Source organism: Puma concolor, chromosome B2 (genome assembly GCF_028749965.1).
Source record: "Puma concolor isolate L17-30 chromosome B2, mPumCon1.1.hap2, whole genome shotgun sequence".
In the NCBI taxonomy this organism is placed as follows: Eukaryota; Metazoa; Chordata; class Mammalia; order Carnivora; family Felidae; genus Puma; species Puma concolor.
In genome coordinates, this window is record NC_141671.1 from 4,827,676 (window position 1) to 5,116,033 (window position 288,358).

Below are 288,358 nucleotides of genomic sequence, written 5' to 3' on the forward strand. Positions count from 1 at the left end.
TGGGGCTCAGACTCACAACCGCTGAGATCAAGAGTCACATGCTCTACCAACTGAGTCAGCGGGGGCCACTGGATGTCATTCTGCAAAAGGTCTGGTTTCTGATGGGTGATGAGAAGGCAGCGGGTTGCGATAGTCTGAGCATTATGTATGCTGTGTAATTCAGCTGTATATGTTCCAGTGAAAACTCTTCTCTTCTGAAACTTGCTTTACAGCATCTGTGAGCCTGGAGCTGGGTTTCTGCCTGTCACTGATACAGTGATGCCCCCCCCCCCCCCCCCCCCCCCGTGAGGCATGCCTGAGAACTTACATTTGGCTGTGCATTTCCTCATCTTGTTAGTTTTCAGAAACTTTCAGAAGCAACTGACATCTTGTAAGTTATAAGTCAGGTGTGGAGAGGTCTCAAAACTTCCTCCAGCAAAGTCCAGCTGAATAACTCCATGCTGGGGTAGAGGGCAGGAGCCTACACTCAGATTCGTAGGGGACCTCTGAAAAGAACTCACGCGGTGGCAGGTCTTGCTGCGGACAAGTGAAAAGGCACGGCTGGGTCAGAATTGCGATCTGCAAGCCTCCGGGGAGCCTGCACAAGCCTCACCTACCGACTCCTTTCCGGCTGCCCTACCTCGTGCTTCTGTTATCACTGCACCTGCCGCTGTGGTGGGTTGTAACCAGCTCGAGTTGGGGACCAGAGATTGTCACTGCTGGTGACCTGAAATCATGAAGGTACACTCAGAAAAAGAATCTGGGACATAAGTCAGGATTTCATCTGTTGTGCCAACAGGTAAAATCCTCATCGGAAGTCAGATCTGAAAAATTCTCATTCTGCTGCATTTGTTGAATAGTTCCAAAATCAATGTCTAAGTGTTTCCTAGTCCCGTATAAGCCACTACTGATGTTATTTGGAAAGAACCTTGAATGGTATCCAGAAAGCATCACATTTATTTCCTGAGATAACCAGTGGACTCACTGGTGTCTTGGGTCACCATCATTTCCTAATTGTCACAGTATTATCTTGCTAATGACTGCCTTTGTGCGTAGATTTTTCTAAAGAGCTTCTTTCCGAGGCTGCGGTATTTGAAACAGGGTAGAGAAACTCACACTCCTTTTGTAGCATCATGGAGCTCAGAAGGAGACCAGGATTAAGGGATCCTTATTTAAAGTTAATTTGGCAGCGGATTTTTTTCCAGTTGTGCTGCTTTTAGTCCTTATTAGTACAAGATCGTCTATGGCTGGGGAAGGACGTACGTCACACAACACAGCTGCTCCAGTGGTCGGCATGAAAGGGGACTTCCGTTTTGTCTTTGTAAATGCTCTGTTCCTTCTTCGTTTGGGAGAGGTCTCGAGTGCGGTGAGAACTATCTAGCCTGCCATGTTTAAGAACTAAGAGTGCATTCGATCAAGCCCAGGTCTGTTGCGTTTCCTTGGTGAGAAGCCCGTGAGCCATCCTGCCCCTGTCTTCAGGTTCAATTGTCTGCACGTGGTCCTTGGCCCAACAAAGCAGCCCGGTCCTGCCACGCACAATTCCGAACATTCTTTTTCCTTTTGACACCTTAGACCAATAGGTGTAAAGTCCAGTTTGTGGTTAGGTCCCAAGATGCATTTCTTGGGTTCAGATTTCAAGTACGAAATGGAGGTTGGAGTATGGCTGGCGTAACTGCTGAATCGAAGCAGCAGTTGAATGAAGGTAGAGTAGAGATCCCCCTTTCCCTTTCTCATTGTTCAGGGTAATACACCTGATGTGTATTTAACCTCTCTTGGAAATCAGTGCCGGGAATCTGGAAGAATCATCCAGCAGATTCCTTAATTGGTGGATGAACCACATGCCCATAAAAGAAGAGTTTGTAAGGGAAGCCGGTGCGGCTTAGGACAGATTCTGGTGGGGGGGGGAGGCCATCAACTCCATCAATTCTTTAGGGAGGCGGTGCCCAGGCAGAGTTTCAGTGTCCCTGTGGCTGATGCTGAAGATCAGCTGTGCCTCCATTAAGGTGAAGTTCATATCCCCTCTCACGTATAACACCTGAAACGGAAACCCTAGGGAATCTTTCACAGGCGGGGAAGCGGGAAAGACCAACACGTCTACAGCGACAACCAATACAAAGCCATCCGGAGCCTGAACTGTGACTTCCCTTACGCCTTTCTGGCTTCTCTGAGTTTTCCTCCGTGGCTGCTGTACATCTCTGTTAGCTGAGGAGGATTTTAAGGCAACACCCAAAAACCTCTTCCCAGGTAGGTGATCCTGAGCCTATAAACTGCCAGTTTGTCCTGCGTTATGAATAAGATCTTGTGGAAGAGGTGCCAGGCTATCCAACTGGGGCAACTCTGTACTAGGCGAGTGTCTCTGTCGCTTGGAAAGGTTCAATCTGATTCCTCCAATTGGATGTGGTTTCCTGTGTTTCCCGTGTGAATTTCTGTGGCGGGGGTGGGGGGGCAGGTGGTGGCGGGGCCTGGGCTGCCCCACCCTGCCCCAGCCCTGCCCCCAGGACTCTCCCCATGGAGCTTTGATGCCGATAGCATCACGTCTGTGGGCAGGTCCCTGACCCTGGAGGGGATGGGAAGGGTGGTCCCGGGCAGGCTCTGCAGGACCTTCCCAAGCCACCCCACATCTTCCATCAGCTGCGAGTACTGGGCTTGGAGGAGTGAAGAAGCGCCCAGAGAATCCCCTGGGTTTCTGACATGGATTTCACCGCCCCCCTGGCCACCACCCACATGGTATCAGGATCCGTCACCCCGGCCACAGAGCACTCCCCTTCCATGACCTTTTTTCAGGGGTGGGAGGAGCCCAAAAGGTCAAGTGCTTGATTCAGATTCCAATTAAAACGAGTCATTGTTCTTGGCATTGAGACCTCCAAACCGACATGGCTCAGAGCTGTGAGGATGGGAAGCAAATGTCTCTCAGCTGAGTCGTTAGAGGTGAGAATGTGGGAGAAACAGCCCCGTGTATCCGTTACTATATATCTGATAGACTCTTTCCTGTTCTCAACTGGCACCGTTCATAGCTGCATTTTTAGTAAGCCTGTTACCTTGACCTTGCAAGGCTTGTCACCGTGATCTGTTTTCCAGACGGCTTTGGGTTACCTGGTAAAACCAGTGAATTCTGTGGGCAAGAGTCCACTGCTGTGCTGCTTTTTTTTTTTTTTTCCCCCGCTGTGGAATGAACGGATGAGGAGCAGTGCTGTATGGAATGGTATGCTGGTGGGTAAGGGTTTCCGCATTTTCACAGCTGATGGTGCTGGCTACTACAAGTTCTGGAAGGAAAATCTAACCCGTATTGAGAATAGTGTCTGTTGTGATGAGGACGGATCACTTGCTCTTGTAAGACGGCAGGGGTCCAGTATAATCCATCTGGTGGGTGGTTTCTCCCTGGGAAATGGGGCAGTATAGGAGAGTCGGTGTTGGTCTCAGCTATTGGCAGATTAGACATCCGGTCATGGTGGTAGTCAGTGTTGGAGAAGAGAAACCCGTGTCGTTGACCCCATCACGGGCCCTCTTTGTCTGGGAGAAGAGGCTAACGCAAGGGACGTTATCTTGTCCATCTACAGTGCTTGCCCACTGGTGAGCATTTGCGTGGGGTACAACTATCCACGTTTTGTGCCTCTTTGACAAGAGCCATTCACAGCCCTCCTTGACTGGAAGCATTCCTGCCAGTCAGAAACAGCCCAAGCATGCCTTCTATCACCCCTCAGTCAACCCTGTAGAGAGAATTTAAGCAGTGAGACTTTAAAAAGAAATAGGAAGTGTCGGCCACAATAACAGATTGCTTGATCTCACGGGACTTTCTCAGAACCATCATGAAATGCATCTTAGAACTATCTAGGGGGCGGGGGAAGGGGCACGGAGGAAGCGCTTATTCATTGGCCTCTGTTCTGCACCCATCAAGGATTTCCTCCCGGAGCGTTGACTCTGCCACATGTTGGGTTTGTGTGTGTTATGTGAGTGCTTTTGAGCAAATTCCCAGGGCAGGGAAAATTCCTAGCTCACAGGGAGGTGCCGTCGGGTTGTATCTGCGTGAAAACGGGCAAAGAGGTCAGAAGTGGTGAATTTATAGAATGTGTACGAATTGGGAAGAGACTTGATTGCCTAATTTGCACACATATGATTATGTAGAAAGTCCCTGGGAAATTACAGAAAAGTAATAGAATCAGTAAGAGACTTCAATAGCATTTCTGGATAGATCAATGTACAAAAATCTGGTGTTTTTATATAACAATTGGAGGAGGTGTTCACTGCAAAATCAGTCTCTGTGGCAGGGGAATGCGTTGCACTGATTCGCCAGCATCAGGACTATCTGAACCAATCAAGAAGGCAAGAGGGATGGGTCTATCCTGATTGGCTGAGGGGGCTGTCAGTCTTATCAAACCCTTTGCTGTTATCCAGGGTAACAGGTGGAATGAATGTCGGGAGACGGTGATTATGTACATCAGTATGAATTGTTTTTTACACATGCATTTGGGACCATGCTGTATGTAAAGCTAAACTATGTTTACATATATTTTGCAAGAGTAGCCTTATTTATATTAACAAAAAATCTTGACACAAGCCAAATACTCAACAAGAGGGGAATAGCAAAATGGGATATTATATAGCTACTAATAAAGACAAATTATAGCCTGAAGTTTCCACAGCTTGGAAATACCTGGGAGTGAAGCAGATGGTAAGAAGTCATGTTTATACGGTGCTTTTTTCTATCTAATTCAAAGCCATCTCTAGTTATGTCTTTCCTGATGCAGAGAATGTGAACTTTGGGCAAGAACAAGGTGTTCTCGGAAACACTATTCAACACTGCACAGTCAGGTCTAACAACAACCTCATCATTCCCCTTCACAGTTTTCAGATTTCCAACACGATGAATGTGCTTGTGAAGGGCTTTTTTTTTTTTGTATTTTTGGTAGGTCCTGTTGTATTCGTCCTCCTAGTCCTATTCTGTTTCCTCCAAAAGAGCATTAGAACACATCAGAATCGGCAGACTAGACTGGTAAGCAGCCTCAATGAGGTGAAGTAAGAGTGGAAGAAAGTGCCGATGATGTGGGGAAGGAGTTAATTCGGTAACGTCCAAGGTCCCGTTCTTGTTTTTTAAAAATTGTGGTAAAATATATACAACATAAAATCATCATCTTAACCTTTTTTGAGCATACAATTCAGGGGCGTTAAATGCGCTCACATTGTTCTGTCAGCATCACTGCTAAGCACCTACAGAACTTTTCCATAGTATCAACTGAACCTCTGTACCCACTAAACAGTAACCCTCCTCTCTCCCCTCCCTTCAGTCCCTGGTAATCACTATTCCACTTTCTTTATGGACTTGCTTCTTCTAGAAGCCTCTTAAAAATGGAATCACACAATGTTTGTCTTCTTGTGTCTGGCATATTTCACTCTGCATAAAATTTTCAAAGTCCATCCATGTTCAGAATTCAAGGTTGAGCATGTATTGGAATTGCATATCTTTTTAAAGGCTGCATAATATTCCATTACATGGGTATACCCCATTTTGTTTACCCATTGATTCATTGTTAAATATTTGGGTTGTTTCTTCCTTTTGGGCATTGTGAGTAATGCTGCTGTGAACATTGGTATATAAATAGTTGTTTGGGTCCCTGCTTTCAATTCTTTTGGATAGATGTCTTTGGACGAGAAGCAGAATTGCTGGGTCCTGTGGGAATTCTATGTTTAAGTTTTGAGGAACCACAATACTGTCTTCCATATTAGTTGCACCATTTTATATTTCCAGCAGCAATACATAATGATTGCAATTTCTCACATCTTCCCAACACTTGTTATTTCTGGTGGGTTTTGTGTGTGTGTGGGGGGGTGCTTTTGCATTTCCCTAATGATGAGTGATGATATGTGGTCTTCCGTGGGAGGTTTCTTTCAGTCAACAAGTGGAATCTGGGGACTCATCCACATTGTTAAACACATTAGCGGTTCCTTCCTTCTTGCGGCTGAGTGGTTTTCTACTGTGTGAATGCGGACCGTTCAACTATTCTCTTAGATTCTCATGGATGCCATCCGAGCTACTTCCTGTTTGAGGCTATCATGAATAAAGATAAAGATAGTATGAGCAGTTTTATATGTTCTTTTCTGTGGATCTGTGCTTTCGTTTCTCTTGGATAAATATCCAGGAGTAGAATTGCTGGTTTATAGTGTGAGCATCTGTTTAGTTTTATAAGAAACTGCCAGACCTTTTAGAGAGTGGCAATGGATTTCACTCCCGCCAGTAATGTAGGAGAACTGTGGCGGATCTATATCTTTGCCAGCATTTGGTGTTAGAGTCTTTAAATGTAACCATTCTGATGAGTTGTAGTGGCATCTTATTGTGATTTTAATTTGTGTTTCTCTGTGACCGTGATCATTAATCCCTGATGATCGATGATATTGAACATCTTTTCGTGTGTTCATTTCCCATTGATAAATCTTCCTTTGTAAAACATGTGTTCAAATATTTTGCCTGTTAATTAATTGGATTGTTTGACCTTCTTTTATTGAGTTGTAGGAGTTCCTCATCTATTCTAATTGTCAGTCCTATGTAAAATCTTAGTTTTGAGAATATCTTCTCTTGGTCTGTCATTTGTCTATTAATTTTTTAATACTGTCTTTTGATGGACAGAGTTTTAAATTCTGGTGAGGTCTAATTTATCAATTTTTCTTTTATAGCTGTGGCTTCCTGTGTCATTTCCAAGAAACGTTTCTTTGCTCCCAAGCCACAAATGTATTGTTTTGTTTTCCTTCATAAGCTTTATAGTTTTATTCTTTATGCTTAGACCTATGGTCTACTTCATAGTAACGTTTGTGCAAATGTGGGGTAAAGGTCAGTGTTTCTTTTTCTTTCCATATGGATGTTCGGTTATTCTGGCACCATTTATGGGAAAGACTTTTCCCATTGGGCTGCCTTGGAAATTTTGTTGCCGAAAATCAGTCCATCGATATAAGTATGGCCTTGCGTCTAAGCTCTGCTTCATCAGTGTGTTCTTATGCTTGCACATTGTTTTGATCCCATACTTGATAGTAAATCATGGAGACACCTAGTACTAGCCCTCCAAGCTTTGTTCTTTTTTCCGTTATTTGGCTATTTTAAGTCCTTTTCATTTACATGTAAAGTTTGGGATCAACTTGTGGGTTTTCCTGAAAGAACCCACCAGGATTATGATTGGGATTACACTGGATCCAAATTTGGGGGAGAATTGACACCTTAACAATATGGAGTCTTATGAACAGGCAGGTTTCTCTATTTATGTAGGTCTTTTTAATTGCTCTCAGTAATATTTTTGAGTTTTTTGATGTCGAGGTCTTGCATATCTTTTGTTAAATTTGTCCCCAAGCATTTCATTTTTTTAAAAAAAGTTTATTCATTTATTTTGAGAGAGAGAGAGCACAAGCAGGGGAGGGGCAGGGAAAGAGGGAGAGAGAGAATCCCAAGCAGGCTTTGACTGTCAGCGCGGAGTCTGATGCGGGGCTCGGACTCACAAACTGCAACATCATGACCTGAGTTGAAACCAAGAGCCAGGCACTTAACCTACCGGGTCACCCAGGTGCCATGCAAGCATTTCATTTTTTGATACTATTGACAATGGAATTTAAAAAACGTATTTCAAATTGTTTGCAACTGGTATGTAAAAATACAATTGCTTCTTATATATTGACCTTGTAGCTTACAGTTTTGCTAAATTCATTTATTCTAGTAGTTGTTTTGCAGATGACTTAGGATTTTTTCACATTGATGATCGTGTCATTTGCAAATAGGAATAGTTTTATACATTCCTTCCTGATTCTTATGTTTTTATTTGTTTTTCTTACTTAATTGCACAAGGGCCTCCAATACAACATTGAATAGAAGCAGAGAGTAGACAGTCTTGCCATTTTGTTATCTTAGTGGAAAACATTTACTACTTCATCTTTAAGTATGATGTTAACTGTAGGTATTTTGCAGATGCCTTTCTTGAATTGAAGAAGGTCCTTTCGAATCCTAACTTGCTGAAATTTTATCATGAATAATATTGAATTTTGTCAAATGCTTTTTTTTGCATCTACCAAAATGATCATATGATTTTTCTCCTTAATTCAGTTGGCACAGTAAATTACATTGTTTGATTTTCAAATATCCTTGGGTAAACTCCAGTTGGTCATGACGTACTATCTTCTTGCATACTGATTGATTCGACTTGCTAAAGTGCTAAGAGCTTTCTTTCATCTATTTTCTAGCAATTTTATGTTATTTTTATTTAAAACTTTATTTTACTTTTGAGAGAGAGAGACAGAGACAGAGTGTGAGCAGGGGAGGGGCAGAAGGAGAGGGAGACACAGAATCCAAAACAGGCTCCAGGCTCTGAGCCATCAGCACAGAGCCCGATGCAGGGCTCGAACTCACAAGCCATGAGATAATGACCTGAGCCAAAGTCTGATGCTTAATCAACTGAGCTACCCAGGCACCCCATCTAGCAATTTGATTTTAAAATCCAAAAGCAGTATATGTTTGTTGAAAAAAATAAAATAAAATACAATCCTCAACCAATAATGAAAGCATGTGAAGTAAAAAATGGAAGTTGCTTCTTTCTGACCACTCACTGTCTTGCAAGATGTAACCATAATTAAGAATTAGGTATGTATCCTTCCCCACTTTTTTCTATGCATGTACAAATACATTACATGTAGTTTATTTTTTTTTTTTAATGTTTATTTACTTTTGAGACAGAGAGAGAGAGAGAGCATGAATGGGGGAGGGTCAGAGAGAGAGGGAGACACAGACTCTGAAACAGGCTCCAGGCTCTAAGCTGTCGGCACAGAGCCCGATGCAGGGCTGGAACCCATGAACCGTGAGATCATGACCTGAGCCGAAGTCGGACGCTCAACCGACTGAGCCACCCGGGCGCCCCTACGTGTAGTTTAAATTGTTTTTTTTTTCACCTCACACTTCCTCATGACATTAAATATTCTCTAAAACCATGGTTGTTGTTTTTTTTTTTTAAATCAAACTATGGAATAGTATTATAGAGCATTGGTTATATTTTAATTTATCTATTTTCATATTGTCTGATAAACAGGTTGCATATATTACTTTATGTGGAATGAAAGAGAACAGTTATAATGATGTATGGCAGGATTATCATGGAGATATCTACCAGCTTCTGAAAAGACTGCCCAGATTAGGTGTCTGGGCTTGAACTGAGCTCTAATGATAAGAGAGTGCCGAGTTTCTTCATTAAGAAAGGAAGGGAGAAAGGGAGGGAGGAAGACAGGAAAAGGAAAGAAAGACAGGTAGAAGAGGGAGGGAGGGAAGCAGGTGGGAAGGAAGAGAGAAAGGAAGAAGAGGAAGGAAATGGTCATCCACACCATGCTCGTATCTGGTTGACATATACTATGTTCTGGTCCATTTTCCAATCCAGTGGTAAAACACTTAAAAAAAGAATCTCTTCCCAATATAGTTCATTCTTTCCTTGCAAAATTTTTCTCATTATTTGACTTCAACTCTTTTCTCCTTGTTTGACTTTTATTATTTTTAGCTGATGAAAAGCCAAACAACTCACTGCAAACTTGCCACGAGGTAATGGGAGGAGCCATGGGGAACAGCATTCCAAATGTCTTATGGCGAGTTGATTACACGTCACGTCTATGTTTCTCCTCTGCTTGGCCCTTGGATGACGAGAAACATACACAGACGTGTGCTGTCACATCTCCAGTTCCTCTTGTGGATTCAATTGCGGTGTGTCCTCTAAAGTCTCACCAAACACACTTGGCAGGGGACTGTTGCCTCGTTTGGCCTTTCTCCTTTGAATGGCCTACAGCAGAATATTTCCATTTCCTAAATTCTTCACTCGTATGCCACTGTCTTACTACTGAGTGGTATTTAAGAATGAAAGATGGGGGTGCAGCTGGGTGGCTCAGTTGGTTAAGCGTCTGACTCTTGATTTTGGGTCAGGTCATGATCTCATGGTTCATGAGTTCGAGCCCCATGTTGGGCTCTGCGCTGACGGTGCAGAGCCTGCTTGGGATTCTCTCTCTCCTCTCTCTCTGTCCCTCTCCTGCTCATTATCTCTCTCTCTCTCACTCGCTTAAAATTTCTTTTAAAAATGAAAGATTTTGAAGATCTTTATTATTCATTTACTGGTCGCTTTTTAGTATTACTCGTACGAGCAAGAGGAAGTTATTCTGGGACTGCTGTGCCTGTTGTCGGGCCCCTAAATCTTCTCAGGTGAGGCTAATCCTTGTGTTTGTGCACCATAGCAATGCATGTTTCTTTTCTGTGCCTCATCTTTCACATCCGAGAAATGGGTATAAGCTTGCACTTCTTTCTGCCGTGCTTTGCTAATCAAATGGAATCATCTAGGTAAAAGTGATTTACATGTTCACAAGTGGTGGATGCCTTATGTGAATAAGTGCCCCTCATGAGTAATGACGGCTGTCGCTGAGCCACGTCCCAGATACGTGGTAGGTCTCACACCGAGCGCTTTATTGACACGATCTCATTGTAGTCTCACAATCCGTTCTTCACATTTCAGAGACAAGGAGTGTAAGTAGGTCACCTAGCAGCACACGGAGGCATCTTCAAGGTCCTACTGTATGTCTCCCCATATTTATCGAGTGTGCAGTGTCAGATGTGATGATGTCACTTGGATGGTCTCCAAATAGAAGAATGTCTGTGATTACTTACGTGCCCCCCCATTGGTTTAGCTACAGCCTAAATGTAACTGGTGTGTGTAGCACTTACTGCATGCACACTCACACCACCTCACTGAATCCCAGCAGCACCGCACTAACCAGAGCAGAGGTTAACCTCACTTGATTCGTAGCGAGGCCATGCCTCTCACAGGGGCAGACGGTCCCCACCACGTGCCACGTGCCCATCTTTTCTTAACTGGGTGTTGGGTCTCTTCCTATGTGCTTGTTGACCTATAGTCTGTCTCGGGGAATGGAAATGAGCCATCAGTCACTCTTCTTAAATATCTAACCGTCCCAGAGCAGAATTCTCTTCTCAGCCATCCTTCAAGGGATCATGGGTGTATTTTTGGCGGTAATTCTCCCACACTGATGGTTCTCATTCCTGGGGGCCATCTTAACCTTCTACGGTTGCCGTAACGGATGACCACAACCTTAGGACAACACACGTACTGCTTGGCAGTTTTGTAGGCTAGAGTCCAGCGTGGGTCTCCCTGGAATAAAATCAAGGCGTGGGCAGGGCCGCGTTCCTTGCCAGAGGCTCTGGGGGAGAGTCTGTTCCCTTGCGTCTTGTAGTTCTAGGGGCTGCCCACATTTCTTGATCCGTGGCTCCTTCCTCATCATCACATCAGCAGCAGCAGTAGGGGGGTGCCTCTTATGTGGGGTCAGTCTGGCCTGCCTCCTGCCTCCCTCTTCCACCTTTATGGACCCCATGACTCCGCTGTGCCCAACTGGACAGTCTAGGATAATCTCTCTATCTTAAGGTCAGCTGATTAGCAATTTCATCTGCAAGCTGATTCTCCCTTGCCACCCAACCTAATGTATTCATAGTTTCCAGGGGTCGGAACGTAAATATCCGTGGGGGCCATCGTTCTACCAAATGAGCCTGCCACTGGGGCTCATTTATGCCTCAAATGAAGGATGGCATCCATTTGCATAAGTCGTCGGAGTGAGGTTACTCTGTGGCCTGCAGATCTGTTTCCACCATGGGAAAGGGGAGCGTTGCCCGTTGGCTTTCAGTTAAGTGGGCGGGGGCATGCTCGCTTGCTCGCTCTCTCTCTCTCTCTCTCTCTCTCTCACACACACACACACACACACTCACACATCCACTCACTCACACTGCTCCTTAAGGAGAGGAGCAGGGACATGAGCTAGGGTGCCCCCTGCTGGCCAAAGGAAGGGGGGCTTTGCTTTGCAGAGGCCCTGGGGAGTCATTGTGTTGGGCACGGCTGCTGTTCCTTTTTGTTTCCTCTGTGTTGGTTGAGAGAGTCCTGAGATAATTCAGGCTTCCCTCCCACTGTGTCCGCGGCCCCTCACTTCCTTTTCACATTTAATATATAGTGGCTCCCCTTTGCACGCAAAATAAATTTCAAACGCCCACGCATGGCCAACCAGGTTGTTCATAATATCGTTCCTGCCCTCTTTTAAAACCTCAATGGGTTATAATTTCCAGATTGAGTTAGATACCAAATCGAATACCCAGGGTGAGGTAGAGACATCAGTCAAGGGATTTAGTTGCAAAAGCAATAAAAGCAGACCTACTTTAGTTCGTGCAAGCAAATAAGGACATTTGTTAAAGGCTATCCAAGGGTCAAAATCCTAAAGGATGAGGGTCCAGGACCAGAATTGTATAGTACTGAATGCTTCAGTGCCTGGACAGAGACCTGGACAAGGGATATAACTGCCAGGTGGGCCAGAGCTGCCTCTGCACCCTGAAAGCCTCCCCACCACCCTTTCCAGAAAGTTCTTCGTGGCACCTCCTATTTTTGTGATTCTCCTGAACTGATGATTGACCTGAGTACTGCTAACGGACAGGGCCCAGGTCCCATATCTTTACCCCAGCCACACCAAGGAGGTTGGAAAGTGGCTTTCTGTCTTCTGTACTGGGAAGGCAGGGACTCAACTAGGGTGAAATTCCCCAAATATCCAGGGTGTTAAAAAGTTGGCAGAAATGTTTGCTGTAGTAGGTAGTCAATACGGAGTGCCTCTTTTCCCCAGAGAAAATAACATATTAGAATGGGCACATGCGTAAACATCCATAAGCAGAAACCACTCTATCACCTGTGAAATCCACTGTGAGGCTATGTGATGAACGCTTTCAAACATACGCTCCGCTTCACCTCAATCAACCTCCTGGCTGATCCTGTGTGGGCTGTGCTTGTATTTGTTTCTTCAACCCCCTCCTCAATTCTTTCGAAGCGAATCTCACACGCTAAGTCTTCCCATTCATAAATATTTTGGCGTGTATCTCTAAGAGATGAGAATTACTTGTGAATTTTTGATTGTGGGGAAGCAACATGGCAGAGCCACATGTCCAATTTTTGCATGAGTTCTCAGAGTCTCCTTTAGCAAAACCAGCATTTCTCTAGCAGAGATACTGAAATAGATGACTCACATTCCTCAGGAGCCTATGAGTGATTCATTCACTCATCTGTTCACCCATTCAGCCAAAGGCTAGTAAGTACCAGTGACTTTTCCCACACTGGGCTTGACACAGAGGTGAATAAGAACATAGTCATTGCTTTTGTGGAGCTTTAAGAGAGCAGAGAAAGGCCTGAGGTATAAAAGAACAAAGCTGATGTGAACTAATAGTCCGAAAATGATGAAGAGACACCATAAGGCAGCAGGCAGGGTATCACAAAATGAATCAAGAAAACAGTAGACAAAATCCTCTGTTTTTATGAAAGATTTTTGCTACGCCGTCTCACAGTCACTCATGGGTAGAAATTACATACCCATTTAAGGTAATTGAGTATCTTTGTGGATTATTCAATCCGAGCACAGAAATTTGAAACAAATTTTAAAACAGACAAAGAGAACACTGCCCAACCCATTTGCTAAAATTTCTATGCAGGGGAAATCATAAGATCGCAGAAGCCCCCAGTGTATTGTTTATTTGTATGCAAATTTTGTATGTTGCTCCGAGTTGTATCATTCCATGGGGGTATGCTTGTGGGTGTGCAATTGCACTGATTTCCGAACCCAAAGAGGGAAGATGTCTGACTCATGGCTATAACAAGTTGGTGTGGCTCTGGGGAGAGAAATACAGCTTTCAGGTTTATAAGTAAAACATGTAAAAATAGTCCCAGGGGTGCCTGGGTGGCTCAGTCAGTTGAGCATCTGACTCTTGATTTTTGGCTCAAGTCCTGATTCCAGGGTCATGGGATTTGGCCTTGCATTGGGCTCTGTGCTAAGTGTGGAGCCTACTTGGGATTCTCTCTCTTCCTCTGCCCTTCCCCCCCTGCTTGCATGCATATGCTCTTTCTCTTTCTCTCTCTCTCTCTCAAAAAAAAAAAAATTTAAAAAAAAGTAGTCCCGGAACTAAGCTGAATTTTACAATTTTTATTCAGATTTTGTAAGCAAACAAGTGATGTTCAAACCCTCCACTTCTATCATTTTTCAGTAGAGATTGAATTGCCAACAGTGAAAGAAATCCATGCAGACAAGATAAGTTGGTCTAGTGTTTTGGACGATACTCAAATTGCTGAACTGTGCATCTGAACATAGTATGACATACATCAGAGGGCATATCCTAACCCAACACCATCCAAGGTATCTTGAGTGAGGATGCTTGGATGTACAGAGCGCAACATTTTACATAAAAAGAAAGGGCAAAAGTTATGACCTCCTAAGCAAAGTTCGCCCAAGTTTCCCATTGTTCGGACAAGCATGGCAAGTCAGGCGAGAATGAATGGCCAGTCCCTCCAAGTGATCAGGCCCTTGGTCAGGTTCTTCCTTAAACGAGTCGTCTGATTTGGAAATTACTATCAAAGAGAAGACCGCTGGAGTGACCAAGGAGCTCAAAATCAAATCTTGATTTTAAAGACCTTAGACCAACGCATCAAAACCCTTCCTGACACCGGGCATTTGAATGTGACCTGCTGGAGTGCCAGCGAAAACCGGGCTGTTTCGTGCTGGCCCTATGCTTTCTTGGAAGATGCTGTGACAAGTGAAGAAAAGGACAGGAAGGGCGGTGCCTTTGTCCACAGAGAGGGGATGTCAAACGGCCGTCTGGCCTGAAGTGTGACACTTCAGTGTGACTGCTGTGCACTATATACCCGGGGCTCTGGAAGGAAACCGTCATTTCCAGGAAAGAGATACAATTCACTGGCTCCACCCTCTTCACCCTGAAAACAGACTGGAAGCTGCTGATATTATTTTATTTTACTTATTTATTTTTAATTAATGAATTTATTTCTAGATAGCACGTGTGCACAGGGGAGGGGCGGAGCGAGAGTATCCCAAGCAGGCTCTGCACTGTCGGCGTAGAGCCCGATGCAGAGCTCGAACTCACGGAGCGTGAGATCATGACCTGAGCTGAAATCAGGAGTTGGGTGCTCAACGGACCGAGCCATCTAGGCGGCCCAAATTTTATGTTTGTTGTACACCTGACTCCTGTCCTGGCTGGGTCAGAAAGAGTTAACCTAGCAGGAATGAACCGTATCCTCTGACAGGCCTGCTTACGAGGGAGGTCGGCCCTGGGCTAGCAACTGGGAGCCTAGATTTGGGGAAGGTGCCCACTCACTGTGCTTAAACCTTTTGTGCAAACAGTGTGCTTTATCCTGAATGCCTGCTTTTCTTCCGCGAGTCTGGAATCTGGGTATATGCCAAACGGCTTATTCTTTCAGATTTCTTTAGGCAAACATGGATCCCATTACTCGTATTGTTCCTGTTCGTGCACAAATATATCTTGGCATTTGGTATTTTGTATCACATATAGAGCAACCTCATTGTTTTAAAGAATGGCTTGGGGGCACCTGGGTGATTCAGTCAGTCAGGCGTCCAACTCTCGGTTTCGGCTCAGGTCGTGATTTCACGGTCCGTGGGGTTGAGTCCCACATCCGGCGTCAAGCCTGCTTGGGATTCTCTTTCTCCCTCTCTCTCTGCTTCTCCCTCTCTCTGCCTCTCTCTCAAAAAACAAAACAAGAAAAAAAATTAAAAAGTGGCTCGGTTTCCCATTGTTCGGACGTAACGTGTCCTGCTGAGCCAAGCCCTGACCCATGGACATCTGGCTTAGTTCTAAATTGAAGTTATCCTAAACAAGGCCGCCATAAGTAAACTGTACATTTTAAAGAACAGTTGCTAATTTCTCCACTTCTTTAGGAGAAGTACTAAAAGCACTTTGTTTTTAAAGGCCTAGTTAATTCCTCTTAGCTGACTGCAAGATAGGCCTACTTAACCTGGAGATGTGGGCTGAGGGACCCTGAGTCATGTCACATGTGCAGACGAGGGCAGCTTCCGGGCCCAGACAAGTGTGGACTACCAACCAGCCAGAATCTAATTTTTTGAAAAAGTATTGAAACGAAAAAGCTGTGTCCAAACAAAATTGAGAGTGTGAAAGTTTGGGCAGTTGTATGTGTCTCCTTAAAAATTTGGCTGTAATGTCTGAACCCAGGTTTGGATCCTGATTTGATCGACAATATACATAAGACAACTGGGGGAATTTGACTGCTGACTGGATATTTGGTAATATTAAGGCAGTTTTACTAAATGTGTTAGATTCGGTGATGGTGTTGTAGTTATATTTACTAGAATCCTTATGTTTTAGAGATACATAGTGATATATGAGAAGATGAAATCATGATGCCTGGGGTTGGCTTTAAAAATTTTTTTTTTCAACGTTTATTTATTTTTGGGACAGAGAGAGACAGAGCATGAACGGGGGAGGGACAGAGAGAGAGGGAGACACAGAATGGGAAACAGGCTCCAGGCTCTGAGCCATCAGCCCAGAGCCTGACGCGGGGCTCGAACTCCCAGACCGCGAGATCGTGACCTGGCTGAAGTCGGACGCTTAACCGACTGCGCCACCCAGGCACCCCTGGGGTTGGCTTTAGAATCCCCGATCAGTGGGGAGGATGGTGTGTGTGAGCTTGCGTGTGTGGGTGTGTCAGGGTGTGTGTGAGTGTGGGTATGCAGGTGGGGGGCGGGTGTGAAGGGGTGTGTGAGTGTACACAAGAGTTTGTGTGAAGGTGTGAGGGTGTGTGTGACTGTCATTGTGCATGGGGGGGGTGGGTGTGAGGGGGTGTGTAAGCATGTGTAACAGTTTATATGAGGGTGTGAGGGTGTGTGAATACATGTGTGTGTGTGAGGGTAGGTACGGGTGTGAGAGTGTATGAGGGGGTGTGAGTGTATATGAGTGTGTGTAAAAGTGTGAGGGTGTGTGACTTTGTGAGAGTTTGAGGGGTGGGTGTGAGTGGGTATGAGGGTGCGCTGGTGGGGGTAGAGATGAGTTGTTGAGATTGGGTCACGGAAGTTGACTCTATTGTTGTCTGCAGCATTGCCCAGGCGGACACGATTTTGTATTTTGCATATCGTGTATATCACGTGACTAAGCACGTTACCTTAATAAGTTGAAAGTTAGGCTTTGATGACTGGCTATTCCTGGTGGGGTGGAGAGAACTTGAAGAGAACGTAGGGGTGGGAAGAAGACCCAGCTCCAGGTCGGCTGATTTTAATAAAAGAATTTTCCTCCTGGCCTTCATCCAGGGGTGAGGAGGTTTTTTTTGATGTTCAAGCCGCTGACTCATGGGAGGAGACGAAACCAAAACCAGACACTTTAATTTGATTTAAAAGTTTTTTTTAATAAACAGAAAGCATTGACTTTAAACGTCCAAGAAAGACATCACAAAATTTGAATCGGTAAGTGGGTGTGATGATCATAATAATGAGTGAGAAAGAAACATGCCCAAATCAATATTGCAAAGCATGATAAATAAAGTGGTGTCAAAAGTGATGTTAGAGTTGAAAGGAGAGAGAAGTTAATGCAATCAGTGGGGGGGCTGGGGGGTGAGAGGCAGTGTGGGACGATGGTTTGTGGAAGCCAGTAGACCTGGATTCAGATCCACCTGTGCTGTGTCTGGCTGTGACCTTGCACTCTGACCTCTTGCTGTACAAACTGGATCCACTGACTATGAGTTACAGACCTCTCCATGTACTGATCAAAGCAGCGCGTTGTACGGCTACCATATTTTCTAGCGCTGTGTTTGCATGTTCACGCATTCATTTCTCAAAGAAATAAGAAGTAATATCTTTGAGTAAAAAAAAAAAAACCCAAACAAACCCCTTTTTTGGCCTACCAGCATTCATTCCCTCTTCCTGACAACTCTGCCAATTTCGAATGCAGTAAAACCGTGCTTTGCGAGCATAATTTGTCCCAGAAATGTGCTCGTAATCCAAAGCACTTGTATCTCAAAGTGAATTTTCCCATAAGAAATAATGGCGGGGCACTTGGGTGGTTCAGTGGGTTAAGCATCCGACTTTGGCTCAAGTCACGATCTCACGGTTTGTGAGTTCAAGCTCTGTGCGGACAGCGCGGAGCCTTCTTGAGATTCTCCCTCTTTCTCTGCCCCTCCCCTGCTCACAGTCTGTTTCTCTCAAGATAAGTAAATAAACTTAAAAAAAAGGGCGGGGGGACTCAGATGATTTGTTCCACAACCCAAAAATATTCATATAAAAATGATTACGATGCTGTAATATACTATAAAATAGTAAAACGCAAAATATAAAGAAAAGTAAACAAGTTAACCTGAACTTACCTTTGAAAACCTTCGTGGCAGATATGAGGGAGACAAGAGAGAGGAGGGTTATTGTGTAGGACAACTTTCACTATGCTAACAGGATCACTGCCATCTGTTGGCTCAATGGGATCTTTCTCTGCATGGGGGCCATTGTGTACGCTCGCATGGATGTTGACTACAGCACACTATTAATAAACTCTCATCATAGACGGTATTTAATGTAACTGGCAATAAGGCAGTGGAGGAAAGGGTCTATATCTGCCGGCAGCCTGATCTAGAATGAAGCAAAGCATTCCTAAGCTCACTCTTTCTGGAAAAGCAAAAGACTGTCCATAGGTGCTTGGAAGTGACAAAAAATACACTAGTGCCTATTGTGAGTGCCTTCCAACATTCTGAAAAGTCACTGATCTCTGTCAAACACCACGGCCTGAGACCAAGCATCCAAGCATGGGAGAGGATCACCCACAACCCCCGAGAGAGAGAGAGAGAGAGAGAGAGAGAGACAAGAGACAGAGAGAACCATTGGCTCCGTTGTGATCAGGTGACGTTCGGCTTCGTGTACGACTTGTAGTGCAAGACATCGCTCGTTTATCAAGTTAAAGTGTATTTAGAAAAGTTTGCTTGTCTTGCGGAACACTCAGAACAAGTTACTGGCTGTCCAAGGTTCTACTGTACTTGGCTCTGTTTCAAGTAGTGTGGGTGGGAGAGGAAATCCAGTGGGCTGCCTTTCACTCCAGAAGCTTCCTCCTCTGGGACCTGGGTGGAGCAAGCTCTCTGAGGTTCTGACAAGTGGCTGATCCCAGCGGCAACATCCCAGACAAAGCTGTGCCTGCCAGGAACGCGGTCCGATCCGATCCGTTAGCTCCCGATCCCAGCTCCCACTGGGAAATCGGTGCTGCCGATTTCCCAGGCTGCTTCTCCTAGGTGCCTCCTGGTTTGCAGAGAGCCAGCTGTTTCCTCGTGTGTTGGAGGTAACCAGGGTCAGGTGTTCCCCGTTAGCAAGCAGAAACCCTCATGGTCTGGTCCACCGTGTGGCCAGTTAAGGGCTCCCAAGAAAGAAGCCAGTGGCCAGAAAGAGAGACAGAAAGCGCTGTAAGCGAGCCCCTGTTCCAGGAGCAGGACGGGCTTACCTGAGCCAAGGTCAGCTGGGAGTTAGATGCCGACGTCCTGGGAAGACAGAGGAAGAAAGGCCTAGTTTTTACACCCAACCATTCCCCACCCCCCACAACGGCCACATCCACCTCTGTCACCTTATTGGCCTTCCTACCGGGGCCTCTGCTTCAGGTCCTACCCTTTCCATTCAAAGGCTCTGAACTGTGGGAGGTCAATCTGCAACTTGTTCATTGTGTGCTTCCCCATCTACTAAGCAGAGGCCTCCTATCTCCCAACCAACCTGCCACCCGTGCCCGCCCCGCCCACCCAATGCCCTTCGCCAACAGGGAGGGACGGGCTCTCCTTCGTTTGGGTCCTGGGGACACACGCATCAGCCCTTACCTCAGCCCTGATTGTCTCCACTGGACAATGATCTCAGGCTCAAATGCTCGGGTCAGGAGGAACTGAAATTAAGACCTGGCATATTTTCATGGCGGTGCTCTTTTTAAACCAGCGAATACTCTGTAAGGCAGTGATTCTTTAATACGAATATACATGGACTTAACCATCCAAGCAAATCTGAACCTGTTCAAGTCATGACCCCAGCGGCTATGGAGCGATTCTAATTATGCTGCCATTTCTCCTCATAGTTCTGAAACTCATTTTTGGTAGTTTCTTTCAGCCTCTAAAGCCTGATTTTTCTCACTCACTGAATATGTTCTGAGTACCTAGCATGCTACAGATTTTGGGTCAGGGACCAGTGAAGAAGGGGTTATGGTTCTCAAACTCCTGGCCTCAGAAAGGACACAGATGGACAATTAGAAGAAGAGATCCAGATAATCCAATCTTAAGTAATCAAGTGTGTTTAGGACTGTTTATAGTTTGCAAATATTCCTTGCACCATCCAAACACTGTGAGCAAATTGGCATCTTTTCAGAGTAGTCATATCTCTAGCACCCGGACTGTGGCTTCCAGACATGCTCTCAACAAAAGAAACCAAGGCTTTTTTAGGAAAAATAGCTGATTGGGAGTCTGGAGCAGGAAAGTGCAATGTGAATGTGGAACGTGTTGTCCTAGAAGAGGCAAGGAGCTCTCAAATGCCACGGGGATCATCGCAAAATGACCCGCGAAGGCCAATATGAAGAGATTCCCGCTGGCCAAATGGGTCAATTTGAGCATTAGTAAGAATAGTAACTGGAAAAAAGAAGGATTGTTATTGGAGATGGTGGCTACACTCATCACGGTATTTTGTGATGTCTGTAATCGCCAGACCACTATGTTGTACCCTTGAAACAAATATAAAATTTGTTGTCAACTATACTTTAGTTAAAAAAAAAAAGAATGGTAATTGATTGGATTCAAACTCATCAAATATGTTTAACTCACTGAGCTCAAAATGACACTAAAAAAAAAAAAAATTGGAGGCTAGGGGAAAATGATGCCACCACCTCCCTTTCCTTGATAAACTGTACAACTGAGTAACTAAGTGGTACAGAAAGGGAAATTTAACTTACGAAAGGATTCCAATTAATGCATGAAACAGGAATGGTAGAATCAGGCCATCTTGCAAGCCCCTAATGAAATAATGGGTCACAGTGTTGAGCATCAGTGGTTTTAAACCTCACAAACAAGAGAGAAAGTCTGACTTTTCTGTAGGGTGAAAATCTTTCATCAATTAATATAGGACAACATGTCTCAAAGCAGGTTATGCTAAATATTGTCTATTAAATATTCTGCCAAAAAACTATTTTAATCTTAAGTAAGTTTGGGGAATGTGGAACACCGTATCCCTTCCTTCTTGATGATTCATCATGTACATTAGTATATTAAATTCTTATAAAAATTAGTATATTAAATTCCTTTAAAAAATATGAAGAAAAGAACACTAGTGCTTGACATCACAGTCCTCCTGATAGAAGAAACTAAACATTACAAGCAAAGCTCCTGTAAAAGAAATTGAATCTGAATCTGAACAAGCCTCTAAAGACATCTAAAGGAAGTAAGTCCAAGGGACATATTAAATCATACCACAGGGATGCGATCTGCAAAATCCAGACAGTGAAAAATTTGGAGGGTCAAGCCACTTGGTTTCTTCTACCAATAAATTGTTAAGGGGAAAAAGAGAGACTGAAGGGAGTCTATTCATGGGGAGACCTTAAAGTTCTAGCAACCAGTCGTAAGGTGGGAAGCTTGTTTAGATGGTGAACTTTTTAATGCTAACGAAACCTCCATTTATGACAGGAGACAAGTAAAAATTGGAATACTGGATATTTAATAATAAGTAATGTTTTGGATGTGATAACTGGCATATGGCTTCATCTAAAAAAGGTCATTCCTTACAGAGATGCAGAGGTAAACGCAAGTGTGTGATGTAAGGGATTTGCTTCCAAATAGTGGACGGAGGGAAGCGGATGGGAGTCTGGATGGAGCGTGGGTTGGCTGTGGGTTGATGGTTGTTGGGCTGAGTGATGGGCGTATGGGATGCCATTATATTATTTTATTTACTTTGGTGTGTGTTTGAGTTTCTACATAGTAGAAACTTAAAAAAATTTTTTTTAATGTTTATTTATTTTTGAGAGAGAGAGACAGAGCATGATTGGGGGAGGGGCAGAGAGAGAGGGAGACCTAGAAGTAGGCTCCAGACTCTGAGCTGTCCGCACAGAGCCCGATGTGGGGCTCAAACTCACGAACCGTGAGATCATGACCTGAGTCGAAGTCGGATGCTCAACCGACTGAGCCACCCAGGCACCCCTCTGTAGTAGAAAACTTAAAAAAAGAGAGTGGCTATAATTTTCAGTTGGCTATGTACGTCAAACTGATAAGAGAAGGGGGTAGATCAAATTAAGTCTGTTTCTCATAAGAGAAATACCACACTGCCATCAGTGACTGCCCCCGGGGGTTAGGATGAGAGGGATAAAGCATGCTTACATGCTCCTGTAGACTTTTCCTTTTATGATGAATATGTATGTGCTTTTATAATAGAGAAATCTTCAAGAAAAGATTTTTTTCCCTTTGTGTCTAATAACCTTGCTTGTGTGATCACAAATACCGAATTTATTTTCTTTTTTTTTTGTACTTTTTATATATTTTTAAATGTTTACTTATTATTGAGAGACAGAGGCAGAGTATGAGCATTGGAGGGGCAGAGAGAGAGGGAGACACAGAATCCGAAGCAGGTTCCAGGCTCTGAGCTGTCAGCACAGAGCCCGACGTGGGGCCTGAACCCACAAACCGCGAGATCATGACCTGAGCTGAAGTCAGATACTCAACCAACTGAGCCACCCAGGTGCCCCACAAATACCCAATTTCTTAAGGTAATGAAAGGATTTTTGCAATTAGAGTTCCTAAATTGAAGAGTATTACATGTTTTGACATCTAAAATTCTGAGGGTTTGTTTTTAAAGTCTCATGATCTGTTGAGTCATACACACAGTCAAATAGGTTATGCTGATTAGACATAAATCAATTTTGGAAAATGGATTTGGAGTCAAGGACTAGAGCCGGAGACGCCTCACCCACTCCAAGGCTCCGTAATTTAGTCAGCTGTATGGCCAGACCCAATGGGGATCTGGGACACTGTATAAAATACTTAAGAAAAATGTGATCACGTTGCTTACTCTTTCTTGAGTGTCTAAGACATTCCATTTTTTTTTTTTTGCTCATAGAAGCCAGGGTAGAAAGCACACAAAGTAATTTATGATAAGTTTTTAATAAGAGGTCCTCTTTGTTTTGGGGACCTGTGTCTTGAAATATTTTACCCCAGCAAGGAGGGGATTTATTCAGTTTACCTGAGGTCAGAGACAGTATGGTATGATGGTAAATGTTTTAGCTTCTTAAATTTTTTTAAACATTTATTATTGAGAGACAGAGAGAGACAGAGCATGAGCATGGGAAGGACAGAGAGCAGGAAGACACAGAATCCGAAGCAGGCTTCAGGCTCCGAGCTGTCAGCACAGAGCCCAACGCGGGGCTCGAACTCACAAACCGCGAGATCATGACCTGAGCCAAAGTCGGACACCTAACCGACTGAGCCACCCAGGCGCCCCTAAATGTTTTAGTTTCTATGTGCCACAAACCACATAACAAACATTTGTAGGGCAACCACTAGGTTTGCTGGGAGGTGTTATAGAGATAATTATGGCCATAACAACCATTTACTCAACAAATGTGATGTGTGACTATGTAGAGTGAGCATTATTATTTTGCTCACAGATGTGTAAAGTGAAACTCAGACATGAAGCTCATTTACTGCACAAGGGGAGGAGGCAGATTTGAACCAGCTCTCTTCCCCACCCGCCACCCCCCAGTTCTAAACCTTGGGATCTTAACCATCATGATGGAGGCACAGTGGAAAGATGGACAGTCATGTTAATGCATAAAGAATGACCTCACTCTTAGCAACAGTGGCCGTGTCATATGCTCTGTGTCTCACTTTTCTCATCTGTAAAGCAAACATACTAACACCTGCTACCTAGAGTTGCTTTTAGGATTACATGATAAAATACATGTAAACTGTAAGAACACACCTGGCTTATCAAAAGTCCTCCATACATGTTATCTTTTCAAATATAATTGATAGGCAGGGGTTGATAAGTTGGTGGATTATGGCGTGGTTTCTCGGGGGAGTAGGTGCCCCATGATGACACAAGCCATAGGCTTATGGCTGGTTGCAGTGGTTGTGCGACCGAAAGATAGAAATGACACAGTGGTTCGTTCAGATGGGTTGCATGGGGATAGACGGGTGGGGACGGAAGGGTGGGCTGGGGTGGGAGAGGGTAGGAAGACTGCTAACAGGATCTCTGCACACCTCCCCGTGCCCAGGGGAGAGGAAATAGTCAGTGCGGGAGATTACACGTGTGTGTGTTTCAAGAAAGACATTTCCAGGAGCAGCTGTAGTTGACGGTCATCGTGTGGCCGGGTCTGGCCTGGTTTTAAGAACATCCCAGGGTGAGTGTGGAAGGGCTCAAAAGTGGGCTCTGCCCGGGGCAAGGACAATTGCGCAGGGGGCCGGGGGTGCAGCAGGGGCCTGGGCCTCCCAGCAGCCTCCTGGCCACACCACGGGCAGGTGCACGGCTTCCCTAGCAAGGGCCCCCAAAGAACAAAACAGAACAAAACAAAAAGCAACCAAAAAAATCAAACCACTGAATGGAAGATCATTTAATTAAAACAGGTGTGTTTTTAGAGCTGTTCGCATTAAATATAATACTTTTATTCTACTTAGGTTTACTAAAAGTCAAATAAGCTCATGTTATCCCTGTCATAGAATTTGTCAGCCAGGAAGAGAACTTAGAGATGATGGTCAGCTATTTAGCGTCTCATGAAATTTTCATGACTGATCTAAACATAATGATGAAGAGCAAGTGAATTAATGAAGTAAGATAAAAGTTTATAATTGAACTTTTCAATAATATTTATGTCTACTTAAATAGTTTCCCCATTTTTGGGGGGGGGGTAGGTAACTTAAAACCTTCATTTTGTTCATTTAAATAAAGTGACAGTCATTAAATATTTAGATCTTTCCAAATAAGATAAAATACAGAAACATTAATTAATAGCCATAGATTTATCTGCTTTTGACTTCCTCTTAGAAACGAAAGATTTGGGATCTGTTAGTAAATAGGTTCTGTGCCATGATGAGAAATTTGCTATGAGGAGACATATGTTTTTTAACAATATTCAGCGTATTCATATATTTGCCATCTAAAGAACACTGGTATGGGATGCCTGGGTGGCTCAGTCGGTTAAGCATCCGACTTCAGCTCAGGTCATGATCTCACGGTCCATGAGTTCGAGCCCCACATTGGGCTTTGTGCTGACAGCTCAGAGCCTGGAGCCTGCTTCTGATTCTGTGTCTCCCTCTCTCTCTGCCTCTCCCCCTCTTGCGTGCTGTCTCTCCCCAAAATGAATAAACATTAAAAAAATTTGTTTTAAAAACCTTCTGATATTTTTGACAAGCTTCCCCCAATTGAAATTCTAACTGAAGTCTTTTTGACTAATGAGACTCATTTACTTGGTATGTTCAATTACAAGGGAAGCATTGTCATTAGTGATAATAAACTTTCTTAGGCTACATTGTTAGGAGGGAATGTTATTAATATAACTATTCCAGAAATTATATGAAGTTCCTAAAGTTTTGATATGTCCCGGCATAATGTTATCACTTGTAATTCTACTTACAGAACTGTTGTGTGTCACAGAAATAACCAAATTTCCTTTGTCAATTGCATTGTAATAAACTCTCATCAGATCTTTAGCCATAGCCAGGTTTTCAGTCTTTTGTCATTTACAGCTGTTGTTTTACTTTGATGCTCTTACAAATGTATTTCCTCTTAAGGGGATTCATGGAGAGGACTTTTGACAAATGCAGGTTTCTGACACCCTTAAGATTATAAAACTAAACTGGGTAAGCGTTTCTGGGCCTGGAGTGAAGACTGGATTCCAACAGAATAAGCATTAATGAGATGGGGCTGAATGAATTGAGGAAGGTGATTATAGTGTTTATGACCCTTATTTGAAACACTCTGTTCCCTAATGTTTGTTCTTCCAGATTTAGGAAAACTTTTTCTCTTAAAGTATCCATGGCTTTTAGAAATTTGGTAAAATGGGGGTGCCTGGGTGGCTCAGTCAGTTAAGCGTCTGACTGTTGATTTCAGTTCAGGTCATGATCTCAGGGTCTCTGGAATCAAGCCCTGCGTCAGACTCTGCGTTGACAATGCAGAGCCTGCTTGGGATTCCCTCTCTCCCTCTGTCTCCGCCCCTCCCCTACTTGCACAGGCACCTGAGTTCTCTCTCTCTCTCTCTCTCTCTCAAAATAAACGTTAAAAAAATTTTTTTTAATATATCTTTATAAATAAATATGAAATATATTTTTCTCCCTGGTTCCTCCAGAATGGGGAAACTCTCAGTGAGTACTTTTATTTTCATGCAAATTGGAGTTATTTGCATAAGCTTCTCCTCGTAACAGGATAGGATTGGAAACAAGGTTATACCAGCAAGGCTTTGACTGGAAGGTTATATTTGAGAAGACATCCATAGACTCAGATACCAACAGACAGATTTAAGGAACTAGGGTTGACTTGATGGGGCCAATAAAGCCCCTTTGAAAAAAAATCAGCCCTGTCCCCTAATTTGCAGGGTTCCCAGCAGCCTTACCAGGGGAGCAAGGAAGGTCACTTCCTGGCAGGCCCAGGAAACTCAGGATCTTTGGGGGACTTTGAGAAGGGAGGAGGAAGTAACCCAGATCTGTAGGTATTTCAGGCAAATCTGTTGGCAAGAATCTGGCTTGGCTTCTGGCCTTGAGAGGCTATTAAAAGTTCAATCTAGAAATTCTTTATGAAAAGTTCCAGTAAGGCAGGTTTTAAAGAGTCTATGTGGTCAACCCCTATTCTTGCTGTCCTTATGTAAATAATTAGGCCAAGTTTGGCTAAAACTGGACTTATTTTACAAACAAATTCATCTTACTTTAGTTCTCCTTGCTGGAGACCAGGGTGATTTTAGAGAAAAAAAAAAAAAAACATTGTTTCTGTAACACAGTATTGTGGATGTTGGCTTCTAGTTCTGATGGTCTCTGAGTGTTTGCTGTTTGCCTATAAAACTGGGCTGGATCCCGAATTCTTCTGGTTTCCTTGAATATCTGACTGTGATTCTCCAAACAAAGGTTTCTCATTTTCGTCACTTGGAATCACCGGGAACCGAAACTGCCTTTTTCCCCCCTGAAAAGCCCTGCAAAGTGAGGCTGGATGACTTGAGATAAACCTCAGAAAAATGGCCACAACAGCGCTCGTTGAGACACAGGATCCCCAGAGACCTTCACACTGGAGACCAGGAAACCCCATCAGATTGTCACTGCCGGCCCTCACTCCATCGGAGGTGCCTTGAGCCTGGCTGGCGTCTAGAAACTCCACTCGGCCGGAAGCAGCAATTGTTATGACAAACGCTGCTCATAAAATTTCACCGACAGTCAGAGCATATGAGGACAGGAAACTTAATTATCTAGCAGGAACCGTGTCGTTGATAGCACCGATCAGTAATCAATAAGATAGTCACCATCGGTTCAACTGGTCAGCACTAAATTAGCAGGGTTTTTTCCCCTCTCTTCTTTATCTCAATCTTGTAATTACCTCTTCCTTCTTTCTCATGAGAACTCTTGGCTTTCCCTGCACAAGTGGGTCGCTTTTCTGGTTATTCTGGAATCTGTGCTCTCCCCAGAATTGCAGTCCTGGGACCCCAAATAAAGACCTGTGTTCCTTTTCAGTTTTGTCTCCTTTCTCAGTTGACAAACTCTTAACTACCTCAAACTCTCCAGCCCCTCGGTGATTTCCTCAACTGGGAGAGACTTCTGGAAGTGTGTGTCTTCCTCACTCTGAGGCCTGGAAACTCCAAACACTAAACTGGCGGCAGTCATTCTGCTCACCTCATTTGTTTACTTGTTTCTTTCTTTTTTCCTTTCTTTCTTTTTTAATGTTTTATTTATTTTTCAGACAACACGAGCGGGGGAGGGGCAGAAAGACAGAGGGAGCCAGAGGATCTGAAGTGGGCGGTGCACTGAGGGGCTCGAACCCACGAACTGTGAGATCATGACTTGTGCTAAAGTCGGACGTTTAACCGACTGGGCCACCCAGGCGCCCCTGTTCACTTGTCGCTTGGAGATGTTTGGTTTTTGTTGTCTGATTTGTCTGAGCACTGTTCTTTCATGTATTTCATTCCCGCCCCCCTTTTTTGGGGTTGTTTCAACAGAGGGGGTAGATCTGGTCCCTCCTTCTCCATCTTGGCGAGAAGTAGAAATACAGGAGTCATTTTTGGTGCTTTTGTTTCCTACTTATTTTCGGTTTTAATTTACATGTCCTCATCTAGTGATGATTCGGGGCACTTTTTCACGTGTTCGTTGGCGTGTGTTTATCTCTTTGATGAAACGTTCAAAACTTTTGCGTTTGTAAAAAATTGGGTTGTCCACCTTTTTGTTCTTGAGTTACAGGAATTCTTGCCCTGTGTATTTGTGGGCAGGAGTTTTCCATCAGATGTATGATTTGCAAATGTTTTCTCCCCGTCCTTAGCATGCCTGTTCATTTTCTCGACGATGTCTTTTGTTAAGCAGAAGCTTAACAAAATTTTGGTGCCGCCTAGTTTATTAATGTCTTTTTTAGGGTAATGCTTTCTGTATCAATTTTAAGAAATCCTGTATACCTCCGAGTCATGCGTTTGCTCTTCACGCTTTCCTCCAAAAGCTTTATAGTTTTGTGTTTAAGTTTATTGCAGATTAAGGGGCGCCTGGGTGGCGCAGTCGGTTAAGCGTCCGACTTCAGCCAGGTCACGATCTCGCGGTCCGTGAGTTCGAGCCCCGCGTCAGGCTCTGGGCTGATGGCTCAGAGCCTGGAGCCTGTTTCCCATTCTGTGTCTCCCTCTCTCTCTGCCCCTCCCCCGTTCATGCTCTGTCTCTCTCTATCCCAAAGATAAATAAACGTTGAAAAAAAAAATTAAAAAAAAAAAAGTTTATTGCAGATTAATTGTTGTGTATCGTGCGATGTAGAGATTAATTTCTTTCCCATATGAGCATCCAGTTGTTCTAGCACCATGGTTGGAAAAACAACAAAGGGCTTCTGTTCTTTGTTTCGTTTTCATTGTTCCATCTTAAAAATATTTTTCTTTTTTAGTCATTTAAAAAAATTGTAATTCCAGCATAGTTAACATACAGTGTTATATCGGTTTCAGTAGTACAATGTAGTGATTCAACAATTCGTGTATTACCCGGCGCACCTCATGGTCAGGGGATGCTTAATCCCCATCCCCCATTTCACTCATCCCCCCGCCCACCTCCCCTCTGGTGACTGTCAGCTTATTCTATCTAGTTAAGAGTTTGGTTTTTAGTCTTTTTTTTTTTTTTTCCTTTGTTCATTTGTTTCACTCCTTAAATTCCACGTATGAATGAAATCATATGGCATTTGCCTTTCGTTGCCTGGCTTATTTCGCTTACCATAATATACCCTAGCTTCGTCCACGTCGTGGCCAATGGCAGGATTTCATTCTTTCCTATGGCTGAATAATACTGCATTGTGCATATATCCACACCTTTGTCCATTCATCAGTCAGTGGACACTTGGGCTGCTTCCATAGTTTGGCTATTGGAGATAACGCCGCTAGAAACAGAGGGCTGCATGTATCCCACTGAATGACTGTCTTCGTATTCTTTGGGTGATTGCCCAGAAGTGTGATTACTGGGTTACGGGGTTGTTCTACTTTCAGCTTTAACTTTTTGAGGAACCTCCACTCTGTTGTACAGAGTGACTGCACCAGTTTGCATTCCCACCAACAGTGCCTGAGGGTTCCTTTTTATCCACATCCTTGCCAACACTGGTTGTTTTCTGAGTGCTTGATTTTAGCCATTCTGACAGGGGTGAGGTGGTATCTCATCGTGGTTTATGTTTTCAAATGGGTTGTATTCTACCACAATCTAATTTTTCAATCCTTTGCCAACACCGCATTAGCTTCGTTCTGTAGTTTTATAATAAGCTTTGAAGTCAGGTAGTCGAAGTCTTCCAGCTTTCTTCTTTTTCAAGATTTCTTTGGCTGTTTAGGTCCTTTGTATTTCCATACGAGTCCCAAAATAAACTTGTCAGTTTCTCCACAAAACTTCTAGTGAGATTGATTGGAAATGCACTGAACCTGTTGCGTCCAAGAAATCAACGTGGGGGGAAATGACATGTTAACAACTGAGACTTCCGACCCGGGATATTTTAGGGTTGCTATTTATGCAGGGTTTTGATTGATATTATATAGTTGAATTTTGATGGGATATACTGGAGTTGATACTCTTCTAGTATTTTATCCATTTCATCTACATATTTATGTTTATTGGCACAAAGATTTTAGTACTATTATTTTATTTTAATGTCTGCAGGACTACAGTACAGTCTCTTCTTCCTGACAGTGGTGACTCATGGGCTTTCTCTTTATTTTTTCCTTGGCCAGTAATATCACTAGAGGTATTTTTATTTTGTTTTGGCCTTTTCAAAGAACTACCTCTTGAATAGATGATTTTGAATAGGTCTCTATTGTATGTTTTCTTTTTTATAAAATCCCACTCTTTCTTACTTCCTTTTTCTTTATTTTATTTTGCTGTTCTTTTCTAAGTACAGTACTTGGAATTAATATTTGGCTCGTTAAATTTCAGATTTCCTTCTTTTCTAATGTCTGTGTTTCCCTCTAAATACTGCTTCAAAAGAATCCCTCAAGTTTGATATGTATGTTTTCGTTAGTATTTAGTTCTAATTTCTGATCTCTTATGATTTATTTTTGACCCAATATATTAATATATATTGCTTAATTTCCAATGATGAATTTTAGTAGTTACCATTTTGTTTTTCATTCTGAGTTTAGTTTTATTATGATATATACAATCTTGTATCTCTACATTATTCCTTTGAAATTTGAGATTAAGCCTATGTATGAACAGTTATTATAACTGTTACATGTGTGCAGGAAAAAAAACAGGTATATTCTGCAGTTGTTGAATGGTATGTTGTGATTCCTGTATCTCTCTCTCTCTTTTTTTTTTTTTTTTTTTTTGGTTATTTCAAACAGGAAGGTAAATTTGGTCCCTGTTATTGGAACTTGGCCAGAAGTAGAAATACATGAGTCATTCTTAATGCTTTTGCTTCCTACTCATTTTTTTTGGTTTTAATTTCTATCTCTCTGCTGACTAATGATAACGTTGGGCACTTTTTCATGCGTTCATTGGCCATTTGTGCGCGTGTAAAAAAATCTCCATTAGGTCAGGTTTGGTAACTGTGATATTCAAACCCTCTTCATCCTTACTAATTTATCTGATTTTGACATATCCCAACATGTATTGGTACCTTTGGGGGCTACCGTTTCCCTGACAATGGCTCAAGTCAGTCTGGAAGCAGGATACATCTCACTACAACATTCTCTCTCTCTCTCTAAGGGAGGGTACTGCCCTTTCCGGGGCAGAGTGGGGCCAGTGGAGGGCGGGCACGGGTAAGGGGGTGGGGGCGCGCGCAGGGGCGCAGGGTGAGGGGAGCAAGGGAGCAAGGGGAGAAGGGTATGTGGGGACGGCGCGGGGCACAGGGCGCTGGGCGAGGCAGGAGGCCAAAACAGCACGGCGCCCTTCCCAGGCGCGTGGGGCGCTCGACTCCAGGACTGGCGGGCCTCGGAGGGGGTGACAAGGGGGTGCCGGGCGGGCTCCCAGCTGCCTCCAGGCCGCCCACAGTGTCAGCCACAGTGGGAAGAGTGGGGGGTGGGGGGCGAGCCTTATCCCCAGGAAATGGGACACGGAGGAAGCTTCTGGAGTTCGAGTTGTCCCTGCTCACCCCCAGGGCAGGTGACTCCCCTTCCCACGTGGTTCCCGGCCCGGCTCCTCCGGTGGATGCTCCTTTGGGTTCCCTTGACTCCGGCGCCTCTCCCTGGAGCCCCTCCGTCCGCAGCCTCCCTCCTGCAGCCCTGCGCCCCCCGGTGGAGTCCGGAGACCTCCCTGGGCCTCCGGAAACCCTCCCTGAGTCCCCAGGAGTCCCCACAGGTGAGCCGGCATCACTTGTTGGCGTGCCTGCTGCGCCTGCGCCCTCCGGACGAATTAAAGTACATTTTTATCCGCCTCTTCAATCAGTTACTGAGAGTATTTAAAAATCTGGGGTTTTGAATTCGCCTGTGACTCCTTATAGTTTTGGCAGTATATCCTGAGGCTCTTAGTGCATGTAAATTTGAAAGTATGGTTTCTGACTAATTGGTCCTCTTATCTTTATGAAATGACTCACTTTGGCAATATTTGTTGCTTAGCACATGCTTTATTGCTTATACGGCTAGGTCAGTGTTCTCTTGGTTAGAGTTTGAGATCTCCTTTATACAGACATGACGTGGGCATAAGTGTACAAAGACATATTTCAAGCCTCAGGCACAGAGAGTGGAATTAACTGTAAGATTATGGAATTTCTGAATTTCCCATGCTGTGAGCTGCTGATGCTTTGGAACTTTGCCTGCACAAATTACCATTAGCTGAGCTAGAAGTGGAGCCTTGCAGACGGGATCAGCACTTGCTTTTTGCAGGTTTATGGGAGCTACTCAACTAAATGGCAAGAGGTTTGTCCAGTGCCCCTCGCTAGTGTGAATTCAGGCTGAAAACACTCATGGTGGCCAGGTTGTACTTTTTTTCTCCCGTCCACTTAACACTAAGATTTGAACTAATAGATTTTCCTGTCTCCTGGAACTGGGCTTGGGATGGGAGGAGTGGGGGATTGAGGAGAAAAGCAGTTTATTTCTACATTCATTCTTCTTTTAATGTAATTTTTTAATGTGTATTTTTAAATAAAAAAATTTTTTATAATGCTTATTTATTTTTTTGAGAGAGAGCATGAATGGGGAAGGGGCAGAGAGAGAGAGAGAGGGGGAGACCCAGAATTGGAAGCAGGCTCCGGGCTGTGAGATCATGACCTGCTGAGCCACCCAGGGCTCAGTGGGTTTCACCCACTGGGATCACTTTTGGGGGGAAGATCCCAATTAGACTCCCCAACTTGACAGGCTCTTTGGGCTGTGTCTCTGGAGCCATTGGAGGCCATGAATGCAAACCTCTATGTGTTCCCTCCCCCACCCCGCCTCCTTATTTGGGGGAAATGGCTGGCTACAGTCTTGTCTGCAATCAGTGTCTGATTTGAGAATTCCTTACGTTCATGACAGCCCATTGACTCTCTTAAGATGGTCAGATTTTTAGTTGTTTTTAACAAGAGGATTCATTCAGGTGGTTAGCCCGTCACCTTACTGGAAACAGAATCTAAATTTAGTACATGGTACCTCAAACTCTGTTAGGCTCCTTATTTATGCTTTTGTCTCTCACATAATTATATATGTCCATAAATGACAATTGAGAGTATTTGTTTTAGATTCCATGGGAAGAAATTGGGAAGGTGATCAGCTTTAGCGATTAAGTATGTGCTGACCATTTCAGCAATGTTCCTGGCTTGGGTCAGTTTTTAAAGAGGCTGCCAGAAAGTGTTGACGATGATACCACAAGCCACTTACATCTGCTGGTTTGAAACTGCCCAGGAAACTTTACATTTTTTATTTTTAGCTTTTACTTCCCTTCGGTTTATATTTCCGTTGTAGTAGCCTTCTTCCAATGCCAAAACCGCACGAGCAAGCTATGGGAGGTTGACAATTGCCCTGCCCCCACGAGATATGTCTATCTGGAGCCTCCAAATGTGACCTAATATAGGAAGAGGACCTTTTGGATATAATTAGGGATTTTTTTTAAGTTTATTTATTTTGAGAGAGAGAGCATGAGTGGAGAAGGAACAGAGAGAGAGAGAGGGAGAGAGAGAATCCCAAGGAGGCTCTGCTCTGTCAGAGTGGAGCCCAGCATGGGGCTCGAACTCACAAACCTTGACAGTATGACCTTAGCTGATACCGAGTTGGATGCTTAACCCATGGAGCCACCCAGACGCCCTGATATAATTAAGGATCTTAAGAGGAGATCATCCTGGATTACGTAGGTAGACCCTAATCCAATAGCAGGTGCCTTTACAGCAAGAGGAAAAGACAAAGGCAGAGCCACAGGAAAAGACACAGAGGAGAGACACGGAATGAAGGTGACCACAGAGCAGGAGCCCGAGGTGATGCATCTGCAGAAGCTAGGAGAAAGGCACGTACACTCCTTCACACTCCCGGCAGGAAGCAGCTCTGCAGGCACCTTGATTTCAGATTCCTGGCCTCTAGAACCATGAGGGATTACATTTCTGTGATTTTAAGCCACCCGGTTAAACTTGAACTTGTTTGGGCAGCTCTGGGAAACTAACAAACTCACACTCTCACTGCTTCAATGAGATTGAAAGCCTAGTTTCCCATCAATTGTGATCAAGGTCAGGGACCAGAATGGAACTTCTCTGGAGCCACTCCCAACTTCAGCAGTTTTCTGCTTGTGTTCTTTCTCCAATCAAGGGTTTCCAGGAGTTTCCCATTAGTGTACATGCTCAAAGCTTTTAAAAGTATAACGCCCTTCCTATTACTGTTACTTTTTTTTCTGTTACCTTTTTAAAAATTTTATTTTAGAGAGAGCATGCACACCCATGTGTTGGGGGGGGGGCAGAGAGAGAGAGAGAGAGAGAGAGAGAGAGAGAGAGAGAGAAGGAGAGAGAATCCCAAGCAGGCTCCCCCGCTTGGGATTGGGCAGAGCCCAATGCAGGGCGTGAACCCATGAATGGTGAGATCATGACCTGAGCTCATGACATGAGCCGAAGCCGGACGCTTAACCCACTGAGCCACCCAGGCACCCGCTATTACCGTTACTTTTGACCATGCCTCACGTCTGGGCTTGGTTCTTGCCATCATCCCCCTCTTCACCCTCATCTATGGTAGTATTTTTAATGTTTGACCCTCTCTCCCGTCCCCTCCTTCACACTTCCCCCCGCCTCCTCCAAACACATTGAAAAAGTCTCTCTGAAACATCTAGTGTGTCTCTGAACTTGACAGAAAAGTCATTTTTATCCAGTGAAGTCCAACAATACAACAGTTGCTAGGATTTGTCATCGCAGCAGCGCTGTGAGGTGGGCATTGTCGTCACCATTTTATTTAAAAGGACAGTGTTCCTCCAGTTAGAATCAAAGAACTAGAACCAGAAGGAGCCTTGGAGCTGCTAGCCTGTTTTATTAATTTATTAAACAGTGCTGAGTAGCTATGATGTCCTAGATTCTAGATTCTAAGCCGCTCTGGGGATTCCAATGTAATTGATCTATTCTGAGCCTCACTGGCTGGCAAACGACTATACATCACTATCTGCATGTAGTGCAATTTTGGAGCATTAAGAAGTTTGATGCTGGGGTGCCTGGGTGGCTCAGTCAGTTAAGCATCTGACCTGATTTCGGCTCAGGTCATGATCATGATCTCACAGTTCATGGTATTGAGCCCCATGTTGGGCTCTGTGCCGACAGCATGGAGCCTGTTTGGGATTCTCTCTCTCCCTCTCTCTCTGCCCCTCCCCTACTCACGTTCTCTCTCTCTTTCTCTCTCTCTCTCAAAATAAATAAATAAACTAAAAAAGAGATTAAAAGAAACTTGATGTTAATTTTAAGCCAAGATAATTATAAGTAGGCATTTTTTTACACGCTCCAAAACAACGTAAATGGACAAAACTATGTTGTAGAACCCTATTTATATTGGCACTTATAAATCTACTTTATTCATAACTGTTGCATAGTATTTCATAGAAGAATATGCCAAAATTTACTTACTTATTCCTCCATTGGTATTTCCAGTATTTTGTTGCAATAGACATCTCTTTGTACCCGTACTAAAGTATTGCTTTAAAAACAAACTTAAACTGGAATAGAGGTAGAGCTGCTCAGCCAGAGGATAGTTATATTGTGATTGATAGACACGGTCAAATTTCCCTGCCGAGCTACTGTTTTATACTCCTGTGTTTATTATGAGCATACACCTCTCCCAGGGGGCCCACCAACACTGAATACTACTCATCTTTAAAATTCTGCCAGGGGCACCTGGGTGGCTCAGTTGGTTAAGCGTCTGCCTTAGGCTCAGGTCATGATCTCACGGTTCGTGGGTTCAAGCCCCGCACTGGGCTCTGTGCTACCAGCGCGGAGCCTGGAGCCTGCTTCAGATTCTGTGTCTCCCTCTCTCTCTGCCCCTCCCCCACTCACGCGCGCGCTCTCTCTCTCTCTCTCGCTCTCTCTCTCTCTCTCAAAAATGAGTAAACGTTAAAAAAATTTTTTTTAAATTCTGCCAATGTGAAGGGTGCAAGTGACCATCTTGTTTTGATGGGAGGAGGGCAGAAGAGAAGGTTAGGGAAGATTCTCACTGTGTTCCCTTTGTGTCTGATGGGAGACACATCTGAAGGGGCTGGGCTCCTCTCTCCTTCTGCCAGGCTGAGCTGGCCTGAGCTAGTCTGCAGAGGAGCAGCAGGGCTTTCGGTGGATGTTAACATTCTGGATATGCAGAGGCTCTTCTGGATTGTTCCAGGGTGCTCTGTCTGCAACCTTTGACCTTCAGTGTAGATTAGGCCCTCCATATGCATTTTCCCTACTCTTCTCTCTGGGCCCAGAGACGCCGTCTTTTACTTCTCGTGACCCAGAGAACCTAAGTGTTCCATAGGCGAACGTAAGCGTGTAGCGGCCTAAATGTGTAATGTGGTGTGAGATCAGGTCCTTTTTTTGTGTGCACCCAGATTACCATAAGAGGCTGGCCATGCTCGCCTGGACTTTGGCCTTGGTGCAGATAGACCATCGATGGCTGGCCCATGCTGTGGGAGATGAGAGTTTGGGGAACTCTACGTGCTCTTACTTTTCTCTAACAGACCGTGTGCCACACTGTGTTAATACTGTTGGCACTAGGGCTGTGTGTCGGTGACCGAGGCTTTAAGCGTCACAATATGCTTTGTCATGCTCTCATTTTACACTAACGGAAACTTAATTCAAGCATGACTTGAGCAATTTCTTTTTCAGCGATAAAAACAACCATTTATTATGTCCACAGAGTCTGTGGGTCAGGCATTCTCAGACAGGGCACGCCAGGGACAGCTTGTGTCTGCTCCGTGCTGTCTGGAGCCTCACCGGACGGCTGGAGCAGCTGGGGATAGAATCTTTGGAAAGCTTGCTCCCTCACACGCCTGGGAATGATGGCGGCTTAGCCCTCGGCTGGACTTGCCAGACGCCTCCACGGGGTTCTTTCATTTGTCCCAGCTTCCTCATAAATGGGGACTGGCTTCTGAGGACAGGCCCAAAAGAGAGAAGGCCAGGTGGTGTCTTAGACCAAGCTTCAGGAGCCACGTAGCATCTGTTGTCTGGGGCAGTCACAGGCTCCCGCCCAGATACAAGGGGAGGAACATGGATGCCACACACCTCCGTGGGAGGAAGGTCAGTCACACTGTGAGAACAGCCTGTGGGAAGCTGTGGCCGTCTTTGGAAAATACCATCCGCCACTTTCCCTAGGCCCTATGAATGCATTCTCTTCGTTTCCAGACTGGAAGACATTTGGCCAGATATCTCCCACCAGAAAAATGTAACTGAAGATCAAAACTGCCAGAATCACGGAGGGTAACACATTTGTCTCTGCAAACGAGTCTGGTTCTAGGGACTCTTCAGTTACATACCCTTGGTTTATTGTAGCTTCCCCGGAAGGAAATATGCTATGCAAAATCGTTTCCCTTATATTTATCACGACCTTCAAAACTGCTGACCCAAAATTGGCCCCCCCAAAAGTTAGTATGTTCTTCTTAATGTCTTCTCAGTCCTTGGGAAGATCAGTAGGAAGGTGAGTGGCTAGAAATGCCTTTACTGCATCATAGACTGTGACCTCTGGATGTATAACCTGGACACAAAACCTGGCCATTTGAACAGGAGACCCACATTCCTGGCCGGTGGCACCTTACGTCTTTGAAACTAAAAAAATCCTGCCTCCCCGTGTTTACATAATTGAGTTCTAGTCGTTAAGTTCTTGGTAGTTTGGAAACTAGAAATGGAACAGGCCTCATAAGGAAAGAAGGTAATGGCCAGAGCCACAGTCCTTTTTTTTTTTTTTTTTTTTTCCTTAACATTTATTTATTTTTGAGAGACAGAGCATGAATGGGGGAGAAGCAGAGAGAGAAGGAGACACAGAATCTGAAGCAGGCTCCAGGCTTTGAGCTGTCAGCACAGAGCCCAGCACGGGGCTTGAACCCACGAACCGTGAGGTCATGACCTGAGCCGAAGTCCGATGCTTTAACTGACTGGGCCACCCAGGCACCCCATCAGAGCCACAGTCTTGAAGGCACAAATGAGGAGGGTGGTGGGTGGTCAAAAAGTTCTCAGGCCTGAGAAACGCTTTTCTCATTCAGATGCTAGATGGTTCCTCGTCTTATGCATCAGATCAGGGTGTCAGTTCAAGAAACTGTTCCTGAATTCGAATGGGAAACCAAGAGAACTTGCCTTTCCCTGCTGCTTCTTGGGGCAGAATGTAGTTCTACAACTTAATTAAAATTCTTCCCCTGCCCCCTTCCTCAGTCCATAGAAAGCAGGGCAGGTCTGTACCGTGACTTTCCTGTAAGCCCCTGCCTAGAACACACGAGAGTGGGGTCCATCCTAGCCTGACCGTGGCCACCAAGACAGGCATCCTGCACAGTGCATTCGACATCACCACCACTGTCTGCTTCCTGAACTCTTTCATCATCCCAAGCAGAGACTGTACCCATTAAGCAGGGACTGCCCGTTTCTCTGTCCCTCCAGTCCTGGTAGCTGTCCTACATACTGTCTCAATTTGCCTATTCTGAGTATCTCCCAGAAGTGGAATTCTACGGTATGTGTTCTTTTGTGTCAGCTTTATTTCACTTAGCACACTCTTTTCCTGTTATATTCATGTTGTAGCACCTCTCAGAATGTCATTCTATTATTTGGCCAAATAATATTCCATTTGTATGTAGACACCACATTTTGTAATCAGCTCCTCTGTTGATGGACACTTGGGTCATTTCCACCTTCTGACTCTTGTGAATAACGCTGCACTGGACGTTGATGTATGAGTATCCATTTGAGTCCCTCCTTGCTTTAAATTCTTTTATATGTATACACAGGAATGGAATTGCCAGATCATCCTGAGTGATTTGTTTGGAAACACAGAAGTTTCCAAAATATTCTATGACAGCAGGGAGACTGATTTTCTCAGGGCTTAGAACGGACAAAAGGGCACTACGTTACGTAATGCCTCAGGACAGAATATTATGTCAAGGTGTTATTCAAAGTTCTTCAGCGACTACTATTATTATATCCTAAGCCTTTGAGCAGTGTAAGTGGTAAGGGGAAGGTGTTATTGGGGTCAGCAGCACCTAAAGGCTTTGTTTTATTCAGGGTATTCTCTTTAGTGAATCAGGATTAGAGACTAGAGGAGAATAAGAGTTTCTGGAAAACCATTTTTTCGGGCCATGGTTTGGAGAAGGCTTATAAATTTCATAAAATTAGAGTTTATGGAATCAAGAAGAGGAAAGCATTCAGTTCCACCGGCATAGACATCTGGATTTTATTACCCAATTTGCTGCTAACAGGACATTAACCTTAGGGAAGTGACTTAAACTCTTAGGGCCTCTGCTTCCTGTATTAGACAACATGGATGGAGGAGGGGTTGGAGGACAGGGTGGGAGGTTTGGGCTGGATAATGTCGGGTCCATTTCTGCTCTATACATCCATGATTTTAAAAAGCTTGATTACTTTCTTATCCAGATCAAATTTTTATTTTTAGAAAGCCTTGATCCCTAGGTCCTGGCCACGTTGATTTATGACATGAGCTCATTGTAACTACCTCATCACAGAAACTACTGTTTGTTTCTATCATGCCTTTACTCAACTGGAAATGTGCGACGTGAATTTAAGATACCAAATATTTCCTCAGAGTATGAATCATATCATGGGCAGAGTTATTAGATACTGTCACACCCTAGATCTTGTATTTGGTACTGTAAAACTTTAGAATAACAGTGGTTCTCTTAAAAGCCATTATGCTCTCCTTAACTACTTTCCGTAAACACACCTGCCCTTTACAAACATCTCGCCCTTTCTATGAACCCACCATCTGGTTTCGACTACATTTCCTTTAGAAATCATAGTAGTATAGTTTGGGAAAAGGCCTGACCTGTGATGACTGCGTAGTTGTGTTTATAGCATCTAGTGCATTTCTCATTCATTCATGCATTCATTCAAAAATATGCCCCATCCTAGGTGTTGGGGATATAGCAGTAAACAAGACAGCCCCCCTGCCCCCCATTTAGGTTATGTTCAAACATGAAGACAGGCAGTGAATAAGTAATAACAGGTGTGCTGGATGTTAAGCTGGAGAAATGGAAAGTTCTCCGTGCCACGGAAGCTTATAGTGGGATTGAGCCAAAACTTTGCGTATCAAAGATTTCCAGGTGAAGTGGCATTTCAAGTGAAATCTGAGGAGTGGGAGGGAGTTAGCCAGGCAAAGATGGGGAGGGGGGATGTTGAAGTAGGGGGAACAAGTGAAGTGCACAGGTCCACAGAACAGCAGGAAAACTAAGAGTGTCACACTGACCAGACCGGGGTGAGCAGTGGGAGATAAGGGCAGGAGAGGGAGGCACACGCCAGGATGAGCATGATAGGCCACGCTAAGGATTTTGGACTTTGGACTTTATCCCCAAGGAAGTGGGGAATCATCGGGAGCTGCAAGCAGGGAAGAGACGTGGTTCCATCTGACATTTTTAAGGCTCGTCTAGCTGTAACATACTGCGTAGGTTGGAGGTGGGCTGGCAGGAGGAGAGTAGGAGGCTCTTCCTGAAGTTCACATGAGAAGGCCAGGGATGTGGCTGAGGCCCTGGATCCCCCTGGAGGGACAGGCATGGTGTTTGGTAGGAGCGGGGGGGCTGCAGGTGGACCTAGGGTCAAGAAGTCTTCCACGGAGGCCACAGGGAAAGAGCTTTCCAGAAGGGGGAGCGTTGTCCAGGGTGCCAGTGGAGCTGAGATGTCCAGTAAGTGGATGACTGAGAAGCATCGTTTGGCTTTCACCACGTAGAAGGTATTGCTGATCTTAGAACATTCCTGGTGGAGGATGAGGGCAACACTCATCTTGAGTGGCTTGAGGGGTCAGTGGAAAGTAAGAAGAGAGGAGAAAGAGAGACAGAGGGACAGACAAAGAGTGATACTCTTCCGGAAGTAAAGAGAAAGGACCATTGCTGGGACAGTAGTGAGTTTAGCAAGAATTATAGTTTTAAAAACTGGAGAGGCTTGCACACGTTTAAATGCCAAAGGGAAGGAGCTGGGTAGAGAGGAAAGACTGAAGAATTAGGAGAGAAAGGGACAATAGCCTGGGGCTCCTGAGACTGTGCACTGAAGAAGGAAGTCTAGAACCCAGGTGGAGGAATTGGTCACTTGGCACATTTCACGGGCATTTTCCAACAAGACGTCTGCCTTTCTCACTAGACCATAAGCTCCCGTATCTTATTCGATTCTGTATCCCTAGCACTGAGGCTAAGACCTGACACGGAAAGTGTCCTGTGAGCATTTAACTGAACTCATGTGTCCTTGGTGCTGGAAGTCCTCCCTTGGGCAGAGAGACCAAATGCCTTGACGTGTAGTGGGCTTCTGGCGTAGACTTTAAAAATGAGAGCTGTGGGTGACAGAGTCGCCTGGCCAATGATTAGGCTGGTACCTTTGGTCATTTATACTTGATGGGAAGGTAGTGGCTGAAATCCGTCACGATGGAGATGGAGAGAAACACACGGTATACAAGTCAAGAATGACTAGAGAAGTATTTCCCTCCCTCTTGGCTTTCTTCTTGGCCCAGAAAGGAAAAGGAACAATCCAACAGTCTCCACAGGAAAAGGAACAATGCTCCCACTTGGTGGGTCCATTTCTGTCGATGGGAGGCAGCTATTAGCACAGGCCTCAAACAGAACAAAAAGCTGGTTGCCAGCCTTTTTCCATCCAGTTGATCATAAATCTTATATAAATGTACAAATTAAACTAACTCAATGAAACAATTCCATTAGATTTTTTTTTCCTTACTGGCAAAGGGCACCATTAATCTTGAGGAGCAAACATTGTTCCATATCTGTTTTGTTTTCCCCAAATCTCAAAATGCTTAAAGACTGACACTTATGCGTGAGATTCTTCCAGGAGGGAGGGAATGAGTTGGAAATGGCCTCTGGGGTTTGTAGGAAGGGAAGATTGAAGCCGGGTGAAGAGGATGTGTGCCGGTTCCAGAAGCAGACTGGCTAATTAATACTTCCAAGAAAGGAACATGCTACGGAGGTGTTTGTTGAGCCAGTATTTATTAACCGTTGACCTTGTGCCTCTGGCCCAGGCTCTTTGCCAGACACAGGCAATGAAGAGAAGGCAGCAGAGTGCTGGCCTTTGGGAGCTCATCATTGCGCACCGTCCTAGAATGAATTCAGTGTCCACTAGAGCTGCTTAGGGAAAGAGTCTTCTAGGTTCTGGTAAATTGGGCACATGAAGATCCACTTGCGGATGCATGGAAATAATGATTCTGTTAGTCAGTGCAGTACCCTAGAAACCCCAGCGCAGGCTTCTTTGATAAAAGCCATATTACAGAGTATGACTGAAGAAGGCATGAGGCCCTCAGTCCCCTGTCCTGGACCTCTGTTCGGGGACTGGTCATGTGCTGTTGTGCCTACAGAGATACGACTGGGCTTGCGGGGGAAATTCCGAGTCCAACCAGTAGCCTAAAAAAGAACCCAAGCCTTCCCCCTTCGCTACCCCCACTCCCGTGGCTCAACCCACTGAAGCACGTGACCCTGTGAATGTGTGCCTGGCCATTCAGATTTGTCTTTCTATTCCCTCATGCCCTGGAAACACAGGCAGAAGGGGGATAAGTGTTCTCCAAGCAGGGACAAAAAGCAAGGGATTCCAGACCTGCATGAGACCACAGGGGTTCCTGTGCTTGGGTTTTTTTGCGATATCCCTGGATCCTTCTCACAAACCCCTCTTTTTACTCGAGGAGGTTCTGATTTCCGGAAACAAATGAGCGAGGCGGACACAGTCTCTGAAAAGAGCAACGAGGGAAGGAAGCCTGGGGAACAGGAACATTTAAGGTCAGGCAGAGGGAAAGGAGGAAACAAAACCAAAACAGAAGGGAGCAAACAGCTCTGGAGGCCCAGGAATGAATGCATTCCATTCACCGATTTCTAGCAAGCAGAAAGTTTCAAGGAGAAGGTGGGTGGTCATACTGAGTGTAACAGTGAGGCCAGTACGGTAAGGATGGGCAGATGCTATCACACCTTCCTGGATGGCCTTCCTTCCAGGCACGGCGGGAGAAGCCAGATGGCACTGGGGAGGGAGAGTTAGGAAGTGGAGAGGAGGAATAAGAGTAACAAGAAATGTGGCAGATGAAAAAGAGAGAGAGAGAGAGAGAGAGAGAGAGAGGATAGTTGCCGGAAGAGGCCATCATCGGAGGGAGGTTTAGTAGGACAGTGTTGAGAGAGATCTAGAGAACTTTTCTCTAGGGTACAGCGTGGGTGAGAGTGGGCGGGATACAAACCTTCCCCTGGAGAAGGCTGGCACACTTCTTTGGGAGGTGCAGTGTTCTGTTACAGTGGTTTCTCCCCAGAGTTCGAGACAGAGAGGATGAGGGGACTGGGGAAGGGCCTCTCAGGGGAGCACAGCTGCCCCGTGGTATTCTGAGTCAGGCAAGTCTGAAGAGATCTTTTTATAGCCTCGCTTGAGTCACCACCAGGCTGTAGAATGTTCCCCGCCCCCCCCCCCCCCAACTTCTTTTGTCATCCCCCTAGCATTTTATTTGCAAATGAGAGGGCTGATATCAGCAGGTTTCTTTTCCCTGGCCAGGTGCTGTTTGGGGGACTTCTTTGGGTGGAGGGAGTACTGTGGGTAGGGGAGTGGTCTGGAAGCTTGTAGGATTTTTTTTTTGGTCACTTGTAAGTGTCATCAGATTATCTGTAGTATGTCTTTTTTCAGCATTCCTGCCCAACAATCGTTAGATCCTTTAACTATGGAATCTGGTTTTTCTTCAGCTGGAAAAAAAAAAAAGTTCTCTTTTTATTTCTTCGATTGTTCCTTTTCAATTTGTTTTTTTTCCCCTTCGGAAGACAAATTCTTATTTATTCTCATATTTTCTTCCTATTTATTTTGTGTTTCATAATTTCTCTCTCTTCTATGTTCTTGTTTCTTTTTAAATTTTTTTCTGAGCTGGTGGGGGGGTGGGGGGAGGGGGATGCGACTCCTTAAATTGGTTTCCTAGTTCACAGGTTCTAAATGTGGTTTTGGTATATCCTGCTACTTAAGGCCTCTCCTGACTAGGCGTTGCTGTGGCACTCACGGTTCTGTTTCTTACGGCTGTTCCCTCGCTGCCCCCTGTTCATACTTCCTTTTCCACCTCTGCAACGTCTTCCTGCATGTCACTTTGTCCTTTGAGGCTTAAATGTCTAACTCCCAATCCCATACCCGATGGGAGGTTTAATGCCCCTCCTAGGTTTTTTTGTTTGTTTGTTTCTTTTTGATCCCAGCAGGTTTTGTATAAATGGTCCCTTCAAGGTCCAGTTTTCTTTGGCCAATCATCTCCTGACCTCACTCCTCCTTATAGCCAGCCCATCGTGGCCCGGACAAAGGCCACATCTTTCCCTGTGTTTCCCAAGCGCCATTCACCTTGTGTGGGGCTCTCTTTGCTGGAGGTGTAAGGAGGGGTGGTACCACTGCCCTCCAGAGAGCACACACTGTCCTTGAAAGTCCTGCCCCCTCCCCGTCTTGGGAGCCTGCGTGCACCTGCTTCCCCAGGTGCCTTCCCCCCACCTCCTACTGGCTCGTGCTCATTCAAGAGCCCCCTTCTCCAGAATCCTAGTTTTTTTTTTCTGTCAGTACTTAAACAGGCAGAAAAGCCATCACCAGACCTGTTTTCTCCTCAAGAGAGTCCGGGCTCCCTCTATTAAAATGACGATGTTTATAACTCAGTGCGCTAATGAAAAAGGGTTTTTTTTTTTAAATTCTGCCTTGTGAACTCAGTCCATCTTGGGGAGAGAGAGATCTTCTTATTTCCAATTCCCAATTTCCTCCACATATGTAGTGGTCCTCATACCCCCTTTGATTTCTCTTAGGTTTCTCAGGGTTGGCAAGCAATGCGGGTTCCCATGGCAGTTGTGCCAGTTCCTTCTGGCAGTTTCCTGCCTCCTTTCCTTAAGTGAGGCTTGTGTAGAATGTATGAAACATGTAATACATGTACAGCCACCAGCAATAACGTACAGACCCCAGGGAGTGTGACTCACCATTAGCCAGGAGTAAATAACAGACTCGTTGCCATTCTCCTTTGTCTACCTGATTCAGATTCGCTTTTGTGACCCATCCGGTCCCCATACCATACTCTTGGGTGCTGGTCCCCTTACGCTGTCCGTATGCTTGTGTTAGGGCTGGTCAACCAATCACAAAGGTTCATAGCTGCTTAGCATGCAACTGGCCATGTCCAGTTGACTAATTGCACACTAAAAAACACCGCGAAAATGGTGCAAAAAGCCTGTGATATCGCCACACAACTCTTACCCTTGTTGTTGTGAGTGTAAATTGGTAGAGTCTCTTTGGAAAATTGTTTGAACCTGTCAGAGTTGGGTGTTTATATACCATTTGACTCAGAAATGCCAACCCTGGGTATATTGCCAACAGAAATGAGCACTTACGTCCACCAAAAGTTATGTGCAAGACTATTCATAGCACGTTTAGTCATAATAGGCAAAAATAAGGAACAGACCAAATAGCTAACAATAGTAGGATAAAGAAAATGTAGCGTATTTACACAGTGGAATACTAGGCAGCAATGAAAAGGAACACCCCACTGCTGTGTATAATAAGGATAAATGTCAGGGCACCTGGGTGGCTCAGTTGGTTGAGCGGCCAACTTCGGCTCAGGTCACGATCTTGCTGCTTGAAGGCTTGTGAGTTCGAGCCCCGCGTCGGGCTCTCTGCTGACGGCTCAGAGCCTGGAGCCTGCTTTGGATTCTGTGTCTCCCTCTCTCTCTGCCCCTCCCCTGCTCACGCTCTGTCTCTCTCTCCCCAAAATAAACAAACATTAAAAAAATTTTAAAAACAAATAATAATATGGATAAATGTCATAATGGTGGGAGAAAGAGCCCAGGTATGTAACTGCACGATTCCATTTATGTGAAATTCAAGAGTAGGCATAACTAACCTCTAGTGATAGAGGTCAGAAGAGTGGTTGGTATTGGAGTGGGTATTGGCAGGGCAGGAGTTTGCTGGGGAACTACAAATGTTCTGTACTTTGATGTGGGAGGCATTTGCATAGGTGTATATCTATGTAAGAGATCACAGGGGCACCTGGGTGGCTCAGTCAGTTAAGCATCCGACTCTTGATCTCGGCTCAGATCTTGATCTCAGGGTTATGAGTTCAAGTCCCATGTTGGGCTCTGCACTGGGTATGAAGCGTACTTAAATTAAAAAAATCACAAAGCTGTACATTCAAGATTAGTGCACCTTACTGTATGTTATTAACTTGAGTTTTTATTTTTTATTTTTTAATTTTTTTTTTAACGTTTATTTTTGGGACAGAGAGAGACAGAGCATGAACGGGGGAGGGGCAGAGAGAGAGGGAGACACAGAATCAGAAACAGGCTCCAGGCTCTGAGCCATCAGCCCAGAGCCTGACACGGGGCTCGAACTCACGGACCGCGAGATCGTGACCTGGCTGAAGTCGGACGCTTAACCGACTGCGCCACCCAGGCGCCCCTTAACTTGAGTTTTTAAAAAGTATGATGCAATATGTTGTAACACTAGGGAAGGAAGAATTGAGAGACTTTCTCAATTTGGGAAGGAGAAGAACACTTTCAGGGGCCAGGGGTTACCTCGAATTGCCTTATGTAGAAATCCTTCCTTTATCCTATTAACAGACATGTCTCCTCCTAGAACAGTTGAAGCTGATTTGCTACTCCACTGATTTGCCATTGAGTTGGTCCCTCCACACCATCATAAGCGTCATCAGGGGTACAAGTCCTTTGTCACACTTCCTGTGCTCCAGAAGCTTACAGTCTTACTAGCAGAAATAACATATTTAGAGAATTTAGTATTATTCCTTTTTCCTCAAGTACAATTTGTGAAGTGCAGAATTCTCCAGGAATTCAGGAGAAAGAAAAGTCAGTTAGAAAAGGCGGTGAGTGAGGAACACCTGGCTGGCTCATTCGGTTAAGTGTCCAATGCTTGGTTTCGGCTCAGGTCGTGATCTCACGGTCCGTGGGTTCGAGCCCCGCACCAGGCTCTGCGCTGACAGTGCGGAGCCTGCTTGGGATTTTGTCTTCTCTCTCTCTCTCTCTCTCTCTCTGCCCCTCCCCTGTGCGCATGATCTCTCTCTCTCTCTCAAAAATCAGTAAAATTTAAAAGGAAAAAAAATGGAGTGATTTCAATGAAGGAGGAAGAACTTGAGGGTTTTTAACCTGATGGGAAAACTGTCTGATAGTCTTTCATTGTTTACTTTCTTGTCCTTGTTTGACGGACCGTAGAAGACCTGCCAGCAAGTGCCGGGATAGTGACCAGCCGAGAGACAGCGAATTTGTCACATAGGGGAAATCAACCATGGAGAAGATCCCAGACTTGCCAGGAGATCTGGGTTTGGACCCTGAGCTGGCACCGGCCTGGGGCTCCAGGGACTGGGAAGACAGAATCGCAGTCAGAGGGGTGTAGGAATCAGGGACGACCTGGGGCCAGAGCTAAACTCTACACCTCGATGGAAAATAGTCTGCAGATACCCTTTGTTCGCTAGGAAAGCAGTTATTGTAAGTGCATTAAATACGGGGTATATGTGTATAGGTGACGAGCTGACTCGAAGAGGCAGAATTAACAGACAGTTAATAATTTCTCCTCTGTCACCTCATTCATGTGCCTGCACACACACACACACACACACACACACACACACACACATATACATACACACACACACACGCACATTGTCACACACCCACACATCTCTACCCCCCTGCGTGTACCCACCACCACTCCCACACACCCATAACACTCCCTACCCACACACCCACACACACCCATACACATCCCAAGCTCTGGTGCTGACAGGGAATTAGAAGTTTATCTAAAATCACCCTCCACTTGCCAGGATGTAATGGGTGGAGCCATGTGGGTGAGTGAAGGTTGGCAGGTATCTGAAGACAACAGAAACTCACATCAGCTGGCTGAATGTCTGTGCCTCCACAAGTCCCCTCACCCCCTGTGCTCTCACAATTGCTTTTGAAAAGGTTTTCTGGCTTCAAAGAAATCAAATCAAATTCGTTACCACGCAAATTGAAATTTGCAGGCTGGAGTCATCCTAGAAGTTGTAAACATCATTTAAAAGAAGATTTCAGTCTCCTTCTGTTTCTGCTTTCTCTAAGGAGCTGTTTTGTGCTGTTTGACCCCTTCCTACCTGGAATGGAACAAAGGTATGGTTTCTAGTTTACTTGTTTTTTTTTTCTTCCTACCGAATTTGGGATTGGTATGTTTGCTAACTTGTATTTATTGCTTCCGATGAAAAGGTACAAGGAAACTGAAAGCTCTTGGTGGAGGATAGGGAGGATCTCGTGAAGCTAAGATGATTTGGGGATATATGTCCCATTTTAGGAGCATGGGAGTCACAACTCAGTCAGTTATTTGGGTTCTGAGCTTGCCTCCTGCACACCCTGGCTGTCCTGAAATCCTCCCTGCCGGAGCTCTCTCTCTCCCATGCCATGTCCACTATGCCCAGCCCTTCACTCATGACCTCTTCTTTTCTGCAGATTTCCATTACTATTGTCTCTGGCTGCCAGCAAATCTTCTTGATTTTGGAACTTGCTTCTGTGTATACATTGCCTCCTGCTTTGCTTAGGGCTCAAAAAGCTTTAGGGCCACGAGAAAGACTAAAGGGTCAGGGCTGAAGGAGCCCATGGGGGTTCAAGCCCTGAAGGGCTTGGAGTTGAGGGGTGCTCTGGACTGAGAGGTTCCCTGAATTCTTGGCTCAGAAGTGCAGTCAGCCTTAAAGTTCTTACAGTAAGATGCTGACTCCATCGGGAGATAGGTAAGATTTTGAGGGCTGGGTTTGAGCTTACTCACCATTCGCAAATTGTTTCTGGGGGGGAAGGTCACGTGCAGTACAAATAAACTTGTGGACTGCTGCCTAGTCATGTTGGGGATACTGTCTGTAGGACATTTCATTTTAAACATGTCAGTGTACCATTTGGGTGCATGCCTAGTTCTCAAGCAAACATGCGGCTGTTCTAAAGATATTCTAGGAATGCTCGCATGTTTAAATCCCAGGTTCGTGTAAAAGGTTTTGTAAGAATCGCTGTGGTGGGTCGTTAGGTGCAATGTCCATTTCTTCTTTCAGTAAATATTAATTGGGATCCTCGTGTGCTAGGTTCTTGGGGGTGCAGCAGCAAACTTACACACACACGGTTCCTTCCCTGTGTGGTTTCAGTTTTTTAGGGGGTACAGGTAATTAATCAGTCTCATAATTAAACATGCGATTATAGGTTTAGTATCTCACATGAAAGAAAGGAACACGGTGCTGTGAGACTGTTATAGCAGGAGTCGACCTTCTCTGGAGACTCAGGGAAGGTTTCCCAGTGGAGATGATTGAGCTGAGGTCTAAAGGGTAGGAGAGTAAAATACGTGAGAAGGGATCAAAGCGATATATTCTGGGTACAGGGTTGTACTTTGAGGAAATGAAAAAAGGCCAGGTGTTGTTAGGAGAAACAGCTTAGATAAAGACGAGCTGGAGGAAGTGATTAGGGGTCACTGTGGTCCAGGCCATATTAGGTACTTTCTCTTCTGGAAACAATGGCAGGAGACTGATGGATATTTGAGAGGCAAGAGAAGGACTGGCAGGATGAGATTATCTTAAAATGTCCATCTTAAATGTTATTCTGGCCATAGTGGAAAGAATGACTTAGTGACGGCAGGGTGATCGGTTAGGGACTCTGACAGTGGTCCAGAAGGGAGATAATGGTAGTTTGGGTGAGGTGGGAGAGGAGGATGGTCGTGAAAATCCACTTTCTGGGTAAAATGGATGGACTTGAATTGAATATGTGATGGCGAGAGGAAAGGGGGTGTCCGCTAACAGGGTCATGGTGGACGTATGAAGGTTTGGGAGGGTGAGATGTGCCAAGTTGAATTTTGGACATGCTAAGTTTCAAGTGTGTTTAAGATATTCTGAAGGATATGTCCAAAAGGCAGTTCGTTTACAGCAATGGCTTTGTGGCTCCAGTGTGTGCGTGTGTGTGTGTGTGTTTGAGTTTGAGTCATGAGTGTTCTGGGGCCGTGGGTATGGAGGAGATCCCTTAGGAAGAAATGTCAAAAGGAGAAAATGTAGAACAGAGCCTTGAGTAACTACAACATTTAATGACCGGGTCGCGGAAGGATGAGTCAACAGTGGAAACAGAAAGTATGGGCAGAAGTGTAGGATAGAAACCAGTGAGCTGTTAGGTGTATAGAAACAGCAATCCCCAAAAGCATGTCAGACTCTGAGGGTGAGGAGAAAAACAACTAGCTGGAGACTCTGTGGGGCTGAGACATTGTTTTTCCTTTAATGCGAGAGATCTCGACAGTTTCAAAGTCAATCTAATGCTGTATGATTCCATTTATGTGTCACTTGCAAAATGGCATTAAGGGTAGAGAACAAATAAATCAGCGGTTGCCAGAGGATAGGCACAGTGGGGGTGCCATATAAAGGGGAGTTCCTTGGGCGTTCACCGAGCAAGTCCTTGGTGACAATGGAAGAGTTACGTTATCTTGATTGAGTGGTAGCTATACACGTCTATACATGGACTAAAATCTCATAGAACACACACACACCCGCCCAGCCACACACACACCCACACATGTGCATGAGAATGGGTGAAAATGGGTGCATGTATAACTGGTGACTACGGGATAAAGTGTGTACCCGACAGTATTGTAGCGACGTCAGTTTCCTGGTTTGGGTGTTATAACACGGTAATAACAGTCCTCTTAGATGTCACTAGTAGAAGTTAGTTGAAGGAGACACAGGACCTGCGACTATTTTTGCAAATTTCTGTGAGTCCGTTTCAAAAATAGACCCAACCCAGGTCTATTTTTTTTTTTATTTTTTACGTTATTTTATTATTTTATTTTATTTTGAGAGAGAGGGAGAGACAGAGCATGAGCAGGGGAGGGGCAGAGAGAGGGAGACACAGAATCAGAAGCAGGCTCCAGGCTCCGAGCTGTCAGCCCAGAGCCCGACACAGGGCTCAAACTCACGAACCACGAGATCATGACCTGAGCCAGAGCCGGATGCCCAACCGACTGAGCCACCCAGATGCCCCTATTTTATTTTTATTTTAAGCTTTATTTCCAAAGGAAAAGTTGTAAAACGTCAGTGATAAAGATAGGAAATTGACAGTGGAAAGAGGTCCTGGAGGAATGTCTTTTTCTCTTTTTCTTTAGTATTTTGTCCTCTAGGTGAGGCTCAATTATTACTCTCATCATTATTACTCATGCATCACACACAGGAAGCACTTATCATTAAAATATAACTCAAATGGGGTGGCTGGCTGGCTCGGTTGGTTAGAGCATGTGACTCTTGATCTCACGGTCATGAGTTTGAGCCCCGTGTTGGGCTTAGAGATTACTTAAAAGAAACACAATTAAAAAAAAACTTTGGGCTTCCTGGGATGGCTCAGTCAATTAAGCATCTGACTCTTGATTTCAGCTCAGGTCATGATCTGACGGTTTGTGGGATCGAGCCTCAAGTTAGAGACTGTGACCGACAGTGTGGAGCCTGCTTGGGATTCTCTCTCTCCCCCTCTTTCTCTGCCCCTCTCCCATTTACTTTCTCTCTCTCTCACAAAAATAAATAAACATACTTAAACATTTTTAAAAAATAACTCAAACCCCCTCCAGTTCTTGTCCCTAGAAGACAATCCGGAGACAGTTTGGGGAACTAAGGCAAATGCATTGGTGTTTGACATTGTGCATTGATCTTACCTGGTGTCAGAGGTGGTCTGCTCCCTCCTGGAAGGGCAGTCTTTGTTTACAGTTATATTTCAGAGTAAGTGAGGAGTGCATATGCTTTGAAAAGCCTTCTTTATGTATGTATGTATTTTTCTTTCCAAGTTTTTATTTAAATTCTGGTTAGTTAACATACAACGCAAGATTGGTTTCAGGAGTAGAATCCTGTGATTCATCACTTACATATAACACCCAGTGCTCATCCCAACGAGTGCCCTCCTTAATGCCCATCACCCCTTTAATCCACTCCCCCCACCCCACCCCCATCAACCCTCGGTTTGTTCTGTATTTAAGAGTCTCTCATGGTTTGTTTCCCCTCTCTAACCGCCTCCCCCCATATGTTCATCTGTCTTGTTTCTTAAATTCCACATACGAGTGAAATCATATGGTGTTTGTCTTTCTCTGACTGACTTATTTTGTTGAAAAGCCATACTTAAGATACGAATTTCCCCGCTATTTTTGTTGTGCGTTATAAGGTGTATACAGAGAAGTTCATAAAACATAAAGTTTAACACCTATAAATACCAGTTTAACCCAAGTCAGTAGCTGTAGCAATACCTACTAGCACGCCAGAATTCTCTCACGTGCCCCCTTTCCCTTTTTGGAAAATAGCTTTTTTGACATAGGATTTAAATGCTATAAAACCGATCTGATCTAAGTGTCTCAGTCAATAGTCTTTGGTGTATTTACAGAGATATGCAGCTATCGTCACAATGATTTTGGACTCTTTCTGTCACCGCAGAAAGATACCTCATGCCCATCACCGGTCGTTCCGTATTCCCCAGCCACGTCTCCACTCTCACCCTTGGCAACCACTACTCTCCTTTCTGTCTCTGTAGATCTGCCAACTCTGGGCATTTTACATAAATGAGATTCTACACTATGTGGCGTTTTATGGCTTCCTTCACTTAGCTCGGTATCTTGAGGTTCATCTATGTTGTAGCTCGCATTGGTACATCCTTCCTTTTTATTGCCAAATAGTATTCAGTCGTGTAGACATGCATGTTATGTTCACCCACGAATCAATTGATGGCCATTCAGGTTGTTTTCATAATTGCCAAATGAACGTTCGTGTACAAATTCTTGTGTGGACGTATGTTTCCAGTGCTCTGGGGTAGAGACCTAGGAGTGGAATTGCTCCATCATACAGAAACTCTGCGTTTAACACATTGAGAACCTGCCAAATTGTTTCCAGAAGTCCCACCAGCAAGTGCATGTTGGTTCCCATTTGTCAACATCCTCGCCAAAGCCTGTTATTATTTGTATTTATTATAATAGCCATCCTAATGGATGTGAAGTGCTATCTCATTGTGGTTTTGATTTGAGTCTCTCTCTCAACTAATGACATTAAGCTCCTGTTCATGTGTGTTACTGACCGTTCATGTATCTTTTTTGGAGAAATGTGTATTCAAATCCTTTGTTTTTAAATTGGGTTATTTGCTTTGTTAGTGAGTTTTAAGAGTTTTTTTATATACATTCTTGATACGAAATTTTTATCAGGTATTCAATTTGCAAACATTTGCGTGTTGTCTTTTCACTTTCCTGATGGTATCATTTGAAGTGTGAGAGTTTTTTTATTTTAATGGCCAAATTTATCAAGTTTGTCTTTTTTCCTTTGTACTTTAGAGAGAGAGAGAGAGAGAGAGAGAACTTGCATGCTCTTGCAAGCAGGGGAGGGGCAGAAGGAGAGAGAGAGAATCGTAAGCAGGTGCCACACTCAGTGCAGAGTCTAACTTAGGGCTTATTCCCACAACCCTGTGATCATGAGCTGAGCTGAAATCAAGCGTTGGATGCTCAACTGACTGAGCCACTCAGGCACCCCAACTTTGCCTTTTTTTTTCACTTGGTGTGGTATCTAAGAAATCATTGTCCAATCTAAAGTCACAAAGATTTATTACTTTTTTAAAGTGTAAGTGAGCCCAAGATGGCCCTGTTATATTCTTCTCTAGGCAATTTAGTTTTATTTAATTTTTTAGTGTTTTTAAAAACATTTTTAAATGTCTGTTTATTTTTGAGAGAGACAGAGTACAAGTGGGGGAGGGACAGAGAGAGAGGGAGACACGGAATCCGAAGCAGGCTCCAGGCTCCGAGCTGTCAGCCCGGAGCCTGACACGGGGCTCGAACTCGTGAACCGCGATACCGTGACATGAGCTGAAGTCGGACGCTTAACCGACTGTGCCACCCAGGCACCCCGGTTGTTTATTTTTCAAGAGCAAGCAGAGACCCATTAGCTGAAAAGCTGGTGGTGCTAAACTCAAATTCTTGTACATTCAGTGGTTTTAAGCATCGCCCAAATGAGTAGAATTTAGTCCTGTAAAGACTGCTTTGCCTACCTTGTGAAGCTGGCAACGTTTGTTAGCCGTAGACAGAGTAAGCCGCGGTGCTGTAAAGATCCCAAGCTCGGTGACCCTTTGAACTCTCTGGCACAAGTGCTCTACTGTGTGGCCAAGCTGACACCACGTAGACACATCGGCCTCTCTCCCTTGGAATTTCCCCTGAGGTCGGTGGCCCTGCTGAACAATGGACAGTCCCTGGCATGGTGTGATAAGCCTCTCCCTCAACCTACCCTCTGTGTCTCCCACACAAGGCATGCGCACATTACTGCCATCTTGTGTCTGTATCGTGTCTTTTTCTTTCATCAGCCCTCCAATCCTCCAACTCACTCCCTACAGTTGGCTTCTAAAAGCTGTATAGTTTCAAGCAGTACTTTTAGGTCTGTGATTCACTTTGAGTTGCTTTTTTTATGTGCTGTGGGACAGGGGTACGGTTTCATCCTTTCGGACGTGGCAATTCAGTTGTCCCGCCAGCATTTTGTTAAAAATACTATCCTTTCAACTCTTACGATCTTGGTGCCTTTGTTGAAAATCAGCTGGTCACACACACACACACACACACACACACACACACACACACACACACAGATTTATTTCTGGACTCTCAGTTCTCTTCCATTGGTATCTGTGTCTATCCTTATGTCAGCACCACACTGTCTTGATGCTGTAGATTTGCAGTAAATTTGAAATTGGGAAATGTGAGTCCTCCAACTTGGTTCTTTTAAAAATTGCTTCGACTATTCTGGGTCTTTTGCAATTCCGTGAAGATTTTAGAATCAGCTCGTCAGTTTCTGAGTTTTGGATAGGGGTTGCATTAAACCTGTAGATCAATTTAGGGGGAATTTCCATCTTAACATTTTAAGTATTCTGATCCATTAACATGGGATGTCTTTCTCTTTATTTAGAGCTTTATTTTCCTTCAACGTGTTGTAGTTTTTGGCGTACAAGTCTTGCACTTCTTTTGTTGAATTTATTCCTAGGTGTTTTCTTCTTTTTGATGGTATTCTGAATGGAATTATTTTTATAATTTCTTCTTTGGTTTGTTGCTAGCATATAGAAACACAATTGACTTTTGTTATTATTCTTGTATCTGTACCTTCGCTGAACCTGTCTGTTAACTCTGGGAACATTTTAGTAAATCTCTTTGGATTTTCTATATAGAAGGTCATGTTTTCTGCACATAGTTTTACTTTTCCTTTCCAATTTTGATGGCTAGTATGTCTTTATTTAGCTTAATTTGCCTGAGGAGAGCCTCCAATATAGTGTTGAACAGAAGTGGTAAGAAAAGACATCCTTGTCTTGCTCCTGATCTTAGGGAAAAGCAACCAGTCTTTCATCAAGTATAATGTTAGCTGTGGGTTTTCTGCAGATTAGATTGAAGACATTCCCATCTGTTCTTAGTTTTTTTGTTTTTGATTTGTTTTCATTATCAAGAGATGTTGGATTTTTGTCAAATGCTCTTTGTGTAACTTTTGAGATGACCATGTGGTTTTTATCTCTTTATCAATATGGTATATAGTATATTAATTGATTTTTAATGTTAAATCAATCTTGTATTCCTATGATAAAACCCAGTTGGTGTGTAACTGTTTATGAAGGATTGATAATTAGTTTTTCTCGAAATATTCAGTAGAATTCACCAATGAAGCCATCTGGGCTTTCCTTGTGGAAGTATTAATTGTAATTACTAATTCAATCTCTTTACCTGTCACAGGCTTATTCAGGTTTTCTGTTTCTTCATGAATCACTTTTGGCAATTCATGTTCCTCCAGGAATTGGTCCACATCACCTCTGTTACCGTATTTGTTGGCATGTAGTTGTTTAAAGTATCACCTTACAATCCTCTTAATATGTGTAGGATTGATGATAATGTCTCTTTTTTCATTCCTGATTCTTGTGACAGATGTTTTCTCTCTTTCTCTTGGTCCGTCTGCCTAAAGGTTTGTCAATTTGATGATCTTTTCAAAGAACCATCTTTTGCAATCTTTTCTTTTGGAATCTTTCGAAATTTGAAATTTGGAATCCAAATTTCTTTTGGAATCTTTTGATTCCTCTAGTGTTTTGTGTTCTGCTTCATTGAGTTTCTAATGTAATGGTTATTCTTTTCTTTCTTCTCTTTGCCTTGGGTTTAGCTTGCTCTCCTTTTTCTGGATCTAGAGTTGAAGGTTTTGGTTATTGATTTATGATTTCCTCTTTTCTAAAGAATAAATTTCCCTTTATGTCCTGTTTTAGCTGCAGAGCATGTCTTCTTTCTGATTTTAGTTCTCTCCCCACCAAAGGCATGGAGTACTCTACTTCTCAAATATCTTTCTCACTTTCCTAAACAGTATACTTTAGTTGCCTATTTGGGAATGTTAATTTTTAAAAATATTTTTAATTTGAGAGAGAGCACATGAGTGGGGTAGAGGGGCAGAGAGAGAGAGACAGACAGACAGACTCTTAAGTGGGCTCCATGCTCAGCATGGAACCTGACGTGGGGCTTGATCTCAAGACCCTGGGATGGTGACCTGAGCTGGAATCAAGAGTCAGATGCTCAACGGCTGAGCCATCTAGGTGCCTCTGTCTGGGAATGTTATTTGAATGAAGTCACGTTGTATATATTTGCGTACACATGTGTGTGTGTGTGTGTGTGTGTGTGTGTTGTCCCTTAATATACTGGTGTTATGTTTTTACAAGTAGTCTTACTTGGTTCATTTGCCCTTGGTCTTATTTTCCATGGCATGATATTGTACCATTATAATTTATTTACGTAATACATAAATGTGTAATTAACATTTTATTTTTGACGAACATTTGGGTTTCCATTTTGAAGCAATTATGAATACTGTGATGTACATCCTTGTACATGTATCTTGGAGAATATGTGCACACATTTCTCTAATGTTGAGACTTAGTTAGAAGTAGGACCGGTAAGTCACAATGTGTGTGTATTTTCTATTTCATTAGCAAATGCCACTGTTTTCCAATGTGACTGAACCATTAGTAATATGAGAGTTTCCATTACTGCCCATAAACACTTGGTATTTTCAGTTGTTTTAATTTTAGTCATTCTGGTGGGTGTAGTGGTATGTTAGTGTAGTTTTAATTTTCATTTCCCCAATTGCTAGGTTGAGCCTTCTTTTTGTGTTTATTGACCATCCGAATATTCTCTTTTGTGAAGTGTTGTTGAAACCTTTGTCCATTTTTCTTGTATATTGCAGTCTTTTTATTACTGATCTCTAGAAGTTCTTATATATTCTGCAAAGAAAGCCTTTGTTATAAGGGTATTACATATATCCCATTTGATGGTTTGTCTTTTCATTATTTATGGTGCCTTTGGACAAGCATGTTCTGTGTTTTAAATTTTTTTAAGTTTATTTATTTATTTTGAGAGAGACGGAGACAGCATGAGTGGTGGAGGGGTAAAGAGAGAAGGGGAGAGAGAGAGAATCCCAAGCCGGCTCTGCACTGACAGCGCGGAGCCTGACACGAGGCTCAAACTCATGAACCGTGAGATCATGACCTGAGCCAAGATCAAGAGTTGGACGCCTGACCGACTGAGCCACCCACACGCCCCTAATTTTTAATATAGTATAAAATACCACTAATTTTCTTTTTGGGTGGTGCTTTTTGTGTTTTGTTGAAAAAAATCCACACTACCCCAAGATCATGAAAATTTTTTCCTATATTATCTTTCAAAAAACTTTATTGCTTGCCTTTTTTTTAAAGATTTTATTTTTAAGTAATCTCTCAACCCAACATGGGGCTCGAACTCAACGTGGAAATCAAGAGTCACATGCTGTACTGACTGAGCCAGCCAGGTGCCCCCTCCTATTTTTTTTTTAAAGACACACTTACGTTTATTCAGCACCATGATCAGACTCTTACACTTTAACAATCAACAGCATGGGTGCAAAAAAAAAAAAAAAAAAAAAAAAGTCTACATTAAAACCCTTTGTGGGAATATTTTGCCCTTTCCACTGAACAGAAACTATAATAACCTGTTATACAATTAGTCACAAATACAGTCCATGAAGTTTTTGCTCTTACACATGAGTGTTGTTTAAAACATGTCTTTGGTGTTTTTTTTAAGTTTTAATTTAAATTCCAGTTGGCTAACATACAGTATAATGTTAGTTTCAGGTGTACTCCATTCAACATCTGGTGCTCATCGCAACAAGTGCCCTCCTTAGTCCCCATCACCTATGTCCTCCCTCCCCCCCGCCCACCTCCCCTCTGGTCACCGTGAGTGTGTTCTTTATGCTTAAGAGTCTGTTTCTTGGTTTGTCTCTTTTTTAACTTAGGCTTGTTTATTTCGTTTCTTAAATTCCACACGAGTGAAATCATATGGTATTTGTCTTGCTCTGAGTAACTCATTTTGCTTTAGCATAATGACATGGATAGAGCTAAAATATACCTCAGTATCAGCTAGGTCCTGCCACCACTGTGTGGCCAAGTTCACAAATCTGTTGTAATCTGTAGCTTCCCTGTCACTTCTCTGGCTCTCCTCTCCCGCTAAGCTTTGTTTCCGGTTGAACAGTGTGGAATCAAGTCGTTAGTCTAAACAAAATAGTAAGAATCAAGGCTACAATCTGCAAAAGTAAAAGGCAACTGACAGAATGGGAGAAGATACTTGCAAACAACATATCAGATAAAGGGTTAGTACCCAAAATCTACAAAGGACTTATTAAACTCAACACCCAAAAAACAAATAATCCAGTGAAGAGATGGGCAAAAGACATGAATAGACACTTCTCCAAAGAAGACGTCCAGATGGCCAACCGACACATGAAAAAATGCTCAACATCACTCATCGTCAGGGAAATACAGATCAAAACCACAATGAGATACCACCTCACACCTGTCAAAATGGCTAACATTAACAAATCAGGCAACAACAGATGTTGGCGAGGATGTGGAGAAAGAGGATCCCTTTTGCATTGTTGGTGGGAATGCAAGCTGGTGCAGCCACTCTGGAAAAGAGTATGGAGGTTCCTCAAAAAACTAAAAATAGAACTACCCTACGACCCAGGAATTGCACTACTAGGCATTTATCCACAGGATACAGGTGTGCTGTTTTGAAGGGACACATGCACCCCCATGTTTATGGCAGCACTATCAACAATAGCCAAAGTATGGAAAGAGCCCAAATGTCCACCGATGGCTGAATGGATAAAGAAGATGTGGTATATATATACAATGGAGTATTACTCGGCAATCATAAAGAATGAAATCTTGCCATTTGCAACTACGTGGATGGAACTGGAGGATATTATGCTAAGCAAAATTAGAGAAAGACAAAAATCATATGACTTCACTCCTATGAGGACTTTAAGAGACAAAACAGATGAACATAAGGGAAGGGAAACAAAAATAATATAAAAACGGGGGGGGGGGACAAAACAGAAGAGACTCATAAATATGGAGAACAAACTAAGGGTTACGGGAGGGATCGTGGGAGGGGGGATGGGCTAAATGGGTAAGGAGCATTATGAAATCTCCTGAAATCATTGCTTCACTATATGCTAACTAATTTGGATATAAATTTTAAAAACTAAAAAATAAAGTTAAAAGAGGCTACAATCCAATAGAAAATTTTGTTTCCTACAAATTTTACTGACCTACATACTAATATCAACAATTTTACTGCAATTATCATGTTAATTATGTTGCACTGCTCAGCTATTTTAAGGTTACTGGGTTCATTATCCATTGCAAAAATGAACTCAAAACATAAAAAAGTGTTTACTTACATTGTTTGCCTTTTAAATACATCTTTAATCTACTTGGAATTGATTTTTGTCTATACTATAGGCAGAAGGCCAATTTATATTTACAGTATAGGCTCCAAATTATCCCAGTAACACATATGGAAAAGTTTGTCCTTCCCCTACTGATTTACAATGTCTTTTTTTTGTTGTTGTTTTTAGGTTTTATTTATTTATTTTTGAGAGAGAGAGCAAGCAGGGGAGGAGCAGAGAGAGAAAATCCGAAGCAGTGCAGAGCCCAATGTGGGGCTCAAACTCATGAACCCATGAGATCATGACCTGAGCCGAAATCAAGAGTCAGATGCTTAACTGACTGAGCCACCCAGGCACCTATACAATGTCACTTTTCAAGTGTTATTGTATATGTTTGTTTGTTTCCAGCCCTCTATCCTTTTACTGATGTATTTTTTCTGTCACTGAGTCAACACCACACTGTCTTAATAATTATAACTTTGCGGGCCACCTGGGTGGCTCTGTCCATTGAGCATCCGACTTTGGCTCAGGTCATGATCTCACAGTTTCTGAGTTGGAACCCCACATCAGGCTCACTGCTGTCAGCTCAGAGTCTGCTTCAGATCCTCTGTCCCCCTCTCTCTCTGCCCCTCCCCCGCTCATGCTGTCTCTCTAAAAAAATAATAACAATAATTATAACTTTGCAATAAGTCTAGATATTTGTTAGGACAAATCTTCCCTTATCTTATTCCTCTTCAAGAATATTTTATCTCTTTTTGGCCTTTTGTAATTCCAAATAAATTTTAGAATACATTTTTTTGATGTAAACAAAACAAAACAAAAACAAACTCCCTCCGAAAGAACATTGAGAATTTGATTTGGATTGTATTATGTCTATGAATTAATTTGGAGTGCATTGACATCTTTATAATATTCAGCTTCTGACCAGGGAACAAAATATTAACTGTCTTGTGGATCTACTTAATGTCTCTCAATAGAGTTCTATAATGTTCCCCATAGATAATCACCACATCTTTTGTTAGATTTATTCCTAGATATTTCGTATGTTATGTAATTGTAAGTTTTTATCTTTACAAAATTTCAATATTCTTTTTTTTTTTTTTTTTGCTGGTATGGGAATAAATGCCTTTTCTTAAAAGTTTATTTATTATTTTGAGGGTGGGGAGGGCAGAGAGAGAGGAAGAGCAAGAATCCTAGGCTGGCTCTGAGCTGTCAGCACAGAGCCCCACTCAAGTCTCAGTCCCACGAACCGTGAGATCAAGACCTGAGGTGAAGTCAAGAGCCAGATACTCAACTGACTGAGCCACCCCGTGCCCTGAGAATAAATGACTTTTAAAATGATTGATTAGGTATCCAGCAATTCTGTTTAACTTTCATAGATTCTTATAATTTATCTGTGTGTTCTCTTGAATGTTTTATATATACAATGTACCTTCAAAGAATGAAAGCATTTTCTCTCTTTTTTTTTTTTTTTGCAGCTGTTATATGTTTTTTATTTCCTTTTCTTGCCTCAGTGTCCTAGGGAGGTCCTTCAGTACAGTGTTGAGTAGAAGTGTAATTGGAGGCATCTTTATCTTATTTCCAGTACCAAAGAAAAGTGTTCAGTGTTTCACCATTATGGATATTTGCTGTAGGTTTTGTTTTGGTTTGTTTTGGCTGGTTTGGTTTACATACTCTTTCTCAGCTAAGAGAGATAATTTTTCCTATTTTGCTATGAGTTTTTGTTATGAACGGATGAAATTTTCTTACACTGTTGTGTCTATTGAGGTGATGATATGATTTTTCTCACCGATTCTCTCTTGGTGGAGAGTTATCTTAATTTTCTTAATGTTAAATTGACTTTGCATTTCTGGAATGAAGACTAGTTGATTATGATGTTTTATCTTTTTTATATATTGCTGGTTTGGATTTGTGAATATTTTTATTAGGATTTTTCCATCTATGTTCATTAGTAAAATTGGCCTATAAATAATCTTTCTCAGGGTGTTTGGGTGGCTCAGTTGGTTGAGCAACGGACTTCAGCCCAGGTCATGATGTCATGGTTTGTGGGTTCAAGCCCCACGTTGGGCTTTGCACTGACAGTGCAGAGCCTGCTTCTGATTCCCTGTCTTCCTCTCTCTCTGCTTCTCCTCCACTCGCACTCTCTTTCTCAAAAATAAATAAACATTTTTAAAAAATCTTTTAAAAAATGCCTGGGTGGCTCATTTGGTTAAATGTCAGAATTTGGCTCAGGTCATGATCTCACAGCTCATGAGTTCGAGCTCTGCATCAGGCTCTGTGCCGACAGCTCAAGAGCCTGGAGCCTGCTTCAGGTTCGTGTCTCCCTCTCTCTCTCTGCCCCTCCTCTGCTCACACTCTGTCTGTCTCTCTCAAAAACAACTAAACATTAAAATTTTTTTTAATGAAAAAAAACTTCAATCTTTCTCATACCATCCCAAAGATTAAGGTAGCCTCTGGGTGGGCTCCTGAGTGACTCAGTCAGTAGAGCATGCAACTCTTGATCTTGGGGTTGTGAGTTTGAGACCCACATTGGGTGTAGAGATTACTTCAAAAAGAAAGATTAAAGTAGCCTTACACAATGAGTTGGGGGAATGGATTATTCCATTTCAGTTATCTGAAAATTTTTTGTAAGTTTAAAATGATTTCTCCATTGACTTTAGTAGAACTTGTGTGAAGCCATCTGGGCCTGGAGTTTTCCTTGTGAGAAAAGTTTAGACCACCAACCATTATCTTTGGTGGTTGAAGAGTATTCAGGTTTGCTATTTCTTCTTAAATTCTTCTGATATATTTTTCTAGGAATTCATCCATGTCATCTGAATTTTCAGAATATGGAAATAAAGTTAACAATGTCCACTTAATGTTTTTTTTTATGCTTGTAGAATCTGTAATTCTTCTTCAGTACTAATCTTGGCATTTGTATTTTTCTCTTATTTTTCTGACAAATTACACTAGAAATTTGTCAGTTCTATTAGTCTTATCAAAGAAATAGCTTTGTTAAGGGAGGGGCCAAGATGGCGGAGCAGCATGGAAGTTTTTTTTGCCTGTCTCATGCCTGAAATGCAGCTAGGTCAACAATAAACCATTCTGCACATCTAGAAAACTGATGTGAGGATCAACACAACAATCTGCACAACCTGAACCACAGAACTCGGCAGGTACACAGCGTGGAGAGGTGAACTGGGGAAGAGAGAAGCCGCGGAGGGCAGGGAGCTGTGTTTGCTTGTGGAGAGAGGATGGAGACAGGGCGAGTATGGGAAAACAATCCCCCCAAAAGCAGCTGGAGAGAAAAGAAAGAGTAGAAACACCGGCAAAGGACTGCACACGAAAGGAAGAAAGGAGAGGGTTTAACTTCCATTAAGACTCTATAAACCAGGGGAGCACAGAGTCTGAAACTCAGCAGCTTGTTACCTGGTGGTGCTCTGGTGGGAAGGGCGAATCCCCAGGAAGAGAGTGGGATCCAGGGGGTCCTTGGGACACTCGAGGAGAGGCAGTTCACTGCTGGGAGGACATTGGGTAGAGGCTGTGTGGCCTCTCCCCACAGACAAAGGTCCCAGTGGACCCTGGAGAACAACGGCATTTGCTGGTGCTGGAACAAGGTCATTAAGTGTAAAGCCTGGTGCCAGATGTGTGTCGTGATTTTCCATAATCCCTGAAAGGCTGCTGCTATATGATTGCATGAACTTTTTCTGGGGTGGCTGGTACCTGGCCATGGTCTCTGGGCATCGGTAGAGGCACGGTCGTGTGAACATTCCTGGGTGCGGGCCAGCACCTGGCCATTGCTCAGTGAAACCCCCCCCCCCTCCTGAGAGGGTCTAAGCAAGTCAAAGCTACACAGCCCTCAGAAGTGAAGGGTTTGGAAACATAGACCCATTTGAGATAAAAGTCGGGAGGGAGGTGCTGCCTGGCAGGCTGACAGCTTGGTCACAAACAGTGCAGAAGCTGGGAGTGACGGAAGCTGGAGACAAAGGAGGGATGCTTGATTGCCAGTCGGGGAAAGCACAGAGTTCTGAAACTGGAGACTGGGTAGCTGGGTGATGCCATTCTCATCCCTCCTGCACATGCACGAACACACCTAATGCACCGCCAACAATCCACCCAAGTAAGCTAAGCAGTGCCATCTAGTGGAGAATGGAGCTGTTACACCAAGCACTGTCCAGCTGGGTCAATTGTGCTCTAGAGGAACACCACAAGCCTCTCTGCCTGCTTCGTTTACGGACTATAAGGGGCTTCATAGCTTGACTTCTAGGGGAAACCGATGTAATTTCAATTGTATTTCATTCTGTTTATTGGTCCATCTATTCAATTTTTTTTCTTTTTCTGTTCTGATTCTTGAATACAGAAAGAGAAAAAATTTATTTTTATTTTTCATTTGTATAAAAAAGATTTTTCTTTATTTTTTTACTATATTTCTTACTTTTTTGTAAATTTTTAAAATTCTATTTTACTTTCATCATTTCGGTTTATTCTATTTTATTGTATTGAATTCTAAAATTTTCAGACATTTGCCTTTTTTTATCTTTTTTTTTCTTTTCTTCCCTTTTTCCCTCTATTCTATCAAGCTTCTTTCAACAACCAGACCACAACACACCTAGGATCTAGCATCCTTTATTTGAATTTTTTGTCTTGTTTTTAATTTTTTAATTTTATTTATTTATTTTAATTTTATTAATTCTTTTTCTTCCATCAAAATGGTGAAACAAAGGAATTCATCCCCAAAGAAACATCAGGAATAAATGACAGCTGGGGACTTAACACAGATACAAGCAAGATGTCTGAACCAGCATTTAGTTCAGTAATCATGATAATAAGATTACTAGCTGGGGTTGAAAAAGACATAGAATCCCTTTCTGCAGAGATAAAAGAAGTAAAATCTAGTCAGGACGAAATTAAAAATGCGGTAACTGAGATGCAATCTCAAATGGATGCCACGGCAGCAAGGATGGATGATGCAGAGCAGTGAATTAGCGATATAGAGGGCAAACTTATGGAGGACAATGAAGCAGAAAAAAGAGGGAAACTAAGGCAAAAGAGCACGATATAGGAATTAGAGAACTCAGTGACTCATTTAAAAGGAATAACATCCAAATCATAGAGGTCCCAGAAGATGAAGCGAGAGAAAAAGGGGTAGAAGGTTTATGAGAGCAAATCATACCAGATAACTTTCCTAACCTGGGGAAAGACGCAGACATCAAAATCCAGGAAGCACAGAGAACTCCCATTAGATTTGACAAAAACCGACCATCAACAAGGCATATCATAGTCAAATTCACAAAACTCAGAAAAGAATCGTGAAAGCAGCAAGAGGAAAAAAAGTCCTTCACCTGTAAGGGAAGACAGATCAGGTTTGCAGCAGACCTACCCACAGAAACTTGGCAGGCCAGAAAGGAGTGGCAGGATGTATTCAATGTGCTGAATTGGAAAAATATGCAGCCAAGAATTCTTTATCCAGCAAGGCTGTCATTCAAAATAGAAGGAGAGATAAAAAGTTTCCCCCAAACTGAAGGAGTTTGTGACCACTAAACTAGCCCTGCAAGAAATTTTAAGGTGGATTCTCTGAGGGGAGGAAAGATGAAACAAAAAAAAGGACCATAAGCAACAAAGACTAGAAGGGACCAGAGGACACCAACAGAAACTCCAACTCTATAGGCAACATAATGGCAATAAATTCATGTCTTTCAGTACTCACTCTAAATGTCAATGTACTAAATGCTCCAATGAAAAGACAGAAGGTAACAGAATGGATAAGAAAACAAGATCCATCTATATGCTGTTTACAAGACACCAAACTCATTCTACAAGGCCAACATTACCTTGATTCCAAAATCAAAGACCCCACTAAAAAGGAAAACTCTAGACCAATTTCCCTGATGAACATGGATGCAGAAATCCTCAACAAGATACTAGTCAACCAGATCCAACAATATGATGAAAGAATAATTCACCACAACCAAGTGGGATTTATACCTGGGATGCAGGGCTGGTTAAACATCCCCAAAACAATCAATGTGATACATCACGTTAATAAAAGAAAGGGCAAGAACCACATGATCCTCTCAATAGATGCAGAGAAAGCATTTGACAAAATATAGCATCCTTTCTTGATAAAAACCATCAAGAAAGTAGGGAAAGAAGTATTATTCCTCAAGATCATAAAAGCCATGTATGAAAGACCCACCACTAATATCATCCTCATTGGGAAAAACTGAGAGCTTTCCTAAGGTCAGGAACATGACAGGGATGTCCACTCTTGCCACTGTTACTCAACATAGTATCGGAAGTCCTAGCCTTAGCAATCAGACAACACAAAGGAAAAAAAGACATCCAAATCGGCCAGGAGTAAGTCAAACTTTCACTCTTCATAGACGACATGGTACTCTATGTGGAAAACCCAAAAGATTCCACCAAAAACCTGTTAGAACTGATCCATGAATTCAGCAAAGTTGCAGGATATGAAACCAACGCACAGAAATCGGATGCATTCCTATACACCAAGTGTATACCATAGTATACCATAGTATAGCTTATGAAAGAAATTGAAGAAGACACGAAAAGTGGAAAAATATTCCATGCTCATGGATTGGATGAACAAATATTGTTAAAATGTCGATACTACCCAAAGCAATCTTGTATACTCAATGCAACCCCTATCAAGATAACACCAGAATTCTTCACAGAACTAGAAAAAAACAATCCTAAAATTTGTATGAAACCACAAAAGGCCCTGAAAAGCCAAAGCAACCCTGAAAAAGAAAACCAAAGGTAGAGGCATCACGATCCTGGACTTCAAGATGTATTACAAAGCTGTAATCATCAAGACAATATGGTACTGGCACAAAAACAGACGCTCAGATCAGTGGAACAGAATAGAGAACCCAAAAATGGACCCACAAGTGTATGGCCAACTAATCTTGGACAAAGCAGGAAAGAATATCCAATGAAATAGACAGTCTCTTCAGCAAATGGTGCTGGGAAAACTGGATAGTGACATACAGAAAAATGAACCTGGACCACTTTCTTACATCATACACAAAAATAAACTCAAAATGGATGAAAGACCTAAATGTAAGACAGGAAGCCATCAAAATCCTAGAGGAGAAAGCAGGCAAAAACTTCTTTGACCTTGGCCACAGCAACTTCTTTCTCAACCTGTCTCTGGAGGCAAGAGAAACAAAAGCAAAAGTGAACTATTGGGACCTCATCAAAATAAAATGCTTCTGCACAGCGAAGGAAACAATCAGCAAAACTGAAAGGCAACCGACGGAATGGGAGAAGATATTTGCAAATGACATATCAGATACAGGGTTAGTATCCAAAATCTATAAAGAACTTATCAAAGTCAACACCCAAAAGACAAATAAACCCGTGAAGAAATGGGCAAATGACATAGACACTTCTCCAAAGAAGACATCCAGATGGCCAACTGACACATAACAAGATGCTCAACATCACTCATCATCAGGGAAATAGAAGTCCAAACCACAATGAGATATCCCCTCATGACTGTGAGAATGGCTAGAATTAACAACTCAGGCAACAACAAATGTTGGCAAGGATGTGGAGAAAGGGGAACTCTTTTGTACTGTCGGTGGGAATGCAAACTGGTGCAGCCACTCTGGGAAACAGTATGGAGGTTCTTCAAAAATTATAAATAGAACTACCCTATGACCCAGCAATTGCACTATTCAGTATTTATCCAGGGGATACAGGTGTGCTGTTTCAAAGGGGCACATGCACCCCAATGTTTATAGCAACACTGTTGCTAATAGCCAAAGTATGGAAAGAGCCCAGATGTCCATCAATGGATGAATGAAAAAAGATGTGGTGTGTATATGTGTGTGTGTGTTTGTGTGTGTGTGTATGTATGTATATATATGTATATATGTATGTACATATATGTATATATATACATACATATATATGTATATATATATAATGGAGTATTATTCATCGATGGAAAAGAATAAAATCTTGCCACTTGCAACTATGTGGATGGAACTAGAGGGTATTATGCTAAGCGAAATCAGTCAGAGAAAGATAAGTATATGACTTCACTCACATGAGGAATTTAAGATACGAAACAGATGAGCATAGGGAAGGGAAGCAAAATTAATATAAAAATGGAGGGAGACAAAACATAAGAGACTCTTATAGAGAACAAACTGAGGGTTGCTGGAGGGGTTGTGGGTGGGGGGATGGGCTAAATGGGTAAGGGGTATTAAGGAAGACACTTGCTGGGATGAGCACTGGGTGTTATATGAAGGGGATGAATCACTGGAATCTACTCCTGGAGTCATTATTGCACTTTATGCTAACCAACTTGGATGTAAATTTAATTAATTAATTAATTAAGTTAAAACAAAAAACAAAAGACAAAAAAATACCTTTGTCTTTGTTGATCTTATATAATACATGGAGAGTTTCTATTTTATTAATATTTGTTCTTCTATTCTTTCTACTTTCTTGGATTATTTTATTGTTCTTTAATGGTCTAGGATGCTTAGCTCATTATTTTCAGCCTTTTTAAAATATTCATATCTCGGGCTAAATACTTTTCTCTAAGCACTGCCTTCTTTCCTGCTACACATTTTGATATGTCAATTCTCATCATATTCAACATAAAATATTATTTAATTTCCATTATGATTTATTTTTTACCTAAATATATAAATTGTGTACATTTTTTTTTATTTCTAACTTAATTGCATTGTCAGATAACATGTACTGTATGATTTCAGTTCCTTGAAACTTGGTAAGATTTGCTTTATGGCTTAATCAATATACATGGTCAAATTTTGTAAATGTGTTGTGTGCTCTTGAAAAGATGTGCCTTCTGTGGTTGTTGGGCAAATGGTTTTTTATATATGGTTATACATATATGATGCAGTTTATTAAATGTGTGGTTTGCATCTTTGATGTTATTTTGTATTATCATTTACTATTTTATCATTACTCTCTTGTAAAAACAAACATTTATTTTTTTAATGCTTGTTTATTTTGAGAGAAAGAGACCATGATTGGGGCAGTGGCAGAGAGAGAGAGAGAGAGGAAGACAGAATTCCAAGCAATCTCCACGCTGTCAGCACAGAGCCCAATGTGGGGTTTGAACTCATGATCTGAGCCAATGTTGAGATTTGGATGCTTAACCAACTGAGCCACCCAGGTGTCCCCAAAGCCATTTATTTTTGTAAAAATACTCTCCTCAAGGGTTTAGGTTGATGATTGGTGAGATTCTGATTAAGTAAGACTTAGAAAACCATAAAGTTCTTTGTGAATGTAGAATATGCCCTGATATCCCGATGGAGGACCTCATGTTTTTTTGAAGGTTATATAATGGTAAGAGTAGGAACAGTGGCTCTGTATAATAGATCAAACCGTCTGAAACTGCCATTTTTGCAAAAACCGCCGACTCTTGGCAATTTCCTGTCATTCAACAAAACACTTTGAAGATAGAAAATGTCCCGTACAATTGCCATAATAACAATGCCTTTTATGTGTTTAGTGGATTAAATGAGTATTTTATTCTCTCCCCAAAGCATCAGGCTTTGGCACCAGGAAAAAAGAAAACTATGACTCGTTGTGACCAGAAGAAGCAGCCTGCTTCGTATGACATTCTTCTTGGGACTTCTCTCCTGTTCCTCACGGTTTCCACCTTCCTAGCCCTGCTTCCCGCTTTCTGTCTATGTCTGCTTTGTTTTCCTATAACTGCTGTAAGTAGCTCATGCTTCTCCTTTTTTTTTAGATCAACAAACATTGCCTGGCAGTGCGCTAAGCGCTTCTTTGAAAATTTGTGATAAAATACGTATAACACGAACTATACCATCTGAACTATGTCAGCATACAGTTGGTTGGCATTAAGCACACTCACGTTGCCGTGTACCCATCACTGCCACCCATCTCCAGAACTCTCTTCATCCTGCAAAGTTGAAACCATACCATTAAATGGTATCTCCCTATTCTGTCTCCCCGCAGCCCCAGCAGACCGTTCTTCTGTCCGCGTCTACGGATTTGACTACTCTTGGTCCTTCCTGTAAATACCATCAGGCAGCACTGAGTGCTCATCTCTTATTTCATTTAATCCTCCCAATAAACCAGAGGAGAAGGATTATCCTTGAAAAACCTGTTTTAACTGAAGGATAGCTGACACACAGTGGTACATTAGTTTCAGGTGACCAGCATGGTGATTCGACGTCTGTGTACGTTATGCCGTGCTCACCACAAGTGTAGCTGCCATCTGTCGCCACACAAGTCTACTACACTGCCATTTGTCTTTTATTCCTGGGACTTACTCATGCCATAACTGGAAGCCTGTATCTCCCCTTCCCTCTCACCCATTTTGCCCACCGCCTTCCCAACCTCTTTTCTCTGGCAGCCCTCAGTTTGTTCTCTGTATTTATGGGTCTATTTCTGCTTTCGATTGTTTTGTTTTTTAGATTCCAAGTGAAATCATATTGTGTTTGTCTTTCTTTGACTTATTTTACTTAGCATAATACCCTCTAGGTCCTTCAGTGTCGTCACATATGGCAAGAGCTCCTTCTTTTTTATGGCTGAGTAATATTCCATTGTGTGTGTGTGTGTGTGTGTGTGTATGTGTGTGTGCGCGCGTGTGCACACCACATCTTCTTTATCCATTCATCTATCAGTGGGCACTTTGGGTGCTTTCCTATCTGGCTATTGTAAATAAAGCAGTAATAAACAGGGGTGCATGCGTCTTGAAAAGTAGTATTTTCATTTTCTTTGGGTAATTCTACCCATTAGTAGAATTCCTGGATTGTGCGGTATTTCTATTTTTAATTTTCTGTTTTCTAGAGTGTCTGCACCAGTTTACATTCCCACCAAAAGGGCACGAGTGTTCCTTTTTTTGTCCACATCCTCCCCCACACTTGTTATTTCATTTTTTTTCTTTTTAAATTTCTATTTCAATTCTAGTTAGTTAGCATACAGTACAATATTGGTTTCAGGAGTAGAATTCCGTGGTTCAATACTTACATACAACGCCCAGTGCTCATCACAACAACTGCCCTCCTTGATCCCCATCCCCCACCTAGCCCATTCCCTCCCGCCCCCCACCCCTGTCAACCCTCAGTTTGTTCTGTATCGTTAAGAGTCTCTTAGGGTTTGTTTCCCTCTATTTTTTCTACCCCCCCCCCCCGCCTCATATGTTCATCTGTTTTGTTTCTTAAATTCCACATATGAGTGAACTCATACGGTATTTGTCTTTCTCCAACTGGTGTATATCACTCAGCATAACATGCTCTAGCTCCACCCACATCGTTTCAAATGGCAACACTTGTTATTACTCGTCTTTTTGATATTAACAATTGTGACAGGTGTAAGGGGATAGGTCACTGTGGTTTTGATTCACTTGTCCCTGGTGATTGGTGATGTTGAGCATCTTTTCATGTATCTTTTGGCCATCTGTACATCTTCTTTGGAAAAATGTCCATGCAAGTTCTCTTCCCATTTTCAAATTAGACTGGAGGTTTTTTGAGTGTTGAGTTGTAGAAGTTCTTTATATTTTGGACACTGACGCCTGTTGGGTATATCATTTGCAAATATCTTCCTCTATTTTGTAGGTTCCTTTCCATTTTGTTGATGGTTTCCTTGGCTGTGCAAAAGCTTATTTTACTGTAGTCCCAATAGCTTCTTTTTGCTTTAGTTCCTTTTGCCTGAAGAGACATATCTAGAAAAATGTTGCTAAGGCCAATATCAAAGAGATCACTGCCTGTGTTTTCTTCTTGGTCACTCTTCTATTTTGAATGTCCTTTATTCTTTGCCATATTGCTCTGGCCATACTTTAAAACATAAAATTTTATATGTTTTTGGTTCTATAATAAATTAACTATTACAAATTTTAAAATGAGGTAATTTAATATTTATTTTTAAATATACTTTATTTGGAAATTTACAATTACAATTTACAGAAAAATTGAGAGGCTAGCAGATAGTTTTCATAAGTATCACACCCAGTTTTTCCCCATTACTAACATTTATGCTAACATGAGATATTTGTTACAATTAATGAACCACTGTTGATACATTATTGTTAACCAAAGCTCCTCATTTATTTGCATCTCCTGGGTTTTACTTAATGTCTTTTTCTGTCCCAGGGTCACATCTCAGATACCACATTGTATTTAGTCATCATGTCTTCCTGGGCATTTCTTGGCTGGGACAGTTTCTCAGCCTTTCCTTGTTTTTGATGATCTTGATAATTTTAAGGAGTACTGCTGATCAAATATTTTGTAGACACTTCTCTGTTGGAGTTTGTCTGATGTTTTTCTCAAGACTGGACTAGGGTTATGGGTTTTGGGTTGGAAGATTACAGAGGTAAAGTGCCATTTCATTACATCACCTCAAGGTTACCTAACAACATAATTTATCAGTGTTGATATTGACCTTGAGCTCCTGGATGAGGTCATGTTTGTCCCATTTCTCATTGTGAAGTTGTTCTCTCCTTCCTTCCCATGATGCACTCTTTGAAAGGAAGTTACTATGTGTGGCCCATATTTAAGGGGTCAGAATTTATGCTCCCTTCCTTGAGTCAGGCTGAGTATACATATAAATTCTTTGAAATTATTCTGCAAGGAGATTTGTCTCTTTCCCCCCATATTTAATTGGTCATTTATTTATACCAGTATGGTCTCATGGATATGTATTTTACACTCTGAGTTATAATTTAGTACCACTTTGTTTTTTTTCCAGTATGTTCTACCTTTGGCCACTGGGAGGTCTTTCAGTTTTCACCTTTGTCTCTTTGACATAACCTGGTCAAGATAGTTGTTCGGGGTGTTTTGTTTTGTTTTGTTTTGGTGTGTGTGTGTGTGTGTGTGTGTGTGTGTGTGTGTGTGTGTGTGTGTGTGTGCGCGTGCGTGCGTGCGTGCGTGCATGTGCCCTTTCTTATTTTCTGGCACTACAGGATGCCCCAGGCTTACCTTGTGCATTTCCTTTCCTAGTCCTAGAATCAGCCCTTTCTCTCTAAGGAGCCCTGGTTTCTTTTGTTGGAGGATGATACTAGACACCCAGATCTGGCTGCCAGTGTTCTTGTTGCCATGGGATATTGTTGCTTCGTGTTCCTCTCAGCTGACTGAGCTGGGACATAAATGTGTGCGTCCTGATTAGTATATACACACATCTCCATCAATGTTTCCATGTGTATCCATTTGTATCTACATCAAACTAAACATGAGTTCATAGATGTCTCCAGCTCTGATCCATTGCCACCCCAGCACTTCTAGCCTCTTTCCCTTGCTTATCTGTAGAGTCCCTATCCAGCAAGGATAAACCCGGCTCCTGCCGTTGCCATCCATTTATTTAATTGTGCAGTTACAACGCCACACATGTATTGAAGTGTCACAATCGGTAAACACACCCCTCTGCAAAACAGTATTGTCAACTAGAGTATAACAGTTACATGCACTTCCATTTGCCTTTAGTCTTACAGACTCCATTCATTTCCATAGGTTATTAGCCAGCACCTTTCCCCTCGCCCACTTCAGATTGTTTCATACCTTTGTAATACATTCTCTTGTCAGTCTACATTCTTTCCTGGGATCCCTCAATCTTCTAAACCTTTTTTTTTTTAATTTGCCTATGTTGAGGCTCACTCTGTTCTATAGAGTGCTGTGGGTTTTGACAAATGTGTAATGTCATACCCACCATGGCAGTATACTACAGACTAGTTTTGCCACCCTAAAGATTTCCTGTGCCTCATCTATTTAACCCTCCCTCCACTCCTGAACCTCTGGTCATCACTGATCTTTCTACTGTCTCTGTAGTTTTGCCTTTCCCAGAATGCCATGTAAGTAGAATCATAGTATTTCATCTAATCAGACTGGGTTAATTACTCAATAATATGTATTTAAGGTTCACCCATGTCTTTTTTTTTTTTTTTTTGGATTGATAGCTAATTTCTTTTATTTAAAAAAATATTTTTAATGTTAATTTATTATTGAGAGACAGAGAGAGAGAGAGAGACAGAGCATGAGCATGGGAGGGGCAGAGAGAGGGGCAGACCCAGAATCGGAAGCTCTGAGCTGTCAGCACAGAGCCTGAAGCGGGTCTCAAACCCACGAACAGCAAGATCATGACCTGAGCTGAAGTCGGACGCTTAACTGACTGAGCCACCCAGGCACCCCTTTTTTATTTTACGTAGACTTTATATTTTAGAGATGCTTTAGGTTGATGGCAACATCGTGCAGAAATGACCTAGAATTGCCATATATATCCTTGCTCCGTACATGCGCAGCCTCCCTCGTTATGAACAAACTACACCACATTGTTACAGTTGATGAGCCGGCATCATTATCACCCTAAATCTATAGTTTATGTTAGTGTTCATTCTTAGTGGTGTTCTGTCAGCTTGTATACATTCTATGGGTTTTGATAAATACATAATGACAAGTGTCCAAGTGTCGGCCATTGTAGCATACACAATAATTTCATTCACTTCTGTGCTCTCTGCCTCTTCATTTGTCCCTTACCCCCAACCCCTGGGATCCACTCACTGTCTCTTTAGTTTTGCCTTTTTCTAGGATGTCATATAGTTGGAATTAGACCGTATGTAGCCATTTCATATGGCTTCTTGCATTTAGTCACAGGTATTTAAGTTTTCCCTATGTCTTCGTGACTTCCTAGCACATTTGTTTTTTAACACTGAGGAATATTCCATTGTCTGGATGGACCACAGTTTATTTGTCCACCCACCTACTGAAGCATCTCTTGGTTGCTTCCAGATTTTGACAGTTGTGAATAAAGCTTCTATAAACATCCGTGTGCAAGATTTTGTGTGGCCATAAGTTTTCAACTCCTGTGGGTAATAAACACCAAGGAGCATAGTTGCTGGATTGTATATTGTAAGAGTATGTTTAGTTTTGTGAGAAACCACCAAACTGCTGTGGCTGTACCATTTTGCATTCCCACCAGCAATGGATGGGAGTTCCTGTTGCTCCACGTCCTTGTCAGCATCTGGTGTTGTCAGTGTTCTGGATTTGGGCCATTGCAATAGGTGTGTGGTGATATCCCATAGTCATTTTAATTGGCAATTCCCTAATGACATTTGATGTTGAGTGTCTTTTCATATGATTATTTGCCACCAGTATGTTTTCTGTGAGGTGTATGTTCAGATCTTTGGCCCATTTTTTGATCAGGCTGTATGTTTTCACATTGTTAAGTTTAAGAGTTCTTTGTATATTTTAGATGATCATCTTCTACTGGATATATTTTTTGCAAGTATTTTCTCCCTGTCTGTGGCTTGTGTTCTCATTCTCTTGATAGTGTCTTTTGCAGAATTGAAGATTTTACTTTTAATGAAGCCCAGCTTATCAATAATTCTTTCATGTATGAAGTCTTGTGTTATATCTAAAAAGTCATCACCAAACCCAAAGTCATCTAGATTTTCTTCTATGTAATCTTCCAAGAGTTTGATAGTCTTGCATTTTGCATTGAGGTATCTGAGCCATTTTGGATTGACTTTTGTAAAAAGTGTACGGCCTAGGTTTATCCTTTTGGATGTGGATGTCCAATTGTTCCTGCACCATCTGTTGAAAATACTCTTTTTTTTTCACTGCATGGCCTTTGCTCCTTTGTCAAAGATCAGTTGACTGTATTTGAGTAAGTCTGTTTCTGGGCTGTCTACTCTGTTTCATTGATCTATTTGTCTATCATGTGCAAGTCTACTCTGTCTTGATTTATAGATTTTTGTAGCTTTGTAGTAAGTGTTGAAGTCTGGTAGTTTAAATCTTCTGACTTCATTTTTCTCCTTCAATATTATGTCGGTTATTCTGGGCCTTTTGCCTCTTCTTCTAAATTTTAGGATCAGTTTGTTGATATCCACAAAATAGCATGAAAGGACCCTGATGGAAATTGTGTTGATTCTGTAGATCAAGCTGAAAAGAATTAACATCTTGACAATATTGTGTTCCTTCCTATCCATGAACATGGAATCTTCCATTTATTTCTTTGATTTTTTTAAATCAGAGTTTTATAGTTTTCCTAATGTAGATCTGATATATATTTTGTTAGATTTATACTTGAGTGTTTCATTTTTTTAGGTGTTAATGTAAATGGTATTGTATTTTTGATCTCAAAGTCTCCTTGTTTATTGTTGATAGATAGGAAAGTGATTGACTTTTGTATATTAACCTTGGATCCTGCAACCTTGCTATAATTGCTTGTTAGTTTCAACATTTTGTTCTTGATTCTGAGATTTTCTCCAGAGACAACCACATCATCTGCAAAGATGGTTTTATTTTTTCTTTTTCAATCTGTATATCCTTATGTCCTTTTTTTATTGTCTTATGTAGTACTTCCAGTACAATGTTGAAAAGAAGTAGTGAGAGGGAACATTTTGGCTTTGTTTCTGATCTTAGCAGGAAAGCTTCTAGTTTCTTACCATTAAGTCTGATGTTAGCTTTTGAATTTCTTTTGTAGATGTTCTTTATTAAGTTCAGAAAATTCTCCTCCATTCCTACTTTATGGAGTTGTTACCATGCATGGGTGCTAGGTTTTGTCAAATGCTTCTTCTGTATCTATTCATATGATTATGTTATTTTTCTTCTTTAGGTGGTTGATGTGGTCGATTACATTAATTGATTTTTAAATGTTGAACCAGCTTTGCATTATGTGGAATAAATCCTACCTCTTTGTGGTGTATAGTTATTTTTACTTATCACTGGGTTCAATTTCCTATTATTTTACTAAAGATATTTGTATCTATGTTCATGGGAGGTATTGGTCTATAATATTCTTGGAATGTCTTTGTCTGGTTTTGATATTAGTGTAATGGTGGCCTCATAGAATGAATTAGGAAGTATTCCCTCTGCTTCTACATTCTGGGTGAGACTGTAGACAATTGGCATAATTTTTTCCTTAAATGTTTGGTAGATTTCACCAGTAAACTCAGCCAAACCTAATGCTTTTTTGTTTTGGAAGGTTATTTGTTGTTGACTCAATCTATTCAATAGACATCAGCTTATGCAGATTGTCTGTTTCTTCTTGTGTGAGTTTTGGCAAGTTGTTTTTCAAGGAATTGGTCTATTTCATCTAGCTTATCAAATTTGTGAGCATAGAACAGTTCATAGTAATCCTTTATTTTCCTTTAAATGTCCACAGGATCTGTAGTGTTGTCCCCTTTTCCATTTCTGATAGAAGTAATTTGTGTTTTATCTCTTTTCTTAGTTAACCTGGCTAAAAACTTATTGACTTGATTCATCTACTCAAAGAAGCAGCTTTTGGTGCACCTGGTGGCTCAGTCAGTTAAGCGTCTGGCTTCAGTTCAGGTCATGACCTCACCATTTGTGAGTTCGAGTCCCATGTCAGGCTCTGTGCTGACAGCTCAGAGCCTGAAGCCTGCTTCAGATTCTGTGTCTCCCTCTATCTCTGTTCCTTCTCCTTCCCCTTTTTTCTTGCCTAATTGCTGTGGCTAGGACTTCCAATACTATGTTGAATAAAAGTTGCAAAAGTGGGAATACTTGTCTTTTTTCTGATATTAAAGGAAAATCAGTCAAATTTTTACCATGAATATGATGCTCGCTATGATTTGTCATATATGGCCTTCATTCTGTTGATGTACATTGTTTCTATACCCATTTTATTGAGAATTTTTATCATAAATGGATATTGAATTTGTCAAACGCTTTTTCTGCTTCTACTGAAATGATCATATGATTTTTATCCTTTGTTTTGTTAATATTGTATATCACATTGATTGATTTATGGATATTGAACCATTCTTATGTCATTGGAATAAATCCCACTTGACCATGGTGTAGGATCCTTTTAATTTGTTGTTGACTTTGGTTCGCTATTATTTTGTTGAAGATTTTTGCATCTCTTCTCATCAGGGATATTGGCCTATAATTTTCTTTTTTTGTAGTGTCTTTAGTTTAGATATCAGGGCAATGCTGGTCTTGTGGAATGACTTTGGAAGCATTCTCTCCTCTTCAATTTTTTGGAATAGTTTGAAAAGTGTAGGTGTTAACTCCTTTTTAAATGTTGGGTAGAATTCACGGTCTTGTCCTGACTTTTGTTTGTTGGGGTTTTTTTTTTTTTATTACTGATTAAATTTCATTACTAGTAATCAATCTTTTCAGATTTTCTATTTCTTCCTGATTCAGTCTTGGAAGGTTGTATGTAGTTATCCATTTCTTCTAGGTTGTCTAATTCTTTTAATATAATTTATTGTCAAATTGGTTTCCATACAACACCCAGTGCTCATCCCAACAAGTGCCCTCCTCAATGCCCATCACCCATTTTCCCCTCTCTCCCCTCTCCCTCATCTCCCCCCACATCAACTCTCAGTTTGTTCTCTGAATTTAAGAGTCTCTTGTGGTTTTCCACCCTCCCTCTCTGTTTGTAACCCTTTTTTCCCCTTTCCCTTCCCCCATGGTCTTCTGTTAAGCTTCTCAAGATCCACATATGACTGAAAACATATGGTACCTGTCTTTCTCTGACTGACTTATTTCACTTAGCATAATACCCTCCAGTTCCATCCACATAGCTGCAAATGACAGGATTTCATTCTTTCTCATTGCCAAGTAGTATCCCATTGTATATATAAATCCATTTGTATATATATATCCACTTGTTAATTGATGGACAGTTAGTTTCTTTCCATAATTTGGCTATTGTTGAAAGCACTGTTATAAACATTGGAGTACACGTGCCTCTATATATAAGCACTCCTGTATCCTTTGTATAAATTCCTAGCAGTGCTATTGCTGGGTCACAGGGTAGTTCTATTTTTAATTTCTTGAGGAACCTCCACACTGTTTTCCAGAGCAGCTGCACCAGTTTGCATTCCCACCAATAGTGCAAGAGGGTTCCTGTTTCTCCACATCCTCACCAGCATCTATAGTCTCTTGATTTGTTCATTTTAGCCACTCTGACTGGCGTGAGGTGGTTTCTCATTGTGGCTTTGATTTGTATTTCCCTGATGATGAGTGATGTTGAGCATCGTTTCATGTGTCTGTTGGCCATCTGGATGTCTTCTTTGGAAAAAGGTCTATTCATGTCTTCTGCCTGTTTCTTCACTGGATTATTTGTTTTTTGGGTGTGGAGTTTGGTGAATTCTTTATAGATTTTGGATACTAGCCCTTATCAGATATGTCATTTCCAAATATCTTTTCCCATTCCATCGGTTGCCTTTTAGTTTTGTTGATTGTTTCCTTTGCAGGGCAGAAGATTTTTATCTTCTGCACTGCAGAATGAGGTCCCAATAGCTCATTTTTGCTTTTAATTCTCTTGCCTTTGGAGATGTGTCAAGTAAGAAATTGCTGCAGCTGAGGTCAAACAGGTTGTTGCCTGTTTTCTCCTCTAGGGTTTTGATGGTTTCCTGTCTCATATTCAGGTCTTTCATCCATTTTGAGTTTACTTTTGTGTATGGTGTAAGAAAGTGGTCTAGTCTAGGTTGTCTAATTTAATGGCATACAATTGTTTGGAGTAGTCTCTTATGATCCTTTGTATTTCTGTGGTATCCGTTGTAACTTCTCTCTTTTATTTTGATTTTATTTGGGCTTCCTCCCTTTTTTTCTTGATGAATGTGGCTAAAGATTTATCAATTCTGTTGATCTTTTCAAAGAACTAGCTCTTAGTTTCATTGATTCTTTCTTTCTTTCTTTCTTTCTTTCTTTCTTTCTTTCTTTCTTTCTTTCTTTCTTTCTTTCCTGTTTCATTTATTTCCATTGTGATCTTTATTCTTTCCTTGTACTAACTTTAGGCTTTCCTATTTTTTTAGTTCCTTTATTTCCTGTGAACTTTCATTGTTTATTTGTTACTTTCCTTGTTTCTTGAGGTGGGCCTGAATCACTATAACTTCTCTTTTGGAACTGCTTTTGCTGAATCATACAGATTTTGGAACATTGTGTTTTCATTTTAATTCGTTTCAAGGTACTTTCATTTCTTCTTTGATTTCTTAATTGACTAATCAGTTGTTTAGTTTCCAAGTGTCTGTGTTTTCTTCCAGTTTTCTTCTTGTAATTGATTTCTAGTTTCATACTGTTGTGGTCAGAAAAGATGCCTGCTATGATTTCGGTCTTCTTAAATTTATTGAGGCTTGTTTTGTGGCTTAACATGTGACCTATCCTGGAGAATGTTCCATGTGCACTTGAGAAGAATGTGTATTTTCTGTTTTCGGATAGAATATTCTGTATATATCTCTTAAGCATCTCTAGTCTAAAGTGTCATTTAAGGGGCACCTGAGTGGCACAGTCTTTATGCATCCAGCTCTTAATTTCAACTCAGGTCATGATCTCATGGTTCGTGAGTTCGAGCCAATTGTCAGGCTCCACACTGACAGTGTAGAGCCTGCTTGGGATTCTCTCTTTCCCTCTCTCTCTGCCCTTCCCCCACTCACACATATGCTCTCTCTCATGCTCCCTCTCTTCTCCCTGACTCAAAATAAATAAGTAAACTTAAAAAAGATAAAATGTCATTTAAAGCCAATGTTTTCTCATTAATTTTGTACCTGGATGATCTATCCATTGATGTAAGGTGGGATGTTAAAGTCCCCTACCATTGTATTACTGTCAGTTTCTCCCTTTGTGTCTGTTAACATTTGCTTTATATATTTAGGTTCTTCTATGTTGGGTGCATAGATATTTAGAAGTGTCAATACTTCTTGTTTAACTGGTCCCTTTATCATTACATAATGCCCTTCTTCATCTCCTGGTACAGCCTTTGTTTTAAAGTCTGTTTTGAGTGAAAGCCTAAGAACCCAGCTGTTCAGAAAAGATTTTCACACTGGTATTTCTGGCTAGTGATATCTTCTTCCACTTACCTGCTGAAGCACATTTATCTATTTCTTTCTGGCAAAACCAACAAAAATTTTAGCTGGAGTCTGCCTAATATTACCATAGCACCTCAACATCAAGGGCAGGGATTCTGATTTCTGAATTATTAGTTGACCTACCACATTAAGACAAATTAGCAAATAAGCAATAACGTGCTAACCTGACTGTGCATCAAGATACTCTGCAGCTTATGGGAAAGTATTTTTAAAATGTAACTAGTGGAGACAAATCATATGACAGTGGCTTTCAGAGGAGACTGTCTGAAGCTGTACCTGACTTTACAGCTGACAGAACATCACAGCCCAGAAAGCCATGCATGGAGATTTATCCTGAGGGAGAAAGGGGTTCATCTTGGCAGATGACCTAAAGCAGTTCCTGTGTGAAACATTACCAAGTGTTGAAGGGCTCTATGCTCTTGTTGGGTCAGATAGAGATGCAGTGCCTGTTACTAAAGTGGCCAGTGATGGGGCGCCTGGGGGCTCAGTCGGTTGGGCGTCCGACTGCAGCTCAGGTCGTGATCTCGCGGTTCGTGGGTTCGAGCGTCGCATTGGGCTCTGTGCTGACAGATCGGAGCCTGGAGCCTGCCTCGGATTCTGTGTGTGTGTGTGTGTATGTGTGTGTGTGTCTCTCTCTGTGCCTCCTCTGCTCACATGTGTTCTCTCTCTCTCTGTCTCTCAAAAATAAACAAACATTAAAAAAAAATTTTTTTAAGTGGCCAGTGACAGTGCTCTGGAGCATGCTTTCAGACCTGGCTTCTTAACTACTTTTTCCTTTGCAAACAGAGGAAGAGAGAAAACTTGGACTTTCAAAAAAACAAAACTGTCATCTGTTACTATAACACCTACCAAGTGGTTCGATACAATCGTTTACCTTTGGGGGTGAGTTTCATAGCCAGCAGCAATGCCAGTCAATACAGGAGTAATTATTAGACTAGAAAAGAAACTTACTCCATTATTTGAGGAATTGAGACAAGTTGTGGAAGTTTCTTTATCTGGCAGTGGCTTTGATTTACATCTTATTTTCATTATAACAGATACAATATCAATCCAGCAACCTTTAGACCACAGCAAATACTTGTGTCCATGTACTCAAGAAAGGGCCCCTTTCTCTACCTTACGCTAAAGAAAGAGCCTATAGATATAGTTTATGGACAGATTGTTATCTTTTCTTGTGTAGGGTCTTTTCGTATTTAGTGAGATCTGGGGATGCCACAGAAGCGATTCAGTAAGTACATCCCAGTTCCTGTGGACTTGGTCTAGTCACCAAGTACATACGAGATTCTATTCAGTGGGTCAGAATCAAAATGGTACTTTGATCCACTTGTACCATTAAATGCTCCCTGTTACATGCCCAGGCCTGCAGAATGAAGCAGACCCTTTTTATTGTGAATAATAATGAGAACATATTTTTTTTAGGTTTTCTTTCTTTGCTTTGAGCGTGAGGAAGATAGAATGGCTCAGTAAAAGTAGTAAAATCAGTCCCGTCACTAACTTTTGTATGTATACGTTCTGTTGCAGCACAGATGAATATTGCTAATTGGTTTGATTCTTCTCAGAGTGCTGCTCTTTAGTGGAAATGAAAGTGCTGGCTGATGGCTTTGTTCTCCCCTCTGCTTTCTGTAAGCAATCAGTGTTTTAATGTTTGTGTGTTCTTCATGAAATTTAGAAGTGATTCATTATTGAATTCTGTTTCCACTATTGATGTGTGTGGAAACACGGTAGTGCAGCCATTTCTTTTCATACGTGAGTATAAATAAAACAGAATTGTTTTAAGTAAAAAAATAATAAAATGTAATAGGCAGAAAATTACACTGTGCTTAATGACTGATTTTTATTTTTAAACCGTTAGTCCCTTAAGGTCACATCTGTCAAGTGTCTGTTCACATATTTACTTAAGTCAATGATTGCTTTATTTTAACCACCTTTTATTATTATTATTATTATTATTATTATTATTAATCTTTATTTATTTTTGAGGGAGAGAGAGACAGAGTGCAAGCAGGGGAGGGGCAGACAGAGAGGGAGACATAGAATCCAAAGCAGGCTCCAGGCTCCGAGCTGTCAACACAGAGCCCGACGCGGGGCTCGAACCCACAGACCGTGAAATTATGACCTGAGCCGAATTATGACGCTTAACTGACTGGGCCACCCAGGCGACCCTATTATAATTATTTTTATTTTTTTAAGTTTATTTATTTATTTTGAGCGAGAAAGCATGAGTGGGGCAGGGCAGAGAAAGAGGAGAGAATCTCAAGCAGGCTCTGTGCTGTCAGTGAAGAGCCTGTCATGGGGCTCGATCTCACAAATCGTGAGATCATGACCTGAGCCAAAATCAAGACTCAGATGATTAACGGACTGAGCCACCCAGGCACCCCATCTTTTATTATTTTTTGAAGGAAGCTAGCTAGCTTTAGTGGTTTGCCCTATGTGCACTTTTCTTTTTGCTCTAAATATGCCATTGGACTTGTGTGTCTGTGTGTGTGTGTGTGACGAGTTTGCAAAATTCACCATGACTTGAAGTGCAATGACAGATCTAGATGTTCATTTACCATGCTGTGTGACTTTTCCCAAAGGATCTGTACTTTATTTCCTTACACCAGCTTGAAACCTGTTGCTTTAAATCTTTGGATCACTGTGTCGTGATCATGTTCACATGGTGTGCCATAGGTACTTACTCATGGACCAGGAGAGCACCTTCAGTTTTGGACGACTACTCGAATGACGTTCTTAGGAAAAATGGAAGGTGCCAGGGGTAATAATGGCCAGTCAATAATCATACCATGGACTTCAAATACTATAGCTGTCAATGGATTTGCTATGTAATCACGTGTAGAACTTTGTATGGGTGTCTTCAACCCTTTCTCTTCCACTAGCAACCCGAATAACACCTGACCTTTTGGTTGGCTAGAGTAAGTGGCCGGCTACCTTTCTTTCTTGCTGTGGTGTGATTGGCTGAACAGTCTTTTATTAAAAGTTGAAATGTAGATTGAAATCACATGAAAAATCACCTTTGGTTATAAACCTCCAACATTTTGATCCTCCATCCATGTTTTTGTCACATGCGGGGTAAAAAGCACCTCACAATGCCAAAATTGTACAGTACTTATGTTCCCAAGTAGCGTCCTCATCTTCTGGGTAGAAATTACATTGTGCTAGGAATATGCAGAAAAATGGACCTCAGAAGTGGATTTACCGCTCATCTGTTAAGTCCTTAACTATAGTTTTAACAAGCATGACATTGCTAAGTATATGACATGTACATCATTTCAAAAAATACTGCCATGACTATCTTTTATGCATATTTTAGCTTCAAATTTTGAATCATCTTTTCTTTCTTTCCTTTCCCCTTCTTCTCATTTTGCTTCATTTTCATTATTGATATTAAACAGTGTTATCTTTGCAAACATATATCAAAGGTTGTTCTGGAGCATTTATTGCCTTTCTGGAAACGTTCGTAAGAAATGTTCTTTAAATGGGAACCCTCTTGCACTCTTGGTGGGGATGCAAACTGGAGAACAGTATGGAGGTTCGTCAAAAACTAAAAATGGAATTACCCTACAATCCAGCAATTGCACTACTAGGTATTTACCTAAAGGATACAGAAATACAGATTCAAAGCGGGTACATGCTCCCCAATGTTTATAGCAGCGCTATCAACAATAGCTCAACTATGGAGAGAACCCAAATATCCATCGACTGATAAATGGACAAAGAAGATATAGATATAGATATAGATATAGATATAGATATAGATATAGATATAGATACACACACACATATCTCCATACATACATACACACACACACACACTGAAATATTACTCGGCAATGAAAAAGAATGAAATCTTGCCATTTGCAATGACATGGTTGGAGCTGGAATGTACCATGCTAAGTGAAATAAGTCAGTCAGAGAAAGACAAATACCATATGATTTCTTCACTCATGTGGAATTTAAGAAACAGAACAGATGAACATATGGGAAGTGGGGGGCAGTTTTGTTCTAACAGACATTTAGGTTAATTGTAAAGATAAGGAATGCATTATGGGTCGAAATCAAATATTCCTGTCACATCTATTTTGTTCCTGGCTTACTGGCTTTATTTTCAAAATTGAAGTTTGGAGTTTCCTTTTATTGGCATTCTTGCATACACTGTTCATTCAATAAATGAGTTATGACTTTCAAAAATAGTCTATTATGTCTTATATAAATATTGCCACCCCTACTTTCTCTTCTTTCTCATTTTCATGGAATATCTTTTTTATATGTTTTTACTTTCAGTCTGTGTGTGTCTAAAATCTGAAATGAACCTTTTGTAGGCAGCATATAGGTGGGGGTTTTTTGTTTGTTTGTTTTTGAGAGAGAGCTCATAGGGGAGAGAGGCAGAGAGAGAGAGAGAGAGAGAGAGACCGAGAGAGAATCTTATAGCAACAATGTGGAGCTCGATTCCATGACCCTGGGATCATGACCTGAGCAGAAACCAAGAGTCGGAGGCTCAGCCAACTGAGCCACCCAGGAGCCCCAGGATGGTCTTGTTTTTTTAATCCGTTCAGCCACACTCTGTATTTTGACTGGGGCATTTAATCCTTTTACATTTAGTATCGATATGTATGTATTTATTGCCATTTTGTTCATTGTTTTCTGGCTGTTTTGCAGTTCTTCTGTATTTCTCCTTCTCTTGCTCTCTTCCCATGTGATTTGATGACTTTATTTAGTGTTATACTTGGATTCCTCTCTTACTACCTTTCGTGTATCTATTTTTAGGTTTTTGGTTTGTGGTTACCATGAGGTTTGTGTATGGTAACCCATGTATGTAGCCGTCTATTTTTAGTTTCTTATATTCCTTTTTTTTTATGTTGAGGTTCTCGCTGTGTTCACCCATTCTTCTCCCAAGTTTTGTAAGCACATTTATGACCATTACTTTGAATTCTTTGTTGGATAGATTGTCTATCTCCATTTTGTTTAGTTCTGACTCAGAAGTTTTGTCTTACTCTTTTGTTGGGAGCACAATCCTCTGTCTCCTCATTTTGCCTAACTCTCTCTGTTGGTCTCTATGTATGAGGTAGTCCAGCTTTGGCTCCCACTTTTGCAGGCATGGCTTTAAGTAGGCGATGTCCTGTGGGGCCCATGCATGCAGTGTCCCCTGACAGCGGAGACCGGGGCTTTAGTGGCACCCCAGTGTGGGCTACTCACGCTCCCCTGTTGTTGGAGGGTCATGACTTGTCTGGGTGTGCCTGTGGCTGGCCGTGAACCTGGCCAGGACTGCGGCTGGTGGGAAGGGCTGGTTTCCAGCCCAGCGGACCGCCAGGCCCAGGGAGGGTTGCTGTGGGTGTGCTGGTGGGTGGTGCTGTTGTACTGTTGGCTCGAGGTCTGCCAAGGTGCAGGGCTGCAAGTGGTTCCCTCAGCACGGTGTCACCAGTCCAGAGGGAGGATTGCAGAACGGAACCCGCCAGGGATGGGGTCAGCATGGCAGAATGAGAGCAAAAACTGCTGCTGCCAGTGTGTGTCGGTCCCCAGCGAGAGGCCCAGCTGCCTCCCGCGTCTCTGGCAGGTGCTCCAAGGTTAGTAAGCAGGTGTCCTTCACCTGTGGCACGTGCACTTTTAAATCGGACGTGAGCCCTTTCAGAGTGTTCCCTTCCCTACAGTTTTGTCGTTGTCCTGGATGTATTGCCCGTGAGCGTTTAAAGCCAGGCGTTCGGGGGGCTCATGTCTCCTGTGCAGGATCGGGACAGTGCCAGTCTGGAGCTTGAATCTCTTACTCCTCAGGGAAACTCCCAAACCTGAGCCACACCAGATCTCCGCCTCTTTCACCTCATCTCAGTGCCGGCGGAGGCTCTGTCCTCCCAGTCTCCAGGCTCCCTTCGGAGGGAATTCTTCCATATACAGGTGCGGATTTGTTGTGTCCACGGGAGGAGGTGAGCTCCGGACGTGCGTCTGCCACCACCTCCAACCCTCGACCATCACGTGTTTTCTTTTGCCTTCTGTGCCACCGTGACCTCGCACAGAACTGATAAACACAGACGTAGCTGGTTCAGCCTGCTTTACACGGTGCACAGAAAGCTTTCGAATCCAACACAGAACTTTGGCTAAGTGAGTCATTCAATCAAGTAAAACAACAGATTTCGAGGGGTTCTCTCTTTTTTTTTTTTTTTTTTTTACTTTTAGGCCAATTATTCTAGGAACTGTGGCCGTGTTTACTGGGCTTGGTGTCATATTGGGACTCCTAAGAACAAAGTTGAAAGAAATGCATGAAGCATAGAATGGATTCCATCCTATCAAATACATTTAAAAAACAGTTTGGGAAATATTGAAATCTGTTGCGCACGGAATTACTAGCCATTTGGGACAGAAGTGACGGCCGGAACCTTCCTGGAAGAAGAGAATTATACTGGATTAGACTCAATTACGGAGCTCTGCCTCGTCAGCTCGACTTGAAGTAGCTTTCCTTTTTTGTCACTATCTTGGTGTGATTTTTAAAATGATTTTTGGCTCTTAAAAACTGAGAGCAAACTGAGGGTTGATGGGGGGAGGGTGGGTGAAGGGTATCGAGGAGGGCACCTGTTGGGATGAGCACTGGGTGTTGTATAGAAACCAATTTGACAATAAATTTCATATTTAAAAAAATAAAATGATTTTTATTTCCCATTTTAAGAAATTTTCAGGACTTCTAAACTGAAAGTGAAAATGCCACAAATGTAGTTGAGCTACACCCATTCTAAGTCAACACATGGAGAGAATTTTGACCACGTTGGCTTTGGAAGGGGATGTAAAATTGAGCGACATGCACCCAGATCGCATCCCGTGCAAATCCACACAATGTGTGCCAAAAGATGTCTTGAAACATCTCTTGGCAAAAATCGTAACCCGTTATGCTTCAGAGTTGTATCATAAAGACTGTTTCTTCAGCAACTGGGGTCTAAAAAGTGTAACCTCTGCGGTTTCCTTAAAATAATACACAAGATCAACTGTTTCCTTTGCTGCTGGAGTGTTATTTTTATATATATATTCGTACAAATTATTCAGACGGAGATTCTGTGGGAAAGTTAACTCACGAAGTAGCTAGCTGGTAGAGATACACCGCGTGACAGGCCGTCTGCTCAGCGACGGGGAGGGAGAATGTTTGGAAAAGCGTCCATATGTAAATAAACGGGGCACTGTGCCGGGTGTAAGGTTCTCATGTTCTACAGAATGGTAGTGCGCATTAGCACGTGTAGGCTTGTCCCAGGGGTGGCTTTGGAGGCTTGACCCAGGCTGGGGTAGGACGACTGAGTTCTATTTGAACCTGGAGGGTGGTAAACATGACTAGTGGTGAAAGTTGAACTGTGCTTGTGAGCAAAAGGATCAGATCTAAACGCAGAAGTGTGCAGGTGGGACCGGACAGGGTGGGCACCTGGAGCCCAATAGGATCCTGCGTCTGAAGCAAAACAGCAGAGGAAGTGGTGCAACGGAATCAGTAGTGAACTGCGTGCATATGCATCCTCCGTCTCATACTTTGTGGGAGCAAACGAGCAACCAAAGCTGAACGAGCAACCACCGTCCTTTCAGAATTCCCAGGGAGAGGCAGCTGCAGACCATGGGCAGGCAAGTGACAGGGGCATTGGGTCTGGAGGAACCCGAGACCAACACTGAGCAAGCAGAGCGTGCATTTCCAGGGGAGCAGCCAAGCCTGGGTCCTGCGAGGGAGGGGCTTGAGCCTATCGCGGTGGAAAGAGGCTTTGAGCCGCCAGTTTCAAAAGATGCTCTCCTAAGTCTTAACGTTATTAACCTTTCCTCCCCCAAATGTCTGCCTTTTCGTAGCATTGAACAGACAACGGAGGTCTTGTTGTGTCTGTCACCTGGAGAAGCTGCTGACCTGAAGGAAGGAATCAATTTCTTGAGAAATAAGAAGACCGGCAAAGATTTCATTCTGTACAAGAATAAGAATCGCGTGAGGGCGTGCAAGAACGTGTGCAAGCATCAAGGAGGCCTGTTCATAAAAGACATCGAGGATTTAGACGGAAGGTACCGAGGGTTCTGTGCCTTCTCACGGGTGGCCCCTCTCCCGGTGAGACTTGGGCAGGGAGGGGTGCGCTCACTGAGAAATTTTGAACAACTCCGTCAACAGATTACGTCCCCGAGTAAATTCATAATCTTCGTGTGTGCTCACTTAGGCCATCTCTCCGATCTCGAGAGTTTATGATCTCTACTTAGGTTTCCTCTCTCTCGGGGGAACTCTCCGATTCCTCTCTGGCTTGGTAAAAGCTTCCAGTCCTTGTGCGAGGGAGTGTTTGGGCGCGTGTTTGCCTGGAAGTGGGTGTGTTGGTCGGTGGGCTTTTCCAGACCCTGCCTGAGAGCGGACAGAATCCCCCTTCACTCCCCGCCAGGCTCCTTGTAACTAATAAACAAAAAAGACGGCGTCCCAACTCTCCCTGCCTGGAACTGTGACTCTTCTGGGCCCTTCCCAGAACTCACGCTGGTGTTCCCGGCCCCGCGATGAAAGCTTCACCTTAAACTTGTGCCTCCCAGACACAGGAGCGGTGCCAGAAGAGGGTGGTTTTGTTTTGTTTCCTGTGGCTGCCGGAGAGCTAACAGCTGTGCCTGGTGGAGCTAGGGGGAGTTCTGAGCGGGGGCAATGTGTTATCATCAGCCAGCTTCTCGACTCCAGCAGTGCCTGAGAGAGAGACCCGCCTTCAAGCTCTGCTCCAGCCCAACCTGCCCTGTGTGGTTTTAGTCGTTCCCATAGCGGGCGTTCTGCTCCCACCGTGCTGTCAGTCATTTGTGACCAGCGTGCTCAGAGGGAGCTGGGCGGCTGTTGAGAAGCTCCCTCGGTGACCGGGTGGAAGACCACCGCCAGGGGTGGGACTAGGATGTTCTCGCGCTTGCAGATGCGTTTGCTTGTGAACGGTTAGTTTCAGGGCCCAGCCTACATACTATTAGAATTTTACATCTTAGAAAGACCACTGTCGGACCTGTGGCTTGATGGGCTCCTCCGATAAAGTCGCTAGCTTGGGAAAATTAAAATACAGGGCACCCTCTTAAATTTGCCTTGCAGATAAACAACGAGTACATTTTTAGTACAAACACGTCCGTGTACTGCACGGAACGTACTTTCACGGACAGCTGTGCCCTGGAGAACCTCTTGATAATTTGCTGCCAGCCCAATCTTGACTCCCTGCCCTTTGCCCACGGGGTGCAGTTAGGAGGCCCTGAGACAGGGGTGGTCCTGTCCCGAATGGACTTTTGACAGCGCTCACGGCTGTCCGGGTCCTCTGATGGTTCGGAGACTTGCTTGTCTTCTCTTGTGGTCTCTGCTGATCCCTTTCACACGGTGCCCACCTAACCAGTCATTTAAGGAAGTGTTGCGGCTTGGTGGTTGAGGGCAGAGTCTTTCCCATGGCCCGATTCAGAAGCCCCACCGCTTAGCAGCTCAGTGACCTGGACCAGTTTCTTAGCCCGTCTGGGCCTCCGTTCTCCCCTCCCAGTTCCGCCCCTGTCCTGTCAACGGGTCTCCTCCACACGGGGAGCCAAAATCTCTCACCGTTACTCCCAGACGCAGCTCCCCGAGCATTTCTTTGCTGAAACCGAATCCCCGGAGTTAACTTCTGCACTGCCCTCCCTCACCCTCCTCTCCCCATCTGGCCGCCCCGTTCAGGTTCTCCTCCAGCCATTCCCCCCCGAAGACTCTCTTTCTTCCAGGATCCGGTCAAGAACGGTGACCTGCCTCTCCTCCCCTCCCCACTCAGCCATTTTGTCTTCTTCAGCCACAACCCAGGTCAGCAACTCCTTGAAGCTGTGCTTCTTGGATCTCGAGTCCAACGGTTTCTCACAATCTCTCCTGCATGTGAAGCTGGTGTTGCCTTCTGCCCGCCCACCTCCGCATGAGGATTTATGTTCCTTCTCCGATGGCCCAGGATGCTGAGGAGCTAATTTGGAACGTTTTCTCTTAGTTTTCAGAGAGCTGTTGTTGGCTACTTGCTGATGATTAAAGGAGATGGCACAAAAGAGTCCTCTGTAAACCAAAGTGTGGAGCATGCTTTATGCCTTCTTCGTAGAAAAGAATATTTTAAAAGTCTAGATATAACGAAGCTTGAAAAAAAAAATCAGCAGAGTTCCCTTATATGTCAAATACGCATTTTTAGGGGCCCCAGGGTGGCTCAGTCGGTTGAGTGTCTGACTTCGGCTCAAGTCATGTTCTCACGGTTGGTGGGTTCGGGCCCCTCATCGGGCTCTGTGCTGACAGCTCGGAGCCTGGAGCCTGCTTGGGATATTGTGTCTCCCTCTCTGCCCCTCCCCCACTCATTCTCTCTCTGTCTCTCTGTCTCTCAAAAATAAACAAACATTAAAAAATGTAAAAAAATTCATAAAACACATTTTTAGTTTACAACCTCTCATGTTTCTGGTCTGAGACATATTTGGTTTTGTTTTTAAATTCTTCAACTGTCCAAGGAAAAGACTTCGCTGCAAACACTAGCAAAATAAAGAGGAAAAAGTTGAACTGTTTGTGTCCCATCCCCAACCCCCACACACCTTTCAACGCTCCGGTAAGAATGGAAAGAAAAAATCAGTACACATCCTGTTTTTGTTACAGTCTGATTCTCCTTCGGGAGTAGGGCTACCAAAGTGAGCAAATGAAAGTACATAAATCTTAGTTAAATTTGAATTACAGATCAGCAAAAGATTTTCAGCATATCTCAAATACTGTGTTTGATGTAGATATATTTTTTAAATGTTCTCTATTTATCTGATATTCATATTAACTGGGGGCATTGTTCTATCTGGCAACCAGGCCCTGAAATTTTGAGCTATAAGGAAATCCTTCCTCTTCGAAACATGAACACTTTAGCTGAAGTTTGGTTTGGTACACTGTGGCAGAGGTCAAGTGTTGTCGATCAGAAACATATATTTACTACTAGGTTCTTTCCTTGTGTTGGCTCCCATTTGGATCTTCTCCAGCGAACCATCCCTGAAGACCACTTTATTCTCTTGGTTCTGTTGATCTGTCTAGACACGTGTCATCTTAGGACATGGAACTTAACGTCACTATTCATTTATTCATTTATTTTTTTTAGCTTCATTTTTTAAAAATCACCTACTGAGGATGATTACATATTTCCTTGGGTAGTGAGTATTCATCTATTAGTGATTTTCCTTTATATAGTTGGTGCTCAAGCCCCTCATTTAATTTGATCGCCAAGTAATGCACTTAAGCTTAGTGAGATTAATTATCATTTTACCATTTCGCAAACCTCAGTACAGTGTCTTTTCCACGTAGGTCTGTCAGATGCACAAAGCACAACTGGAGGTTGGATGTGAGCACCATGAAATACGTCAATCCCCCAGGCAGCTTCTGTCAAGACGAACTAGGTAAATGGCATCAGGGATGAGAAATATATTCTGCTGTGATCGTTACTGGCGTCCTTTTTTGTCAGCTTGTGTCTCTACTCTCACTTGAAGCTTTGGTAAGACGGGTGAGAGAGCGCCAGGTCCAACGAGAGGACATTTCCATGAGATGGTGCCTAGGACAAGACTGTGACCAGCTAGGGTCGGGGGTGGGGGGCTATGACAGGTCTTTTGGAGGCCGTGTTTGTGAAGATACACAAGATAGATGTTCGTGCACGTGACACTCCGAACGATGATGATGAAACCTCACCTTTTGGTCTGGGAAAGAAAGTACTTCAAACCCCACGGCTCTTTCTGGCACCGATAAGAGGCTGCAGTGTGTGTGCGACTCTCAGTACACCCCCCTTCTGCTTTCTGCTTCCCCTTCTGGAGCAGAAGGGCTTGTCTAAATATGAGTCACAAGGGCTTCGGTGGACTCATAAATCCGTTTCTGTTCTTACTTACTAAGCTGGGTTTTAACAGTAGAAACGTTACATGTTAGACTGTTTCAGAATGACTGCTGCAGGAATAACGGATAGTTGTGATCGGGTGGGGAGATCACAGAAAGCTTCATGCTCCCTCCTGTGTCATCAGTTTTGGCCTTGCCTGTTAGCCCCCCATGCGCGCATGCTCACACATGCACACGCACACACACACACACACACACACACACACACAGGGTCTGGCACCTGTTAGCTCCCCATGTGTGCATGCTCACACACACACGCACAGACACACATGCAGTCTGGTGTTCATACAGACCCTTCCTAGACCTTCATCGCCTGCTTAAATTATGCCCCCATTCCTCTGAACCCTAAAACAAGGAACCCCCTTGAAGCGGGTGTCCACACTTGCTGTCTGCCCCTCCCCTTCCCACTGTGGTGGAGCTGCGGCCCCACCACAGCATGGACACGGCTCCTATCTAGGTCACCAGCCCCTTCCATGTTGCTCAATTCACTGGTCACTCCGTTGTCACGGTACCCAAAGCCAGCGGCATAGAGCCCAGTGGCACGGTCTTTTTCCTCCTATCTGGGGAGCAGCGGTTTCTGCATTCTTTCCTATGTGCTACCTTACAGCTCTGTGGGTCACAGGGGCAGCACACGTCTCGGTGGCTAACACTACAGTGTCAGCAGAGCTGTGTCCCTTTCTGGAAGCTCTGGGGAAGGATCCGTGTCCTTGCCTTTTCTAGCTTCTAGAGGCCCTCTTTGCCCGTCGTCAGAGCCTTGCATCTCTGTGGCTTATTTCTATAGTCACATCTCCCTCTGACTCTTCTGCCTCCTGCTTACAGGTTTTAGGATCCTTGGGATATATTGGGCACACCCAGATAATTCAGGATATTCTCCCTAGTTTAGGGTCAGCTGATTAGCAACCTTAATCTTGTTGGCAACTTTAATTCCCTTTTGCCATAGAAAACCTAATTTACCCATCATTCCTGGGCATTAGAATGTGGGCATGTTTGGAGGCCATAGTGCTGTCCTGGTCCGGGTTGTCAGCTCCCACCTAGAATCCTTAGTTCTACAACCTTCCAAGTCTCGTTTGCTGTACTATCCCTTAAGGAGGAGGAGGAGGAGGAGGAGGAGGAGGAGTTAGAAGAGGCTTCCAAGGGGGCCTCTGAGGAAACCACCCAGAAAGGGGGCATTTTGAAGAAATACTGGAGGACCCAAGAATATCTGCCAAGAAAACCGAGAAATCAAACATAGAAGAAAGTACCACATCAAACAAACAAACAAATAAGAAATAAAATTCTGTTGCTTAAGAGGGGATAGCATGCATTGAAATCGTTAAAGAGCCTATTCCTGAACCCAGACACCAGTCACCACTATAAAATGTCTTCAAGGCTTAAACAAAAACAAAAAACGAAACACTCTCCTGATTTTTATTCCGACCACGCTAACTACTTTTCTCAGGCTCCTCTGCTGACTCGTCCCCGGCCAGACTTTTGAATGTTGGAGCGCCCTGGGACTGGCCCTACAGCTCCCTGCCTATAAGCTTCCCCTAAGGGATCCCATCTAATCCCGTGACTCTAGATGCCGTCTTTACTCGGATGAGTCCAAAATCGTTCCCTCCAGATCTGAGCTCCTCCCTGAGCTGGCCACCTGCCCACCCGTATTTCCACACGGACTGGAGGTCGGGATCCCAAGCCAGCACAGCCAGGACAGAACTCTCCACGCCCGCCTCCCGCACAGCCTTCCCCATCTCCATAAATACCCGCCCAGTTGAACAAAGCCCGGAAGTCGCTCTTGACTTTCCTGTTTCCGTAAACTCCCACATCCAGACCGTTAATCGGTTGCTTCTATGCCAGAGCATCTCAGAACCTCTGTATACCGCGTCCCTCTGAGCGCAAGTCTGAGCCCTCTGCCGTGTGGGCGGCCGCTCTGCTTCCTTGCTTGCCTTCTGCTGTCTGTCCATTCTGCTTACAGCACCCGGCCTGATGTCGTGAATATCCAGGTCGATTCACTTCGCTCCCCTGCTCAAAACTCTCCAGACAGCTTCCTCTCACACTTAAGAATGTGAACACCTTTGACCCAGCGATTTCACACCCAAGGCTGTATCCTCAGATACACTGATGTGTAATGTGTATCTTAATCACTGATGTGTTGAAAGCTATGGCTGTAAGAATGTTCATTTACAGTACTTACAAAAAAAAATTGGAAACAACTTAAACGTTAGCAACAATTCTAGTATATCTAAGAGTGATACGAGTGAAAAAACGGAAAGAATAGTACTGATCGTAAAGCAAAATAGGGGTGCGTGCGTGGCTCAGTCAATTGAGTGTCTGATTCAGTTTCAGCTCAGGTCGTGATCCCAGGGATCACGTGGGATCGAGCCCTGCGTCAGGCTCGACGCTGAGCGTGGAGCTTGCTTGGGATTCTGTCTCTGTCTCTCTCTCTCTCTCAATTACAAAAAAAATTTAATTTTTTGAAATGAAAATTCTTTCAAATTTTTTGAAATTAAAACTTTTTTAATTTTTTAAAATAAAAAGATTTAATTTTTTAAAATTCAAAAATTTTTAAATATTTTTTTATAAAGCTGAGTAAAAGGTCATCAACATTACATATAGTAGGACCCAATTATGAAAAAGGACCATGTACCTAAGCGCGTGCCGGCAGTATGGGTGGGGGCTGACTTACCACTGGTTACCTGTGGAGGGAGCTGAGCTGGGGGGCTTCCCACACGTGCCTCCAGACTGGGGGCTTTGAGTATGCTACCTCTATATCCTTTTTAGGCTCAGATTACTGTGACCCTAGCAGATAACATAGAATATCGGGGCCACTCTTGCTCATGTGTCTTAACGAGACCAACTCCAAATCACCTTTGAAAGAGTCTGACCTATATGGCCAGGTTCCCCCACGAGCAGAGGGGTCACTGACTAGGGTACGTACTTCTTTCCATTCACCGCCAACCGGACAGGATGTTGTTCTGGGCAGAGTTGCTGATTGCTTTGACTGGAAATGTTTCCTCCCGTGCCCCTCGAAGGGACGTCTGCACCCCTAACTTCTTTTGCCAGTAAACTCCCCACTCCTGTGTTGACCTGGCCCAGGAGGCCTGCAGATCGCTGTTAGCAGGAACTGGTTACAAGTGCTGTACAAATACTGTGAGGTTAATTTGGCGGAAAACTGATAAACAAAAGTTTGCGCCTGATAAAGTGTTTGCCTAAGTGAAAGAGCAATAGCCCGTTGCCCCTCGTGAGTCCGTAACCACAAATCTAGAGCTGCGTAGGGTCTTATTTCAAACCTCTAACTCTTTTGGACGAGACCTGAGGAGAGACAGGATAGCAAGATGGTTAAGGGTGGAGGCAGTGGGGCCTGACAGCCTGGGTTCAGATCCTGACGCGCAAACACACAGTTAAGTGACTTTGGGCGTATTTTCCGTCTCCTTGTGCTTTAGTTCCCTCAAATGGAGATGATATCAGTGGTAGCTGCTTTCCCGGGTTGTTGTCAGGATTTTCAGGGTGAACATCTGTTGGATTCCCTCGGTACACGGGGCCTAATGTTTTCTCTGTACACGTAGATCTGGGGTAATCTGCACATGTCCGCAGCCGGGGACCGCAGGAGCAGGGAAGCGGGATTTCCCAGCAGCGGGAAGTTGGGTCCACTGGAAAACAGAACGATGATCTGGGAACTAACGTGAGGGCTGATGTCCGCTGCCCGGCGGCTGGCAGGGTAGTGGAGGACTGGAGGGGCGAGCCCCAGGAGGGCTTCTTTCGGAGCCCATATGCAATCTGCCTTTGTGCAAGGGGCAGAGAGACCCTTACAGCACTTGCTTTGGGATCATAGTTAAGAGTTGTAGACTTTTAGTTTCTTCTGTTTCTCTTGGGGGGGGGGGGAAACATTCTGAAGGAGAATCCTTCAGAGTGGGTATCAATGCAGTTTTCTGAGAGACTCTCATAATACTGTGGTATTTTCTACCTGATATTTGCTAATACGTTTTGTTTGTCCAGTGCTGAGCTCTCATTTTAACTCTTCATTCCTTGAAGGTACAGTAATTATCATGATAATCCTGTTATTCATAAGATGTCTTCTCTGTGCCAGGCATAATGCTAGACACATTGGGACCTATGATCTCATTTAATCCCCACAACTGTATGACGGGTGTATCGCATTTGTATTGTACAGATCAGGAAGGAAGCCCACCATGCTGACAGTAAGCAGCAGAGTCAGGATTCCACCATTCTCTTTATTTCATGACACCATCTTCCAGCAATCACACAACCTGGAAATAATAATAAGATGTACCTTTATTATACCACGCACATTTTCATGAACATAGTATAATCATAATGGTGCTCTCAGGCATCCTTTGTGCATTCCTGATTTTATTAAGAAAGCCAGTTGTCTTTCACTATTAAATAAATTGATTATTATTAAGATATTAATAGTCTTTCATTAAATTCTTAAGCAGTATTTTAAAGGTATGAAAATAATAGAGTGGACACCCATGTGCCCAACATCCAGCATAAGACCCAGAACATTACCAACAGAAGACCTGTATATACCTTTCCTTGGTCATATCACATGTACCCCCATCCCCCAGAGGCAATCACTCCTCTGAATTTGGGGTTTCAGCATAGCTGATTTTTTTATGTTTATTTATTTATTTGGACAGAGATAAAGAGTGTGGAAGCAGGGGAGGGGCAGAGAGAGAGGGAAAGAGAGAATCCCAAGCAGGTTCCATGCTGTTGGTGCAGAGACCGATGTGGAGCTTGATCCCACAAGATCCCATGATGCCGTGAGATCATAACCCGAGCCATAATCATAAGTCAGATGCTTAACTGACTGAGCCACCCAGGCACCCCTCAATGTAGCCGTTTTTAATTATTGTATTAGTTAGACTCACAAAAGGAAAACCAGTGCCATCCCCAAATTAGGATAATTTGATGAGAGTGTATTCACAAAGGACTTTCTTTGTAAGTTGTGGATGTGGGAGAAACACAGAGAAAGTGGAGTAACCTAGCACTGATAGCAACCAAGTTATCCATCTTTGGGCCCAAAGGGATGAGGAAGGGAGCAGTTTCCAGAATCTGGAAGAGGAGAGAGTCATAAAGGATTGGCTTGCAAGAGAGGAGCAGCGACCTCTGTCAATGCCCAGAGCTATGTCTGTGGCCACTCATAATTGCAAAGGGGGCATGGGCAATCATGATTTTTACATAGGCATAGCATCACTCCTCAGGAAAATGAGGATGCTAATAGGAAGAAGGAGGGAACAGATTTTGTGCAGACCACCAACAATGTCTGCAACAAAATCACCTTACTGGGAAGGAGCCAGAGGAATAAAAACCCCAACCTCCCTGAGTCCTGTCACTGTCTCATCCTGGGGCTTTGCAGTGGTCAAACTCATCTGGAAGGGGAGACTCTGGGAGCCCTTCCATGTGATCCAAATAAGTCAGCCTCCTGACGTGGAGAGCAGGTGGATGAGGGAGAAGAAAGGTAGAGAAGAGGAGTCTGTAAGGATGAACGGAAGCCGTCTGGTGCATTCATGTTTCTGGTTTCTAAAGTGCTCTGTTAAAAATGAAGAAGCGGGGCGCCTGGGTGGCGCAGTCGGTTAGGCGTCCGACTTCAGCCAGGTCACGATCTCGCAGTCCGGGAGTTCGAGCCCCGCGTCAGGCTCTGGGCTGATGGCTCAGAGCCTGGAGCCTGTTTCCGATTCTGTGTCTCCCTCTCTCTCTGCCCCTCCCCCGTTCATGCTCTGTCTCTCTCTGTCCCAAAAATAAATAAACGTTGAAAAAAAAAATTAAAAAAAAAAAAAAAGAAGCAGCAGCACAGGTGCCTGGGTGGCTCAGTCGGTTGAGGGTCTGACTCTTAAGGTTGGCTCAGGTCATGATCTCACAGTTGTGAGTTCAAGCCCCGCACCGGGCTCCGCACTGATGGTGCAGAGCCTGCTTGGGATTCTCTATCTCCGTCTCCCTCTGCCCCCCACCCCACTCGTTCTCTCTCCCTCTCTCCCTTAAAATAAAAATGAAGAAATAGTAAATTTTATCTTTGGCTTATCTTGAGATAATTCTATATTTAAGGTTCCCAATTTGAGGTGCCACATCTGGGCAGGAGCAGTGTCTAGGTTGAGAGAAAGTTGGGTAGCCTCAAGAGAGTCTTGGGAGACATGCAGTTGAGACCATTAACTAAACAGTTTACTCAACAGGTATTTAAGGAATGCCTGTCGTGAGTCAGGCATTGTTCCTGGCTCGCTACTGATATCGCAGAGAACAAACTCCAGCTCTCGTGGAGTCAATAATCTTGTAGGGGAGGCAGGCCAGAAGCAAACAAGATAAGAGTATGTGCAGTGACGCTAAGGGGTAGGAAGAAAAATAATGAGGGGTAGGGGGTTGGTATCTCTTTGAGATAGAGTGGTCAGAAAGGCTTCTCTGATAAGGTGACGCGTGAGCCCCAACAAAGCCAGGTGTGGGTAGTGCTCATTCTGGGAGAGCCTTCCAGGGAGACCATCTACACAAGACATCAGTCTGTCAGGGGCAGGGAGGGAGACTACCAGTACCTGGCCATAGGATAAAGCTAGGGACATGAGTGAGAAAAACAGACTTTGGGGAGGTAATTCTTTAGGTTTCCAACTTCCTCTTTATTATGGTCACTCGGGATGACCTTGAAAATTGAAGTTTGACAGCGTGTCTAAGTCTTTGTTCACACCCCTGAGGAAAATCCTAAAATGCATCCTTTTTCATTTTATGGGTAATTTTTGCCTCAGTTTTTTCCATAAGCAGTTGTCTTAAAGTGAGTGTAATTAATATTCATTTGGAAGGTGTGGAAAAGATTTCTTTTTTCTATATACTTTGAAGAAAGTGGGGAAAATGCTTGACTTTGAGGAGAGAGCAGTGTCACCATTTCCAAAGGGACCGCATTGGTCTAGGACCTCATTTGCTTTCATTTAGCAATTAATAGACTTGCTACCATTTGTTGGGATGCCTCCGTCCTTGGAGGCAGCTAGGGTTGACAAGGAAAACACTGAAGAATGGAGTAGTCAAGTGAACTTGCTCGAGGTCACCCAGCTATGAAGCTAACAAGTGGGGAGAGTGAGGGTTCCAACCAAACGAGGCCATCTGTCTTCGGAGACCGTGCCCGTCAGCAGTTTGCCACTGGCCTCCGAGACCACGGTGAGGGCCCTCAAATACAGTCCTCCCTTCCTCCAGTGGATTCTCCCCATGTGTCTCACAGTGTGGCCTTTCTAAAATTGAGTTCTGATTTTAATACTCCCTTGCCATAGCGGTTAGGTATTGCTTTCAGCTGTTGGAACAGAAAACCCAAGTCAGAGTGGCCTGGTCACACCGGGGGTTGTTTTTCTTATTCCGCAAGAAGCTGGAAAGCAGACAGTCCTGGGTATCATGGCCGTTTCAGAAGTTTATCAAGGAGCCAAGTTCCTTCTGTCTTCCTACTCTGCCATCCTTAGGATCTGGCTCTTTCCCTCAGCATCCCAAGATGGCTCCTGTTCCCTCAGGGGAAGCAACCAGTTTCCAAACAAGAGAAGGGAAAGACGAAGGGCAACTAGCGTGCTTCCTTTGACTTTGTCCCTCTCTGTCAGGAAAATCAAAGTGTTTCCGGAAGCCCACTTGGGGACTTCTACTCACATCGCCCTGGCCAGAGCTATAGACACCGTATGTAGCACTATGTCGATGGCCACTCATAATTGCAAGGGGCCCTGGGAAATCATGATCTTCAGATGGGCATATCAACACTCCTAAAAAAAAAAATTAGGATGCTAACAGTAAGAAAGAAGGGTGTAGGTCACCGGTAGGGTGTGCCACAATGGCTTAAAATTCGTCATTGACCTCTCATTGCTGCCACGTAATAAAATCCAAATTCCTCCTTAGCATGCTGTCTAGGGTCCTCTGTGATGTACCCTGGCCTTCCTGTCCATCCTGCCTGCCTCAGACACTGTGTTCCTGGGGCATAAACCACCAGTCCCTTTGTGAATATCGAGCTCACCCCTCCTCCACGCCTTTGTGTGTGCTGTTCAGTCACCCCTTTTCCTTCACATAATCCGATTTCTTTTGTCTACACCAAGTACCCAATCTTTCAAGTCTAGCTGGAGCACGATTTCCTATTAGAAATCTGCTTTGAGTCTTAACAACCAGATTAGGTCCTCCCTCTTGCACATTCCCATGGCACCTTGAACTCATCTGTATCATTCATTCATTTAATTGTAATGAAGTTGTTTGTGTGCATCTCTGTGACTCAGCTGAGGTCCCATGAGTCCCTTAAGTGCAATATGAACGAGGCAATGAATTGGCGTTGTCTGTCTCCAGCCCTTGTCTGGGCAGATATTGTTTGACACAAATGACTGTTGTGTCTTGTTTTGATTTCCCTTTGATTTTTGGTACTCTGTGTACCCGGGCCACGCATTTCTATTTGAGCGATTGTTTTGTACATTCGTGTTTGTTGTGAATATGTGTCTCTTCCCTTTTGGTTCCAGTTGTTGAAATGGATGAAGAAAATGGACTTTTACTTCTAGAACTGAATCCTCCCAATCCCTGGGATTCAGAACCCAGATCTCCTGAACATTTGGCTTTTGGAGAAGTGCAGGTAAGGGAACATTAAAATTGTTATGTTCTTAAGAACAAAAATAAAACTAAGATGTCCATTTATGTGTGTGTGTGTATTATATATATATATATATATATATACACATATATATGTATATATATAACATATATATAATAAAACTAAAATATATAAATATGTATATATATATATATATATATATATATATATATATATATATTTACATCCTATATTACCTCAAATATTCTGAGGGAGCTATTTAGGACATGAAATAAAGTTCTTCTGAACTCTTGAGCAAATGTTTTTAGGAACCTCCACAACTTGATAGGAATCGCAAGGAAATATATTCAGAGAAAAACCCAACGAAACAACAACAAAAATCCATGAGCAAACGAAGTTCCAAAGGAGAGTCATGCCAAACTATTGGAGAAAGTTCGGAAGTTACCTCCGACACCAGATTGCTGTCGGATAAGATGGCCAGTTGCATATTTCTGTATTTTTCCCTTTTACGAACCTTCCTGTGTACTCTCCTAGCTTTAAAAGAGAGTTTCCTCCAGAGTAAACACTTTGACAGTTTGGGAGAGGTAATCAAAAATTTGTTTTTCTGGAATATTTGGGAAGCGTGTACTTATTTGAGGGAAAGGGAAACCTGTCAAGAAGTAGGCCCAGTAAAATGGAATGTGATCGCCTGCCTCCCCTCCCGCTCCGCGCTGGCTTTCTACACCTTCTCTCTGCTTCTGGGCGTACTTCCTGTTTGCCGCGGATGTGCCGGACCGTGGGGAAGGACTGAGGAATTGAGCTGGAATCCTCCAGTCAATGCCTGTTTCTCTGTCATTGTTCATAGCTATTCTCAGAAGACCTCGACATCTTGAGTGTGGTAGCAGGTGGTTTGGAAGAGGAATTCTTGCAAGCCACATGGCACGCCACCCACCCACCCAACCTCACCGGAATCATTCATTCCTGTACCTCTCCACAGCCACACTGGCATGTAAATCCCCAAGTGTCTGTCGCGTCAGCTCTAACTGCCTTTCCTCGTAAATTGTGCCCTGAAGGACTCGGCACAGAGGGCAGTCTGCGGCGCTGATTAAAGTGAGCATTTAGGAGCTAATTGAAATAGAGCAAAACTAGGTAGGTCAGTTGCTTTGCCACCTGAAACCAACCGGGAGAGTTTCTATCCTGACGAAGCAGCGACCAGTCACTGCGAGCTGTATTCCATCTGAAGTCTCTTGCTGGGTCCCCCTTGGGTCCTCTGTCCTGATCACGCTCAGGACAGGGTTCTCCGGCCAAGGGGTGTTGGCCAAGCGGCACAGACCTTTCGGCTCCCTGTTGCCGGCCGGGAAGGATCCCGTCACCTGAATCTCCCTGTCTTCCAACAGATCACGTACCTCACCCACGCCTGCATGGACCTCAAGCTGGGAGACAAGAGGATGGTGTTTGACCCCTGGTTAACGGGTCCTGCGTTCGCCCGAGGCTGGTGGCTGCTGCACGAGCCTCCGTCTGATTGGCTGGAGAGGCTGTGCCAGGCAGACCTGATTTACATCAGTCACATGCACTCAGACCACCTGAGGTAATGAAGGGAGCGAGTGCGGCGGGAAAGGCCTGGCGCGGTTTCAGGGGCAATTTTGCAATTTTGCAATTTTGGAGGTAGGTGCAGCTGGGATGAGAAAAAGCGGACTCAGCTCAGCTGAATGCCGACATTGGCGTGGCCCGATTTCAGCAGCGCGTGCACACTTCATACTGCCCGGAGTGAGGAAGGCGCCGCGGTGGGGAGGGGAGGGGGGCGCTGATAACCCTCTCTGCTTCTCACTTCTCCTCTCGGGCCACTTGGTAGAAGTCTGCATCGAAGGATCACCAAAGCTGACTTCCTTTTTCAGTTCAACATTTATAGCAGGAGTCGGCACACATTTTCTGTACGGGCCAGAGTGTCGATGGTTTCGGCCGTACGAGCCGTGTGGTCACGGTCGCATCTGCTCACCTCTGTGGCTGTGGCTGTGGTTCCAATGAAATCCTATTCATAGACAAGGACATGCGAATATCATACAGTTTTCATGTGTCACAAGGCATCATTGTCCTTTGGATGATCCCTTTGGCTATTTTCAAAAGGTCAAAACCATTCTTAGCTTGCGGGAACAGGTTGCTGCAGTTGGCCACCTCCTGATTTGTAGCGCCCCGATAACCCCGAGCCCCCGGCTTTTTGCCCCTGAGTCAACCCGATCCAACACTTCATTGAAACCAGACCAGCATCACACTGATAATGGGAACCGAAACTCCCCTCCCCCAGGAAATCAAAAAGGAAGAGAATTGTCGCTTATAAAGCCACACACATTTGCAAATGAACTATTTAGGAAAGAGGGAAGGCCATGGTCCCAATCTCTTGGTTAATTACAGGGTCGTTTTTGTTCTTCCTTGTTTTGAAGTTTGTATCACTGCTGCTGGGTCGCCCATCTAAACACGCAGCAGTGCCCACAATGTTATAAAACGAAGCAACTTCAGCCTCTTTTCTCCTGCGAACCTCCATGACAAAGTTCACGTGCAGGACATGCTTTGGTAGAAACGTCCATGGTTAGGGACGATATGTTGTTTGCTGGTTGACTGGCCCCTGGATTTTCTACTCCAAGACATGAATATGCGCTCAGTTATTTATTTATTTTTTCAGGAAACGCTTTATAAATGTAATTAACTGGCTGAATAACAAGTTACCTGCCAGTCACTTACGAACTGATGACAACCCAGTATGCGGGTGCGGTGATGAAAAATCTCCGTGTCCACTGCACGGCGCCTTTGTCCCACACCATGTGCGGAAGCTGCGGCCGCACACCTCCGAGTTTCTGAGAGCCCTGGGTTCATGCACCGTGTAACTGCCGTGCTGCATGCGAGTTCTTTTGTGTAGCCTCTACAAAAAGAGCAGGGTTACCTACATGAGGTGATGGCTGCACAGTGCCCATTCCAAGGCGCACTTGGCTTTCCTAAAACCTGGTTGGTGGTTTATTCAGGGGAGCACACAGAATTTGAGGGAAGGGGAGAAGTTTTCATGTCATTTCGTCCAGCTGTGCCCCAACCACAGTCCTAAAAAGCAATTTAGTTTTCATTTCAGGGGCTTGTATAGGTGAACTTGTCAGGCGTTATGACACCAGTTCTCAACTAGAGTGTCATAGCACGCATGGCCATGAGGTCTACTGCAGGCAGGTTATCACCGAAGAGTTACTGAAGCTCGTCGGGGTCACTCCATGGAGGCTGGTTCCTTGATAACCCCTTCCATTTTAACTCTCGCCTAGTCAACTCATAATTTTTTTTAATGTTTATTTATTTCTGAGACAGAGAGAGATAGAGCATGAGCGGGGGAGGGGCAGAGAGCATGGGAGACACAGAATCCGAAGCAGGCTCCAGGCTCCGAGCCCTCAGCACAGAGTCCAATGCGGGGCTCGAACTCAAAAACTGAGATCGTGACCTGAGCTGAAGTCGGTCGCTCAATCGACTGAGCCACCCAGGCGCCCCTCGCCTAGTCAACTCATAAACATGGGGGCCGTTTTCTCCCATTTTTTGTCTCACCTTTACTTGCTGAATAAAGTCTCCTGATATCTATCAATGTAGTGTCATTAGGAATATGGCACTAGGTCAGATATCTGTGGGTTTTTTGTACACTCTCCAGTTATGTTTTCCAGGGTAAATTGTAGGTGAGGAAGCCACTTCCAGGTTAAAGAAACAATGACTTATTTTGTCTGGACATACCGTTCCGTAAATATAATTTTTATTTGAGCTAAAAACAAAAACAAGGGGGAAAGGCCAGTGCACTTTAGAGAGTAGTCTTTAGTCAAAGAAATGTGATTTCATTGTGTAAAGGGAGGGAGTATTGTAATAGATCATATTATTAACGGATGCCACTAAGAATTGTGAACAATCAAAAAAAAATCAGAAAACAATAAAACATCCATTTTAGACTAATTTGTCCTAACCCCCAAAGTCCTTTAAAATAGAAGATTTGGGTGCTGAACCCAAAGATTGAAGGCACAAAGAATCTTTCACTTTTCAAATCCTTTGTTTTTAAGGAAGAACATTTTCTGATTTCCCCCACCCCCAGATTCTGCTTTTTTGACTATCTTTTAACACAGTGCTGGAACTTAAATATTAGTACAGTTATGCAGATTTTGCTTCTGCTTTTCCTGTGATAAAATAACCTATTTCCCCTGACATTGTACTCTGTACAAGGGTAATTTAAAAAAAAATTTTTTTTTGTATTTGTTTTTGAGAGAGAGAGCACAGGTTGGAGAGGGGCAGAGAGAGAAGGAGACACAGAATCCGAAGCAGGCTCCAGGCTCCAAGCTGTCAGCATGGAGCCCAACACAGGACTCGAACTCAGGAACTGTGAGATCAGGACCTGAGCCAAAGTTGGACGCTTAACCGACTGAGCCACCCAGGCGCCCCTGTACAAGGGTGATTCTTAAACCAGACTGTACATTCATTAGAGTCTCGGATTGCCTTCCATTAGAGGAAGAGCTAGGCCTAGAATCTGAAAATGTGAATTTGAATACCAGTTTGCTGTTTCTTAGTTGAATATGTCTGGATATGTTTCCTCGCTTATAAAAGCAAACGAAAAATTCAGAGGGTTTTTGGTAAGCATTAAACTACCATGTGAAAGTGCCTGACACCATGTTTGACATGTAGATACCTTGCCACTTATTTGTTTATTATTCATGTTTCTGCCACACCCCACAGCGTACATAATTTTTTTAATATAACGATTGCTCAGTAAATGAAACTTGACTTAATCTATGTAGGTGTTCGAGAGCTACTCGGACGGTTCATGGTGAACTGAGTCGGGATTACCACCAATGTTGAATGTTGTTTTCCTCTACTCTAAATTTGACTCTCTTGTCCAACTGGAAACGGACTCCCTGTGGGGACAAAGAACTTATTCTATATACTGAGGTGTGGCTAACAACCTTTGAAGGTTGAAAAACTGCCCCAGGGTCTCCTTGTCTTGTGGACCAGGCCTTTCTCTTACTGGGAGCTGCCACGTGTGGAATGAGAAAAAAAAAGAAAATCACAGAGGTCTTCCCCTACCAGCAACCTCTTCAGCATGACTTTTTCCACCTTCTACCTTTAGTTAGAACTACCCACAGCATTCGTGTAGCAGATAGAATTTGCCCACCTGGTTGATATACGTGCCACGGGGTATGGTCTGTTCTGACAAGGAAAAAGGAATCTTGTAGGAAATGCCCCTCACCTTTATACTCAGCTTTGAGGGGAAAAAAGCCCTTCTTTTGGACTCTGATGAGAGTCTGTGTTTTCAATTTCTTTTCTTTAAATTTTTTTTAAATGTTTATTTATTTTTGAGAGACAGAGACAGAGCATGAGCAGGGGAAGGGCAGAGAGCAAGGAAGACACAGAATCGGAAGCAGGCTCCAGGCTCTGAGGTGTCAGCACAGAGCCTGACGTGAGGCTCGAACTCACGAACCGTGAGATCATGAGCTGAGCTGAAGTCAGGAGCTTAACTGACCAAGCCACCCAGGCACCCCTCAATTTCTTCTTGATCAACATGTTGGTTTAAGGAGCAAACTGTCTCTTGTACTAGGTGATCTTGTCACCTTTCAACCTTTCCATCCTTCTGATCCTAGTTACCCCACACTGAAGGAGCTGGCTGCGAGAAGACCGGATATTCCCATTTATGTTGGAAACACGGAAAGACCTGTATTTTGGAATCTGAATCAGAGCGGTGTCCAGTTGACCAATATCAATATAGTGCCATTCGGAATATGGCAGCAGGTCAGATATCTGCGGTTTTTTCTATACTTCCCGGTTATGCTTTCTGGGTTGAATTTTAGGTGAGGTCACTTGAAGATTAAAGAAACAATAGCCGATTTTTGTCTGTGCATAGCGTTCTGTAAATACCGCCTTTATTTGAGCTAAGACATTTTTTCCCCCATTTACCAATGGTGTAACTCCATAGTATAGGATAATAATCTAGTTTCGGATGAAGGAGATTTCTTTCCAGAGGAGGTGACAGCTTTCTCGAATACTGAATTAGAAGCCAAACTGGCATACACAGTTGTTGCTTTTATTGTTAAATTCCAGGTAGACAAAAATCTTCGATTCATGATCTTGATGGATGGCGTTCATCCTGAGATGGACACTTGCATTATTGTGGAGTATAAAGGTACTTTCTTGCCCTCATCAATAACGAAAGAGAAAAATGCTCCTGGAAGGAAGAGTGATAACCATCTTCTACTATCTTCATTTCCCATGGAATAAAATGTATTCTGTCCTTGCCTTAGAACAGTGTGCTATCACTCAGATAATCTTTCCAAAGAACGTATACCAGTAATGTTGTCTATGTAGTGAGAGGTGCAAAGCTTTTTCAGAAGGCAACAGATATTCTGTATATTGCATATAGTAATTTCTTCAAACTGCCTTTATTGAATGTCTTACGTTTTGAGATTTTAATTCCAGTGCAGTTAACATACAGTGTTATATTAGCTTCAGGCACAGAATTTAGTGATTCAGCACTTCCATACATCACCCTATACTCAACACAGGTGCGCTCCTTAATTCCCATCACCCATTTCACCCATCCTCCCACCCATCTCCCCTCTGGTAACCAGGTTTGTTCTCTATAGTTAAGAGTCTGTTTCTTGGTTTCTCTCTCTCTCTCTTTTCCTTTGCTCATTTGTTCTGTTTCTTAATTTCCACATATGAGTTAAGTCATATGGTATTTGTCTTTCTCTGATTGACTTATTTTGCCTAGCATTATACTCTCTAGCTCCATCCATCATTGCAAATGGCAAAATTTCATTCTTTTTTTATGGCTGAATAATATTCCACTGTATGTTACACATTCATGAGTCGATGGGCATTTGGGCTGCTTCCATAGTTTGGCTATTGTAGATAATGCTGCAATAAACATAGGGGTGCATGTATCCCTTTGAATTAGTGTTTTTTTTTTGTATTTTGGGGGTACATATCCAGTAGTGCTGTTACTGGATAATAAAGTAATTCTATTTTTAGCTTTTTAAGGAGCCCTTGTACTGTTTTCCACAATGGCTACACTACTTTGCATTCCCACCAACAGCACAGGAGGGTTCCCCTTTCTCCAAATCCTCGCCAACACTTATGGTTTTGTGTGTGTGTGTGTGTGTGTGTGTGTGTGTGTGTGTGTGTGTGTGTGTGTTTAAGTTTATTCATTTATATAAACTTACATGTTATAAGTTTATAATCTCTACACTTGGCATGGGGCTCGAACTCATAACACCAAGATCATGAGCCACATGCTTCTCCAACTGAGCCAGCCAGGCACCCCTCTTGTGTTTTTTATTTTAGCCATTCTGATAAATGTCTTATTATCTGTTGAAATATTATCATGTAATCTAATCATGCACTTCTGCCTTTCATGTGGGAAGATGGCTTTACTGCCCTAACAATCATTGAATGGAATTTGTGGAAGGTTGAGATTTCTGTTGATCCCATCACACTTCCTCTGCATTCTTTGGGCTCAACATCTAGAGATAATTGACTGAGGAAGTAATCTGTCTGTGATCCTGGAGTGAAATCAAGCTAATTGTCCTCATGGGACATCCAGAACCCACCAAATAAAATCAAATAGGATGAATTTATTCGCTTGAAACCTGAAAACAAAAATGCTATTGAAGATTTCAGGTTTTCAAATCTTCCTCACCTTTTTCCTTGGATAGAAGTAATTCTTCTCTGATCAAATGAGTCACATTAAACAGACATACATGGGAGACTTTGTTGGCTTGGGAATTCAAACTGTATGATGTTCAAGATTTCACCCTGAAAACCCATCCCACTTTATTTTCCCACAGGTCATAAGATACTTAATACAGTGGACTGCACCAGACCCAATGGGGGAAGGTTGCCTGAGAAGGTTGCTCTAATGATGAGTGATTTTGCTGGAGGAGCATCAGGCTTTCCAATGACTTTCAGTGGTGGAAAATTTACCGGTAATATTTTATATCAGAGCGATGCCAAAGAGAGGCATGGTGCTTTGTTAAATGCTGTGAGAATAAACACAAAGATAATTAAGATATGGTTAAACTCCCCACAAGAAGTTTACAGTCTTACTGGGAAACCGGACTTGCAAAGCACAGACAGACAAACTAATGTTTCCAGCTCAAAATATGATGATGGAGCATGAAAGAAACATTAAGGCTATTAGGGTACATCTGAGGAATAGTCAAGAAAAAAATCATTTGGATCATTTTGATTCATGGTGTAGACCATAGAGCAGAGCAGGAAAGGTCCAACATTGGTAATCCAGACTTCAATGTTCTTGGAAGGTAGTTCAGAGCAGAGTGTGTGCCACTTGACGTAGGCGTGTCCCCTAGGCCCCACGGAATGCTCATACACGGGAGGAGTGCCGTCACTACAGGTGACGTTGCGGGGGTTAGGGAGTAGGGGCCATGGGGAGATGTCGGTTAAAGGTCCACCCTTCCAGTTATAAGAGGAGTGAATTCTGAGGATGTAGCGTGCGGTGTGGTGATGATCGTTAACAGTGTCGTTTTAAAATTTTTTTTTTTTCAACGTTTATTTTTTTGGGACAGAGAGAGACAGAGCATGAACGGGGGAGGGGCAGAGAGAGAGGGAGACACAGAATCGGAAGCAGGCTCCAGGCTCTGAGCCATCAGCCCAGAGCCTGACGCGGGGCTCGAACTCACGGACCGCGAGATCGTGACCTGGCTGAAGTCGGACGCTTAACCGACTGCGCCACCCAGGCGCCCCAACAGTGTCGTTTTATACACTGAAGAGTTGCTGGGAGAAAAGGTCCCAAAGGTTTTCACCGAACACACAAAATGGTAATTATGTGAGGTGATGGAGGTGTTAACTAACCTCCTTGTGATCATCATTTTGCAATACAGACGCATATCAGATCCTCACGTTGCATACCTTAAACTTCTACAATGTTATATGTCAACTCTGTCTCAAACCTAGGGGGAGAAAAGCGTAGGGTCCAAGGCAAGGCCTCTTCTGCTCTGAGTCTAGGGGTGGTACTGGGTTGGGATGGGAGAAAGTGTGTAAGTGGTATCCTCAATGCTGACACTGTAAGTGTGCAATATATGTCTACTTAGTAAATTAACGTTTGGTACATGATCTCTAGCAATGCGGCAGAAATATTACTTGCAGTCTGAAGAAAGCTTCTGTTCGGTTCCTTCCTTTCTTCCATAGGTCTGTATTCATTGCCCACCAGGGTGCAAAACCGCATGAGAGAGGAAGGTGCCTGTCTTAGGGAGTTAACTGGGGAGGCAAAATATGCCCATTAAAGGTTAGCTAGAATGATCCCATTCCCGTGTGAACATGTGTATGTGTATGTGTATGTGAATGAATACATGCACCCATTTCTAAAAAGGTCTGGAGTATACGAGTGCTGGTACGTCTGGGTTATGGGTAACTCATTTCTCTGTGTCCTTATCTGTGTTTATCAAATTCAGTAGTGATAACAATAGGAACAACTCCCTGATGCGGTGCCCTGCATGCTCTGGCCCTGCCTGATTCCCCTGCTTCCTTTCCTGCCTGTCTCCCGTTGCTTGCTATAGATCAGTCCACACCGACCTATCATTCATTCCCCAGTCTCAATACACCAAGTGCGTTCCTGCCCTGGGCCTTTGTATTTGCCCTTTCGACCCCCTGGAGTTCTTTTGCCCCTGATCACGTGGTCAGCGCCTTCTGTGTCTGTGTCTGGGTTTTATGACTCCAATGTCACCTTCGCCAACGGCTCTGTCTGACAGTGCCCCTCTACCCCACCACTCTGCCCCTTGTCCTGGTTTACTTTCTTCCTAGCTCATCGCCCTTTGAAATGACCTTATTTATGTCCTTGTTCATTATTTGCTTCTCTCACTAGAATAAATACTCCATGAGAGCAGGGGCCTGCTTTATCTTTTCAACACTGGACTCTCAGCACCTAGAACTGTCTGGCACGCAGTAGGTTCTCATTAAAAAAATTGGATGGGTGAGTGAGCGAGTGAACAGAGAAAACAACCTGTGGGGTAGGGGTGACGACCCACTCACAGAAGAGGGAATAGACTTAATGCACCTGGGGGAGCTGTGTTTTCATCCTCAGTCTTAACTGACTCCAGCATTCATGCTGTCAACCGCTGTGCACCTGCCGGAGTATGAGGGACACACGTTGCTTTTATAATCTACCAAAATGATAAAGTCATGTCCATGTTAGGAAAGGGTTAACACATACAGGAATTACAGCACCCTTAGAATGTGCATGCACACAAAGGACAGCCATGCATGCTGCCCTTTGTCTTCAGCTAGGGTCCCAGTGAGTTGCCATAGACAAGGAGAGAGTTCAGTGTCTTTGGCTGGTTTGGTAACATTTTCCTAGTAATAAGTTGAAATTTTCAAAGTAAAGCGTTTGGGGGCAGAGAGCACTTTTCACTCATGACACAGAGCTTTGTTCTGTTCCGTGTTAGTCTATCAATTTTAACTCCAGAAAGAGTTCTGCTTTACCAGAACTTCCGTTTTTCTGTGATTTCTGAACTGGGGAGATTCTAACCCAAGCCCTGTCATTGCAGAGGAATGGAAAGCCCAATTCATTAAAGCAGAGAGGAAGAAGCTCTTGAACTACAAGGCCCGGCTGGTGAAGGACCTACAACCCCGAATTTATTGCCCCTTTGCTGGGTATTTTGTGGAATCTCACCCATCAGACAAGTATGGCTGGACGTTTGGTACTACATTTTTATGCCTAAGTTAATGTATGCTGGATGAGTTGTTTAGCTGGGAATCAACAGGGAATGGGAATGAGTGAGTAGGAGCAGTCTAGAACTTGCTTCATAGGCTGCCTGAGAACACAGAGCATGAATAAAAGCCATGCTTGGCAGCTAGAATCCATTCAGAGAGATTGTCTCTGAAAGGATCCTGGAAAGGGTGAAGGCAACGGCTGTGGGCTGCGTACATGCCAGGAACTAACCTAGGACTTTTAGCCACGCCATTCGAATCCATCTTCCCAGGGATGCTGTGGGGTCGGTACTATTACACCATTTTTGCGATAGGGAATCCAACTCAGAGAGGCATGGGACTTGCACAGCCGGGCTGTTGGAAACGCTGGAGTTGAGAAGTGAACTCTGGCGCGCCTGGTGCCAAAGCTCTCTTCTCTTCACCACGCGGCGGCCCAGAGTAGAGAATCGTGTCCCCGTCACATTGAAGCTCCCTTCTCATTCTGGGGTATGTGAAATGGTTGGCGACTATAACTCTTGGTCTGGTTTTTCAACTGTGTTTTTGGAGGTCGGTGGCGTTTCTTTGAGAATGTTATTTAAATGTTGGGTCTTCAGTTTAACGGTGCAAGAATGATAGTCATTCGTGTCAGTACTGGGTCTTGCGCAAAATTCACTTGTTATAGTCACTTTGATACCAGGTCATCTTTGAAAGAGTCAGCAGCTGACTTTTAATAAGCGTTCTCTCAAATAGGAATATCTATCCCAGGGGGCTTTCAGATTTAAGGAACATTGTTTTTCGTGCATCTTAACCGCTGTCTTTAGATCGGATTGCCCTTCCTGGGAACTTGACTACTACCAGATGCCTGAGCTGGAGAAATGCTTTTTCTTTTCTCTCAAAACATAGACCCTTTGATAAGAAGGAAACATCCAAAATTTCCTATGAATTCCTAAAACTTCAACTAAACATTTGCAAGATCATTAATGTCCTTTGAGACATCGATTGGAGCTGCTAGGGCTGAGTTGTCCAATATAGTAACTACCCGCCACACGTGGCTGTGAGCACTTTTAAAGAGGCCTTGGTGCAGTTGAGGATTACAGAAGTTGGCGTCGATAGATCGATTGGGTTTGAATTATTTTTTCTATGCACCGATACGGTGTTGTAATGTGTTTTGTTGAATATGTTACGTAGAGAGCTCGTTTCACAGCAATACTTGTGTTCATTGTACTTGGAAATTCGATTGAACTAGTTACTATGTTACAATATATTTAACGTATTTTTCTAGCTTAAGGAAAAGATCTTAAGGAAAATAGGGACACGTTTGAACACGATTCAAGCCTCACATTGAGTGTGAAGCCTACTTAAAAAAAAAAAAGTGCAAATTTTTCCTGAAACAAAAAGAATGCTTGCCAAACGTTCAGGAATCATAGACAGAATCTGTCATCGTGACTAACATTTCTCTGATATTATACTGCATATGAACAAGCTACATTTAAAGCTCCAGGGAGAGGAAACATGTATTTGTGACTTAGTCATACAGGTTGAATGTTATATTGAAATTGAATCTTTTTCTAATACAATTCAATAATGATTTTACACATTTTCTAACATGAATCAATATGCAGAAGACATTATTTGTAATTGGCAGGAGTATATAAACTGCAAAAATTACAAACCAAATTTGAACAATGCTTTGTTACTGTTTATAATTTGCCACTGCTTTTCAATTTATGCATTACCCTCTTTGAATTCAGTGTCAATACTAATGAGTTTACCCAAGAGTTACTGAATTTACTAAACTTGGGCGATAAACTTGGGTAGTTTGAAAACAAATCCATTTTGCTTCAAAGTCAAATCAGTTCTTCCCAAGAAAGATGAAGCAGTTTTATCAACGTACATGTGAGTATTACATGAAAAAATATTTTTGGTGCTTGATTCACTTACTGAAAAACTTTTAAGCATGTTTGGAATAACTTGAACAAGAGAATCTACTCTTTCAACCGTAAGTATTATGAAATTTAAATGTTGATACAGTTTCTTGATGAAACGTTAGTGTTTGAATTGAGATGTACTCTGATCAAGATGTGTCCCATTGAGAAGAACTGTAATTACTGTGGCTAGAGAAATACTGTTTATTTTTCTAGTCCTCAATTGTGTTTTCTATAAGGAAGGTCCATGTACTTGAAATGTTACTGTGCTTCCCCACTCAGCAGCTATATCAGTTACGTTTTTAAACTTAAAAAGAAACCCAGATGTACTTTTTTCCCTAAGAACTTCTTACTTTGAAGGAGCATAGCCCTTATAAGAAATCTTTTGGAATCGCTGGATAAGCTTCGATATAAATTCAAAGGATGTGTTCGTGTATAAACATACACACCTTTTAAAAATGCATATGTCAAAAGCAATCTTATCACAAGAAACAGCGCCAAAGTAGGAATGAAATTTAGGAGGCTTTGGTAACACAGGAGACATGCCCATCTATTAGCCCTATTGATGCATGTTTAATCTGACCGACAGAGGATAGACATGAGTTGAATTAACGGAGGTAGACAGCAAATGAAGGACTTAGGGAACCAGGGAAGGGTTGTCGATGTCGAGTGAAACTTACACAGAACCAAGGGAATGGGCATCTCCAATACTGCTGGCAGTTGATGGCCCTCAGAAACTCCCCTCAGGTTTTCCCTAAATTCTTTAGTTTTCTAAAGAAAATAGAGTGATCAGTAGATAACTCTGTCTCACACTCAATCTTGGTATAGAGCTACATGGCCAGCAGTTAATGTAACCAAAACAAACTTCCCAGTACCTACTATGGTGGACATAGCACAAAGATTTCACTTAAATGGCGCTAAGATTCAATGTAGTTAAGAACCGGGATAGCCATCAGAACACACACCAGTTAATGCTGGATCAGGTCCTGAAGGCTCCGCTCCCACAAGCTTTAATCTTCTAACTGATGGAACTGAGAGAGAGAGCCAGGAGGTCTCAGGGTAGCAAAGGAGACACTCAGGAACTCAGAGAAGCAGCTTTTAACCAGCTGACACAGAACTACTTCAACAGTTTCACAACCGCTGTGCCTACCAGCTAAAGGTTATCTGTTCCTTAAGGTAATGGAGAAAGGGGTGGGGAAGAGAACCCGCTGTCATCCACAGCTGTCACGCCACATGGAAATACCTGAGGACTGAGAGACTGGACTGTGGTAATGCTTGCCATATTGTCACATAACTCACTGTCTTGGACAATGGTGGACATAGGTTCAAAGACACAAAGAGAAAGCATTTCTAAGTCCAAGAGAGTCTGTTGAAGAAGATTAAAACGGGTTATTCTACTGCTTACATATTCTTAGTTACGGTCACTCAGGTAAACAGTATCACCTCAGTGGCAATATTTGCCACATGACACCGTGGAAAGTTGTGAAAGCCACGCCAGCGATGAAGTATTGTAGAAGCTCCAGTTAAAAAAGAAGGAGAACAGAGCATTTCCTTATTTGGCTTAAATAAACACATTTCATGTCAAAGCTTGTGGCCTGAATGCAGATAAATGACATCCTTTGAGCTGATCTTGTAGTCTAAGGTGTGACCACAGAAGAGGAACCAGACAAGGTAATGGACATTTTAAGTGTCTTAATCTTTAAGCTAAATTTGAGAAGGAAAGACTTTTCCTGATGGCACCCACAAGGGCATCCCTACCTGAGAAGTTAAGAATGGAGTTGCCCTCCAGACTTAGGTTGGATCGGAAGAGGAAGGAGATGGTCTGTACCTGTGGAAAAACAGAAATTCAGGCAGAGAAAAATAATGCTTTAAACACAGAGGAACATTCAAGTAACTGTGGGTTCCTAATCATAAACCAGAATAATAAATCAGAAACCAGCAGGTAGTGGAAAAGCATTTTTAAGGTGCTTAAAGAAAAGAACTGTCAACCCAGACTATATCCAGTGAAAATACCCTTCAGAAATGAAGGTAAAATAAAGACATTTTCAGATGATCCAAAATGAAGACAATTCATTACCAGCAGACCTACTTTAAAAGAAATGCTAAAGAGGGGCACCTGGGTGGCTCAGTCAGTTGAGCATCTGACTTTGGCTCGAGTCATGATCTCCAAGTTCCTGGGTTTGAGCCCCACATGGGGCTCTGTGCTGACAGCTCAGAGCCTGGAGCCTGCTTGAGATTCTGTGTCTCCCACTCTGCCTGTCCCTTTCCTGCTCACACTATCTCTCTCTCTCTATGAAAAAATGAATAAACATGAAAAGAAAATGCTACAGAAAGTTCTTTAGAGGAAAGGAAGATGGTACTAAAGAGAAACTTGGAATTTCAAGAATGAGAGAGAGAGCTACAGAAATGGTAATAACTGTCTGCTCTTTAAGACATTTTTTCCTAAGTTCTTTAAAAAAAATGTTAACCAGTTGAAAGCAACAATTATAACATGGTCTGATGGGATTTTCAATGTATGCCGGTGTGATACATAAGACAACACTAACATAAAGGGCCCTGTGTAGTGGAAAGTTTTTGACATTCTACCATAAGTGCTACAACATTTTTAAGTAGACTGGAAAGTTAATTATGTTAATTGCAATCCCCAGAGCAGCAACTATAAAAATCACACAGGGGCTCCCGGGTGGCTCAGTCAGTTGAGCATCCAACTTCGGCTCAGGTCATGATCTCACAGTTTGGGAGTTGGAGCCCCATGTCGGGCTCTGTACTGACAGCTCAGAGCCTGGAGTCTGCTTCGGATTCTGTGTCCCTCTCTCTCTCTCTCTGCCCCTTCCTCACTCATGCTGTCTCTCAAGAATAAATAAAACATTTAAAAAATGTTTAAATCATACAAAGAAATGTCATCAAAAACTCAATGGGATCAACAAATTCAGTTAAGCTGCGGGATACAAAATGAACATACAAAATCAGGGTTTTTGTATACTAATGACAAATTATCTGAAAAAGACATTAAACAATATCAATAGCACTGAAAATAATAAAATATTTAAGAGTAAATTTAGGCAAGGAGGTGAAAGATCTCTACACTGAAAATATAACACGTTGATGAAAGAAATCAAAGAAGATACAAATAAATGGAAAGATAATCTGTGTTCATGGATTGGAGGAATTAATATTGTCAAAGTGTCCATACTACCCAGTGTCATCCCTATCAAGATTCCACAGGCATTTTTTACAGACATAGAAAAAATAATCCTAATATTTGTACGGACCCACAAAAGACCCCAAATATCCAAAGCAGCCCTTAAAAAGAAGAACAAAGCAAGAGACATCATACTTCCTGATTCCAAGCTATATTATAAAGCTACAGTAATCAAAACAGTATGGTATTGGCATTAAAAACAGACACATAGGCCAGTGGAACAGAATCAACACCTGAGAAATAAACATTTTGACAAGGGAGCTAAGAATATTCACTGGGGAAAAGACACTCTTCATTAAACGGTCCTGGTAAAATTGGATAGTCACATGTAAAAGAATGAAACTAGACCCCTGTGTGACACCATTCAAGAAAATTAATTCAAAATATATTAAAGAGTTACATGTAAGACCTGAGACCATAAAACTCCTAGAAGAAAACATAGGCAGTAACCTCCTTGACATGGGGCTTGGAGATGATTTTTGGATTTGACAACAAAAACAAGGACAACAAAAGCAAAAATAAACAAATGGGACTATATTTAAAAAGCTTTTGCACAGCAAAGGAAGTCATATGCAAAATGAAAAGGCAACCTATGGAGCAGGAGAAAGTATTTGCAAACCATAGATTTCATAAGGGGATAATACCCAAAATATATAAAGAAGTCCTACAACTCAACAGCAGAAAATAATCCAATTTCAAAACAAGTAAAGGACCTGAATAGACATTTTTCCAAAGAAGACATTCAGATGGGCAACAGGTATGTGAAAAGGTGCTCAATATCACTAGGCATCAGGGAAATGCAAATCAAAACCACAAGGAAATATTACTGCACACCTATCAGAATGACTATTATCAGAACCACAAAAAAATAAGTGTTGGAGAGGATGTGGAGAAAGAACCCTTAGCACTGTTAATAGAACGTAAATTAGTGCAGCCACCATGGAAAACAGTATGGAGGTTCCTTAAAAAAATAAAAAATAGAAAGACTGTATGATCTAGCAATTCCACGTCTGGGTATTTATTTAAAGAAAATGAAAGCACTAATTTGAAAAGAAATGCACCTCCAATTTCATTGCAGCATTATTTATAATAGCCCAAACCAAACAGGAGGTAACCTAAGTGTCCAACAGTGGTTGAATGGATAAAGAAAATGTGGTATTATGGAATACCAATAGAATATTATGCAGCCATACGAAAGATGGAAAACTTGCTATTTGTTACAACATTGGATGAACCTTGAGGACGTTATGTTAAGTGAAATAAGTCAGACAGAAAAAGATAAATACCATATTATCTTACTTATATGTCAAATCTAAAAAGAAAAAGAAAAAAGGCCACCCAAACCCAAACCCTATAAAAAGATTTCAGAGTTGCAGTTAGTAGAGAGACGCAGGGCTTGGGGTTGGAGAATGTGATAGAGATAGTCAAAGGTGCAAATTTCCAGTTATGAGTAAATCATGAGGATGTAATCTTTAACACAACTATAGTTAACACTGCTGTACAGAATGCTCGAAAGTTCCTAAGACAGTAAACCCTACAAGTTCTCATCACAAGGAAAAAAACTTTTTCATGTATTTTTTGTATCTATATGAGAATGTGGAGGTTAGCTAAACTTCTTGTGGTAGAGAAATAAACATGGGAAGATCAAGGACAAAATTTTAAAATATTCTAAAGTATAGTTCTTTCTTATTTATTTATGTATGTATTTATTTATTTAGAGACAGAAAGAGAGGGAGGGAGGGGAAGAGAGAGAGAGGGAGAGAGAGAATCCCAATCAGGCTCCGTGCTGTCAGTGCAAAGCTGGGCGTGGGCCTCCATCTCATAAACTGTGAGATCGTGACCCGAGCTGAAACCAAGAGTCGGGATGCTTAACTGACAGAGCCACCCAGGTGCCCCTAAGTACGTTTCTATAGTGCCAATCACTAATCCTAATTATTAAATGCAATATTTTTAAGCATCTTACCCTCGGGGATACTTCATCTGTCAATAGAACCATCTTGCATTAAGAACAGTGCAATATGATGATGACGGCTTTTACATTATCGTAAACATGTGCTAACTTAGAAAAGTTTTTAGAAAGCACCAACTTCAGAATTCAGTTTACAAATATAGTTTAATGGATATTTAAATTAATATGTTAATTTAAATGTCAAATGATATGTCAAATGCCTTCTCTGTGTCTACTGAGATGATTATATTCTAGTCTGTTAATGATTGGCTTTCATATGTTAAACCAATATTGCATTCCTGGTGGAAGCCCTTCTTGGTAATGATGCAGTATAATTTGGCGGGGGTGGTAAACTATATATAATGAAATTTGGCATTTACACCATTTTTAAATGTGCAATTCAGTGGCATTAATTACATTCACAGTGTTATGCAATCATCACTACTGTCTATTCTAAAACTTGTTTTTTCATCTCAAACAGAAACCCCACCCATCAAGCAGTAACTCTCCCTTTACCCTTCCCTCCATTTCTGATAAAATCTAATCTACTTTTTGTCTCTGTGAATTTGCCTATTGTGGATATTTCTTATAAGAAAAATTATAAAATATTTGTCTTTTTTGTCTAGCTTATTTCACTTTGCATAATGGCTTTAAAGTTCTTCCCAGTTGTATGAGAATTTCATTCCTTTTTATGGTTGAATAATATTCTGTTGTGTGGATACACCACATTTTGTTTATCCATTCTTCTGTTGGACAAGTGAGTTGTGTCCAACTTTTGACTATTGTGAATAATGATTCAATGAACAGTGGTATACAAGTATCTGAGTTCCTATTTTCAATTTTTTGGGATATATACCTAGGACTGAAATTGCTGGATCTTATGGTAATTCTATGTTTAACTTTAAAGAACCTACCAAACTGGGGATGCCTGGTGTCTAGTTGGTTAAGCGTCCCACTCTTGATTTCAGCTCAGGTCATGATCTCATGGTTGGTGGGATTGAGCCTCTCATTAGGCTCTGTGCCATCAGTGGAGCCTGCTTGGGATTCTCTCTCCATCTCTGCCCCTCCCCTCCTTTCTCAAAATAATAAACTTAAGCCAAAAAAGAAAGTCCCAAACTATTTTCCATAGTGGTTGCAACATTTCATGTTCTCACTAGCAAGGTGCAAGGGTTCCAGTTTCTCCACTTGCCAACACTTGGTTCCATTTTTTGGATTATATCTATTCTAGCAGGTGTAAAATGGTAACTCATTATAGCTTTGTGTTGCATTTCCCTAATGACTAATGTTGATCATTTTTCATGTGCTTATTAACTATTTATATATTTTCTTTGCATAAACATCTATTCAAGTTCTTTGCTCATTTTTTAATGTTTATTTCTGAGAGAGAGAGAGAGAGAGAGAAAGCAAGTGTGAGTGGGGGAGGAACAGAGAAAGGGAAACACAGAATCTGAAGCAGGCTCCAGGCTCTGAGTTGTCAGAACAAAGCCCGACCTGGGGCTCAAACTTCTGAACTGGGAGATCATGACCTGAGCCAAAGTCAGAAGCTTAACCAACTGAGCCAGCCAGGCACCCCTTTGCTATGGGAAATAAGCTTAGGAATTCCTTGAGCCTGCACTGATGGGTGAATAGGCATAAAGAATTACAAAGCCATAGGATGCTCACACCCAAGCCTGGGTAAACAAGATTAGGCCCCCAAGATAGAGTAGAGGAGGGCAAAGGCCCCCATACAAAGGTATATGAGGTAAGCAAGATTAGGTATTCAGGGTGAAAGCACCCCCCAATTTAGTGCTGTAGCAGAAAGCTGCTTTCAGAGGAGGAAAGGACCAAATTAGGTAAACAAGTAAATAGGACTATAGACTGCTGCACTGCCGGTGAAGCTGCCCAGATCAGAGATGATTAACAAAAGAAAAGGTGCCTTGTTAACCCTGAGGTCATGTGTCCCATCTGTCTCCTCCCCTAGGCTAGCTAAGATAAACAGAGGTGGTGTCTCATGCCCCTGTAAGCAACCTTCTACCCAGCCACCTGGTGCCAGGATTTTGTTTTGTATTAACCCAAACCCCTAAACCCTGAATATCTTCAAGACCCCCTTTCCCTCATGCCCATGAGTTAATGTTCACAGTTTCATTGTCTGTTTGTGCACGTCCATCACCATGTTTGTAAGCCTTCTGACCCTAATAAAAATGGGGCAAGGACCCTTATTTGGGACTCTTGGTTTTTCCCGGACGTTAGCCATCTCTCACATTTTAATCCTGTGTCTGCTTTCTTGCTAGACAAGAAAGAACTTCAGAGTCTATGACATTTTGCTCATTTTCAAATTGGGCTATCATGATTGAATTGTAGGAGCGTTTAAATATTATATGGGTATTAATCCCTTATCAGGTGTGTTATTTGCAGATATTTTCTTCCACTCTCTACAGACTCTGTTTTCACTTTCTTGATAATAACCTTTGATGTACAAAAGTTCTTCATCAATATGAAATCAAATCTGTTGATTTTTCTTTCATTGCTTATGCTTTTGGTGTCATGTCTAAGAATACATTGCCAAATCCAAGGTCACAGAAATTTATTCATATGTTTTATTTGAAAAGTTTGATGGTTTTTAACCTTTATATTTAGGTTGTTAATCAACTTTGAGTCAATTTTTGTATATGGTGTGAGGTAAGGGTCTGAATTAATCTTTTTTGCCTGTGGAAATCCAGTTGTCTCTGGACAGTTCTCTCTGTGTTGAAAGATATGGGCACCCTTGTCAAAAATCAGTTACCCATAGGTGTATTCGATGTTCATTTCTGGACTCTTAATTCTATTATATTGGTCTATATGTCTATTTTTAAGCCAGTGTCACACTGTTTTGGTTTTTCTAGCTTTGTAGCAAGGTGTTGGTCCTCCAACTTTGTCTTTTCCAAAATTGTTTCAGCTATTCAGGGACCCTTGTATTTCCATATGAATTTGAGAATCAGTTCCATTCCAGTCAACTATCCCATTTCTGCAAAAAAGGCTGATTGTTTTGAGGAGTATTGATATCTTAAAAATAATAACTCTTCAAATCTGTGAATATAGGAGGTCTTTTATTGAGTTCTTCTTAATTTCTTTCAGCAGTGTTTTGTAGTTTTCAGTGTACAAATCTTTTACCCCTTCGATTAAATTTATTCCCAGGTATTTTATTCTTTGGGATGTTATTGTAAATGGAATTGTTTTCTTAATTTCCTTTTTTGGTTGTTCTTTGCTGATTTACAGAAGCGCAACTGATTTTTGTTTGTTGACCTTATACCTTGCAACTTAAAAAAATTTTTTTATTGTTTATTTATTTTTGAGAGAGAGACAGAGAGAGCACAAATTGGGGAAGGGCAGAGAGAGAGAAGGAGACACAGAATCTGAAGCAGGCTCCAGGCTCTGAGCTGTCAGCACAGAGCCTGACACGAGGCTCCAACCCACGAGCTGTGAGATCATGACCTGAGCCAAAGTTGGTTGCCCAGCCAACTGAGCCACCCAGGCGCCCTTACCTTGCAACTTTACTAAATTTTCTTATTAATTTTATTAGCTTTCTTGTGTATTCTTTGGTTTTCTATAGATAGGGTCATGTCATTTGCAAATAAAGTTTTACTTCTTTTTTTTCCAGTTAGACGTCTTTTATTTCTTTTCCTTGACTAATTTCTTTCACTAGAACTTAGAGTACTATTTTTAATAGCAGTAGTAAAAGCAAGCATGCTTGTCTTGTTCCTGTTCTTAGGGGGAAAGCTTTCATTCTTTCACCATTAAGCATGTTGTTAGCTATAGGTTTTTCATAAATACCATTTATCATGTTGAGGTTTGCTTTTATTCCTAGTTTCCTGAGTGTTTTTTATCATGAAAGGGTATTGAATTTTGTAAAATCCGTCTTCTGCATCGATTGAGATGATTGTGTGCTTTTTTCCTTTATTCTACTAATGTGGTAAAATACACTTACTGATTGCCTTATGCTGAACCACCCTTGCATTTCTGTGATAAATCCTACCTGGTCATGGGGTATAATCAGTTTAGTATGCTGTTGGATATTGTTTGCAGGTATTTTGTTGAGGATTTTTGCATCTGTGTTCATAAGGGATATCAGTCTGTAATTTTCTTTTGTTGTAACATCTTTAACAACTTTTTTTTTTTTGAAAAAGTTGACATATTAGTTTCAGGTGTACAACATAGTGATTTGATAATTCTATACATCACTCACTGCTCACCAAGATAAGTGTAGTTACCATCTGTCACCATAAAACATTATTATGATATTAGTGACTATAGTGCCTATGCTGTACTTCTCATCTGCATGACTTACTTATTTTACGGCTGGAAGTTTTAATCCCGTCACCTACCTGCCTTTGGTATCAGGGTAATACTGACCTCATAGAGTGAATTAGGAAGTGTTTCTTTCTATGTTGAGGGGAAAGTTCGAGAATGAGGATGTTTTCTATTTTCTTCTTGAGTTGGTTTAAACACTGTGTGTGTTCCTAGGAATTTTCCCATTTCACCTAAGTTATTTGATTTGTTGGTGTTCAGTTGTTCATAGTATTATCTTATAGTTCTTTCTGTAAGGTCAGTAGTAGTGTTTCTCTTTATGATTTTAGTTATCTGTGTCTTCTTTTATTCTTTGTCTAATAAAGATTTGTCAATTTTTTTGAACTTTTCAAAGAGCCAACTTTTGGTTTCATTGATTCTCTCTACTGATCTTTTTTTTTTTTAATTTTTTTTAACGTTTATTCATTTTTGAGACAGAGAGAGACAGAGCATGAATGGGGAGGGTCAGAGAGAGGGAGACACAGAATCTGAAACAGGCTCCAGGCTCTGAGCTGTCAGCACAGAGCCCAGTGCGGGGCTCGAACTCACGGACCGTGAGATCATGACCTGAGCCGAAGTCGGCCGCTTAACCACTGAGCCACCCAGGCGCCCCTCTACTGATCTTTTTTAATACAGATGTTAGAGCTCTCAATTTTCCTCTGAGCACAGCCTTTACTACATTTCATGGGTTTTGTATTTTGTATTTTTGTTTTCATTTTATCACTAAGTATTTTCTCACTTACCTTGTAATTTTGTGATTTATTGGTTAAGAGTGTGTTGTTATAGTCACTATTTAATTATCTCTCAATGAATCTGTAGGTTCAGTGCAGTACCCATCAAAATCCTGACAGAATTTTTTGTACATACAGACAAGCTAACTATAAAACTTATAAGGAAAAGCAAAGGAACTAGAATAGCCAAAACAATTTTGAAAAAGAATAAATTTGGAGGGCTCACGCTGCCCACTTTTAAGACTTGCTGTAAAGCGACAGTAATCAAGATAGCATGAGACTGATGAAGGGATAAACACATGGATCAGTGGAGCAGAGAAGAGAGTCCAGAAATAGATCCACACAAATATAACCGTTGATTTTTGACAAAGGTGCAAAAACAATTCAACAGAAAAGAGAGAGTTTTTCAGTAAATATTAATAGAGCAATTGGACATTGACATGCAAACAGTGAATCTCGATTAAGACCCCACATTGTATACCAAAACAATAAGTCAAAGGATATCATAGACCTAAATGTAAATGTAAAACTATAAAACTTTTAGAGGAAAAGGCAGGAGAAAATCTTCATGACCATGAGTTAGGCAAAGACTTCTTATATATAACACCAAAAACAATCCATAGAGAAAAGTTTAATATATTGGACTTCATCAAAATTAAAAAATCTTTCTCTGTGAAAGATACACTAAAGACCATGAGTAAATATTTGCAAATCAAATATCTGACTAACAACGTGTATCCAGAATCTATAATGAACTCTCAGAAACCAATGTCAGGAAACAATAATATGTGGATGCGACATTTGAACGGATACTTCATCAAAGAAGCTATATAGAAGCAAATCAACATAAGAAATGATGTGCTCGTATCATTAGCCATTAGGAAATACAGGTTAAAACCACAGTGAAATAACAAACTTTTGAAAACGGACAGTAGCCAGTTATGGTAAGGATGCAGAGCCACGGGGCTTTCACAGATGGCTGTTGGGAAGTCCAACTGGCCCAGCCTTCTGGAAAACTGTTTGGCTGTTTCTTTCAACATGCATTTATCACATGACCCAGAAATTCCATTCCTGGGTATTTGGCCTAAAAAAATTAAACTTTTATTCACACCCAAGCTGTACCCAGATATTAATAGCAGCTCTATTCATGATTACGAAGTCAACTCAAATATCATTCACAGGTGAGTGGCTAAACAGACCACGATGTCTACATCACGGAATACACTGCAAAGAAAAGACTGATAACACACAACAACATGGATGAATCTCAAAGGCATCATACTAAGTGGAGAAAGTCGGTCTCAAAAGTTGACATCTTGTATGATTCTGTTGATAAGGCATTCTGGAAAAGGCAAAACTATAGGGGTAGAGAACAGATCAGCGGTTGCCAGGGTTTGGACTAGGGGGAAGCGTTTGACTGAAACGGGGCAACCCGAGAGAGTTTTGAGGGGTGATAGGACCGCTCTGTATACTGATTGCGGTGGCGGTTGCTCACATCTGTACATGTGTTAAAATTCACAGAGCCATTCTCAAAAAATAAAAATACTGAATGTAAATTGATTTTTTTTAATTAAAAAACAAACAAAGCAAATAGTTATTCCTAACACCTTCAGCCATGGTAGTTAAAACTCGTGTATTTGTTTGAGTCATGTTTGTGATACAGTCAGGTTGCACATTTTTTTTTAATGTTTATTTATTTTTGAGACAGAGAGAGACAGAGCATGAACAGGGGAGGGGCAGAGAGAGAGGGAGACACAGAATCTGAAACAGGCTCCAGGCTCTGAGCTGTCAGCACAGAGCCCGACGCGGGGCTCGAACTCACAGACCGTGAGATCATGACCTGAGCCGAAGTCGGACGCTTAACCGACTGAGCCACCCAGGCACCCCCAGGTTGCGCATTTTATGGCACCCATAACCCCTTGGAAAAACAATATATATAACTTATCCATGTTGTCGTATTGGAAGCACAGTTTTATTTTAAATACTACTACCTTATAGATTAATTTTGTTTTTATAAGATTCTGTAATTATATATAAAGCTTATTTTATCCTTAGTACATGCAGTGACTCAGCCTCTTACTGCAAGATTGTTTTCATGAGCAACTACAAGCACCATCTGCTTTGTGACGAGCCTCTTTGTCCTCCCTACCGGGAGCATTCTGTGAACAAAAGACAGACGTGTGCAGACAGGCAATGCATATGTCATTGTACCAGTTTGCTGGATATTACAGAATTATAAATTTATTATAAATCTATTGGATAATAAAGAAACCAGTCCTCAAGATGAGTTTTCATAACAGTAATCCTGTAGGGACCAGCCGTGATTTCTCCTCCATTACAGGCAGCACAGCACCATAGAAGAAATCATGCACATGGAATTTAGGTCTTCCCTCTATCATTCGTTAGAAGCAATTATTTGACTTTTCTAGGCTTCATTTGTGTCATCATTAAAACATGACTGTTCTCACTTGAACGTTCCATGTTCTCGGAGGAACTATCGGCACATGTTTAATCACGTCCTATTTGCTGTGTTTAATACATCCTATCGCAGATGTGTTTCCATTCTTCCCACCTTCTTGTGGAATTATATAGCGACCCCATATCTTCCTGATCTTTCTGTAAAGACTGACCTAAGATTAAAAAGTCATTTCCTTTGATCAGTACTGTTCATTATGCATTCATTTATCATTTTCTGAGCAGCACTGGTCTAGGTACTGAAAAAGCAGAGATAAACGATAGTGTTCCAGGCGATCGTCTCCTGGAAGAGAAAAACCATCATGATACAACACGAAAAGTGTAGGACACCTGTGTGTTTAGGAGGCAGTGGGGGTCAGAAAATGAGCACCGGGTGAGACGGTGAGGGTCAGTTTCGAAGTAGGAGTAGACACTGACCAGAAAAGACAGTAAGATGCTGAGATGACAGAGCTCAGTAGAGGGGACTAAGGAAGCTATGTGAGGCGTGGTGGGAGAAACCAGGAAGCCACACAGTGAACAGCCTTGTGTCTTCCACGGCAAGTGGCTTGGATTTTTATCTTGAAGGCATGAGGAACCCAATAAAAGAGTCTGATGAGGAACAGCGATGTGATCAGAGCGGGGTTAGGTCATGTGTCTGTGCGGTGGGAAGGGAAAGGGCAATACTGATCCTAGAGACCAGTTTGAGAACTATGACAATAATCTAGGTGGGGATGGTGAGTGACAGTGGGGAGTGAGAAGGGAATTCAGATTCCAGAGGCATTAAGGAGACTGAATTCCAAGAATGTGGAGAAGAACCAGATGTCGTGCATACTTGATTACAGGACACTTGGCTGCTTAAAATGCTGCCTTTTAAAGTTATGGCAAGCCACTCTTCTGTGTGTAAGCAATGGACAAATGTTGCTCTCAGCGCTCGCGGTACCCCTCAGAGGGCAGCACCTCGGTATTGATTTTATTATTATTTTAGAGAGGGAGACAGGGAAGCATCAGGAAGTGACAGAATTTTGTGAACACCACACATTGTGTTTTAGGAAGAGTAATCTGACAGTATCATGGTTTGGAGACAAGATGGGAGGCAGAGAGACCAGGCAGTGAACCATCTTGAGACTAGAGGTCGTAAGAAAAGACAGAATGGTGGCAACTGCTTTGAAGTGAGTTCTACCCTGCTGGAGGTTCATTAATGCCAGTGGGAAGGGAAAAGCTACTCGCATCTGTGGGTGGAGTGCCGTCTTCACTCATATCTGCCGAATGGATTCCAGGGTCGTCAGGTGATGTAAGTCCCCTGGTGCTGTAGAAATCCAGGTGCTTACATATGTTTTGTATTTGTCGGACTAAAATTCTGTATCCAGTCTAGGTGAGCGGGTTGTAGCTCAAGGAGGTTAAATTCCCTTTAATAGAAATGTCCGTCTATATAACCCGTGTCAGGTGAAACACAGGGACAAATCCTTTTTCTCTGGATCGCCCCTTCTCTGCCCCAGCCCCACCACCACCTTCCCATATGACCCTGAAATGGTGATTTCCAGAAAGATTGTGGTTTGGAATTAAATTTGGGAGATGGTCGGCTCGGCTCGGTAGCACAGTGAGAAGCTAGGTGTCAGGAAGGGCTATGACTGAAGGTACGTGTGCTCCACAACTGAGGTTCATTTCTCAGGAGGCTGGAAAGTCCAACATCAAGTTGCAGATTCAGTGTTGAGTGAGCGCTGGCTTCCTGGTTCGCAGCTGGCCGTCTTCTCGCGTATAACCGCACATGACGAGTGGCGACTTTTCAGACTTGGATCCCAAACTGGGGGAGAAGCTCCTTTCTGTGGCCTCCTGGCTGTGCGGTGTGGTGGACAGCCGGGTGGGCACTGCCGTCCAGGGGGGTGACCTTGGGCAAGTCACCTGGCCTTTCAAAGCCTTAGTCCCCTTCTCTCTACAGTGAAAGCATGAATGGTAGCTGTCTCATTAGAGCTGTGAAGGTAAAGTTGACTAGTTCATGGTCAGTGCTTAGTATTATTCCTATCGAATAATACTTCGTCATCTGTATGTTTAGTTAATATCAAATACAAGCGTGTGCTATTCCCACCTGTTAAAAATAGTCGGTCTTTTTACATCCAATCACCATATGATTATACTTAAAGACAAAGTATAAGTACAACTTCTTGGACTAATAATTCTTCCCTAATTAGGGACATTAGGCCAAGTATAGTCTTTATTTTTCCATGCGGTAAGTTATTGGTAAGTGGGAATGAAGAGACAAAAAATTTCTAGCATCGTGCTACTCCGACTGTGCATCTGAGAATTAATTGCTTTCTTACATAAGCATGCTCTTATTTTCACAGGTATATTAAGGAAACAAACATCAAAAATGACCCAAATGAACTCAACAATCTTATCAAGAAAAACTCTGATGTGGTAACGTGGACCCCACGGCCTGGAGCCACTCTCGATCTGAGTCGGATGCTAAAGGACCCGACAGACAGGTTTGGTTTGAGTCTTTATAGAGACTTAAGGATGGTTTACGAATGGTTTTCAATTTTGTGAGAAAATAAAGAGCATACCTGTGGCCTTTTGACAGGTCCTCGTTTGTAGGAATATTAAGTCTTTGTTGACTGGCATGCTGAGATTCTCATGGAATCAGATCCACACGTCACCTTTAGAAATGGAAGTCTTGCTGTTTAAATAAACCATTAAGTATCTTTCAGATCTAAGGGGGAAAAGATTGAGTTTTCCCGTAGGTTTCTCATGCGACGTAACAAATACTCAAATGTTTTCCTCATCTCAGAACCTTATTTGAGGATGAAGGGTGAGGGTGTTTTATTCCTATCAGGGACCGTTGATAGGCTCAAAAAGAAGTTGCCTTAAAGAAGTAAAACACAACGGACACGAGAGTTGGTTTTCAAATCAGCATAAACATTATCCCACCGCCTGTCCCACGCAGAGCACATCTGAGCAAGTAGCCTCGCATCGGGGGTGCGATTCGAGAAAAGTTAACATTGATGTCACAGACCTATGTTTTTGTAAACACTTGTCTTGAGCCAAATGAAACCATAAGTTCCTCACCCTAATTTAGAAACTGATGGGGTGAGTTAGAGAGCGAATCACACAGTTAACCAAAAGGGCACACCTGCTCCCGGCCTCACCCCTGCCAAGGCAGGGGTTAGCGATTCTGACCCTTTGCTGACTTCCTGTGTGAAACCGGTTGTTGAAGCCAGTCCTTTCTCCTCCATAAACCCCCCATAACTCCATCACTTGCCTCTAGCCTTTTCTGCCATGGCCTTCATTCAGCTTCTCATAATTTTTAGCCTCGATTCCCACGGTGGCCCCTGACTTGTCTGTACCTGTATCTGTGTTCTCTATACCAGCCAGTTCCAATCTGCTGGTCAAAATCCATGGTGGTTTTTGGTGGGTCATAAAAATCAATGACATTCATTACAACCTGCATTTCTGAAAAATGAAATCGAACAGAATAGAATACACCCGAGTACCTTGCCTATAATAAAGGGGAACGATTATTTCAGGAAACTTTCGTGTCAGAGGTACCCTTGGTGGACCCCCAGGGTCCTGATATAATGATTCAATGTTAATTCTTACAGGGACCGTAGGCAAAAGGTGTATAAGCCCCCGCTCCACATTGCTGCCAGAGTAAACTTTTCAAAATGCAAAACCCTTGCTGTTCCTTCTGGCTTCAGATTCTTTAAGATCTCCCCAGTGTTTCTAGCATAAAAGCAGTTTTTATTCTCCAGATCAAGGGTAAGAGAAGTTTTTACTTCGCTGCCAGAGTAAACTTTTCAAAATACAAAACCGTTCCTGTTCCTTCCTGCTTCAGATTCTTTAAGATGCCCCCCAGTGCTTCTAGGATAAAAGCAGTTTTTACTCTCCAGATCAAGGATAAGAGAAGTTGTTAATTATTCCGGTATTAGAGGGGCATTCGAGAGCCTTTGTCATTTGGCGTTTGCTGAGCTCCGTATCTTCTGGGTCCTGTCCTCCGGACGCATCCTGGAGCAGGAATTCGCAAACAGAATAACCTTGAGGAACTTGGGTAAATGCAGATCCCTGAGCCCCACCCCCCGGGGCTCTGGATCCGAGGTAGAGCCTGGGGATGTGCATTTGTATCACTGCATCTTACCGAACATTCTGGGTGACAAGAGCGTAGCGCTGTTGGGTTCTCAGTAATGACACGGAGTGTGAGGGACGTGGAAGGCTAAGTGCTTCCCTCTGCCTGGTGAGGGGAGGAGGGGGTGGGAGAACAGGAAGTGTGGTCAAGAAAAGCTCAATCTGAAATCTCTGGCATTTGAGCTAGGTCTCAGAGGGGAAGGGATTACCAGTAGAGTAATTGAGAGGGAGCGAATGAGAGGGACGGAGAGAGGGAAGGAGAGATTCCAGATTCCAGAGGGAATGGCGTGTGCTGGCGAAGGGAGGGGTCGATGGTGTTGCGAGTTTGATGCGCGCAGACACTTTGAACCGGTGAGCAAGTGTATGTCATTCATTCAGAAACGATTTATTGAGCTCCTTTGGTATACCTGCCTAGATACTACTAGGTACAGGGACACAGCCGTGAAAATGTCCTTCCCTCATGAAGCAGGAATGCCAGACGCCAGGTGCGGGGGCCAGGGTCACAAAGGCCTCGTGCAACCACACAGGGAGCTTGCCTGGGAGTAACTAGCGCTTGAGACAGTTACTCAGCAAAGCAGGCACATCACTGCGTTATGTTCTGGAGAAACCATTTCAGCCTGCAGAGGAGCGTGAACTGGGCAAGAGGCTACAGGGAGAATAGCTCCAGTCGAGAAGGCAGCGGGGGGGCCTGAAATGAGTGTGGCTTTAAGCCGAGACCCGGCAAGGAGTTGCAGAAGTAGTTCTGAGATTGACTTCCAAGGTAGAAGCTTTGGGATTCTGTTAAGTAATTTCTCACTGAAGCTAGCGCGTCTGTAGCTTTGGGAGAACGATGGACCAAAAGCATCGTGTTGAGGAGTGGTGCGTACAGACCTACAGTGACTTGCCAGGTATTTAGTAGACAGGTGCCTGTTTCCCTCCTTGGATTTCCCTTGCCCCCTTCACATCCCGTTCCATTTCTAGGGTTCAGGGTTCCGTGTTTCATGCGGTGATTCCCTCTCCGCACTGGATGGACAGAGCTCTGGGGCGGTCAGAGAACTCGGTTATCCAGATTGCTGACCGGGTTTCAGAATAAAATTGCCCATCTGTCCATCTCAGCTGTGGTTTGATCAGTACAGTAGGAGGACCACGTGTCAGAGGACCCAAATTCTGGCTGTTTCTCGAAGCTAGGCTAAACTCGCTGAGACGCTCAACAGAGACTTGTTGAGCCCCTTCTAAGTGCCAGTCATGCTGCTGCTTCCCCCACACTTCCATTCCGCGGAGGCTGGGGGCGGGACCGTGAGCGGACATCCGCAACATAAATATGACATTATATTCAACACTTCCATCGTTTAGCTACTTGAATCAAAAGGGCCCAGATCAGTGGTTTTCCAACCTTTCCCCTCCTCCCCCCCCACCCCCGGACATGGACTTTGACCTTGAAATGTATTCTGACTTGGAAACCCACCACACTGGCCGATTCACAGCTCGGTGCAGGTTGGGGTTCAGGCCCCACGCCTCGCATGTCTCCTCAGGAACTTCTGTGGGACGTTTCCAAATCATCCAGGCATTCTGACGGCTACTGTCTGGTTGACTGTTGATCTGGAAGGGCTCACTTTTGCCTTCCTTGTTTATGGCTTCTCTCACTTTCGTGCCCTTCTTTCTCCCTGTGGAATCCCCCCTTTGTACATGCACGCTCTGACTAGGTGCCTCCTTGCAGCCACCTTGCGGGGCGGTCAGGCCCTGCGGCCATCAGCGATTTCCTTCAAGCGGCCACATTCCACCTGGATAGGCAGAGGCATCCGAAAGTGTCACACGTACTCAGCCACCTCGGGTAATGTGCCTTCTGGACACGCAACAGATGTCTGGGGCCGTCGCTCAAGTGTGTGCAGGAGGGAGCCTCCCCAGAAGTATGCACTCTTGGGGCACCTGGGTGGCTCAGTCGGTTAAGCATCCGACTTCGGCTCAGGTCATGATCTCACGGTTTGTGAGTTCGAGCCCCGCGTCCGGCTCCGTGCTGACTGCTCGGAGCCTGGAGCCTGTTCCGGATTCTGTCTCCCTTTCTCTCTGCCCCGCCCCTGCTCACACTCTGTCTCTGTCTCCCTCAAAAGTAAACATTAAAAAATAAATAAATAAATAAAAGAAGTAACAGCGCTCTTGGCATTCCCGTAAACCTTCACTACCCTTCCAGCTCCTCCAGGACCAATCTCTTTATGGGACATGTATGTGGCCACACAGCTTCCATAGACTGAGCTCTCCTACAAGGACTCAAGAGGGAATCCAATGATGGGTTTTTTTTTTAATTTTTAATGTAATTTATGATTTTTTTTTAATATTTAGGGAAAAGTTACAAAAGATGTGGAGTTTTCCCATAGTCCCGTCCCTAGACTTTCCCTAACGTTAACGTCCTGCATAACCATAATATAGTCATCAGTGCCAGGGGATTCACATTGTCGCAATATGACTAACTGTCACCTTTGTGTCTTTAAGCAAGGGCATCATAGAGCCTCCAGAGGGGACCAAGATCTACAAGGATTCCTGGGACTTTGAACCCTATTTGAACATCTTGAATGCTGCTGTAGGAGATGAGATATTTCTTCACTCATCCTGGATAAAAGAATACTTCACTTGGGCGGGATTTAAGGATTACAACCTGGTGGTCAGGGTACGCCATAAGTGTTGTCTGTCTTTCCTCTTGTATTATGGAACTAGAGGAAACCCCCTGAGCATTCCAGTTTATTTCTCAATAAGCCTGCCTTAAGCGCCAAATGTAGGGCATGTTCCCTCAGGTCCAGCTCACTTTGGCTTTGGGAGCATTCTTGTCCCATGATTGTTGTTGTGGGTTTTGTGGGTGTTCTGTTTTGTTTAGCATTGGCAGAAACAGCTCTTTACGCTGTGGGGCTGGAAGGTGCTACCCGCCTGACTTGTAGCTGGGTGACATAGAAACAGGTGCCTCCTATCTGCAGCTGTGGTAAGAATCAGATTGCACAAACCATGAGGTTTAAGCACAAGGTTAAGTGCTAGATCTAGGCTGGAGGTCTGAAACTTATATTCGCTGCAGCATGTACATAACAGGGCTCACAAGCCAAGCGGTTCGAGTTATAACCTGGCCACCGAAGCTAAAAGTGTCTCCAAAAGCAAAGTAAATACTAACAGGTAGGAGGTGCAAGAGAAAGAGGGAGCCACAGTGGGCCAGGAGTACTGCAGGGGCTGGAGTAACCAGCCACTCACATGTATATTTTATCCGGCTTCTATTTAGTGCGCAAAGTTTAGGGACAGCGCATCAGGCAATAGACAACATTCGCTCTTAGAGACAAGGACTGGGGCCCCTCAGAGTGAGGACTATTCCCAGGTTTACCTTTCAACCCCTGAACGGTAATACCAGGCAATTCTTGCCGTTCTTAAAGGCAATGATTCCTAAAACCTGGCCCGGGGGTCGGTGCCAGTCTATGACAATGATTTCTCCGGTCAGTGGTGAGTAAGTTTGAGTATGCTTACGAGTATGGTTACAAAGTTGTCAGCTTTCTTTTCTTGGGATGAATTGTCATTATTCCAAGATTAGGTCCTCTCTGTTTTTGAAGTGTCAAAGCATTCTTCCCCTAATGAAATAAAAGTAGATGTAAGACTTGTTTTCAGTCCTCACTGGGAAATAAAATGCGGTTGACTCTTGAGTGACACTTATAAGCAGATTTTTTTAACAATTGAGGACTGTAAATATAATACTGTATATATGTAAATTCTCCTATGTATTTCTTTTTTTCAATGTAGTGTGTATTGATTTGGAGACAGCAGGGGAGGGGCAGAGAGAGAGAGAGAGAGAGAGAGAGAGAGAGAGAGAGAGAATCCCAAGCAGGCTCCATGCTGTTAGCACAGAGCCTGATGTAGGGCTCGAACTCACGAACCATGAGATCATGACCTGAGCCAGAACCAAGAGTCAGACGTTTAAATGACTGAGCCACCCAGGTGCCCCTCTTAGGATTCTCTTAATAACACTTTTTCTCTAGCTTACTTTATTGTAAGAATGCAGTATACAATACATATTACATAAAAAACGTGTTTATGTTTTATGTTATCGGTAAGGCTTCTAGTCAACATGCTATTATATTGTGGGGGAGTCAAGTTATACATGGTGTTTCAGGTGCACAGGAGTGGGAGCAGGAAGGGGTCTGTGCCCCCAACCCTTTGTGTCATTCAAAGGCACTACATCGGTGCTTATATTAGCTCCCGAATATTTTTTAGGAAATTGTCTTTGAAGTCCAGAGACCTGGAGAGCATTGGTCTAAATGATTACTTTCAGTTGGACAATCAGTATGAAAAAGAGAAAATATTTGGAATTTTCCATGAAGCCATGGCTGTTTAGCTGCTATTTAATGATGAGAAACATTGCACATTTTATTTCTTCCTTTGCCTACAAACTTATCATGGTGTTTGCTGTCTCATTACTAACAATACTCAAGATGATGATAATCTTCTCTGTAAACTTGATTGAAGTTAGTGATGTGAAGAAGCTTGCTTGTGTAGAAGGTTAGGATTTGAATGTTATCAGTTCAAGAGAGAGAGATTGAGGGAGGGAATATACGAACTCCAATTCATTGCTATCATTTAAGGATGTTTGGGTCTTACACAGTCCAGGATTTTTAGAAGACTTTGACCACCAGACTTATATGCTTCTTGCCTTTACCATGTTGTCATTTGCACAGATGATTGAAACAGATGAGGACTTCAGCCCTTTTCCTGGAGGATATGACTATTTGGTTGACTTTCTAGACTTATCCTTTCCAAAAGAAAGACCAAGCCGGGAACACCCGTATGAGGAAGTAAGCAGCAAATTGCTCCTTCCTGTCTACCTTTCTTCCTTCCTTTTTAAATCCACTTTTTATTTTAGAGTAATTTTAGATTTACGGAAAAGCTTGCGAGGATGGTACAGAAGATCGTTAACACCTTCCTTTACTGTGGTAGTTGTGACAACTAATGAGGCAGTGTTGAAACATAATTATTAACTGAAGTCCATACTTGCTGCTTTTTGAGTCCATTGCAAAGATTGGCTCCTCTACGTGCTTACTGCCCAAACCCGACCCGCTTAAGCTATCATCAGACCCGCAAGCCTCGAGATCTCTGCCTCCTTCCCCCCAGTGGACCTAGTGGGCATCCCTATAAAAGGAATTCAGTCAACATAAATCAACACATCTTTGATTGAGCTCCAGTTTTGAGCAAATCCCTGACCTGTGGCGCCATAATGGAAAGGGAGAGCTATTGCTTTGGAGACTGCTCCAAGCTTAGGACTGGTGCCCCCTCCCTGCTGATTATAGGCTTTGAGTAAGTGATTTAACCTGTCCAAGCCTTGGTTTTTTCTTTCCATGGGACGTATTCCCACTCTACCACTTTGTGGTAGTCACATAACTAATAATATACAGGAGCATGCACTGTAATTTTAAATTCTATGTGAATATAAACATAACGACCATTCGGGAAATTAGGAGGATATACGGTCTGCCCTTGAACTTGTTACTTGTGCCATATAAACGCACACTACTTTAATTGTAGTGGTTTAAACATACCTTTGGATAACAGATGTGTTCTTTTTTTTTTTTAAATTTTTTTTTTTCTTTCAACGTTTTTATTTATTTTTGGGACAGAGAGAGACAGAGCATGAACGGGGGAGGGGCAGAGAGAGAGGGAGACACAGAATCGGAAACAGGCTCCAGGCTCTGAGCCATCAGCCCAGAGCCCGACGCGGGGCTCGAACTCCCGGACCGCGAGATCGTGACCTGGCTGAAGTCGGACTCTTAACCGACTGCGCCACCCAGGCGCCCCTAACAGATGTGTTCTTAAACGACCTTTTAATAATTTGATTTGTATTTTAAGATTTCGTAAAGTACTTGCTATTGAAGAGAATCCTAGGTCGAAACTTCAGTACAACCAATGACTGATCGCCTGCTTTCTGGGTTTTAAAAAAAACTGGGTTTTCACATAGAGGAGAACCCTGTGTTGAAGCACCCATTTTAAGCAAAATGGATCTATTACATTTATTGCTTTATTTAACAAACGCATAGCTCTAAGCACTTTATAAACATTAAGTCATTTATTCGGCAGCAATCTATGGACAGAGATCACTATATCCCCCACTTCTGGATGAGGGTAACGCCATACCGGCGGTCAGGAACTTGCCCGCAGGCTGTCCAGCTGGCAAGCGGTGGGGCACAGGGCTGACCTCCGCTGTCTGGCTCTAGAGTCTAGCTAGACTCTAGGCTCTAGACTTTAGCCACTTTGTTGCTCCTCAGATTCTGAATTTACAAAATCTGTACATTGAGGTATGTGTTCGCCTTCAAGGAGATACATCTTCAGACTTTTCTGATTAACAAGTTCATGTAAAATATTCAACGGAAAGTCGCTTTTTCACATCTGCTGGGTAAAGCAAGCAAGCAACCGCTTGCTGCGGATTTAAATGCACTGGGAAGTGCATCATCATCATGCCTGGTGCTCTTTGATGTGGCTCTCGGTGCTTTTATCTGCCAGGACCTTAGGGAGATTTTCTCATGCTGAGGTTTGCTTATGCCTACCCTTGGAAGCGCTCCTAGAGTCCTCTCATGCTGCCTGTTTCTGTTTTTTTTTTTTTTTTCTTTTAAACCATTAATTGCCTTTCAAAGCTCATAAGTATATCTTCTGTCTCACCAGCTCTCCGTGTCTCCTAGATGCATGGCCTCTGCAGTCCACCTCCTCCTGCTCCAATCTGGATGAGCTCCTCTGGGTCTCTACAGATCTGTCACCCTGCGACGTCCCTTACCTGCCTCCAGACCCCGGCCAGGTCCCAACCTTCTTTGCTTTTACATTTTCTGCTTAAGTCACTGCCACAGAAGGGATGCATGGGAGCTGAACTTGACACAGTTTCCTGCCTCGCGTCGCAAGGCAGTTTAGCCGAGCGCACGACGCTGGCTAGCAGGTCACCTTGCGTGGACGTGGAGGGCGTTGCTCCTATGGCCTCTCCCCGTGTGCCCTGATGCTTACCGCGGGCTGATCTTTCTTCCTTTGTAAGTGACTTTGGAGAAGTAAGGGATTCATCTGTATTTACCAGTGACAAGACCTTTCCCCAGCTGGTGTAGGGCTCTCTGTGTCTGTATAGGACTTGTCATCGGTGGGCTTTACCTAAAGGCAGGGATCACATGCTTCAGTGCTCACCGCTGGCTTAAGGCAGGTTGGAAACAGGAGAGCAGGGTGGGGACTATCACGTGGAAGGGGGCAGTGCCTGATGAGCCCCAGCTGATCGGAATATTCCAGAGAACTCAGAAGCCTGGATTTTTATGTGAAATACCCAGATTTACAAACGAGCACAAAACTAACTCAGTTTTTTAAAAAGGGACCGCGGGCTCTATGACCCGCGAGCTAGGCTGTTTGGTCAGGGGGTCACCAGTTTAAGTTATGGGGGTGAGCAGCTAGCTGTTAGGTCGGGGGTCCCCTAAGCTCCAAAGTGTGGAGCTCCTGGCTTTGGGACATCACGAGGAAACCACCCCCTTGGGCTCCCGCCAGAATCCATTCCATTTACTCAGAGAACTGTCTGAAGGTATTCAGTGAGAACAGCGCGTAGGGCCGTAGGAACAGGTCAGCGGTTGCATGTACGTCATGCTGTGTGTCGTCACATCGCCCTTGGGACCCACCTCTGCCCCCTGCACGTCTGGACGCCCCTCCCCACGCGCTCTGGGACTCTGCAGACTCTGTCTTTGGTTGCCCCTCATCAGCCTACATTCCAGATTGAAGTTAGTTGAAATCTCTTGCTGGTCAACGACTCCCTTTGTTTCCTGTTCCGTGACAGCTGATACCTGTATACATGCGTTGTGAACACGTTGGTTGGGCCTGAGAGTGCACAGAACACAGGTGGTTTATTGCGTGTGACCGACCGGTCCATCTTTTCAAACTGAAGTCCTGTCTCCATTCCTGTGACTCTACCCCTGGGTTTTTTTCGCTTCCCGACTATTCTCCTGCATTCTTCCAGGGTCTCTCTTTCTCCAGGCATCACTTAAAGTTCTTGTTTCCCCCCAGGGTTCTGTGTTCAAATCACTCTTCCTCCCGCGCCTCTTCCTGGGCGATGTCATCTGCTGGTACCGCATCTCCACTAATGAGTCCAAAATCTGTATGTCCTGCCCCACAACACGCTCGGGCTTGAGATTCTTTCCAGTCAGCAGCCCGCCCGATATCGCCACCCCATCTCCAAATCCTCATCACCTCCTTTTCAACCTGTTCAAATTCCAGCTCATCCTCTTCCTTCTCTAGAACCGCTCTTTTCTTCTTTTCTGGATTTTTGGCAGCATTGACCCCCGACGATGAGCCACGCTTGACCCGGTGACCCTTTCCCTCACCCCCAAAGCTCATCAGTCACCAGGACCTTCCCATCTGTACCCCAAATCCTTCTCAGTTGTGTCCCCCGGTCTTCTGTGTGCTCTTCTCCAGGTTGAAAGGTTAGAAAGGTCATGTCCTTGCCCGGTGCGAGGAATGAGACCTCAGGCTTACGAGGGGCAGGCTCATCCCGGCCCAACTGCAGTCACGTTTCTAAATCTTCTGCTGGAAGAACGGAGCCGCTGAGCTGTGTCCGCGCTCACAGCGGATGTCGTCGTTTTGGAGGGAGGGTGCAGGCGAGACAAGTAAACCACGGTGTCCATCTCATCACCCTACGCCACATAATGGCGTGTCATTTCCGGAAGTTGGCGTCCAGTGGCTTCCGTGTGCTGTTTCCCAGGGACAAATCCGACGCCCGATACCGAGAAAGCTCCTGGTGACCTTTAGCGCTGGTGCGGCTGCCGTGTCGAAGCCACCGCGGATCTTTGCACACTTCTTTTTATAAATGATATCAGTTTTTTCTCCCAACAGTCCTGTAAGAGAGGAAACTGAGGCTGAGCCAGGTTAAGGTCACCTGAGTAGTAAGCCCTCGGCTGACGCTGCAAACCATCTCTGCTTGTCTGCTAATCCTGAACTCCTCTGACGCCTCCCCCGAGCTTCCGTGTCGGGAGTTGAGATTCTCGAAAGGGAAGGGCCTGACCCCCTACCCGAGGTGGTCTTGCTGTGAGGCAGGCCCGAAACCCGCAGACGGCCGGAGACCCGGATGCTCGGCTGTGCCGCAAAATGTTCCAGCGGGAGACTGGAACGCGCCACTTTGAGAATAACACTGTAGCGCCCACTTGTGCGGAAAGCTTACCGTGCAGCGGGAGTCTTGGATGTGCGTCGACTCAGTTAATCTCACAGCCACCCTCGGAGGAAGGTTCCGTCATCTGCGTTCTGTAGATGAGGAGACTGAGGCACAGAGCGGTTGCTAATTCCACACGCTGGAACGTGGATTTCGAGCCAGCGATGTGACTGTGCCACGAGGCTTGCTTCCCCAGCTCCAGATCCCTTTCCCGTTTTCCTTCCCTCACTTCCTGCTGAGCTCAGGGCCCTTCTCTCCAACCAACCCCCCACTCCCACCCCGGCCTGTGACATCTACTGTGACTGCCCGGGTCCCTGCCGTCCCAGACAGCTGCTTCTCCCAGGGACCTGAGGGGTCGGTACTCGGTGCTGGCTGGGTCACCCCTGCTCTTCGTTCCATGTCTGTTTCAGATTCGGAGCCGGGTTGACGTCGTCAGACATGTGGTAAAGAACGGTCTTCTCTGGGACGACTTGTATATAGGATTCCAAACCCGGCTGCAAAGGAGTCCTGACATATACCATCACCTGTAAGTTGGAAAGTGCCTGGCACGTGCGAGGCCACTGTGGAGGACGCCGCGGACATATAAGCAGAGTCAGGGACTGACTGTGCCCCCGTATTCTGGTGGATGTGCGAATTCCACCATTAGAGCTTCATTCCTTTGTTAACCTGTAAAAAGCAAATCTGATTACAAAAGTAATATTTTAAAGAGTCATTTATACCTTCACACGGATGTGTTTCAGTTCCTTTCTGGAACTGAACCACATTTCCTTGGTACAAGAAATGAAAGGACATTATGAGAGGGAAGGAGGGGGTTTGCCAAGACAAGAATGAGGGGCAGTGTTTACGTGACAAAGTCATGGTCATTGAAGACAGACCTTTCCCACGTCACATTTTGGCCTGTGCTCAACTCCAGCGTGCATTTGGAGGACGGTTTGGTGAGGGGGGATGGCCCACTGAGTGTCTGCCCGCCCTCCACTTCAAAAACCATGTAAGTCTCCTGTTACACAACTGTACATCTTTAAGACTATACTTGGAATATTTGAGCTGAGACATCAGAAAGGCCCGTTGGCCATGTTTACATTTGCCAAAGAATCACCAAGAGGGAGAATCGTTTCTTGTCATTACCACTGACCCTCTGAAAAGTGCAGGAATTTCACCGTAAGTAAGCAAAATGTACCATCTGCCTCGGCCTTGAGCCCGCAGCACAGGCGTGTCTCTCTTTTACCGATTTCCTTTTGAACGTTTTAAAATTATTTTTAGAAAATGTAAAGAATGGTGAAGCATACGAAGTAAAAAGTAAATAACACCACCCCACCCATCCCGCAAAACCCTGTTTCCTGCTTCTCCCCCCGCCCACTCACCAGAGCTCTCTCGGTAACTCTCTTCAAGTTCAGTGCGTATCAGTCATCCCAGGCCTGTTTCTGTCAACATTTCTCTGGTACGATGTCCCATACAGTTGGAGGGAAAAGTTTGTTGTTGCCGTTAATTTTTAAATATAATCTGAGCACGAAAGATCAGTGGCTTGCATTTTTTTTTTTTTTTACTCATCAGTGTTATCTTTGGCATCCCTCGTGTTGAGACACACACAGATCAGCCTCAGTTTTTTATTTAAAGATTTTAGTTTTACGTAATCTCTACACCCAAGGTGGGGCTCAGACTCACCACCCCAAGATCAAGAGTCGCGTGCTCCACCGACCGAGCCGGCCGGGAGTCCCGAACCTCAAACTTTTTAATGGCTGTAAAACATGTTTGACTTTTGTTCATTTTGAACAGAACATATGCCTGACTTCTTGTTCTGGAAACACAGGAATGAGGCCACTTTTGGGGAGATTCAAGAGGTTATTTTCTTAAGAAAATAGTTTCCTCTTGTAGGATATTGGTGCTAAAGACTATTTTGTTCTGTTGTTTGGTAATGAAGGTCATAAATGTAAGAGGATCGCCTAATGAATCATGGGAAACAGTCACAGCCCAGTTTATCTTTGTCTCTCTTCAAATGGGATTTATGAGTTTATTGAACATTTTACTGGTTGTAAAGATAATATATCTCCACTGTAGAAAGTTTGAGGAAAGGTATTTAAAAATTCAAAAAAGAGTTAAAACCACAAATGTCTCCACCCCTCAGAGAGAGCCGTTTATATCTGGTTAATCTTTCCTTTTCATTTATAAGCACCTACACATGCGCTTTCTGTAAACATCCAGTAATATTGTATGTACTTTTAAAAATGTTTATTTATATTAGAGAGAGAGCACATGAGAGAAAGGGGGAGGGGCGGGGGGGGCGGGAGAGAGAATCCCAAGTAGGCTCACGCTGTCAGTGCAGAGCCCGATATGGGACTTGAACTCACGGACTGTAAGATCATGACCTGAGCAGAAATCAAGAGTCGGGCGCTTAACCGACTGAGCCCCCCAGGCGCCCCTAATATCATGTGTCCCTTTGTACCTACGTGTTTACTGAACAATCTTTGATCTACCTGTAAGTTGTTTCTAACTTTTCACTGTTGGATGATGTGGCGGGTTAACCTGTCGGTGTTTCTTGTCAGGGCGGTTTCCTCAGGACACATTCCCACGAGCGGAGCTGCAGGATCCGGCGAGCACACAGCGCATAGGCTTTGGGCACAGTCTGCCCACTTGTTCAGGAAGCCAGTTTTATCTCCCCAGATACACGTAGGAGAGGACCCAGCTACCTGGACCCTCACTAGTACCGGGTTCTAATCCTTTTGTGTACAGAATACTAATCTATATTTTCACATACAAGAATTCCTTAAAGCAAGGCCCACCACGATAAGATAAAAATAAGACACAGTTGTCCTGGTTTAAGGGTCCACATTCAACACACTGAAAATGCCAGGCACTGAAACAGTACAGAAGCCCCATCTCTTAGGGGAGGGCTCAGTACCAGGTACCAAACAGATCTTGGCCAAGCAGCCATCATGGAAATTTCCAAAACGTATTTCCGCGCTTTATCTCCTATACAGGTTTTGGAACCATTTTCAAATAAAACTCCCTCTCACGCCACCCAACTGGAGGTCCTTCCTGATGCACTGTGGGTAGAGCAGACCTGAGCTTTCCAGGTGAGGCATGCCGTAAGTCTGGGAGACACCCTTGTCGTAAATCCTGTCACTCTCTCTCGGGCGTCCACATTAGGCAGGCGCCATACCTGTCAGAAAACCTGACTTTCAGGGGAGTGAGAAGAGCTAACATTACAAGAAGAACATTCAAGTTTAGAGATAAAGAAAGAAAATGAGCAGTGGGTACATCCAGTCCAAGTCCGTAGAGCGTTTGGTCTGGTTGACGTGAACATACGGCCAGTTAAAAAACAAGACGGAAGTTATCCCAGGAGGGCAGTGAGTGTTCAGAGCTAAATCCTGAACACAGAGCAGCAGAAGAAACCAAAGGGAGGAAAACTGAAAAACAGAGTATGATGGAAAATATCACCTCCCCATTTGCAATAGTCCTCTCCCTTTTTCAAGCTGATAGAGATCAGTTTGTCTGTCAAATCAGATTCGACATTTCTTCCTACCGCTTGGGATGGGATCTTATTAGCTGAATTAAAAATTATGTTTCCTCACACTTACTATTAGAAAGATCACATAATATTATTACAAAGATAGTAAATTCTTTGCCTCATGCATTTATTTATATATTTATCCCACCAACACTGTCTCATCACATTGTATGGCAATAACCTGTTTTCTGCTCAGTAGACTCTGATTTTCTGACTAGTAAACTCTCTTGCTTTTGTATCCCTAGTGCTTAGCGCTGTGCCCCATGCACATACGATTTTAGTCATGGTATGCATTCAAGGAGGGAAGGAACAGTGTGTTTCTATCTCCCACTCTCAGTACGACTTGTCTCTTAAACTGGGCTTCAGTGTCCTTACCAGTAAAATTAAGGATCGAAATAAAACATTTTTTTTTTCAGTTGTTAAGTTCTTTGTTCCCTATTCTAGCCCTTTGCTCCATACCCCAGTCCAGCACAAGGCATCGGGCTAGATCTTCTAAATTAGGATTATAAACCAAGAGGGAGGCCAAGGGAATTCACATATTACTGGATTATAAGGTAGACTAAATAAGCACTATGTTTGTGTTACAAACTAAGTGTTGGGAGTACTGAGGAGGGAGAGATTACGTCTGACTTTTTGAAATGACCAGGAAGAACATTATGGAGCAGGTAGTGTTTGGGGACCGTGGAGAGGCGAGGTGGTGTTCGGAGAGTGGCTCGAAGTTTGGGTAAAGTGCTTAATGAAGCTAAAACAGAGGGGAGGGATGGTGGAAAGAATATTCCAGCCAGAAAGAGTGGCTGAAGTGAAAAGGGAGAAAAATGCAAGGTGGACTGGAGCCTTGAAGAGTCCTCCTGGGACAACAGAATAAGGGAAGCGGAGAAGAGGCATGAGTGGCCCTGAGGGAGCAGGGTCAGGGGGCCTCCGTGAAGGTGCTGAGCGCGTTTAGTAGTTAGAGAGGCCAGGAGGCACGGAAGGTGAGGAGGTAACGGACAGAAAAAGCACAGAGTTCACGGTCTCGGAGCCAGAGCAGTTCTGAAAGATGGACAGGGACGCTTCTGTGTAAGTGGGTGAACGAAATGGAGCGGTGATGAAGGCTACAGTCAGGAGGCCAGCGTGTGCATTTTCAAGTTGCCGCATCAGGAAGGCAATAAAGTATGGCGGTCAGCACCTCCGACTTGGAATCTGACTTCTCAAATTAAAATCTGGGCTTTGTCACCTACTGGATGACCTTGGGCAAATTAGTGAACCTCCCTATGTCTCAGGTTTTCATCTGTAAAGCAGACATCATGATAGCACCCACTCTCAGGGTTGTGTCACGGGTAGGTCACTGCGAGTGAGTGAGTACCATGTGATAAGTGGACAATAAATGTTAACTTTGTCGGCCTGATGAAATAGACAGGAGAGTCCCGCGACCTACAGTCAGCCACATGGTGAATCTGTAAAAAGTCGGGAGAAGAACCGTATAGTTCAGTTCACAACCCAGTTTTAGACTCCTGCTGACCTTTGAAGCATCAAAGACTATGTAACTTGGACTAAAGAACAAGACAAAAAATTTGTCACAATGCAACAAAAAATGAAAAAGTATTAAAGTGACATTTACCCTTAATGTCTTTAATTCACAGAGATGCCAATCAACATAGAAAATTCAAGAATTTACTGATGCTACGTCTTGAACACAGGAAGCTTATACCAAAGGGACTTATGCCTTATTGAAATCAACAGTGGATAATTACATGTTGCATTTGTGAGACATTCACATATGTTTGTGGATCACTACATAGCCAGATAATTTAGATTTCACTTATTCCATACACAATTCTCTGTAAAAGAGGTGATGAACCCTACAGGAACAGATTGTCTATGGGAAACCAATCATAACAGGAAGAGATGTGAATCTGAGGGTTGAAGAAATAGAACAGGAGGAGACAGAATTCCCTCAAGGACAACGAGGAAACTGGAAGGGGGTGAGGTAACAAAAGTTGGGTTAGAAAAAGAGAAGAAGGAAGAGAAATGGATAAACGAGTGACTGTAAGAAGAAAGCAGGAAGGAGAAAAACTTAAAATAGTATTATGAGAGAAGAATCTAACAATAGACATTTTGTTCCTTAATAGATTGATTTCCCAAATAGGGTCCATTAAGAGAGTCAGGTATGAGGACTTGTGGGCTGTTTTGAAAAAGATTGTTGAAATGCATGCATTTGCCAAAACAAGGCTGCAGAGGCTGCCCTAAAAGGAAAACTTTCATTGGGACTGAAATTATCTTGATTCTGGGGCAAAATTAGTCATTTCCTGCAGCTTATAAATTCTAACAAATGGAAAGATCTTTGGCTAATAAAAAAAAAAAAATGAACACTAGCTAGTAATGAGTTTTGTAGACAAAAATCTTTCAAAATCAATAGAAAAGTCAACAACAAGCATCCGTACCTTGAAAAAGTTGGGAAATCCTCTTCTGACCGTACAAAAACATCGTTTCAGTGGTTGAGATAGGCAACTAATTTATCTATTTTCTGCTACTGTCTGTAATTTTGGGTGATATTTGCACGATTAAGGCACAGCCATGCACATGTATCCCTAGGAAATGTGATTGTTAACAAGGTTGCTATTTTACGTGTTGATGTTGCTAGTACAACACACGCACACACGCACACACACACCTCTCATCGACTGAACTTCAATGTTGATTTTCTGACTGTACATACTACCTCTTTAATTCTGAAGATACAAGAATCCAGTGGTGAATTTACCTCCTTAAATATCTGAATTCACACTTCGTAATGGAAAGGTTGATCTATTTCTCATGACAATTAATACCAATGATGTTTCATTTTTCTGGTTCACTTCACACATTATGCATGTAATTCAGGAATTGTATTTTGTGATTTACACTGTGTGGTAAACTATTCAATCATTACTGAAAAATAAATGTAATATATATCGATCACATGTATGTTAAAATGTATATGATGAGCAAAGAAAAGATCATTTTAAAATGTGGACTAATTTTCTCGCCATTAAGCCCATCTTTACTTTCATGCTGACTTTCCGGTGACATCCTTCTGATTCCCTCTCTCCAACAATTCTTTCATATCACCAGGACCGCCAGGGCATCGACCTGCGTGCCCTCACTTTGTTCCTTACTCCTCTTAGATGGCTCTTTTCTACCTGTGTCCACATCACCCTCTTCTTTCTTGTTCTCTACCCCACATCACCTGCCCTCTTTCCCTCTCTCGTATCTCATTTCCATGACTCAAACCAAAAACTGTGAAACCATCCTTTGTGCCTTGCTCTGACATCCGCTGCAGCAGCAAATCCTGTTACCTCCGCCTTCAAAATATACCCGGAGCCTATCCACTTCATACCACCTGCACTGCTATCAAAATCCGGAGACAGAGGAAACTCACGGAAATAATCTTGGCATTGGGGGCTGATTTTCCTCCTGCCGTGGATAGGCATCTGCCCATTCCAAAAGCCAAAAACCCGAATGCCTTGAAAATCACTCACACTCAAGGGGTGCCGGGAAAGCTGTTCATGGGGAGGTGGCTTGCAGACTGCACAGACCTACCATAAAGCCACGGTAGAGAGTGTCCAGGAAGCTGCCATGCTGCTATTCATCTCACACTTTGGGAGCTCCACAGTAGAGCAACTGAGATGTAAGAGCCAGAACGGAAACCACTGCCTTCATTAGTGCCCCCCCCTCCAGTGCCCTCCTCAAACAAAGCTTAACTCTGAACTAGGCAGCCAGGGGGAAATATTTATTCTCGCACTGCAGGCAACGAAGAGGAGATTTGGAGCTGAGAGGCAATAAGTTGATAATTAAAACACACACTTGATAAAAATTTGTATTGTAATCGCCAGGGTAACCAGTGAAGGAATAGTAAAAGAAGGTGTAACCACAAAAGTAACACAGGGAAGATGAAATGATTTAAAAATATTAACCTGCGAAAGAAGCCAACAAAAGAGAAAATAATAGAACAGATAGGATGAATAGAAAGCAAACACCCAGATGGGAGAGTATATCAATATTTGCATTAAATATAAATGGACTAAATGCTCTCATTAAAAGAGACAGGAACAGACTGGATTTCAAAAGATGCTTTTTGGGGTGGGAGATGGGCCAAATGGATGAAGGGGGGTGAGAAGTATAAGCTTTCAGTTATGGAATGACTAATCACAGGGATGAAAGGTATAGCATAGGGAATATAGTCAGTGGTATTGTAACAGCATTGTATGGTGACAGATGGTAGCTATACTTGGGGTGAACATAGTATAATGTGTAAATCTGTCAAATCACTTAAGTTGTACACCTGAGACTAATATTTTGTGTCAGCTATTCTTCAGTTAAAAAAAAACCTCTTTGGCTGCTTATGAGACACATTTTTAAAAGATAAGCATACTGAAAGCATGAAAGAAAAAAAATGGGGGAATATATACTATAAAAACACTAATAAAAGATGGTACAGCTATCTTAATGTCAGATAAAGTGGAACACTCTGTAATGATAAAAAGGTTTTTTTTTAATTCCAGTATAATTAAATACAGTATTATATTGGTTTAAGGTGTACAATATAGTCATTCGATAATTCCATATATCACTCGGTGCTCATCACAAGAAGTATATTCTTAATCCCCATCACCTACTTCACCCATCCCCTGCTCCCCCACCCCTCTGGGAACCATCTGTTTGTTTGCTGTAGGTAAGATCCTGTTTGTTGATTTGTCTCCTGTTTTCTTTGTTTGTTTGTTTTGTTTCTTATATTCCACATATGAGTGAAATCATATATTTATCTTGTTCTGGCTGACTTATTTCACTTAGCATTATACTCTCTAGATCCATCCATGTTGGTGCAAAAGGCAAGGTTTCATCCTTTTTTTATAGCTGAATAATATTACGTGTGTGTGTGTGTGTGTGTGTGTGTGTGTGTGTGTGTGTGTATCCATTCATTAGTCAGTGGACACTTAGGCTGGCTCCATACTTTGGTTATTGTAGATAATGCTGCTATAAACATAGGGGTGCATATATCTTTGCAGATTAGTGTTTTTATATTCTTTGAGTAAATACCCAGTAGTGGGATTACTGGATCATAGGGTAATTCTATTTTTAATTTCTTGAGGAACTTCCATATTGTTGTCCACAGTGGCTGCACAGTTTGCATTCCCACCAACAGAGCATGAGGTTTCCTTTGGTTCTGCATCCTCACCAACACTTGTTTCTTGTGTTTTTGATTTGAGCCGTTGTGACAGGTGGGAGGTGATATCTCACTGTGGTTTTGATTTGCATTTCCCTGATGATGAGTGATGTTGTGCATCTTTTCATGTGTCTGTTGGCCATCTGGATGTCTTCTGCCCATTTTTTAATTGGATTGTTTGGGTTTTTTGTGTGTCTGTTGAGTTGTGTAGATTCTCTATATGTTTTGGATACTAACCCTTAATCAGCTATGTCATTTAAAAATATCTTCTCCCATTCAGTAGGCTGTTTAATTTTGTTGATTGTTTCCTTTGCTGTGCAGAAGATTTTTATTTTGATGAAGTCCCAATAGTTTATTTTTGATTCCCCACCCCCTTGCCTCAGGAGTCATATCTATGAAAAAGTTGCTATAGCTGATGTCAACGAAATTACTGCCTGTGCTCTCTCCTGGGATTTTTATGGTTTCAGGTCTCACATTTAGGTCTTTAATCCATTTTGAGTTTATTTTTGTGTATGGTTTAAGAAAGTGGTCCAATTGCATTGTTTTGCATGTAGCTGACCAATTTTCCCAACACCATTTGTTGAAGAGACTGTCTTTTTTCCATTGTATATTCTTACCTCCTTTGTCAAAGATTAATGGGCCATATAATGATGGGTTTATTATGGGCTCTCTATCTTGTTTCACTGATCTGTGTGTCTGTTTTTGTGTCAGTACCATGCTGTTTTGATTACTATAGCTTTGTACTATATCTTGAAATCTGGGATTGTGACACTCCTCACTTTGTTTTTCTTTACAAGATTGCTTTGGCTATTTGGGGTCTTTTGTGATTCTATACAAATTTTAGATTGTTCTAGTTCTGTGAAAAATGCTGTTGGTATTTTGATAAGGATTGCATTAAATCTGTAGGTTGCTTTGGGTGGTATAGACATTTTAACAATATTTGTTTTTCCAGTCCATGAGCATGGAATATCTTTCTGTTTATGTTGTCTTCAATTTCTTTCATCAATGGTTTGTAGCTTTCACCTCCTTGGTTAAGTTGAATCCTAGATATTTTATTATCTTTGGTGCAATTGTAAATGGGACTGTTTTCTTAATTCCTCTTTCTGCTACTTTGTTATTAGTATGTAGAAATGCAATGGATTTCTGTCTATTGACTTTTTATCCTGCAACCTTACTGAATTTATTTATCACTTCTAGTAGCTTCCTGGTGGAGTCTTGGGGGTTTTCTATATACAGTATCATGTCATCTACAAATAGTGAAAGTTTTATTTCTTCCTCAACAGTTTGGATACCTTTTATTCCTTTCCCTTGTCTGATTGCTGTGGCTAGAATTTCCAATACTATGTTGAATAAAAGTGGGGAGAGTGGACATCCTCATCTTATGCCTGATTTTAGGGGAAAAGTTCTCAGTTTTTCACCATTGAGTATGATGTTGTCTGTGGGTTTTTTATATACGGCCTTTATTATGTTGATGTACGTTCCTCTAAACCTAATTTGTTGAGGGTTTTCATCATGAATGGATGTTGTACTTTGTCAAGTGCTTTTTCTGCATCATCTGAAATTTTCATATGGCTTTTATCAATGTCATGCATTGATTTGTGAATGTTGAACCACTCTTGCATCCCAGAAATAACTTCCACTTCATTGTGGTACATGATTTTTTTAATGTATTGTTGGGTGCTGGCCTCATAGAATGAATTTGAAAGCTTTCCTTCCTCTTCTATTTTTTGGAATAGTTTCAGAAGAGTAGGCGTTAACTCTTCTATAAATGCTTGGTGAAATTCACCTGTGAAGCCGTCTGGTCCTGGACTTTTGTTTATTGGCAGCTTTTTGATTACTGACTCAATTTCTTTGCTGGTAATCGACCTGTTCACATTTCCTCTCTCTTTCTGGTGGTTTTTGGGTGGTTATAGGTTCCAGGAATTTTATTCATTTCTTCTAGGTGGTCCAGTTTGTTGGCATATAAGTTTTCATAATATTCTTTTACAATCCTTTTTTTCCCCTGTAGTGTTGGTTTCTTCTGTTTCATTTCTGATTTTATTTGACTCCTCTCTGTTATTTTGATGAGTCTGGCTAAGGGTTTATCAATTTTGTTGATCTTTTCAAAGAACCAGCTCCTGGTCTTATTGATCTGATCTATTGTTTTTTTTAGTTTCTGTTTTGCTTATTTCTGCTCGAATCTTTATTATTTCCTTCTTTCTGCTGGTTTTGGGTTTTGTTTGTTCTTCTTTTCTAGCTCCTTTAGGTGTAAGATTAGGTTGTTTAATTGAGATTTTTCTTCTTGAGGTAGGCCTGTATTTCTATTAACTTCCCTCTTAAAACAGCTTTTGCTGCATCCCAAAGATTTGGGACCATTGTGTTTTCATTTTCATTTGTCTCCATATATTTTTTATTTCCTCTTTGATTTCCTTAAAATTTTTAAAAAATGTTTATTTATTTTGAGAGGAAAGGGAGGGAGAAAGAAGGGAGGGGGGGGGGCACAGAGAGAGAGAGAGAGAGAATCCCAAGCAGGCTCTGTGCAGCCAATGCGGGGCTCCACCTCACGAACTGTGAGATCATGACCTGAACCAAAGTCAAGAGTTGGACATTTAAACAACTGACCCACCCAGCTGCCCCTCCTCTTTGATTTCTTAACTGACCCATTTCTTGTGTAGTAGCATGTTATTTAACCTTCACGTATTTGTGTTCCTTCCAGATTTTTTGTTGTGGTTGACTTCTAGTTTCATAGTCGGAAAAGACACATGGTATTACTTCAACTTTTTGAGTGTGTTGAGACTTGTTTTGTGGCCTAATATGTGATCTATTCTGGAGAATGTTCCATGTGCACTGAAAAAGAACATTCTGCTGTTTTAGGATGGAATACTTTGAACATATCTGTTAGATCCATCTGGTCCAGTGTATCATTCAAAGCCACTGCTTTCCTTGTTGATTTTTTGTTTGGATGATCTGTCCATTAATGTAAATGGGGTGTTAAAGCCCCCTACTATTATTTTATTCCTACGGATTACTTCCTTTATGTTTGTTACTAGTTGCTTTATGTATTTGGGTGCTCCCATGTTGGGTGAATTAATATTTACCATTGTTATATCTTCTTTTTTTTTTTTTTTTTTTTAATTTTTTTTTTTCAACGTTTATTTATTTTTGGGACAGAGAGAGACAGAGCATGAACGGGGGAGGGGCAGAGAGAGAGGGAGACACAGAATCGGAAACAGGCTCCAGGCTCTGAGCCATCAGCCCAGAGCCCGACGCGGGGCTCGAACTCACGGACCGCGAGATCGTGACCTGGCTGAAGTCGGACGCTTAACCGACTGCGCCACCCAGGCGCCCCTACCATTGTTATATCTTCTTATTGGATTGTTCCCTTTGTAATCATGAAGTGTCTGTCTTTGTCTCTTTGTTATAGTCATTGCTTTAAAGTCTACTTCGTCTGATACAAATGTTGCTACTCTGGCTTTCTTTTGATGTCTGTTAGGTTGGTAAATGTTTCTCCATCCCCTGACTTTCAATCTGCAGGTATCTTTAGTTCTGAATGAGTCTCTTGTAGGCAGCATAAAGGTGGATCTTGATTTTTTTTTTTTTTTGTCCATTCTGTCATCTTATGTCTTTTGATTGGATCATTTACTCCATTTACATTCAAAGTAATTATTGATAGGTATGTGCTTAATTGCCATTTTGTTACTTATATTATGGTTAATCTTATAGTTCTTCTCCGTCCCTTTCTTCTCTTGCTTTCTTCTCTTGGATGCTAGCTTTCTTTAGTGATTATACTTGGATTCCCTTTTCTCTTTATTTTTTTGTATATCTGTTACCGAATTTTGGTTTTTCATTACCATTAAGTTTATATATAACATCTTCTGCGTATAGCAGTCTGTATTAAGTCGATGGTTGCTCAAGTTTTTACCCATTCTAAAGCACTAAATTTTTACTCCTCTCCCCTCCACGTTTTGGCTATATAGTGTCATACTTTACATCCTTTTATTTTGTGAACCCCTTGACTAATTTTTATAGATATACTTATTTTTATTGCTTTTGTGCTTCCTACTTTTGTTACTCCCACTTATGGCCTTTCCTTTCCATTCAAAGAGTCCCTTTTAACATTTCTTGTAAGGCTGGCTTAGTGGTGACGACTTCCTTTAACTTGTTTTCCTGAGAAACTCTTTGTCTCCTTGTATTCTCAATAATAGCCTTGCTGGATAGAGAATTCTTGGCTGCAGCTTTTTTTCTTTCCTTTTAGTATTTTGAATATATCATTCTATTAACTTCTGGCCTGCGAAATTTCTGCTGAAATATCAGCTGATAGCTTTATGGGGTTTCCTTTGTATGTATCTGATTTCTTTTCTCTTGCTGCTTTTTAAAATGTTTCTTTATCACTGCTTTTTGTCATTTTAATTACTGTGACTTGGTGTGGACCTCCTAGGGTTGGTTTTGTTAGGGGCTCTCTGTGCCTCCTGGATCTGGATTTCTGTTTCCCTCCCCAGATTTGGAAAGTTTTCAGCTATTATTTCTTCGAATACATCTTCTTCCCCCAGCCCTTTTTTTCCCTCTTCTGCTTCCAAGATCGCTGTAATGTGACTGTCATTCTCCTTGCTGATGGTGTTGCATTCCCTTAATCTATTTTCATTTTTTCATGATTTTTCTCTCTCTCCTGTTCAGCTTGATTGCTTTCAGTTACTCTGCCCTCCAGTTCACTGGTCCATTCTTCTGCCCCCCCCCCCACTCTACTGTTTATTCTCTCTGGTGTATTTTTATTTTAATCATGGAGTTCTCCATCCCTGATTGGTTCTTTTTCATGTGTTCTGTGTCTTTCTTGAAAGTCTCGCTGAGTCTCTCCACTCTTTCTCAAGTCCAGTGAGTGTCTTTATGACCGTTACTTAAAATTCTCGGTCAGGCATGTTACTTACCTCCATTTCATTTAGCTCTCTTACTGAGATGTGGGACATATTCCTTTGTCTCCTCATTTTGTCTCCCTGTCTGTGTCTGTTCCTATCTGTTAGGAAAGTAAGCTACGTCTCCTGCTCCTGAAGGCCGTGGCCTTGTAAATAGCAGGTCCTGCGCGCCCGCCGTGTAATGTCCCCCGTTCTCCAGAAACTGGCGCTTCAGCAATGTCTCCTGTGTGTTGCACGTGCCCTGCTGTTGTGGCCGGGCTGTGTTTGCATTTAGTCCAGTTGGCTGTAATGTCTCCCTCTGCCTGATTGTGGGCAGTGTTTGATCCCTGTGTCGTTAGCGGGCCAGTCTGGGGCCGATTTGGGCTTGAATTGAGTCAGATCAGGCATTTGTCAGAGATGCACTAGAAGAAAATGTTGGGGGGATTTCCTCTGTGTTGTCCCCTGAGGACCTTCGATTGGTGGGTGGGGCCTGCAGTTAGACCAGATGTCAGCCACAGTGGGGCTGCCATAGGTGGTTATCTTCCCCTTGCCTTGGGGCTGGGGTCAGTTTGGTGTGACACTGGGCCCTATCAGGGGTGCCCGCACACTGCCGGGTTGTGGCTCTGCTTTGGATGGACTTCTCCTGAGGGTGGGGCCACAGGATAACTGGGGGCCAGGGACGCACTGCCATCAAGGCCAGTGCCAGTCTGCCGTGGGAGGGGGTTTGCAACTAACCGGAAAACTCCTGCCGAGACCGAGATGAGTGGGATTTGAGCAGGGGCGGGCAGGGCACACTGTTTGCAAGCTGGGTGGAGACCGTTCCCACTTCCTTGGTTCTCGCAGGTGTCTGTGTATCTTGGCCGGGGGTCAGGGGAGGGAAACCGCACCTGCCAGCTCTTTTGCTCTTGGAGAAGTCTCCCGACAACCCCTGCCCTTCCAGCACCCACTCTGAGATTAGTGAACGAATCCCCTCCCATACACCCCAGGCACTTTTCAAACTGCTGCTTCTGTGCTGCATCTTAGCAGGGCTGTTTTTTGCACTGTTTCTTTAAGGGCAGGGACTCAGTTTCCCATCCTCCTGTGGCTTATCTGGAGCCGAGCCCACTGATTTTTAAAGTTCCAGGTGTTAAGCCCCGCTGATTGTAAGAACCCACAGAGTTAGGCCTTCTGGTCTTCAAACCCAAACATTATGGGGATTCGTCTTCCTAATGCAGGTCCCTTGTGTTTTGGGTGCCTGGTGTGGGATCTGCTCCTCTCTCCTCTCCCTCTGCACCTGCAGCATCCCCTCCCAGGATCAGATGACCAGACCCAGGGCTCAGTTTGACTCCTGATCCAGTCTCCACCCTTCCTACCCTTTTCGATGTGGCCTCTTCTTCTCTACATTCACCCATGGAGACTCCGTTCTGCCAGGATTCAGGCCATTTTCTGGGTCATTTGCACTGATGTGGGTGTTATCTAGTGATGTGGGTGTTACCTATGAACTGAAGTGAGCGTAGGATCCTCCTCCTCCGCCATCTTCCCTGGAAGTCTCCACAAGGATAGAAGTTTTAGTTAACCAGGAATACATAAAAATCTAAATGTGTATGTATATCATGGCATAGCCTCAAAATGTATAAAGCAAAGAATGACATAACTAAATGAAGAAACAAAGTCAAATCATAGTCAGGTATCTGAAAATGCCTCCAGTAAATGATGAACCGACCAGACACACACACACAAACTCAGTGAATACACAGACGATTTGAACAATACAGTTAAATACAAAGTCCTCGTTGACATCTAGAGAAACGTGCCCCCAACACCTGCACAATACCCATTCTTTTCAAGAAGACACAGGTCTTTTACACAGAATGATGATACCCTAAGCTGTAAGGCAAAGCTCTGAAGATTTCAAAGATTTAAATCGTGTGGTGTGTTCTCATTCGACAGCACGACTGAGATAAAAACCAGCAAGATAATTATGAAGTCACCATGTTTTGAAATTAAGAAGTAACTTCTAATGTACTGCTCTACGTTGAGTGTTCAAGTAGAAATGGAAATGTGGGAAAACTTTTCCATGCAGGCAGCTCACTGGCAGACCCACGGCGCGTCCCAGCGTCCACCGGCCTAGTAGACTCGCCAAGGACACGTTGAGAAAGGGCCACTCATCCTGTTCCATCGATCGACTTAATCTCGTTCTGCACCAGTGTCTCGATGTTCTCATTGTTTTCATTTGAAAGCAGGTGGGGTGAATCCTCTCTTACTGCTCTCTTTCATCCACATTATCAATAGGACATTCCCGCACATCTTCTTTTCAGAACTTTAAGTCGGTTTCTCATGCTCTAGCTTGTTTTTGAAAAAACGTTGTACTGGACAATTTATCATTAGCAACTTTGGTCACATCTGGTGGGGATTAGAGAGATCCGAAGCAGGGAAATGGTGCGGTGAGGCCGGGCCTAATGGAGGGGCAGGCGTAGAAGGAAAGGGACGGGGTGACGCTGAGATGTCCCGATGGAAAGACTTCACAGTTCAAATGCTCAAGGAGTTTTGAGGACCATTAAGTAACTGAAGTTATTTTCTTTGGTGAGCCAACTGCCCAAGGCAGGATACCCCAAGCCTTTTGCGTACTGCCACGGCATAAGTAGCTGACCCAAAAAGGAAGGCAAGACTTAGTATTCCCGAACTATGGTTTTCTCTCTCTCTGCGATGTTTTATTTTTTTGGTATCTAAATCATGTTTTTTGTCTGTTAGAGGAAATGAAATCAATCTATTGATTTTCCTTGTATACAAGCAAATGAGTAGGCTCATCATTATACTTCTTGGAGTTATTACCTGACAGATCATTACAGCTTTAAAAAAACAACTGTGATTTCAACTGGAGCTAGTCATTATTTCCATTAAAATTATTTTCCTTATGTAAATAGCCATTGAAAATGTCTTCCCTTGTGTAATATAAATTATAACAAGAAGTGCACAAGATTTAAATAAAGAAAACAATAACATTTTGCCAAAGAATATATAAGAAGACTAGAATAAATAGGAAAATATATCCCAGACAGAAATATTCTATGTTGTACCAGTCTCTAAATCCAGTGAAATCTCAGCAAATCTAATCTAAAACATCCCCTGTATTCATAAAAAGCCCCAACAAATCTCTATCTAAAATAGTCATAAAAAGCCTCAACAAATAAAGCAATGAATGTAATCTAATACATCCCTGTATTCATAAAAAGCCCTAACAAAGCAACAATAAAGATGTCAGCAATGAAACAAATTTTGGCACAACATATGAATAGGAAATTCTGTAAGGAAATACAGATGGCCAATAAAAAAATGAAAAGCTTAAATTCATTAACAGGGTGTTCCAAGATAAATATACAAGGGGTCATCTGCAGAATTATTATCATTTTAAAAATTAGAAGAAACTGGGATGCCTGAGCAGTTGGGCGTCGGACTTCAGCTCAGGTCACAATCTCACAGTTTGTGAGTTCGAGCCCCGCATCGAGGTTTGTGCTGACAGCTCAGAGCCTGGAGCCTGCTTCGGATTCTGTGTCTCCCTCTCTCTCTCCCTCCCCTACTCGTGCTCTGTCTCTCTGTCTCAAAACTAAATAAAAACGTTTTTAAAAAATCAAAAATGAGAAGAAACAAGGATCAATTGTGAAATAGTGAAGTGTATTAGAGTAGATCACATTAAATAGCGGTTAAAAACGAGATAAACAAATATAACAAAATGATTTCAAAGAAACAAAACTATTTTCTTTAAACAAGTATGTCAGAATCTATATCCAAATAGTTTTTCTCCTGTAATTCCTTTGGCAAATATGAACATTTAAAAAAAATTTTTTTTTAAGTTTATTTATTGTTGAGACAGAGGGACCACGAGCAGGGGAGGGGCAGAGAGAGAAGAGAGAGCCATAATCTAAAGCAGGCTCTGAACCTTCAGCACAGAGTGCAATGCGGGGCTCGAACTCAGCAACTGTGAGGTCATGGCCTGATCCCAAACGAAGAGTTGGACGCCTAACCGACTGAGCCACCTGGGTGCCCCAGATAAGCATTTTTTAAAAATGAAACTGAAAAGGGGCACCTGGGTGGCTCAGTCGGTTGCGTGGCCCACTTCAGCTCAGATCATGATCTCATGGTTTGAGTTTGAGCCCCACATCCGGCTCTTCTACTGTCAGCACAGAGCCCACTTCGGACTTTCTGTCCCCCCTCTCTCTCTCTCTGCCCCGCCCCTGCTTGCTCTCTCTCTCTCTCTCAAAAATAAATAGGCATTAAAAAAAAAACCCACAATGAGATATTTATATTTTATTGATCCAGAAAGACCTAGAGTACATATTGTTAACCGAGTTTCAAGAAATACAATATTATCACTTTTATGTTAAAATAATGCCACATATAATGCGCGTGCGCGAGCGCGTGCCTCTGAGGAAGAAGATACAGAGCTGACACCGTCTGATTCATGGGGAGCAGACAAGCCAGGAGCAGCCACATGGTGGCGTCCTCCACCTGCTACTGAACACGCTTCCGTATAACTTAAATAATGTTAAGACCCGAAAGCTTCCCTGTATCGGTTACGTAATTAGGAAAACAGAAATGTGAGCATGCGTCACGTAACAGCCTCGTGAGAGTCAACTGCCCTCGAACTCAGCTTTCTTTTCCGGTTTTCTGCAATCTTCCTGTGTCTGTCTCCTAGTCCATATCTTCGTGGGTGTGGGTTTCACATACTGCCACCTGTCAAAATAATCCCCGTGCCTCCGTAATATTCCATATTCTGAATGGATCGTGACTTGACCTCTATTCTTCTTCTCCTGCGGAACAGTGACTGGCCTTCGGGAGACTGTCGTCCGCACAACTTTTCTCACGGTTTTGAATTCTTGGGACAGAACTCTTGAAGTCGGATCGCTGAAAGGAAGCGGATGAACAGTTGCGCTTTGGGTAGCATGTCCTCCAGGTTCCAGTGAAAGTACAAGTGTGCCGGGTGGACAGTCTCCCACGCTCGGCTTGCGCGTGCACACCCCACGGAGCTGCGTAGTGTTGTTGCCTCTGCAGACACTTTGCACTCCTTGCTTGCAAACCGTAGTCCTCTATTATTTCTCTTCTGCAAACTCCTTCAGTACCTTCAGGGTAATCATATTTTCTAAAAACCAGCAACGACACAAATCTTAAAAACATGCAATACTTTTATGTATTCCAAAACATTAACCTAACCGAAGAAAGAAGACTGAATTCTGCCTCCCGTTATGCTTATACATTATTTCAGCAGCTGGAAATCAAAGCTAATTCACCCAGTAAAATAGGTGACCTAGATTGCCAGGACACGTCTTTTCCCCTGCGGACTCAGCAAATCTATTTTGATTTGGATGCAGAAAACGTGCCTTGAATAGTTTTCGTTTTTCTGAGTCGGTGCCCATCCTGCCCCGGTCCAGGGAACAGGCGGACTAAGGGCGTCCGGAAGCCGCAGGGAGCGATGCCGTCGGTAGGTGGCGGAAGAGGACCACATCCCAGCCCGCCTCGTGTTTCCCCCACCCCTCCCCCTCGGCCACCTCGTGTGGGCGGGGACCTCCGAGGACCCCGAGCAGCCGCTCTCACGCCTTCGGGAGTCCGCCTCCTCTGGCGTCTCCAGGAACAGAGGGGTCTCTTTTGGATCCTCAGTGGTCCCTCTCCGAGGCCGGGCCGGGCTTCCCCTCCCAGGCCTGAGACCCCCTTCTCCCAGCGCCTCGCGCTGCAAGGTCTGGCACGCTTCCCCCCTCCCAGCGCTCGGGGAATTTAGGAGACTACCGGGCAGGAGGCTAGAACTTCAAGTTCTGGGCCAGACATGACTTTTCCCTGTTTGGGAGGAAAAACACCTAAAATATTAAATCCTTTACAAGGAGACTTGTGAAGTGCACACAATTCCTATTCTGTCTTCCTTGCTTTCAAATCAAGAAGAAAACCTAATATATATTAATATATATTAATATAATATATAATATTAAATAATAAATGTATAAATATAATAAGTAATATATAATATTAAAATTTATATATTATATGCATATGTACATATAATATAAATACATATATAAAATACATATATATATATATATATATATATATATACAGAGACACACACACACATATATATACACACATATATACATATACATACATATGTATATGTGGGAGAAAAAGAAAAATTTTAAACCCTCATCCCTAGCTCACCCTCCCTTCAGGGGACCCCTTTCTACCCATAGAAACTGAGCCCAGGACCATGCCTGCTCCCAGGCAGTACATTCCCTTCAGCCTGGAATATTTACTCCAGTAATTCCTCAGGGGTCTCAAGCTATCAGCCCCAGGCTTCACTGCACCAAGACCTACAGACCCCTGGCCGACCCTGGTGGGGGGCGGGGGGCGGGGGGAGGGGCCCTGTGGGCTTTGGCTTCAAGGCCTCCCAGTGCCCTGGCAGGCGTCGGCACTCTTAGGGTGGTTCTGCTGGAGACAAATTGTCCTCCAGGGAAACGTGCCATAACAGCTGAATCAGTAAACAAATCTTTACTTTCCGAGAAAACCATCTCAGATTTTAAGAAGGAAGGGAGGTTTTCCTCACTTGCCAAACGGTGGGGTTCAAAGTTCTCTTACTGTTCGGAACAACGTCACCTCTTGCCTTCGACATCATCACCGGGCACCCCCATCCCACCCTTCCTTTTGCAGCGTGCGTCTTTGAGCCGACCCAGAGTAAGAACTGTCTTCACGTCTGAGGCGTTTCCCTCTCGGCGAGCACTCCCTTCAGGAACACAAAAACTAGGCTCCCTTAACTCGGAAATGTCATCTCGTAGGCATTAGATTCTTCGGTTCCTCCCCAGCCTCAGTCTATGGGAGGAGAGAAGGTGGGAGCTTTTTTTCTCCGGTTTCCGTGACAAACCACGATGGGAGGGCTGTGCCGCTCCGTGTAACCACAGACATCACACAACCGAAGGCGTGGTTCGGGAGTGAACACCCATGTATTACTAGCAGTCTGATGCTCACAGAACAGGGGCCCCACCCAAGAATCCAGCTACAGAACTAAAGAAGGGGGTTTGTCCTTTTTTGAGGCCCAGATCGACCCAATCTGGACCCACGAAGACTTTGTCTCCATTAAAAGAGCATTTATAGGACTGGTCATTTCAGTGGCTGTAATTGACTCACGCAAATGGGACCCCAGTCACAGCGGTAAAAACTTTCATTTCTCCCTTTTGCATGAAACAACCGTGAGACTAGGGTTAATTTGCCTCCACGAAATAGGTCAGGCAAATTCTTACAAGGCCGGGCAATGAAGCAATGTTTCCGGGGGCCTCAGGCCAATAGTTCTCTGGAAAAAAATGGAAATATCAGGGGCCTCGACAGGCCAGGAACATTCTAGTGCCCTCTGGGTAGACAGACATTATTAAGCACGCAGTTCAACTAGATATCTGGAACAACCAGACCGTTTCTGACAGTGAGTCTCAGCGGCCCCGACCGCACCAGCTGTCCAGTGCGGCTCTGGGGAACTTGGAGTGGATCCTGAAAATGGCACATGCCTGATAATCATGATTACTGGTATCGGGTCGTCCCTGTACTCTTTTTACCAAGTGTGGAGGAAGCCAGATAGGCTATTCTTTGGTGACATCACCCAAGGAAAATGGCCCCGTGTTCCTGGCCTAAAAGAGAACCATTTGGAATTCACTCTTCCCATCGGGAGAACGAAATACTAAAGTTCATTCTCTTCTCCCATCGTGACCCGGGGCAGAAAAGAACGACTGGATGATTAAGGAGCAAGAGCAGTGCTCCAAAACTGGACGAGTAAACGGAATACTGCTCGGCAATGAGAAGGAATGAAACCCTGCCATTTGCAGCAACGTGGATGGAACAGGAGGGTGTTAAGCTGAGTGAAATAAGTCAGAGAAAGACCGATACCGTATGTTCTCGCTCGTATGTGGATCTTGAGAAACTCGACAGAAGCCCATGGGGGAGGGGAAGGGGAAAAATAGTTACAAACAGAGAGGGAGGGAGGCAAACCATAAGAGGCTCTTAAATACAGAGAACAGACTGAGGGGTGAAGGGGGGGTGGGAGGGAGGGGAAAGTGGGTGATGGGCATCGAGGAGGGCACCTGTTGGGATGAGCACTGGCTGTTGTATGGAAGCAATGAACCGCAGGAATCTACCCCCAAAACCAAGAGCACACTTTAGACACTGTATGTTAGCCAATGTGGCAATAAATTATATATCTATATGATATGTATATCATATATATAACAACATATATAACAACAAATTATATATAACTATATACATAACAATAAATTACAAATATATATGTATAAACAAAATATATACAAGAAAACAAAACAAAACAAAATTGGACAAGTAAAGGAAGAAATCCTTCCAGGGATCAAACTTCATCCTAGGCTGACAGTTTGCAGAGCTCATTAAAGACAGCAAGAACTCCTTGGGCATGTAATTGCAGAGCACTCTGAACTCACAGGGCTATACCACAAGGAAGAATTTTCTCTGAGGAGTCATTAGGTAGTTGTAGCGTTTAAACAGACTGAGCCCCCGGTAGAGTCACGGTGGACACAGAGGAGGTAGGAACTGGATAGCTGGAGAGGGGCAGAAACCCACATCAGCAGGGTTCGTTCTCATCACCACACTCAGCCCAAGGTTTTTCATCAGTGTAGATTGGAAACGAATGAGCGTATCCGAAATTCCCAGCACCATTTGCAATTTGTCGTAGGTCATGCTCAAAGTCACTGCGAGAAACCTGTGTCCAGTCCTTGTTCCAGAGCGTGGAGTCCGCCGTTCTCGACTCCCACGCTGGTTTTTAGAGGCTTGTGGGTTGTGAATCCTTGGGTGGTGGCGGAAGAAAGGGCTCCGTCGGGGGCATCTGTCTCACCCTTGAGAGGGGGCCTCTGGATCCCAGCGCGGGGCAGGTCGGGTGTGGGAGCAGCAGCTGGCTTTTCCTGGTTTCCTTCCAGACTGCTCTGCGTCCCTTTCCCCCTATTTCCTCCGCACGCCTCCCTCCAGGCCCCTTCTAGCTTCCGCTGAGCTTTTACTTTCTCTGCATCTGTCCAGACCCCAAGCATCCTCACCGCTGACCCGCTGGGCGCCTCGGGCCTGCACCTGTCTCTCGCCTCGCCTCTGACTCCTCCCCCATCTTCCCCGCGCAACAGAGCACCTGCCGGAGAGCCAATCATATTACGGCACTTAGTCTGGTCTTCTCTGTCTGCGAGCTCTGCCAGGTTGGGGACTCTATATTTCTATGGTCACACGGCCTCATACGGTGACATTTCAATTCATGCTTATCAGTAACAACAGTCAGCATGCGACTCTACTAAGTGTCAGGCGCTCTGTTAGGCACACAACATACATCGCTTCCTAAAAGATACAAGGCAGGTTTCATTATCCCTGTCTTACCAACGAGGAAGCCAAGGCCCCCAAAGCCAGTTAACTAACTTGCCCAAGGTCACACCATCTGTTTGGATCGAGAAGCTTGAACTTGCCTCTTCCTGCCTATGAAGAGCCCTCACCCCTCGGGTGCTGCTTCACTGGTCCACGGACCGGACGCCTGTGGACTCTGTCCGTAGCTGAGCGCTTCTCCTGAACCTTCCACCTCAGCAGCCCTCGGGGGTCGAGGGAGGTGGTTCAAATGACCTAATGGGGCCTCAGGACCTTTGCGAGGTTTGATGGCAGGCGTGTAGAGTGAGCCTGTACCCCCATAAACTTGTCCTTCGCGATGCTAAAGGCTTTTCTGGAGGCAGGTGAGCAGCTGCGTGGGACTGGAGTGATGCCTGGGAATGTGTTCCCAGCACGCGAGCCTCCTTCTGGGAGGAACTGGGACGGATGATTGGGCAACTCTTCTCTCTCTCCACATCTGCCTTCTCCCCACAGAGGATACCTTTTGGCTTTCTTTCTTTCTTTTCTTTCTTTCTTTCTTTCTTTCTTTCTTTTCTTCTTCTTCTTCTTCTTCTTCTTCTTCTTCTTCTTCTTCTCTCTCTCTCTCTCTCTCTCTCTCTCTCTCTCTCTTTTGATAACTGTCTGGGTCTAATGATGCATGTAGACATTTCCTTTTCCCAGCTGCAGCAAGAACCATGTAGATGTTTCAGATTCTTGGGGTTCTCAAAGACGGGTCATGTCAACAATGCCATCCTCTTAGGGTATCAAGGAGTATTAAAGGCTTTTATTCAGAGGATCATCCTGCCATATGGTGAGGGGGAAATACGATCCGTATTAGTGCCTTCCAAATTCCAAATGTAAGATAACAATACATTGAATGCCGAATTATCATCATTCAGGACGAACGGTTTATCCAGGGCTTCTGTTGGCTCTCCGTCAATATGCTAAGTTTTTAATAAGTGTTGTCATATTTAATCACCCAAACCAACCCCCATATGGCAAGTATTTATTAATTGCACAAGCTGGAGTAAGTTACGTAGCCTCATGGGCCTCAGTGCCCCCGGTCTGCAAGACGGACATAATAATAATGCCTGCCCCGTGAGGTTGAGATGCCAGAATTAAGTAATCCACATAAAGGGCTTAGCCCAGTGCCTAAGACAAAGTAAATGCTCGGGCATTCTGTGCTCTGGTCCCCATTTTACAGATCAGGAATCTGAGCCTTGAAGGAACTTGCCCGAGTTCACAGAGCAAGATCCAAACCCAAAGCTCAAAGGGGAACCCTCTAACCACCTTGCCCCGCCGCCGTGCCTGTTGGTGCTTGTTGTCGTTGGCTCGATTCAATAATTAATCATTTACACTGCGTCTTCTGTCCCTCATCTCCACCATGTCTGGAGATGAACTCAATTGGTTAGAGCCCAGGGCTGCAAAGATAGAGGCGGTTGACGCCTCCCTCGCCGGCCACCCTGCAATGCTTTGTTTATTTTTGAGAGAGACAGAGTGTGAGCAGTGCGGGGGAGCAGAGAGGGAGGCACAGAATCCAAATCAGGCTCCGGGCTCCGAGCTAGCGGCAAAGAGCCTGATGCGGGGCTCGAATGCACGAACGGGCGAGGCCATGACCTGAGCCCCAGTCAGACGCTAACCGCGAACCGACCGAGCCACCCAGGCGCCCCTTCGTGGGTAATTATTCACAGTGCCCTGTCATTCTCAAACGGTGTTGGTTGAGACGATCGGTTATGTGGTCGCCCTCCCCGGAGTGGTAACATCTTCAGCAAAGAGGCAGCATGTTCTCATAATCTTTTGGCTCCTTGCCCCTGTGCACAGACCGTCAGCAGCCACGACTTGCACGCCTGGGCGTCTTCCCTACCCCAAATCGCCGATTGCATTTAGGCTTCACCCCTCCCTGCTTCCCCAGTACTTCCGGCTTCGGATTCTTGGTGGCGGCCTGGGGTTTAAGGACGTCGGCTCTGGGGGTCTCTCTCCTGGGTCCACCACTCACTGGCTGGCAAATCACTTCCCCTTTCTCCAAGCCCTTCCTCATCTGCAGAGGAAACAGGAGACCCTCTGGTGAGGTTGTTACGACCTGGGGCTCAGGAGACCTTAGCCGCCTGGCGGTCGCAGTGGTGAAAAAGAGATGACGGGGTAGTCCCGCTCATCAGACAGGAGTCCCTGGTTTTATCACAGGTGTCCCTGCCAGGCACCAACATACCACACGAAGCATGATGAAGGATCCTGGGATTAGGAGGCAGAAAATCCCGAAAGAATATTTCATTCCTGGTAAACAAGGCTGAAGGCTGAGCTTACAAGGCGAGGGATGCCGGTGGGTATGACTTGTGAGCTGCGGTACCGGCCGCCTGCCCCATACCCATCAAGCTCTCTGGAATCCAACTGCCGCTCTTCACAGGGCCTTGACGTTTGCTCAGCTTCTAAGAAGAGACCACTAGAGTCTCGGAGAATCTGGGTTGCCCCCTAGCGCCTCAGGGAGCCCTCATGCAGGGTCCCTCGCCCCAGCCTGGTTTCCCAGCACGGTGACCCTTGCTCCGGACTTGTCTTTCTATTTCTGCTGTGCCTCATGTTTCAGGGACCTGCTCGCTGCCTGTCATTACGGTGGAGGTATGAAAATCGAGCAGAAGTGAGGCAAAAAGGTTTTAGCTTTATCTTCCCATGACCCATTCTCTCCGCTCTTGGTAAGAGCACTTCCGTTTTCTTTGCTGAACCACTGCTCCCACTCTTTGGGTGGGGCTGACCCCTCAACTCCAGCGATTGGTACGCGACTGAGGTCAGAGCCACGGCGATTGGTTCACAGAGACCACATGACTCCACTTGAGCCAATGAGAAGCAGTCCTGAGATTTTTGCCGGGCTGATGGGGGAGGGGCACTCCCTCCTTTAGGGTTACTAGCACCTAGGGGGTTACTGGAGGCTCTTTGCCACCTAAAAAACAAAGCAAGCACAGACAAAAAACCAAAGCTGGCAGAGGTAAGAAGATAGATTTATGATGACATTGTTTGGGCACCTGATCTAGCTGTGTTTGAACCCCTTCAAACCTAATTCCTGAGCCAAATAAATTCTCTCTTATGAGCATGCTATTTAAAAAAATTTTTTTTAATGTTTGTTTTGAAAGAGAGACAGACAGAATGGGAATGGAGGAGGGGCAGAGAGAGAGAGAGAGAGAGAGAGAGGGAGACACAGAATCTGAAGCAGGATCCAGGCTCCGAGCTGCCAACACAGAGCCTGACACGGAGCTCGAACTCACGAACTGTGAGATCATGACCTGAGCCAGAGTCAAACACCCAACCGACTGAGCCCCCTGGGGCGCCCCAATGTGCACGCTATTTTTGAATTAAGTTCTTGTTGCAACCCAGAGAGTCCTGGTTAATATACAGGGAAATGTGTCCTCTCTCTTGAAAGGCTTGCATTTTTAACAATAGACATGTCTTCAGCCCGAAAAATAGATGGAGCACTCGGACGTAGGTCTGGGCACGAGAGACTGGCTCAGAGCCCACCCCACCCGTGACGGTCGTGCCTGCCTGGCGCTGAGGCCAACCTGGCTCCAAGGACTGACCTGTCAGCCCAACAGAGCCCCTTGGCTGTTGAGGCGGGACCCCTCCCTGCGAGCATGTTTCTTGTGGAAGGCCACACGATGGCCCGCCCTTAAAACCAGCAGCAGCAGCCTGCACAGTAGGGACGGGGAGTGCTCCCACATGAGCGTCAGCTGGGGTGTCAGCCTGTCTAGAACCACCGTCTCTCACCCTCCCTCCGTCTCCCGGTCCCCGCTTCAGACAGGCAGCCGCACTTGACAGCAAGAGCCTGTTTTTCTGAAAGTTAAAACTGCTCTTCCAGCTTGGGGGAGGGGGGTGGGTTGGGTGGGGGGCAACAGACACGATCAGGTCACATACCAGACCAACCTTCTCTTTTCTTTCCTTTTTTTTTTTTTAATACAAGTGGCTGTCCTTGTTTTCTTTGAAAGAAGAGCACTTTCTGAAGGCAGAGAGATGGGGCTCTCTCTTGGTGGGTGGGACCCAGGGAAGAATTACAAGGATGAGAAACAGAATCCAATCCCAGAGGACTGAAAGAATCTTCTTCACATGGACAGCAGTTACGTTCACTAATGGCTCACGATTGAGTTCAGGCTCATTTTTGGATCCATGGGATTGTCTTACTTTTTTATTATTATTTAAAAAAAATTTTGTAATGTTTCTTTTTGAGAGAGAGAGAGAGAGACAGAGCATGAGCAGGGGAGGGGCAGAGAGAGAGGGAGACACAGAATCCGAAGCAGGCTCCAGGCTCTGAGCTGTCAGCACAGAGCCCGACGCGGGGCTCGAACTCACAAACCGTGAGATCAGAACCTGACCCAAAGTCCAGCGCTTCACAGACTGAGCCACCCAGGGGACCTGTGTCCCGAACCAGGGCAAGGGTGCTGGGCTTTCAGACTCTCTTCCCAGCAGTCGGAGTCTCTGGTTGTGGATGGCTCTGCCGGGAAACTCCCAGGCTTTCCGCACTTGTGAGCAGAATGACTGCAGATCAAGGGCAATTGTGAGCCAAAGCACAAAGCGGGGGAAGGAGGGAAACCCACACACAGATGTGGTTAAAGGACACGCCGTATCTGGGATGGGCCCAAGACTGCTCATGAAAGGCTTTTCACGAAAGACCACGAAATGCAGGGCTGCTGGGCTCACCCCTTTGGGGAAGATTAACCAGCCATAAAGACGCCCCTTCTTTCTACCACCACCGTTTCCACCCTGACTCCCGCGTGCACACAAGTCAACCTTCCACAGCTGAGTTCATTTGCCTCCCTGACCGCAGCCCATCAAGAAGCTTCTTTCTGCTTTCTGCTGAGATTGCGGTTTGGAGACTTGAGGGAATCACATTCAGTCCGGCTGTTGGCCTGGATTGGGGTGGTGCAGACTTACCAGTGGGGTCGCCATCGTGGGGTGGCCGAGCTTGGACGCAGGCCCAGTGAAGCAGAGGAAACCGATCCACGGGGAGAAAGAAAAGCGTCTGGTCAGATTAATAGCTAATAAATATTAAGTGCTGGCTGCGCACCAGGTACTGTTTTCACAAGGATGAGCTCATCCGGTCCTCACCGCAACCCGGAGGAGTAGGCGCGAAAGCTGTTCCCATCCAAGGTCGAGGGCGCTCATGTCTCAAGTGGCTTAGCCAGGGTCAGGCAGCTTCCAGGGGTGCCGTCAGGATTCAGTCTTCGGGATTCAGTTCTCCAGAGCCGTGGGCTGCCCACAGAGCCAGGAGGGCACCCCAGCACTCAGAAGCCCGGATTAGACCTTGTGGTAAGTCGAGGCCAGGCAGAGTTTGATTCACGGCCATCTGGGTTCTCGGTGGTGGTCCTCTCCCTCACACACTTGCCTGAAACGTTTGTCCTATCATCTTTTTTTTTAAGTTTATTTATTTTGAGAGAGAGAACACACACATGAGCAGGGGAGAGCCCGAGAGAGAGTAAGAGGGAAGATCCCAAGAATCCCATGCTGTCAGTGCAGAGCCTGGTGTGGGGCTCGACCTCAAACAGTGAGATCATGACCTGAGCCAAAATCACGAGTCAGGCACTTAACCCACTGAGCTACCTAGACACCCCTGTCCTAGCATCTTATAATAAATACCTTCCCCTTGCTTTAACAGAACCACACTTGGGTTGTGTTTACAGTGAATTGCTATGTTTGCAACAAGGAGACCCTTGGAAGGACACCTGCTCTTGATGAAAGGAGAGAGGAACCAAAGTTTGTTTCCAGCTCTTTCCAACTCCAAAAGTTCCCTTTCCTGGCCTCATGCCTCAGATCGGCTGTGCACAGGCGTCTCACCCAGGTTGGACTCTTGGGTGCGATAAAGGAAATTTTCGACTTTTCATGTTGGTGGGTCCTGTTCCTGGGCTCCCAGGGAAGCTATACTTTGACATTTATCAAGGTCAGAATGACTCGGCAAGACCTCAAAGCCGGGGCTCTATTTCTGCCCGGAGCACACTTGTACATCTGCTTCGTTAAAAAAAAAACAAATAACCAAAACGGAGCATTCCAAACATAAAGATAAGAAAACAAACCTCCCTGGTTCCCATAAGATTAGAGCCCTACAGCTTTGCACACATTAAAAACACTAAGATAAAGTCTGTAACTTTCTGGAATGTCTTTCGTCATGATGATTTGTAACTCTTTATGTAAAACAAACAAACATATATAACCCGGCACCAAAAGTTCCTTCCCTACAACAGTCTCTTTTTTCGTAAAGACTGTGTATCCCGGGCTGTTGTCTTAACTTGGGGTCAAAGAAAAAACTCTTCTCCTTTCTCTTTAAAATTTAAAAAAAAAAAAAAAAAAAAAGGTCTGTTCAACTTGCGTCGACAGGTGTCAGAACAGGCAGTGCCTGGGCGGTGAGACGGTAGTGGCTGGATGGCCACTACAGCCTTAACTTTGTCACCTCTGAGTTGGAAAGTAAAAGTCCCCCTCGGAGAGAAAACCCCCCAGGGGATGAGCCCTTTCAGGTAGACATGGGACAAGGGAGAGACAATGAGGAACCCCAAACTCTAGGAATTGTCAAAGAAATCATGCTTTGTGTTGTGGATTCAGGCAGAGTGGCTTTATTTTCTTTCTCCACCTGTAAGAGGGGCCAGCGGATGCCCTGTCTGTCCAACAAGAGAACCTGAGAGATATACATAGTGGAAGAAAAAATAGCATAAGGCTGCTAACTTCGTTTATGGTTTAAGTAAGAAGATTCTGTCTCCTATAATAGTCATGTTCTACAGCCAATGCAACAAATGTAATTTCCTATCACCAGCACACATTACAGCCTTTATGGAGGATTCAACAAGATTTTATTTTAAACTATGAATAGTAAAGGGAAGTTGTAAGAAATAGAATACATACCTATTTAAACTCGAGCAAGATCTTAATTCCTTCTTTCTAGCCACATTGATTATCCTACCCCTTAAAGGTAATACATACCTACTATAATATAGACAGGCATATATAGTGAAAATGTATGCTAGAACGTAAATATTCTGAATCTCCTTTATCTGGGCGGGGCAAGAAATTTCCAAGAGAACATTCCCATTCTTCAAGAACTTCCAGCAACGACCATTCAACCCTCGACGTCAGAGACAAACGTAGCTTATACTTCTAAAAACCAAGTGTAAAGAAATATGTCTAAAATTTCGGATTTCCAGAGTTAAACTTACAACGTCAACACCTTAGCAGAAGACACCTTACGCATGACGGTATGGTTGTAAAGCCAAAGAAGAAAGACATGTTTCTGTCAATCGCCTTAACCACAGATGGCGAAAGTCTGGCACAACTGTAATTCTTCTCTCTCCGGGGCCATAACGGTGGCCTCAATCCAGCAGAGTGGGTGTTCTCACTGAGCCTGGACGAGGCCTCAGAATTCCTTCCAATAACAGCGACTCCAGGAGGCCGCTGTGAAGTGGTTGGCAATGGCATCCAAATTACCATCTCTGTCTGTGGTATTTGGGTTGCAAACTACAGAATCCTCTGGCTAATTTATGCAAAAGGAGCTTTAGGAATGGTTACCGACAGCTCATAATATCATTGCGAGGACTCAGGGTACACTGAACTTAAAAGAGCAGGCCGCCTAAGACCCCGGAAGCACCATGCCTCTGCCATGATCAGGAAGCTTCTGGGTCGACCCGCTTGCCAGACAGTCCGTTCTCCTGACACAAGGCCAACAACTGCTTTTGCCCATTCGCTCCTTCGAGACTCACATCGGCGCACCTGCCTGATGGATGTAAGTCACCGGAGGAGCTCTAGAGGCAGGTGAGTGTGCCCCACGCTGGCACCTGCCCGCCACCGTGGCGCAGGAAGGCACCTGGAAGAGGGAATGATCATAGTTCTGCTTCGCCATCTCAAGATGAACCTATGTAGGAAGAAGGCACAGGGTGAGGAGCTAGAACAGTAAGATACAGAAATTGGAGTTTGGCAGTATTCATCCAATGTCATCCCGGGGAGAAGGGCCCTAGCTGTCCAGTCCTCTCCACGCACAAACCCTAAAAAGAGGAGAGAGAGACTCTGCTCAGTCAGCCATCCCAGTTCACCCAGGACCGGGGGTTCCGCGGACGTGAGGTTTGCGGTGCCGAAACCGGCGAAGCCTCTGACAACCCAGGATGAACTGGTTATCCCAACTCGATGACGCTAACCTTTGCCATCAACCAACTAACCCCTTCGGTGTAGACTTCACTCTCACCCAGCGAATTTCTGGTTATAATCAGGCTCTCCAGGGTTGTAGGAGATAATGCCCCCAAATCATTTGGCGCGACGTCTGGCACGTACCGAGCCCTCAGTAAATGCTTACATCTTTTAGATTTTCAACGTTTGTTTCACTTTTAAATATGTCGGCCAGGTAACCCAAAGTGTTTCAGCAAGTGTTTCTTCTGCTTTGTACGTTAACGGCTTTCCTTTCTGATTTCTAGTTTTCTGTTGAGGTTTTGCTTGGTATGACACAGTTCCCAGAGACGGTCTTCCCTGGGTGCCTTCTCAGCCTCTGGACCTCAACCCCACAGCTTGGGACAAGATGACTCCATGAAGGCCCTTGCCCACCCTCTCTGAGACGCCCAGGGGCAGCTTCTGGGCTCTCGAGACCACCTTATTTGGCATCCCTGCGGGGCCACACCCCGTGGCATCCATGGGCATCTCTGATTCTTCTTTGTCCAGGTAGCGTGGTGAAGAGAGGAGGCGTGAGATCCACGGACTCCTGAGGACAAGGCGAGACACCCCAGTGATGAGGGAGGCCCTGGATGAATAACAAGTCCCCTTCCTTCTGGACTAGGAGGGTCTGTCCTCCCCCTGCCCCCCGTGAGGCCTCCGGCCACCCCATCAGGCTGCTCTCCCTGCCCCGGACCTCCCCTCCTTCCAGGGCTGCCTGGCGTTTACCCCCCACTCCCCCACCCCCCTCCACCAGCCTTTGTGCACATGAGTCTTGGGCCTGCGAGGCCTTTTTTTCTCATTCCTCTCCCCGCCTTGACATCCCCCAGTCTTTCAGGGCGTAGCTCGGATGCCGCCACCTCCCCAAACCTGCCCGGGGTGCCCTCTTCCTTTTGGAATCATTTCTTTATCATCCGGGCTCCCAAATGGCTCCACGGGGCCTAGCTCCAACACCCACCGTGTCGGATCCGGTAATGGAGTTATTTGTGAATCGGTCCTCATTCCCCACGGGACGTTAGGTTCTCCGGGGCAAACCCACGTATTGTTCATCTTTATATGGCCAGTGCCGACAACATCTAAAAAATCTGAATCGGATTAACCTAGTGAAGTCAACACCTCCGGGCTGCTTGGACAACCGCCCTCAAGCAGGCGCCCAGATTCTTGTGGGTCCAGGACCCTCGGCAGACACATCGAGGAGAGACCATTCCTCACTGCGTTCCTTATCTCCCTCCACTCTCTTCCCTTTCCGTCCTAAAAATGTATAAAAATATACGTGCCCCCAGTCAGATGAGTATCCCTCTGGGAACCACACGCGTGAAACCTTTGGGAAGCTCTGGTTTCATAGCACCATTAAAAAAAAAATTTTTTTTATGTTTTTATTTTATTTTTGAGAGAGAGAGAGCATGAGCAAGGGAGGGGCAGAGAGAGAGGGAGACGCAGAATCCGAAGCAGGCTCCAGGCTCCGAGGTGTCAGCACAGAGCCCGACGGGGGGCTCGGACCCACGAGCTGTGAGATCACGGCCTGAGCTGAAGTCCCACCCTTAACCGACTGAGCCACCCAGGCGCCCCATCATAGCACCATTTTAAAATGCCGTTCTTGCGATGCTGTTTGCTCACACATAAAACATAATGTTCAAAACACTGCCGACAATGCATGCATTTCATACGCGAGAAGTCAGGCTTGTGATGGCTTGTGAACGTGGAAAGAACAATGCCTCAGGAAGTAACTGGTTTGGTGCCACTGAGGAGACATTTCTGTCTAAGTCTCCGCTTCCCCTCCCGTGATGTGAAGGGGTCGGGCAGTGATCCCCGAGTTCTCTGCAGCTCCGAAGTTCTGGGAGGTTCTGATTCTTCATTTTCACTTTGGGGTAAACAGAAGAGAAGCGGGGCGCCTGGGTGGCTCAATCGGTTGAGCGGCCAACGTCAGCTGAGGTCATGATCTCACGGTTCGGGAGTTCGAGTCCCACATCAGGCTCTGTGCTGACAGCTCAGAGCCTGGAGCCTGCTTCGGATTCTGTGTCTCCCTCACTCTCTCTGCCCCTCCCCACTCATGCTCTGTCTCTCTCTCTCTCTCAAAAATAAATAAACATTAAAAAACTGAGATTACTATAGCTACTTATTAATAAGAACATGGGGGAGATTAAACAAAAGCATGTATCTACTCAAAGCATGCAACACAAAGCCTATTTCCTGGTAAGCACTCCATCAATGTGGGTTGATAGCCAGCCGGAAAGCCACAGCCAGGACCTGGCTCCTGCTCCCTTCCCGGTTCCAGGGACTAAGCTGAGCCCTATGTCCTTTTTAATGTGTGTTTGTGGCAGGAGAGAAATAAATAGCGTGCTGTGCTGTTCTTTCCTCCTGGTGTTTGATAAGCTTTTATTTAAAAATAATACCAAGTTTTCCTTAGTGGCTGGCTTTAAAAGTAGCACTATGTGCCTTAGCTCAGTGGTCTCCATTCTCCACTGAGGCCTTGAAAGTCTGTTTCTCCCCAGGACTGTTTTAAAGCAGAAATACCCAGCAATAGCACTGCTAGGAATTTATCCAAGGGACACAGGAGTACTGATGCATAAGGGCACTTGTACCCCAATGTTCATAGCAGCACTCTCAACAATAGCCAAATTATGGAAAGAGCCTAAATGTCCATCAACTGATGAATGGATAAAGAAATTGTGGTTTATATACACAATGGAATACTACGTGGCAATGAGAAAAAATGAAATATGGCCTTTTGTAGCAACGTGGATGGAACTGGAGAGTGTGATGCTAAGTGAAATAAGCCATACAGAGAAAGACAGATACCATATGGTTTCACTCTTATGTGGATCCTGAGAAACTTAACAGGAACCCATGGGGGAGGGGAAGGAAAAAAAAAAAAAAAAAGAGGTTAGAGTGGGAGAGAGCCAAAGCATAAGAGACTGTTGAGAACTGAGAGCAAACTGAGGGTTGATGGGGGGTGGGAGGGAGGAGAGGGTGGGTGATGGGTATTGAGGAGGGCACCTTTTGGGATGAGCACTGGGTGTTGTATGGAAACCAATTTGACAATAAATTTCATATATAAAAAAAAAAAAAAAAAAGCAGAAATAAACCCGCCGGTGGGCTTTCTCCCGAACCTAGCGTCTAGTCTCCACCTATTGAAAACGAGTTGAAGGGAGAATGAAGAAAGGATCTCATAATTATGCCCCCTTTTTTTTTTCATGTTCTTTTAAACACATTGCTCCCGGCGGAATCTGTTTGGCCATGAAATCCTGCAACTTATGAAGGTTTAATAGCAGCACGAGCCTAGAGGAGAGTCAGAAATTGAGATTCGACCCGTAGCGCAAAGGAGAATGTCCCCTGGGAGGGTGACACTCTCCACAGACACTTATTCCCACCGTTTACAAGTGTGTGCTCAGTGAAAGAAAAGGGAAAGCTTGAGGAGTCAGAAAGGGGAAGCATTCGGTAGGAGCCGTGGGCCCACAGCACGGCCAACGTGACCGGAAAGAACTGGCAAGAATGATGGAAAGTCCTCGGCTTCTGGCTCCGCCCCCCCTCCCACCAGTCTCTCCGTGATTATGAGGAATCAACTGGTATGATTTGTATTTCAATGCACAAGAGAAGAGGAAATGCAAACTTTTCAACTGCCTCTCATTTTAGACCTAACTGTACTTTCCGCCCCCCTGGCCCGCTGTTCTCCCTCACCTGCTGTTGTAAATTATGTGCATCAGAAAAGCAGTGACTCAGGCAGCACAGGCCTGAGGAAACGTGTGGCCTCAGGAGGAGGAAAGAAGATCTGATACCGACTGCAAAAAAAAAAAAAGAAAAGAAAAGAAAAAAACGTGCTTCATTTTGTATCACATACCGTAGGTTCAAGTTCATTGCGGGCACAGACTTTGAAGAGCCAATGGTGAACCAAGATGGCGGAAGGGAGCATCCTCTCTGGAGCTTCCTCTCCTCTCTCATTTGCCTGGTTGGCGGCCACCTGATCTGATTTACCGTTAGTGGCAGGAAGAGCAGAGACGCGTTGCAGCGAATGATCGTGGAGGTCAAGGGCAGACAAGACTGTGAGAACGTCCGTTCCTAGGCTTCCTGGTTTTCTCGTCCTGCGTTCGTCATTCTAGGGGATTGTGTCCCCTTGCAACAGCCAATAAAACCTTCTCAGTGGCCGCCTTACATAGATTTTTGTGCAAATCTTGTTCTCCACCCTCCACCCTGCTTTGGAAAACGAAGCTCGAGATACAGACCCACCAGGGCCCAGCGGTGATTGTGTAGACCAGCCAAGCTACCCCGACCCTCGTTAACCAAGTCACTATGTTTGGTGTAAAGGGCCCTGGGGTGGTGGTCCCCCAGGCTCACAGAGACCCCTGGATGTAGATTCGAGGACAACCAGCTGCCCCCAGAAGCCCCTGGAATCAAGGAACAGATCGTCCCCCTAGGGCCTCCAGGAGGAACCCAGCCCCGCGATCTGCCTGGTGAGACCCATTCCAGACTTGGACCTCACCAACTGTAAGATATTGGTGTCCTTTTAAATTTGTGGTGATAAATTAAAGCAGCAATAGGAAACTAATACTCCAGATTCTTGACATAATATACCCCAGCTCCTGTCCACCCCCGCCCCATTTTGCAGCTAAGGAAACAAAGGCCCAGGGAATTTGCCCCCTTTTGTGAAATCACATGGCTAATTAACAGTAGCCGCTGACAACCAGGAGCAATGCTTTTATGCTGAGCGCAATCTAAGTCCTTTGCGTGCATCGACTCATGGCGTCAGCATAACCCGAAGGCAGCGGCTGTCATTCTTCTCCCCACTTTACAGATGAAGAAACTGAGGCACAGTGATGTTCAAGGCACGAAGCTAGCCAGCGGGCTACCAAACTTTGCACCCAGACGTTTCGGAAGGTACTCTATGCCCCGCCGGGCCCAGAGCCACTGAGCTCCCGGGGAGCGGTCCAATGTGCTGGACCCCTAGAGTTACTTTATCTCACTGCATCTCTACAACCCTGGGGAGGTCTGTGGGTCATTTCCCTTCTGGGAGGAAGCCGTGCCCACGCCACAGCTCTGGCTGGGGGCCGCTCCAGCCCTCCCGACTCCGATCTCTCCACAGTCACCCGTCCCCCCGGCTTGTGGCCCTGCGAGAGACACCGAAGAGATGCCAGGGACCCTGCCTTCAGCCAGCTGGTGGATTCTCTTGGGCTCAGTCCGGGCACCTGAGTGTCACTTTTCCCGATCCCGGCCTCACGGCGAGGCTGTTCCTAAGGCCTTGACCACTGACGGTAGGCTGTGTGCGGCAATGTGACAGGGCGTCCGGAAGGGCAATCAGGGAGAGCTTCCCTCCCGGGCGAGGCTCTGCCACGTCTGCGTGAGGGCGGTTCCAGAAAGCCATCTGCTTGGAGGGGCCACACCTGCGGGCCCCGCGTGAGGCTGCGATTTTATCACCCGCACAGTGTATTTACTTACACTGTGTCTTCATTCAGGGTGGTCTGAGGAGGGGCTACAGAGATCGGGGAGGCCGACTGTCCCAGCCACTCCATGCCACCAGTTTCCCATGCGCACCGCGCGGCACGCGGCAGCTCGGGGAAAGGACTATACTTCCTGCTACCGAGAAGCTGCCTCCCGTTGGGACACGCACGTTAAAACAAACCAGCGAACAGAGAAGAGCTCTAACGGACGAGGGCCGTCTGGCCACGGGCCAGAGGACCGTGAGGGGCACAGGTGCAGGGGGGCTGGCCCCGTCAATGTGGGTTCAGGAATGCTTCACAGGAAAACAAGATTTCCAGTGGGGGGGGGGCGGGGAATACAGGGAGAGACACGGGCGGGAAGGTTCGAGCAGGCAGGGAGCCAGCAGCTTAACTGGAGCAAAGGGCTCCTGGGGGCACAAAGAAGTCCTCACGTCGGTTATCACGGGACCGTGCATCCATTCACCAACTGTGTGCTGTTCGCCGCCCTGTGCCTGGTGCCAGAGACCCAACAGTAAATAAATCAAGTGCCCCGAGGTGTGAGGGCCCCGGCCCCCCAGCTCCTCAATCCTGCCTGCAGAGCGGGAGCCCGTCCTTCCCGCCGACCCGCCACCTGCCCTCCCCCAGCCGGCGCCCGGCTGCTGTGACGCGGGGCGGACACAGGAGCTCCTCCAGAATAAATTACCGCCCCATCATCTTCATGCATAAAACATGGCACAGGAGGCCGGGAGAGGCTCGGCCCCGCGGCCCGGCAGCCGCCTTCGGGCCAGCGGGGAGCCAAGGGAAGGAAAGGAAAACGCAAGTTAGAAGATAAAGAAGTCAACGGAAGCCTCAGATACAAAAAAGAGAAGACGGTTTGTGTTTGGGGTGCTTTTTTTTTTTTTTCTTCGATACAAGTGGACTTGGCTTCCGTATCCCCCGGCGCCCTTTTGCTCCTTGCCATGAGAAGGTTGTAGAAGGCTCAGGCCGGGACCATGGTGCTACCTTCACGATTACACTGGGTCAGGAGCAGGCCATGGAGGGACAGGATCCGGAGAAGGCAGCTCAACCGTGAGTGTCCCAGGGGTGTGGCCTGCGCCCCTCCTCCGTGCTGGCCTCCCCTCCGCACCCCTCCCTGCCCCCTCCTCGTCCAGGGCACCCGCTCGCCAAGACCTTAGTCCTCCTCCTCCCCTCCTTCCCCCTTCCTTCCTGTAGCTGCCTCCTAATCAGAGGTATGAAACAAAATATGCCTTGTTTCAAGTAGCAGGTGAGAGAGGGCCTCTCTCTTTATTTCTGCATCTAGATGGAAACTACAAATGAGTCTTGACACCAGTCAAGGGGTTGTGTGAATTGGAACTTACGTTTACTACAGGGGGGCCAGGCGCCAGATGTCCGATCAAACGGGCAGGTAGCTAGAGCGGGTGAGACTCGGGTGAGTCACGTTTCCGTTAAAGGACCAGTCGTGTGTTTCCTAAATTATCAGACTCTCACTGAGGTTCCCCTTGAGTTGACAGAAACGCTAACCAAAAGGGAGAGTTCAGTGTCGAAGTAACCTGAGAAAGAAAGAACGTTCCTAATATATGCCGGGACCATCACCCCCCAGTAAGTACCATACTGGTGCGGGTCTATTGCCGGGGAGGGTCATTTAACCCCACGTGTCAGCAAGTTCAGATCGAGGGGCTAGGCTGCCGAGGTACGTGAGTGGGTCAAGGGCTGTTTTCACAGCGCTCGTCTTTGTCGTGAGAAAAACAACGGTAGAGCCATGATGACGAGCGTCAGTGACTTCCGGCCTCGGCCTGAAGAGGCAACGGGGAAGCGGTAGAGACTGTGGTAAACGGGGAACACGTGTGCCCCCCATAAGACGGCACCATATTGTCGTCACGTTGTTTTCATGAGGAACGGAGGCCCGCGCGGCCAGGTCTCCTGCCTTTTCCAGAAAACAAAAACGTGCGAGTTTCTCAGCCCAAGCCCTCAAGTCTAAACACGAGCAGTTAACTCTTTAAATGCTCACCAGCGGACAGTAGGCCGTGACACAGAGTGTGACCACTGTGGACCCCCGGGCCCCGGTTTAAGGGCTGGGTGTTGCTCTCGCTAAAGGCCCATCACACGGTGCTGTTTCAGCCTCATTAGCTGTTGGTGAGACTTTCTTACGTGTTAGAAGCCCCCGGTGAAGACGGCTGAATTAAGAGGAATGAGGGGTTTGGGAGCATAAATGGCAAACGGTGACGATGTGTTAGCGTGGGGGGCCCAGCTGGGCTGCTTGGGTCTCAAATAGCACCCCACGTGCAAGAAACTGCACGCAGTGGAATCTTTAATATAACGGAACAGCCGTTACCAATTTTCTTATCTGTTTCTTTCACCTGAACCTCTCAAGTTCGGACTCTGGCTTTTGCGAGCCTTCGTTCTGTGTCCGTGGGGGAAAAGAGCTGTGGTCCCGCCGATTTCGGACAAGACCTCCGGTGTGGGGCGTGTTGCTGAGAAAGGGTCGAGTATGATCTGTGTTGTTGCATAGCGATGGGGTGGGGGTGGGGCAGCCTTCCCTCCACAGGCAAGAACTTGGGAGAAGGACCGGTTTCGTGACAGCGATCGTACTTAAATCATGGGACTAACACCTGGACTTTGGGAGAAGGTTTCTGCATGGTTTTAATACGAAACAATGAGGTGTTAACAAATGCTTAATCCAGGTTTGACATTAAGCGGGCTGGTCCTGACCTCTTTGGCATAAGCGTCTGAGGAAGGTGGGGGGTGGGTTTCTGACATTCCTCCAGAGTGGTCAAGAGGCCCGCCGTGTCAGAGTCAGTGTGAGTCAGAATCAGCAGCGGATCAAGTGACTTTGCCTGGGGTTGACTTTGCCAATTCATGGAACACCTGTGCGTGTTTGAAGGCCGAGGAGTAGAGGCCGTGGAAAGGGGAAAAGAGTGAGGACGCTGAAGCGAGAACAATGGAGAAGTTTCTCACTGCAAACACCAGCCTACAAGGCTGGCCCTAGACATTGTTTTGCAGTTGCTAAACTCTGTCTCTGATAACTTTTTCTGTCCCCTTTCTCTGAGGCTTTTCTCACAGGTCAGCATCCCCTCTGACTCAGAGACCCAAGAGTAACCCTTGGGGTGATTCTGTTACTGAGAAAAAATAAGTTAATAACCTTTTCCCCAAAATTCACAAAGGGACCTTGAATGGCAATAGGAGATACACATGCCACCACTGTGCAATTCTGTGCCCATGCAGGCATTGGTAATCAACTCTGCACCACCACCCCCCCGCCCCGTGCCCATGCAGGCATTGGTAATCAACTCTGCACCCCCCGTGCCCATGCAGGCATTGCTAATCAACTCTGCACCCCCGTGCCCATGCAGGCGTTGCTAATCAACTCTGCACCCCCGTGCCCATGCAGGCGTTGCTAATCAACTCTGCACCCCCGTGCCCATGCAGGCGTTGCTAATCAACTCTGCACCCCCGTGCCCATGCAGGCATTGCTAATCAACTCTGCACCTCTGTGCCCATGCAGGCGTTGCTAATCAACTCTGCACCCCCGTGCCCATGCAGGCGTTGCTAATCGACCACCATTCTCCTCACCCAGGGAAGCCAGGCCCAGTCTTGGAATCCTTTCCAACCCAGTACTATTTCTCATCAATTAGATCTGCCTCAACAGCAAAAAGCTGTATTTGTATTCTGTTGCTTTGTAGCTAGTTACCACAAGCTTATTGTCTTCAAACAATACACATTTATTACCTCACGGTTTCCATCGGTCAGGAGACTAGGCATGAATCAGCTGGGTCTGCTCAGGGTCAGCCAATGCTGTGGTCGGTGTGTCAGCCATAACTGCTGAACCCTCTGAGGCTCAGAGTCTCCTTCGAAACTCAACGGTTGTTGGCAGAATTTAGTTCCTTGTGGTAGGACTGAGGCCCTCAGCAAGAAAAGGCTACCCACTGGGCCCTCTCTCCACCATGGAAGTTCTGTTTTCTTAAGGTCAACTAGAGAGTATCTGGTACTGCTTGTAATCTCTCCTGCAAAGAGTTCTCCTGATTAGGCCAGGCCCACCCAGGACAATCTCCTTTTGATTAGTTCAAAATCAGGGATCAGGGATCTTAAGTACATCTGTAAAATCCTTCTTTGCCCATATAACCTAATCATGGAAGTAAAATCTCATCATATTCCAGGTCTTTCCCACACTGGAGATCAGGGAATCACACAGAGCATGTGTACCAGGGTCAGGAGTCAGGGGCCATCTTAGAATTATGCTTACCACAGAGCCTGTCATCCTTGCGGTAGAACATGGATTCTGAGCTACTGGAAAGCTTTGTTTTTCCTTAAGCTTTCTTCTTATGAAAATTTTCAACTATACAGAGAAGTACAGAAAATAATATAACGAACCCCATACACCCATCACCTAAACTTAACAATCGTTACTGTGTTGCCATATTCGCTTTACCTACTTCCTGCCAAAGTATTTTAAAGTAAATTGCAGACATTAGGACATCTCTAAATATTTCAGTAAAAGCATCTCTAAAAAACATAAGGTCCTTTCCCTACATAACCGCCTAACAAAATCAATGATCCCATAACGTTATTCAATACACCGTCCATATTCAAATCTCCTCATGTAGAAACCAATTCTGACCACACTCTACAGGCCTGTAACTCCGCAAAATGCCCAGCACCTAGAATACTCAGTAAAGGCTTGAGTTCAAGCAAAATTGTATTCTTATTAAAGCAATGACTCCCGAAGGCCACCTTCCCTTACCACCCCTGGCTGCTGCTTTTCACTCCCGGTGTCTGTAATGAGATGTTTACGGTCTGTAGTAGGGTGGCATGCCACGTAATGGAACCAAGGTATGAGAGTTACAACATGTTGCCCTTCGTAGAGATATCTGCATTAAAAATTTTTTTAGATTTTTTTTTTTTAATCTTTATTTTATTTCTGAGAGAGAGACCGAGTGTGAACAGGGGAGGAGCAGAGAGAGAGAGAGGGAGACACAGAACCTGAAGCAGACTCCGGGCTCCGAGCTGTCAGCACAGAGCCCGACGCGGGGCTCGAACCCACAAACCGTGAGATCGTGACCTGAGCCAAAGTCGGACACTCAACTGACTGAGCCACCCAGACGCCCCTAAAAAAATTTTTTTTAATGTTTATTCATTTTTGAGACAGAGCACGAGCTGGGGAGGGGCAGAGAGAGAGGGAGACACAGAATCCGAAGCAGGCTCCGGGCTCTGAGCTGTCAGCACAGAGCCTGACTCCGGGCTCGAACCCACCAACCGCGAGATCGTGACCTGAGCCAAAGTCAGAAACCCACCCGACTGAGCTGCCCAGGTGCCCCTGGGATATTTGCATTTTATGAGGGGCCACCAGAGAAAGGCCCAAATCCACGATGGTGGGCAGGCTGAAGAGGGGCTCTTCTGACACCCCGGAAACCCTGCCAGGCTGCCTACCTGAGACCCCCAGGTAAAGAGGGGTGTGACCAATAGCTCAATGGACGCCTGGACTTTCTGAACGAGGACAGCAGCGTCTGGGCTGGCCGTGAGCCTGCCTTTCCTTTACTCTGCCACAGTTAGGGGACACTGAGGGACGGGACCCCTGGCAAGGGTAACGCTCTGATAGCAGGGAGACTTCTCAGCTACTGGCCTGTGGGGGGGTCCCTGTACCTCCCTGGTGCCCGCCTCCTTGACCGTAACACGGCTGTTACGATGACACCAGCCTCACGGTGCTACTGGGGAGGTTAAAAGACATGGCTTGTGCCCCCTCCTTGCACCGTGCCCGGTACATGGCCGTGGTGGCTGCTGGCATCTGAGAGGACACAAGTGGTGACAGTGACGTGGGGGACAGTGCAGCGGGGCCACCAGTGCTTTTGGGCGGTTGGGGGGTAAATGCCGCATTGGGGAAGGTGGCCCTTCTTCCTGAGCCTTGACGCCACCCGCCCGCACGTCCAGCCCTGGGCAGCACCGCAGGCGGGAGGGTCCGGCCGCGCCCAGGAAAACCACTCTGGCCTCTGGGGGTGCGACAACTCCTTTCTTCTGGAAAACCCGGCGTTTTCCCCAACGGTGGATCCCCAGGCCGTTCTCCGTACCAGTAAAAACATCCAGATGACACAGCCCGAGGACGTCTTGTCGTGTCCTCCGGAGGTTTTGCCTCTCCGTCTGGTGGAACTTTGATGGACAAGGCCGCAGAATGGCACCCTCGCGGACCCCAGTGACAGCTCCCTGGGTCCCTGGGAAGCCAGCAGTGACAAAGCTGATACACGGTTGAGATTAGGGATGCTGCTCAGAGATACCACTGGCGACTTCCTTCCCAGGGGTAACGTGACTCGGCTGTCAGGTCTGCTCCTCTGCCCGTTCTCCTGGCTCAGTGGGTGGCGTTCTTCTTTGTGACGGGGCGGCTGGGGGCCTGTGGGCAGCGGGGAGACTTCTGGACCGTGCCTGGGAGCGCGGGCGAGATTTCGAAGGAGGGCTCTCCCGTCCGTGGCTGTCCTGGACGTGCAGTTCCGCACAAGGAGGTAAGAACACCTTGCGGTTCCTCCTCACCCCGCGTGGCTTTGGGGAGCCCTCTGGTCCCTAGAAAGCTCTGGGAGTCTCTTCTAAATAACAGGCGGCTCCAATGGAGCTCAGGCCGAGGGCCGAGGCTCCGGGCAGGTCCCGGGGAGCCGGAGAGGCCTACGGAAGGTGGAAGGTGCGCGGGGCGCCTTTCCCGGCGGCCTCTGTCCCCACGGGGCCACCACTGCGCAGATGGCCCCTGCCTGCCCGAGAGCCAGCGTCGGCTTACAGAGCAGGCCCGCTTACTATCGGCTTTCGGCACCGGCTCCCTGCTCGCTGGCCCTGCGCCCCCTCCCCTGGGAGTCTGGCCTGGGGAAGCCCCGAGCTGGCTTCTCAGCGCGCAGACGCTCGAACATCCCAGAGGAGCAGAAGCCACGTTGCTGCCTCGTACCCGCCAGGCTGCTGCCCTGATGCCATCGGAATCGCCCTGAGTGTCTGTTCCTTCCGGCATTGCTACCGCTGCGGGCCGGGCCTCTCTGGTCCATCTCCCCACCCAAGAATCCCTGTGGTGGTGTCTGTTTGCTGTAAAGCCATAAGCTTAAAGATTTGGGAGCCGGTAAATGAGGGGGCAAGATGCCTTCTAGAACATTCCCTACAATCCCTAAGTTACACATTCTTCTAGGCTCCATTTTATCCACCTGCTAAAATTGTCCATTAACAGCCTCAGCTCAGACAACAGGCAGGCTGCCCCCCCACCCCACTCCCCCCCCCCAGGCCTGAGTCTCCCCCCAGTCCCACATCTTGTTTACCCCACAGTCCTGCCAGTTCCAGAGGATTCAGCTGTATCTTGTTTAGGGACCCTCGCATTCCCACTGATGTAAGAGTCCTTTATACACCTTCAGACGTGGCGTTACATATTTTCTCATGGTCCAGAAGAGTAATTGCTTCTCTAGAAGGCTCACCCTTCTTCTGCCTTAATGACTGAGTCTGGGAGTGCCATTGCCAGATGCCCCATTCCAGCTCCTACTGTCAAGGAAAAAAAGGACGGGAAACCCGAGAAAGGGAGATACTTTGAATAATTCAAGGGGGTTCTGTTGGTTGAAAAAGTGCTCTCTTTGTATGTACATTGATCTGGACAGATATTTTAGCTGTGTCCAGCCAAGGGTGGACAAAAGAGAGGGTGTGGAGGGAAAAGGGAAGGAGAGGAAGAAGAAACACTACTACAATGAACACAAATTTGAAAGAAAGGAAAGAAAAAGAAAGAAAGAAAGAGAAAGAAAGAAAGAAAGGAAGAAAGGAAGGCAGAAAATTGCAGACGGATTAGAGAACTCAGGGCTTGGTGACAGATCCCAAAGCCTTTTATTCTCAGATTGGTTGTTTGTAGACAGATAAAAAGAGCCCAAAAGTTACTCACTAGAATAACAACTTGGTCTCTGCTTAAAAGCAGAAAATTAGCAAAAGAGCACATTTTCTGGGTAACGTGAAGCTAGTGTATTAAGTTGGGGGTGGGGGCAGGGGGAGGAGGGTTCCAGGAGACGAAAAAACCATCTTGAAATATGTGAGCCAAACATCACCCACCTTGTGCGTGTCGGGTTTTCCTCCGAAACAGCAAGATCGGAAATTGTTTAAGTCCATACGAATGTGTGTGCGTGTGTGCACATGTACACACACGCCAGTTGTCAAGGCTGTGAAGACCACGAGCTTGGGCAGTAACGCTAGAAAACAAACCTCTTCATTCCGTTTTGAGCTGATACAAAACCATCACGTCTCTGTGGTGCAAGAATCAAGCAATATACAAACACATAAGGGAGAGGGGGGGAAGTCATCTAGAACCCGCCCCCAGCCCACGACCATACAGCATAGTGTTCTCATTTCTTGGACTAAAACATACTAAACATATTGTTTTCTCGGATCTGTTCTGCAACTTGCTTGTGTCATGTAGCCACCTAACTTGAATACCTTTCTGTGTCCATCAGCAGCCTTGAATTTCTTTAGACGGGGTTCATACGGCCAAATAAATGCACACGAAGGTTTGCAGGGTTCGGGCAGTTTGAGTATATCTAATCTGATTCACTCAAATACACACACACGCACACACACAAAGACCATAATTGTAAAAAGGGAGTGTATTGGATGTGGACTGGAGTGTGCACTTGACTATTCACCTCACCTGGAGTCTGGGACTCTGTAGCTTTGCCACACTGCCCCCACTGTCCCCACATGGTAATGTAGGGTGGAACTAGTCCCCACATGCTCCCGGAAGAGTGAATCTTTGCAACCCCCCCCCCCCCCCGCCAAAATGAATGCCGACTGGGAAACAAGACCATTCCCTGTCCCCTTGTGGGCTGATCCCATGGTGCCCGGTTTCCAAGGCACCAGAGGTGTTCTCGTGCTTGTGAGTGGGTGATTTGACACTTGTCCCCGTCACAAAATGGAGAGAGGCATCTAGGGCTGGAGCCCGTGCCCTGCACAGCTGGGCAAGATCCAGAAAAAAACAGGGTCTGGGATATTTGCTGACTCTGAATTTCTGCCGCCCAAAGTTTCTTTCCCCGAGGACTTGTTATCCATAGAGTCAAATTAATCCAATCCTTCAATTTCCGAGCAAGTGACACAAAGCCTAGAGGATTCACTTGCTAACGTTGTGTGAAAGGAAAACAAGTAAACACATGTAAAGGAGCCTGCGAAGAACCTCGAGAGACTCCCCCTCTGGACAAGGGGAAGCTTTACTTCTATCAGCATGGCTTCAAAGGATCAGAAAATATGCTCTTTTGAGCCCATCAGAGGCCGTGGCATGGAAGGGATTTTGTGGGCTTGCAAGCACCCCTCTAAATGGTACGAATCATGAAGGAAATGTGTTAGATGTGTTCTTTAAATGTGTGCCAAGGTTTCATTGGCAACAATTTTCACATACGGAAAAGTTGAAAGAATTGTAGTGGGAGCATCTACACAACCACCCCCTGGATTCTGCCACCGAGCTTCGCTGGACTTGCTTTATCTCCTATCTAGCCGTCCATCCTTTCCCCTACAAATCAATCCATGCATCTTACTTTTTTCATGACTGGCTCTTCACTTCAACATCTGTGTCACCCATTCTTGGTCAATGGTTCTTTAAAAACCTTTCTTTTTGGTCAAATCCATTGAGGTATAATTTGCAGAGTGTCTTTTTATAGAGAGTACTTTTACTTCTTCGTATATGGTCCCATCAGTGTTGACAACATCTGGGGCTGTACAGCCACCTCAACAAGCAAGATCTAGACGTTCCACGCCACCCCCCCCCCCCAACCTTCCCTCCCGCTCCTTTGTTGTCAAGCCCCTCCCTAGACCTTGTCAGCCGGCGATCTGCTTCCTGCCTTATGGTTTTGCCTTTTCCAGAATAGTTTATAAATGGACTCCTCCAGTCTGTAGTCTTTTGAGTCTGGCTTCTTTCACTTAGCTTAACAGGTTTGAGGTGCCCCCGTGTTGTTGAGTGAATGTTTGTCCTTCATTACAGAGTAGTATCCCATTATTGGGCGTATTTGTATAGGGTAGGATCATTTGCAGGTGACAAGGTCTCTAGGCAAAAAGCATAAGCACGGGTGCCTGGGTGGCTCCGTCGGTTAAGTGTCTGACTCTTGATTTCAGCTCAGGTCATGATCTCGTGGTTCACGGGTGCGAGCCCGGCATCCGGCTTCGTGCTAACAGCACGGCATGGAGGCTTCTTGGGATTCTCTCTCCCTCCTCTCTCTCTCTGCCCCTCCCTGCATACACATACACTCTCTCTCTAAGAATGAATAAATAAACTTTAAAACACATAGGTAGACAGTCCCCAAGGGCTACATGGTCTACATGGGTAGACATCAGTGTGGAAAACACCCAAGATCTCAATGGTCTTCATATACCTGTTCCCCTCTCAGGGGAAGCTCTAAGCAAACAGGGACAATGAACCCCTCTGGAGTCCCACGACGCCTCGTCTACACTCTGGGAACATCAGTGGGACCTTCTCGGGTACTGTATCCAATCAGTGGGAAATGATTACAGTTCAGAATGTGTCACACAAGTTGTCAACACTACACTCTTTTTTCTATGACACTGTATGTGGCTGTAGAAGCTTGTATATCGCTTTGCCCAGGGTGAGACCCAGAATCAGACTGACATAGGAGAGCAGAGGCCGGGGCATGGCTGTCCTGGCCCCAGAGAGTAAGAGACAGTTACAGGGACCCCAGGAGTCCTACTGGGGTCCAGGAGCTTTCTGGCTGCCCTGTTACCCCTCTCCATTTTTTCTCCCTAATTTGAGTTAAAATGTTGTGTTTTGCATCAAGAGCAAACAAATCCTGCGCCCAGAAGGAAAAGAGTGAAGGAATGTCTTGAGTTCTCAAGGAAATCATGTAGGTTAGCTTTCAGCTTTTCATCCAGCTTTTATTTTTTTTTTAATGTTTGTTTATTTTTGAAAGAGAGAGACGGAGCATGAGCACGAGCACGAGCACGGGAGGGGCAGAGAGAGAGGGAGACGCGGAATCCGAAGCAGGCTCCAGGCTCCGAGCTGTCAGCACAGAGCCCGATGCGGGGCTCGAACCCATGAACCGAAAGATCATGACCTGAGCTGTAGTTGGACGCTTAACAGACTGAGCCACCCAGGTGCCCCTAATTCACCTTTTAAAAGACTAGCCCAGACATAGTTATAATTCCCCCAAAGGACAACAACTCGATTTCCTTCTAAATAGAAGTTAAATCACATTGAATCAAAGTTGAATTTAACCTCACAGTTAAAACAAAGCTGCTTGGTTTTGTAAGATGAGAAACCCAGTCCTCAGGTGAGACTACAGATTCTCTTCGCCTTCAGCGTCATTTCCGTGTCATCTGTGATGTAGGGGCCCACGACGTCCCCACCACGGCCGCGGGACTCGTTTCCAGGTCTCCCCTCGGGTCATCTGTGAGAAGCTGCTCAGAGCACGTAGCCTGTCAGTGTCCAGCCATCCTTTCCCGCCCTGGGGCTCTTGGGCACCGGCTTTTCTCAGTGCTCCCTTCCAGTGCCCTGTGCCTCGGGTCACCCCAGTGCCTCCGGCGTTTGCCCCCTCGGCCTGGGACACAGCCCAGCTCTCAGCGCCTCGCCTGGCCTCCTCCCACACCAGACCAAACCCACTGCTGTCCACAGCCTCCTGACGCTGGCGTGGCCCAGGGGACGGGTCCCAGTGTGTCAACCTCGTGGCAATGACTCAAATCTCACACTTCTGTGGGTCCAGGCGCTTCCCCCTGCATCCTCCCGCTGCGGACTCCCAGCTGCCCTGTCAGTTAGATCTGTATTACGCCCTTTCGCTCGCGTGGGCACGAAGGCTCAGAGAGAAGGGAACACGAGGGGACACCGCTCCCTCCTCTGGAAGGGACCCGCGCCAGGCACCACGCCAGGTGCTGCGTGAGTCACTCTCTCACTGACCGCTCAGTCCGGCCCCGTTTCTGCCTGTTCCGGAAATTCACCTTACCGCGTCTCCCCATGTCTCAAGGTCTGGGCCCAGATGAAATGCACGCAGCTGCGGGTGTCCCCCAGAGGCCGACTCGCTGTCTGACCGCAGAGGAAGGGACGTGCGGTATCCGCTGCGAACCGCGTCTCCAGAGCTGTGCCAAACGCTCGGGAGTCTGAGAGATACAAGGAAAGCACTAACAGAATGTTCAAATCGTGATGGAACGTCTTCCCTGAGTCCCCGTTTCTTTTCTATGCCAGACAAGGGTGGTGGGGACCACTGAGACCGCGACCGGACCACCCAGCACCCCTGCGTCCCCTCCAGAACTGGGAGAAGTCAGGCCGGCTCCGTTCACCCTCCGCGACCAGGGCTGCCTCCTCCAGGGTGCCAGTCCTGCTTGGCTATCCGTTGACCCCTGAAAGTCGCCTCTCCCTGCTTGTTCAGTCGGTTCCCATCCCGCTGGTGGCTTCGGACACTGTGTTTCCCCACATCTGTGCAGAGGCTGAGCTGAAGGGAGGAATAGGGCGGGTGAGGGCAACTCCCACGGCCCCAGGATGCGGTGGCCCACTCCGGGGGCCCCTTTCCTTCCCAGCACAGAGCCGCAGACTCCCCTGGGGCTCGCCAGAGGATGCCTCCCTCCAGACCCACCGGGGTCTCCCAACTCCAGCCGCTCGTGGGTCACCGTGTGTAAGAGGCCGTCCCCAAACCGCTGACCCCCTCCCTGGGCCGCACACACCTCCGGTTCTGTGCCCAGCAGGGCTCGTGCAGCGTCAGCACCCGGTAACCCACCCCTCCCATCAAGGTCGCCCCCCACACTTTCCCTTCTGACCTTGGGGAGGCGTTCGGGCTTCCCCGAGGAGCTCCTCCCCATCCCCTGCCGGCGGCCAGCAACCCCCCCCCCCCCCCCGTGACACTGTGCGCTTCAGCGTCTGCGGGCTCACCTGCCAAGCGGGTGGGCGGCATCCCCCCCTTGCTGGGGTCCCAAGCGCTCAGGACGATGGTGCGTGTGAAAATGTTTCGTCAGCTTGCACAACCATACAACCCGCATTAGGGCGTACCTTTACAGTTTTATTCTTTATGGTAAACACAGTTTATTATAAAAATAGAAGCTCTTAAAGGGCTTCCTCTTGTTTGTTTAATATACCTCCCAATGTCCCCCCATTTGCTCTCTTTAAAATTGTCATCGTCTGGCATTGAAGACCACTGTGACCTCCGCTCTACCGCGAAGGTCACCGGTTCAAAGACATCGCAGGGGAATTCATGTTCTAAAGCCATACCACTGGCTTCTTTTGCAAGTATACATTCAATTTGTTCACTTTTTAAAAATTTTTTTAACGTTTATTCATTTTTTTGATAGACACACTCTTTTGATAGTGAATGGGGGAGGGGCACAGAGAGAGAGGGAGACACAGAATCCGAAACAGGCTCCAGGCTCCCAGCTGTCCGCACAGAGCCTGACGTGGGGCTCGAACCCACGAACCGAGAGATCATGACCTGAGCCGAAGTCGGACGCTCCACCGACGGAGCCACCCAGGCGCCCCATTTTTTGTTCACTTTTAAAAATGTACAGAAAACAGGGGGCGCCTGGGTGGCGCAGTCGGTTAAGCGTCCGACTTCAGCCAGGTCACGATCTCGCGCTCCGTGAGTTCGAGCCCCGCGTCGGGCTCTGGGCTGATGGCTCAGAGCCTGGAGCCTGTTTCCGATTCTGTGTCTCCCTCTCTCTCTGCCCCTCCCCCGTTCATGCTCTGTCTCTCTCTGTCCCAAAAATAAATAAAAAAACGTTGAAAAAAAAATTTTTTTAAATGTACAGAAAACAGAAAATAGATGGTAACTCAAAACAGGCTAACGAGGACTGACTTGTAGAAATTCTCAGGCTCTTTACTTTTGGGGAAGAACAAGGACTTATGACGGTTCGTGTCCCCACTGTTTACGTGCTGACCTCCCAAAGTGTTTTTAGGAGACTGATCTGTTCCTTCTGCCCTTCGGTCTCTCATGTCTCCTCTGTTAGACAAAGATGCTCTTCAGCCTACGTAATGTTGAGCATAAATCTGAATTCGCGAGGCCTCACGTAATAAAACTCGGCTCTCCTTTATGCGTGTGGCAAAATGCACACTAATATAAACACCTAATAAAACCCACACTATCAGCCAAACACGACAAATGGAGGCAATTTCCCTCTTCTGCACACAAAAGCCCTGATTAATCCCACACCCTCCTGGGTAGCATCTACAGCCTTTTCGCCTTTCGTTTTACCTGTAAATAGCCTTCATGTATAAAACTGTCTTTTCTGAACACCATGCTTCCAAAATGACTCATCTGTGATTCAAAATCCAACAATCTCTGGAGCTTTTAATCTCACGCAATTTTTTTTTTTCAGTTTTCTTTTGTTCACGAATGTACTTACAATTTGCTTTGAGGTACCAAGGGTTAAATAAAGCATAAACAAAACATCCCTTAGGGTCATAAAGAAGCTTACGACACATTCCTTTCTTCTACTCAAGCCCTTGTATTATATTAGTTTCCAGAGTCTTCCCCTCTGGGAACAGTCAGCTTCCGACTCTCTCTGAACAGTAACTCCCTAGAGGGACGCAGTGAGGAGAATGATTGCTCCCCAAAGTCCACAGTGTTTCCAAAGCCATGTTGGAACATTCATATTCATCACATCACAGGAAATAGGTTTTTTTTTTTTAAAGCCTTGAGCACATTATCTTTAGTTAATTTGTATGGTCTTCTCCATTCCAGCATCCCATTTTTATTTCGATCAATTATATTCTCAAAAGAGTTTTTTTTTAAAGTGCTATCCTCAGAAATTCAGTTTAAATTAAAACAAAAACTGTTTACATTTCCTTTGTTTTAAGGCACAACCATTGCTGGGGGTTGGGGGAGGGGTGGAGGGACAGAAGGAACTTCCTCACCTGTTCTTGTCATTTTTAAAAATTGTAAATCCGGTATAGTGAACATACAGTGCTATATTAGTTTCCGGTGTGCAATATAGTGATTCGACAAGTCCATACATTGTTCGGTGCTCATCATGATCAGTGTACTTAATCCCCATCACCTATTTCCCCCATCCCCCACCCACCTCCCTTCTGGTAGCCATCAGTGTGCTCTCTATAGTTAAGAGCCTAGTTTTTTTGGTTTGTCTCTTTCTTTTTTTTTTTTCCTTTGTTCATTTGTTTTCTTTCCTAAACTCCACATACGAATGGGATCACATGGTATTTGTCTTTCTCTGACTTGTCTCACTTAGCATTATGCTCTGCAGATCCCTCCATGTTGTTGCAAATGGCAAGATTTCATTCTTTGTTTTATGGCTAATATTTCTTGTATATATCGCTTCTTGATCCATTCATCTATCGATGGACACTTGGGCTGCTTCCCTAATTTGGCTATTATAAATAATGCTGCAAGAAACATAGGGGCGCACATATCCTTTTGAGGTATTGTTTTCCTATTCTTTGGGTAACTACTGAGTGGCGCCATTACTGGATCATATGGTAATTCTATTTTTACTTTTGGTGGAACCTCCATACTGTTTACCACAGTGACTGCACTAGTTTGCATTCCCACCAACAGTGCGTGAAGGCTCCTTTTTCTCCACATCCTCGCCAACACTTGCTCTTTCTTGTGTTTTGTTTTTTTTTTTTTTTCTATTTTAGCCCTTGTGACAGGTGTGAGGTGGTATCTCATTGTGGTTTTGATTTGCATTTCCCTGATGATGAGCGATGTTGAGCATCTTTCCATGTGTCTGTTGGCCATCTCTGTGTCTTCTTTGGAGAATGTTTGTTCATGCCTTCTGCCCACTTTTTAACTGGATTATTTGCTTTTCTGGTGTCGAGTTGTATAAGTTCTTTTTATATTTTGGGTACTAACCCTTTATCAGATATGTCCCTTGCAAATATCTTCTCCCACTCAATGGGTTGTCTTTGTTGTTGTTGTTGATTGTTTTCTTTGCTGTGCAGAAGCTTTTTTATTTTGACACTTTTGTCTTCTCTGGTCTCAGGACACATATCTAGTAAAATGTTGCTACATTCGCTGTCAGAGAAGTTACATTGACATAAGTGGGGTGTTACAGTCTCCTACTGTTATTGTATCAGTATCAATTACTTCCTTTGTTTGTTGTTAGTTGCTTTATGTATTTGGGGCTTTCGCGTGGGGTGCATTAATATTTACAATCATTATTTCTTCTTGATGGATTGTCCCCTTTATTAATATATAGTGCCCTTCTTGGTTTCTTGTTATGGTCATCGTTTTAAAGTCCATTTTGTCCCATCTAAGTATTCCTACCCAGCTTTCTTTTCACTTCCGATTGCATGATGAAATCTTTTCCATCCCTTTGCTCTCATATCTGCAAGTGTCTTTAGGTCTGAAATAAGTCTCTTGTAGGCAGCATATATATGGGTCTTGTGCTTTTTTTTATCCATTAAGTCACCCTATATCTTTGATTAGAGTGTCCATTTTCAAAGTAATTATTGATTACAGTCCATTTTCAAAGTAATTGTTGATAGGTATATACTTATTACCATCTTGTTACTTGTTTTGGGGTTGTTTTTTTAGTTCCGTGTTTCTTGCTTCTCTCATGGGTGATGGGTTTCTTTAGTGATATACCTGGATTCCCTTTTGTCTTTATTTTTTGCATATCTGTTACTGGCTTTTAATTTTTGGTTACCATTAGGTTTGTATTTAACATCTGACTCATCTATCAGTCTGCATTAAGTTGATGGTTGCTTAAGTTTGAACCCATTCTATACTCCTCTCCCCCACGTTTTAGGGATATGGTGTCATAATTTACATCCTTTTATGTTATGTATTATTTGAATGATTTTTAAAGACGTACTTAATTTTACTGCCTTTGTGTTTCCTACTGTTCTTACTCCCATTTATGGCCTTTCCTTTCCACTCAAAGAGTCCCCTTTAACATTTCTTATAAGACTGGCTTAGTGGCGATGAATTCCTTTAACTTCTGTTCATCTGAGAAACTCTTTATCTCTCCTATTCTGAATGATAACCTTGATGGATAGAGTTTTCTTGGATGCAGATTTTTTCCTTTCAGCCCCTTAAATATATTACACCACGTCCTCTGGTCTGCAAAGTGATCGATGAAAAATCGGCAGATGGCTTTGTGGGCTTTTCCTTGTAGGTAATGGTTTCCTTTTCTCTTGCTGCTTTTTAGATTCTCTCTTTGTCCCTACTTTTTCCCATTGTAATTTCTATGTGTCTTGATGTGGCCCTCCTTGGGCTGATTTTGTTTGGGGCTCCCTGTGCCTCCTGGATCTGGGTTTCTGTTTCCTTCCCCCAGATTAGTGTATTTTTGTCTTCAGTTATTGAGTTTCTTATCCCTGATTGGTTCCTTTTCATGTTTTCTATCTCTTTATCGATGGTCTCACTGAGGCCCTCCCCTCTTTTCTCAAGTACATTGAGTATTTTTATGACTGTTGCTTTCCATTCTCTATTGGGCATATTTCTCCGTTTTGTTTAGCCCTCTTGCTGTGATTTCGCCCTGTTCTTTCATATGGAACATATTCCTCTGTCTCCTCATTTTGACTAGCTCTCTGTGTCTGTCCCTATGTGTTAGGAAAGTCAGCTATGTCTCCTGCTCTTGAAGGCAGTGGCCTTGTGAAGAATAGGTCCTGTGCGCCTATGGTACACCGTCCCCTGTTCTCCAGAACCTGGCGCTTCAGCGGTGGCTCCTGTGTGTGTTGTGTGCACCCAACTGTTGTGACTGAGCCACATTTTCCCTCAGTCCAGTTGTCTGCGATAGCTCTCTCTGCCTTCTGTGAACAAGGTTTGGTCCCTGTGTTATTAGCAGGTCGGTCTGAGGCTGCCTTGGCCTCGAGCTAAATCAGAGCAGACAGTTGGCAGAGATGTAGTAACACTGAACTGCAGGCTGCTTTCCCTTTGTTCTCCCCTGAGAATCTTTCACTGGTGGGCAGGGTCAGCAGGCAGAACAGATGTCTACCTCAGCCCCCTACTGGGACCACAGTCAAACTGATGTACGTGCTTATCTTCCCCTCTTCCTGGGGCTAGAGTCACGTTGGAGTGGTGCTGGCCCCCTAGTGGGGATGCTTGCACACTACAGGCTTGTGGTATTGCTTTGGATGGGCTCCAGCCAAGGACATATTAGAGAGGGAAGGTCTTCAGGAGAAGTGGGGGAGGGGACATGGTTCTAGCAAAGTTCTGCGTGTCCAATCTGTGAAGGGACCTGGAACCACTTTAGAGGCTGGAGTGGGTGGATTCACAGAAGCAAGGAAGGGCATGCTACTGGAAAGCCAGAGAATGTTCCTGCTGTGCTCATTCCCTAAGGGGCCCTTGTTTCTCAGGGAGCAGGGGAAAAAAATGGTACCCACTGTCTTTTTTGTTCTTGGAGAGGTCTCTCAAAGATCCATGTCCTTTAGTGGTGTCTGGGTGGTTCAGTCAGTTTGGTGCCCGACATCGGTCAGGTCATGATCTCGCGGTTCGTGAGTTTGAGCCCCGCGTCGGGCTCTGTGCTGACAGCTCAGAGCCTGGAGCCTGCTTTGGATTCTGTGTCTCCCTCTCTCTCTGCCTCTCCCCCACTCATGCTCTCTCTCTCTCTCTCTCTCTCTCTCTCTCTCTCTCTCAATAATAAATAAACAATAAAAAATTTTTAATTAAAAAAAAAAGATCCCTGCCCCTTTAGCACATATTCTGAGATTAGTAAATAAATCTCCCTCCCAAATAACCCAAGCATTTTTCAAATCGCTGCCTCTGTGCTGTATCTCAGTGGTTTGTTTGTCATGCTGTCCCTTTAATGGCAGGGACTCAGTTTCCTTTTGCACGCCTGCCTCTCCCAGAGCCCAGCTTGCTGATTTTTGAAGTTCCAGGTGTTAAGCCCTACTGATGGTAAGAACACCCCAAGTTTGGCCTGTCTTTCACAGCCAAATGTTATGGGAACTCATCTTCCCTGTGCAGGTTCCCTGTGCCTGGAGTGCCTGGTGTGAGGGTCTATTTCTCTCCCCTCTCGATGGTCACAGCATCCCTCCCTCTCGTGGACAGTACGTTTAGCTCTCAACCAATCTCCACCCTTCCTACCCTCTTCAATGTGGTCTCTTCTCTACATTTAGCTGTCGAGGGTCTGTTCTGCCAGTCTTTGGGCTGCTTCTCAATTATTTACACTAATGTGGGTATCCTCCAGTTGTATCCATGGGACAAGATAAACTTGTCCATGGGACAAGATAAACCATCTTCCTCAGAAGTCTGTTCCTGTCGTTTTTAAATGCCATGCTGCTTTTACATTTCTAACCCTTAACAAGTCTCATTGTCATGATACCCAGCGTTTCCCCAGCTCCGGCCTCCCAGAGCACTGTTGCTCAGTAGATAGTCTCTGTATAAATCCAAGGTATTATTTCCAAGTAGCAGAAAATTCAAAAAAATACCAGGCACTTACTTGAATTTCTTTGTCTAGAAGGACCCTAGAGTAATAAGTAAAAGCTTTTAAATTAGCTTTTTCCATCTCTGCCTATACCTTAAATCAGATTAGTTGAGCTCCCACCAGCCACGTGAACGCCGGGACCTGTAGGTGGGAATGGGCATGAGGCAGAGAGGGCTTCCCCTTAGACTTAGATGAATAGGCAGACATCTCTACTCATCACCTCTGTCCTCCCTACACCCACCTTCCTCCCCGTCTTCTCTGTCTTTCCCATTTTATCATGCCTAACTACTCACCTAACTGGGAGCTTTAACCCAGAGTCACCAACCTGACCTCCAAGAATGTTGTGAGGCAGAAATAATAGCAACTTCATTTTTCAAATAAGTAGCTAGAAACATAGAAAACCACTTTTTGTGCCATCAAAGCATATTGTGGTAGGAAGGATATCCATGGATTATAATGAGCATCGAGAAGAACTGAAGACAAGACGTTGGCAAGATCTAGAAACATCAGCTGTTGCTCATCCCAATGCCCTTTTAACTCTGTGGGGTCCTCCCGCAGGGGAGGTGGCTCTAGAGAATGCTCTGGGGGGCACAGGCAAGGGCCCTCCTCCCTCTCTGCTCAGTCGTCAGTGAGGCTACTCCAGGACACAGGCCTGGAGACCTTCAGCCATTCTTTCTCCAACTGCTCTAAAAAGTGAATCTGCTAGATAGTGACATCCATATTTTTAAAATTAATTTATGCTGTACTTGGATTTTCTCTTTTTCCTGTCCCCAACTGTTTTTGACAATTAGTAAATAAATCTCTGAAACTTAGAAATCTCATTTTGGCAAGTTGAAGGTATAATATTAGTTATATGTGTTATATTAAAAAGAAACGTATTGCCTTTCAGTTGTAGGTGATTGAACACACCATGGTATATCCATGGTTTGTAGATGATTAAACAAACCATGGCATATATATGGCAATGAAAAAGAATGGAATGGATACGTGCATTTGGATTATGCTCAGATGCATTATTCTAAGTGAAACAAGCCAGCCTCAAAGGGCTACGTACTGTGTGATTCAATTTACATGGAGTTCTGGGAAAGACAAAACTGTAAGGATAGAAGACAAATCAGTGTCCACCAAGGGTTGGATAGAGAGGTTGACTACCAAGAGGTCTGAGGGGATCTTTTTTTTGATGGAAGTCTTCTATATCTTGATTGTCATGGGGGTCACACTATTGTCTGCATTTGTCAGAACTCATAGAACAGTATGCTGTAAGGGGGTAATTGTACCCTGTGTAAATTATACCCCCCCCCAAGAGAAATGCATCTAATTTCATCAAATTATGGGTCCATTTCTACACAGGTCCCCTTGCCACAAACCTTCATTATAAACCAATTCTTTGATTCAAGGAATTAAGGACTTTCATAGAATAGATTTCAATATGGTCCCTTACCAACTCGTATTACAAACAAAATCCTCAGCCATAGTCTTCCCACATTTGCTACCACTTTCCTCCTGTAATTGCCCCCACATGATCCCTCTTACCAGGCAGGACTGGTCTCCCCCTGCCTCAAACACTCAGAGCTCACTCCTCCCTCTGTGCCTTTTCCCTGTTGTTGCCCTGTCCAGAAGGGCTTCCCTTTTCACTCTCTTCTTCCTCTACCTGAGCTCACTTCCAGCATCAGTAAATACCCAGGAAGTGTGTGTCCTATGTGCAAAGGAGACCATAAACTAGATAGGGATTTTTTTCCCCAAAGAGCTTATAAGCTAGGTCATATAGATCCAGGAAGTCGAATTTATGCCAACATATTAGAAGTGTTTTGACAGAATTATTTGTGAATTGTATATTCTTTCAGCTCATCGGGGTTATCTATTTTTTTTTTTTACGTTGAATACTTATTACACTGGTAATAAGAAGGGAAAGCAGAAATTAAGGACTTAATAAGTGGTTTGGACCAGAGATTGTCAGACTTTTGAAAGTGACAACTAGACATTAGGATGTCAAAAATCAGAAATTGTCACTATCAAAAAAGAAATTGGTGGGAGGAGATGGCCTGTGGAATCCATTACAAACGGCGGACACATCTATGTTAATCTGCATTGGTGCTCCTCATTCACAGTAAGAATCAAGCTGAAATATCAGATTGACTCATTGGAGAGCACAGGGTAATTGACTCTCGGAGAAGTGTAATTAATTGCAATGGGCAGATCCTAGGAGGGAAAATATAACAGACCTCACCACGCCTGTCCTGTGTTTCGTGTAAACTACAGCTCAGTTCTGTTTTCGTTCTTTAACCAACCATTCTTTAACCATTCATTCATTCTTTAACAACCATCTTTTGGTTAAGGGGAAAAAAATGTTTTCCTTCTTGCACAGTTTCCACTAGTACAAAAGGAGACATTTACATTGGTTTATCATTCAGAGCATAACAAATCCATTTGACTCAACAAATTTCAATACGAGCTGCTTTTTAATAAGATCTAATGTGATACATATCATTGGAGGTAACTTATAAAATGAAGTACAAAGGATACATAAAAATATTCTATTATACCATCATCTAGGTACAACTATTGTTAACATTTTGAAGTATGTCTTCCTAGTCTTTAGTTTATATACATATTTATATATAACAACTGGGATCATATTATGTATAAGATTTTGGTAGTCTTTCAGTTATTATTATATCATAAAAAATGTACCCCGATAGTAAAAATTTTTCAAAAATTGGATTTTTAATATGGTATCTGTAGTATTTCATCACACAAATGTAACAAAGCCTATTGACATGTCTTTCTAATCGTTCACTAGAATTAATACCTTTGTATAATTTTTGTCCACGTCTCTGATTATTTTCATAGAAAAGATTTATTTAAGTGTGATACAAGGGTATAAACCTTTTTGAGCCTCCTGGTGCATGTTGTTAAATTGCCCTCCTTGAAAGTAGTAAATTTACACTAACAGTGTAAGAGTTTGCCTGTTTTCTTGCAACTGTACCCCCTGTTAGAGTATTTGTGTTAGAAATCTACACAGTGGTCAAAGGTGGGATAATTTGAGCACCAAAAGAAAAATGCCCACTCATGGTTGAAATACATCAAGTATATAACAGTCTGAATTCACAATGAAACACAGAAAATATCATTGTCACTTTACGATCCTAAAAATATACTTTAAAGAAATAAATCATACATCTGTCCTTTCTTCCCTGCGCAAACTGTATTTCAGACTAACTAAAAAGATGATGCGGGAATCGTAGCTATAAATGTGAAAGGAAAAGAAAAATTGATAAAATCATCGTTCTTTTTTTTAAATTTTTTAAATTTACATCCACATGAGTTAGCATATAGTGCAACGATGATTTCAGGAGTAGATTCCTTGATGCCCCTTACCCGTTTAGTCCATCCCCCCCACTCCCTCCAGTAACCCTCTGTTTGTTCTCCATATTTAAGAGTCTCTCATGTTTTGTCCCCCTCCCTGTTTTTATGTTATTTTTGCTTCCCTTCCCTTATGTTCATCTGTTCTGTGTCTTAAAGACCTCATATGAGTGAAGTCATAGGTTTGTCTTTCTCTAATTTCACTTAGCATAATACTCTTCAGTTCCATCCACATAGTTGCAAATGGCAAGACTTCATTCTTTTTGATTGCCAAGTAATACTCCATTGTATATATATACCACATCTTCTTTATCCATTCAGCCATCGATGGACGTTTGGGCTCTTTCCATACTTTGGCTATTGATAGTGCTGCCATAAACATTGGGGTGCATGTGCGCCTTTGAAACAGCATACCTGTATCCCTTGCATAAATACCTAGTAGTGCAATTGCTGGGTCATAGGGTAGTTCTATTTTTAGTTTTTTGAAGAACCTCCATACTGTTTTCCAGAGTGGCTGCACCAGCTTGCATTCCCACCAACAATGCAAAAGAGATCCTCTTTCTCCGCATCCTCGCCAGCATCTGTTGTTGCCTGAGTTGCTAATGTTTGCCATTGTGACAGGTGTAAGGTGGTATCTCATTGTGGTTTTGATTTGTATTTCCCTGATGATGAGTGATGTTGAGCATTTTTTCATGTGTCAGTTGGTCATCTGGATGTCTTCTTTGGAGAAGTGTCTATTCATGTCTTTTGCCCATTTCTTCACTGGATTATTTGTTTTTCGGGTGTTGAGTTTGATAAGTTCTTTATAGATTTTGGAAACTAACCCTTTATCTGATACGTTGTTTGAAGTATCTTCTCCCATTACGTGGATTGCCTTTTAGTTTTGCTGATTGTTTCCTTTGCTGTGAAGAAGCTGATGAGATCATCATTCTGCAGTCCTCGTGAAATCATGGGTAGAGACAATGATCATTAATAGATGTCCAAACTCTCAATGAGAAATTGTTGGGGACCTTTATAATGGAGGGATCCAAATGACATCACATGAGCTCATCCATCAGTCTTAACATCACTACGAATGGTACAAGTGACATGTGTACCTCGGGATTTGACAGAGAGGAAGCAGACGGCATCACTTGTGAGCAGTCCTACTGAAAACATTGAACTGGAATCTAATCAAGATTTTATCTAATCTAGATCTTCCTATTAGTTTATAGGAAATATAAGAAATAGAAAAACAAGTTAATCAACCACCTGAAGAAGTAATCAGCCCAAATCAGAATGTGGAAAGTTCTATAGGATAAATTTTCAACAAATAAATAGTATTTGTCGATGGAAATACTGGGGGAGAGCAGTTTGATCAACTGATGTTGAAAAGTTCTGTGTGGATGAATCTGTGCTTTTAAAAAATGAAGAAATAACAGAGTAAGAAAGTCTTATTTGTTACATCATGGAAAGCCAATATCATGCAATGAATATCCTATACAAACTCTCTTTTTTGGTGGTAGATTATTCTCGGTATTACTGGGTTTTCTTTGGCCAGAATTTTAAATGTTTTCCCTATGTTTCTGATTTTCTGAGAATATATATCAGTTTGCAAATTTTATATAAAGCATTAATAAGAAGACTTCTGAGTTAGTCAAGATGACATCACTGTATTTGAAATTGCAAAAGGTCAATTCAAGCATTTTGGGTAGTAACCACCAGGTGGCGCCACTTTCTAGTTTTTGGGTTTTTTTCTGAACCCAACATCAAACATCTCTTCTGACTTCAACAGAAAGAAATAAGGATATAACACATTATTCACTCATGTATCTTTTCTATAAAACCATAGCTCCCAACTGAGTAATTTTGTACAATGATCAAACTTTAACATTTATTGATTGACAAACCTAAATCCACTCATGGGCCCTTGTCACTAAACACAACTGTTTCTAAGGACTGTCCAACCAAACTTTTTTCTCAAGAGCATGTAGTTCTTTTCTCACCTTTGGGATTTCCCCAGGATCTATATACATCTGAAAACATTGCTTCATACTATACAATAATGAAATTATGTTTCTTTCTTCCGTATGGTGAGCTTCTTGGAGACAAATATGATTTTATTCCTCTATGTAACCTATGGTTGGCAACATTTGGTTCACGGTAGCTCAGCATGCATACGCAGAAAGACCGCAGAATCAGGAAAGGTATGAGTGCCTCCCCGACTCTACGTGTTGTAAATCTGAGTTCCTCCTGCCATGACTATCTTTCTTGCCAAGATGAGACATTTTTTCCATTTCTCCATACAATAGAGCCTCAGGACAAATCAATTACGGATATCCTCTATACAATAGTCTGCAGAGGAAAAGCAGACAGTAAACATCACCACATTCTTCTGTCTGTGCGTTGATTTTTTTTCAGCACCAATAAGTCTTTATATATTCATTTCATTTTTTCAGAGAAAAAAGGGGGGGGGAGAGAGTTGGCATGTATTCTGAAGTGACAAAAGGGGAAAGGAAGTGGCCAGTAGAGCAAAATTAACCATTTAAGAAACATCCTCCAGTAATGGGGCCTCCACACCCCACATTCAGAAATTAGGGGGAGACAAAGGGATCAGGGAATAAACAGAAATGCTCTCCTGTCCATCCCTCCCCGTAAATCCAGGATTTCAGATAAAGCTTGGGTTTCGAAGAGTAAACATGGTTTCACATTCATGTGCCCTTCCTTGAACAGTCTTGTGGCTACTTTGACATAAGTTCCTTGCAACCACTTAAAAGTCCCTGAATGACGTACATTCATCTTCCTTTTCTTCTCGGTCTCCCATCTCCACTTTCTATGGGAAAGCCCTGCCACCCCTCTGCCCGGTCTAGCCCGGATCAGAGATTAAATGGGTTTGGCCCACCCAAATAGAGTAGCACGCATGTTTTGTGTGGATGGCCACAAGAAATGGTGCTTAACCAGGAGAATTGGGAATGATGGATGGGGTGGTTCTAGTTTCTACACAAACAGTTCAGGAGTTGTGGAGTCCCAAGAATTAAATGTGTGTGCGTGCGGATTGGGGATGAGAGGGGTACCTTGATTTTTGAAGTTTTAGTTTCTTTCTACTCTTTAGTTTTTCTGGCAGCACTCTTTTAACTCACTGCATCATCCCCTTTCTTTTAAAATGTTCAAAAATGTTCAAAAAAATGTTCAAAAAAAATGTTCAAAACCAGTTGTGTCTCCATCATGGTAGCATTTTGTTAAAAGCTCTTTAATTCTATAAACAATTTTAGAATATCAGTAGATGGAATACAACTGTTTTTTTAGGATTTTTTTTTTTTTTTTTTTTTTTTTTAGAGAGAGAGCGAGTGAGCAGGGGAGGGGCAGAGAGAGGAAGAGAATCCCAGGCAGCCTCCACACTCAGCACAAAGCCCGACATGGGGCTCCAACTAACAAACCGGGAGATCGTGACCTGAGCCAAAATCCAGAGTCAGATGCTTAACCCACCAAGCTACCCAGGTGCTCCTATGTTAAACCAGAATTATAGGGTAGCTTTCTCACCTAGTCCAGGAAAACCAGTCATTTTCTTGGGTGTTCACTTATTACATGCTTCTCATGGCCGCAGTCAGAAGAATGCCCCCCAAAGAGGTCTGCTCTGGTCCCTGGAACTGTAAGTTAGGTTCCATGGCAAAGGGGAATTAAGGCCACAGAGGGAATTAATGATGCTTATCAACTAATCTCAACATACAGAAATTAGGGCCCCTGGCTGGCTCAACCTGTGGGGTGTGCATACGACTCTTGATCTTGGTTGGGGTCCTGAATTCAGGCCCTATGTTGGGCGTGGAGGCTACTTAGAAAAAAAAAATAGGCAAACTGTTCTGGATTATCTGCTTGTGCCCAGTGTAATCGCAAGGGTCCTTATAAAAGGGAGGCTGGATAATCAAAGAGAAAAGTTCAAGATGCTGCTTGGCTGGCTTTGAAGACAGAGGATGGGGCCACAAGCCCAGGAATGCAAGTGGCCTCTCGAAACTAAAAAGTCAGGAGAAAAGATCTCCCTTTAGAGCTTCCGGAAGGAAGGTGGCCCTGCTGACTCCTTGATTTGAGGATTTCTGACCTTCACAACAAACGTGTTCTTGTTTAAGCCACTAAATTGGTGGTAATTTGTTACAGAGCCACAGGAAACTGATACAGTCACCAAAGACTTCTATCCCTTCCCATGGCTTCTCTGGGTGACATTATGCAATTACTTATAGGGATCTGTGCATCCCACTCCTGACAACCCTAATTATTTATGGGTTTTAAGCAGAAATGTGTAGAAGAAGAGACTTCTTCGTCTGAATGCCTACCAAAAAGAAGAGAAGCAGAAAAGCATGAGCAAATGTGTGCAAGACTGTGAACCCCAAGCCTTCGAGCAGGCAGCTTAAGCGAATGGGCAGTCTGGGCGGGGAGGCATTGGAGAATTGGGGGGGGGGGGGCTGTAGCAAACTGCAGAACAAAAGCCTAAGAGGCACTTAAAAAAAATTCTTTTTAATGACTATTATGTATTTTTAAGAGAGAGACAGACAGAACATGAGCAGAGGAAGGCAGAGAGAGAGGGAGACACAGAATCCGAAGCGGGCTCCAGGCTCCGAGCTGTCAGCACCGAGCCCCACGCGGGGCTCGAACTCACGAACAACGAGATCGAGACCTGAGCTGAGACTGGACACTTAACCGACTGAGCCACCCGGGTGCCCCAAGCCTAATAGGCATTTATGTCATTTCTTTTAACACTGTGTCAGCCCCTCCATCCCTCCTCCCTCCCCAAAATGTTTGCCACCTGACTGGACACCAGTGTGAAATCTCTGGGGGAAAAAAGCTAATTTCTTTAAGCTTCTTTAGCCTCTAGCCTGTTGATCGACCGTGTCTAAGCGCAATACCTAGCGGGGATTATAATCCCCTCCGTACAGGGAAGGGATCCTTACCCTAGGTTTTTTTTTTCCGGGGATTGTTTTTTAAAGACGACCCAGAATAAAAATCGGAATCGGTAAAAAATTTTTTTCTAAGTTCCAAGGTAAAAAAAGCAAAACTAAAAGGAGACAGTTTGACATTTTAAAGTCAGCGCTTATTTGATGAATGTTCATAATTACAGGAAGGAAAGAAGTAATGAAACAGTTGAGGAAACTTCATCACCGTCAGGCCTGGAACTTTTGTGAGCCGTGGGTTGTTGTTTGTGAGGTACACTCCGTCACCGGGTTGTTAAATGTTCCTGGATTCGTGACTATTTGTCCTTCAACGGATCAAACCCTCTCTTTTCCTTTTCTTCTCCTTTCCTGTTAGGTGTCTCAGCCACAATTAAGTCATGCTGTGGAATGCTTACTGCCATAAATGTCATGCAAATTGAACATAAAGCTAATTTTACTTCTCATGAATAGAGCTCCTGTGGGTTTCCTTCAAGACGAATGGGGGGGGGGTACATTTCATCCTTGTTCTCCACTTGAAATCACTGAAGTTTACCTTCAGGGATCCAGCTTCCCCTCGGTCTAAATTTTCCATCCCTCTGGGCTTAATTCCTACAGCTCCAGTGCATCGTTGAAGCCCTCGCCTCGGGAAGTATTGAGTGAATAGCTATTTATTATTTTTAGAACTCCATTTCCAAGAGAAGGCTTTCAAGCCACGATTCACCTCTCTTTCTGTAGGCCTGTGAAAGGCCACCCCCTGCCTCAGTACATAAGAGCGCCCCACACAACCTCCATGGAAAGCTAGGGAAATTTCTTTCCGGGAGGACTAAGCGAAGGAGGCCCTTCCTTCTCCTCCCCAGTTACTATCATACTGTTTGCCATCAATTAGTAACCAGGCTTCGAAAAGGAAAGGAGGGTTTGGTAAACGTGACTGACGTCCTGAAGTCTACACAGAGCGGGGGTGAGATCCGCGAATGTTCCCCTGGGTCACATCTAGGCCATAAAGAGGGCCGCGTGCCTGCCCGAGCCCCTTGGAAGGACGGAAAACACCATGTGATTAGGCTGCACGGAGGACGCATCCCTTCATTCCACATGCCCTCATGTGGGGAAGGTTTCCTTACTTTGTGCTCTTTGCAGAAGCTGACGCGTCAATGATGTGTATGTCTGTTGCCATGACGACCCAGCAGCAGCCGGCCTGGGCTTTTTCACCCCGTACAAATGTGCTCTTGAAGAGATGCTTGTCGGAATCTGCCAGACTGTTTTCCCTCCTGGACTCGCACAAAAGGTTTAGAAGGTTCCTGACCGCATTTAGCGCAGACGCAGGCTGAAATTTCACATCTGGCTAAGGCGCGCGCACGATGTATCTCAAAAGCTCCGATCCCCCGCTGAAGTAATGGTGTCCCTGCCTGTCACTGCGAGAGCCTGCGGGGGCAACTCTGTATAATTAAAGAGAAGGGCCGAGCACAAATGCAGGAAAAGGGAATCTCGATGATTACCGGAACGGAGGCTTCTGTTGACTTTTAATGGGACTCATAACTATCTCTGCATTTAATAAGGGGTCATTGTTGCTGCCTGTGTTTTTATTCCTAGTTTGGCTTGTCAAATCCGTATGTAGGTGCTGTACCAAGGGGGAGGGGGGGACCCCACAGTGCAAGCCGAGGGCATGGTCACGCAGGCCTTTCTCCACCCACTTGCTGGGCCCCGTTTCTCCTCATGCCTAGTGACCAAAAGAATTCAACTCCGCGAGTTCTGTGCCAAATGACACAGTTTTCAATTATCTAGGGATGCATTGACTAAGTTCGGGGGCTCTTGCAGTCCTTCCTTTCTCCTCCTCGGCCTTCCCGCTATCTGCCAAGTCTCACGGAGACGGCAGATAAAGGCAGCCAAACACAAGTGAATTCAAAACATAGCGGCAGCTCGCGAGAGGGTTTTATCGGGAAGACGGGGAACCGGTAAAATGAGCCGTGGGGATCGCTGTGGTTTGTGCCAACCCTGTCTTCAGAATCCTGAGTAATCTCTAGTGGGCTCTACGTATAGATAACATTGTGAGTTATCGCACGATTCCATTAAGGTAGCTCGGAAAGTGAACCAAATAGCAGGGGGTGGGGGTTATTGTTTGTTGGAGGTTTTTGTGTATGGGTTTTTTTTTGGTTTTTTTGGGTTTTTTTGGTAAATCTTTTTATCTCTAAAGACATAGGGATGCCTGGGTGGCTCGGTCGGTTAAACGTCCGACTTCGGCTCAGGTCATGATCTCATTCATGGTTTGTGAGTTCAAGCCCTGCATTGGGCCATCAGCCGTCAGGATAGACAGCCTCTGTCCCTCTGTCTCTGCCCCTCCCTGGCTTGTGCTCTGCTCTCTGTCTCGCTTTCACTCACTCTCGCTCTCTCTCAAAAATAATAAACATGGGGCGCCTGGGTGGCGCAGTCGGTTAAGCGTCCGACTTCAGCCAGGTCACGATCTCGCGGTCCGTGAGTTCGAGCCCCGCGTCAGGCTCTGGGCTGATGGCTCGGAGCCTGGAGCCTGTTTCCGATTCTGTGTCTCCCTCTCTCTCTGCCCCTCCCCCGTTCATGCTCTGTCTCTCTCTGTCCCAAAAATAAATAAAAAACGTTGAAAAAAAAATTAAAAAAAAATAATAATAAACATGTAAAAAAATAAAAATAAGAACACGAGTGCTCTTGAGTCCCTTACAAAAGGCTACAGGAAATTTCAAAGCGCCACACTTACATCTGGATCCTGGTTATGAGTTACAAGTTGTAGGCTAAACGTGCAGTCAGAGTTGGTCGCCGATGTCTGACAGTCTTCGAGCAAACAGTTCAAGCCTCAGGATCTCAGTTCTGTTAGGTGTAAAATGAGGGAGTCAGACCCCAGTAGTTCGGAGGGCCACTCCAGGTCGAAAATTCTGTTTCCCTCTGGGAATTCTGGGAAAACGAAGCCCCAAACATGCTGATACGCTTTAATGAATTAGAGTTTAAAAGAAAATGCTAGGGCTGGTCATGAGAGAGAAGCATCCAAACAAAATCAACATTGAAGCCCCTTCCAGCCCCCTATGTTAGTCCTGCCCCCCTCGAGGCAGCTGTAGCTCCGTCTTCCCATCTAACCCATGCCCCCTAGTTTTGTTTTTTTATTAAGAAGCTAACAAAAAAAAATCTGCATGTTTTCTGGCTTGAATTATTAACTTACTTAAATGCAGGGTGGCCATCTGGTGTAGGAGGGATTGTAACATGGGGTAGGCGGTCAAACCACATGAACTCCCAGGCCATTTCAACGCACCCTTGCTGACTTCACATCTTGATGTCCATTGTACAAACGAGCCAGTGCAGGGCCTGGAACCTAGGTCACACATTCGCGGCCTCTGGTGGGAACTCAGCCCACAAATGCTCTGTTTCAAAAAGGCATTTTTTTTTTTTTCTTAAAAATTTTTTTCAACGTTTATTTATTTTTGGGACAGAGAGAGACAGAGCATGAACGGGGGAGGGGCAGAGAGAGAGGGAGACACAGAATCGGAAACAGGCTCCAGGCTCTGAGCCCTCAGCCCAGAGCCCGACGCGGGGCTCGAACTCACGGACCGCGAGATCGTGACCTGGCTGAAGTCGGACGCTTAACCGACTGCGCCACCCAGGCGCCCCTCAAAAAGGCATTTTAAAAAGGAAGACTTTACATTTAAGAAGCCCAGCCTGGGTGGCTCAGTCGGTTAAGCGTCCAACTTTGGCTGAGGTGATCTCATGGTCTGTGAGTTCGAGCCCTGCACCTGGCTCGTGCTGACAGCTCAGAGCCTGGAGCCGGCTTCAGATTCAATGTTTCTCTCTCTCTCTCTCTCTCTCTGTCTCTGCCCCTCCTCAAGTTGTGTGTGCCACGCTGTCTGTCTGTCTCTCTCTCAAAAATAAGTAAACATTTAAAATTTTCGTTAAAAAATGAAGACTTTACATTTAAAACATCCAGATTTCCAGCTTCTGTTATCCCAGGTCACAGTCCCCCTGGTGCTGCTGTGGCTGCTGGGTGTAAGGAGGGCTCCCCTGCCCCCACCCACTGGATCCTGTTCCCCTCCCCGCCCTGCCTTGCCACCAAGTGAGTTGATTTGCTGGCTAGTCAGGGACCACCCACCTTCTCCGGACCACCATTGAAGTATCAGTGTTCCAGGAAAAACTCACTGAGCTATCAGAGACGATGACCCAGAAGATCCACATCAAAGACCAAATCAAAGGCCAGAGCTTTCTGTTGGGGATCCGTATGCATTTAATGATTTTTTAAAGGGAGAGAGAGGGAAGAGCCATCTGAACAGAGATGACAGATATTCAGTAGGTGGGATGCTATTCTTGTGTGTTCTCACGAACTCCTCACGGTGCCAGATCGCGATCTGCAGACGCTTACCTCTGAAACAAACCAGGGAGGGGGCGGGGAATGGAAGGTCTCTAGTGATTGTCGTGGGGTGGTACTTAATCAGCTCACCCTCTGCTGACAACAGAGTAAGTGGTGCTCCGGGGTCTCCCCCTCCATGGAAGCAGGGATCTTGTGAGTTCTGGTTGCTTTTTTCTTTTAAGTTACATGAGGCATAATTCACATCCCATCGCATTTGCCCTTTTAAAGCAGACAATTCCACAATTTTTAGCATGTTCAGAAAGTTGTTCAGCCATCACTACTACTTAACTGCAGAATATTTGCATCACCCCCAGAAGAAGCCCCTTCCCCATCAGCAAACACCCCCCATTTCTGCCTCTTCCTTCCCGAGCTCTGGGCAACCACTACTCTGCTTTGTATCTCTATGGATGTGCATATTCCGAGCAGTTCGTATCAGTGGAATCACATAATGTACAACCTTCGATGTCTGACTTCTTTCACTTAGCATAATGTTTTCAAGGCTCATTCATGTAGCAAGTATCATTACCTCCTTTTTATGGCCAAGTAATGGTCCACGGTATGGATATATTACATTATGTTTATCCATTTTTTAGTTTGTGGACATCGGAGTTGTTTCTGTATTTTGACTATTATGGAGGATCATTCTGATGAACATTCATGTTCAAGTACTTATGTGGGCATCTGTTTTCATTTATTTTGGGTATATATCTCGGAGAAGAATTACTGGATCATCTGGTAATTCTGTATTTGACTTTTTGAGGAACTGCGAAATCATTTTCCCCAGTGGCTGCACCAGTTTACATCCCCACCAGCAACGTAGGAGGGTTCCAACTTCACATCCTCACCTCAACTCCTCATTGTCTGTCCCTTTCAGCTTAGCCATCCGAGTGGGTGCAAACTAGTATCCCCTTGTGGTTTTGATTTGCATTTCCCTAACAACAAATGACTCTGAGCATCTTTTCATGTCTGTGTTAGCCATCTGGATATCTTCTTTGGAGAAATGACTATTCAAACTTATACCCCATTTTTAAAAATTGGGTTACGTATCTTGTTATTGTAAGTTGTAAGAGATCTCTTTATATTCTGGACACAAATCCTGTGTCAAACATACGATTTGCAAATATCCGTTCTCATTTTGTAGGGTCATGTCCTTTTCTTAACAACGTCCTTTGAAGCCCAAAAGGTTTTCACTCTGATGAAGCTCGATTTATCTACTTTTTCTCTTGTCATTTTGTGACTTCAGCGTCTTATCTAAGAAACCAGTACCTGACCACTATCCCAGATCACAAAGAATTACTCCCATGTTTTCTTCTAGGAGTTTTATACTTTTCGTTTTAACATTTAGGTCAATGGTCCATGTTGAGTTGATTTGTGTATATGATGTGAGGCAGAGACATGCAGTCTGGTTCTCATAGTTAAGAACTTGTTTCATGTGACTTGTGCTCCAGCGTGAGCTTTATGAAGGAACACAAAACATGCAGATCCTATCCTAGGGAAGAAAGCTTTGCTTGGATTCTCCGTGCGATACAGAATAAGACCGTGCAGCTTACCTCATGCATCATAGTGTAACACAGAGTTCTTTGATAAACATTTATCTTGCGGAGGAGCAGATTAAAATGTGGCTCTGTGGGTATGTAATACATACATTCAAGGGCTCAGATAAAAGATCCAAAGTAATGGCGGCATCAATGTGTGGAGTCTGGGCCATCCTTGTCTCATCCCCAGTGTCTCACCCAGAGACTCAAAGACTGAATCCTGGGAAATGGAAACTGCTCCTCTCCAAGAGATCCTTTGACCCCTAAATTGGTGTGTGTGTAAACATGTACATGTGTGTATACATGTGTATATGTGGGAGGATTGTATGTATACATATATACAGGTATGTGTCTACAGTCAATTTGTAACCCAAAAAATTGTGTGGCCACATTTCCACTGGCATTTCCATCCAACTTCGGATGGCCAAAGGCCATGCTCCCTTAGCTTGTCAATACCTTAGAGACAATTGAAAGGGCTCCTTAGGAATGATAGTTCTTCCTTTATTCTGCTTTTCTTTTTTTTTCTTTAAAAAAAATTTTTTTGGGGCGCCTGGGTGGCGCAGTCGGTTAAGCGTCCGACTTCAGCCAGGTCACGATCTCGCGGTCCGTGAGTTCGAGCCCCGCGTCAGGCTCGCATCAGACTCTGGGCTGATGGCTCAGAGCCTGGAGCCTGTTTCCGATTCTGTGTCTCCCTCTCTCTCTGCCCCTCCCCCGTTCATGCTCTGTCTCTCTCTGTCCCAAAAATAAATAAACGTTGAAAAAAAAAATTAAAAAAAAAAAATTTTTTTTTTAATGTTTGCTTATTTTTGAGAGAGACAGAGACAGAATGTGAGTGGGTTAGGGACAGAGAGAGGGGGAGACACAGAATCTGAAGCAGGCTCCAGGCTCTGAGCTGTCAGCACAGAGCCCGACGCGGGGCTCAAACTCACAAGCTGTGAGATCAGGACCTGAGCCGAAGTCGGACGCTCAACCAACTGACCCACCCAGGCGCCCCTCTTTATTCTGCTTTTCTCCCACAAAACAATCATGGAGAATTTCTGGATTCTCCCTACTCTTTCAATATTCCTTGTTGTCTCCTAAGTTAGACAAACTTTATGGGGGAGATTGAGAACTTCACCACCATTTAAAACACGATGTCTTTGGGCAACTCTATCATGCATTCTGAACAACTGATTTACAAACTTTGGAATTCAAGCTATTCATAACCTAGAAGCTGCCTAGGTGGTAACTACGTTTATGGTTTCTTACTCTCCCTTTAATTTCATAGTTTTGAACAAATTTCAATCAAAGTTAAAATTGGGGAACTATTTCGTGGGCCTTGGAATCTGGCAGAAGCGAATGTTCCTGGGACAATCTGGCCTTCAGAGTCTTTAGATGACTTCCAAGAGATTCCTTCTGTTTAACCAACCAGATGAGCACCTCAGGCTGGAGGATCAAGGGCTGAGTCACTGGGAGAAGGCAAGGGAATTCAGAGAAACCATGAATCACAATAAAGCTCTCAGGCAAAGAGGCCGGCGGGAGAGCACGCTGCGTTGTGTCTGACCCGTCTCGCGGAAGCGGGTCTGGTCTTGTTTTTGACACTGGCCCCAGGAAGCCACGCTTCCTGCGGTGAATGGCGAGCCTTCTGCTGGCAGCCAGCTCCGCGAGGGCTTTCCAAGGAAGGGCAGGGCGCCCTGGCAGGACCCCGGACACTCATCAGAGCCCCATCCACTGCCTTCCCGGAGGTGAGGCGTCAGGAAGCGTGGGCCAGAGCCGTCCTGATCCACCCTCCAGGAGCCACACGAGCTCTAGCGCGTTATTGAACCACGTTGTCCACATCACGCGGAGGTCACAACTGCCCCACGGCCAAGGGCGGCGCCCCTCCATCCTGGCCGTGGGGCCATGCACCGAAAGGCTGGGTTTCTTACATGCAGACGCCTGAGTGATTGCAGCCGTGTGTCTGGGGCTGGGACCTGGGAAACAGCATTTTTGGAAAGGACCTGAACTTGAGAGCCACGGTGGTGGAGGAGAGCATCAGATGAGCTCTGATGCCTCGAAGTCACCGCACAACTTAAAAGTGGAGTTGTGAAAGGTGTAAACAGCCCCTCGTGGGGGGTCTACTGTGTGGAAGGGTCTCCCGGAGGAGGCCCGAGGGAGGAGAACCTGATCCTGGCCCTGGCGGGGTCCTGGACCAGCGGCTCACTACATAGTGAGGGATGTGTGTCCTCCGCATCCCCTAACCGTGTATTATAACTGCAGCCTGAGTCACACTGGGCTTGACCCGCACTCCTGTCACTGCCACGGTGCTGATGCCTCTATGCTTGCCAGCTCTCCGTACACCCGGTGTCCCGAAGGTCCTGGGGACAAGGCCACGTCTCACCGACCCCGGTATCCCACTTGGAACACAGCACCCTTTGCTGGACATGAAAAAAGTGCAGGTGCATCCTCAGGAGGAAGGGAGGGAGGCTGGCCTCTGCCCAGGAGCAGTGGCCGTGGCTTGGTGAGGAGTGACGTGCCACTACAGAGGATGACATAAGACTTCCACAAAGAAGGAAGTGTGAGGGGGCAGGGGAGAGGGTGACTCGGGAAGAGTATGCGCAAAGGTCCTGGGGTTCTGATGGCGGAAGCAGTCCCAGTGGTGGGGCCAGGGCACACGGGGTGAGGGAGGGAGGTCGAGGAGGCCCTGAAAGACACACAAAGCGGCAGGACACATGCTGTCCTGCTGGCAGGCAGGGAGGTCCCGGCTGTCTGGGGGTGGGGCTGTTGCAGGAGCCGCTGGGCGTGTGGGTGGCCTGGGGAGACGGAGGCAGGGAGGCCGAGGGGGCACAGGCGCGGCAGAAGTGGGACCTGGGCCAGGAGTGCGGAGGGGCCTCCGCGGGGGCGGCAGGCAGCCAGGCTACCCCGCAGGCGGTGGCGCCGGGGGCACAATGCAGCCTTGGTGTCCCCCCCAGGGCCCCCTCCACACCGCTGCCGCCGGGAGGCGCCCTTTGTTTCTGGGGAGAGCGGCGGCCTCTGCAAGGCTTTCCTGGTCACCCTCAGCCTTGGCATCTGGCTGCTTTCAGTCACGAAATCGGCCCCATGCAGCGATTCCAGGGTCCAGGCCCCTGGACTAGAACCGCGGAGGAGCAGGGGCGGAGGCAGGCGGATCCCTCTCCCGGCTGCGCTCAGGGTCCCGGCCTCCCTCGCGGCACCTGCCGCTCCCTCCCCCCACCCCGCCTCCCCCCAGCTCCACTGCCGGTCCCCGGCCACGTTTCCACTCCGCCGGGCCCTCCAGGTGACCCGAGGGACACAGGACCCCCACCCTCCCCCCTGTCCTGAGGGACCCGCTTGGATCCGAGGGGACCCCTGATGCCTTGGCCTCCGGATCCCTTCTCGAGTCTTCTCTGGTCCCTGGATTTCGGGACCCCGGGGGCCTCTCCCTTTCCCAGTGGGGTGGGACTCGGTCCTCAGCCAGCCTCAACCTCTGCAGGGCCGGGCCAAGCACTAGTGGCCCACGTGTCCCCACAGCAGGAAGCACGTTGCCACTCTCCCCAGCCGTACTCTTGAAGCCTCTCGGCCAGGCTTGTGGGAGAGGAGACCCACAGACGCCGCCGGCTCCCCCGGAGCCACCACCTTGCAGGTCTCCTCGCCCAACCCCTCTGCTCCTGGACCCATTCCCATCATCTGGATGCTTGAAACCAACATCAGAGGCCACTTTCCGTGGCAGCCTGTCTCCCACTCGCCTTGGTGTTGGAAATCTCCGTGCTCGTCTCCTCTGGCCCTCGTAACAAATCACCACAAACTCAGAGGCTCAGAATGACATAACTGTATTATCTTGCACCACTGGAGGTCGGAATTCCGAAGTGGATCTCACGGGGCTAAAATCAAAGGCTACATCCTTCTGGGGGCGGAGGGGAGGGGGTAGGTAGGGAGCCTGCGTCCCTGTCTTCGGCTTGAAGAGCCTCCTGGGTTCGTGGCTTCATCAGTCCAAACTCTGCTTCTGCCCTCGCTCGTCCTCCCCCGATTGACGTCTCTGACAAAGGCCCCTGGGACGGCGTTGGGCCAACCAGGAGAATCCAGAGTGGTCTCCCGTCCCAGAATCCTCGGTCACACCGACAGAGTCCTTTTCTCCATGTGAGTCAACATCTCCATAGATTCTGGGGATTAGAACACGGCCGCGGTTGGTCGGGAGGGGCCTGTTATTCAGCCTGTCACACTTGTCCCGGCAGCTCGACAGAAAACGAGGTGGAAACATTCCAGTTCGACGTTCCAAAGGAGCTGTTTCCAACGTTTCCAGCTTCGGCTGCCTGAAGTGATGGCACCAAAGGCAAGAGGAAACAGAGGTGGCGGGCAGATTGGGGGTGCGGACAGGCAGTGACATAATGAGCCCCCATGCTGCCATGTGGTATCTGAGGCCCCTCCCAAAGACCCAACCATGTGGAAAGGTCTCCAAGGCAGCGGGAGGAAGGGATCTGGAGCCCTGGAGAAGAGCTTGGGCCTAGATGTACCTTTGCGGAGTCATGGAGACACAGGTCGTAGTTGAAGGAGATGGGAGTGGGCAGGGAGGGACGACGGATACAAGTGTGTGGGGAAGAGAAATAAGGTGACAAAGCGGAGGGTGTTTGGGGAAGCAAAAAGAGAAGGAAATAACGAGTATACAAATAATTGCTTTGGAGATACAGTGCAATTTTATTGGACCATTATCTTGTCTCTTATGTGTCCGCGGGGACCCGCTCACTCCGTGCTGGCATTTGTCAGTATGTCCTCTGCCCAGTCTGTCACATCAGGATTTGTTGTGGTATCGAGTACCCACGATGCACCAGGCGCTGTGTCAGCACTGAGCTCGCAAAAACAAATCGGCCAGTCCTCTGGGCTCAGTGGTGCCACCGGTGGGGAAGACAGGTGTCAAGAAATAAGCGAGGTCCTCTGGGGTGCAAATTGTGACTCGGGTAGACCCTAAGGGCCAGGTTTCCATCCGCATGGGGCATCCTCTGTTCACGGTGCTTTGCAGTTAATAGCCTCTTCTCTACTGAACCTTTTAAGGGATGCCCTGGGTGGTGACTGACTCTTCATTTTGGCTCAGGTCATGATCTTGTAGTTTGTGAGATCGAGTCCCGCGTCGGGCTCCGTGCTGACAGTGTGGAGCCTGTGTGGGATTCTCACTCTCCCCCTCTCTCTGCCCCTCCTGTGCCCGCTCTCTCTTTCTCTCTTTCTCAAAAATAAGTAAAATAAACTTTAAAAAACTAAAAAACAAAAAAAGGAAACTTTAAGATACTGGCCACTTTCCTCAGCAGCGTTAGGAAGGTATTTTTTTCCAAAAAGGTTCACGTCTCCATAGCCAACACAGAGTCGACACTTGGGTGGAAGGAAGCAGATGATGGCCCCAGGCCTTTGGCTCTGAAGAACTCTACCCAGCTTCTGGATGACAAGGGGGCTGGCATGGAGAGCCACGCAGTTTCTGTTCCAGGGCCGCTGGACTCAGGGCAGCGGTCCTCCCAGATTCTGAGTTCCAGACCCTCCAGGCTCTCAGCCTGGGAAAAATTTGTTTGTTTTCCCCAAAGCAAAATGCTGTGTAGCGGCCAAAACGAGGAGCTGCTTCCTGTTTCTCAGCCCAGCTCTTCAGATGGCTGTGTTGGATGCAGTCACTCTATCTGACTTCCTGCTCCAAAGCCTCCCTTCTTGTTACTGTGCTTCTCAGAAATCTCGAAGCTCTCCTAGGTGTTATCAGAAACTGTTGCAAGGCCACTTAGGGTACAGTCTGTCCTCTACAGAGCTACCTCCCAGCTCAGTGACTCACCTGCCCTTGGAAACCATGGGGTGAGATGTGCAAGCGGGAACACAGAGTCCCAGGGCATCTGTCACTGGATTTGTGATGCCGGGGATTAAATGAACAAGAAGTAGACAGAAATTAGAATGTGTGGGGGCGAGACAGTGGGAGAGGTTTGAAAGGGAGATGAAACGTTAAGGCCAACAGACAAATACAATTTGTTCCTCAGAGAAAAATTAGTAATTATTTGTTGAAGATCCACCTTCTCCTTTGGGCCACAAGCATCATGAGAACCATGAGGGGTTATTGCACCCCTGCACATTGTTTTAACCCCAGTGAAGTGCTGGCAGGTGCTCAGTAAATGTTTATTGAATGAACAAATGAAGGGAGAATGACATAAGAGCATCAGGAAATAATCCATTTAAAAGTATATATTGGTAGGGGTGCCTGGGTGGCTCAGTCAGTTGAGCGTCCAGCTTCAGCTCAGGTCATGATCTTGCGGTTCGTGAGTTCGAGCCCTGCATCGGGCTCTGTACTGATGGCTCAGAGCCTGGAGCCTGCTTCTGATTCTCCCTCTCTCTCTGCCCCTCCACTGGTGTCTCTCTCTCTCTGTCTCTCTCAAAAAAATAAATAAAAACATTTTTTAAAAAGTATATATTGGAAGGGGTGCCTGGGTGGCTCAGTCAGTTGAACATCCAGCTTCAGCTCAGATCACGATCTTGTGGCTCATGAGTTCGAGCCCTGCATCGGACTCTGTATTGATGGCTCAGAGCCTGGAGCCTGCTTCTGATTCTTCCTCTCTCTCTGCCCCTCCACTGGTCTCTCTCTCTCTCTCTCTCTTTTCCTCTCTCTCTCTCTCTCTCAAAAATAAATAAAAACATTTTTTAAAAAGTATATATTGATAGGGGCACCTGGGTGGCTCAGTCAGTTCAGCATCCAACTCTTGATTTGAGCTCAGGTCATGATCCCAGGGTCTTGGAATCGAGCCTTGTATCAGGCTCCACGCTGGGCATGGAGCCTGCTTGGGATTCTCCCTCTCTCCCTCTCCCTCTTCCCCTCTCCCTCTCCCCCTCCCCCTCTCCCCCTCCCCCTCTCCCCCTCTCCCTCTCCCCCTCTCCCTCTCCCCCTCTCCCTCTCCCCCTCCCCTCATTCGCACACATGCTCTCTCTTCTCTCTCCCTCAAAAAAGTATATATTGGTATATGAAAGAATAAATAAAAACAGGATTTATGTATGTTAACTGTGTTTATTTCTGGTTACAGAGATTAGAGATTACTCGTACTCCACTTGTCCCTTTTATGATTTTCTGTGATATTCTCATTTTTCCATAATTAGCTCTCATTCTTGTTTAATATAAATACCCTCAAGTAAAGATTCAAAAATTTAAAATCCAGAAGGCAGCATATAAAACTTACAGCAGTTTTGTGTTGGGTGTGGAATTGCAGAGTTTCATTTTGTTCATTTTCTAAATGTTCTATTGCTTTTATCAACTGAAAACTGTTTTAATGAGCAACAAGTATCTTAGTCTGTTCACATTGCTCTCTCAAAATACCACAGACTGGGTGGTTTATAAACAACAGACGTTCCTTTCTGACAGTTCTGGGAAGTTCACGATCAAGGCGCCGTTGTCTGCTGAAGACCCACTTCCTCGCTTATAGGTGGTATCTTCTTGCTGTGTCTTCACGTGGAAAAATGGATGGGGGATCCCCCTTGAGGTCTTTTTTTGCAAAGCCACTAATCTCCCAAGCACCTCCCAAAGGCCCACCTCCAAATAAATACCATCACTTTGTGGGGGAGGAGGGTTAGGATTTCAGCATATGAATTTAGGGAGACACAGATTTTTAGCGCCAAGTTAGTGAGTCACCATGATAGGAGACCTACACTCTCTAGGGGCTGGGTTCACAGAGTTCATGAACCATAAAGAAAAGATCACACTGAAGAGGAGAAGCAGGTGACATGCTCAGTAATGGCATATTTTTCATTTGGTGAAAAAAAACATGTCCATAGAGATTTTATTATTTTTTTTAATTTTTTTAACGTTTATTTTTGAGACAGAGACAGAGCATGAACGGGGGAGGGTCAGAGAGAGAAGGAGGGAGACACAGAATCTGAAACAGGCTCCAGGCTCTGAGCTGTCAGCACAGAGCCTGACGTGGGTCTCGAACTCACGGACTGTGGGATCATGACCTGAGCTGAAGTCAGACGCTTAACTGATTGAGCCACCCATGTGCTCCAGAGGTTTTATTTTTCAAATCCCTCTTATGAGAGGCTATGCTTTCTGATTCTCTGTTCATGGTTAAGAATACTTTTCTCATTGACTAAGAGACATCTAGATTTCTTGTGCTTGTTTTAAGTGACAAATTAGAAGCCCTAGTCATTTGGGGGATATTTTGCGAATGAACGTGTAGGAAAAAGAGCACAAAACAACGTTGTATAAATTCTTTGGAGACCTGTGCAAGTGGGTGGCCTGTGACACAAAGATAAGGGGGAAGGGGAGCTTTGTCTAATAAGTGGCTGTGTAATCTGGTACAGGAATGCCTTGAGCTACATCTGGTGTGATGGCAGGAGAACCTGGCCCGAGTCTAGGGATGACCCAGACAGCTTTCGCCTTCATCGATGAGAATCCAGGGCTTTTATCAACCTCTGGTGACCAGACAGTGTGACAGAGCTCCTACAGGTGTAGATGTTCTGGTTCCTGTTGGCTCCACCAAATGGGGAAATAAACAGAGGAATTCTCTTGGTGCAAAGCTATCAGCAATGGCTTACAGGCGTAAGAGTACACGAAGGAATACTGTGATGTTGGGTTTAATGGAGTGGGTGATACAGGTGTGTGTGTGTGTGTGTGTGTGTGTGTGTGTGTGTGTGCACACGCATGCATGTAGGCTGTTTGAATATATTTGGGGGAACAAGCTTATTTTTGGCGATTTGAATGGCAGCTATGCCAACCCGAAGGGGGAAATTAAAATGTGAGAATTCTAAAGCATGTAAGGAAAAAACTGGAAAAGTTTTTGTCTCCCTTTGAAGGTAGAAGATTAACACACACATACACACACACACACACACACACACACCCCAGGTGCCAGCCAAACACAAAATTGGCATGGCTTCTCTCCAAAAACAACCCATGCAAAGTCTAAAACAGCATCCCTCGGTTTTCTGCCTCCACTCGCCCCAGGGTGGGTAATAGGCCCTCGGGGGCCCCTGGCATAATGGGATCTGTGGTCATCCTGCTACTCAGGGACCAGGCACTTTCCCTCATCCTGATGGGACCACTGTCAAACCAGCACCGCCTGCCGTCACTCATCTTCCTTCTTGGTGGGAGAAAACCTGGAGGAGGGCAGGTGGAGACAAGCCCAGCGTGCATGGTCGGCCACAGAAGATCTGCTGCTGTCCCCTCCAGCTCGAATAGAACAGCAGGGGCACGCTGGCTGGAGGTGCAGGCAGATACGATGAAATAGAAGGATGCTGTGCTCGCCTCCGATTGGCTGGTGCTTGGTCGCTCGGCTTTGTCTACACCCTGCCTGTGCTCACCAGCTAGTGGATGCTTTTTCGGCTCCCTTGTTCAACAACCAGACCCTGCCAGAGCTTCCTTTTTAATTTCCAGCTTTCCTTTCTTTCTTTTGGGACTGGATATCACTGTGGCTTTATCTGGCGCATTGGTTACTCTTTTGTGATATTCAGAAACTGTGCAGCTGAGACAGCAAACCCATCACTGCTCCGACTTCTGTTAACGTGCTGCTCCGCAGCTACTCCTTTTCAGTGGGTGCTGCTCCCGGTCCCGAGAAGGGCGCTATTTTGTGCCTGGGACTTAGAAAATACAACTACAGCTGTGTCTCTTTGTTCCCTATCCTCACAGACGAAAGAACACGCAACTGCACTGAGGTCAGATCGATCAGAATATTTGTAGCATGTGAACTCAGAAGTGAATTCTGAACTCGGATTCACTTCTTATTTGAACACATAAGCACCTGCACTTCACGCTTACCTGTTGGAAACACCTGCAGCTGGAGAAAGACCGCTTTCGACTGCAGGTGTAAAAAAGTCAGACTCAGAATAACCAGTAACATTACCTTTAAAGGAGATGAGAGTAACTGGGGTGTGTTGATTCTGAGACAGAGAGTTTTGTCAACCAACGTGGAGGAAGAGTTAAATAAAAACAAACCTTGAGGGGCACCTGGGTGGCTCAGTCAGTTAAGCGACCGACTTCAGCTCAGGTCATGATCTCGCAGTTTGTGGGTTCGAGCCCCACGTCGGACTCTGTGCTGACAGCTCACAGCCTGGAGCCTGCTTCGGATTCTGTGTCTCCTTCTCTCTCTGCCCGTCCCCCACTTGTGCTGTCTCTCTCTATCAAAAATAAATAAACATAAAAAAAAAATAAACCTTGAAACCCCTCTTACCCAAAGATACTCTTAAAGTCTGAAATCAAAATACATTCCCTGGATTTCCTTCAGTTGCCGGATGATAGGTATTGTATTTTACAAATACATGTTCTGGGAAAAATTCTTAAGCCACTTTTTTTTCTTTAAAAAATTTTTTAATGTTTATTTATTTTTGAGAGACAGAGAGACAGACAGAGTGCAAGCAGGGGAGGGGCAGAGAGTGGGGGGACACAGAATCCGAAGCAGGTTCCAGGCTCTGAGCTGTCAGCACAGAGCCCGACGCGGGGCTCAAACTCACAAACCGTGAGATCATGACCTGAGCTGAAGTCGGATGTTAAGCCACTGTTGTAATTGAATTTTTTTGAGCCAAAGGTGGTCTGGCTGAGAGGGCGATAAGCCACATATCTGATTTCAGGGTGAATGGGATTAATGAATTAGCTAATTCGGGATTACTCCTTCTCGGCTTTGATGATGCTCAGTCATTTCTCTCCGTGACATCGCCTGCCTCAGGCAGCCGGGTGTGGTTCCCGTGACCGCCGTCACTTCCACACGAGCTGTACCCGATTGCTCTTGTGCTGGGCACAGTCAGGTGTCACTCTGGCCAAGGGGTTGTGCGCCAAAAACTGAATGTGATCCAGAAAGGAGCAAACTGCCATCCGTCTAAAAGATTTGATTCTCTTTAAAGGGTGCTGTTGCTTCGGCAGTTTCTTCCGGTACTTGTAAGGGGAAAGAGTGAAATATGGGTTGTGTTTCCTACGGAGAAGGGCAGGAAATGAAAAAGCTTCCATTCTCTGAGAGCTCCCTGAACGGATGAGGAGATACGGGTGACTGCAAGCCCATCTTATACCGAGAGCGCTTTAACGGACCAGTACCTGCCAACGTTATTACAACTATTCAAGACGTGGGGCGCCTGGGTGGCTCAGTAGGTTGAGCGTCTGACTTCGGCTCGGGTCGTGATCTCATGGTGCGTGAGTTCGAGCCCCGCATGGGGCTCTGTGCTGACAGCTCAGAGCCTGGAGCCTGCTTCGGATTCTGTGTCTCCCTCTCTCTATGCCCCTCCCCCGATCTCTCTTTGTCTCTCAAACACAAATAAACACCAAAACAATTTTAAAAAACTGAGGTCGGCAGCCCCTTCCCCAAACATATCCTATTGGTTCTCCCCCCACAGAAATGGCGAGTCATGCCTGATGTAGATCTAGAAAGTGTGCTCTTTGTGTCTTTAACTTACGGGTCTGTGTCTGGAGAAAGCACTTCCGTGAGGGTGTTCGAGGGCTTGGCCGCTGGTGTGGGAGGGCCGCCGTGCAGGAGGGGGAAACAAAGTCAGCAGGGGATTTGAGCACAGGCACGCAGTTCCCTGGTGATGCCCTGCCCTGCACTCTCCCGCGGGGGGACTCAGACGACCTCCCAGAGTGGATGAGAAAAGACCTCACGGACAGATGTTGGGGGCACTTAAATCACACACAGTGCAGGCCGGCACGGCTGTCATTTAGTTTCAGGGAAGAAGTGTGGTGTTCATCGTAGCTTACAAGCCCCTCCTGTTTGAGCCAGGTATTCCTTTGCTCATTTATCCATTTAGTAAAGGGCTAACCGAGCACTGACTCGGTGCCAGGTGCCGGGCTCGGCTCGGGGTGAGGGGGGGCTCCACGAGCATCCAAGGGGCAGTCCAGGAGGGGGGAGAGAGAGGCAAGTGGGCGAGATTAGAGGGCACATCCCTCCGAGGAGCTGGGAATGAGTCACACGTGGGCTACACAGACAGGGGGGACAGCTGGCCGCGTCCTGGAGCCTTGGAGGCCAGGAAAGGGTTTCTGGAGGAAGCGACGGCTGATCCAGAGCGAAGTGGAAGCAGAAGTTGGCCAGGCTGAAGGACTGCGGCAAGGACGTCTCGGAGGCAGAAGCCAGCGGTGCAAGGCCAGACCACAGCGGAGCGGAGCCAGACCATAAGGACAGGGACGCACACGTGGCCAAGGATGGCCAGAGCCGAGGGGGGGCGGGGTGGGGGGAGGCACCCCTGGAGCTGGCCAAATCTCCGTCCCCATCACCCGCGTTGCTGTCCGCCAGCTCCCCTGCTCGGCCCCCTCTGGATCTCTGGGACGGAACAGAAGAGTGGGACACCCCAAGTCACAACCACAACCATGCATGGCTGCACTGGAGCCCGAGGCAAAAGGAAACACGTCACCCGTGTGTACCTTTCCCCAGAAGTGTCCTCCCAAGTCCAACAAAGTGGAAGAAGGGACTACAGGCTTTTACAGTCAAAACACAGGAGTAGCTATCAAGTCCTTCCCTGCCCCGTCTGGCTGCACAGCCATCAACGCCCATAACACCGCGGGGCAGGGCCCAACCTGGGCTGATGAGGGCTCTCATCACATAATAACACTGGGCCATAAAATAAAATAGCCACGGACAACCCATCTCTAACTTGTTCATCGGCGGGGGGAGGGGGGGTGTTTTATTTTTTCTTTTTTTTTTTTTTTTTTTTTTTTGCCCATGATTTAATCTATAGATGAACCCAGAAAGAGAAGTAGGAGTCAGGTAGCACAACGTATTCTGAAAAATGCTAAGGACGTTGGACGTTGTCCTTGGGGCCGTGGGAAAACAACGAAAGGCTTTAAGGGAGTGAAAGGATTCGATTTTTTGGCATAGAAAATCTCACTCCAGCTGCAGGATAGATCTTGGATGTTCCATCTGCCGTAAAAACATCTGGGCTGATACAAACACGTCAACTTGATTCACAAAAACCATGCAAATGAGAAACGCGTTTGTAAATATGTGTTGACTGGTACGTACGTCCAACTGAACACACGCTTGTGCACAACTTTTCAAAAACACACTCCTGTGTTTGTGTACGTGAGCGCGTGTTTTGTTGAGATTCCCAGAGAATTACTGGAGCAAGTTGGGGAACATACTACAGGATATAAATTGCAGAGAAAATAGTTTTCTATCCAAAATATAAGAGAGCAAAGAGGGTCGCCTGGGTGGCTCGGTCGGTTAAGCGTCCGACTTCGGCTCAGGTCACGATCTCGCGGTCCGTGAGTTCGAGCCCCGCGTCGGGCTCTGGGCTGACAGCTCGGAGCCTGGAGCCTGCTTCGGATCCTGTGTCTCCCCCTCTCTCTGCCCCTCCCCTGCTCATGCTCTGTCTCTCGGTAATAAATAAATGTTAAAAAAAAATAATTAAAAAAAAGCAACAGAGGAAGTTATAACAGAAAAATTAAGGGAGAGAAATTAAGGCTACTTTCTACCTGGAAATCTTGGTCTCCTGCCACCTCCTTCCCCTGAAATACTTCCGCTCTCCTAAGAATTTCGCCAAAGGATCCACTCTTTCTTTCTTCTCCAGACGTGAATGTCTGAAAACCGAATGTCCATGAAAATCACCCGGAGGACCTAAAACTGAGTTTGGGGTGCAGTAGGTCTGGGACGGGTCCCCAGAATAGAGATTTCCATCAAGCTCCCAAGTGACATGGTGCTGCTGGGGACCCGGGGACTCACTTTGAGAACCACTACTCGAGACTGGTGCTTCTTCTCAAGCTTTATTGTGCACACGGCTCCCCTACGTGTCTTAGCCAAAGGCAGCACCTAAATCAAAATCAGCGTTTCTCACCAGGGGCTGATTTTACTTCCAGGGGCCTTCGATTCCCTCTGGAAATAGCTTTTGGTTGTTATAAATGGTGGTGATGGGGTGTTGACATCTAGAGGGTACAGGGCGGAGATGCTTCTAAATATCCTGCAGGGCCCCCCACGAAGAATTGCCTAACCCAAAATGCCACGGTTGTGAAACCTTGATCTACACCATACAATTTAGACACCCTCTTAGACCTCACAATTGTGACGACAGCAGTCTCTTCGGGCAAGTGCGATGTCTGATAGAGAAATTCTGGGGCTCCCCTCCCTGGGAAGCAGGCACCACCTCCCGCCACACCCCACCCTGCCTCCAAATGCTGGCCACATAGCACACTGGAAAAGCTTTTTTAAATTAACGTCTCAGATGGTGTAAAGGAGCCGTTCTCAGCTCAAAGCTGGACAGTAGAATCACCTGGGGAGTCTTGAAATCACACAAGCCTGTGTCCCACCAGCAGAGGTTCTGATTTACCTGCTCTGTGTGCTGGTGTGCTTGGTGGGAGTTTTATAAGCTCTGAGAGTTGTTGGTTCATGGTTTTTTTTGTTGCTGTCATTTTAAAATTCAAGTAGTTAGCAAACAGTGTAGTCTGGCTTCAGGAGGAGAACCCAGTGTTCATCCCAGCAAGTGTCCTCCTTAATGCCCATCACCCATCTAGCCCATCCCCCCCGCCCATCCCCCTCCAGCAGCCCTCAGTTTGTTCTCTGTATTTAAGAGTCTCTTATGGTCTGTCTCCCTCTCTATTTTTATCTTATTTTTCCTTCCCTTCCCCTACGATCATGTTTTGTATTTTAAATTCCACGTATGCATGAAGTCATATGATATTTATCTTTCTCTGGCTGACTTATTTTGCTTAGCATAATACCCTCCAGTTCTATCCACGTTGTTGCATGACAAGATTTCATTCTTTTTCATTACTGAGTAGTGTTCCATTGTGTACATAAACCACATTTTCTTTATCCATTCATCAGTTGGTGGACATTTAGGCTCTTTCCATACTTTAGCTATTGTCAGTAGTGCTGCTATAAATATTGGGGTACATGTGCCCCTTCAAAACAGCACACCTGTATCCTTTGGATAAATCCCTAGTAGTGTAATTGCTGGGTCATAGGGTAGTTCTATTTTTAATTTTTCGAGGAAACCCCACACTGTTTCCCAGAGTGGCTGCACCAGTTTGCGTTCCCACCAGCAGTGCAAAAGAGTTCCCCTTTCTCCACATCCTCGCCAACATCTGTTGTTTCCTGAGTTGTTAATTTTAGCCACTCTGGCAGGTGTGAGGTGATATCTCCTCATGGTTTTGACTTGCATTTCCTGGTTTTGACTTGCATTTCCCTGATGATGAGTGATGTCGATAAGCTCCGGAAGTCAATCCGGGTGTAGCCAGGGTCGAGAACCACTGGCATCCCACCTTGCTGGGGACCCAGCAATTGACAGTACGGGAACGGGAAGAGACATGTGTAGCCTCTTGACCATGTATATGGTTGCAGCTGAAGAAAGCCTTCCATCCGGAGACGAGTTAGGCCCGTGAGGTATCCCTCATGTAGCAAGCATTCGTTGGGTGGTATGTGTGAGTTGTGCATTATGCGATGGGCTAAGAACAGAAAGTTGAAGAAGTTTGAGGGCTCTGCCTTGCAGGGACCACCCAGTGCATGCAGACATCCCCAGTGTACAAGACGATAGGGCTGGAGCAGAAGGACAGGCAAAGTGTCAGGATCGCACCAGGGAAGTATCACAAGGAAAGAAGTGGTTTGCTCTCCCCGGGCGGGGGGGGGGGGAGGGGGGGCCTGGGGGAGTTGGGGCAAGGGTTCCCAGAGAAGGCAACTTCTGAGCCGGGTGTGGAAAGTGAACAGTGCTGTTTGGAAATGTCAGGCATATGGGCACTGTTGGGCCATCTGGTATTAAAGGAAGCAGATACATTGGTGGCGAAGAGAGGAGAGTAGCCCAGAGCTGGGGAGTCAGCGCGGCCAGTTCACAAAAGGCCTTGCACTCCGGGGTTTGGGCTGTACAGGCAAGAGGGAGCCAGTGATGGTTTTTAGGCCAAGATGTGAGGTGAGGTTAGCTCACCGTGATCACGCACGACCTCGTCACACAGTCCACGAGCGGACTGAGCAGGGGAGCCTTGGGTGTCGTGCTACATGTGGCCAGAGCCCCTGGGTTTTGCAATATCGTAGCTCCCAGACTCTCAGCCCCAGGCTTGCTTAGTGCAGAGTCTAGTGGATGATGAGCTTGGCAAAGGGCCAAATTGGCCCTTCGGGACTGGTGGTTTCCTGGACCGGGCCGGGCTGGCTCAAGCCCCGCCCCCCATGGCCACCTGCCTAATCCCCGCCCACCCCAACGCCGTCACTCCAGATGGGCTCTCAGGGGGACCGTTCTCCTCTTTCCTCAGGGACCCGCTCAGAGAATTCATTCCCTCCTCAGCAGACTGTTCCTGAGGACTCCGGTCTCCTCCGCAGCCACAGTCAACATCAGGGAAGGTCTCTGTGGACTCACAGGCATCCCCTTTACAGGGCAGACCCACAGCAGAGTCGAGAGGCCTACTAAGCCTGGGGTCCTGCTCTCCAGCGCAGACCCTCCTAATAAACAGAAGGTGATGCACAGAGGGGAGCAAACACCCTGCATATGCACAGACAGCCTTGGCCTAGTTCCCAGGCCTTCCACACAAATCACTAATCTCTTCCTGTTAAAACTGAGACAGTAACTAAAGCAAGCTTGGAGTAGCATCTTATCCATACAAAGCAGGCCAAAGAATAATGGTAGTCCTCACTGCTGACGAAATTATGGTGAAATGAATGTATTCATATACTGTTGGAGGCACGGTACATTTATATAATCCTTCAGAAAAGCAGTTTTGCAAAACAATTTAAGAGCCATCAAGATATTCACAGCCTTTAACACAGTACTGATAAAAAAGAATCAAGGCTAAATGCACAAAAGGTGCTTGTTGAAGCATTAGCTATGATATCAAATGACTAAAAACAACCTAAATCCTCAGTAATAAAATAGCTTAAATTACGACACATCAACTAAACTGAACATGGTGACCTGTGACAGAGAATAACTAAGAAATTAAGTATACACAGAATGCTTTGATCAATGAGGATTATATTCAGCTGCAAGTAACAGGCGAGCTTAGCACAATGGCTCAAATAGCATTCACTTTTCTTAGAAATCAAGAAATCCAGTTTTATCGTTGGTTCAAGGCCAACATCTCTGTGGGTCTCCAGAGCTTTCCTCTTAGTGATAAGATGGCTGCCAAAGTTCCAGCCATCATGTCTATGATCAATACAGGAAGAAGGGTTAAGAGAATTCCCTTTAATGAGGAAAATGAGAATGTTCCCAGAAGCACCTCGTAGCAGGCATTCCTTATGTCTTTTTGGCCAAAACTGGCCCACAGATCACCCCCTCTGTGATGCTGTAGGGGAAAATGGGGAACAGGATGGCCACAACTGGTTTACCACCGTCTGGGACTGAGCACACTGCCACACAGGAGGCAAGATAAGAGTTCTATTAACAAGAAAGAAGGGGGAAATGGGCATTTAGGGGGAAAGTGACAGTCGTCCTCAAAATCAAATGATGTGAACCCTTTGATGACAACTGTGTGAAACTATGTGTGCATTCAAGCAAGGGTTGGCCGAAAAGAAAGATGCAAAAGAAAAAGTATATTCGTGTATAGGATTACGCATGTTTTTCCTAAACGTTCTATAATACTGTTCATGTAATTTCTAAAGGAAGCAATGTCTTTTAGCATCAAAGACACAAAGAAAATTACTCCAAAAGAACAGTGGCTTTCTTGGTTCGTGGCCACCTTTACCATAAATTGGGTTTAGCTCTCAAAACTCGTGAAGGATTCCTTACCAGCTGGTTTATTCTCTTCAAACTGCAAACAGTGATATGTTCTGATCACATCTGCCCTCCAGATCCCCTTTTTGCTACTGTGCCACATTAACGTCAAAGCCTCCGTATTCGCAAACTTTCTCTTCTCGTTGAGCACGATGGCGGTCATGCCCTTGGCTGAGCATCTGTCTCGTTCCTGCATGTCAGAAGCGTGTGAGAGAGGATGCCAGTCGGATTTACTAAAGATGAAGCAAGTCCCTGAAAGTGGTGTGGGCAGGAGCTGGCTGGTCTCAGGCCAGGAGTTTTGCAGGGAAATGCTTACTTTGGTTGAGGTACTGACTAAGTGGCTGCTAGGATTTCTTCCAATGCGTCGTCCTCATCTGTACAAGCTAAAGTTGCTGTTACTTGTCTAAATAGAAATTCCAGGTGGGTCATCTCCCTCCAATATCTAAGAATTGTTACAAAAATCAATCTGACAACTTCTAGTCCCATTAACCAGTTTGAGTAGCAGTTTGCCAAGTCTGTGGGCACCTGCAGGGCCCTGGTGCCTGCAGCCCTCCCATCACCCCAGCAACAGCCGGGTATACTCTGTGCCTTCAATTCCCACCCAGCAAAACTTCCCTACTTCTATCTTTGAGAGTCCTGCCTTCTCGCTACTGTGATAACAACACTACTGTGCTTCATTGCCTCCCCCATTTTGGGCGCCCTGCCCAACCTGTGTGCGTTCAAACAGCCCCCTGTCTTCCAGGGACGCAACGGTGGGAAGCTCAGGTTTACTGTGTGAGGAAGTGAGCAGGAGCATTATTGCTTCTTAATCATCTGACTTCTCCCCCCCCGTCCAAACTGTCCTTCTTCTGAAATTGTGACAATGTGTGCATAAATCCAGATCTCCGGCATCTCCTGAGGAATTAGAAGATCTGCCAACCTTGGCCGGCATTTCTCCCGGCGGCCTCTGCAGGGTGGGGTAGAGGCTGGCGTCTTTAGCCAGGATAAAGCTTCCTTTCTAGAAAGGGCACGGTTTCCACCTTTATCCACGAAAGCCAAGGAGTTCATTGCCATACATCGCCTTCTATCTTCCTGCTTCTCTCATTTACCTTCCTTTCCCGGCTCCTGAAGGTGGCTATTTGAGTTTGCAATCCTGCTTTAAAGATTGCAGACAAGGCGCACTTGCATGGTTGTCCAGGACCCTGGAAATGACCCAGCGAGCGGAAACCGTGCAACGTGGTCGTCATGATCAATAGGAAAATGATGATTGTTCCATAAACTTTAAAAATGTTTATCAAAACATGAAAAACTCTTCCAGCGCCAGTTATAAATATACAAGGAAGTGGCGGGAAATGTAACACTAATGTTTATTCAGTACACTGGAGTTTAAACATCCGAAATGTCGAGGAGGAAAGTTTGATTTCTCTGTAAAAACTTCTCAGAAGTAGTTTAAACTGTGCCGACCGTCATAATTGACCACGTGCGGTAAGCATCTTTTCTTTTTAACTTTTTTAATGTTTATTTTTGAGAGAGAGAGACACAGCACAAGCGGGGGAGGGGCAGAGAGAGAGAAGGAGACACAGAATCCGAAGCTGAGCCCGACGCGGGGCTTGAACCCACGAACCGTGAGATCGTGTCCTGAGCTGAAGTCGGCCGCTTAATCGGCTGAGCCACCCAGGCGCCCCCCTCTTTTCTACGACCTGGCGAAGTGTCATGATCCTTTCTAAGGGTGGGTCAGCTTCCAAAATTTTATCCTTTGTGCCTTCCGCATCATGAAACGTATCCGAGAGGTTTTGTAACGGGAAGTTTTGACAGGTCAGTGAGTCTTCCTTCGTGTAGTTCCTCTGGCTACAGCTCCCTTAGTTAGACCATCACCCCCAGGGGCAGTTAGGACTCCTGTAACTCACCCTGCGCTCAGCTGGATGCCACACTCCCTCTAACCGCTTTCTGTTTCTTCGCTGCATTTTCATCTTTGCGGACCAGTTCTCTCTTTCAGTGGCCCATTTTTGTAAAACATCACGTGGTTTGTCACCAGGAGATAAAGAAGGCCACAAAGCCACACGCTTTGCTGTCTGTGCTCCGGTGGTCTGACATCACTGGTCACTGATCCTAAATGCACATCGGTCATTTTCGTAAGTGATTTGTGGGTGGAGCTAGAAATGAAGTTTGTTTGTACTTAACACGATCACTTACAGTTAACATACCCCAGCAACCGGGTAGTTGAGGGACTGGTGTTTCTTAACTAGATCATGAAAACTGAAGTCACGGTGAATCAGAACCGTGCAAAGCGAGAACAACCTGTAACGTCTTTTGTGTGACAAGACAAAATATGAAAGCTTCTTAAGACCTAATATTTCGAATGGATTTTAAAAGTCACCCAGGGCCTTCCGGCCTCCAAAGGAGCGTCCCCTTGTAGAGCATCCGATCTCGTGACCGTTCGCAGAGTCCTTGAGAAAACAAAAAAATTATCACAGAGTCTTTGCAAAAACCTGCTGTGGCGTTAGTACACCACTCTGACCACCAGGTGGAGTGCTAGGCTCCCAGTCTTGCCCCCCACGGCCTTGAACTTTCGAATAGTTATGGTAGATACAAAAAGGACTCAGCCCATATGGTGAACTCTGTCTATGGAATCCTCTCTTATCCCAGAAATCAGGCACAGGAAGAGGGTCACAGCTTCCCTGGGGCAGCCTGGAGCAAGCAGATTACGCTCCTACCCTTTGACCTGCCGTCTCCAGGATGCTATTTTTTTTTCCTTGACCCTTTGAGCTGAAGTTTGGTTATGGGCCTGGGGGATAAGGAGGACACTTGGTCAGTTTGGATGGACACCCAGCCTGAGCAGAAGAACCTCTCGTGGCTCCAAATGGCCCAGCACACCGGGAGCCCATAGTAAGGCCTCATGGTGAATTTCATGGGCCCAAATTCACAGGCGGGATTCGGTGGATGGCCCTTAAACATGTATATAGATTTCCCTTGGGAGCGTAACAGGGGACTTGATCATAACAGTTAGCTGGCCAAGGTTTCCAGAATCCTGGATCTCATCTATCTGGTAGGAAATCACCTTGGTGCAGTATATACCTCCTAGTGCATGACCAGGCAACTGTCCCAGAGGTCACACAATACAAAGGCTCACAGATTAAATTAAAATGCTTACATCACATAGGCTATCAAGTCAATTTAAAATACAGAGCATGGGGCGCCTGGGTGGATCAGTCAGCTGAGCATCTGACTCTTGATTTTGGCTCAGGTCATGGTCCCAGTGTTGTGGGATCAAGCCCCACGTCAGGTTCCACACTTAGCATGGAGCCTGCTTAAGATTCTCTCCCTCCCTCCCTCCCTCCCTCCCTCCCTCCCTCCCTCCCTCTCTCTCTCTCTCTCCCCCCCCATCTTTACGCCTGTCTCCTGCTTGTGTGTTCTCTCTCTTAAATAAGATAGGATAGGATAGGATAGGATAGGATAGGATAGGATAGGATAGGATAGGATAGAATAGAATAGAATAGAATAGAATAGAATAGAATAGAATAGAATAGAATAGAATAGAATAGAATAGAATAGAATAGAATGCAAGAAGCAAGTGGGAAGCGATCTCATAAGGTAACACGAAACAAGGTGCGGATGGGGTAAAAGAACCATAGCACTTGAATCCTAAAGTTTAAAACTCCCCTGTCCTGTCTTTCTCTCTGTTTCTGCCACATTAGCCTTCACCACTGATGCTCTGATTGGTCACAACAGCAACTGAGCTTTGCACAGGGCGGTCCACAGGCAGAAGTTTCCCAGATGTGATGATACGTACTTTTCCAACAGATAGAGGCATAAGGACTAGTATGCCCGGCCACAGCTGTAGCTCGTTGATTAGCCCATCAGCCTATTGAACAACCATGGACTTTATTTCTATTTCTTGGAGAGAGAATGTGATAGGCCACGAGGGGTGATAGATACCAACCCATGAGGGGTTGGCCAAATTAAGGCCTTCTGGACACGGAGGGTTCCTGCATATTTTGTATACCCTGAGTACTTGGGTTCTCTTGTACAGTTAGCATGTCATAATGTCTCGCGTATAGTATTTCATGAACACTAGGGTGGCGTGTTCATTCTTTTCTGTCTACGTGTAACATACACGTGCTCTGCTTCCCGACTGCTTAGGTTTACTTAGCACGTGTTATGAGTTTCATCCGTCCCATATGGTGTTTTCTTTCTCCAGAATGACAACGTTCTCAACAATGCAACAATTACGCACTACCCATCACCCCCAGAACACTCCGTTCTCTCCCTCTAACACGCCAGACAGAGAAGGTAAAACTATAAACCATCATTATCATAGTAAACAATATGGAAGCAGCAAACAACGCACCCGTGTGAACGTGAGCCCGCTCAGCCCAGTCTTTTCCGAAGCCCCAGCCAGGGCTGTGACTTGTGTCAGCTTCCCTAGACCATGAGGCCACCCGAAGCTCCAGGCATCCGGGTCGCGTCGCTTTGCCACCTGCTCTACTGTCTTTGCAACGCCCACACTCCTATTTTGGTCTTGACTTCTCTTTTGTGCATCCTCATCAGAAGCACTGTTTGTGATGTTTTTCCGATATCTATCTACTGCAGCTGATTAGCTCTTGTCTTCTGACAGGTCCAGGAGCTAAGACTTTTATCTTTTGAGTGCACTGAAACATAGTCTAGAAACATGTCACAATATAACTGTATACATCATTTACTTTTACATAAGCCAGCCCTCTCACTGTGAGAAAATGTCCAAAAACTGGGACTGCGGGACTGAACACTTAATTTCTGATGTTGTACTTGGCCTGTTTTATTTACACCGGTACAATAAGAGATATTGAGTAATGAACCCTATGCAAATAGCTGCATCACAACAAAAAGAAACTTAGTAAATACAATTGCAGAATATTTCTTTATTTTTAATTTTGTTAATGTTTATTTTTGAGAGAGAGAGTGAGAGAGTACAAGCAGGGGAGGGGCAGAGAGAGAGGGAGACACAGAATCCGAAACAGGCTCCAGGCTCTGAGCCATCAGCCCAGAGCCCGACGCGGGGCTCGAACTCACGGACCGCGAGATCACGACCTGAGCCGAAGTCGGATGCTTAACCGACGGAGCCACCCAGGCGCCCCTGCAGAGTGTTTACATGTGATTCTGACTAGTATGACTAATCCATAGACAACATCTTTTCTGCAAAATCACTGTTCTTTGAGGTTTTTTGGAAAATGTACCAGAAGAGTTTTTATAGAATAAGTTTTTGAAATCTGAGGGGAAATTTGAAACAAGATACCGATTGAAAGTGTGTTCAGTGTTCAACAGAGAGATAAAGTGAGATTAAGGGGCAATTCACCAGGCAACATGATCCACGATCAAATCTGTTCTTTCAGTCCCAGCTAATTCGTTCTTGTTTTGTTGGTCTCGGGTTAAGCTCTGCTCCGTGGGGCCTGCCTCTGGACAGAAAGAGCCCTGAAAATCCCGACCCAGCCCTCGGGTAGAACCTGACGGGCGTTAGGTACCATCTGTTATTGAGTCTTTGATGGTTCTTCAAAAACATTCAACTTCAGAGCTGTGGTTTGTAGCAAGGGGCTTTAGACGAGCGTGAGGAGGAAGAGAGGAGCCATCTGTTGATGACAAGACAGTTTAGGCCTGGTTATTTCATTATATTTATTACTCAACATGATCGGTATGGGTCAGGTACTGTGAATGAATAGGGAGGCCAGTGACAAACGTCCAGTGGCCTTCTGATTCTCCCTGGAAGGTTCGTGCTGTGCCTACCCCCGGTGACCAGGGGATCTGCGCCTGGGTACAAAGTCGGTTTGGTGCCAGTCCTTACGTCGTGAACATTGCACACCCCGAGACTGTAACTAGACTGTGCCTGTGACCCTCCATAAGGATTTCAACGCACTCCATCTTGTTCCCCGTGCGTCTCGTCGTATTCTCTACATGATTCAATCCAATGTGTGATTTGTGCTTCTAAACTTGGCCTGTGAGCCTCTCTGCTCCGTGACCCGTGGGATCATTTGTCCTGTCTATCCCGGGAACTCTCCTCTGTGCCAAGGTGATCTCCCACGCGACACCACCCGTTAGTCGCTTTGCCATTAAACCTCTTTCTACCCTGGCCTCAGCTGACAGGATGCCACGCACTCCGCGTCACGCGTCTGTTGGCCCGCTGAGGACGCTGAGGCCAGCTGGCAGGTCAGTCCCGTAACTGGTGAGGAGCAGGGTAGGACCTGGTCCTCTGATGTCAGTGTCTCCACCACCGCCACCCTGGCCGGGCCTGCAGCTTGCCTCCTGCTCAGCCATCCCGGAAAGTCAGGTATTCAACACTTAAGGCTCGTCCTAGTCTAGAAAATTCTCCTGTATTCCGAGTGGAAAGTTGGTTCTTTGTGGCTTTTATCCGCTGATCCTGCTTCCGTGCTGTGAACAAACTCAAAGAAGTCTTCGCACGGCTAAAGAAATTGATCGTCCCTCCTCCCCTCCAGACCGCATACGCCTAGCAGTATCCGCTGGCCCTCATAGGACAGTGCTGTTCAGACTCTCGGCCATCTTGGGTTGATGATAAAACGCGATGCCCAGCGCTGAGCAGAGTGGTCCAGATGAGGTCAGACAAGCACAGAGCACACAGTAGGACAGCTGCATCTCGCGAGCAGAATACTTCTATTGCCACATGGCGTTATTTCACTTTTCTGGCAGCTGTAACATATTGTTGGCCTTCACCGGGGTCAGCTGACCTTAGCACTATTTCCCAAATGGTTGTGTCACGAAACACTGGTCTACCAGACATAATCGGGGTGCCTTAAAAAAAAGCGTTCGGTGCTCAAGCAGGTATGTGAGATTCTAATTGAAAGTTCAACCCATTTCTTCACTGATGAGTCCACCAAGAGGCGCTACGACGTAGTGATGAAGAACATGGGCACCGGCTCAGGTCACAGTGTTGACAACTGTGCGACTTTGGGCAGGTTACTTAACCACTCTGTGTGTCAGTGTCTCCATCCGCAGACTGGGACAATAAAACAGCACTGGCTACACAGGGTCGTCAGGAGGGCTAAAGAGCAAATATACAGGAAGGTCTCACCACGATGCCCAGTATGTAATAAGTCCTTGGAAAACATGAATTAATATCATGCAACGCACCATGTGAACCTCCTGAAAGAGAATCCTGTAGAAGAGGGTTTGTTTGGACTGGGTTTCCCATCATCTTTATCACGTCGAACTATTAAGACTTTTTCCAGCCTCTGTCCACGCTTGATATCTGGGACTTGAATGCAGGACTTCATAATCTGTGGCTGATGTATGTTGCCCTGTTTTTAGTACATTATCCCATCCTCTCTGCAGCCCCCGAGTGTGGGCTCTGTCAGTGGTTCCGTGAACTACCATTGCAAACGATGCAAAATACAATGAAGTTTCCCAGGGTGACTTCCCACTATGAGCAAGACTAGTTTGCAGACAGTTATCTGCAGTTACCCTCTGCGTCAGCCCAGACATCGCTTTATCCGGGACCTATGGATGTTTATAGGATTTGTGTGGGGTTTGTTTTTTTTTTTTTAGATCACAACTTTTTTTGAAATTTTACTTAAATCCAAGTTAATTAACATATAGCGTACTAATGGTTTCAGGAGTAGAACCTAGTGATTCATCACTTTCATAGAACACACAGCGCTCCTTCCAAAGAGCACCCGCCTTAGTGCCCATCACCCATTAAACCCATCCCCCCACCCACGTCCCCTCCAGCAACCCTCAGTTCTCTGCATTTAAGAGTCTCTTATGGTTTGCCTCCCTCTCTGTTTTTATCTGATTTTTCCTTCCCTTTCCCTATGTGCATCTGTTTTGTTTCTTAAATTCCACATAGGAGTGAAATCATATGATATTTGTCTTTCTCTGACTCATTTCTCTTAGCGTAAATTCTAGTTCAAAGCACATTGTTGCAAATGGCATGATTTCATTCTTTTTGACCAGTAAGTAATAGTCCATTGTATATACAAACCACATCTTCTTTATCCATTCGTCACTCGATGGACATTTGGGCTCTCGCTGTACTTTGACTACTGCAGACGGCGCTGCTATAAACATTGGGGTATAGGATCCACGTCGACCAGCCGCTGGTCCCAGAATTCCCTACTTCTTATTCCTAACTCATCTGGAATGGGAAGTGTGCGCGGCAGGGGTGGGGGTGGAAGGGATACAGAGTCATCTGGTCACCTCATGCGATGAAGAAGTGGCAGGAGGTACAGGGACCGTCTTGGCTGTCCTGAGTGACTGCCTACATTCTCAGGCTCACCATCCAGTCTGGTTGGATTTCCTGGGACAATGTGCTCCTGCTGAGAGATTCGGGGCCAGTCAGCAACTTGTTATTGTCAAGTGATTCTGCTCACTTACAGCCTTCTCTTTCATTTTAGTGGGTTTTTGTTGTTGGTTTTCTTGGCTTGTCTGTTGTTGTTGTTGTTGTTGTTGTTGTTGTTTTTCCATCACTTGGCTCTACCTCTTGCCTTTCACGACCCAGGTTACCTCCAACTGCTGTGTTGGTCATTTGCTGGCAATGTTGGGAAAGAGGAAGCTTTTGAATTGCAAGCAGTGACTGACCCCTTTGCTCCCAGCAAAGTTTGCCTTCTTTCCTCTTAAACCAGCACAGCCAAGTTCACTGAAACAAAGACGGGCGCGTCCCCAGGATGGAGGTCCCTGCAGAAGATACAGAGGGAATGATAACGGTCCCCAGAGTGCAGTTTCCTTGTGGATTTCAGTCAATGTGCCACTTTCAACTGGGAAAAGTGAGGGTCCCTCCCAGCATGGAATTGTTCACAGCAGAGAGGATGGGTGTCATCCCGTGTGCTGTGCACGGGGAGCGTTTTCGGGGGGGGGGGAGGGGAGCACGCTGACCACATTCACTGCACTTGGAGTTGTGCTCGTTGAGTTGATGGGATTGGCTGGCAGAGCGGCTGTGGGGGTCCCCACCCCCGGTCCCCAGTGCCAGCGTCCACAGCTGCCGTGGGATGTGTGTGCACACCACCAGTGCGACTCCCACAGGGTGCCAGGACCCAGGGGATGCCCAGACACCTGTTACTGCCAATCAGTGTCTGAGCTAAGACCTTAGGGCGGATTTCATTTCCTAAATCATGGGTGAGTTCATGTAAGTAATAACACTAACTGAAGCTTGTATTTGAGCGTTCGCGAAAGGCCAACTGCTTTAAACCTATTCTCTCTCTTACAATAACTCTTAAAGACCAAGACTATTATAAAAGCATTCAAGTTTTATACGTTAGAAAATTATGGGGTGTCTGGGTGGCTCCTCAGAGCCTGGAGCCTGTTTCAGATTCTGTGTCTCCCTCTGTCTCTGACCCTCCCCCGTTCATGCTCTGTCTCTCTCTGTCTCAAAAATAAATAAATGTTAAAAAAAAATTTTTTTAAAAAGAGAAAAAAAGAAGAAAAAGAAAATTGTAAGTAATTTGTCCAATATGTAGGATTAGGCCCAGCTGTACGTGTTAGAAAACAGGGAGACTTAAAGAAAATGTGTTCAAGTGGATTTCTTTTTTCTCTTTGTGTCAAGATGTGGGAGTCTGTCCATGTGGTCACCCATTTTTGTTCCTATGTGGTTTTTTCCTCAGGGTCCGTGAGGGCCACTCACACTCCAGCCTTCACATCCTCATTCCAGCCAGCAGAAAGGGGGAAGGCCAGAGAAGTGTGTGTCCCACCCTTTAAAGACACTTCTCCAAAGTCACACATAATGTTCCTGCTTGTATTCCATTGGCTAGAACTTAATCATGGCCACACCTGCCTGCAAAAAGGGTCAGAAAAATATAACTGTTCCAGACAGCCATGTGCTCAGCTAAGACTCAGGGATTCTAACATTAAGGAATAAGGGGGGGAATGGGTGTTAGGGAACAGCTAGCTGTCTTTGCTGTAATGAGAACCCAAGTCAGCCGGCTTCCAAAGCTTATATGCGTATTTTAGCATTCCTGACAATCTGGCCTCCAAGCAGAAAAATTAGGGAGAAATTTCACGAGGTCACCAGACCCCAAGAAGGAACAGTACGGTGGAACTGCGAAGCTGTATTTCCAGAACCACATCATCCTTTCAAACCACTTTACTGAAGTATAATCGACTAACTGACGCACAATAAGCCATGCATATTCGAGATGTACAATTTGACAAGTTTGACATACACACGTGCCCATGCAAACATTACTGTGATCGAGAGAATGAACATTTCCTTCCTCCTCAACACTTTCCATGTGCCCCTTGTAATGCATTCCTCCTGCCTCTCTTTGACCCCCTCCCCCAGGGATCATTGATCTGTTTTCTATGGCTATCGATTATTTGTGTTTTCTAGAGTTCTGCATAAACGCGATAAAACATACCGTGTTTTGATGTGGCTTCCGTCACTCAGCATAATTATTTCGAGATGAATCCGTGTTGTTTTAGGTAAGGACCCACAGTCTGTTCCTTTTTACCTCTCTCTCTCTCTTAATCTGTAGCATGTCTTTTCCTTCCCTTAACAGAGTCTCTCAAAAAGCACAAGTTTTAGGGGCACCCGGGTAGCTCAGTCGGTTCTCAGTTCAGGTCATGATCTCAGGGTTCGTGAGTTCGAGCCCCGCGTCCGGCTCTGTGCTGACAGCTCCGAGCCCGGAGCCTGCTTGGGATGCTGTGTCTCCCTCTCTCTCTGCCCCTCCCCCGCTCACGCTCTGTCCTCTGTCTCTCAAAAATGAAGAAACGTTTAAAAATTAAAAACAAAGAGAGAAGTTTTTCATTTTGATGAAGTGCAATTGAACAATTTTCAGCAATGCAGTAACTACTTTCAAATGGACGTATTTCCCACATAAGCCCTTATCGTGACCATCTGACAAACTAATACATTACACCCATTTTATATGCAGAGAAAACACAGGAACAACCAGCCAAGTACTTTATGTGCTTCCCAGGAAATGACACAGTGAGCAAGTCACTGAGATCAAGTGTTCTCCTTTAATGTCAAAAAACATTTAGATACTAAGAGACTTTTTTGAGTCTAGAAATAAATATTTAGTGCCTGAAGAAGTGATAATCCCACCTGGCCTAGGAAAGGGGGGTTAGCAAGGCACAGCACTAGTTGAGAATGAATCTTACCAGGGCAAGAGGAACAAGGCAAACTGAGTCACTTCAAACTAAAACAGAAAACTTCACTGAATTAGTATGGTTCGAATGGGCAATGTTAGTCACAGAACTACTGAATAATTCATTCTGCATGAAGAGACAGCGAAACTAAAAGAATCTGGATCTTGGAATAGGAACAATCATTATTACCCATTTCATTTCATTTCATTTCACTTTATTTATTTATTTCTGTCCAAAGCCGATAATTACTAACAGTCTTTGGAAAACGGGTTTTGTGGAGAAATGCTTTTGGTTTTCGTTTCCTATACTTTAGAATTATATGGATTTTTTTTTTTTTACCACAGATATGTTTTCCTTTTGATCCTAAAAGAAAGGAAGAGGAAATCTTTTGAAAAAGTCAAAGATTTTGCTAAGACATTATTAACCTTTGAGAGGTTGATACTGAGGCAAACACTCTGGACTGGGTTTTTTTAATCAGTTCCTTCCTCAGAAGTCAAATAGTGTGGAGGGATGCCTGGGTGGCTCAGTTGGTTGAGCGTCCGACTTCAGCTCAGGTCATGATCTCACGGTTCGTGAGTTCGAGCCCCGTGTTAGGCTCTGTGCTGACCGCTCGGACCCTGAAGCCTGCTTTGGATTCTGTGGCTCTCTCTTCCTGCTCCTCCCCCACTTGTGCTCTCCCTCTCTGCCAAAAAGAAATATTTTGTTAAAAAAAATAGTGGAGGCCCAGCCTCAGGGGCCATGTCTAGAGCAAACTCAGTTTCGGTAATGCCAAGGGCCAGAGTAAGCCCTGTCTTCTCTGTGCTACTTTGGGCTTAGAGAATAATAATTAGCATTCATGGAACACTTAGCAAGTGCTAGAAGGCCTTCTGAGCATTTCACAAGTATTACCTCACTGGATCCTCTCCACAACCCCGGGAGGTGGTGCTGCTGTAACCTGTGTTTTACAGATGACAGAGCTGTGGCACAGAGAGGTTAAGTGACTCACCCAAGGTCACATAGTTAGCAAGCGGTGGAAGCAGGGCTGAGACTCCAGGCAATATGGCTGCGCGAGGTACTCCGGCATCATCCCCTTAGGCCAAACATCCGGGCTGCAGGTGACACGAGACGCAGCGAGCACTGGGGGCTGGCCAGGAGGACGCGGGCCTACTCAGCACAGATTCATGAGCCACGGCTGCAGCCAGAGGAAGCGAGGGAGGGCTCGGTTGCTGGCAGAGTGCCAGGACATGTTCCCTGGAGGGAGGGAGGGAGAGAGAGAGAGAAAGCCCTTCCTTCCATCATGTTTCATCCTTCGCCTTTGAATCTCATCCCCTTCCTTCCGAAATTCACAATTCCTTCTGCTTTGGCGGAGGAAAAAGTTGCAGGGCAAGCAAGAATTTATGCTGTTTTCACCGTAGAACCCGGTGCGGCTCCACGGGGACGGGGAACCCGGGGAAATATTTGTTGGGGTTGGTTGATAAGTGCTTTCCACTTACTCGTGAGGCAACCCTGGTCTCACAGGATGCAGAAAGCAGCCGTTGAAAGTCTTATCCAAAGATAAAAGTCTTTATGACCCTGTTGGTTTTCATCCAAACTCTACACCCTTTTGTTCAAACGGAGGAGAGCAAAAGCAGTGGCGAATAGAAAAGAATTTCAAGTATCTGAGACCCACCCCTGTTTTTGTATCTCACGCAGAGGTGCAGAAAGTTATCCCACAGAGAAGCAAAGCAGAGGAATTCGAGATAGAAGCCTGGGACAATGAATGAATGTGCTCATTCAGGGACCAGAGAAAGGATGCTTTCCCTCTCTGCGGGCCCTGTCCAGCTTCACTCTGCTTCTCCCGATCCAGACTGAGGTGCCTTCTCCCCCTAGAGCCCAGCCTCAGCAGGGTAGAGGGGGGAAGGGCAGAGAAGCTGGCTGAAGGGTTGCAGCGAGGCTCAGCGCCTCCCTCCTTGGCTCCACGGCACTCCTGCCCGTATCCCACTCGCACCTGTGAATCGACAGGTGCTCCTGTCCACTTGGAGAGCTACGCGCCCCGTCTCTCTTCACTCGCCCTTCACCTTCCGGGCGTGAGGGGACAACTGCCTCCTAACTCTCAAGCCATTGTTGCTCCTGTGACCCTAACAAGAAAAGAAGGAAACCCACGGCGTAGCCGTTGTCCTCACAGGGGGGGGAAAGTACACGACTCTATTTTTCAAAATCCATTTGGGTAAAAATGCACATCTTTGTAAAATGTTACGTTGTTGGGTCACATTTGCGACGACCGGGCATCCTGATTTTGCTCGCTGTCGGTGGCACGTAAAAGGCGTGCGGATGTCCGGCCACCTCGGGCACACACATCCCCGCTATAAGAGCCTCAACCCAAATGGTTCCAGTAGATAAACGAGGAAATGCTCTCCTTGCTTCCTGAATTTCTGAATCTGGGCCAAGCTGCCGAGAGAGTAGTTCAAAGTAGTTCCTGGTGTCTGTCGAGATCCCAGCAGCTTCTCAGCAGCTCCAGGATTAACAAGGCTGAGACTGCGGAAAAGCGAGAGATTGGGACTGCATTAAACATTCAAGGCCACGGAGCCTGTCTGGGATGGACCTCCCTGATGCATCCTGGCAGGAAGGCTCTACCTGGGGACATGGCTGCTCACAGGCTCTCTCTTGCCCACCTGCACTGCTCCCTCCAGGATTTGGTGGTCGGAAACGTCACTGGCCAACCAGCAGCAGTCATAAAATTGACTGCCCCTTATGCGGTTCTTACCATGTGCCAGACATCTAACCTCATTTAATTTCTACGAGGGACGTAATTCTGTTCCCACCTTGCGAATGGAGTGTGGCCAAGACACTTGTGAGTGGCTGAGCGGAAGTTTGAACCCAGATCTGCCGGTTTTAAAACCCGTGCTTTTAATCACCACGATACACTACCAACTTGCGTTCAGTACTCGGCCCAGGCTTGTAACTTTCCAAATCAAAACTAGTCACATGGAGGACAGATGTCATATGGAGGACAGATGGGTCATCCCTTTGCCTCTGGTCCCAATACGATGCGGAGGAAATCTTGAGAACTGGCTTTTCCCTTCCCCAGAAAAGCGGAACTAGAGGGTTTGCATCAACCTACAAATGTCGTCGTTGTTGTTTTTTTTAAACACCAGATAGTGGGTTATGGAAAGAAGAGTAAGATCCCACTCACATTAATCTCATCAGGATCTTTTTCAAATGGGAAGCTCCCTGTGCCCAGAGAGAAAACACATTTCTACCTGCGTATGCGCAAGGTAGTGTGACTTAGACGGCGTATGGTCCTCCCAGGGACAGGAGATTTACCGTAGGACTTTTATTTTTTTATTTTAAATTTTTTTTAACGTTTATTTATTTTTGAGACAGAGAGAGACAGAGCATGAACGGGGGAGGGGCAGAGAGAGAGGGAGACACAGAATCGGAAGCAGGCTCCAGGCTCTGAGCCGTCAGCACAGAGCCCGACAAGGACTTTTAAAAACAGGGAGAAGAATGTCATGTTAGGGCTAAGAAACCAGAAAAGTAAATAAGTAAATAAAATCTACAGCTTTGCAAATAACTCGCCCGTCATTGAAGGTTCCTCCCATGGTTTTGGGGTCACCCAGATATAGACCCAGGGGGAATGGGCAGAGTGGGGTTCTCTGTGACCATAATTGAGATACACCCCTCTGAAAGAGGAAAATCAAGCCCATTGTTTCTAATTGTTCCATAAAGAGCAACAGAAAGTGTTGAGAGGTCAATTATAGAAGGGAATTGGGGATGGGAAAAATTCGTTCGCAAAGTAGAGGAAACCGTCTTCCTGCTTTATCCAAAAATGTGTGAATCTCAGTAGGGTGCATCTAGAAGGTGAGGCTTGTGTCAGCTACATTCTGTCAACGTCCATCCTGGGCCCTTTTCTTATCTGCCCCGAGCTCTCACATTGCTGTGAAATTCTCCCACCAAAAGAAATAGTGTTGAACATTTCTTGGAAATGTGACGCGTCACCTTATTTAATTCTCTCTTGCCACAACCCTATGAGGAAGGTACCGATGTTCGCCCTGTTTTGTCAGTGACAACACTGAGGGACAGAGTGATTACCTAGCCGGCCCAACTCCTGGAGCTCCGTGGGATTTAGGATTCGAGCCCAGACTCTTTGACCATAGAGTACATGCCTCCAGCCATCATTCACCGCACAGCATTAGTGACAAAACATGGATCAAACTTACTCCTGAATAAAAAAAATCTCTGAACGTGGGATTTCAGACCCTGCTTTCCGGTATGAGATGACACCAGAGGCTGAGGAGGGAAGGAGGATTTTTTCGGGGGCATTTTGGTTGAACCAATGGGCTTTTTCTATGAGTATAGTTGACACACAATGTCACATTAGTTTTAGGTGTACAACTCAGGGATTTGACAAGTTTATCCATTATGCTGTGTTCACCGCACTTGCGGCTACTACCCTGTCACCTCACTGTTATGCTCTGCTTTTTATTCCTGCGACTTACCCATTCCATTACTGGACACCTGTGTCTCCCTCTCCCCTTCTCCCAATTTGTCCATCCCTCCCTTCCCTCCTCTCTGGCAACCATCTGTTCTCTGTATTTATAGTTCTGATTCTGCTTTGTTTATTGATATTTTTTTTAGATTCCATTTATAAGTGGAATTATATGGTATTTCTTTTTCTCAGACTGACTTACTTCACTTAGCATAATACCTGCTGGGTCCATCCATATTTTCTCATATGGCACAGTCTCATCCATTTTAATGGCTGTGTAATACTCATGTGTGTGTGTGTGTGTGTGTGTGTGTGATATTTTCCTTATCCATTTATCTCTTGATGGATACATAGTTTGCTTTGACATCTTGGCTATTGTAAATAATGCTGCAATAAACATAGGGATGCATATATCTTTTTGAATTATTATATTCATTTTCTTTGCGTAAATTTTACCCAATAGTGGAATTATTGGATCATAGGGCATTTCTATGTTTAATTTTTTGAGGAAACTTCATAGTGTTTTCAACAGTGGTTGCACCAATTTATATTCCTACCAACAGTGCGCAAGAGTTCCTTTTTTGTTTAAAGTTTATTTCTTTTGAGGGAGAGAAACAGGGAGGGGCCGAGAGGGAGAGAGAGAAATTCCAAGCAGTCTCTGCACTCCGCGCTGAGCCCACGCAGGGTTTGATCTCCCGAACCATGAAATCATGACCTGAGCTGAAACCAAGAGTCAGCTGCTTAACCAACTGAGTCACCCAGACACCCAACACAGGTCCCTTTCTGTCCACATCCCCACCAACACTTGTTATGTCTTATCATTTTGATTTTAGCCATTCTGACAAGTGTAAGGTGATATCTCATTGTGGTTTTGATTTGTATTTCCCTGATGATTAGTGATGTTGAGCATCTTTTCATGTGTCTGTTAGCCATCTAGATATCTTCTTTGGAAAAATGTCTATTCAGGTCCTCTGCTCATTTCTTAATTGGATTATTTTTTTGATGTGGAATTGTGTAAGTTCTTTATACATTTTGGATATTAACTCCCTTTTGGATATATCATTTACAAATATCTTCCCCATTCGATAGGTTGTCTTTTTGTTTTGTTGGTGGTGTCCTTTGCCATACAAAAGCTTCTTATGTTGGTGTAGCCCCGATAATTTATTTTTGCCTTTGATTCCCTTACCTTAGGAGACATGTCTTAAAAAATGTTGCTATGGCTGATATCAGAGAAATTACTGCCAGTGCCCTCTTCTAGGATTCTTATGGTTTCAGGTCTCACATTTAGTTCTTTAATCCATTTTGAGTTTATTTTTGTCTCTGGTGTTAGAAAGTGACCCAGCCTCATTCTTTTACATGTAGCTGTCCTGTTTTCCCAACGCCATTTGTTCAAGAGACCATCTTTTCCCCATTGTATATTCTTGCCTTCTTTGTCATAGATTAATTGACCATATAGTTGTGAGTTCACTTTGGGGGTCTCTATTCTGACCCATTGACCTCTGTGTCTCTTTTTGTGCCAGTACCCTGCTGTTTTAATTACTACACCTTTGCTGTGTATCTTGTAATCTGGGATTGTGATAATCCCAGCTTTGCTCTTTCGCAAGATTGCTTTGGCTATCCGGGTTCCATACCAATTTTAGTATTCTAGTTTTCTGAAAAGTGTTGTTGGTGTTTTAATAGGCATTGCATTGGGTCTGTAGATGGTGTTGGGTAATAAGGACATTTCAACAAAACTTTTTTTCCATCCCATGAACATGAAATATCTTTCCATTTGTGTCATCTTCAATTTCTTCCATCAGTGTTTTCTAGTTTTCAGAGTCTTTCAGAGTCTTTCACGTCTTTGGTTAAGTTTATTCCTAGGACTCTTTTTGGTGTAATCATAAATGGTGTTCTTTTAAAAATTTCTCTTTCTGCTACTTCATTATTCGCGTATAAAAATGCTACTTATCTCCGGATATTATTAATTTTGTATTCTGTCACTTTACTGAATTTATTTATTACTTCTTGTAGGTTTTTTGGTGGATTTTCTAGGATCTTCTATGTATAGTATCATGTTGTCTACCAACAGTGACAGCTTACTTCTCTTTACCAATACGGATGCCTCTTAACTTCTTTTTCTTCTCTGATTGCTGTGGCCGGCCGGGACTTCCAGTACTATGTTGAATAAAAGTTGTGAGAGTGGACATCCTTGTCTTATTCCTGACCTTAGAGGGAGAGCTCTGAGCTTTTCCTCGTTGAGGCTGATGTTAGCTGTGGGTTTTTCATATATCAATTGGCTTTTATCTTCAGAGATCTCTGGTATAAATAAGACTATGTTTCCAAACCAGTCATTTCAAATGTTGCATATTTATATATTCTTATGATGTATGTGCATGGGTGTATGAATAAAAGCGGTGGTTTCAGTGAATTGTGTACGTTTAAAATTTGAAATTACCTCCTTTTGAAAATGAAGAAAATTGGGCTCAGAGAAGTTACGGGATGTGCCCAAAACCAGCCAGGTGGCAACTTTTAGTTTAACAAAATAGTTTTGAAACTGCAGTACACTGGCCTGGAAAATGGAGCTACGTAGAAGGGGAAAGACTCATTCACACTAGAGTCATATTTGAGCAATACAGTTGTTCTGAACACTTTTTTTTCCCCTTAAAAGCGTTTTCATACTTATCCTGAGATATCAGATCCTCACTCTTGGAGTTGCAGAGAAGCCCCTGTTCTCAAGCTTTCCAAGCTGAGCCCTGATTTTCCTTTCCAGGTTCATTCCAGAATAAGCAGGCAGCCCTGATCACCCTTAGCTTACCCACTTGTCTGCCGAGTTTTGACCCTTAGGCTGGTTACCCAAAACCCACTGTTGATTAAACAGCTTTAGATTATAAATTGGGGTGAGCAGGAAAGCTTTGTATGCAGTTGAAGAAACCATTCTAACGTTTTGTGAGACTTTAGTCTCAAGACATTTACACGCTGATTAATTAGGCTTTCTAGATGTTTCTAGAATCCACCAAAAAATCAGGTCAGCCTTTCAGCAGGAGCAATAGTTACCCTCCCACTGCTAACGTGCCAGAGGCTGGACCTCACTATTACCTCCCATCATGAAGTTTTTTGTCAAAACGAGAAGATATTTGTTAATATGATTCACCCTGAGTTTTCTTATATTTGAACAATAAAATGGGAAACTACTGGGGTGCCTGGGTGGCTCAGTCGATGAGGCATCCAACTTCAGCTCAGGTTATGATCTTGCGGTTCATGAGTACCCCACATCAGGCACTGTGCTGACAGCTCAGAGCCTGGAGCCCGCTTCACTCCCTCTGCCTCCCTCTCTCTCTGCCCCTCCCCCACTCACGCACGAGCACGTGCGCACGTGCGCTCTCTCTGTCTCTCAAAAATAAACATTTTTTAAATATGAAAGTACTACGCTTTTGGGGGGAGGCATAAATATTTGGTCTCAATTTCCTCTAACATTCTAGATAGACCTTGCTCTTAAAAAGGATTAGTGGTTAGCTTCATGTTCTAAATGTCTTTGTTTCAATTAACATTTATCTTTATTATGATTAAAAAGAAATATAAAAAAAGTGGAATCCATGTTCATTGTAGACTGTAGACCTTTTAGAATGTTCAGAGTAGTTTCAAGCAAAAAATAGAAACCATTGGTAATCCTATCAGGCTTTGGTGTATTTTTTCCCATACGTATGGGTTATTAACCAGAAAATTTGTTTCATACTATATATGCAGTGGGTTTTTTTCTTCTTTCTTTATATTATAAGCATTTTCTATATAATCTGGTCTTCTTCAAAAACACAATTTAAATGGTTGCACAGTATTTTAAAGTATGGATACGTCATAACATCTGTAACCATTTCCTTATTGTTAGACATTCAATCTTTTAACGTATTATCAATTCTCCCTCCAAAAAGTCTGGACCAACCACCCTTCCACTGGTGTCTTTAGTTGTTAATGAGTTTGATGCATTTCTCAGTTTATTCTTCACCTACACTTCTTTTGCACCCTGTGTTTTTAGCCCATTTTTTAACTGTTCTATTCATCTTTTTCTTTTCAATTTATATTTATTCACTTTACGTGAAAGAGTTCTTTGTTAAAGGTTGTTTCTCATTCTCTTTGACACATGCCATAAATGTTTCTAAATTCTTTATGTTTAGTTGGACTATTACGGGTGTAGGACAGGACTTTTTCTTCTCTTTCAGGTTCCTCGGCGTAATCATTAAATTGAATACGATAGGTTCGCGAGAGAAAAACAAACTTAATCTCATACCTGTGTACAGGAGCTGATAGAAATAGGAGACTCTACGAAGTGACCAAAGCGGGCAGCTTTTATGCCTCTTAAACAAAGGGACGATAAATTTGTAAAGAACTGACCAGATACAGAAGTTTGAGTGCGGGGTAGTAAGTTAGTAAGCAACAAGATTTGTTTATACAACCTTTTTGGCCCCGAATTCCCCATCTCTGGTGACAAGGCTGTCTCTCTACCTCCTGGTCCAGGGAGGGTGCCTTTCACATGGGACATTTATTTCCTGCTCTCAGAGGGACGAAGAGGGTCAGAGTGTCCTTCCTGTGCCAGCTATTTCTGAAGCGACTTGAACTTAAAATAATCAACACGCCAAACGAGTATCTTTTGGGCTGGTGTATTCTCCCCCTCACAGTCAGAAGTTAATATTTTGGTAGAATTTTCAAGGGAGTGTGTGTGTGTGTGTGTGTGTGTGTGTGTGTGTGTGTGTATACATATATTGGGGGGGGATATATACAACAGCTTTATTGAGCTATAATTCATACACCACATAATTCCTCAATTTAAAGTATACAATTCAGATCTCATGGTTTTGTGGGTTCAAGCCCCACACTGGGCTCTGTGCTGACAACGCGGAGCCTGCTTGGGATTCTCTCCCTCCCTCGCTCTCTGCCCCTCCCCCACTCACACTATCTCTGTCTCTCCCAAAACAAATAAACATAAAAAAAATTAAAGGATACAATTTGTGGCTTTTAGTATATTCAGAGTCGTATGACCATTTTAGCACAATCAAGGTTAGAATATTTTCATCATTCCCCAAAAACACCTCATACCTGTGAACAGTCACTATGGATTTTACCCTTCTCTCCAGCCCCGGGCAACCCTTTTTCTACTTAATGTCTCTTCGATTGGATTATGTCTGAACATTTCATATTGATAGAATCCTGTAATATGTAGTCTCTTGTGCCTGGCTTCCTTCACTTCTCATACTGTTGTGAAGGCTTTAGTATGTGCCCTGCCTTATTATTTTTCAAGTTGTATTTCGGTTCCGGATGTTAACATACCGTATTATATTAGTTTCAGGTATACAATATAGTGATTTAACACTTCTGCACATCACCCTGTGCTCGCTTGTGTTTTTATTTATCTTGAGTATGTACCTAGGAATCGAATTGGTGGATCAGATGGGAACTTTCGAGGGGTGCCAAGCTGTTTTTTGCAAAGCTCGTGCAGCATTGTACATTCCCACCAGCAGCGGATGCGGGTTCCAATTTCTTCACATCCTACCCAACACTTGTCATTTTCTGTGTGTGTGACGTGGCCATCCTAGTGGGTACGGAGTGGCATCCCATTGCAGTTTTGATTTCCATTTCCCGGATGAATGATGATGTTGAGCATCCTTTCATGTGCTAATTGGCTATTTAAATATCTTACTTGAGGAAACGTCTACTCAGATCAAATGACTGTATTTTGACAGATGCCTCCTTCTCTCCTCCTTCTTTCCTCCCTCCCTTCTTATCTTCCTTCCTCTCCTTCCATTACTTATTCACAAATTTGTGCCTTCAGACAGTCAAAGAGCTGAAATGTGCCTGTGTCCCCCAGCAGATGAACAAGCCTGCGTCCAGCTTGGGTACTGGCCCAGGATTCACATCAACATATGTTTTCTATAAAGAGATTTTATCCCTGTCTCCACCCACAAAATGAAGTCGTTACTCAGCATTTCATAACTTAATTAGGAAAACATAGTTTTCAAGGTTGAAGGGGCATTTAAAACTCACCCAGCTTAAGTACCCATGAGTTCTTCCTGTCATCTACCCTGCCAAATCATGCCCACATCCAATGACAGGGAATTTATTACTTCCCGAGGCAGTTCATTGTACTGCTGGACAAAGAACTTTGTTCCTGGAGCGTTCTTTGTTAGCCTGAGCTTAAATCTACTCCATTGAAGCTTCCACATCCCAGTTCCACCCCCTGAGTTATTACAAAATCCCGGAGGCCCACCCACGTACGTGAAATCCTCTATCCTATGTCTTTGAGATTTCTCTTCTTTGAGGTAAACATCATGATTTATCCAACTGTCCCTCAAGAATTGTGGATCCTGAATGGGGGCTTGACCAACCTTCTGTGAACGATCTGACTCTCTTATTTCCCTGACCCAGCACAACTCCCAGGCTGGCCAGGAGCAAGTCCGATGGACATTTTCAACGGTTTTTATTTATTTTTGGGACAGAGAGAAACAGAGCATGAACGGGGGAGGGGCAGAGAGAGAGGGAGACACAGCATCGGAAACAGGCTCCAGGCTCCGAGCCATCAGCCCAGAGCCTGACGCGGGGCTCGAACTCACGGACCGCGAGATCGTGACCTGGCTGAAGTCAGACGCTTAACCGACTGCGCCACCCAGGCGCCCCCCGATGGACATTTTCTAAACCATGCAGTTTGTGATTGCATTTGTGCCCTTTGGCTATTGTTGCTGACTATCCTGTGGGTTGCCTGTCACTCGGAGTTTCCTCGTCAACGAAAATGCCTACTTTTTCTTTCATACCTGAACTGCTAATGAACCCCATCTCTGCATTTCTGCATGTCTTGGTAGGATTCAAATATAGAATTTTTATCTTTACCCTGATACATGCCATCTTACTGAATTTGGTTCCATCAAAGATAATTAATGATAAGAAGAAGAAGAAGAAGAAGAAGAAGAAGAAGAAGAAGAAGAAGTCAAAAGCTCTACATTCATTATTATTTCATTTTGAATCTTACAAACACTCCGTGAGGTAGGTACTGTTACCATCCTCATTTCAGAATGGAAGGACTGAGGGGGCGCCTGCGTGGCTCAGTTGGTTAAGCGCCTAACTTCACCTCAGGTCATGATATCCCCATTTGTGGGTTCGAGCCCCGTGTCGGGCTCTGTGCTGACAGCTCAGAGCCTGGAGCCTGCTTCGGATTCTGTGCCTCCCTCTCTCTCTCTCTGTTCCTCCCCTGCTCATCCTCTGTCTCTCTCTCAAAAATAAATAAACATTAAAAAATTTTTAAAGGAATGGAAGGACTGAGTTGGCACAGTTAATTAACTTTCTCTGAGTCACACCCACGTTTGCTGACTTCAAAGGCCAAGTTCTCAGGAAGTCCACCATATTACTCCCCATGGCTTTGGAGCCCAGTGCCCCGGGCCAGCGGGGCTGCTGCCTTCCTGCCTTCTGATCAGCAAATCTGGCAAGAGTGGACTCCGTGATTCCACTCTAGCTCAGGGTACGCAAGCTTCCGTAGCTGCTTCGGGACATGAAGGGTACCCTCTCCAGTGTCCCCCGAGCCTTCAGTCAGAGCAGCACTGGCTTCTGCTTTTATATGCTGGGCTCTCTCTTCACAATGCGTATGGAGCAAAATAGTGCTCCCAACAATAAATTTGCAAAATATGCATTCTGAACTAGGGGTTACAAATTTTGAAAGGGCCAGTGATAGAAGAGAGCCACAGCCACCTGCCACTTCCTGCCAGGTAGGCATTCAAGTAGTCACAGCAGCTCAGTCATCCCTGTGTCGGCACGGGTGTCTCCATCTCTTCCATGGGGAGATCCCGAAAGTGCGTGTCAATGACCCAGATGCCACCTGTCCCCCCGATCTCCCTGATCTGGGTCTCCCTGGCAAATAAAGCAGTGATGTCAGCCTGGCCTCTGTGTGAGCCCATGTCATGGCGATGGCCAGTGTCCCCTCCAAATGGAAGGAGTCTGTGCTGAACCTGTTTTCAAATGTGGCGAGTGCCCCCCTCACTAATGGTCTTTGTTTCGTCCTCTAAGTCTCTACGGGTCATCCCTTTAACAGCCCGTTTTTGTATTTTGTTCGACAACTGCCAAACCGATAGCACCAGCCCTGCCAGAGCTGGCCCTGACCGTGCTCCAGGTGCCGTTCCGGCACTTTGCAAGGATAGCCCATCTAGGGTGGTCACACTAGCACAATGAGATGAATACTGTTATCGCCCCCATTTTCAGATGGGGAAACCGAGGCTTTGAGAAGCTCAGCAATGTGCCCAATATCACAGTTAGTTGACAGCAGTGCCAGGACTCGAACCCGGGCCATCTGACCCCAAAGGACAAGCTCCTAGCGACTCCACAGCAACGCCATAAACTCCATTAGTACAGTACAGTACTTCCTGCCTTCAGAATCACCTCCCTGCCCCTCTGTTCCTTAAATAGGCACCCGCAGTGTCTCACCAGCCTCTCTTCCAGTCTCAGGACACTGGGATGTCACTCCTCTGGACCACGGAGAGCGTCTCTGGACATTGCCAAGTGCCCCTGCTGTTTGCCCCAGCTGAGAACTGCTCTCGGCACAGCGGAAAGCACAGGGCTTTGTTCCAGACTGAGCTTCCAATCCACGGGACCTCTGGCTGGGCTGGGTGTGGATGGTGCTTGCCCTCCTCAGAGACCCACACCATCAGGAGCAGATGCTAAAAATGCCCCAGAGACGCCCCACCAGGCGGAAGGGGCCTCAAAATCCTTGTCAGATACAGGCGAGGCACTTGAAGCCTGCCTTTGATGCCGAGGGATCAGAAGCTCACTGCACACGGCCGGATCGGGGTCTTGCACCTGGGATGAGCTGCCCGGTCTAGGGTCTAGGGACCTGGGCTCTCCTCCCGCCCACTTAATCCCTAAATCCCACAACTTCTCTGAAGCCGCAGCCTCCTCACTCATAAAAAGAAAACCGTGAAAATATCTACCACACGGGGCTACCTGTCCAGAGGATTAAACTGAGTCGTGCATTATCTCACAGGAAAACAGCTACTATTTTCTTTATATTCATCCAGTCACCTCGGCCCTAACGGAAGCTTTACGGCAGTTAGCAGTGGGCCCAGTTGTACGTTGTGAACAGACTTGTAAGAGGTGGGCGCACGGGACGCCTCAGGAAGCCAGCGACCCTGGGACCGGGGGACCCCCTGCCCTGTCCCCAGCCGAGGGATCCCGGTCACCCTCCCCAGGTCCCGGTTCCTCGTCAGCAGGATGACGAGGCTGGAGCTGATGGTCTCCAAAGTCCTCCTTCCTTCTACCAGGTTCTGTGCGTGGAGGCTGCGGACAGTGGGTCTTTGTCCTCTGTTCTGCGCTTGGACGCTAGCTCACCCCACCTTCTCCCCCCCGCATCCTTCTCGCTTCTTGTTTGCCACTTCCACACTCCCCCACGCTGCCTCCTTCCTTCCACTTCACCATCCCGAAGCCTGTGAAGAGGAGCCGGTGTTCCTGCAGCCTGCTCCTTCCCGAGCCAGAGCTCTGAGACTCCGTGATGATGAGCCTGGTGTAGGCTCTACAGGCTCCCGTCAAAGCCTCTCCCAAAGACCGACCAGCTCCCCTAATTAAGCACAGCTTCCCGATGGGGAGACACTCCTTTGGCTAGCAACTTGAATCAGTCTCTAGACCCAGGAGGGAGGAAGGCGTTCCTGCTCCCCTCCAGTCCAGCTCCGGGAGGGAGAGTTGGGGGGTTTAGAGTAAGTGCTGGTAGGAAAGAGGAGCATCCAGCATTGCACACCTCCCTGCGTCCCCTTGATGATGTCACAGGGAAACTAATATCTATGGAGTTCCTGTCGTGTGCCTATCGTCTGCCTGTTTAATCCTCTTGCGGGATAACGACATAGTATATATTTAATTAGATACAACTTCTCTTCCATGGCCAAGTCCGGGGAAACCAGGTACAGCGCAGTGACTGCATTAAGCTCATCACTCGACCCCGTCTTTCCCTGGCTGCGTAATGTGGGTTCACCCACCACGGCTGTACCCTGGATCATGCCTGGATCTCTCTTCGTCCTTCTTCCCATTTAGACAGAAATAAACACAGGGATGAGCTTCCCACATAACGTGACTTCATCGTGTGTAATTGTTGGAATGAAAACTTCCTGGTTGCCTATCTCACAATGCCAATGATTACAGTGATTAAATCAATCGAGACCAATTTCATAATCATCGACTGTATAATTTCCCAACTCGGCAGGGCCCCAACACGTGGCATCCCAGCTGTCTGATCCAGGGATCAAAAACACAGTGTTAAAGCATTTGGGGCTAGGATTAGGTAATTTTGTAAACTTAATACCATATTAATGAGGATGATGTGTCTGTCGCAGTAAAACTCCATGCAAATCTGGTTTGTGATTTCCCCAGTGCTGACTTCCTTCAGCAGCTCAGATATGAAAAATACTCTCGTTGTCCCCAAGAAATTGCCCCGCTGAATATTTTATTCTCAGAAAGAATCAGTCAAGTACATGTATACTTTAATTATATCATTATTAGTATTGTTATTGTTATATAAAGAGCTTCACAGGATGCATTAGCTCAGAGCCTGCAGAGAGCTTCGTGGCAGTCTGTCCAAATGATTTTATGGGCTGACTGATGCCCCCGGGGCCCCAGGTTGAGATCTTGACATCACATTTAAAGTCAAAGAAAGCCTCAGGTGGAAAGCATGGTTTCATAGCTTCTGCTGCTTCTCTGTAGCTAAAGAGAAGAAACTGGACCAGAGCCAAAGGAGGAAAGAGTAAGATTGCAAAACCCCTTGGATGCTCTCCACTGAATCCCACTGTTTCTCTACGGGAGGCAAACTGTTTCCTGCCAGTTCATTTTGCACACAGTTCGAGGGACCCTGTTCGTTCCATTGTCATAATCAGAGACCCTACAGATTCTAGGGTTTGAAGCCCTTGTGAGACGCAGGAAGATTAATTTATGCAGAGTTGTGTCTACCACGTGATACATAATTTTTGGAAGACCCGATTGGGACGGGGACAGGGCACATGGAGGTGCTTCTGCAGGGAGCTGTCAAAGTTTCCCTTCTAGAAAGTTACAGTAGCATTTGCCTTGTAAAAAGTCACGAGCTGCAAATTCGTTTTTGTGTGTTTTGCTTTCCTTTTAAAAATTTTTTTTTTCTTTCAACGTTTATTTATTTTTGGGACAGAGAATGAACGGGGGAGGGGCAGAGAGAGAGGGAGACACAGAATCGGAAACAGGCTCCAGGCTCCGAGCCATCAGCCCAGAGCCTGACGCGGGGCTTGAACTCACGGACCGCGAGATCGTGACCTGGCTGAAGTCGGACGCTTAACCGACTGCGCCACCCAGGCGCCCCTTTGCTTTCCTTTTTAAAAAAGCATGGATCTGCAGGTGATTTGTAGAAGCGCCCACCATCTTAACTGGACCAAGTGACCGAAAAGCTCCTCCCGCTATGTTAGGCAGAATCGCGGCCCCCAAAGATGGTCATGTCCTAACCCACCAAACCTGTGAATGTGTTTCGTTGTATGGTCAGGGGGGATTAAAATTGCAGATAGAATTAAGGATGTCAATCAGCTGACCTTGAGATGGGGAGATTATCCTGGAATATCCTATTAGACACACTGCTGGCTCGGAGGACAGAAGAAGCCCATCAGCCAAGGGATATAGGCAGCCTCTAGAAGCTGGAGGAGGCAAGAGAACTGATTGTCTCCTAGAGCCCCCCCCAAGGGATGTGGCCCTGCTGACAGCTCGCTCTGAGCCTGGTGAGATCCACTTCAGACTTCTGACCTCCGGAACTGTAAGCTTATAAATTGGTGTTGTTTTCAGCTACTAAATTTGTGACAATTTGTTACAGCAGCCACAGGAAACTAATACACACTTTCCCTCGATAGGAAGCTCACCGGTGTGGCATCTGCCCTCCCTCCTCTGTAAGACCGCCCTCTCTTCCCCTTCCTCTACACAAGGGCTTCAGGCTTTCCGGGCTCTTTAATAGAAACATTTACCAAAAGAAGATTTCTTATTCCCTAGAACTGTTTAGCACTGTCCTACTGATAGCTGTTTCCTAAATAGTAAACTTAAATATACCTAGTTGGATAAGTAACTATTGTTCTCTCATTAATGTTACCACCTTTCAAAAAAAAAAAAAATTAGGTTTGTTTTGTTCATTTTCACCTTTTGTTTCATTTTAATTTTTTTTATTGGTTTTAAAGAATTTAAGTTTATTTACTTATTTTGAGAGAGGACCCATGAGTGGGGGAGGGGCAGAAAGAGAGGGAGAGAGAGAATCCCAAGCAGCTCAGAACCCGATGCGAGGCTCAATCTCACAAACTCACGAGATCGTGACCGTAGCCGAAATCTGGAGTCAGATGCTTAACTGACTGAGCCACCCAGGTGCCCCTATTTTTTTAATTAATTAAAAAAATTGAGGGGCGCCTGGGTGGCGCAGTCGGTTAAGCGGCCGACTTCGGCCAGGTCACGATCTCGCGGTCCGTGAGTTCGAGCCCCGCGTCGGGCTCTGGGCTGATGGCTCAGAGCCTGGAGCCTGTTTCCGATTCTGTGTCTCCCTCTCTCTCTGCCCCTCCCCCGTTCATGCTCTGTCTCTCTCTGTCCCAAAAATAAATAAAAAACGTTGAAAAAAAAAAATTTAAAAAAAAAAAAAAAAAAATTGACGCATAAAAGGAAAGTTGAATCTCATTTTCCATAATCTCATGATTGAAAAGAGCATCTAAGGTAAAAATATATTCACACAGCAGACAAAACCCAGGACCTTCCCAAGATTTAACAGATCTCCCCACCGCACCCCCACGCACACACACATACACACACACACACCTAAGTCCACCCCATGCAAAGCTGGTATCCCAAAGGATTCACTCTCAGTATAAAAGTGAATTGGAAAAAAACCAGCTCCCTCACCCTATTGCCACACCCACACCCACCCCTTCTGGGAAGACCAGGAATTATGTCAAACCTTGGAACCTATGGGAGGAAAGAAAGAAATGAGAATTTAGAACCAGAAGCTGGTTGTACTAAGGGTTGGCAGGAAAAATTCATAGCACCTGGAGGTACTGAAATACCTCAAGTCAAGAATTTCATTTAGAAGAGTCCAAGCTGATTGTGGCTCTAGGCACCTGGCAGAAACAATGTTCTGAAGGGAACCCACCTTTTTCCAGAGCCTCAAGGAAGCTCCAGAAATAAAATCCCAAGAAAAACCAGTAGCTCAAGCAAGAGAACAATAGGGCAAAAACTCTCAACCCTTAAAAATAATAAAATAAAAACATTAAAAATTAGCAAACATTTGAACAGAAACGTCACCAAAGAAGAGTTACATTTGGCAAACAAACACATAAAAAGTTGTTCAACATCACTTGTCCTTAGGAAAAACACAAGACTAAGATAAATTGTCACTATACATGTATTAGAACAGCTAAAATAAAAACTGACGATGGCAAATGTTGGTGAAGATACAGAGAAACTGGATATTTCATATATTGCCCGTGGCAATATAAAATTGTACGGCCACTCTGGAAATTATTTTGACATTTCCTTAAACACATACTTGCCATAAGACCCACTCCTCAGCATTTACTCCGTGGAAATTAAAATTTACGTCCACACAAAACCTGGAGACAAATATTCATAACAGCTGTATTTGTAGTAGCCAAGAACTAGAAACAACCTACTGATGTCTCTCCTAGGTGAATGGTTAAACCATGGCTCATCCAACCGTGGACTACTAGTTGGCAATAAAAATGAAGGAAATATTGGGGCTCCTTGGGTGGCTCAGTCGGTTAAGTGTTTGACTTTGGCTCAGGTCATGATCTCACAGTTCATGGGTTCGAGCCCCACATCGGGCTCTGCTGAACACTTGCTCAGAGCCTGGAGCCTGCTTCAGATTCTGTGTCTCCTCTCTCTTCCCCTCCCCCGCTCATGCTCTGTCTCGCTCTCTCAAAAATAAATAAATGTAAAAAAATTTTTTTTTAACGAACGAAGTATTGATGTATATAGGACTTGACGGATCTCAAGGCAACGTGTTCAGTGGAAAAAAACAATCACAAAAGGACGCATACTGTGGGTCTACTGAGAACATTCTCAACTGTTGTAAAACATTTTATGCCACATTAGTGGCTGCCGGGGATTAGGAATAGTGACGGGCAGGTGAGGGAGGTCTGTGTGGCTATAAAGAGGCAAAGACACCTTTGTGGGGATGCAACAGTGTTGTGGTTTGAGTGTAGTGGTCGGGACAGGAATCTACACATCCGATGAAACAATGTAGAATTATACGCGTAGTGCACCAATGTCGATTTCCTGACGGGGCTACTGTGCTATTGTCAACGCGAAGTGTAAGCATTGGGGGAAATTGAGAGAAGGGTACATAGGACCTCTCTGTACTGTTTTCTGCAACTCCCTGGGAATCTATAATCATTTCCAAATAAAAATTGAGAAGAAGAAAACATAAGGTGTGAGAATTTTCCACAACAGATGGGTATTTTACCCAAGAAGGTAAATGAATCCCAAGGAAGTTGAGTACACAGAGATATCCCCGTGCATTCACAAACACACACACATACACCTTTTTGAAAACAGAAAATGGGACCGTGCTGTACAAAACTCTTCCGCAGCTGGCTTCTTTTCCTTCCGATGCAAATTCCATCAGAGCCATTTTTATCCTTTGTCTTCCCAGCAAAATGCCTCACACATGAGCACGTACACATTGCTGCGTCTCATAAATGGCTACCTAGTATCCTGTCTTGTTTTACATTTGTTCTTGGGATTCTTGAGATCTGAGACGATACTGAAATTTTTATGAAAAGAATGAGCAATGTCTTTTCCTCACGTTGCTGAGCGTAGCACATGTGATAATTATTGACCGTGTGGTAGGTTTGGACAGTGAGGTGAAGAACCCTGAGCCATCTCTGCTGAAGTCTCCATACCAACCAAACAAAAGAGGATTAGACGGTCCTGCCCCAGCGGGATTTAGAGCTCAAATTCTCTCCCACCTGGTCTCAATCAGAACAAAAATATTTTGAGTCCTTCTTGCATTTCCAGATCACTGAATCGCACTTGAATCCTCAAGCGGATACAGCTCGTGACTTTCTAATCTCTCTCTCTTGAAGATGGGCACATCTACATCATTCTTTACATTGAGAGCTTTTCAGAGAGCTAACGTGGCCAGATTTCGATCACCTTTTTCCATAAGCCAATCCTCGATCTCCTGTTGTAGCTATAAAGTGTCCTTTTTCTTTTGTTTTCCTTTTTTTTTTTAATTTAATTTATTGTCAAATCGGCTAACATACACTGCACAGGGTGCTCTTGGTTTGGGGGGGTAGATTCCCGTGATTTGTCGCTTACGTACCACACCCAGTGCTCATCCCAACAAGTTAAGGTGTCCTTTTTCTTAAAGAATAAGCAGCTGCAGGCTCAACACCAACTGCAGAAAACAAGCATGAGGTTTCTTTTCTCCCAGCTCTCCAGGCAACACATAGTCCTCTGGAAAACAAATATAAAGCTGGACCGTGAAAAGGAGGGCACGAAGCTTTGAAATCAGCTGCCTCCCTTTAATGATAAGTGTACCTCCCAGTGGGATGGATTAATTAGTTAGTGATTGTCGACTCCTTTAAGAACCACGGCGCTGGTATTAACCCTGGGCTAGACTAGCGTGTTCAACGTTGTTACTGAGCCGAGTGTTCGTCCGTTAGGATCGTCTGTCAGTTCTGTCCTCGATCCAGGCTTATCGTCCCCTTCTGATGAGACGCGTCCCCCCCCCGCCCTTACCTCTAAGCTGTCTCCTCCTCCTCTACCCACAATTTATGTCATAAGGAAAAAAAATCGGTTCTTTTTTTTTTAAATTTATCTCTCCTGCAAGGCTTTCAATGGCCACATGGAACCTATAATTTTAAATCCAAACAGCTTGTTCAAGCAGCAGAGTAGTAAACGAAAAGAATTCCAGTTGCGAGATGTTCTTATTTTCCTCGCTGTAGCGCAGAAGGTCATCACCAGAGCTACCCAGCACATGTCTCCCCCACCCCCCCAACACCCTGCACCAAACCTTCCCTTTCAAAGGCAAGTTCGCACAGTGGTTCAAAGCACGGCTTCTGGTGCCAGACCCGCCAGAGGGCACATCCTGCCTGTGCTTCTTGCTGAGACCTATAGTCCAAGGTGCTTAGCCTCTCTGGAACACACTTTGCAAGAAAAGTACCTGCCTCACGGGGTTCCTCTGTGGATTAAATGAATTCATATTTAAAAAGGGCTTAGGGTGGGGCACCTGGGTGGCTCAGTGGGTTGAGCGTCCAACTTCGGCTCAGGTCACGGACTTGTGGTTCATGAGTTCGAGCCCCACGTCGGGCTCTGTGCCGACAGCTCAGAGCCTGGAGCCTGCTTTGGATTCTGTGTCTCCCTCTCTCTCTGCCCCTCCCCCGCTCGCACACTGTCTCTCAAAAATAAGTAAATATTTAAAAAAAAAATTTTTTTTTAAGGGCTTAGGGATACCTGAGTAGCTCAGTCGGTTAAGCAGTTAAGCACGTCTGACTTCAGCTTCAGCTCAGGTCATGATCTCATGTTTCGTGGGCTCGAGCCCCATGTCAGGCTCCGTGCTGACAGCATGGAGCCTGCTTGGGATTCTCTCTCTCTGTCCCTACCCTGCTCACATTCTCTCTCTCTCTCTCTTTCTCAAAATAGTTAAGATTGAAAAGTTTTAAAAAAAAATATAGGGGTGCCTGGGTGGCTCAGTTGGTTAAGCATATGACTTCAGAGACATGAGTTCGAGCCCCGCCTCGGGCTCTGTGCTGACGGCTCGGAGCCTGGAGCCTGCTTCGGATTCTGTGTCTCCCATTCTCTCTGCCCCTCCCCCGCTCGCACTCTATCTCTCTCAAAAATAAATATTTAAAAAAATGTTTTAAAGAGGGCTTAGAACACAGCCTATGCCCTACAGTGAGCATGCTATAAACTGGACTTTCCCTACCACTGTATCCTCAGTGTCTATGGCAACACCCCTCAAACAGGGAAACTGAGGCAGGCAGAGGTTAAGTGGCTGGCCCCAGAGCACACCAATCACGAGAGCCTGAGCTGGAAGTCCAGTCTGCATGGCTGGCGTCTGAGCCTGTCCACCATGTCCCTGGCTCTTCACACAACAGGGACTCAAATGTTGCTCAGATTGTTCACTAAAATATCATAACCATTCTAAATCCGGGCCCTTTTCACACACTGTACCCCTGGCCTGGAAAATTCTCCTCTCCAACAAGTACCGCCCCCCCCCCCCCGTTTCTTATCAGTTCAAAGTGTCCCAAAATGTTCTTTTCCTCTTCTGAATTTTTATGGCACTTTAATTGCCCATAAAACTCACTGGCACTGACCACATCCTGTCTTGTATTGTCACTTGTCTTTTTTAATGCGCCTGTTTCTCCAGCAAGACTGTAAATCCGCTGAGGATGGGCCCTGTTGGCCTTACGGTTCTTTGTGTCCCTGGCGGGGACTGGGATGGCGCCTCGCCCAGAGCAGAAGCCCCTTAAATGCGCCTTGATTGATAAACGGGCACAAAAGCAGCTAGAAATGGACAGAGTGTCCCCTTATTCTCGCCCCTGCCCCGTTTGCGGGCTTTAGCACACCCTGCCCTCGCTCACGACTGTGCAGAGGAAGAGGTGATGAGCTCGTTTCATGCACCTGCCATATCTTCCCTTGTTCCACACCTGTTTCTTACAGTGCAGGGCGGGCATCTGGAAGCAACTGGAAACTCGAAAAAACCTAGAGGGGCATCTCTTCCCCCCCCCCACCCCGAACTTGGAACCAATTGTGACTTAGACTCAGGGCTGGGCTGAAGAAAACCAAAATATCACCTATATTACAGGAAACGCAGACACGCTTACAATATAGGTACAGACCAGGGTGGACATGGGTCTTGCATCTGTTAGTCAAGTGATAGGCTAATCTTGACCCTTCAGAAGTAGGCAGACTCACCCACCCAGTCACAAGCAGCACGGGGGCAACCGCTGACCTCCCCGTGGCACACTTAGCTCAACTTAGCGTGTGAAAGAACACAGACCGTGCAGGCAGCTGGCTCCAGAGAGAGGGAGGGGCTGGTTGGAGCATGCTCAGAGCCATCTTTCTGGTACACCCATCCGTTGAGTCACTCTTCATCCACTGAGGAGGCTGAGGGAGAGAGTGATGAGGACGGGAGAATTTCTCTAACGTGTGGAAACGTACAATCAAGAGATTCCCCCACACGACAGCCTCTGTCTTCATCGGTTGGGTTTGGCCATTACATTCATGGTCGACCAGGAGTGAGGCCTCCCTCTCAGGGAGAAAGGTCAACAATCTATGAGAGCAATGTATCCCACTATCGTGAGACCATTCTCTCCATTACCAACCACTGTTCCCAAGTGGATCCTCCTAGGACCTGTCATGGGAAGCCTAGGTTTTGCTCTGGAATTAATCAGAACAGTACATTTATTAAGTTAACCCAAGGCCACCTGTGATGGGTTGAATTTTGTCCCCTTAAAAAGATATGTCGAGGGGCACCTGGGTGGGTTGCTCTGTCGGTTAAGCATCTGACTCTTGATTTCACCTCGGGCCATGATCTCACAATTCGTGAGATCAAGCCCCACATCAGGCCCTGTGCTGACAGCACAGAGCCTGCTTGGGATTCTTTCTCTCCTCTCTGTGCCCTGCCCCACCCATGCACGTGTGCATGTACACACTCTCTCTCAAAATAAATAAATAAACATTAAAAAACAAAAAGATATGTTGAAGTCCTAACACAAAGTACCTCAGATTGTGACCATATTTGGAAATAAGGTTATAAATATGACTAGCAAATTTAAAATGAGGCCATAAAAGAGTAGGGTGGGCGTATAATGCAATATGGCTGGCATCCTTGTAAGAGGACACAGACAGGCAGAGACCAGAGTGATGTGTCTACAGGACGAGGCACACCAAAGATGACAGCAGTCACCAGAAGCGAGCAAGTGACAAGGAACAGATTCTCCCTCAGAGTCCTCGGCAGGAAGCAACACTGATAACCCCTCAGTTTTAAACTTCCAACCCCTAACACCATGAGAAAATAAGATTCTGTTGTTTAAAGCCACCGGTTGTGGTCCTCTGTTCACGGCAGCCCCAGGAAGTGAGTACCCCACCCAATGCCCAAGACCGAAAGTTCGCTCTTCCTCAACCCACATTACGGGCAGATGCATTCTCGGTGTGTCTCACCAAGCCTCAGGGAAAAATACTTCGTTAAGACATCGGTTCCCCTCCACGGGAATAATCATTTCGATAGCTAATTTCTGAGAAATCCTGAATTTCTCCTTTCCAAGTGCTTATGCTTCCCTCCCCCCTAGATATTAAAAAGAAGAATTCAATGAATTAGGCAAATCATTAAGAAAAAGATACGTGGCAGAAAGAGGTGTGTGAGTTGGCGCTCAGAAAAGTTGGTTTCAGCTTCATTTTCCATTTAGGCAGAACTTCGTGCGTGCTGTGGAAATAAATCTAACGGGTGTCGATATTGTGCTAAATTAATTTTGAACTTTGTCAGCACCCATCCACCCTTACGCCCTTTTCGGTCAAGGTATACATGCAAATTCTGCTTTGCTCACTCCAACACGTGTTAGCACACCACCCTTAACAACCACAGTTCTTTGAGCTCTTTAGCTTTTTCCTGTAGAACATAGTTTGCTTATCCATCCTCTAGCTTTTCGGGCATTGAAATAGTTTTCCACCTTTGCCTGTGATAAGTAATACATCTTGGTAGTTTTTCCTTCTCTTAGAATATTTCCTTCGGTTATTTTCCAAAAGATGTTACTGGGTGGAAATGTTAACAGTATGTTTCGTATCATCATGCCTCTCTTAGACTTAGGAGGTTGGGACTCTTGGGTGGCCCAGTTGGTTCAGCGTCTGACTCTTGATCTCAGCTCAGGTCTTATCTCAGGTTGTGAATTCAAACCCTGTGTTGGGCTCTGTGCTGGGTGTGGAGCCTACTTAAAAAAAAAAAAAAAAGACTCAGGCATTTGACCATACCACAATGTTATCAGAAGGATTTCAGTTTGTTTGTTTTTTATGATTATTTTTGGAGAAAGAGACAGAATATGAGCAGGGGAGGGGCAGAGAGAGACAGAGACACAGGATCTGAAGCAGGCTTCAGGCTCCGAGCTGTCAGCACAGAGCCTGACATGGGGCTCGAACTCACAGACCACAAGATCACGATCTGAGCCAAAGTCGGAAGCGTAACCGACTGAGCCATCCCAGCACCCCATGATTTAAATATTTTTAAAGTCTCATTTGGCAGATGTATAATACCAAACATCACGTGTTTCTTCATAAGCCTTGAAAACATTTTTAAAACTGGCATTATAGGGGTGCCTGCCTGGCTCAGTCAGTACAGCATGTGACTCTTGATCTCGAAGTCATGAGTTCAAGCCCCACCTTGGGCATAGAGATTACTTGAAATGAAAAAAAAAATTAATTTGGCATTATAACCAAATAACTCATGCAACTAAACTACATTTGTTTCCTGCCTCAGGGGAAGAGTAACTTCTCCCACGTATCTGAGTGCTTGGGAAAATTGTTAAGTATTTTTATGGGCCTTTCACTTTACTTATACAGCTAAAATTCACCAGATAGTTGTGCTGTCACAAACTCTAAATCAGTGGGACTCAAGAGGAGACTGGCTGTTCCAACAATGAGCCAAAGAAAAAGGGACAGTATAATCTGGTGTCAGAAAAGATCCCCCAGCTAAATTCAACTCAAGCAAAATTTACCGCACCTTCCATTAAAAAAAAGAAAGAAAAAGATCATGGATTTAGTTTTCTTCTTTTTTCTTCCTTTGTTTCTTTCTTAGTTTTCTTCTTTGGGGGGTAATTTTGGGGAAAAGGAAGGCATAAGGAGCAGATTTTAACTTATGCATGCTACGACAATTCAGTGGGGAAATTTTCCAACAGATGGTTCTGGGGCAACTGGTTATCCATATCAAAAGAATGAATCTGAAACTCTTCTTTACACCATATGCAAAAATTAACTCAAAATGGATTATAGCCTAAATGTAAGACCTGAAACTATAAAATTTCTAGCAGAAAACAGAGGAGCAAATCCTAACTTTAGGTTAGGCAATGGTTTCTTATAAAGCATAAGTAACAAAAAAAATAACAAGCAAACAAATTGAATTTTATCAATTTTAAATATTGTGTATCATAGGACATCATTAAGAAAGCACAGCCCATGGAAGGGGAGAAAATATTTGCAAATCAATATAGTCAAGGGGCTTGTATCCACAATATATAAAGAACCCTTACAAAGATAAATAACCCAATTAAAAAATGAGCAAAGGATTTGCAGAGACATTTACCCACAGAAGATCTACAAATGGCCAAAAAACACATGAAAAATTGTTCAACATCATTAGTGCTTAGAGAAATGCAAACCAAGACTACCCGAAGATACCACATCACACCCACTAGGATGGCTAAAGTAAAACAGACAGACAGTAACAAGTGTTAAAGAGAATGTGGAAACATTAAAACCCTCACACATCACTGATGGGAAGGTAAAATGGTGTGGTGGCTTTGGAAAACACGTGCCCGTGTAAAAGTTTGTACATGACTGTTCATGGACACATATGCTTAATAGCCAAAGAGCGGAAGCAACCCAAATGATCATTAACTGATGAATATATAAACAAAATGTGGTGTATCCACACAATGGAATGTTATTCACCCATTGAAAGGAATGAATTTCTGTTGCAAGCTTTAACAAGGGTGGACCTTGAAAACGTTATGCTAAGGGAAAAGCAAACCACAAAAGACTGTATATTATAACGTCCTTTATGTCATATGTCCAGAATAGGCAAGTCTGAGAGACAGAAAGCAGATGAATGACTGCCTGGGCTGAGGTGAGGATGGGAACCTGGAATAGGGAGTGACTACTAATGGGTACAGAGTTTCTTTCAGAGGTATTGAATATGTTCTAAAATTAGATTGTGGTAATGACTATACAACGCTGAATATACTAAAAACCACTGAACTAAACACTTCAAGTGGGTGAATATTATGGTATAGGAAATATACCTCAGTAAAGCTTCAAAAAAAATTTTATTTAATCATGCCTTATCCTACCACCAGAAATGATACTCTTAACACCCGCCATATTTACAAACTTTGCAGCCCTCCTTCAGTGAGGGTTTGGTGAGTGCTAAAGGGGGACGTCATGGGAATGTAATGATTAGACCATAGGCAAGTTCTCTTTTCTCCTCTGCATATTAAGTCTAGACTATTTATTACCCTGATTTTCATCGCAGCCATAGTTGGTAACAGGGAAACATACTGGTTGAGGCAAGAGCCAGGTTATAATCACTGACTCCCCTCCTTTTGACCCATCCAACCAAATTCCTTCGAGGAAGCACCTGAGGCCACTTGTTTCTCACCATCCCCTTGCTACTGCTCTGAAGGCAACATCATTTCTCACCCAGATTGTTGGAATGGCCCCTCCAACACTTTGCCCCGCCCACACCCTTGTCCCCTTGATACCCATCTCCCATGTGGCAGACAGAGTAATCTCTCTCCTGTTTAAATCCCTTCAGAGTCTCCTCCAACATTTAAACTACAGTCAGAATTCCTTCAAGAGACTCACAAGACAATGGGCTCCTACCGACCCTTCCAAGTCTAGGACTCCTCACCTCCCAGCCACCCTACCCCACCCTCCTTCCCAGTGACACTTCTCCCTTTCTTTCAGCTCCTAGGAAATAACATTCTTTCTCTCTTTTCTAGGACTTTGTACCACTGCCCTCTCCAGCTTAAATATTCTTACCCCCAATTCCCTTCACCAGCCTACTCCTTCTCATTCTTCAGGAATCATTTGGGCACCACTCCTGGCAAAAGTCTTTCCTGAGCCTCATGGCCCCATCAAGAACCCTGTAGTTCCCCCACGATATACAACATCTATTGCCTTAAATGGGAATTGCCTACTAGTTTTCCCCAGCTCCCCATTTATCCACTAAGAGACTTTGGGCAAGTTACTTAATGTCTCTATGCTTCATTTTCTCACGTGAAACATGGAGATAAAAATAGTACCTACCTGAAAGACTTGCTACAAGGATTAAATGAGATAATATTTGTAAGTCACTAAAAACAGTGCCCAGCACATTATAAGTGTGACATTCAAGCATTTTGTAAAAGTGTCATATCTAGCTACACGCTGTAAGCCCCAGGAGAGAGTTTTTAAAAATTTATGCACTGTTGCAACCCCTATAAATTTCCTAAGTGAACAAGTACATCAATTAACCCAGAAAATGTATAATTAGCTCAGAGCTAGCTCATATTTTCAAGATCTAGGGGAGATAGTGGATAATAAATGAAGCAGGTTTCCAAAGAAGGCAAGAAAACAGAGAAGCAAAAACAAAGGCACCCTTTTAAATTAGTGAAGAAAGGATAGGTAATTCAATAAGTAAAACTTGGATCATTGGTTAACCATATGGAAAAAGCTGAAGTGAGAATCCATTCACAGCACAAAAATAATTCCATATGCAACTATTAACTGGAAAAGAAAATCTTAAAAGAACCACAAGAAAGCAAACCCCAATATTTGAGGTGTGGTAGATCATTATAAGCATGCCACAGAGAGTGGTATTTATCAACATGGAAAGATGTTCTCTATAAGTTGAGAGCTCTATAGGTGTTAGCAACCAACCTCTGGAGGCAGACTGCCTTCGTCCATATCCCAGTTCTGCTGTTCACTGTTATGCAACTTTGGGCACGTTTCTTAGCTTCTCTGGGCCTCAGTCTCCTCATCTTGAAAATGGAGGTTATCTTCGTAATAGCAACCACATAAGGTGTTATGAGGATTAGATGAGATAATATTTGTATATCAAAAATGACATAGAATGATATCTGGGTGACCCTATTTTTATAAGGCAGTTTTTATATAAAATTATGTCAGCTGGTTATGAACCTATTTTTATAAGATAGATTTAAGTAAAGTTACGTGGGGCGCCTGGGTGGCTCAGTCGGTTAAGTATCCAACTTCAGCTCAGGTCATGATCTCACGGTTTGTGAGTTTGAGCCCCGCGTTGGGCTCTGTGCTGACAGCTCGGAGCCTGGAGCCTGCTTCCGATTCTATCTCCTTCTCTCTCTGCCCCTCCCCCATTTGTGCTCTGTCTCTCTCTGTCTATTAAAAATAAATAAATGTGAAAATGTAAAAAATAAAAAAAATTTTTTTAATAAAATTTGTTAGCTGGTCATATCTCAGAGATGGGATTACAGATATCTAGGTTTTTCTTCCTTTTAATTAAATCTTCTAATTATTGTACAAATTATTGCACAAATCTTCTAATTATTGTACACTGCTTTTAAAATAAGAAACCCACAGAAGTGATTTTTTTTTTAATCTCTATTTATTTTTGAGAGAGAGAGAGAGATACAGAACACAAGCCAGGGAGGAACAGAGAGAGAGGGAGACACAGAATCCAGTGTAGGCTCCAGGATCCTAGCTGTCAGCACAGAGCCTGACATGGGGCTTGAACTCACAAACTACGAGATCATGACCTGAGCCAAAGTCAGATGCTTAACTGACTGAGCTACCCAGGTGCCCCAGATTTTTAACTTTCAAAAATTATTTTAAAGTCTCGTTGTAGAAGAATATTTGCTGTCACGCAAAAAATATTGATGATCTATTATCAGAGGAAAAGGAGACTCATGAAATAGCATATACAGAATAATTTCTTTGTGTAAAGAATACTTAATGTACAGATACATACAATCATGCATAGAAAAAAACCAGGAATTTGTAATGGTAGCACTGAGTGTCTTTTTTGTTTCAATTATATGTGACTTTTATTTTCTCCCTCATGTGCTGTCTTATATTTCTGAATTTTTCAATATGGATGTGATTACCTGTGATGACAGAAAAAAAAACCTGTGATTTCCTCTTTTTTTCTTTTTCTTTTTTTTTTTTTTAAGAAACAGCATTCACTTGGTCAGGGTAAAAGGTAGATTTTCATTTAAAACAGAGGGAAGAAAAGTTAGGTGCAGATTTAGAGGTAGAAGGGAAGGAAGTGTTGGGGAGGATGAATTTCCTCTGCCCTGTGGGGTCCCTCTAGCTGGAGTAAGAATCAAATTGACATGAGACAGACTAATAGGAAGAAGTCAAATTCAATAGTGGATGTACATGTGGGAAATCCACACAGACAATGAAATTCCAAAGGCAGTCAGGCAATATGAGGCTTAGATGAACTGAAGAGAGGGGTAGGGGTCTGAGGATACCAAGGGGAGAAAGACCATTAGGAGGAAGGTGAAGGGACGTGTTTGGAAAACACAGGTGCCCTGTTACGTAGAGAAGTTTCTTAGGCGAAGAGGAGTCTTTGTTAATAGCTCTTGTCCTGGTACAAGCAGGCAGTTGAGGGGAGATAAAGAGTTTTTCCTGAATCTTCTGGGTTTGGATTACTGTTGACTCAAAATGATGTTCATGTCAAAGTGGCCCATCTTGGGTTAGCCTGCCTTTGGCCCCTACAGAAGTAAAAAATCATATATGATGGTCTGTATTTTCTCTGAAGTGGGAGGTAAGCAGCAGAGAGGATGGTTTAAGTTAGTGAAATAGTTTTAGGGAATGAAAAGTGGCTGAGAAAGGTTAAAAACAAATGCCTGAGCCTGCCTGAGGGGCTACTTTGTTGAAAAACCTAATTTAACATTATGAGCTATGAGCCTTCTGCCCCGACCCCATGCTCAGAAGCATAGGTCAGGAGGCAGATTAACCCAAGGCTGATGAGAAGGTGCAAAGGAAATACATCACGCGTAGCAGAAGGTCTAGACGTTAAACACCAAAATATTAACAGTAGGCATTTCTCGCTGTTGGAATTACAGCTGTTGGAATTTTTCTGTTTCCTTCTTTAAACTTACTTGCTTTTTTTTTACAATTGGCAGATATGATTTATTGGTTAATTTTTTGACAAAAAATAGATGAAATTATGAAACCATGCAAGCAAATCTATAAAAGTGAATCCTCCTTCCACATTTATCGTCTAGCTCAGATCTCGGGTGTCGGCACCAAAAACAAAAGCAAAAAAGCAAACACATTACCATCTGGCAATAAACACTTGTTAAGATTTTGGCTAACATCTTTTTCTCTAAGCACACACACATATACATGGCAGATTCTATCCCCTATGACCTGCTCTGCAAATCGGAATACAAATGGCCATAACTCTTAATTCTTTTATTTTTGCTATTTGCTCAAGTCCGCATATGCCACAGTCGGAGGACCTCCCTTAAATTCTTGGAGCCACCAAACTATCTAAATATCTCAGGGGTTTTCTCATGCCAAAGGGCATATGTTTTGCTGTTGATTCCAGGAATCGTGGAACTTGGAAAATGTCATTAATCCAATGTATGCCGTTCATCTCGTTGCCACGAGAGGTCAATGTTGAAGCCCAGACATGCACAGTTCCACAGGTGTCACTCTGTGCACTGAGGGGTCCCTGTTCCCCCCAGCCCTCCCCTGCCCTGCTGGGGTGTCCAGGGTTAAGCTCCTAGGTTGCAGTTTTCCCTTCGGCAGTCAACACCCTGCCAAAGATGACAGTTGTCCCAGGATGTTTGAGTCTAAGGACGCTGACTGAGAGAGAAACTATTATTGACCTGGAAAGAGCCACCTGCTGTGCTCAAACCAACTTTGCTCTGTGTTCTTTGGTGCTGGCATAGAATCCAAGTAACTACCCTCTCCTAAAGGTGGTTTTATTTCAGGGGATCTCACAGTACGTCCCCACTAATTCTATGCCCAGCATAGAATTTCCCCAACTGAAGGACTACTACTCACTTTCATACGTATATGTTCTCACTTTCTAGATAAAACATTTTCATAAAGCAGATATCATACGTTATTTCTCTCCGTCCAGTGGTATGCTAGAGCCAACTCATTTCTGCTCATAAGAGCCAACTGTTAAATTTTCATAAAGGTCGTGAGCTGTTAAGACAGCCATTATTTGAAGTTAAATTACATAAATGTATAATTAAATAAATTATATTGACAGCAAACTTAATACTACTCAAAACTCATCACTTCCTAATGACCAATTTAACCATTATCTGTGTACTTGAGGTTCTTGGCATCCATTTTAGCTGTATGTTGGAAACACCATATAATTGAGTGCTTCTGATGATCTCTTCCCCACTTTGTGTTCAATGACATGATGTTGGTGGCTTGAGATCAGCCGGGGTACAGGTATTTGCACTATGAAAGTCGGCAAACACTGGTGGTTTAACCTTTACTGGCTTGGCACTGATGTCTATATTCTCAGCAGCTAGAATGACAGGGTGCCCAATAAATGGCAAATGGATGGAAGGATGGATGAATGGATGGATGGATGGATGATGGGAAATAATGGAGGAGGGGAGAGTGGTAGAGGTTTGGAAACAGGAATAATAGCCAAGAGGATGTTGGCTAGGTGGAGTGTTTAGTATTCTGCCTTTACCTTACAGAACCTACCCAGCCAACAACCTCACTTGTTCTATTTCCTTCTTTCGTAGGTTTCTCACGTTGTGTTCTTACACATTGTGCAAAAGAGTGCAACATAGTACAGAAAATGTGGTCACCCTATTTCTGAATTGTGTATTGCTTCATCACATTTCAAAAGAGGCATACATTTTGTATTCTGGTTCATTCCACTGGAGACAGTAGTGTAGCAATGCCCACTGCAGAATACAGGAAGCCCCCCAGTTACCATTCACTACATACTGCACTGGCTCCAGAGGAAGGTAAGCAAGGGTGGGGTCCTTCTGTAGCAAGGTTTTCTTTACCACAAGTTCCGTTCCCAGATACCATCTTATCCCAGTAAGCATAAAGAAAGGGGAACTAAAAATTACTACTAAAGCTGCCTGGGTTCTGTGGACTAGGGCTCAGTGAAAATCATCCAAGAAGCAAGGTCTGAACTTTTTCTCACCCATTCTTCATAATATCCCCTACCGTGAAATTTCCCTTATACCGGTTTTAAATGTCTCTCTTAAGGGTCTCTTATATAGCTTTCTTTTAGTGCATTAAAAAGTGGAGGCAAGGGGTACCTGGGTGGCTCAGTTGGATAAGCCTCCGACTCTTGATTTTGGCTCAGGTCATGATCTCACCATTCTTGAGTTTGAGCCCTTCATCAGGCTCTGTGCTGACAGCACGGAGCCTGCTTGGGATTCTCTTTCCCCGCCCCCATCTCAAAAATAAATAAATAAACTTAAAAAATAATAAAAATAAATTTAGAAAAGGAGAGAAATCAGGAAAAAGAACTAGGAGCAGACAAACCTGGGACAAAGTGGTGGAGAAACATTTATTATTGTTATAAACACCTTGCTTTGGAATCCTCACTAAACAGCTTTCAAGGGGATCCTTTGAAGAAAGCCTTATCTATGTCAATAAATCAGAAGCCCTCCAGTAGTCTTCAGATAACATGACGGTAGAGACACCTATTCAACTGTGAAACCCACGAATTAGCTGATTGCTTTACATGAGAAAACATCTATTTGTCCCTCTCGCTCCAGGGCCTGGGGTCACCTACTTGGAAGATGACACAAGTCCTTCCAGACCTGAAAAGCACTCTGAGGTCCTGTGTGATAACGGTTCCTCCCCCACCCCCACCCCCCCCCCCCACCCCCGCAAGGAACCAGAGCTGGGATAAAGGTCACAGTGGAGCAAAGGGGTGGGTGTTCCCAACCTCCTACCACCCCAGGACCTGGCGACCACCCAGCTCTCCCGGGTTCCACTCCCCCATTTCTGTGCTGATAGGAATCTCCTACAGCCTCCACTCCCCGAACAGACGAGAGGTCACGGCCGGGGCTCAGTCACTCATTCATTTAGAAAATGTCTCTGGAGCACTCATTCCCATCAGGCCTGAAACATATACGAGAAGATGGTACTTGACCTTTGCCTACTCCGTGTTGAGTAGGACCGGCTGACCGAAGACCGAGAAAATGTGGCCTAGATCCTATGGTTCCGAGTCATACGGCTGGACCGTGTTCAGGGCGACTGCCGAGCTCACAGACAACGAGAGACCCGAGAAATCAGGCCCAGCGCTGCGAACCCTCCTGGCCCAGCCCTGTCCCCTGTGCCCTTTGGATACCTGCACCGTGGCATTTTGTTTTTGTTTTTACACGAATACATTTTCTTTTCATTTATACGGAGCCCTGCGGTGGTCCGTAGGAACACTTGCCTGGCAATCTGGACTGGCCTGCTCTTGGGGAGCATTCGGCTTGCTGCAGACACTCGGCCACATCACAAATGTCCCACCCCCTCTTCCTCCCTAATCAAGAAAGTGAGGACGGTCACCCTGACCTTCCTTCCTTACCTCGGAAGGAACTCAGAAGGCCAGGTGACATCCATTCTCAAATTTCTTAGGAGAAATGTGCCCTTGCTGGGCTGAACGTTATCATCGTAAAGTAAACCAGGAGATCCTAGACGTGAGCAATGGCTAACACAGGGCCCCAATTTTCCTGGGGCTGAGGAGGGAGGGAGGGAGGGAGAAGAGAAGAGAAAGAATCTTGCTTTTCAGACACGTATCGCCAACCCCCTCCCCTCTCGGAGTTATCTGGGTGAGACAGGAACTGGTACAGAATTATTATGATCGGGTAATATCTAGAATCATAAGTTACTACGTTTGCAAAAGCTTTTTGTTTAGGAAGTATCCAGTGAGAGAAGTGCTGTTCCAGGCGTGCCTGGTGCTCTGCTCGGCACCCCATTCCCCACCAGCACCGGGGACATTTCTCCTCTTCTACAAATAACAGCCAAACCACCGGGTGTGGCCGGCAGCTGACTGAGTGGGTTTTACATGAAGCCACACTTAGGCTAAGGAGTGAGGACAGAGCCTACCCGCCCCTGCCCCTCCCGCCTCCCTCCATCTGATCCACACACTGCATTTGCCGCCTCCCCTTTTGTGTACTTTGCTAATACAACTCTTCATGAAATTTTGCAAGAAAATAATTCACCTGTCATTCCAACGCCTCTCCCACAGCTACCCCTTCTGCGGGGGGGGGCTGGGGTACCCCAGGGCTTTCCCTGAGGGAAGAGGCAAAAATCCTACCCCCCTGAATTCTTGCTACCCAGCGTCTGGTGTCTGGGGGCCTCTCTTTCCCCTCGGGGTGGTTAGCAAAACCCCCGCCCCGTCCCCACCTCAGGTTTCCATGATAGGAGAAGACAGGAAGTTGACCTTTTAGGTTGCACCTGCCTTCTGCCTTCATTTACCCCTGGCCCGTGTTCTCCACATTGGCTTGTTTATTCACTGGCAGAGATGAGAGCCCCCCAGACAGCTGGCCTGAGCCACCCATCCCACAAGACGTGACCCTCGAGGTGTCCTCAGAAGCACCGAGACCCTTCAAGGCAGAGAAACAGGCTTGCGCCTCCCTTGCCCCCTACACCTTAACACTGTACTTGTAAGGATTCGGGTTTGCAACACTCGGGTGCCTCTGGCTAAGAGAACAAGCCTCCAAAATCAGCAGAAACAACTTACTTTTAAAGCCTTCAACCTCATGACGGTTACGTGAGGTTTGAGTTTTGTTGTGTTTTTTTTTTTTTAATTTTTTTAATGTTTGTTTGTTTTTGAGAGACAGACACAGAGTGCGAGCGGGGGAGGGGGACGGAGAGGAGACACAGAATCCGAAGCAGGCCCCTGGCTCCCAGCTGTCAGCACAGAGCCCGAGGTGAGGCTCGAACCCATGAGCCACGAGATCATGACCTGAGCCGAAGTCGGAGGCTTTAACCAACTGAGCCGCCCTAGGCGCCCCTGAGTTTTGTTTTTTGACACTTATTTTTTTGGAGGCCTGGCTGCTTTCTGCTCACCTCCACCTCAAGCTGCAGGGCTTTGTTTTTCTGGCTTGTTTCCCTCCTCCCCTGACCCCACCACACTCTCCGGCCTACACCCTTGTTTATAAGTCTCAGTTCTCTGGTTCAGCTCCGTTTGCGGTCTCCGAGAGGATGGGTGGAACTGAGCAGGCTGCTCGCACAGCAGATAGAGTTCTAGGAAAGGGAAAGAAAGGTCTTGCTTTGAGGAGGATGTTTGTAGGATGGCCTGACACGGGTGTGGAGGTGAAACAAACCGTAGATTGTTTTTTCACACTCTCAGCTGACAGAAATCAGATGACAGGGACCAGACGGAGCATGACAGGGAAGGGGAACCCCGGCCTGCAGGTCAAGACCCAGGGGTGATAACAAAGCTTCTCTGAGGGCAACCTGAGCTCACACCTGAGGGCGGAAATTGTTTTTGAAAGTTGCACACTGACTAATAACTACAAGCTCCCAGGCACAATTGCCTGAGAGAGGAGGAGGCTGAGCCCTCCTCCAGGCTACATGCACCCGCGGGCGTTGCATTTAAGTGTGTTTTAATGTTTATTTATTTTTGAGAGAGAGAGACAGAGACAGAGTGTGAGTGGGGGAGGGGCAGAGAGAGAGAAGGAGACACAGAATCCGAACCAGGCTCCGGGCTCCGAGCTGTCAGCACAAAGCCGGACGTGGGGTTCGAACTCATGAACCGTGAGATCATGACCTGAGCAGAAGTTCGGATGCTTAACCGACTCAGCCGTCCAGGTGCCCCGCGAAGGCTGGAATTTCAAATCCAAGAGTATCTCTACATGTATTCTCCCATGGAACTTTAAAACAAAAACAAAACAAACAGCAACCCTCCCCCCCCTCAAAAAACCCAGATGCAATCTGGACGTATTTTCCTTCCAAAAAAGAAATATTCTGCCCACCCCCCATGCTTTCTTTTCTTGTCTCCTTCTGTTAACGAGCCGTTGTGCTCAACTATAGACCCCGCCAGTTAAAACCAGAGACAAGACTCTTAACTCATACTCTAACTGAAACCCATCGTGTTTATTTCTTATCACACCTTCTCGAGGCATTGCTGAAGATATTTCGCAATGACCAGGACAACCGCCCGGGCCAGACCAGAAAAGCCCTGATAGCAACAGAATGCCTAGAAGGCCACACCCCACGTGTCCCCTTCCCTGCCCATGATCGTACGCTGAACACATACGGACCCCCACCCATGACTCCGTGCTCTGTGCCTGCTCTCAGGCACGTACCCCCGGCCCCACACACATATGCACGCAACCTCGCCCTATAAAACTCTAGGTGTCCATCTTGCAAGCAGAGAGGTTGGTTATGAAGGCTTGAGCCTGTCATCTCCCTTGGCTGCTGCCACCTGAAATCTCTCCCATTTTCCTTTCCCGGTCCTCATCTCTTGAATGATTGGCTTCTCTTGCCAACAAGTTTGTCTGAGTTTGTTCCGCAACAGTGTTAGCAAACCCAGCCGGGAGCTGTTCTTTTGATTGGTCCAGGACTCGTGGGGATTCCCGGGGAGGGAGCTGTTGGCCAGGGCAGGGCACCAAGGCTCACCTGCTCGTTACCTGAGTTAGTGGCTGTGATAGATGGATTGGTAACATGTCCTCCTTGTTTTCCTTCCGTCCTTCCTCTTTTTTTTTTTTTTTTTCTGGAATGTAGTCATTGAAAGACCTCTTTACCCAAATTATTTTTCTGTCCTCTCTGAAATCAGAAGTCACTGAGATGTATATATTAAAGAGAAGCCACGGTGGGAAGAGTTTTCAAAAACATTTGGTCAAAATCAGAACATAACAAATCCCAACTTCAGACCCTTGTTTCTGTTGCTGTCTCTACAAAGAAGACATTTTGAGGCTAAGAAGAAACAGGTCAGGAGGTAAAGGGGGTCACAACCCAGAGTTAGTCCGTGGAAAGGGACGGATCTACCAGGCCTTCCCTCTGTAATGCCCAGCCACCATGGGCCTCCGGCCGCCATATGCTTTTCCAGGGTCACTGATCCTGATGCCTGGCCTACAGGGCTTGCTGAGGTCCTGCGCCATTTAATGTGGAGTCTGTACCAGTGGTCTTTAACTGTCTAGGGTTTTGAAAACCAATATAAATTTTGGAAAATTATGCACCCTTGCATATCTAAAATTATTAAGTTTTACAAGTTACAAAGAGTGTAATATATAATACAAATATGTATATCGCCATCATCCACATAAAAAAACTAAATGATCATATTCTTTGAGGTTTGGAAATGTTTTACATTTCTCCTTTGTCCTCCTGGATTCGTATTTTTATTCCATTCCTCCACCTCAAGAGAATTTTATCCTAATCGTGAAGGCAACTTCTCAGATACATTGTCAAAGTTTCATTTTATACTTGTCACAAGAGAAACATTCCTGAGAGAGCTACCATAACTATTCTGTAACTATTAATACATTTAAAAGAAGAAACAAAAGATATTCAGCTGGTCATTAATATATTAGACTCTGCTTTCTAACAATTTCTAGTGTAAGGTCATTAGGTTCACTCTAAGACTGTAAGTTAGACAAATAGGATCAATCAGTATTTCAGATGGACCCTTATTTCTTTAAAATCTGTCAGAAAATTGATGATGTATTTTATTAGAAATGCTAGACGCATCCCAGAAGGTGATGCTGATCCCACCACACCACAAGGTTTTACTTCAGCCCAAGTGTGGGACAATTGCCTTTCTTGTAATGTATTTTTATACTCAGAAGTCTTGTTCTGTCATTCTATCACAATTCTCTGTTAGAAGAAAATATGCATATGTATGTATCATTTTCCTGTGACTAAGTGGTTTTCAGCATTAAAATTTTTGTCTGGATAGAATTATTGCATTCATTAGTACAAATTGATCATAATAATATATATACATATGTGTGTATACACATATACATATACACATACACATATATGTGTGTGTATATATATATGTATATATATGTGTATATATATGTATATGTGTGTGTATATATATGTATATATATGTGTATATATATGTATATATGTGTGTATATATATATACATGTATACATGTATATATATACACACATACATACATTCTTGATGGTAACGCTTCAAGTGACTGCCTCATGTCCATTCATTCCAACCTGAAAGATTCCCTTCAGCAGGTCTTATGAGGCAGGTCTATACTATATTTCTTGTATAAGTGAAATTCCTTAGCTTTTGTATATCTGGAAACATATCCATTTCTCCTTCATCCTTGAAGGATAGTTTTTCCAGATATAGAATTCTTGGTTGATATTTTGTTGTTGTTTCAGAACTTTAAATATTTTATCTGTTTTCTGCCCTCTGTGGTTTCTAATGAGAAACTCACCTGTTGGCCTTATAGAGGCTCCCTTGTATGTGGTGAGTCATGTCTTTCTGCTTTCAGACTGTCCCTTGATTCTGGCTTTTGACAGTTTGATGATGTGTTTAAGTGTGATATCTTTAACCTTATGTATGTGGAGTTTGCGGAGTTTTTTCAAGGTATAGATTAATGCTTCGCATCACATCTGGGAACTTTTTGGCCAGTACTTTTTCAAATATTCTTTCTGCTTCTTTTTCTCTCTTCTTCGGAGGGCCCTGTTATATATACATTGGCATGCTCGGTGGTATCCCAAGTTCTCTGAGGCTCTGATCATTTTTCCTTACGCTTTTTTTTCCTTTCTGTTGTTCTGTTGATCTCCTTCAAGTTTGCCGATTATTTTTTCTACCTGGTCAAATCTGATGTTGAGCATCTCCAGTGAATTTTTCATTTCAGTTACACTATACGTTTCATCTCCAGGATTTCTATTTGGTTCTTTATTTTGTAATTTCTGACTTTCTTTTTAAACCCATTTATTTTTTTAAGTGTTTATTTTACAGAGAGAGAGTGTGTGTGTGCATGTGAGCAGGGAAGGAGCAGAGAGAGGGGGGGACAGAAGACCCAAAGCGGGCTCTCTATTGATAGCAGAGAGCCCCATGCGGGGCTCAAGCCCACGAACTTGAGATCAAGACCTTAGTTGAAATCAGATGCTTAACCGACTGAGCCACCCAGGTGCCCCTTAAACCCATTTCTAATAGCCCTCACCCTCCACTCTGGTAACCAGTATGTTCTCTGTATCTATGATCTTGTTTGTTAGTCTGTTTGTTTAGATTCCACATATAAGAGAGATCATGTGATTTTCATCTTTCTCAGTCTGACTGATTTCACTTAGCATGATGCCCTCAAGGTCCATCTATGTTGTCACAAATGGCAATATTTCATTCTTTTTCATGACTAATATTACATGATAGGTAGGTAGGTAGATAGGTATACAGACAGACACAAAGATTTCCTACAATTTCTTTATCTATTAATCCACTGATGAACACTTTGTTTCCATATCTCGGCTATTGTGAATAATGCTACAATGAACGTGGGGGTTTATATATCTTTTCAAGTTAGTATTTTTGATTTCTTCTGGTAGTTTTTACCTTCTTGTTGACGTTCTACATTGTTGAGACATTGTTCTTACATTTAGTTTCCTTTCATTCTTTGAACATATTCTAAATAGATAACTTAAAGTCTTTGTCCCAGTAAGACCAACATCTAGGCTTCTTCAGGGGCAGTTTTTATTGACTGGTTGTGTTTTATCTTGTTTTCTGTGTGTGGGCCATAATTTCTTCTTCACACATCTCAAAACTGTTTGCTGAAAACTGTACAGTTGAAATAATACATGTGGGAAGTGTGGAAATCAGATTCTCCCACCTCCCTAGGGCTTTTGTTGTTGCCGTTTAGTGATTTTTCTGGACTTGCTCTGTAAAGCCTACGATCTCTGTCACACGCAGCCACTGAGATCTCTGCTTAGTCGCATAGTGGTCAGCTGATGTTGGACAGAGATATCTTAAATGCTTGGAACTAAGTCTTAGTTTTTGCCAAGGGGCTCCATGTATAAACTGGGACATACCTTCCACATTTAGCTAGGTACTTTACAACTCTGCCTTATCCTTTACTTCCTGCTTCCACAGAGCCTCAAGATTAGGCAGTGGTGAGAATTCATAGCCCAATCAGGCGTCTTCTGTAAGCATGTGCACAGCCCGGGGCATGCACACAGCCGTAAACATGTTTGGCCTTCTAGCTTCTCAGAAATATGTCAGAACTTTCCAAAGCCCCCTAAGACCATTTTTCCCTGGCTTTTCCCTTTTTTTTTTAAGTTTATTTATTTATTTTGAGAGAGAGAGACCATGAGCAAAGGAGGGGCAGAGAGAGAGGGTGAGAGAGAATCCCAAGCAGGCTCCATGCTGTCAGCACAGAGCCCGATGTGGGGCTCGATCTCATGAACTGTGAGATCATGACCTGAGCTGAGATCAAGAGTCAGACGCTTTTCCGACTGAGCCACCCAGGTGCCCACCAGCTTTTCCTATTTAAGATTTTGGTTTACCGATTACCCCCTACTGTTCTTACCACCACCTCAGGCAGCTTCGTTGCTTAGCAGTGGCCTCTGATTGTTTTCAACAAGCAGGTCTAGCTAGTGGAAAGGTGTTCACACTGGGCAACTCTGAGTCAGGTTAAATAAAGACAGCTTTGTCGATGGGGTCAAGACGGGTCAAATCATGACATTTCTGGGATTGGGGCCTTGAAGAAACTCCAGCCCCATTCTCCAACCACTCCAATGACTCCCAGTCTGTTTTCACTGTGATTGCAGACTCTTGGTTTTCAAGGCTACCACAGAGCTGGGGACGAGGTGGGAATAACACACGTTAAAATGCCACAAAACTCATTGTTCTTATGAAAATTTCATTGTTTTTCTTGAATAAATGTTCCAGAGTCCCGAAATAGCTGACAATCAGCAATTTTTCTGGTGTTCCTTTTTGCTTTCAGTGAAGAGAGGGTTTTTTTGAATTCTGAAGGTCCTTACCCCACCACGTTTTTCTCTCAGACCTTTCTTAATCATGTACCAAAAATCTCATAGTGACTTACCATCAAAAGTCGTGCTGATTAATCTACCCGTAACAACTCAACGAGATCCTCTTTCAATTTTCTGGAAATTGCTGGAAAAACTGTGACCTGCCAAAGGACTGAGTACCCATCATTTAGTGTCATTCATGTTTTCAACAACAATATTTCATATTCTCCCTGGAGTTGGCACCCGGTGATTTATGCACCACAGGGCAACCTCTCGTCATAAAATTTAGGATGGTGAGAGGTGTACCTTGCTTTCAAAGTTCGGAAAGTCACGCTTCCTCATCTGGCCTCCCTTCTGTGGACAGAAATGCCCTTCTGGGTCTAGAGTCACAGTCTGGGAGGGAGTATTACAACCTCCCTTAAAAGCCCCCCTAAATTTCCCACAGACGCAAAGGACTGGTTCTCTCCGCCCTCTCAGAGTTTCTTTTCCTGACCACTTGTGCAACTTTCCACGGCTCCCATACCAAGAAAGTGGTCCTGAGGTTAGAAAGGGGGAGGAGGGCACACTGCACAGTGATCTCTGGTTACTCTTCTAAAGTGGGTGGCAGAGCCCCAGAGAAGGATTCCCATCTCAGTTCGTGTCACCACAACCCGGGGAGGTAAATGTTATTATCCAGTGGAGTCAAAAGTTTTCTATGCTGGAGAGCCCTCGGGATTATATTCTGGCTGAGCCAGAGGGTACAGGCCAGGGACCGAGTCTTACAGTCGTGTTTGTATAGTTAGCACAAAGTATTGATGAGGATTGTGTTTTCACTGGGGGCAGCTTGAGGAGAGAGGGCTGAACTCCAGATTACTGTTCCATTTCACAGAGTCGGATTCAATAACTTCAGTCAGAGGGCTGGTAGTAGTAGCAAAGCCAGGATTGAAACTCAGTTCTGTCAGATCCCAGACCCAGTGCCCTTCATGCCATTTTTAAGTCGCTAGCCGCAGACTAACCACTCCCGGGAATCATACCCAAAGCCCAAGGCTATACGCGCACAAGCCGTAGTCTGTGTGAGTCTGGCCACAGAGAGTGCTTTTGCTGGGCTCTCCTCCCTCCTTCCAGAGAGGAGTGAGCAGATGCCTTCACCGGGCAGTTATCCTCACTCTCTTCAGTCCTACGGAAGAGGACCATCCAGGGCTTTGGTCAGCCTGTTCTGGAGGCTTCCCCAGCACCCCCCACAAGTGACCCCGAGTGTGCTCCTTCGGCCGAGAGATACACCCACAACCGGGGAGTGCGTGCCGGAAGGCTCCAGAGCATCTGGGCTGTCATCCCATGAGGTGGGCACCTCCTCTTGGCAACGTGAAAACATGAGTATCGTTAGAAACTGTGTTCCTTTAGTCTCAGCTCCTTGGTCACGGCCCTGTGCGGTTAGACACATTTCATGTGCATTTTTACAGGCAGGGGTACCCAAAGATAAGATGATTTCTGGCTCTGTGGTTTTCTTCACCTTTTTCTTTCTTGATTCCAGCCCTTCCGCAGTTTCAATTCCTCTCTCCTACTTTGTTCTCCTTTCTGTTTCTGAAAGGAGAACATTTTACCCCTAATTATTTCAGATTCTTTTCCCTGCTCTGCAGTTTTTGTATCTGAACATCAAAAACATGTTCTAGAGAGACTGGGAAACTCTCCAGAAGTAGGTACAGAGAAAAGACTGATACTCATTCTCTATTGGAAGGAAAGCTCGCGTTGGATGGTGACACTTTCCCACCAGTATGGCTTCTGCCTTAAAGCGCTTCTTCACAGGTGGAAGTGTCTTTTTGACAAGAGCAAGCCCTGAAAAAATGTTTAAGATTAATAAATAGAGGCGCCTGGGTGGCTCAGTTGGTTAAGTGTCCGACTTAAGCTCAAGTCATGATCTCGCGGTTTGTGAATTTGAGCCCCATCATCAAGCTCTGTGCTGACGGTTCAGAGCCTGGAGCTTGCTTGGAATTTCTCTCTCTCTCCCTCTCTCCCTCTCTCCCTCTTCCTCCCCTGCTCATGTGCATGCGCATGTGCTCTCTCTCTGTCTCAAATAAACATTAAAAAAATTGTTTAATAAGTAAACAGCTGATCATTATATAAACCAAATTCTCATGCCACAAAAAATAATACAGTACAACCTTGGTTTGCAAGTGTAATTCATTCCAGAAACACACTTGTGATCTAAAGCACTTGTATATCCAAGCAAATTTCAAGAACCATTGTGTCAGTTGTGATCATATGATGCCTTGCATTATGTACAACTCGTATTGCAAGACATTGCTCGTTTATCAAGTTAAAAATTTATCAGAAATGTTTGCTCATCTTGTGGAACACTCGCAGAATAAGTTACTTGCAATCCAAGGTTTTACTGTATTGTGTTGGTTTCCACATGTTCAGCATAACACATGCACAGACACTTATACATTTACTTAAATGTTTCCCACCGTGCCAGACAGAGACTAGGCATTCGTGACTATTTTTCAAATGGATGGGTGGATGAATGACTCAGTGAAGGGAAGGATGGATGGATGACCACAGGTGAGTAAAGTTCCTCAAAGCAAGGACAAGGACTTGCATGTCTTTGAACTTCGAACACCCCGTATAGCACAAAGAAGGCACCAACTGTTTAGAGTCGTAAAAAAAAAAAAAAAAAAGCTTTGCCAAGTTCCTGCACTTTTGACCTTGACGAGGTTCCATTGTTACACATAACCCAGATTGTCACAAACAGTCTTTGCACGAAATAGTTGCTTCGTACCGGCTCATGCTTACTTTTGTTCTCTACCCCAAATGCATTGATCAGAGCTGTTTGCCTCCGACACTGAAAGCAAGGTCCTTTGGTTATTGTTCCAGACTCACCTCTTACTATCTAGTCAAACGACTCCCTGCAACCTACACCCTGTAAACTCTCCCTCCCTGACTGCCTAGCTGTGAGCATTGAGATTCTCTAGCCTTAGTCTTTCTATTCTAGTACGGATTTGAAGAGGCTCAGAATAGGCCACCCAAAAATATGCCACGTTGGCATTAGGATTATTTTTAGCTGATGGCAGTTGAGAAACAGCAGACACGGGAGAACTCTCTGCCCTCTCCCTTCCTGCCTAAATACAGGGCACACATCCCTCTTTGCAAAGGTCTGGTCTCTTCCATAAGAGAGAGAAGGACTCTTCATCGCTGAAGACCACTTTTATCGCCGGAAACAATGAAGAGTGTGCATGACAAATGTTATTAAACAACCCTTATCGATCACACATTTCCTGGTCACCCTCCCCCAACTTACCACCCCAGGAGCCCAAACCTTGCCTTTTTCCTTTGTCTCGTCACTGACCCACAACTTACTGCTCCTTGTTAAAATGATATATAGACCAAGTGTTACCACTTCTCTGGGATTTTCACTTCTTTTCCATGAAGCCCCTGTGCACATAGAAATGTTAATAAAATTTGTACACTCTTTCTACTGCTAATATGTCTTTCGTCAGTTTAATTCACAGGTCCCAGTTAAAGACCTAAAAGGATACGGGAAAGGGTTTTTTTTTCCTCCCCTGTAGATTCTAGGGTGACTTCCCAAGTAAGAATTTTTGACCTCGTATTCAGTTCACATTAGAGCTTTCTGCCTTTCACTTCATCATTATTACTCATTTTAAAAATGCTTATCGATCAATGACTTTCTTCCTGGTAATACCCTAGGAGACTGGAGATACAAAGTTTACGAAGACATAGGCTTTGTCTTGAGGAGGGAAGGGCAGGGATGACATAGGCACATAAATAAATGGGTGGACCAAGGGATCAGGGCAAGCATTTCCACCTGGAGATATCAGGGAAGGCTTCATGGAGGTGGTAGCCCTTAGATCAAGCTCTGAAAGGTGAATGGATGTGTCCCAAGTTGGGAGGGCAAACAGGAGGAGGGGAGCCACATAAGGGAAGGTCTGGAACGTCTACCGTTGGGGAGCGGTGGGTGGCTCAGCCGTCCCTTATGTTTTACACAGATGAGAGACTATGTTACATGGCGAGTGAGGGTGAGACGAGGGCTTGGGTTAGAACTCAGCTCCACCACAGGATGCATGCCCTTGGGTGGGTTGCTTTACTTCTGGGGCCTTACAGTAAAATGAAGATAATACCAATTTCACAGAGTTGGTGCGAGAATTCAGTGAATCAATGGACTTAGAACTGTGGCTGTCACCAAAGCAGTGTTAGCTGTTACGTGGTTTTTCCTTTTGCCCATTTTTTGGCATTTACGTAAATAGAATCATACTATTTATGTTCTTATGGGGTTTTCCCGTCAACATTGTGTTTTTGAAATGTATCCGTATTGATGTTTGCCCCTGTAGTTCATTAGTTTTCCAGCTGAGCTAATACATCACACGTGTGTGCATTATCTCTCTAAGAGCAAGGACCATGTTTTCTATATTCCTTGGTTTCAAGGTGTTCTTGGTGGCACCTGTGGTTTGTTCTTTGAGACTAGTAGCTGTTTTTAGAGTATCTAAATTGGAGAAGACAAAACTGAGGGCAACTTACCAAGGGCTGTTGAGATTTCATACCGAGCACGGTGACCATTCATTCTCTACCCCCACTGAGGCTTCGGCAGAACTTACCAAGGGCTGTTGAGATTTCATACCGAGCACGGTGACCATTCATTCTCTACCCCCACTGAGGCTTCTGCCAGAGAAATGGCTCCAAGCTGCCCCGTGAGAGATCTAAGCTGGATAATTATGATTGGGTGTGAATGGTGGGCCACGTACTGTGTCCGCTCCTTTACATGAATTATCCTATTTAATCCTCAGAACAAGCCAAATGAGGAAGTGTATTAGGTTGTTAAGGCTGCCATTACAAAGGACCCCAAATGGGCGCCTTAAATAACCAGAATTTGTTGTCTCACGGTTCTAGAGGCTAGAAGTCTAAGGTCAAGGTGTCCACAGGGCCGGTTCCTTCTGAGGGGGGCGAGGGGAATCTGTCCCATGCTCTTCCATAGCTTCTGGTGGTTTGCTGGCCATCTTTGGTATTCCTTGGCTTTTAAATCCCTGCCTTCGTCTTCACGTGGTGTCCTCTCTGTGTGCCTGTTTCTGTGCAAATCCCCCTTTTTTATAAGGACGATTCATATTGGAATTAAGGCCCCACCCTATTGAAGTATGACCTCCCCTTAACCAATTACATCTGCAATGACCCTAGTTCCAAACAAGGTCACATTCTGAGGTCCTGGGGTTAGGGCTTCAACATATGAATTTCCAGAGGGCCCGGGGGACACAATTAAGCCCATCACCAGAAGATGTTATTTTCCCCATTTATACATGAGCAAATAGGCCTAGAGAGATCATGCTGATGTGGAATGTCTAGGGGTCCCTAGTGTGGTAACCCCAAGAGCTAATGGGAGGCTGTGGTGACCCAGATCATCCTCAAAGCTGTTTAGACCAGAGGTAACGGAGTGAGCTCTGGAGCTGGTCACATCTGCCCCTCACCCGCTACGTGCTCTTCAGAAAGTCACTTAAGCTCTCAGAGTCCCACGGCTTCATCTGTAAAATGAACTAACGGCATCCCCCTCACAGGGCTGTGAAGGGTAAAGGGCATGGAGACGATGGGTAAGAAACATAGTAACGTTCAAAACTGATAGCCGGCCCTTCCTCCCAGCTAGTCTGAACCCAGATCTCCTGCAATTGGGCCCATTTTGCCTGTGTGTGGGAAAAAAACAAGTACCCTAAATTCACCCTCCTAATAAGCCGTAAGTGTGTGTTACAGCACCGTTGACTGTAAACGCGTTGTTGTGCAGCAGATCTGGAACTTCTCCATTTTGCGGGACTGAACTCTATACCCATCAAACCTCCTGTTTCCTCCTGCCCCGGGCCTTGGCAACCACCCTTCTTTCCATTTCTATGAATTTGACTACTTGGGGAATCACGCAGTAGCTGTCTTTTTGTGATTGGCTTTTTTCACGTAGCATCATGTCCTCGAGGTTCATACAATGTGGTCGCATGTGACAGGACTTCTTTTTTTTGTTAGGCTGAGTAATATTCATATATGTGAGATACACGAAGATATGTGATACATATATAACATATATATGAATATATATACACATGTCACTTCCTCTATTCATTCGTCTGTCAGTGAGCGTTTCGCTCGCTTCCACATCTTGACTATCGTCAATAATGCTGTGGCCGACATGGCAGAGCAAGGATCCATTCAAGATCCTGTTTTCGATTCTTCTGGGCATATACCCAGAATTGGGATTGATGGGTCATATGGTAGTTCCGTTTTTAATTGTTTGAAGAATCTCCATACTGTGTCCCATAGTGGCTGCAGCATCTTACAATTCAGGTCCGTTTTTTATTTAATTTAGGTTAATTCAGCACCACCCTTGACCAGAAAAGTCATTTGAGTGGGAATCTGGGTGGGGAATGATGGCAGAAGGGCCAGAAAGGAGGGAAATGAAGGAGAGACAGAGAAGGCATCAGCTCCGGCTGTCTGCCCTTCGGGATTTCTTTCTTTTTTGTATTTCTTTTTTTATTTTTTTAATGTATGTTTATTTTTGAGAGACGGAGCATGAGCCGGGGAGGGTCAGAGAGAGAGGGAGGGAGACACAGAATCGGAAGCAGGCTCCGGGCTCTGAGCTGTCAGCACAGAGCCCGACCCGGGGCTTGAACCCACAAACCATGAGATCATGACCTGAGTGGAAGGCAGGCAGAGGATTGACTGAGCACCCCCCCCAAGGTGCCCCTCCCCTCCGTGTCTCTCATGTGGGGAAGGGGCACTCTTGGCCCTGGGGCTGGAAGTTCCTCCTCTGGAGCCACCGTCCCACGCGTTGCAGGAAGAGTACCAAGGCACTAAATGCCAGTAAGACCCGCAGTCATCGTGCACCCCCAAACGTTCACATAGTTCCAGAACCTCCCCCTCGGGACGGCCCCAGCCCTGGTTGAGGGCGATGGAAGGTTCCAGCAGCCCCCGAGCTGTGTGCTCTCTCTGGGAACCCCTCAGCAACCAGACGGCCGCAGGGGCGTCAGTAGCCCTTCCTCACTGACCCTCCGTGAGCTGGGATGCAACGCAGAGGTACTCGGATGGGGAGCTGGAAGCCACCAGCGGAGGGAGGGAGGGGGGCAGGGACAAAAGCCGGGAAGGAATGCGCTGGGTTTGGCCGAACCTGCATTTCCCTCCAGTGAGACACCTGATAGTCCCTCGTGTGAGCGCCTTTGGAGCTGAGGACTTGTGCCCAAGCCCCCCTGCGTTGTCCTCAGCTTACCTTTAGCTCATTGTAACGTGAAGATCTCCTTCTGTGGGCGGGGTTTTCTGCCACTTTTTCAGCATGCCAAGTGTGCACCAGCATGTTGACACGTTAGGCTTGTACAACTGAGCCCTAGCACCTAGGTAATCGAATATGCCTAAGTTCCTTAACACACGTGCCGGCTCCCGCCCCAGCCCCCACTGAGGAAGCGTCCCCCCACTCACCCCAGGGGGACTCAGGGTTTAGAGAGCTACCCCTCTCTCTCCTCACTTGTAACAAGGAATAGAAAGTTCTTTGCTTTCAACGTTTCCTCGGGTTGTGTTCGATTTAATGCACCCCAATTGGCAAACCCCTTGAGTTTGGTTACACTTCCTCATGGCTGGACTCTTCCAGCCCCAATTCACACGCTCTCTGCTGGGAGAAGCTGGTGTCCTTTCAAAGGGGCAGTGAATAGAGGAGGAGACAGGTTCTTAGCTTGCAGCGGGCACCAGCAGTCTCTTCAAAAGCACTCAGTAACTCAGTGAAAAACCAGCACGCATCTACGAGCGTGGCCAAAACCTAGACCACTGTCAATACCAAATGCTGATGAGGATGTGAAACCACAGGACATTCCTTTATCGCTGGTGGGAGGATAAAATGGCAGAGCCCCTTGGGAAGACAGTCTGGAGGCTCCCTGCAAAACTTAACACATTCTTACCCCCCAGCCCAGCAACTGCGTTTCTGGGTCTTTACTCAGTGGAGTTGAAAACTTGTGTCCAGGCAAATGCCTGCACGGGGGTGTTCACAGCAGTTTTATTTGTAATTGTCCAAACAGGAAGCAACAGAAGTGTCCTTCAGTGGGTGAATGGGTGGAGCAACTGTGGTACGTACAGACTGTGGAATATTATTCGGTGTTAAAAAGAAATGACCTATTAGGAAGACATCCAGATGGCCAACCGACACATGAAAAAATGCTCAACGTCACTCATCATCAGGGAAATACAAATCAAAAGCACCATAAGAGACCACCTCGCACCTCTCAGAATGGCTAACGTTAACAACTCAGGCAACAACAGATGTTGTTGAGGATGCAGAGAAAGAGGGTCTCTTTTGCATTGTTGGTGGGAATGCACACTGGTGCAGCCGCTCTGGAAGACAGTCTGGAGGTTCCTCAAAAAACTAAAAACAGAACTACCCTACGACCCAGCTAGACCCAGCAAAGACTACTAGGCATTTATCGACGGATACAGGTGTGCTGTTTTGAAGGGACACATGCACCCCCATGTTTATAGCAGCACTAGCAACAATAGCCAAAGTATGGAAAGAGCCCAATGTCCATCGATGGATGAATGGATAAAGAAGATGTGGTATATATATATATATACAATGGAGTCTTACTCGGCAATCAAAAAGAATGAAATCTTGCCATTTGCAACTAGGTGGATGGAACTGGAGGGTATTATGCTAAGTGAAATTAGTCAAAGAAAGACAAAAGTCATAGGACTTCACTCATATGAGGACTTTAAGAGACAAAACAGATGAATACAAGGGAAGGGAAACAAAAATAATATAAAAACAGGGAGAGGGACAAAACAGACGAGACTCATAAATATGGAGAACAAACTGAGGGTTGCTGGAGGGGTTGTGGGGGGGGGGATGGGCTAAATGGGTAATGGACATTAAGGAATCTATTCCTGAAATCATTGTTGCACTAGATGCTAACTAATTTGGATGTAAATTTTAAAAAATAAAAAATAAAATTAAAAAAAAGAAATGACCTACCAAGCCATGAAAAGTCATAGAAGAAATTTAAATGCATATTACTAAGTGAAAGACACCAGTCTGAAAAGTCTCTGTTCTGTGTAAGTCCAACTATATGACATTCTGGAAAAGGCAGAGCTTGGGAGACAGTATTTTAAGATTAGTGGTTGCCAGGAGGTAGGTGGGAGGGATGCCTGAACAGGCAGAGCACAGAGGATTTGGGGGGCAGCGAAACTACTTTGGATGATACTATAATGGTGGATACATGTCGTTAAACATTTGTCAAAATCCACAGAGTGTACAATACCAAGAGTGAACCCGAAGGTAAACTCCGAACTCTGAGTGATCATGACGTGTCCGTGTAGATGCACCAGTCGTAACAAATGTGCCTCTCTGACGGTGGATGCTGGGGATGACGGTGGGGGGTGGCAGTGGGGGAGGGT

The 288,358-nt window shown here is 44.8% G+C and overlaps 2 protein-coding genes and 1 long non-coding RNA gene across 14 annotated transcripts in view; 2 read left to right on the forward strand and 1 right to left on the reverse strand.

The window, feature by feature from the left end:
• The first annotated feature begins 18,976 nt into the window (after positions 1-18,976).
• On the forward strand, positions 18,977-145,844 carry LOC112853426 (cytidine monophosphate-N-acetylneuraminic acid hydroxylase). 7 transcript variants are annotated; one of them, XM_086706102.1, is made up of 16 exons: positions 18,977-19,129; positions 48,096-48,143; positions 88,338-88,541; positions 91,792-91,883; positions 100,815-100,924; positions 102,280-102,470; positions 106,519-106,666; positions 106,976-107,057; positions 108,721-108,858; positions 111,436-111,571; positions 128,479-128,619; positions 132,719-132,893; positions 134,929-135,045; positions 139,811-139,926; positions 142,376-142,471; positions 144,525-145,844. In XM_086706102.1, the coding sequence occupies exons 2-15, from the start codon at positions 48,133-48,135 to the stop codon at positions 142,449-142,451; spliced, it is 1,737 nt and encodes a 578-aa protein (XP_086562228.1). In that variant the 5' UTR covers positions 18,977-19,129; positions 48,096-48,132; the 3' UTR covers positions 142,452-142,471; positions 144,525-145,844. The 7 variants fall into 7 exon arrangements, 6 of the variants coding, with proteins under 6 accessions (XP_086562228.1, XP_025772747.2, XP_086562227.1 ...); XM_025916962.2 differs by lacking the exon at positions 18,977-19,129 and adding an exon at positions 31,576-31,781; XM_086706101.1 differs by lacking the exon at positions 18,977-19,129 and adding an exon at positions 42,774-42,915.
• Positions 145,845-169,107: 23,263 nt separating this feature from the next.
• On the reverse strand, positions 169,108-176,129 carry LOC147580685 (uncharacterized). The gene is made up of 2 exons (XR_015250976.1): positions 175,900-176,129; positions 169,108-170,315 (listed from the first exon to the last, which is right to left on the reverse strand). It is a non-coding gene; the product is annotated as an uncharacterized LOC147580685 (long non-coding RNA).
• A 470-nt stretch (positions 176,130-176,599) lies between these two features.
• The window catches only part of RIPOR2 (RHO family interacting cell polarization regulator 2), a 233,083-nt gene continuing 121,324 nt past the window's right edge, over positions 176,600-288,358 (forward strand). For 3 of the 6 annotated variants that reach the window (XM_086706109.1, XM_086706110.1, XM_086706104.1), the window contains exon 1: positions 176,601-176,948. In XM_086706109.1, coding sequence (XP_086562235.1) covers positions 176,873-176,948 — 76 coding nt within the window. In that variant the 5' untranslated portion in view covers positions 176,601-176,872. Of the gene's footprint in view, positions 176,949-288,358 lie in introns of all 6 variants that reach the window. The other 3 variants (XM_086706112.1, XM_086706106.1, XM_086706107.1) reach the window with 2 other exon arrangements.

Bases quoted from the DNA above. Each gene is read 5' to 3' on its own strand.
- LOC112853426 (XM_086706099.1), top strand. From the start codon at position 47,902: ATGTCTGTGCCTCCACAAGTCCCCTCACCCCCTGTGCTCTCACAATTG. The intron at 91,884-100,814 runs GTAAATGGCATC...TTTTGGTTCCAG, and splicing joins CTTCTGTCAAGACGAACTAG to TTGTTGAAATGGATGAAGAA. The intron at 132,894-134,928 runs GTACGCCATAAG...TCATTTGCACAG, and splicing joins ATTACAACCTGGTGGTCAGG to ATGATTGAAACAGATGAGGA.